Below are 210,959 nucleotides of genomic sequence, written 5' to 3'. Positions count from 1 at the left end.
TCCGTGAGCGTGCGTGTGTGCCGGTCCTGGGGCTTGAGCGCAGGGCCCGGCCACCGTTCCCAAGCTTCCGTGGCTCCGCGCGTGTGAGCCACGGCTCCGCTTGTGGCTTTCTGCTGGTGCGTGGGAGGGAAGCGTCTCCTGGACTCTCCTGCCCGGGCTGGCTTCAGTTCCTGATCCTCCGACCTCAGCCTCCTGAGCGGCTAGGATGAGCGGAACGAGCCCTTCTCGCCCGGCAGCCGGGCGTGCTTTCTACGCGGGCTCTCGGGCTGGGCCCGCCGACGGGCACCGCTGAGCAGTTCCCTGCCGTGTGGGCACCAGCGACGGGGGGGGGGGGGGGGCCGGGGAGCCCCGCCCTCCACCCACAGACGCCGCGTGCGTCCCCCATGGGGCAGCGGTGACCCCCCTCCCCCCGCAAGGTCGCCCACACGGAGAGTCCCTGCTCGCATGCACACTCAATAATACATGGCGCGGTATCAGATAGCCCTCCGGCCTCGCCCCCCAGCCTGCTCTGTGGGACCCGGCTGCTCACGAAGTCCGTGTTCCTCCGCGGACGCGGGCGCCGTGCAGGGTGCCTCCCAGCGCCCCTCCCGGGAGGCCCGCAGGTACCCGCGATCGGCACCTCGTCGGTCAGGCTCTCTGCCCTGGCTTCCCCCCCCCCCCCCGCCCCTCGGCGGTGCCCAGTGCGACCCAGGCTACGGTGTGTGTGTGTGTGTGTGTGTGTGTGTGTGTGTGTGTGTGCCCAGTGTACCAACAAGAGCACTGAGGCCTGGAGAGAAGAAGCCACTCCCAGGGCCAGCCGGCTCGGACGGAGGGCCAGAGCCTCGGTGCCCGGGCGGGAGGCCGGCTCCCGGTCCCCGGTGCCGCCGACCCGGGCCTCGTCCCCGCAGGTCATAATGCTAAGCTCAGTACCAGAGCTGCATGGCTACATCGACAAGTCCCAGCTGACCGAGGACCTCGGGGGAACCCTGGCCTACTGCCACTCCAGATGGCTGTGCCACCGCACGGTGGGTGCCCCGTGCCCCGCGCCCCACGCCGAGCCCGCGTTGACCCGCGTCAGCCCCGCGGGGACGGCTTCGGCAGGACGACCGAGCCTTTCCCAGTTTCCGCCCCAGGATGAGGCGATGGTCTCCGAGGACCTTAGTCATTGCAAAGAATAGCAGTAAGAGACAGCAATGACTCGGGGCGTGGCTCTGTCTGGTCCTCGGAGACAACGCTGTACCGTGAGGGCTGGCACTTCATTAACAAGGAGGGACACGGACGGACAGACGGGCGGGCGGGCGGGCGGGCAGAAGGACTCTGGTGCTGGGGGTATTTGTAAATCGGATGGTGCATTCCTGAGGAGGCATCTCTCTGCACGCGCGCGCGCGCCCGGCTCGCCGCTCCTTGCACACGCGTGCGCGGCCCGCTCCGCGGCTCCCCTCCCCGAGGACCGTCCTGACGGGTGTCGGCTTTCGGCGTGGCTGGCGGTGCTGCGCGCCGGGCCCTGACCGCGCTCCTCTCCTCCAAGGCCATAGAGAGCTTCGCCCTCATGGTGAAGCAGACGGCGCAGATGCTGCAGGCCTTCGGGACCGAGCTGGCCGAGACGGAGCTGCCCAACGACGTGCCGTCCACCCGCGCGGTGCTGCGCGCCCACACGGAGAAGAAGGGCAAGGCCAAGGTGAGCGCGGCTCCCTGGGCCCCGGCTCGAGCCCGGCTCCCGCCGGCCAGCTCCGGGAGGGGGGCAGACGGGCGCCGGGCCGCATCCGCCGGGGACGTGAGCAGCTCCGGACCCGGCTTCTCACCGCCGCGCGAGACTCGGGGACTGCGCCGGGCTGGGCGGCGCGGCTCCCCGTGGGTCCGGGTGGCGCCTCGGGAACTGTGGTGCGGGCAGCTGCCGTGCCCGCGCCGGGTCCTCTCACCGGCGACCGCGAAGCCAGACGCGGTCGGCTTTCCCGCTCACGGCCTCTCGTGCGCACTCTCTGAGTCCCTCGCGCCGCGGTCAGCTCCGCGGCTGGCTTGGGAGAGGGGGGGTTCTGAGCGGTCGGCACGGGCTGGCGTCTCGGGGACCGTGCCCCGCTCCGCCCGGTGGGCCCCCGCCCCCTGCGGGAGAGGCGGGAGCGGAGCCGGTTTCTGGTTTCCTCTTTACCTAATCCTGCGCCCCGGGCGACTGTAACCCTAGCCCTGCCGCCGCCCACCGCAGCGACGCGCCCGGCGGCTGCTCTCCTCCCCGCTCCCGGGTGACGGGCGGTTTCGCACCCACCACGCGCAGTGCCCGGCGGGGCCGGGGCCCGCGGGGGCTGCCCGGCCAGGCCGCGTCCTCTCCTCTCCGCAGGACGACCTGCGGCGGGCGCTGAAGGAGGGGCACGGCATCCTGGCGAGCCTCGGGGAGCCGCTGGCCGAGAGCGCGGCGCTCAGCCTGAACCAGGACCAGCTGGACAGCCAGGCCACCGTGCAGAGGTGAGGCCCGGCCCCGAGGGGCCCCGGGGGAGCGCAGACGTCCCTGCGCGCAGCCTCTGGGCGGAGGTGGAAGGGCTCCTCCAGGGCAGGAACGTGGTCCGGGGCTGTGGTGTCAGCCTGGTTGGAGGCACGGGTCTGGGGGTGGTGGCACAGGTGGGGGGGTGGTGGCACAGGTGGGGGGGTGGTGGCACAGGTGGGGGGGTGGTGGCACAGGTGGGGGGGTGGTGGCACAGGTGGGGGGGTGGTGGCACAGGTGGGGGGGGTGGTGGCACAGGTGGGGTGGTGGTGGCACAGGTGGGGGGTGGTGGCACAGGTGGGGTGGTGGTGGTACAGGTGGGGTGGTGTCTGGCTCCAGTGAGTGTCCGTCCTCACTACGGAGCGCAGGACAGAACACTGCTGGATTCGGGCCAGCGAGTGCCTGGGACTTGGGGGGGTGTCCACCACCCCGCTGCCCGCCCCATCCTGCCCTCCCCACAGGGGGACAGGCCCATGGCTCCGCCTCCCGGGCGGCTCGCTCAGCTCTCTAGTGGACTTTTCCCACCAGCCACGTGCAGGGCGGGCATGCTCTGCCGGGGATGGGGGCGGGGGGGGGGCTCTGCCAGAGACACGGGGCTGAGCCGGGGGCTCGGAGCAGGTGTTGGTTAAGCGGTTCCCACTGGACTGGGCACCTGCACCACGGGGAGGCGGTCCACCAACGTCTTCCTCATCTGCCACCTGGAGCCCGCGGGGCGAGCCTGCAGGGTGGGGAGGGCTGGGGGTGCCAGCCGGGGTGAGCAGAGGAGCAGGGGGGAGACGTGGAGGGCCAGCGCCGGCGCCCGGCCTCCCCACCGGCGGCAGCTGCCGCTCCGCCCTGACCCAGGCTGGGAGCGGGACTCGGGGTTTGCCCCGGTCGTGATCGAGAAGGACCAAGGGGCGCCACACCCACGGCACTGGTGCAGGAAGGGAGGCACGGGGCTGGGTTTTGTCAGGGGTGCCTGTCATTTGTACCCCAGGGACCATGGGCCCCACCTGCACACCCTCAGCGTGGAGTCCGTGAGGGCTGGTGGAGATGGGCCCTCCCCCGGGCGCTGGCAGGTGCAGTCGTGGGCCCTGCCCTGCCCCCCCCCCAGCGCTGGCGGGTGCAGTCGTGGGTCCTGCCCTCCCCCGGGCGCTGGCGGGTGTAGTCGTGGGCCCTGCCTGCCCCGGGCGCTGGCGGGTGCAGTCGTGGGCCCTGCCTGCCCCGGGCGCTGGCGGAGGGCGCTGTCCACTCACCGCTCTGTGACTCTCTTCCAGGCTCCTGGCCCAGCTGAATGAAACTGAGGCAGCCTTCGACGAGTTCTGGGCGAAGCATCAGCAGAAGCTGGAGCAGTGCCTGCAGCTGCGGCACTTCGAGCAGGGCTTCCGGGAGGTGAGCGCCGGGCGCGGGGGGCGAGGGGGGGCGGGGCCGTGTTAGTGCCGGGCCGGGCCGGGCCGGGCCAGGGGACCGAGGAAGGGCGCGGGAGCAGGTCACCCTTCCCTGGCACTTGGAGACGAGCACAGGCCCCCACCCATGCGTCAGGGCCGACCCGGGAGACCCCGGGCCTCCGGCGGTAACTAGCCACAGCCCAGACACCGAGGCCCGCCGGTGCCCCGGCAGCCACCCGCTCAGCCCCGGAGGGCGGCGGCGGCGGCGGCCCGTCACTCCCTCCCGCCGCGTGGAGATCGCCACGTGCGGGGCACACGCGTGTGAGCGGGGCCGGCTCTCGCCCGGGTAGCCGGGGTTCCCCCCTTCATCCGGCGGAGCGGCGCCGTGGCGCGGTGGATCCACGCTCACCGTCCCCCCCGCTGGACCACACGCGCGTCCTGCCGGGGTCTGAGCACCGGGGACGGGGCCACCGGGGACGTTCGGGCCCTGCGTCCCGGCGGACCGTCGCCGAGCAGAGGGACCGCGCGTGTAGATGTTCAGGAGCCGCCCGCCCAGCCGGGCAGGGGGACGCGCGTCTGTAAGCTCAGCCGCTGGGGAGATGGGTGGAGGTCGGGGCTTGAGTTCGAGGACGGCCTGGGAGACGTGAGATCCCGCCTCAGAAACAGAACGAAGGCGGGAGGGCAGATCCTGCCCGCCATACCCGCCGCGCGGGGGCGGCGATGGGAGGATCAGACCCAGGCCAGGCCGGGTGGAGAGCAGGACTCCGTCCCCGGCCCGGCCGTGTCCCCGGCTGCAGGACGGCTGGACCGATGGCGTGTGGTTATGCCTGGCCGACAGCAGCCTTGGGTCAGATGTGCAGGCTGCAAACGTCTCTCCCCAGTCTCAGATTCTCTCTCCACACTTTTTTAAAAACAGGTTTTCAGAGAGCCAGTTTTTGTTTGTTTATTTGTTTTGATGATTCTCGTGGATCAGTTTTCCATTTAACCATCACACTCAAGAGTCCTGGATCCTTAGTACGCCCCCCCTAACTTCCCCTCTCCATTTTTATAGTGTTCTATTGAAGTCACTGACCCAGTTGAGTTCATTCGTCAGCTATGCGGATTGCATCACAGCTTTCTCCCGGCGATTCCCTCCCGCCCTGGTCGGGCCCCCAGTGGGCATGTGTGTCCCCGGCTGCTGCGGTTTCTCCGTGTTACTCTGTCTATCCGTCTGTCTCTCAGACACGTGCACAACTTGCACGGCCGCCTGCTAAGTCTTCAAACTGGGGAGACAAAGTCTTCAAAAAAAATCTTTCTGCTGCTCTGATTCCTTTGTCCTTATAAATTTTAAAGTGATTAGTCTTAGCCACAGCTAAGCTTTGCTGGAGAGTTCCGTAGGGATTGGCTGAAGCACCCGTGCAGGTCTCCACGCACTTGCCAATCTGCGTGGTGTGGGCAGGCACCCATGCAGGTTTCTACACGCTTGCCAGTCCACGTGGCGTGGCCAGCACTCTACCATTGAGCCACGCCTCCCTCCGGCCCTGCTGCAGGGTTTTGGTAGGTGATTTTTAAATCAACCTCAGAAGTTTCTCTCTGGTCCTGGCTCTCCAGGAGATCTTACAATGCTAAGCAGCCTGCTCCGTGGAGCAAATGCCTTTTCTGCCTGCGTTGATCCGACTGTGGTTTTTCGACTTGGATTTGCTGATGTGGCAGGGGGTAGGATTGGCTCTCACAGTCCGAACCAGCCTTGTGTCTCCGAAATAACTCAGGCATGGCGCTCAGTTGTTTTTGTACACTGCTCAAGTCTACGGACAGTGGTTGGCTAGCAGTTTTCGCATCCGTGCTCAGGGAGGGGCGCTGGCCCGCCGTTCTCTTCTTTCTTGAAAGCTGTCTTCTTTTCCTGGCCTGGGAGGCGTCAGCCGTGCGGTGCAGGGCGGTGCTCCCTGCCCGCTGCTTTCGCGAGGTTGCACAGCGTTCTGCGTTGGTGGGATTCTCCAGGGAACCCGTCCGGCGCTGCCGTGATGACCTGTTGCACCCGGAGTGAGAGGTGGCCGTGCAGTGTCACGAGCCAGTCCCCTCTGGGCGGTGGGCGGCGCGTGTCCGGATGCTTTCCCCCTTCCTCTCCCCGGAGGGCTCCGCAGTGGTAGCCCCCGGTCTCACCGCAGAGCCCGGCGATGTGCTACCTCTCTTCTTCTCTTCCGTGGTCGTGTTGCTGGAGATCCATTGCTGTATTTTGTGGGTTTTCTTCATCACTATCTGTTTTCCACTTGATTACTTTCTGGTTTTATCTCCATTCCTCTGGATTTGTTTTGGTGTTTTCCTGGGTTCTTGAAGGGGAGTTTACATTATTTACTTGAGAAAATTTTCTTTTCTAATGTGTGTGTGAGAAAGAGAGAGAAACACATATGCACATATACATACATATATGTGTATATAAAATGCTATGAACTTTCCTCTTGGCACTCCTTTAGCTGCATCATTACAAATTTTGATATTTGTATTTTCACTTATTTCATTTTCCCTAAAACCTCCCCTTGGCCCCTCTTGATTGTATACGTTTGATTTCTAAGTGTTCACAGAGTTTTCCTGTTACCTTTCTATTCCTGACTTCAGCTTTGAGTCACTGTGACCAGAGACAAGCACGGTTCTCATGTTTCATTTCTGGATTAGGGGGTTCATCTCGTGCCCCGGAATGTGTTCTGACTGGGAGCGTGTGCTCACGCCCCGAGGTGGAGGGGGCTCTGCTGTGTGTGACACCATCTGTTATGTCCATCACGCCAGGCTGGGTTCTGGTACTGAGCTCTGAATCGATTGTGGCTGTACTTGGCCTAGAGTCACTGAGGCCCTAGGTCAAAGTGGAAGCGGTCTTGGCTCCCTGCCTCCCCCCCACACCTCGCCAGGTTTGGGGAACATGCTTCCATGCGCTGACGGGCGCACACGCAGGATCCCTGTCACAAGGGCTCCCTCCATGTCCCTGTGACTCCAGAGTTCCTGCATCTTCCCTGGTGTTCACCCAGCCTCTCCTGCTCGCCTGCTGGTGGCTGCGTTTCCACCCGTTGCCTTCTGCCTGTGGCGCTGTGGCTTGGACGAGGCCCCTGCCGGCCATCAGCTGGCCGTGCCCCCTCCTCCCCGCCAGGCTCTGTCCTTCAGTGGCTGAATTCAGTGGCTTACGGTCGGCGCACTTAGGGGTTCAGGAGGGATGTAGGGATTCCACGTGTCCATTTGTTTTGCATTTTGTTTGTGATATTTCTATTTTTCTTTTCCCTGCCTTCCTGCGGTCACTTAGACATTTTCTAGAATGTTGTTTGTGGCGTTTAGTCTCGTTGTGTGGCTCTTTGAGTAGTTGCCCTGTGTGTCTCGACATAGGTCCAGATGGATGGCATCAGTGGTTGTGTGCCTGTGATGTACGGTCCGTATCTAATTCCTCTACATCCACCTAGAGCCGATCTAACTCTTCTGCATACAGCTAGAGCCGATCTAACTCTTCTGCATACAGCTAGAGCCGATCTAACTCTTCTGCATACATCTAGAGCCGGGTGGGCACAATTTCACTTGGAGCACAACATCTGCACAGTGAACCTTGTCTTCCTGGGGGTTCTGGAACTGTGAGACAAGAGTGATTTTGCCATGGAAGCAAGCCCCCTGCCACCCCAACATGGAGAATGGGCTGGCCCCAGTGCACAGCCCACCGTGTCCCCCCGCCCTGTCCCCCTCCCCATCTCCACACCACATCCCCCTGCCCCGTCCCTCCGCCATGTCCCTCCACCGAGTGGCCCCACCGCGTCGCTCCAGCACGCGGCAGGATGGGCAGAGAAGACTGTCAGGTGCTGAGGCCGGGCTGGTGCCTGGGTTCTCCGCTCCCTGGGTTCTCCGCCTCCCTGCCGCTCGCCTGGGCGTCCTGCGCGGGGCTCGGGGTGCTGAGATGACCGTCCTCCACCGCAGGTCAAGGCGGCCCTGGACTCGGTGTCCCAGAAGATAGCCACCTTCACCGACGTGGGCAACAGCCTGGCACACGTGCACCACCTGCTGAAGGACCTGAGCAGCTTCGAGGCCAAGTCCAGCGTGAGAAGGGGTGGCGGGTGGAGGGGCCCCGCCACGCGGCGACCGGAGGGCCCCGCACCCCCACCGTCGGCCACCCCAGCGGGAGTCCCGGGCCTAGGGTGGCTGCAGGGATTAGGGGCCCCACCTTTGAGTCAGGAACCCTTAGGGTGGGGCCAGAACCCGCCGAGCCCACGGACGGTGCGTGGCTGTGCCTTGCGGGTGGCGGAGCTGACTCCCCGTGCGGGGCTGTGCCTTGCGGGTGGCGGAGCTGACTCCCCGTGCGGGGCTGTGCCTTGCGGGTGGCGGAGCTGACTCCCCGTGCGGGGCTGTGCCTTGCGGGTGGCGGAGCTGACTCCCCGTGCGGGGCTGTGCCTTGCGGGTGGCGGAGCTGACTCCCCGTGCGGGGCTGTGCCTTGCGGGTGGCGGAGCTGACTCCCCGTGCGGGGCTGTGCCTTGCGGGTGGCGGAGCTGACTCCCCGTGCGGGGCTGTGCCTTGCGGGTGGCGGAGCTGACTCCCCGTGCGGGGCTGTGCCTTGCGGGTGGCGGAGCTGACTCCCCGTGCGGGGCTGTGCCTTGCGGGTGGCGGAGCTGACTCCCCGTGCGGGGCTGTGTCTGGCAGGCGGCTGTGGACAGGGCGCGAGCGCTGTCGCTCGAGGGCCAGCAGCTCATTGAGAACAAGCACTACGCCGTGGACTCCATTCACCCCAAGTGCCAGGAGCTGCAGGGCCTCTGCGACCACTTCACGGCCGAGATCGGCAGGAGGAGGGAGCTGCTCGGCAAGGCCCTGGAGCTGCACAGCCTCCTCGAGACGGTAGGAGCCCGCCGCACCGCGGTGCTCCCACGACTCACACCGCGGTGCTCCCACTGTTCACACCACTGTGCTCCCAATGTTCACACCGCGGTGCTCCCACTGCTCACACCGCTGTGCTCCCACTCCTCACACCGCTGTGCTCCCACGGCTCACATTCCTGTCCTCCTCCCACTACTCACACTCCTGCCCTCCTCCTCACACTCCCGTCCTCCTCACACTCCTGTCCTCCTCACACTCCTGTCCTTCCTGCTCACACTCCTGTCCTCCTCACACTCCTGTCCTCCTCACACTCCTGTCCTTCCTGCTCACACTCCTGTCCTCCTCACACTCTTGTCCTCCTCACACTCCTGCCCTCCTCCTCACACTCCTGTCCTCCTCACACTCCTGCCCTCCTCACACTCCTGTCCTCCTCACACTCCTGTCCTCCTCCTCACACTCCTGTCCTCCTCACACTCCTGTCCTCCTCACACTCCCGTCCTCCTCCTCTCACTCCTGTCCTCCTCACACTCCTGTCCTCTTCCTCACACTCCTGTCCTCCTCACACTCCTGTCCTCCTCCTCACACTCCTGTCCTCCTCACACTCCTGTCCTTCCTGCTCACACTCCTGTCCTCCTCACACTCCTGTCCTCCTCACACTCCTGTCCTTCCTGCTCACACTCCTGTCCTCCTCACACTCCTGTCCTCTTCCTCACACTCCTGTCCTCCTCACACTCCTGTCCTCCTCCTCACACTCCTGTCCTCCTCACACTCCTGTCCTCTTCCTCACACTCCTGTCCTCCTCACACTCCTGTCCTCCTCCTCACACTCCTGTCCTCCTCACACTCCTGTCCTCCTCCTCACACTCCTGTCCTCCTTCTGCCCGCACTCCTGTCTGCCCACTGCACCGACCCGACAGGAGGAGCTGCCCCTGAGTCCCACACCACGTCCTGGCCCAGCGCCCTCCTCTCTGGTCTTGGGGCACCCCCTTCCTTTCTGAGCTCCTCACGGTCGGCGGGTCCACGCAGTACCAACCCTGACGGGGCTCCCTCCCGCCTCAGCCCGGGCGCTCGGCCTGGCCCGTCACGGCATGGCCGCTGCCCTCCCCCAGCAGCGCGGGTCTAGCCAGAGGCGCCCACCCCACCCCCCGCCGTGGCCACGTCCCGTGGCTGTCCCCACCGGTGGGTGGCTCCGCGGACGTGGGGGGCCGGGGTGGTGTGGCGGGCTGGGGGACACGGACAGGGGCAAACCCCGCCGGCGCTGCTCTGTTTCCAGTCCATGAAGTGGTGCGATGAGGGCATCTACCTGCTGGCCTCGCAGCCCGTGGACAAATGCCAGTCCCAGGACGGCGCCGAGGCCGCCCTCCGGGAGATCGAGAAGTTTCTAGAGACCGGAGCAGAGAAGAAGATCCAAGAGCTCAATAAAATTTACAAGGACTATGAGTCCATCCTCAACCCGGACCTCATGGTAACCCGGCCCGAGCTTCTCGTCTGCAGCCCCGGGTCCGGGGGGGGGGGGGGGGGAGCCGCGTGCGGGCGTGGGAGAGATTCCTTTGGGGTTCGCCACAGACGGGGCACGCCGGAGCTCGGGGTCCGGAGCTCTCCCGAGGGGCGGCGGGGAGGCCCGGCCCGCCGCGCGAGCTCTGCCTGCCTCGGGACGGGCGCGCGGCCGGCCCCCCCTCCATCCACGCGGTGTCGTTTCAGGAGCACGTGCAGAAGGTCCTCCAGAAGCAGGAGAGCATGCAGGACATGTTCCACCGCAGGCAGGCCAGCCTGAAGAAGCTGGCGGCCAAGCAGACGCGGCCCGTGCAGCCCGTGGCCCCGCGGCCCGAAGCCCACGCCAAGTCTCCCTGCCCCTCCCCAGGTGGGTGCCGCCGGGGAAGCCCCATGGGCGGCCCTCCCCTCCGCCCGCCCGCCCACTGCAGCCCAGGGCTCGGCTGGTCTTCCCGCCCTCCCCCCCCCCCACCTTTTTCTCAACAACCTCGCCAGGCCTCGCCCCCCGCCACGTTGCCCGTCACTGTCCGCACGGCGCACGGCCTCTGCGGAGGGCACAGCGCTGGGAATACGGCGGGCTGCTGGGGCAAGTTCCTCAGGCGATGCCCCCTCCCTCCCGCCCGGAACCCGTGGTCCCTGCCGTTGCCAAAACGGCATCCCTCGCTTGGCTCCGCCGCTCCAGCCTTCTGGCCTTTCCCAACTAGGACGCCAAGTCCTAGCCCTGTCCCTGTGTCCCGGCCCTGTGTCCCGGCCCTGTCATGGCCCTGTCCTGGCCCTGTCCCCTGGCCCTGTCCCCCGGCCCTGTCCCCTGTCCCTGTGTCCTGGCCCTGTGTCCCAGCCCTGGCCTGGCCCTGTCCTGGCCCTGTCCCCCGGCCCTGTCCCCCGGCCCTGTCCCCCAGCCCTGTCCTGGCCCTGTCCTGGCCCTGTCCCCCAGCCCTGTCCTGGCCCTGTCCTGGCCCTGTCCCCTGGCCCTGTCCCCTGGCCCTGTCCCCCGGCCCTGTCCCCCGGCCCTGTCCCCCGGCCCTGTCCCCCGGCCCTGTCCTGGCCCTGTCCTGGCCCTGTCCCCTGGCCCTGTCCTGGCCCTGTCCCCTGGCCCTGTCCCCTGGCCCTGTCCCACAGCCCTGTCCTGGCCTTGTCCTGGCCCTGTCCCCCGGCCCTGTCATGGCCCTGTCCTGGCCCTGTCCCCTGGCCCTATCCTGGCCCTGTCCTGGCCGTCCCGGCCCTGTCCCCTGGCCCTGTCCTGGCCCTGTCCCCCGGCCCTGTCCTGGCCCTGTCCCCTGGCCCTGTCCCCCGTCCCTGTCCCCCGGCCAGATCTTCTCCGCAGCCACAGCAGACACCACTCCGTCTCCTGTCTCCCTTGTCTCCCCTGCGTTTCCTTTCCTTCCCCGCTTGGCTCTGTCACAGGACAGAGGTCAGCGGACGTGGAGTGTCTCGTGTGGGCCACGGGCCTGAGCCCCTGGAGAGCCGGGCTCTGCCTTCGTGCACCGTGGGTGGAGAGGAGAGGAGACGGCTTCCTCACCACACGGAGCCCCGCGGGTCACCCGGGGGCCTTCCTCGCTCTCGCCCGTCTGCCTCTGTTCCCTCCACCTTCCTGCCTCGTTTCTGCCCCGTGCCCCTCAGGCCAAGGCCCCCCCCACCCCAGAGGCTGCGGGGAGGGGGTCCCCAGCCTTCTCTCCACCCCTCTGCCGCCTTACCCACCTCTTGACACCCCCCCTTCCGCCTTCTCCATTCCTGTCCTTTCCTCTCATCCAGGGGCCTTTTCCTTTTTTCCCGGTGGGTATGTTTCCCCCTCCAGGAAGAGCTAATGCCTCCCCCGCCCCCCCCCCCCTTTCCTCAACAGGCACCTGGCGAGGATCCGAGAACACGAGCTCCGAGGGCGGCGTGCGGAGGGGCCCCTACCGGAGGGCCAAGGTGAGGCCCGGGCCTCGAGGGGGACACAGCCGCAGCCCCCCCCCCCCCGCGGGGCCACGCCCTCCCTCGGGAGGGGGCGGCGCCGCCCCGCGTCCCACCTTGGTGCTGTTGCTCTCTCCTCAGAGTGAAATGAGCGAGAGCCAGCAAGGCCGGGCCGGCTCCGCGGGGGACGAGGAGGAGAGCCTGGCCGTGCTGCGCAGGTGCGTGGGGGGGGCCCCCGCCGCACGGGGGGGGGGGGGCGGGGGAGGGGGGGCGGGCGCGGAGCCGGGCGCGGAGCCTCGGCGGGCACAGCGTCCACACCGCGCCCGCGGCCTGACGCCCCGCGGCTCCCCTCGCCTGGGCCTGGCCCCGCCCGGCCCTCCCCCCACCTCCCGAGGGCCCCCGGAGGTCACGGGGCGCACGGGGCTCCCCGCAGCCCGCAGGGCCCGGCCAGGCGCGCCGGTCGGGTCTGCTGACGCTCTCGAGGCGCAGGGAGCCTCGTGCGCCCCGCGCGGCGGCCCCTGCCCCGCCCTCTCGCCCGGGACGCAGAAGGGCCTCCGGCCTCCGTCCACGCAAACACAGGACGCGCCAGCCGGAGAAACCCGGAGCGGCGGGGACGGGGGGGGGGGGGTGCGCTAGCCGGAGGGGACGTCCCGAGGAGGTCGGACACCGTGGCCGGTGTGTGTGTGTGAGTGTGTGATGGTCAGACGCCGTGGCACACACGTGTGAGTGTGTGTGATGGTCAGACGCCGTGGCACACACGTGTGAGTGTGTGTGATGTCAGACGCCGTGGCACACACGTGTGAGTGTGTGTGATGGTCAGACGCCATGGTACCGTGTGTGTGCATGTGAGTCGGTGTGTGTGATGATCGGACACCACAGCACACATGTGTTTGACGGTCAGATACCACGGCACACGTGTGTGTGACAGATACCACGGCATGTGTGTGTGATGGTCAGATACCACGGCACGTGTGTGTGTCACGGTCAGATACCACGGCACACGTGTGTGTGATGGTCAGATACCACGGCACACGTGTGTGTGTGTCACGGTCAGATACCACGGCACACGTGTGTGTGACATCAGATACCATGGCACATGTGTGTGTGTGTCACGGTCAGATACCACGGCACACGTGTGTGTGATGGTCAGATACCATGGTACATGTGTGTGACGTCAGATACCACGGCACACGTGTGTGTGACGGTCTGATACCACGGCACACGTGTGTGTGATGGTCAGATACCATGGTACGTGTGTGTGACATCAGATACCACGGCACACGTGTGTGTGACGGTCTGATACCACGGCACACGTGTGTGTGATGGTCAGATACCATGGTACGTGTGTGTGACGTCAGATACCACGGCACACGTGTGTGTGACGGTCTGATACCACGGCACACGTGTGTGTGATGGTCAGATACCATGGTACGTGTGTGTGACGTCAGATACCACGGCACACGTGTGTGTGACGGTCTGATACCACGGCACACGTGTGTGTGATGGTCAGATACCATGGTACGTGTGTGTGACGTCAGATACCACGGCACACGTGTGTGTGACGGTCAGATACCACGGCACACGTGTGTGTGTGTGACGGTCAGATACCACGGCACACGTGTGTGTGTGTGTGCACGCGTGTGTCCGCCCGCCCCTGGACGGCCTCTGGCCTTGGTGTTTTCTCCGAGCACCTCCTCCAGGGAACCCTGCCTGTGCCCCAGGGGACCCCGGGCTGGCCCCCTCCGGCCGTGGCCGTGCCAAGCTAGGGGGGAGGGGAGGTTTTGGACATGGGAGCCCGCGAGTGCCAGGCGGCCCCCTCCCGCCGCCCCTCTGCCGGAGCGGGGGAGGCGCGTTCCAGAGTCGGAACGGCCCGGCTTGGGGGGGGCAGAGGCCGACCCCCCGGCTCCCGCGGGACGCGGAGGGGGCAGAGGCAGACGAGGCGCGCAGAGCAGAAACGCGGGCTCCCCCGTGGCTGGGGGGGGCGGCCTCCGTGGCTGTCGGGGTGCGGCCCGGGGCCCTGGGCTGTTCCCCCCGCCACCTGTCCACGCAGGACTCGCACACAGCACAGGCGGGGGGTAGGATGACCGCGCCGGCCCCGGTCCCGGGAGGCCCTGCCGCCTCGGCGTGCGCAGGGCGAGGGACTGCCGGTGACCCGCGCGCGACCGGCCCCGGTGCGCGTGGGGCCAGGAGGCAGGAGAGGGGCGGGGTCACCGCTCACGGGCCGCAGAGCGGGCCCAGCCGCCGTCGGGAGGGGTGAGGGGCCGGGGGAAGGGCCGCCGGGGGAGGGTCCACCCTCGACTCCACCGGCCCTTCCGCCTCACCCCGAGGGGTCCTCGCGAGGCCGCGCCCCGTCTCCTTGAGGCCCGGCCGCCCCCGCTGACCCTCCAGCGCCCACCGCCGCCCCTCCCCGCTCCGTCCACAGGCACGTGATGAACGAGCTCCTGGACACGGAGCGGGCCTACGTGGAGGAGCTGCTCTGCGTCCTGGAGGTGAGCCTGGGCGCGGGGGGGGGAGGGGGCCAGGTGGGGTCCGCACAGGGAACAGGAAGGCGGCCCCACACAGACTCGCCTGACCCCCCCCCCCCCCGGCAGGCTCGATGGGGGGCGCGTGGAAGGTTCCAGCACCAGGCCGGGCGGTGGAGGCGCTGAGCCAGTCCCCATGGTGCACTGGGGCAGAGGGCTGCAGGCCGGCCTCGAACCGGGGTGTCTGGGAAGAGAGAGGCCCCGGCCACCGCAGGCAGGCCGCCTGCCGCTTCCAATCCCAGTCACCATCGGGAGCACGGCGGCTTGGGTAACTCGCCCGGGCTTGCGGCGTGGAGAACGGAACCCGGGCCCGCTGGGGCGGCCGAACGCGCCGCCCTGGGCTCGCCGCCCAACCCGGAGCCGGCCCAGCCGTCCGCACGCGCCCTCGGAGCCGCGGCTGGGGGGGCCCCCCGCCGGCTGACCCGTCCCCCCTCCCGCAGGGCTACGCCGCGGAGATGGACAACCCGCTGGTGGCCCACCTCCTCTCCCCCGGCCTGCACCACAAGAAGGAGGTGCTGTTCGGGAACATGGAGGAGATCTACCACTTCCACAACAGGTGACCCGCCGCCCACCCCCCGCCCCGCCCGCCCGCCCCCCTCACCGCCCCGCGGAGCCCAGGGCCGCCCCCCTCGCCCTCCTGGCTCCAGCGCCTGCCCCTCTGCGTAGGATCTTCCTGCGGGAGCTGGAGAGCTGCATGGACTGCCCGGAGCTGGTGGGGCGCTGCTTCCTGGAGCGGGTACGTACGGCACGTGCGCGCGGGTCGCGGGGGTGGGACCCCACGCTCCGTCCCCGGGACCCCGAGCCCCCCACGCCCTCCCCCCGGGTGCTCAGTCCCCGGGACCCCGAGCCCCCACGCTCCGTCCCCGGGACCCCGAGCCCCCCACGCACAGTCCCCGGGACCCCGACCCCGAGCCCCCCACACTCAGTCCCCGGGACCCCGACCCCGAGCCCCCCACGCTCCGTCCCCAGGACCCCGAGCCCCCCACGCTCAGTCCCCGGGACCCCGACCCCGAGCCCCCCACACTCAGTCCCCGGGACCCCGAGCCCCCCACACTCAGTCCCCAGGACCCCGAGACCCCTACACTCAGTCCCCGGGACCCCGAGCCCCCCACGCTCAGTCCCTGGAACCCCCAGCCCCCCACGCTCAGTCCCCGGGACCCCGAGCCCCCCACGCTCAGTCCCCAGGACGCCACGCCCTCCGCCTGGGTGCTCAGTCCCCGGAACCCCCAGCCCCCCACACTCAGTCCCCGTGACCCTGAGCCCCCCACGCTCAGTCCCCGGGACCCCGAGCCCCCCACACTCAGTCCCCAGGTGCTCAGTCCCCGTGACCCCAACCCCGAGCCCCCCACGCTCAGTCCCCGGGACCCCGAGCCCCCCACGCTCAGTCCCTGGGACCCCGAGCCCCCCACACTCAGTCCCTGGACCCCGAGTCCCCCACGCTCAGTCCCCGGGACCCCGAGCCCCCCACGCTCAGTCCCCGGGACCCCGAGCCCCCCACACTCAGTCCCTGGGACCCTGAGCCCCCCACACTCAGTCCCTGGGTGCTCAGTCCCCGTGACCCCGACCCCGAGCCCCCCACGCTCAGTTCCTGGGACCCCGAGCCCCCCACGCTCAGTCCCTGGACCCCGAGCCCCCCACGCTCAGTCCCCGGGACCCCGAGCCCCCCACGCTCAGTCCCTGGGACCCCGAGCCCCCCACGCTCAGTCCCTGGACCCCGAGTCCCCCACGCTCAGTCCCCGGGACCCCGAGCCCCCCACGCTCAGTCCCCGGGACCCCGAGCCCCCCACACTCAGTCCCTGGGACCCTGAGCCCCCCACACTCAGTCCCTGGGTGCTCAGTCCCCGTGACCCCGACCCCGAGCCCCCCACGCTCAGTTCCTGGGACCCCGAGCCCCCCACGCTCAGTCCCTGAGACCCCCAGCCCCCCATGCTCAGTCCCCAGGACCCCGAGCCCCCCACGCTCAGTCCCCAGGACCCCGAGCCCCCCACGCTCAGTCCCCGTGACCCTGAGCCCCCCACGCTCAGTCCCCAGGACCCCCAGCCCCCCACGCTCAGTCCCTGTGACCCCCAGCCCCCCACGCCCCCCCAGGTGCTCAGTCCCCGGGACCCCGAGCCCCCCCACGCTCAGTCCCCGGGTGCTCAGACCCCGTGACCCCGACCCCAAGCCCCCCACACTCAGTCCCCGTGACCCCCAGCCCCCCATGCCCTCCCCCCAGGTGCTCAGTCCCCGTGACCCTGAGCCCCCCACGCTCAGTCCCCATGACCCTGAGCCCCCCACGCTCAGTCCCCGGGACCCCCAGCCCCCCACGCTCAGTCCCCGGTACCCCCAGCCCCCCATGCCCTCCCCCCAGGTGCTCAGTCCCCGGGACCCCGAGCCCCCCACGCTCAGTCCCCGGGACCCCCAGCCCCCCACGCTCAGTCCCCCCAGGTGCTCAGTCCCCGGGACCCCGAGCCCCCCACGCTCAGTCCCCGGGACCCCCAGCCCCCCACGCTCAGTCCCCCCAGGTGCTCAGTCCCCGGGACCCTGAGCCCCCCACGCTCAGTCCCCGTGACCCCCAGCCCCCCACGTCCCCCCAGGTGCTCAGTCCCCGGGACCCCGAGTTCCACGGCAGTCCCCGTCACAAGCGCGGAGCTCAGGCCCGCGCAGGCGCCTGGAGACCGCGGCTTGGGCAGGGCACAGGGGAGTTTCGAAGAGGCACAGCTAGCTTTCAGAAAGAGGACCCCGTAACGCACAAGCTCGGGGACGCGGGCGTCTCCGGCTGCGAGTGCGAGGGGCGGGGACCTTCCCAGGCCGGGCGGCGTCGTGTGCCCGGGGCCTGGCCCTGACTCCGCCTCCTGCCTTGTCTGAGGGTGTGGGTGCGGGTGCGGGTGCCCTCCCCGCCACGTTTTCTCCCCTCAGGTCACAGACCTGGGCGGGGGGGGGGGGGGGGGGGGGCGGGGGGGAGGGGGCCGACCCTGCCTCGCCTCGCCCTCAGGCCCGAGGGCCGGGCTGCTCCTGAGCCGCCGCGGGGCAGTGTGGGAAGTCACTTCATGACGTACACAACCGTCCGGAACCGCCGGGTCGGCGCAGCCCCGCGGGCCTGGCTGAGCTTGGCCCTTGGAGACCTCGGGGTGCCGTCGTGGGTCGGGGTGACCTCCCCCGTGGCCCCCAGGGGCTGCTCGGCAGGGTCAGCCGCGCGGAGGCCCTGGTGGCGCGTTCCTGGGTGTGCCCAGCTCGCCGGGTGGGCCGCACCGCAAGGGCCCGCAGCCCCGCGTGGTGAAGGGGGCCCCTCCTGGGCCGGCGCTCGCGTCAGGTGTCCCCGCGAGGCCCCCGGGAGGGGAAGCCGGGGGAGGACCCAAGAGGGGGAGGACTCGGGAAGCCCGGGGAGGACTCGGGAAGTTGGGAGGACTCTGGAAGTCGGGGGAGGACTCGGGAAGCCCGGGGAGGACTTGGGAAGCTGGGGGAGGACTCTGGAAGTCGGGGGAGGACTCGGGAAGCCGGGGGAGGACTTGGGAAGCTGGGGGAGGACTCTGGAAGTCAGGGGGAGGACTCAGGAAGTCGGGAGGACTCGGGAAGTCGGGGGAGGACTCAGGAAGCCGGGGGAGGACTCTGGAAGTCAGGGAGAGGACTCAGGAAGTTGGGAGGACTCGGGAAGTCGAGGGAGGACTTGGGAAGCCGGGGGAGGACTCTGGAAGTCGAGAGGACTCGGGAAGTCGGGGGAGGACTCGGGAAGCCGGGGGAGGACTCTGGAAGTCGAGAGGACTCCGGAAGCCGGGGGAGGACTCTGGAAGTCAGGGGGAGGACTCGGGAAGTCAGGGGGAGGACTCGGGAAGTCGGGGGAGGACTCGGGAAGCCGGGGGAGGACTCTGGAAGTCAGGGGGAGGACTCAGGAAGTCGGGGGAGGACTCTGGAAGTCGAGAGGACTCGGGAAGCCGGGGGAGGACTCTGGAAGTCAGGGGGAGGACTCGGGAAGTCGGGGGAGGACTGGGGAAGCCGGGGGAGGACTCTGGAAGTCAGGGGGAGGACTCAGGAAGTCGGGGGAGGACTCTGGAAGTCGAGAGGACTCGGGAAGCCGGGGGAGGACTCTGGAAGTCAGGGGGAGGACTCGGGAAGTCGGGGGAGGACTGGGGAAGCCGGGGGAGGACTCTGGAAGTCAGGGGGAGGACTCAGGAAGTCGGGAGGACTTGGGAAGCCGGGGGAGGACTCGGGAAGTCGGGGGAGGACTGGGGAAGCCGGGGGAGGACTCTGGAAGTCAGGGGGAGGACTCAGGAAGTCGAGAGGACTCGGGAAGCTGGGGGAGGACTCTGGAAGTCAGGGGGAGGACTCGGGAAGTCGGGGGAGGACTCTGGAAGTCGAGAGGACTCGGGAAGCCGGGGAGGACTCTGGAAGTCGAGAGGACTCAGGAAGTGGGGGGAGGACTCAGGAAGCCGGGCAGGCCTGGAGGCCCCGTGTCAGGGAGGACAGGAGCACGGCGCGGACCCAGCCTGACGCTCCTGTAAGGCCGCGTCAGGGGCTCTGCGTGAGCTGTCCCTGCCTGGAGCCATCTGTGCCCCCAAACCACCGCTTTCCCAACGTCTCTGCTCCCACACAGCCTACGGCCCGCACCCCCTCTGTCCCCCAGCCGTGCCGCAAAGCATCCCCACCCCAGAACTGTGCCCCAAAGCCCGTGTTCGATGGCTGCCGGTACCCCAGACTCATGAACCCGAGAACCAAGACGGTTTAAAGATGGGCTTATTTGAAGAAAGATGGATGCTGTCCCGTAGCCATCTCAAGCCTAGTGCAGCGAGCCACAGACGACTCCATTTCACACAGGGCTCGGGCGTGCCGTCGCTGTGTACACGGCCTGAGGAGACCCTGGGTTGTGTGTCAACAGCGAGAGAAGGCCGATAAAGAGAGCATGCTGTTGAGGGATAGATGCTGTGACCGACTGGTTGGCTGGTGGAGATGGGTTGATAGGTGACAGCTAGGAGGTGACCGACGGCAGGTTGATAGTAATAGGTAGACAGATGCGTGCGGCCGAGGAACAGGAGGGGGCGGGACCCAGAGCCCCGGCAAGCCTGGGCCGCACGGGGCTGTGCTCCGAGGTGGTGGGGAGGGACCCGGGGCTCCCCGCCGGTGAACGGGAGGGTCTGGCTCTCGGCGTGCGCCGGCAGCACGCCGGGCCCCGGCCCTGCGATCGGGAGGGGCGTCTGGGGTACCCACGCGCTCTCTCCGCCACCCCTTCCTCCTGGCTGCAGATGGAGGACTTCCAGATCTACGAGAAGTACTGCCAGAACAAGCCGCGCTCCGAGAGCCTGTGGAGACAGTGCTCCGACTGCCCCTTCTTCCAGGTAGGGCGGGGCCCGGCTTCCCCGGCCCCCCCCCCCGGCCTCCCCGGCCCTCCCTCCCCCCCCCCACAGAAGCAGGGCCTTGCCTGAGCCCGGTGCTTGGCCGTTCCAGGAGTGCCAGAAGAAGCTGGACCACAAGCTGAGCCTGGACTCCTACCTGCTGAAGCCTGTGCAGAGAATAACCAAGTACCAGCTGCTGCTCAAGGTGGCCCCCACCCCAGCCCCCCCACCCCGGCGGGCCCCTCCCCCCGCGGGCAGGCATCTGCACCCCCCCCCCCCGGCTCCAGGACTTTCTCGGAGCCCCTCTGCCTGGCGCATCCGGACGCCTGTGGGCGCCCGAGTGCCGGGCTCGGTAGCGTGGGGGGGCCTGAGAGGCACGTGTCCCCCTCACGTGGGAACGCGTCTCCGAGCGCCGGAGGTGTCCGTGCGTGAACGCGTCCCCTCCTCTCCCCCCCCCCCCCCCGCCGCGCGCCCCCAGGAGATGCTCAAGTACAGCAAGAACTGCGAGGGCGCCGCGGACCTGCAGGAGGCGCTGAACTCCATCCTGGGCATCCTCAAGGCCGTCAACGACTCCATGCACCTCATCGCCATCACCGGCTATGACGTAAGGGGCCGGACGCGAGGATGCCCCGGTGGGGTCCGGTGCGCGGCCGGCGGGAGCCCCTCACTCCGTCCGAGCCCCCCGGGCCTGGGTGGAACGGAACACACACGCAGACCGCAGGGGCTGTGTAGCCACACGCCCCCACGCCCCCAGGCTGAGGAATCCAGGCATGAGTCTGTGGGGGCCTCTCCAGCCCCAGGATCGTCCACCTCTGTTCCTGATGGCCAGGCACCCCAGAGAGCGGGTGGCTCGGTCTCGGGTTCCTAGAAGGTGGCGTGGGAAAGCTGCCCCCGCCCCCCTGGGTGTGTGCTGAGTGTGTGGAGTGTTCCAGGGAAACCTCAGCGACCTGGGCAAGCTGCTCATGCAAGGCTCCTTCAGCGTGTGGACGGACCACAAGAAGGGGCACACCAAGGTGAAGGAGCTGGCCAGGTTCAAGCCCATGCAGCGGCACCTCTTCCTGCACGAGAAGGCGGTGCTCTTCTGCAAGAAGAGGGAGGAGAACGGGGAGGGCTACGAGAAGGCCCCTTCCTACAGCTACAAGCAGTCCTTGAACGTAAGTGTGCCCGCGGGGGAGTCTGTGGCCCGTCCCCCTCCCAGCAAACCCCGCCTGACGCCGGGGAAAACGGGACACCCAGCCCCCCCTCCGTGCACACGGGTGTGTGGGGGTCCTGCCGTCCCTCAGCCCCACTCCCCCAAATGCCCCGTCCCCTCCGGATGAGACGGGGTTGACGATCCTGCCGGCGTCTCTCGGGTTGTGCCCTTGCCAGATGACGGCCGTTGGCATCACCGAGAACGTGAAAGGGGACGCCAAGAAGTTTGAGATCTGGTACAACGCGCGAGAGGAGGTCTACATCATCCAGGTGGGCGCTGGCCCGTCCCGCGGGCCGGGCGGGGGAGCTCTCGGGCCTCGAGGAAGGGGTTGAGACTTCATTGAGAACCCTGTGAGTCATGGCTCAGAGGCAGGAGCTGGTCCAAGATGGACTCTGGGGACAAGTTCAGACCAGGGGGGTCCTAGGGATGCGGCCCTGGAATTGGAAGGTCCCTCCTGCCATTCTGCTCACCCAGATCCCCGGTGGGGAGCAGGAAGCTAGGAGGTGGACGCAAGACAGAACCATTTCCATGAAGCCCTCTTAAGGCCCCAGGAGCTCTGTGTGAACCTCTGAGCCACGCCTGGGCGGGGTCTCGGGAGGGACTGAGGGACTGAGCCACGCCTGAGTGGGGTCTGGGGGAGAGACTGAGCCACGCCTGGGCGGGGTCTCGGGAGGGACTGAGGGACTGAGCCACGCCTGAGTGGGGTCTGGGGGAGAGACTGAGCCACGCCTGGGCGGGGTCTCGGGAGGGACTGAGGGACTGAGCCACGCCTGGGTGGGGTCTTAGGAGAGACTGAGCCGCACCTGGGCGGGGTCTCAGGCAGGACTGAGCCATGCCTGGTGGGGTCCTGGGAGGGGCTGAGCCACACCTGGGCGGGGTCTCAGGCAGGACTGAGCCATGCCTGGCGGGGTCCTGGGAGGGGCTGGCTCATGCCTGCCGGGTCTCAGGAGGGACCCAGCCACGCCTGGGTGGGGTCTCAGGAGGGTCTGGGTCACACCTGGGCGGGGTCTCGGGAGGGGCTGAGCCACACCTGGGCGGGGGTCTTGGGAGGGACTGAGCCACGCCTGGGCGGGGTCTGGGGGAAGGACTGAGCCACGCCTGGGCGGGTTCTGGGGGGAGGGACTGAGCCACGCCTGGGCGGGGTCTTGGGAGGGACTGAGCCACGCCTGGGTGGGGTCTGGGGGAGGGGCTGAGCCACACCTGGGCAGGGTCTTAGGAGGGACTGAGCCACGGAGGAGGGCCTGAGCCACGCCTGGGCGGGGTCTCAGGAGGGGCTGAGCCACACCTGGGCGGGGTCTTAGGAGGGGCTGAGCCTCGCCTGGGCGGGGTCTCGGGAGGGGCTGGGTCACGCCTGGGCGGGGTCTCAGGAGGGGCTGGGTCACGCCTGGGCGGGGGTCTCAGGAGGGGCTGGGTCACGCCTGGGCGGGGTCTCGGGAGGGACTGAGCCACACCTGGGCGGGGTCTCGGGAGGGGCTGGGTCATGCCTGGGCGGGGTCTCGGGAGGGGCTGGGTCATGCCTGGGCGGGGTCTCGGGAGGGGCTGGGTCATGCCTGGGTGGAGTCTCGGGAGGGGCTGGGTCATGCCTGGGCGGGGTCTCAGGAGGGGCTGGGTCATGCCTGGGCGGGGTCTTAGGAGGGGCTGAGCCACACCTGGGCGGGGTCTCGGGAGGGACTGAGCCACGCCTGGGCGGGGTCTGGGGGAGGGGCTGAGCCTGGGTGGCGTCTTCTAGTTGCTCTCAGATCCTAACACAAGCACTCAGTGCCAGCCAGGGCACAGTGGCACACTGGTGTCACGGTCCCGCATGCTGTCCAGTGCTGCTCTCAGGTCGACGGCCCTTCTCCCAACCCCCCTCCCGAGCAGAAGCGAGGACAGGGCTCTGCCCAGGCCCGAGGGGCACCCGGGGGAGCTGCCAGCCCGGTTCCCGCGGCAGCCTCTGGCAGAGACACCGGCCTCTTCCTTCTCGAGAGGGAGTGTGGGTCCCTGGGCACGGCGGGTGCCTGGCGGAGCGGCCCGGCCGTCCACTTGAGAGCGTCAGGCTTGTCATCGTCCTACGGCCCCCCTCAGGCGGTCCCGGCACGCCCAGTCCATCCCGCACCGCCGGGCAGAGAGTCCTCCAGCGAGGAGTCACGCCCAGGCCCGGCCCTCCGCCCGTTCCTCCGGCCCGAAACAGCCAGGTTCACGGGGGCCTGAGCTGGAGCCCTGTACTCACACCCAGCTTTCTTTGGGGACCAGGCGCCGACCCCTGAGATTAAAGCAGCGTGGGTGAATGAGATCCGGAAAGTGCTGACCAGCCAGCTGCAGGCCTGCAGAGGTGAGGCCGCCCGGGGCCCCCGCGTTTCCCTCGCGCCGCGGCCTCCGCAGCGCGCTCAGCCCCGCGTGTCCCCACAGAAGCCAGCCAGCACCGGAGCCTGGAGCAGAGCCACAGCCTGCCGCTGCCCGCGCCCGCCAGCACCAGGTGAGCACCAGCTGCGCGCCCGGGGCTCCGCCACGCGGACCTGCCGGCCTGGCCGCGGAGGCTCGCGCCCTCCGGGGGCTGAGGCGGGAGGGACGCGAGTTCAAGTCCAGCCAGGCCAGGCAGGAAGCCCCTGCCTAAAACCCAGGACTTCTGCCTTGCGTCTCCTCCCCGTGGTCGCTGGGCCTGCTGTGTTGGGGACGGGTTTGAGTAAGTCACGCTGAATCATCCCCGGGCCAGGATGAAGGCAGAGGCCAGTTTTGTTTATTTATTCATTCATTTAATATGTTAAAAGTAAGGCGTTGCGCAAAGGGGTGACCGCTTCATAAGCCAGGTAAGGAGTGCAGCTCCTCCTGGGCAATTTCACGCTCTCCGCTCTCCCCCAGGTCCCTCCTGCCATCCACAAGTTGCATCGTTCATCCTCCACATAGTAGACACGGAATAAGCTAGGCACCGGCCAGCTCACAAGCCGGTAATCCTAGCGACTCGGGAGGCTGAGGTCTGAGGGTCGCAGTTCCAAACCAGCCCGGGCAGGAAAGTTCCATGAGACTCTTATCTGCAATTTAAAAAAAGCCGGAAGTGGTGCTGTGGTTAGTCTTGAGCACGAAGGGGCTCAGGGACAGAGGGACAGTGCCCAGGACCTGAGTTCAAGCCTCAAAACCAGTTAAAAAATATATAAATATATACATATGTATATATGCACTGAACAACATGACCGCATTTATTCACCCTCCCTCCCTTTCTGAGCCCCCCTTCATCTCCTTAAAAGAAAACAACCCCCAAAGCAAAAACAAACACCGTCACACTACCACCAACAACAACAAACAACAACACCCAGGTTTCCATTTCCTGGAGTTCATTTTAATAGTTTTTTTTTGTTTTGTTTTTATTTTTTGTGCTGGTCCTGGGACTTGAACTTGAATTCAGGGCCTGGGCATTGTTCCTGAGTTTTTTTTTCTTCAAGGCTAGTGCTCTACTACTTGAGCCACAACGCCACTTCCATCTTTTTTGTGGTTAATTGGAGGTGAGTCTCACAGACTTTCTTGCCCAGGCTAGCTTTGAACTGGGATAGTATTTTAAATATTCAGAGGAGTTATAGCTTTGGGTTCCTCCTCACAGAGCCTCTTCCTTCTGATGATTTGTGTGTGTGATGATTGTGTGTGTGTGTGTATCCTCCTGTCTGATGATTTGTGTGTGAATGCCTAGAGTCTTTTGTAGGCTATCATATCCAATTGTGTTTAGATCTAGCTTCCACGTATGTGAGAAAACATGTACCATTTGTCTCTCTGAGCTTGGCATACCTCAGTTACCATGATTTGGTCTAGGTCCACCCATCTTTTTCCAAGTGATAGAATCTTGTTTTTACTAATGGATGGGTAAAATCCCATTGTGTGTAGGTACCACATTTTATTGGTCTAATCATCTGTTATAGGGCATCTGGGCTGTTTTTATAACGTGTCTATTGTGAATAGTGCAGCAACAAACATGGGCGTGCAAGTGTCCGTGCCATTTCTTGATGCTCTGGGTAGGTCCCCAGGAGTGGTATGGCTGGGTCACAGGACAGTTCTATGCTTACTAGAACTGGGGGGGATTCCAAAGCGCCATTCAGATACGTTACATTCCCACCAACCATGCAATGAGTTCCTTTTTCTCCACATCCCTGCCAGCAGTGTTTGCTGTCGTTTGAGTTGGTGTTGGACAATCTAACTGGGGTGAGATGGAATCTCAGAGTTGTTTTGATTTGCATTTCCTTCATGGCCAGGGATGTTGAGCATTTCCTTATGTGTGTATTTGCCATTCTTACCTCTTCTGAGAAGTGTCTCTTGAGCTCCTTTGCCCACTTTTAATTGTTTTATTAGCTTTGGGAGAGGTTGTTTTTTGAGCTGTACGTATAATTTGGATATTAGGCACTTGTCAGGTGTATAGCTGGTGACGATTTTCTTTCAGTCTGTTGGCTGTCTTTCTAGTTTAGTAACTATGCCCTTGGCTGTGCAGAAACCTTCTAGTTTGATGTAACTCCACTTGTCAACGCTCTCTCCTATCTGCTGTGACCCTGAGAATCTTTTCCAAAAGTTCCTGCCTGTGACTTTGAGTTCCAGTGTTTCTCCTACTCCATCTTGCGGTGATTTCAAAGTTGCCGGTCTGACACTGAGGTCTTTGATCCTTTTGGGGTTGATATTGGCTCCTGGCGACAAGAAGGGATCCACGTTTAGTTCTCTACATGTGGATGTCCAGTTTTCCCAACACCAGTTATGGAAGAAGCAGCCTTTTTTTCCACCCTATGTGTTCATCTTCCTTGCATAGGGCAGTTATTTTAGAAGAGAAACCTGCCAAGGCCTCCTACTTGCTGGGTAGGGATGGGGCTTTCCTTCCATGGGACCGTGCTGCCCAGTCCACACAGGCAGGGCCACGGCCGCCTCAGGGTGGGTCCACACAGGCAGTGCCACGGCCGCCTCAGGGTGGGTCCACACAGGCAGGGCCACGGCCGCCTCAGGGTGGGTCCACACAGGCAGTGCCACGGCCGCCTCAGGGTGGGTCCACGTAGGCAGTACCACGGCCGCCTCGGGGTGGGTCCACACAGGCAGTACCACGGCCGCCTCGGGGTGGGTCCACACAGGCAGTGCCACGGCCGCCTCAGGGTGGGTCCACGTAGGCAGTGCCACGGCCGCCTCGGGGTGGGTCCACACAGGCAGTGCCACGGCCGCCTCGGGGTGGGTCCACACAGGCAGTGCCACGGCCGCCTCGGGGTGGGTCCACACAGGCAGTGCCACGGCCGCCTCAGGCTGGGTCCACGCAGGCAGTGCCACGGCCGTTCAGGCTGGATCCATGCAGGCAGTGCCACAGCCACCCCAGGCTGGGTCCATGCAGGCAGTGTGATGGGCAGTCTCGGGCAAGTCCATGCAGGCAGTGCCACGGCCGCCTCCGGCTGGGCCCACACAGGCAGTGCCACTGCCGCCTCAGGCTGGGTCCACGCAGGCAGTGCCACAGCCACCCCAGGCTGGGTCCACGCAGGCAGTGTGATGGGCAGCCTCAGGCTGGGTCCACGCAGGCAGTGCCACGGCCACCCCAGGCTGGGTCCACGCAAGCAGTGTGATGGGCAGCCTCAGGCTGGGTCCACGCAGGCAGTGCCACGGCCACCCCAGGCTGGGTCCATGCAGGCAGTGTGATGGGCAGCCTCAGGCTGGGTCCACACAGGCAGTGCCACAGCCACCCCAGGCTGGGTCCACGCAGGCAGTGTGATGGGCAGCCTCGGGCAAGTCCACGCAGGGCGGGCCACGGACCCCGGTGGGCTGGGAACTGGGCTGTCCAGTCCGGAGGACAGGAGGAACTAAGCCGGAGTGTCCTTCCTTTACTGGCGTCCGACGCCTTCAGTCCCAGCAGAGGAAGCACCCGGAGCACGCGGAGGCCGGAGGACAGGAAGACGGACGCGCTGAGCCTGGAGGGCTACGTGAGCTCGCCGCCGGCCAGGCCCCCCGAGAAGGGCAGAGGTGGGTGACCCACCAGGGAGGACCACGCCTGCCGGCAGCCAGGCAGACACGGGGGCGCGGGCCTCGCCAGGGGCAGCCCGCCGGCAGCGGCGAACACCCGGCCTCCTGGCCGCCCGCTCTCCACCCAGGCCTGGGCCCTGACCGGTTCCCAGCATCCTCTCCTCCCTCCTGAACGTGGGGTCTCTGCCCTCCAAGCCATTTGCCTCCTAGATGTGGCAGACTCTACCTTCTGTCCCCTCCCTCCTAAAGGACTTGGCCTCTGGCTCCACCTCAGAGAGCTCAGGGCTTCGCACACTGCATCCCCCTCCCTCCCCGACCACGCTGTCTCTTCTGTCCCCTCCCTCCCGTCCCCTCCCTCCTGGACCACGCTGTCTCCTCTGTCCCCCTCCCTCCTGGACCACGCTGTCTCTTCTGTTCCCTCCTGGACCACGCTGTCTCTTCTGTCCCCCTCCCTCCTGGACCACGCTGTCTCTTCTGTCCCCTCCTGGACCACGTTGTCTCCTCTGTCCCCTCCCAGACCACGCTGTCTCTTCTGTCCCCTCCTGGACCACGCTGTCTCTTCTGTCCCCTCCTGGACCACGCTGTCTCTTCTGTCCCCTCCTGGACCACGCTGTCTCTTCTGTCCCCTCCTGGACCACGCTGTCTCTTCTGTCCCCCTCCCTCCTGGACCACGCTGTCTCTTCTGTCCCCTCCCTCCTGGACCACGCTGTCTCCTCTGTCCCCTCCCTCCTGGACCACGCTGTCTCTTCTGTCCCCTCCCTCCTGGACCACGCTGTCTCTTCTGTCCCCTCCTGGACCACGCTGTCTCTTCTGTCCCCTCCCTCCTGGACCACGCTGTCTCTTCTGTCCCCTCCCTCCTGGACCACGCTGTCTCTTCTGTCCCCTCCTGGACCACGCTGTCTCTTCTGTCCCCTCCTGGACCACGCTGTCTCCTCTGTCCCTCCCTCCTGGACCACGCTGTCTCTTCTGTCCCCTCCCTCCTGGACCACGCTGTCTCTTCTGTCCCCTCCCTCCTGGACCACGCTGTCTCCTCTGTCCCCTCCCTCCTGGACCACGCTGTCTCCTCTGTCCCCTCCCTCCTGGACCACGCTGTCTCCTCTGTCCCCTCCTGGACCACGCTGTCTCTTCTGTCCCCTCCCTCCTGGACCACGCTGTCTCCTCTGTCCCCTCCTGGACCACGCTGTCTCCTCTGTCCCCTCCTGGACCACGCTGTCTCCTCTGTCCCCTCCCTCCTGGACCACGCTGTCTCTTCTGTCCCCTCCCTCCTGGACCACGCTGTCTCTTCTGTCCCCTCCCTCCTGGACCACGCTGTCTCTTCTGTCCCCTCCCTCCTGGACCACGCTGTCTCTTCTGTCCCCTCCTGGACCACGCTGTCTCTTCTGTCCCCTCCCTCCTAGACCACGCTGTCTCTTCTGTCCCCTCCTGGACCACGCTGTCTCCTCTGTCCCCTCCCTCCTGGACCACGCTGTCTCTTCTGTCCCCTCCCTCCTGGACCACGCTGTCTCTTCTGTCCCCTCCCTCCTGGACCACGCTGTCTCCTCTGTCCCCTCCCTCCTGGACCACGCTGTCTCCTCTGTCCCCTCCCTCCTGGACCACGCTGTCTCCTCTGTCCCCTCCCTCCTGGACCACGCTGTCTCCTCTGTCCCCTCCCTCCTGGACCACGCTGTCTCCTCTGTCCCCTCCCTCCTGGACCACGCTGTCTCTTCTGTCCCCTCCCTCCTGGACCACGCTGTCTCTTCTGTCCCCTCCTGGACCACGCTGTCTCTTCTGTCCCCTCCCTCCTAGACCACGCTGTCTCTTCTGTCCCCTCCCTCCTGGACCACGCTGTCTCTTCTGTCCCCTCCCTCCTGGACCACGCTGTCTCTTCTGTCCCCTCCCTCCTGGACCACGCTGTCTCCTCTGTCCCCTCCCTCCTGGACCACGCTGTCTCCTCTGTCCCCTCCCTCCTGGACCACGCTGTCTCCTCTGTCCCCTCCCAGACCACGCTGTCTCTTCTGTCCCCTCCCTCCTGGACCACGCTGTCTCTTCTGTCCCCTCCTGGACCACGTTGTCTCCTCTGTCCCCCTCCCTCCTGGACCACGCTGTCTCCTCTGTCCCCTCCTGGACCACGCTGTCTCTTCTGTCCCCTCCCTCCTGGACCACGCTGTCTCTTCTGTCCCCTCCCTCCTGGACCACGCTGTCTCTTCTGTCCCCTCCTGGACCACGCTGTCTCTTCTGTCCCCTCCCTCCTGGACCACGCTGTCTCTTCTGTCCCCTCCTGGACCACGCTGTCTCCTCTGTCCCCTCCCTCCTGGACCACGCTGTCTCCTCTGTCCCCTCCCTCCCAGACCACGCTGTCTCTTCTGTCCCCTCCCTCCTGGACCACGCTGTCTCTTCTGTCCCCTCCCTCCTGGACCACGCTGTCTCCTCTGTCCCCTCCCTCCCAGACCACGCTGTCTCTTCTGTCCCCTCCCTCCTGGACCACGCTGTCTCTTCTGTCCCCTCCCTCCTGGACCACGCTGTCTCCTCTGTCCCCTCCCTCCTGGACCACGCTGTCTCTTCTGTCCCCTCCTGGACCACGCTGTCTCCTCTGTCCCCTCCCTCCTGGACCACGCTGTCTCCTCTGTCCCCTCCCTCCCAGACCACGCTGTCTCCTCTGTCCCCTCCCTCCCAGACCACGCTGTCTCCTCTGTCCCCTCCCTCCTGGACCACGCTGTCTCTTCTGTCCCCTCCCAGACCACGCTGTCTCTTCTGTCTCCTCCCTCCTAGACGATGCTGTCTCTAACTCCACCTCTGAGAGCTCGGCGCTTTCCATAAAGCGCTTCACGCTGCAGGGCTTTGCTAACCTCAAAGGTCAGAAAGGTAAAGATGGGGTACCCGAACCCCCTCCACTCCCTTGGTGCCCTGTGCCGTGGCCCCGTGTGGGGACCAGCTCAGGAGTGCCCCTCCACACACACCACGCCATGCTTGCTGAACGAAGCGTCATCGCCACATCAGTCAGATGCCTGAAGTTATCTTTTCGGGGTGCCTCTTGGGAACATGAGGCCGGCCTTGCAGAGCCAGCCTGTGAGGAGTTCTCCCCTGCTTTTCTGGCAGGACGCCCCCTCCTCCCCGGCCCTCTCCTCCTTTCTGCTTCGCCCGTGGCTCCCGCAGGTGGCCTCCTCCCCGGCTGCGGTCTCTTCTGCGGAGCTTCCGCTGAGCTCTCGGAGCTGCCGTCGCCCCGGGGTGCTTTGTCCGGGCTGCGCAGGCCCCGCTCCCACGGCTCGAGGCCAGGTCCTTGGGGACGCACCGGGGCAGGCCCTGGTCAGAAGAGGGTTTTGTTTTGTACTTCTTTTTTATTTGTTATGTACTGAGCTTGAACTCAGGGCCTGCACACCGCCCCCCACTGAAGCCGCCCCTCCACGTCCGGGACTTGGCCGGCTAATTGGAGACAAACGTCTCACGGACGTTGTTGCCTGGGCTGACTTCGAACCGTGATCTTCAGGTCTCAGCTACACGAGTAGCGAGGATGACAGGCCTCAGCCCACGCTTGAAACCACAACTCCCAGTTCTGCGCTTATAGAACTAACATCCTTGAGGCAGCCCCTGAGATAATGAATGACCCGCGCCCAACGCCATGTCCACCAATGCCAGCCGCATCTGCTCTTGGCGGGCCTCCCCCTCCCCTGCTAGGGAGACCCTGGGCCATTCCACTCGCTCGCAAACATTTCACTCGCCTCCTCCACTTGCTCAACCGTTCCTCACGCTTGCTCTGTCCTGTTGTATTTTTGCCTCTTCCTCCTCCTGCAGCTTCTCCAACCAGTCCTGACAAAAAAGCTAAGAGACACGAAGTAAAGAGCGACCCGACTCCCTTTGGTTTGCGAGGTAGTGTGCTACTGGCCTTGAGCATCAGCCAGGCAGGCCGTGGGCCGTGCTAGCCCCAGGGCGGCGGTCGGGCCGGCCGGGAGCAGTTAGGGTGGCTCGCAGCCTGACGCCGGGGGTAGGCCCTCGGACACCGCGCTGACCGCGGAGTCCCCCGCCCGGAGGCCGCCAGGCCTGCCGCTGCCCCGCGGAGGCCCAGCACCGCGTGCCGTTCACCTGCCCGGGGCCCCAGCCCTCGAGGGTCTGCACAGAGGGCTCCCCTCCTCTTGCTCCCAATGACCCACCCGGCCTCCGCTGCACGGGCTAACGGCTCCGAGCTGCGCGCCGGGGCTCGGGCTTCTCTGTCCTGCCCCCTTGTGATCTGGAGGTCGCCCCACCCTGTCCCCGGGATTTGGTTCGTGGAGCTGGTCCCGAGCTTTCCTAACCTTGGCACAGCTGCATCCCCCCCCACCCCACCCCAGAGCCCAGCACCCAGAGCCGGGGCGAGGGCCCGGCTGCCCGGCCTCCTCTGCGCACTGTTCCGGGCGTCCGGGTGACAGCCCGGGAGAGGCGGCTGCCGGGCCAGGCTGCCCGGCCCCTGTGTGCCTGCCTAGCGCCCGGTGTCTGGGGGCGCCCAGGCCCGGCCCCCCACCTCCCTAGCCAGATCCCAGGTGGCTCTCCGTCACCCACCTGGGCCACCACGGCCGGGGGCCTTTGCTGCCCCTCGTGCACCAGCACCCCCTCTTTCCAGGGAAAATGCACGCTTGTGGCCACCTTGAGTGTACCCCGGTTCTAACCCGCTTCCCCGGCGGGCCCGGTGGTGGTTGGTGGTTCGCGTGCGTGGCAGCGTGTGCCCAGCACCAGCCGGCACCAGCACTGGCTGGTCGCCGTCTCCATCTCCCCCACCGTGCGGCACCTGTGGCGGGAGGGCGGGGGTGGCGGGGGTGCGGGCTTGGGTCTCCGCCGGCTGCGCCCTGGCTCGGCCCTCGGGTGCCCTGGCAGGCGCGATGGCCCCCTTCATAGCTAGCAGGGCTACGCGGGCCCCGGGCCGCGCGGTGGTTCGCGCCGGACGCCGCTCAGCGGCTGTGCCGGGTGGGGTGACGGAACGCGCTGCCCTTCTGCGGTGGCTGCAGGTGGGGGCCGGCCCGGGGACCCCCGCGGGGAGCCAGCCCCGGAGGCGCGTGCGCTCAGCCCGTTTCTTGCCGCCTGCGGGGGGGGCAAGCGTGTAGGGCGTTCAGAAAGTGGGGGCCGGGGCGGCGGCCCGGGTGGGGAGCCCCGTGAGCGCCCGTCCCGTGGAGCCCCCCGCAGGGGCCGCAGCCCTCACGGAACCCGCGTCCTGCAGGCTGGAGCAAAGCGTCCCACTCGCTGGAGGGCCCCGAGGAGGACGGCGGCTGGTCGAGCGCCGAGGAGCCCGCGAACTCCTCCGACGCCGAGGAAGACGGCGGCATGGGGCCCAAGACACTGGTGAGCCTGGCCTCCCCGTCCTCCCCGTCCCCCGCGTCCTCCCCGTCCCCCCCACGTCCTCCCCACCCCCCTGCGTCCTCCCCGTCCCCCCGCGTCCTCCCCGTCCCCCCGCGTCCTCCCCGTCCCCCCCGCGTCCTCCCCGTCCCCCCCACGTCCTCCCCGTCCCCCCCGCGTCCCTCCCCGTCCCCCCCGCGTCCTCCCCGTCCCCCCCGCGTCCTCCCCGTCCCCCCGCGTCCTCCCCGTCCCCCCGCGTCCTCCCCGTCCCCCCGCGTCCTCCCCGTCCCCCCCGCGTCCTCCCCGTCCCCCCGCGTCCTCCCCGTCCTCCCCGTCCCCCCGCGTCCTCCCCGTCCCCCCCGCGTCCTCCCCGTCCCCCCCGCGTCCTCCCCGTCCCCCCGCGTCCTCCCCGTCCTCCCCGTCCCCCCGCGTCCTCCCCGTCCCCCCCGCGTCCTCCCCGTCCCCCCCGCGTCCTCCCCGTCCCCCCGCGTCCTCCCCGTCCTCCCCGTCCCCCCGCGTCCTCCCCGTCCCCCCCGCGTCCTCCCCGTCCCCCCCGCGTCCTCCCCGTCCTCCCCACCCCATGTCCTCCCCGTCCCCCCGCGTCCTCCCCGTCCCCCCCCGCGTCCTCCCCGTCCCTCCCACGTCCTCCCCGTCCCCCCACGTCCTCCCCCGTCCCCCCACGTCCTCCCCGTCCCCCCCACGTCCTCCCCCACCCCCCGCGTCCTCCCCGTCCCCCCCGCGTCCTCCCCGCCCCCCGCGTCCTCCCCGCCCCCCGCGTCCTCCCCGTCCCCCGCGTCCTCCCCGTCCCCCCCGCGTCCTCCCCGTCCCCCCCGCGTCCTCCCCGCCCCCCGCGTCCTCCCCATCCCCCCCACGTCCTCCCCGTCCCCCCCACGTCCTCCCCACCCCCCGCGTCCTCCCCACCCCCCGCGTCCTCCCGTGGGGGCTGGGACACCTCTGCCTCACCAGGGACACACGCGTCTCTCGGTCTGCGTCACCGCCATTCCTGCAGGGGAGCCAGGGCTCCCCGCGCGGCGCTCACCCGGGCTGGCGTCCGGCCTCGGGGCCCTGCGGCCCTCAGACCTCCGCTAGAGCCTGGGCAGGGCGTGGCCCTCGGTGGGGGGGGGTCCCATGCCCTCACCCCCACATCGGCAGGCCACTGCAGCCTGGCTCGCCCAAAGCCGCGCCCCTCTGTCTCCGAGCAGCCGCGCCGCCCCAGCGCAGGCCCGGACGGCGCGTTTGTGGGTGGCCCGCACCCCGCCATCGTGCTGTCTTCAGGAGTGGATGGAAAGGAAACTTCCCACGCCCCAGGGTGGGGGGGGCGCCCTCCACACTCCCACGGGCCCGGCCCACGGCACGGGGTCAGGCAGCCGCTCCCTGGGACAGCACGGCCGGGCCTGCGAGGGACGCGAGGGACGCGGGGCGGAGGCGGCCGGGGCGGCGGGGGGCGGCTGGGGGGGGGCGGTGACCCGGCCGCCCAAGCGCCGCAGGGCCCGGCGCAGGCCCGGCTTCTGAGACACAGCTCCAGCGAGCGGCAAGGGCGGCCCTGGGCTCCTCCTCAGCCCCGCCTCCGCCCCGCCGCGCCCTGTGCGCCCCGCTCCCCGCAGGGCGGGGCCTCCTCAGCCCTAAGCCGCCCCCACCCCTCAGTCCACGTCTGCCCGCCCCTCAGGCGCCTGGGAGATACACAGTCGTGGTGGACAAGGAGAAGGGGGGCCTGGAGACCCTCACCATGAGGAGCGGGGACACGGTAGAGGTGGTGGAGGAAGGCGCCGACGGGCTCTGGTAAGAGTACCCCTGCCGGCGCCCACCCGGCTCCCCCCCACACCCGCCTGCCCCCCCTCCCCCCCTCCTACGCCCAGCCTCACGCCCCATCACCTCGCCTGGAATGACGGCAGGGTCACGAGCCCCCGCTCGCCCCCTCAGGTTTGTGCGGGACCTGACCAGCAGCAAGGAGGGCTGGGTGCCGGCCGGCAGCCTGTCGGCGCTCCTGGGCAAGTCCAGCTCGGCCCAGGGTCTGAGCAGCTCAGGTGAGCTTCCCGCCCCGGCCCGCCCTTGCAGGGCAGGGGTGAGGCGTGGGCCGGCCGAGGCCACAGAACTCCTCCCGGTTTCCCGCAGAGTCCAGCCCGGGGTCGGCTGTGCTGAGCAACTCGTCCAGCTGCAGCGAGGGCTGCCCCGCACCCTTCCCCCACCTCCAGGCCTAGGGAGCCTCGCGCCCCGCCGCCCGTGGTAGGCCCGCATGCGAAGGTGGAGGCCCCTGCTCGGGTTTGCCACGCTGGGGGAGGGCCCCCAACCGGGAGAGCCCAGCCCACCCTTGAGCCGACGGAACCTCGGGCCTCGACACCAGGACCACCGGGAGCAGAAGCCGGCTCCGGCTCCCACTCAGCTCCGGCTCCACCCCGGCCCCGCTCCGGCTCGGCTCTGACTCCGGCTCCGGCTCCGGCTCGGCTCTGGCTCCGGCTCCACCCCGGCCCCACTCCAGCTCGGCTCCGGCTCCGGCTCCGGCTCCGGGAGGCAGAGACCCATCCACCCTTCTGTGTGGACAGAGGGGCTGCCCTGCCCGGGCCGGGCCGCCTGCCCCGGGCCACCGCCGGCTGGTGCTCACGGAGGGAGGCAGCCACAGGCCGGAGGGAGGGGCGGGACCCTCGTCTTTTGTAGGTTTTTGATTTGTTGTTGAGCGGGAATTAATCCATGGCCATTTTTGGGGTACCGTGGCCTCAGCTCTCTACCAAGAATCACTGTGTTTACATGCAATGACAATTTGATACTGTATTTGATATAAAACTATTTTTTGTTACGGGGTCTACACGGGGGACGAGCCGCGGCGCGGGTGGCCCTGCCCGGGGCGGGGGCGTGGCGGGGGCGGGGCGGCCGGGCCCCTCAGACCGCGCCGCCGCCGGGGGCCTCACCCCCACCGGGGCGTCCCCTCCATCCACGTTTCTGGCTATGATTTAAATGGTATCTCCTTCTTTTCTACAACACGAGTTTGTTTTTAAGGATCTTCATGGAATCGGGGTATTTTTATTGTTTTAAAGAAAATGTAAAGATGCGGTGTGGGCAAGGCTTCTGGGGACCGCTGAGCACCGGCGGGGCCACGCCCCGCCACGGCCTGCCGCAGCCCGAGCACGTGCCGTGCCTGGTGGGACAGACGTTTACACGTGTGTACATATGTTCTTGCGTGTACATAGAGCTGGGTGTAAAGGATGTATTTATCCTCTCATGCTGCTAAACGCCTGTCACTTTACAGTCCCTCTCGCCTCTCTTCCTGCTGCACCGAGGCCACCGCAGCTCCCCGCCCCCCCCCAACCAGGGTCGTGGGTGAAATGCCCTCCCCTCCCTTGCCCTGGCCTGCAGAGCCGCCCTGGCCAGGCCTCCGGAGAATGAGAATAAAAGGAACACAAACAAAGACTCCATTGCGTTTCTGCTGGCGGCCATGTTGTTCACCTGCCCGCCCCGTGGTCTCCTCCGCAGTCACTCTGCAACCCGCATTGCCTCCACGAGGGCTTGGCATCCGCTCCGGTGGGATGTTCAGAGCCTTCGTGGTGTGGGACCTTGGGGTAGATGCCACCCCGTCCTGCCATCTCCTTCCCTCGAGGGCACAGGGGCTTGCACACAAGTGTGACTGCGAGCGGGAACGAGGCAGGAGATGGTGGAAGGGACGCACAGCTGTATTCTGCCAGTGGTAAACGACAACAAAAATGGGGTCGTGAGCCAGGCGCTGGTGGCTCATCCTTGTCACCCTAGTTACTCGGGAGGCTGAGATCTGAGGGTCACAGTTCAAAGCCAGCCTGGGCAGAAAAGTCTAGACTCGTCTCCAGTAAACTGCTCAGAAAGCAGGAATGGCGCTATGGCTCAAGTGGCAGAGCGCTAGCCTTGAGCACAAAGGGGCTCAGGGACAGCACCCAGGCCCTGAGTTCAAGCCGTAGGACCAGCAAAAAACAAAAAAGGGTGAAGGTACCCAGAGAAATGTAGAGAAACCATGAGAGAGCTGAATAACCACAGGAATGGAGAGTAAAGGGCATGGGAAGGGGAAAGCACTGAGCAGAAAACACGAAACAGTGAAGAAACGAGCTGGGACGTGTTTAAGTGTGCTGGAGACCTGAAATATACTAAACAGACCTACTTAGAAGAGCACCCCAAATACACAGCACAACACGGGTGTGGAATCAGGACTGCACCCCCAATATGCAGGCATCTGACACTGAGGCTTGAAACACAGAGTAAGCCCCAGCTCTCAGGACGATGGGTCCCGTCGCTCACAGAAATGGATCCTTATTCTTAAAAATAAAACACATACCTTTTTCAGCAACCCTATAACGTAGACTATTCACAGAACGATTTTAGGAGATTGTTTTCAAAGGTGTGTGGGGATTTTTTTAATAATGCTTCCAAGCTTGGTAGAAAGGCCATGTCGCTGCGGCCCCGAGGGGCCCTGGAGGTGAACTGGGATACGTGGCTACCGCGGACAGTGGACACGCACCTGGCTTTGCAGGGCCGAGGAAATGAGCTAACGTTTAAGGAAGCTCGAAAGTTAAGCCAGCGGAACTGGAAGAACGTTTTAGAGGGAATGACTACTTCTAAGAGAAGGAAATAAACCAAAGCAAATCAAGATCAAAACCAGTGACGCACCTCAGGCTCAGTGGCCGTGTGCAGGCTCAGTGGCCACGTGTGCAGGCTCAGTGGTTGTGTGCAGGCTCAGTGGCCACGTGTGCAGGCTCAGTGGCCGTGTGCAGGCTCAGTGGTTGTGTGCAGGCTCAGTGGCCACGTGTGCAGGCTCAGTGGTTGTGTGCAGGCTCAGTGGCCACGTGTGCAGGTGCAGTGGTTGTGTGCAGGCTCAGTGGCCACGTGTGCAGGCTCAGTGGCCACGTGTGCAGGCTCAGTGGCCGTGTGGAGGCTCAGTGGCCACGTGTGCAGGCTCAGTGGCCGTGTGGAGGCTCAGTGGCCACGTGTGCAGGCTCAGTGGCCACGCGTACAGGCTCAGTGGTTGTGTGCAGGCTCAGTGGCCACGTGTGCAGGCTCAGTGGCCGTGTGGAGGCTCAGTGGCCACGTGTGCAGGCTCAGTGGCCACGTGTGCAGGCCCAGTGGCCACGTGTGCAGGTGCAGTGGCCGTGTGCAGGCTCAGTGGCCACGTGTGCAGGCTCCGTGGCCGTGTGCAGGCTCAGTGGCCACGTGTGCAGGCTCAGTGGCCGTGTGCAGGCTCAGTGGCCACGTGTGCAGGTGCAGTGGTTGTGTGCAGGCTCAGTGGCCGTGTGCAGGCTCAGTGGCCACGTGTGCAGGCTCCGTGGCCGTGTGCAGGCTCAGTGGCCACGTGTGCAGGCTCAGTGGCCGTGTGCAGGCTCAGTGGCCACGTGTGCAGGTGCAGTGGTTGTGTGCAGGCTCAGTGGCCGTGTGCAGGCTCAGTGGTTGTGTGCAGGCTCAGTGGTTGTGTGCAGGCTCAGTGGCCACGTGTGCAGGCTCAGTGGCCACGTGTGCAGGCTCAGTGGCCACGTGTGCAGGCTCAGTGGCCGTGTGCAGGCTCAGTGGCCACGTGTGCAGGTGCAGTGGCCACGTGTGCAGGTGCAGTGGCCACGTGTGCAGGCTCAGTGGCCACGTGTGCAGGCTCAGTGGTTGTGTGCAGGCTCAGTGGTTGTGTGCAGGCTCAGTGGCCACGTGTGCAGGCTCAGTGGTTGTGTGCAGGCTCAGTGGCCGTGTGCAGGCTCAGTGGCCACGTGTGCAGGCTCCGTGGCCGTGTGCAGGCTCAGTGGCCACGTGTGCAGGCTCAGTGGCTGTGTGCAGGCTCAGTGGCCACGTGTGCAGGCTCAGTGGCTGTGTGCAGGCTCAGTGGTTGTGTGCAGGCTCAGTGGCTGTGTGCAGGCTCAGTGGCCACGTGTGCAGGCTCAGTGGCTGTGTGCAGGCTCAGTGGTTGTGTGCAGGCTCAGTGGCTGTGTGCAGGCTCAGTGGCCACGTGTGCAGGCTCAGTGGTTGTGTACAGGCTCAGTGGTTGTGTGCAGGCTCAGTGGCTGTGTGCAGGCTCAGTGGCCACGTGTGCAGGCTCAGTGGCCACGTGTGCAGGCTCAGTGGCCACGTGTGCAGGCTCAGTGGTTGTGTGCAGGCTCAGTGGCCACGTGTGCAGGCTCCGTGGCCACGTGTGCAGGCTCAGTGGCCACGTGTGCAGGCTCAGTGGCTGTGTGCAGGCTCAGCCCGTGTGCAGGCTCAGTGGCCACGTGTGCAGGCTCCGTGGCCACGTGTGCAGGCTCAGTGGCCACGTGTGCAGGCTCAGTGGCCACGTGTGCAGGCTCAGCCCGTGTGCAGGCTCAGTGGCCACGTGTGCAGGCTCAGCCCGTGTGCAGGCTCAGTGGCCACGTGTGCAGGCTCAGTGGCCATGTGTGCAGGCTCAGTGGCCACGTGTGCAGGCCCAGTGGCCGTGTGCAGGCTCAGTGGCCACGTGTGCAGGCTCAGTGGCCACGTGTGCAGGCTCAGTGGCCACGCGTGCAGGCGCAGTGGTTGTGTGCGGGTCATCAAGGTGTGGATGGGCTGCTCCTCCGACCCCAGAACATGCCATTCACCCAAAGCAGATTCGGGGGTGGGTGTCCGCAGGCAGGAGAGCAATAGCGGGTAGTGGGGTGCAGGGGAGCCCAGCCCCCGGCAGAGGGAGAGGAGGAGCTGTCCCTGCCTGGGTGGGGGAGGAGGCGAGCTGGTCCTCACAGGAAGGAGAGGTGAAGGGCCTGTTCCACCCCCGGGGCAAGGCAGCTGGGGCCTGGCTGTCTGGGAGCCGGGACCGGCACGGGAGCCGGAGCATCCATAGGAAGGAAGGAGGGAGTCCACGTCGGCGAGGCTCCGCGAGCCTGGGGGAGCCCTCACACCGGGACGCTCCCCGAGCCCCCCCCCCCCCGCTGTCCCGAGGGCACCTGCTACCCGAGGTCTCCCGGCGAGCTCTGCCGCCCGGGCCTCCTGAGGACCACTGACTCCGTGACGTGAACCCCAAGGCCACTGCCTTCCCTCGGGTGGGAGGGGTGTGGCGAGCCTTGGAGGGCCTCAAGTGGCTCGGTATCCCCAGAATCAGAGGAGCCCCCAGGCCGGGCCCGTGGCGCTGCCACCGTGGGGCCCCAGGTCCCCGGGCGGCCCGCGGCCTGGACGCCCAGGCAGTGAAGAGGAGCCCCCGGGCGCCCCGCCTGCCGCCCAGCCGGAGGGCCGGGCCGGGACTCCCGCCCTCGCCAGGCCCCAGCCCGCCCTGGTCCAGCGCAGCTATGCGGGGTGATGGTTCCCAGATTGCCCCCCCCCCCCCCCCGCCACTTCCCCCCACCCCACCCCCCATCCGGTTCTGCCGCCAGCCTGTGGAGGCCTGGGGCCCGGCCTCCGCCCCTTCCCTCCCCCTGCCCTTTGCCCTCCGGGAATGCCCCAGCCGGAAGCCGCCGCGGCCCCAGCATGGCTCTGCCGGCCCCCGGGCTGGCCCTGCTCTGCTGGCTGCTCCAGCTGCAGGCGTCCCTGGAGGCGTCAGGTAGGCACCGGGCCCTGCGCACGCACGGGGGGAGGAGGGCAGTGGGCGGCGGGGGGGGGGCGCCCCCACTGCCCCTGCCTCCAGCCTCGCCCTGGATGCTGCTGTCCGGCCAGCCGGGGCCGTCCCTCGGGTCCAGTGGGAAGCAGAGGGCCGGGCAAGGCAGCTCCCGCGGGTGATGCGAGCAGCCTGAGGGGCGCCCTGCCCCTCCCCCTCCTAGCAAGTCAGACACAGGGAGGGGGGGGGGGCTCGTCCATCCAGGCTGCCGCCGCAGTGGACACAGCCCTGTGCAATGCTAGCGGGGGCGGGGGTGTCACACCTTCTCTTTCCAACCACGCATTCCAGGAATGGGGACAAGGGGTGATCTCCAGACTGGAAAACAATGTGACACTCCCTGTGTGACACAGGAACTCCCCACCCCCCTCCCTGTGTGACACAGGAACTCCCCACCCCCCTCCCTGTGTGACACAGGAACTCCCCACCCCCCCTCCCTGTGTGACACAGGAACTCCCCACCCCCCCTCCCTGTGTGACACAGGAACTCCCCACCCCTCCCCTCCCTGTGTGACACAGGAACTCCCCACCCCTCCCCTCCCTGTGTGACACAGGAACTCCCCACCCCCCCTCCCTGTGTGACACAGGAACTCCCCACCCCCCTCCCTGTGTGACACAGGAACTCCCCACCCCCCTCCCTGTGTGACACAGGAACTCCCCACCCCTCCCTCCCTGTGTGACACAGGAACTCCCCACCCCTCCCTCCCTGTGTGACACAAGAACCACCCCACCCCCCTCCCTGTGTGAGACAAGAGGGTGGGGGTGGGGGGGCAGTGTGCATGGAGAGCTGCCCCCCCCCCCGTGTGGGTGTCAGGAGGGTGGGGGTGGGGGCATGGAGAGCTGCCCCTCCTGTGAGGGTGTCAGGAGGATTGGGGGGCCCCAGTGAGGAGGCAGGCAGGGCTGCCCCCCCCCCCACGCAGCCAACGCAGATAGGGCAGGAGGAAGGGTTTGCCCTTTCCATGAGATGCCCGTGAATCGCTGCCGCCTCTGCGTCCCCTCTGTTCCCTGGGTGCCACATTGTCTTCGTCTTCGTGGCTCGCCCAGCACGGCGGGCCAGGGCGCGTGGGTTTCAGGCTAGGGTGACCAACACCTCCCTCAGGGACCAGGCTTTAAACGTCGTGCTTCCTCGCGATATGCCCCTCAGTGACGGCCGCCGGGTCAGAAAGATTAACCTCGGGGACGCCCGGCCCCGCGCCTGCGCCAAGGGCGTGCTGGGCTCTGCGTCGCTAGCCACGCCGGGAAGGCGCACGCGCCCCGATGCAAACCGGGCCTCGGGCGCTGCCAGCGGGCAGGTCAGAGGGAGAACCTGCCTGAGGGAGGGGCAGGGACCCCGAGAGCCAGGTGTGGGGAAACAGCCCCGTGACGGCCCGAGACCCCGCCGTGAGGATGCTCTCCGCGGGGGGGGGGGGGGTCTCTGCGACGGCGAGCGCACGCCCGCGCCGTCCTCTCCCTGCAGCCGCCGGGGCTCACGTGGCCTTCTGTGCCCCAGTCTTCCTAGCCCAGGAGGAAGCGCACGGCGTCTTGCACAGACACAAGCGTGCCAACTACTTCCTGGAGGAGCTGAGGCCAGGCAGCCTGGAGCGGGAGTGCAGGGAGGAGCAGTGCTCCTTTGAGGAGGCCCGGGAGATCTTCAAGAGCCCGGAGAGGACGGTGAGCGAGACGCGAGAGCGGGCCGCGTCTCCCCCTGGGGGCACACGCGCGCACACGCGCACACACGCACACACACACACACACCCCCGCTCACGGGGAGTTGGCGGCTCGGTATCGAGGTCAGCTTGAGGTTTCAAGGCTCGCTTGACTCTCTCCAGGCAAACGCAGAATGTTCACGCCTTGCGACTGTGTGCTGGCTTTCAGAGCACTTCCGCGTGCCCTTCCTTGTTTGCCTACTTTTATTATCTTTAAGTAGTTGTACAAAGGAGTTGCCGTTCAACATAGCAGCGTATGAACACAGCGGCATTTCTGTTCTGTTCTCACCACGACCATGAGGTTGACCTTCCACTGGCCCCAAGTCTTTTTAGGAGTCGGTTTGCTCACTGTGGAGTGCTCTGTCACCTGCCACTCCCATGTGCCCACGTGTGTGTGCATCCACACAAGCCTGCACCCCGCGGCCGCTTTGCCCCGTGTCTCAGCGACAGGGGCAGAGTTAGGGCTGGCTGGAGGGAGGGCGGCCTTAGTTGTCCCTGAGAGAGGATTTTAAAAAATGCCCCCCCTCCAGATGAGCCCCCATAGGCGGAGGAAATCTGATCTCAAGCCGCGTGCCCCCCCCCACCTGGGATTCTGCGAATGTGGGAGCCGTCTCTGTGGGCCGTGTCTCATGTGGCTCTTCTTTTTCCCTTAGAAGCAGTTCTGGATTTCCTATAACGGTAAGCAGGAAAAGGGCCGTTTGGACCCTGCCGCCCCGGTCCGCTCTTCCGCACACTCACGGCCGCTCCCCCACAGATGGGGACCAGTGCGCCTCCAACCCGTGCCAGCACGGGGGCTCCTGCATGGACCAGCCCCAGTCCTACATCTGCTTCTGCCCGCCAAGCTTCGAGGGCCGGAACTGTGAGACAGGTGAGGCTGGCTCCCTCCCGCGTGCGCACGCCAGGCCGGAGCCCGGAGCCCCGCAGGCCCGCCCCGCGCGCTGCCCACGGGACCCCCGCCGCAGAGGACCCCCCGGGTCCGGAGCTGCGCTGCGACCATCGGACGTGGCGAGCACACCCGCTCCCTGCCTGCCAGGCGCGCGCAAACCCTGCCGCTTGACCGCGGAGCCAGGAGCGGGGCCTCCGGGAGGGGCCCCCAAGCTTGGCCGTCATTTGCTATTCGGAAGCTAAAGGAAAGCTTGACTGTCAGGAGCTGGCGGCTCACCCTGCTCCTCACGGGGCCGGGGGGGGGGGGCTGTCACTGGGGGGCTTCCTCGTAGCACGTCTCTCCCTTCCTGGTGGCTCCGCCGTGCCGTGCCGCTCCTCGGCAGGAGGGCCGGCCTTCGCCCGCCTCGCACGCGCTGAGGCCGCCCCCTTCCCGTCCCCAGACAAGAACACCCAGCTGATCTGTGCAAACCAGAACGGCGGCTGTCAGCAGTACTGCAGCGACCACGAGGGAGCGGGGCGCTCCTGCCGGTGCCACGAGGGGTACACACTGATGCCAGATGGGGTGTCCTGCACCCCCACAGGTAACTGGCCAGGGCCCGGGGACGCCTGAGTTCTGGAGGGCCGGCGGCCAGCGCGTAGCTCGGCTCGGAGGTGGGGGACAGGTCCTGACCGCTCCTGAGCACGCCAGGAGCGGCCAGGGGGCACCCAGCACAGCACCCCGGAGCAGCACCCAGCGTGGTCCTGGACGCCGCGTCGTGAGTCTCTCTCAGCTCTGACACCTGACGTGGGACCTCTGCAGGGCACGGGGCACACTCAGACGCCCCCACATCGGTTGCTCCTAAGGAAACGAGAACCCCAAAACTCCCAAAGCCAGGGCACCCCAAATGCCATCTCCCCAGAGCAGCTGGCTGTGCCAAGCTTGGCGTCGCAGCCCCGGGCTTAGCCAGCCCCTGTCACGTGTCCCTTCTGTCCAAAGGGCTCAGTGGTGCAGGTGGTGACGGCCGGGCAGGGTCACACCGCCGTTTGCTGATTGCACTGTGGACTCACCGTGAGGCATAGCACCGTCATGCACGCACCGCCACGCGTGGCCCCGCCACGCGCCTTTCCCGTGGAACACTGGTGGGATCCGCTCCCTGCAGCAGGCTTCTGCTCCTGCCCAGCGCCCTCGGCCCCTTCTAGGGCCTCCCTGCCCTCAGAACGGGGGTGCCCGCCTCTCCTCCGGGCTGCGGGGGCTGGCCCGAGGCATCTCAGCGTTCAAGCGCTCTGAACGATACTGGAGAGCACCCTCACCCCCAAACTCCCCTCTCGCTGGTTTGTTCACACAGTTGAGTATCCCTGCGGGAAAATGCCGGTTCTGGAAAAAAGAAATGCCAGCAGCCCCCAAGGTCGAATCGTGGGAGGCAGGGTGTGCCCGAAAGGGGAGTGCCCGTGGCAGGTAAGTCCCCCCCACCCGCCCCGTCCACTGCTCACTGAGCAGACCCCGTCCTGGCCTTGGGACCGGCCCAGAGGGCGGGCACCCAGACCCCATGGGGGTATGGTCGGCAGTGGGCGGGGCAGCTCTGCAGGGGGGTCCACGGAGCCAGGAGCCCACGTTCGCACCCCCCGCCCCTACCCCCAGGCCGTGCTGCTGGTGGGAGGGCAGCTGCTGTGCGGGGCCACCCTGCTGAGCCCCAGCTGGCTGGTGTCTGCGGCCCACTGCTTCGACAAGATCCAGAGCTGGAGGAACGTGTCTGTGGTGTTGGGTAGGTGGCCTCGCCGAGGGCGGCAGCCCTGGGGGCCCGCGTCCCCCGCTGTCCTGACCACGGAGGCCCATCTGGGGGGCTCACCCGGTGCGTCCTTTCGGCTCCCTCCCACGCGGAGGAAATCTGAGACGCCCCAGGGCTGCTGGCGTACCCCATCCACCCCTACCTGCCCCTGCCCGGCCCTGCTGCACCCCTGCCCCTCCCGCCGCACCCCTGCCCCTCCCGCTGCACCCCTGCCCCACCGTCCCCCTCAAGCTCCCACGGACCACAGGGCTGGGCCTCTGCGGGTGGACGGATGGCCAGAGTGGCTGCTGAGCAGGTCGGGAGGCTCGCCCCTCCTCCCCGCAGCCGCCGGGCACCCCCCCCCCCGCACCTGCCCTCGGCACCCTGCTTACACCGTTCCCCCCCCCCCGTGTGAGCAGGGTCCCCCCGTGTGTTGGGAGGCTCTGCCGGGGAGCCTGGGGGCGCTTCACGCCCTTCCGGGACCCAGACAGCCTGGACGGGGGACACGGCCGCCGCGGGGGAGGCCAGCCGCCACGCGGCCCGGGGGTGGTGCCGGCCGTGGGGGTCTCGGGGTGACCAGGCTGCCCCCCGCAGGCGAGCACGACCTCAGCGAGGTGGAAGGGACGGAGCAGGCGCGGCGGGTGGCGCAGCTCATCCTGCCCAGCAAGTACGTGGCCGGCAAGACGGACCACGACATCGCGCTGCTGCGGCTGCACCGGCCCGCGCTGCTCACCGACCACGTGGTGCCCCTGTGCCTGCCCGAGCCCGCGTTCGCCGAGGGCGCGCTGGCGGCCGTCCGCTTCTCGTGGGTGAGCGGCTGGGGCCAGCTGCTGGACCGCGGGGCCACGACGCTGGAGCTCATGGCCGTGGCCGTGCCGCGCATGCTGACGCAGGACTGCCGGGAGCGGTCGCGCCGCACGCCCGAGAGCCCCGAGCTCACCGAGAACATGTTCTGCGCCGGCTACCTGGACGGCAGCAAGGACTCCTGCAAGGGCGACAGCGGGGGCCCGCACGCCACGCGCTACCGCGGCACGTGGTACCTGACGGGCGTGGTCAGCTGGGGCGAGGGCTGCGCGGCCGTGGGCCACGTCGGGGTGTACACCAGGGTCTCCCGCTACGCCGCGTGGCTCACCGGGCTCATGCGCTCCAGGCCCCGGCTGGGCATCACGCGGGCCCCGCTGCCCTAGCGCCCGGGGTGGGCGCGGGCGCGGGCGCGGCTCCCCGGCGGGCCCCCCCCCCCCGGGCGGGGACGGGGGAGAGGCGGGGAGGGAGGACGGGCGTGGATTCGGAGGCGCGGCGAGCGCAGGGGAGCGCACCCGGGGGCGGGGGCCGTCGGGGGGCTCCCCGCGGCCCGTCCCGTCTGGGGGCGCTCTGCCGGCCCCGCTGGGCACCGTGGAGATGGGCACGCCCGTGTGCACGCGCGCGTACACGTCCTCCGAAGGCCGCTCTGCACTCGGCCGGCCCCCCCTCCTCCTGTGCGAGCACGCACACGTCCTCCGAAGGCCGCTCTGCACTCGGCCAGCCCCCCCTCCTGTGTGAGCACGGCGCCCTCACTTCAATAAAGCACAGGCTCGCGAGCGCGCGGTGGTGAGGCCGCTCCGGGCTCCCGCACGCGGCCGCGGTCCTCGGGCCGTCCCTCCACGCGTCTGACTCGGCTGGGCGTGCGGTGCGCGGCCCCCCCCCCCCCCGGGTCCCCGGCCGGGACGTGGGAGCCGCGCCGTCGGAGGCTCCACCGCTCTGGTCCTCACGGGGCCCTGCCGACCGCTCCATCACGGCGGAAATGAGCGCCCAGGTGGGGCTGACCCTCGGGAACAGGAGTTCCTGGGTGACGCTGGGGCCGCCGCTCCCCAGACCCCGGGGTGTGCCACCCCACGCCCCCCCAGCTCCCTGCCCGCGGGAGTCACTGCGGCTGCACCACAACACGCAGACCCCCCTGTCCTGCCCGGCGGCCGGGCTCCCGCGGGGAACCCCCCCCCCCCAGAGCCAGCCGAGGCTCGAGGGAGGAGAGAAGGGAAACAGACCCCGAGAGCCGGACCCACGGGTGCTGCCAGTATGTGGGTGAGTGCAGCCCCCCCCCGGGCCCCGCACAGCCGCGGGGCGCCCCGAGTCAGCGCTCCCACGCCACGAAGCGGTCTCCAGAGCCCCGCCTTGCGCCTGGCCACACTCGCTTTGGGAGAGCCAGGGGTTAGCCAGCGGTGGCCACGCGTGTGGAAAGCAGGGTTTCTTTGAGCACACCCTTTTTATGTTTGGGCTCCGTGGAGTGGTCAAGACAGGGACCACCTAGCCACAAAGGCGCTCTGGTCCCCAGCATGGGCGGGGGGGGGTCTCCCGGCTCTGGCCAGACCAATTCCCAGCCACCTTCCCGGCCACGTGCACAGACTTCGAACCCAGGCCCTCTCGATCCTCACTCGGCCTGTGCCCTGGTTTCCCATGTGGAGCAGGTGCCAGCTTCCATGTATTGCAAGGACTTGACCAGTGCCGGGGCACCGAGGACCCGCAGGGTGCAGTCAGTGCCGGTGCCCCTGGCTGTCCCCCTCCGGAGGGAACCTGATTAAAAGCCAAGGCTAACGAGACCCCAGGAGCTCTGCCGCCACGCGGGGGAGGGGACGGGGGGAGGACACTGCCCAGTGCCTCGTCGAGGGAAGCTTACAGGAGAAGGTGGCCAGGGGCAGAGCCCAAACCATGCAGGAGGGAAATGGAGGCAGCGGGAGCCCTGGGGGAGCACCGGCCTGCCCCTATTTCCCAGCTCCCGGTGGGTAATGGCCGACGCTCAGGGCTGGGCTGCCTCGGTTTCCCCAGCTCCCGGTGGGTAATGGCCGACGTGCAGGGCTGTAAGATGTCTTGAGCCCTGAAGACAACCATGGGTGCCGCCACTCTGGATAAGGCTGGGAAAGGGTGGGGACCGATATTCAAGAACGAGTATCACTGTCCTCCCTTGCTCCCTGGCCTCAAGTCCACCACAAGCACCTCACCTCTGCTCTCCCCAAATCACACCTCTTTGCACACCACCAGGGACCAGCGATGGTCCCGGGAAGGAAGGGAGCCCAGACACAACTACTGGGCAGCGGCACCCTCTTCCCTGAGTTCAAGGCTGCCCACCGGGGGCAGTGACCAGCAGCGAGACACCGGGCCCGGCCAGCTCCACACCTCCAGGCAGGAAGGTGCACTGAGCTCCTGGTGTGGCCCCAGAGGGCCACGAGGGCGCCCTGCCTCGGGGGCTGTGTGTGTGTGCAACACAGCTGCACTACCATCAACACAGAGGCACAGCAGGCTCCACCAACACTACCATCTGCACAGCTGCCCGGCACACACAGGCAGTGCTACAGTCAGCACAGCTGCACAGTGCACACAACGGGCAACACCATCAGTACACAGCCACAGGGCACGCACAACAGGAGACACCACCGTCAGTACAGCCAGACGGCACGCACAACAGGAAACACCACCATCAGTACACAGCCTCACGGCACGCACAACAGGAGACACCACCATCAGTACACCCACATGGCACGCACAACAGGAAACACCACCATCAGTACAGCCTCACGGCACCCACAACAGGAGACACCACCATCAGTACAGCCACACGGCACGCACAACAGGAGACACCACCATCTGTACACAGCCAGATGGCACGTGCCGCACAACAGGAGACACCACCGTCAGTACAGCTTCACAGCACGCACAACAGGAGACACCACCATCTGTACACAGCCTCACGGCACAACAGGAGACACCACCATCAGTACAGCCACAGGGCAGGCGCAACAGGAGACACCACTGTCAGTACAGCCTCACGGCACGCACAACAGGAGACACCACCATCAGTACAGCCTCACGGCACGCACAACAGGAGACACCACCATCAGTACAGCCACAGGGCACGCACAACAGGAGACACCACCATCAGTACACAGCCTCACGGCACGCACAACAGGAGACACCACCATCAGTACACAGCCTCACAGCACGCACAACAGGAGACACCACCATCAGTACAGCCACAGGGCACGCACAACAGGAGACACCACCATCAGTACACAGCCAGATGGCACGTGCCGCACAACAGGAGACACCACCATCAGTACACAGCCTCACGGCACGCACAACAGGAGACACCACCATCAGTACACAGCCTCACAGCACGCACAACAGGAGACACCACCATCAGTACAGCCACAGGGCACGCACAACAGGAGACACCACCGTCAGTACAGCCTCACGGCACGCACAACAGAGACACCACCATCAGTACAGCCTCACAGCACGTGCTGCACAACAGGCATCCCAGCGTCAGCTGGCCACAGTTTCTGGTGAGGGTGAAGTCGGCCATGACACCCGTCTGACCAAAAGCTGGGAGCCAGAGTCCACGGGCCCCCACGAGGACTGGAGACTCCGGAGCAGAAACCCTGAGTGGCGTGTGGCACTTAGTTTGGCCACGGAGCAGAGAATCCCCAGGGCCTGGCGCTGCAAGATTTCCAGACTGCAGCCGTCCCAAGCACACACGCTCCAAGAGCAAGACGCACTGCAGGGAGCCTGCGCGGGGACCGAGCCCTCCCCGAACACGCCCAACGCGTCCCTCCCCACCTCCCCGTCCTCCCTCCCCCTCCAGCCCTCTCTCCCCCCCTCCCGTCCCCCCTCCACAGCTCCAGCCCTCCCTCCCCCTCCAGCCCTCCCTCCCCACCTCCCGTCCTCCCTCCCCCTCCAGCCCTCCCCTCTCCCTCCAGCCCTCCCTCCCCACCTCCCGTCCTCCCTCCCCCTCCAGCCCTCCCTCCCCACCTCCCGTCCTCCCTCCCCCTCCAGCCCTCCCTCCCCACCTCCGTCCTCCCTCCCCCCTCCAGCCCTCCCTCCCCCCTCCCGTCCCCCCTCCACAGCTCCCGCCCTCCCTCCCCACCTCCCATCCCCACTCCACAGCTCCCATCACCCCTCCCCCTCCAGCCCTTCCTCCCCACCTCCCGTCCCCCCTCCACAGCTCCAGCCCTCCCTCCCCACCTCCCATCCCCCCTCCACAGCTCCAGCCCTCCCTCCCCCTCCAGCCCTCCCTCCCCACCTCCCGTCCTCCCTCCCCAGCTCCCGCCCTCCCTCCACATCTCCCGCCCTCCCCACCTCCAGTCCTCCCCCCTCCCGTCCTCCCTCCCCCAGCCCCCTGTCTTTCCTCCCCCAGCTTCCACTCCCATGGTCCTCAGGATTGAAAACTGGCCTCCTGCCCTGTGCAGAGCCAAACGGAAGCAAATCCCACCCACTCCCCAGACGCGGTCAGCATCACACCCGCACCCAGGCCCCAGACGCGGTCAGCAACACACCGCACCCACTCCCCAGACGCGGTCAGCATCCAATCAGCACCCACTCCCCAGACGCGGTCAGCATCCAATCAGCACCCACTCCCCAGACGCGGTCAGCAACACACCCGCACCCACTCCCCGGACGCGGTCAGCATCCAATCAGCACCCACTCCCCAGACGCGGTCAGCAACACACCCACACCCGCTCCCCAGACGCGGTCAGCCACACACCCGCACCCACTCCCCAGACGCGGTCAGCATCCAATCAGCACCCACTCCCCAGATGCGGTCAGCCACACACCCGCACCCGCTCCCCAGACGCGGTCAGCATCCAATCAGCACCCACTCCCCAGACGCGGTCAGCAACACACCCGCACCCGCTCCCCAGACGCGGTCAGCCACACACCCGCACCCGCTCCCCAGACGCGGTCAGCATCCAATCAGCACCCGCACCCGCTCCCCAGACGCGGTCAGCAACACACCCGCACCCGCTCCCCGGACGCGGTCAGCAACACACCCGCACCCGCTCCCCGGACGCGGTCAGCAACACACCCGCACCCGCTCCCCAGACGAGGTCAGCCACACACCCGCACCCGCTCCCCGGACGCGGTCAGCAACACACCCGCACCCAGGCCCCACACATCTCCCGGGGCCCGCAGTGAGCTCCGCGGTGGCGGGCTGTGCGCACTCCCCGCACCGGCCCTGCAGTGTCCTGGGTGGCCTCCATCCTCTCTTTCCTGTTGGCTTGTCCTGGACGTCCCCCAAGGAAGCATGAGCTTTGTCAGCCACTGACATCCTGCGGTTCATTGCCCCACGTAGTACAGCGGCCACCCAGGGGACAGGGGACACCAGCTAGCCAGGGCACAGCCACCACCCAGGGGACACGGCCACCATACCATAGCCAGGGTACAGCCACCACCCAGGGGACAGGGGACACCAGCGAGCCAGGGCACAGCCACCACCCAGGGACACGGCCCCCACACCGTAGCCGGGCACTGGCCCGACGGGCTGAAAGCCTGGGTGCAAGCCCCGCCACCCTCGTCTGCATCCCTGATTCTGTTCTTAGGCCGTGGTGCGGGTGGCGTCTCTGCTATGGTCGTGAGGGGGAGCAGAGGCAGCACGAAGGGAAACTGAGTAAAGAGCACAGCGGGCTCGTGCCTTCCCCGCCGGGCTGTGATCTCCCAGCCGCCTGCTCTGCCTGGAGTGAGCACGGCCCCCCGCCCCCTCCGGGGCAGCACAGGCTCCAATCAGGAAGCCGAGATAAGCGGAACAATGGCCACTCGGGGCCCAGGGCGATGACCCTTGCCCTCACCCTCCGGTCCCAGCGGGGCCGCGTCACCGGCCTCGGCCACACCATGGGGAGCCCGCGCCTGGTCCTGCTCTGCGCCGCCCTGGCCGGCCTGCCGGTGCTCTCCAGAGCCCGTGAGTGCCCTGCCCCGGGCGGAGGGCGAGGGGGGCCGTCGGGAAGCGGGGGTGGAGGGGGCGTGCTCGTCCAGCTGGCTTCCCCTCCGGGCCGCGGTCGGGGCCAGCGACGGGCCCCGTGCGGACAGCCGGACGGACAGAAGAGGGCACGGCGGCGAGAGGGAGAGGGGAGAGGGGGGGCGAGCAAAGGACGGCGGTGCGGGGAGACCGTGGGAGGGGAGAGGAAGTGGCGTGGCCGGCACAGACGGGCACTGCGGGCTTGGCAGAGACCCGCGGGCAGGGCCGGCGGACGGGCGGCGGGGCTGCCCCCCGGGGCAGGCCGGGGAGACACGGGGCGGGCAAGGCGGCGGGCGGAGGGCAGCACCGCCCCTCCGGCTCGCCGCACGATGGCCGCCGAGGCTAGCGCACAGAGACGGGCCGTGGGCACAGGACGAAGGCACGGCTGAGGGAGATGCCGGGGCCCGCGAGTCCCATCCCTTGCCCAGGGTGAGCGTCCCACAGAGCCGGCAGGGCCCGTGTTCACTGCCGCCATCGGGGCCGCGGCCACCGGCAGGGCTGGGTCTGTGACCGGCGGCGCACTGACTCCGGGGCAAGGCCACTCATCCAGCCTCCCTCGGAGTCCAGAGGCAGAGCCCAGCGGCCAGCCGGAGGCCCGGCCCTTCCCCCTTCATCCGGCACGTGTTTATTTAGTGAGTGCCGCTTCGTCCGGCACAGAGGCACAGCCGGCCCACAAGCGAAGCCCACGGGCACCATCGGAGCCCCCCCAGGAGGGGGGGAGGGACGGCTTTCCGTGGGCCCCCGGCGTCCATGCAGAATCACAGGCGTCCTTCGGCAAGGACAGCCTCGAAAAGGGGGGGTTTAAGCAAGAGTTTGAGTGTAACAGAACAAGGTAGGGAGAAATGCTGGGGGGGGGGCATGTCCTTCTCCCCACAAAGGAAGTGTGACTGCCCTCTGTGGGCTCCTCTCCATCCGTGGGCTCCATACTGTCTAAGCTGGGGGATGCACATGGCCAGGTCCTGTCAACGGCTCTGGGCAGCTGTGATGGGGCTGATCCCTGTCAAAGACACGGAGGTTGGCCTAGGTCTACAGGGTGTACAAGAAGCAAGGGGGAGGGTCTCTATCTGCCCGTTCGTGGGGGAGCTTGCTGCTTATCACCCCAGAGGAGACGGCAGGCGTAGAGGCGGGAGGTTCTTCCAAGTCTCCGTCCTTGTGGCTTACCATCTAAAAGGGAGGGGTAGGAAGGGAGCTTGCTGTGCTTTTGGTTTTGTTCAGTTGTTTCATTTTTGCCTCCTGGTTCTGACTCTTTCAATACTTAATAGGATCAATAAGTTTGATTAATTTCCCCACCCCCCGGGCTACAATGAAGCGAAGAGGCCCGTAGCGGACAGCCATGCCCAGACGTACACCCAGAGACCCTCTGCTCCTGGCAGAGAAGCGAGGGCAACAGGCACAACGTTAGTGTTGTTTTAACAAAACAGAATGGAATCAAATTTAAAAAAAGCAAAGTATTATTTCTGGCAACATTTTAATTCTGTATGTGCTCTGGGATTGATGCAAATCACACTTTTCTAAATCACAATCAAAACGTAACTCTTTTTTTTTTTTTTGTCAGTCATGAGGCTTGAACTCTGGGCCTGGGCGCTGTCCCTGAGCTCTTCAGCCCAAGGCTGGGGCTCTACCACTTGAGCCACAGCGCCACTTCCAGTTAACCACTTCTGGTGAGAGTCTCACGGACTTTCCTGCCCCGGCTGGCTTTGAACCTCGATCCTCAGACCTCAGCCTCCTCAGTAGCTAGGACGACAGGTGTGAGCCACTGGCGCCCAGCTAACCTTTTGAGGAGTCCAAGACATACTCAATCCCCAACTTTCTGGCCAACACACCACACGTGTTCCCAGAAAGTTTGGGGCAACCTTGGTCCTTCTGTCTGGCAAGAGGAGGATTTAGGCAAGATGCAAATATAAGTAAAGATAGTGCGGATGTTTATTAGAGGAGGCGATGATGTGGCTCAAGTGGCAGAGTGCCTTGAGCAGAGACTCGGGGACAGCGCACAGGCTCTGAGTTCAAGCCCTACAACCCACAAGAGAAAAAAAAAACGTTTACTAGAAAAGAAACCGACAGAGAAAGAGAGCGTGTGACACAGACAAACCCCGGGAGAGGGCGCAGCTCAGCTCACCTCCGCCATCCTCGCCATCCTCTTCCTCACAGACCTTGGCCGCGGGTTACACAGTGAGACTCGGAAGCTGTAAGGTTTACCAGAAAGGAAACCCGCCACAGGGTTCAGGCGAAGAGTTTATTGGGGGGACAGCTGCGGGCGCCCAAGATAGAGGCGTGCACGGAGACAGAGGAAAAGGAGGAAAAGAGGAGGGCCACTCTTGTTGAGCTGGGTCATCTAGGGAAGGGCAGGAGGCGGGACCTCAGCAGGTGAGGAAGTGACCTCAGAGCCTGGGGAGCCTAAACTATCTGAGGGAGGCGGGGCCAGGACGATTCAGGAAGTGACCTCAGCAGGTGAGGAAGTGACCTCAGAGCCTGGGGAGCCTAAACTATCTGAGGGAGGCGGGGCCAGGACGATTCAGGAAGTGACCTCAGCAGGTGAGGAAGTGACCTCAGAGCCTGGGGAGCCTCTCACCATCTGAGGGAGGCGGGGCCAGGACGATTCAGGAAGTGACCTCAGAGCCTGGGATCTTTCTCTGGCTCAGTCGGGTGAATACTGGGTTCAGGCAGGTGAAGGGGGACGGGAGGGATGGGTGTTCTCCCAGGCAGAGCTAACCCACGCCTCCCTGGAGAGTGGACCTCCTTCCGGCGTCTGTCCTGGTCTCCTGTCTGCTGTCCTCAGGTCCCGGCTCTTCTGTAGCCCTGCCCCCGTCTCGCCGCGGGGGGTTCTGGTTCATGAGCGCACGCTGCCCACGGTCAGCTCGGCGGCCCGTGTTCCCGCTAGACACCCGCGGGGCAGCGTCACCGCGCCCTGCTTGATGGGGGAGCGCTCGGGGCGGGCGGGCGAAGGCGTCGGGACCCAGAAGCCCCGTGGGGAGCGGTGGTCGGAAGGAGGGCGGGCAGGGGCTGCCGAGCTGTCCGGACCGTGGGTCGGCTGACCGGCGGACAGTTGGCCCTCCGGCCGGGATGGGCTTCGCTCCCGTAGCAGAACTCTGGGGTCCGCGCAGGCGCCTGAGGGGAGGGGAGGGGGTCCGCCCTCCGCGCCCGCCCCGTGGCTGAGGAAGCGTGAGGCCGGGGAGCCGGCGACTCGGTGGCACGCTGGCCGCAGCCCGCCCCGTCTTCCAGTGTTCCTCCACCGGGACCGCGCCCACCATGTCCTGGCGAGGACGCGCAGGGCCAACTCCCTCTTCGAGGAGATGAAGAGAGGCAACCTGGAGCGGGAGTGCCTGGAAGAGACGTGCTCCTACGAAGAGGCCCGCGAGGTCTTCGAGGACACCGACAGGACGGTGAGGCTGGGGGCCCGGGCTGGGGGGAGGGCTGAGGAGCTGGACCCAGAGGAGGGGCGAGCCCGCTCACGGGGGTGGGGGGGGAACGCTCCCAAGTAGGGCCAAGTTATTTATAGAAGCGACCCCTGACCTGGGCCAGCGCTCCACGCTGCGGTCCTCCACTCCAGTGGGCACCGGGGCTCTGGGTGGGAGGCCAGGGCGCAAGGACGGCTGATGATGGTGCCGGCAGGAGGGCCTGACAGGGCTCACCCCTGCGTGGGGCCGAGGGCAGGGGGGAAGCCGGCAGGAGGGCCTGGCGGGGCTCACCCCTGCGTGGGGCCGAGGGCAGGGGGTGGGGAAGCCGCAGGAGGGCCTGGCGGGGCTGGGCCTCACCCCTGCATGGGGCTGGGGGGGAGGAGCTGCAGGAGGGCCTGGCGGGGCTGGGCCTCACCCTGCGTGGGGCTAAGGGGGGGTGGAAGCCCACAGGAGGGCCTGGCGGGGCTGGGCCTCACCCCTGCGTGGGGCCAAGGGCAGGGGAGGAAGACCACAGGAGGGCCTGGCGGGCTGGGCCTCACCCTGCGTGGGGCTAAGGGTGGGGAAGCTGGCAGGAGGGCCTGGCGGGGCTGGGCCTCACCCCTGCGTGGGGCTAAGTGGGGGGGGGGGGGGGAAGCCCTCAGGAGGGCCTGGCGCCCAGCCTGTCCTCCGTCTCCAGAAGCAGCCCAGCCCCCAAAGCCCACCAGACTTTGAGACCGTCCTGGCTCTGCGGGCCTGGGGCCTGGGAAGCCCTGGGCACTCAGCTGGGGCAGAGGAGGCAAGAACGAGCTAGAAAGCAGACCGCCCCTCAGAGGGCGGGCCAACCAGGCTCCTCCACAGGGAACTAAACCAGATGGCAAGGGCGAGGTCGCCAGCCACCTGCCCAAGGCCACGGGGGAGGCTCGCCCACCCGGCTTTCGTGGGCATGCCCCTTTCCGGTTTCATCCACGAATGCAGGCACCTGCCGCCTGGAACCGCTTGGTCAGGAGCACCCCAAGGCCGAGGCCATGCGGCCCTCAGAGCTGTGTTAGTTGCTTTTGAGTAGCTGGACCAGGTATCTGGGGCGACAACTCAAGGGCTTTGCCACGCTCCCTGGGCCTGAGGTGCAGAGATGGGGGTGGGGCTGGGGGCTGGGGGCTGCGCCGAGGAGCACGATCAGCACATTGCAGACGGGAGGGAGGAGGGGTCAGGGCTGCGCGCCCCCCACGCCCCCCCCAAAGCAGACGGGAAGGGGTCCGGGACACGCACGCCCGGGGCAGAGAGGAAGTGGTCAGGGATGTGAAACCCTCAGGAAAACACGCCCGTGACCCACTTCCTCCCGCCCAGTCCTGGCTCCACTATCAGGGCCACCAGCTGGGGACCAAGCAGGCCACGCGTGAGCCCGTCTGTGCGAGGCATCCCTTCACCGGCAACCTGCTGCCGCCGGGGCGGGGGGCCCCGAGCACGGCCCCCGGTTCTCGGGCCCAGCTGCGAGTCGGGTGCTGTCCTGGGTGCAGGAGGACAAGCCCGCCTCGAGCAGGAAATGGTGGAGAAGGATTTACAGGACCTCGAGCGCACGCCCGAGGCCTTGGGCAGGCCCGTGGGGAAGAGCCACCCACTTCACGGGGGGGGGGGAGGGGGGGGGCTGCTGGGGTCGGGGCCCTGGGCAACAGTGTGGCTTCCTGAATGCCGCTGGCATGAAGAGGGACCTTGTGGCCCTTCTCAAATGGTCCGGCCCCCGAGCATTGGCCCTGCCCCGCCCCTTCATCCTGTGCCTTCTCGGGGTTGCAAGTCAGGGCCAATGGGAGGAATCACAAGTGGGAGAAGCGGTTCCTCTCCCCGCACCCCCCCCCCCCCGCAGGCCGCCCTTGGGGAGAAGCTGGGGAAGGAAGGGAGGGAGAGGCAGGGCCTGGCCCCGGCACCGCGGCTCCGACACTGGGGGTGGATCCGTCCCCCAGGGACGCCAGTCAACGCTCTCGTTCCAGAACCGGCGTCCGATTCCTCAAGCCTCGCCAGTGTCACGAACACCAGCACCCCACGGTGACGTTCTGGGACCGTCCTCCTGTTTCAGTTCATGTCCAGTTTTCCCTTGCAGATGGCCAGAGGCGTGGCTTAGCTGCCGGGGGCCAACGTTTGACATGGGTGTTCAGTGTCTAAAAACGGCGGCAGATCCAAGACACCTCTTATAAAAGGATAGTCTTGTGAACGATACACGTCTTCTTCCAAAAAAGGGTTTACAGTGCAGCCCAGGCAGCTTTGGTGACGTCACGGTGTCAGCGCCGTTGAGGCTCCAGTGAGATTCCGTGGTGTGCATGGCTAGCACTCTACCTCCTGAGCCACAGCGCCACGTCTGGCTTTTTCTGCTCGTGTGGTGCTGAGGAATCGAACCCAGGGCCTCGTGCTAGGCAAGCGCTCTACCGCCAAGCCACCTTCCCAGCCTTGTGGATTCTCTTCCAAGAATCGTTTCTCTAGAGTGAGATTCCTGAGGCCAGGCCCAGATCCAGGCAGGGTGCAGAAGGCAGAGCCACAGCGACTCCCACGGAGGCAGCCACGGACGCCAGACGTGCGTGGGCAGCGGGTACTGGAGGAGGCTGGAAGGGAAAGAACATCGGTGCACTGGGGACCGGCTGACCTGTGACCCCCACAGACACGCCGGCCGACCTGTGACCCCCCCCCAGACACGCCGGCTAACCTGTGACCCCCCACAGACGCGCCTGCTGACCTGTGACCCCCCACAGACACGCCGGCTGACCTGTGACCCCCCACAGACACGCTGGCCGACTTGTAACCCCTGCAGACACGCCGGCTGACCTGTGACCCCCACAGACGCGCCGGCTGACCTGTGACCCCCCCACAGACACGCCGGCTGACCTGTGACCCCCCACAGACACACCAACTGACCTGTGACCCCCCACAGACACTCTGGCTGACCTGTGACCCCCACAGACGCGCCGGCTGACCTGTGACCCCCCACAGACACGCCGGCCGACCTGTGACCCCCACAGACACACCGGCTGACCTGTGACCCCCCACAGACACGCCGGCTGACCTGTGACCCCCACAGACACGCCTGCTGACCTGTGACCCCCCCACAGACACGCCGGCCGACCTGTGACCCCCACAGACACACCGGCCGACCTGTGACCCCCCCACAGACACGCCGGCCGACCTGTGACCCCCCGCAGACACGCCGGCCGACCTGTGACCCCCACAGACACGCCGGCCGACCTGTGACCCCCCACAGACACGCCGGCCGACCTGTGACCCCCCCGCAGACACGCCGGCCGACCTGTGACCCCCCCACAGACACGCTGGCTGACCTGTAACTCCCACAGACATGCCGGCTGACTGTGACCCCCCCACAGACACGCCGGCTGACCTGTGACCCCCACAGACACACCTGCTGACCTGTGACCAAGCTACGAAAACTATTCAATGGACAAAGAATTACTTCTCGGGCCACCTGTGCCACTGGAACAAAACCCCTCGATGGGACATGGCCGCAGACGTGTCTATGAAGGGAAGGGACAGAAGTCCCGGCCCAGACGCCCACGAGCCCGGTGGTCCAGGGCGGGCGGGCCCTGTCTCTTCTTCTGATGGCTGCCGGTTGCCGCAGCCTCCCGAGGCAGAAGGAGGAAGGACAAGCGGCTTCATCTGGATCGGACAGCAGAGTCTTCGTCCCCTAATTACGTCCTGAAGGCCCCAGCTCCTAACACGGCGCGTCAGGGACTGCGGTTCAGCACACGGACCTCGGGCACAGAGGCCAGGCCAGCGCGGGGACAGTGATACAGTGGGGGGCGGCCCGCCGGAGCTCTGGCACCGCCAGAGGGGCCGGCCGCACGGCGCCCAGTCTCTTCCCTGGGTGCTTGCCGGAAACAGAAAACTTGCTTTCCGATAAAAGCCCACACCGGCCATAACAGCCCAGACTGGACGTCGAGAGTTGGTGACTCTGCAGTCACGTGAGCGTGGCGCGGCCACGTGGCGGCCCAGGAGGCCCAGGAAGCGGGGAGCAGGCTCCGGGCCGGGGGCCGGGGGGAGCTGCGGAATGGAGGAGGACTGCGCCCCGTGGGAGTCCACCCTTCACGTGAAACCCGTGACAAGCCAACGGCCAAGTGACGGAGGGGGGAGGGGAGGGGAGGGGCCTGTGCCGGGTCCTGATTGGGGGGGGGCAGATGGCAGGGGTGGGGAGGGGAGGGGAGGGGGCTGTGCCGGTCCTGATGTGGGGGGGGGATGGCGGGGGTGGGGAGGGGAGGGGCTGAGAGGGGCCTGTGCCGTGTCCTGATGTGGTGGGGGGGATGGCAGGAATGGGGAGGGGAGGGGCTGAGAGGGGGCTGTGCCGTGTCCAGGTGTTGGGGGGGGGTGGATGGCGGGGATGGGGAGGGGAGGGGCTGAGAGGGGCCTGTGCCCTGTCCTGATGTTAGGGGGGGGGTGGATGGCAGGGGTGGGGAGGGGAGGGGTTGAGAAGAGGCTGTGCTGTGTCCTGATGTGGTGGGGGGGATGGCAGGGATGGGGAGGGGAGGGGCTGAGAGGGGGCTGTGCTGTGTCCTGATGTGGTGGGGGGGATGGCAGGGGTGGGGAGGGGAGGGGCTGAGAGGGGGCTGTGCTGTGTCCTGATGTGGTGGGGGGGATGGCAAGGGTGGGGTGGGGAGGGGCTGAGAGGAGGCTGTGCTGTGTCCTGATGTGGTGGGGGGGATGGCAAGGGTGGGGTGGGGAGGGGCTGAGAGGAGGCTGTGCCGTGTCCAGGTGTTGGGGGGTGGATGGCAGGGGTGGGGAGGGGAGGGGCTGAGAGGGGGCTGTGCCGTGTCCAGGTGTTGGGGGGGGGTGGATGGCGGGGGTGGGGAGGGGAGGGGCCTGTGCCGCGTCCTGCCGTGGTGATGTTCTCACCGCATCAGTGCACCGTCTCAGTAGTGCGTTGAAGTCCGCGGGCGAGCACACCAAAGCCCGGCTCTGCTCTGCGACCACGCTCGAGCTGTGAACACATTAAAGGCAGAACACGCATCTCTGAGGCTACCATGGCAAAGGGCCAAAAGTTGGGTGCTTCACGGGACAGGCGTCCATTCTGCCAACAAACTTCAAACCAAGGCGTGGGCGGGGTGGGTTCCTTCTGAAGGGGGGGCCCCGTAAGCGGTGGCACTTGACGTGGGACGCAACACACGCCTCCCATCCTGCCTGCCTCCCCCCGGGGTCCCGGAGCCTGTGGGCTTGCCCCCCTTTGCGGCTCCAGGAGGGAAGGACACTCTCCTTGGCTTAGCGCATGCGCCCACCGGCGCTGGACCGTCATTGCGTCCGCAGAGGTCCCGTTCGTGTTTCTGGGTCCGCTCCCCGGTCCTGTCTCTAAAGTCGTATTCTGAGCTGGATTTGGAGGGCCCAGCTCCAGACGGTGAAAGAAAAAGGGTGACCCCTACTTTGGGTGTAATGTCGACGGTTGGCGGCCTGTTCTAAGCTCACTGCCACGAGCGTCCTCTCTGACCGACACGCGTGTCATCTGTCTTCTTAATTCTGAGACCCGGTGTAGGAACTGAAAACCACCCGCCGGCCGGCCGGCGTGTCACGCACGAGCTATTTCTGTTGGGTCTATGTCTGCGTGATGAACCCGAGAACGCGTCTTCAGCCCTCGGCAGAGGCGGTGCAGCTCACGGCGTGCACCGAGCCACGCCGGCACGCGCCGCGGGTCCACGCCCGTCCCCCGTGGCACCGCGCCCCCGGAGCCTGACAGCCCGCACGCCGCCCCAGAACCGCGGGCGGGGGAAGGTCTGCTTCCCGGGTTAACTCTTAACTGTTGTTTCTTTCAGAATGAATTCTGGAACAAATACAAAGGTGAGGCGTTTTCTGTTTTCTATCTTGAGCGCGGGGGGCTGTTGGGATATTTCAATTAGGGTGCATTTGACTCTCAAGCACTCCTTGAATTTCCTCCCTGCTCCCGGTCCGCCGCCCCCCCCCCCTCCTGCCCGGACACCAAACGTCCAGTGGAAGTCGGGGGGGGGGGCCGCCCAAGGCCCAGTGGACACGGCTACCCCACGCAGCCACCCACAGCCGGGAGAGTGACGGCCAGGCAGGACCCGCTCCGCGGAAGGGGACGCGAGCCCCGCTCCCTGCAGAGCCCGCACAGGCGGAGGCCGGCCGGCCCCGGGGTCTCCAGGACCTCGAGCGCCTGCAGGATCCGTTTCCCAACCCTCCTGCTGCAGACGGCGACCAGTGTGAGAGCAGCCCTTGCCAGAACCGGGGGCTCCTGCCGGGACGGCCTGGGGGAGTACACGTGCACCTGCGAGGAGGGCTACGAGGGCAAAAACTGCGAGTTCTGTGAGTCCTCCGCGGGGGGAGGGGGGCTCCAGGGCAGACACGGCCGGGTGGGGGTGGTGAGCAGCGGGGCGGCCTTGGGCCCTCTGCACCGTCACCGCCCTGTCCCCTCCCGCCCCAGAGGGTGTGGGCAGAGGGGGGGCTGCGGGGGGGCTCTCCTGTGGCTTGGATCCTCGCTGGCCCTTAGAGGCGGAGGGTGGGTGGACGTGGCCGGTGTCCCCGCCCCCCCCACGCCCCCCCCTCCCCCCCAGCGCCCGCCACAGCCCATCCCCTGCCTTGCAGTCACACGGAAGCTCTGCAGCCTGGACAACGGAGACTGCGAACAGTTCTGCCAGGAGTCCCAGAACGCGGTGGTGTGCTCCTGCGCCGCGGGCTACACCCTGGGGGACGACGGCAAGGCCTGCATCTCCACAGGTGGGGGCCGGGGCGGAGGGGGCGGGGGCACCCAGGCCTGCCTCTCGGCGGGCGCGGCGGGTTCCTGACCCCACCCCCCACCCCCGGATGGTGCCCAGGGGAGGGAGCGATGCAGCCTCAGGCCCACTGGGCACCCGGGGCCTGGGCACGTCTGCCCTGCAGCTGTGACAGACGTGCCATCCACACGGGCTGCTCCCCTGAGGGCCGGCACCGCCCTCCTCGCGCCCTCTGCCCCTCGGCCACGGTCGGTTTGCAGGGTGTAGTTCCGCCCTTCGGTGGCTGAGGCGGGAGGATCTCCTGTTCAAGGCCAGCCTGGGCTGTGTAGTATGGTCCTGTCTCACAAAGCCACCAAGACACATTTATTCCAAGAAATTAGTGATCAGGGGGGAAAAAAATGGCCCCATTCTCCCAACACCACAAAGAGACAATGGAGGTTTTATTCATGTCCACTCACAATGCAAGGTTCACCTTACACTCATATCTAACTGAATATCTAACTGAAGTCATTTCTTAACACGTGTGAAAAGCGGGGTCATGCCAGGAGCACTCAAAACGCAATTCAAAATAAAACGTTAATGTTTTGCAGCGAGGCTGGGCGGCAGAGGGCTCGCCGGGCTCTCCTGAGTCCCCTGGGCTCCAGCCCCAGCCCCGGGGAGAGGGAAGGAGGGAGGGAGGAAGGAAAGGGGGGAGGGAGAGCGGAAGGGGGCGGAAAGGAAAGAGGGAAGGAGCAACGGGGGAGAGAGGAAAACAGAGTCAGGTCAGCGCCTTTCCCTTGCAAAAAGCTCAGGCCGTGGACAGTTCCATTCGTGGTTTTGAGTAACAGGCATACCCCTATCAGCCGTACCTGCAAACTGCCAGCTGTGGGGCCCTGGTCTCCACGGCGGACTCCCCGGCCCCAAGGGGTCCACAGCGCAGTCAGACACCGACCGTGTGGGCGCAGACATCAGGGCAGCTGTCCTTCTCTCAGGCCCCGCGTGTCCCACCGGCTCCCTCCCTCCCGCGTCTCTCCCTGGTCTCTCGCAGACACCCCCCCACCCCCGGCACCCCGGCACAGTCGGGCCGGCTCGGCGTGGCGGGCACGACCGTGCAGACCCCGCGCGCACGCCGCGTCTGGCCCGGCTGAGGCCCGGCTGTCCTGGTTCTCGCAGAGCTCTACCCCTGTGGGAAGATTACCCTGCGGCGCGGCAAGCGGTCGGCCCCCTGGGCCACCAACAGCAGTGAGGACGTCCTGGAGGCCCTGGACTGGGCGGCGCTGGACGACCCGCCCCCCACGGAGAGCCCCGCCCACCTGCTCAACCTCAGCCAGACCAGCTCGGAGAAGGACAGGAGGAACCTGGGCCGGATCGTGGGTGGCCGGGACTGCGAGGTCGGCGAGTGCCCCTGGCAGGTAAGCGTCCTGACCGCGCCCCGCCCCCATGGTTCAGCCGAAGAGGTGGTAGAGAGGGGCCGAGCCCCTGCCAGGCGGAGCGTGGGTATCCCAGCCTGTAGCAGCGAAGGAAGACGCTGGGAGAGCTTGAGGTGCGAAGGAAGGAACAAAGTCGGGAGAGCCAGCATGCTGACTCTGCAAATAGACTCTTGTCCTGCGTGGCCTGGCTGGCTCTGTGGCCCCATGTCTCCCTGCGTGGCCTGGCTGGCTCTGTGGTCCCGTGTCTCCCTGCGTGGCCTGGCTGGCTCTGTGGCCCCGTGTCTCCCTGCGTGGCCTGGCTGGCTCTGTGGCCTGTGTCTCCCTGCGTGGCCTGGCTGGCTCTGTGGCCTGTGCTGTCCTGTGTGGTCTGGGTGGCTCTGTGGTCCCATGTCTCCCTGTGTGGCCTGGCTGGCTCTGTGGCCCCATGTCTCCCTGCGTGGCCTGGCTGGCTCTGTGGCCCCATGTCTCCCTGCGTGGCCTGGCTGGCTCTGTGGCCCTGTGCTGCCCTGCGTGGCCTGGCTGGCTCTGTGGCCCCGTGTCTCCCTGCGTGGCCTGGCTGGCTCTGTGGTCCCGTGTCTCCCTGCGTGGCCTGGCTGGCTCTGTGGCCCCGTGTCTCCCTGCGTGGCCTGGCTGGCTCTGTGGTCCCGTGTCTCCCTGCGTGGCCTGGCTGGCTGTGTGGTCCCGTGTCTCCCTGCGTGGCCTGGCTGGCTCTGTGGCCCCGTGTCTCCCTGCGTGGCCTGGCTGGCTCTGTGGTCCCATGTCTCCCTGAGTGGCCTGGCTGGCTCTGTGGCCTGTGCCGCCCTGCGTGGCCTGGCTGGCTCTGTGGCCTGTGTCTCCCTGCGTGGCCTGGCTGGCTCTGTGGCCTGTGTCTCCCTGCGTGGCCTGGCTGGCTCTGTGGCCCCATGTCTCCCTGCGTGGCCTGGCTGGCTCTGTGGCCTGTGCCGCCCTGTGTGGTCTGGGTGGCTCTGTGGTCCCGTGTCTCCCTGCGTGGCCTGGCTGTCTGTGTGGTCCCGTGTCTCCCTGCGTGGCCTGGCTGGCTCTGTGGCCCCGTGTCTCCCTGCGTGGCCTGGCTGGCTCTGTGGTCCCATGTCTCCCTGCGTGGCCTGGCTGGCTCTGTGGCCTGTGCCGCCCTGCGTGGCCTGGCTGGCTCTGTGGCCTGTGTCTCCCTGCGTGGCCTGGCTGGCTCTGTGGCCTGTGTCTCCCTGCGTGGCCTGGCTGGCTCTGTGGCCCCATGTCTCCCTGCGTGGCCTGGCTGGCTCTGTGGCCTGTGCCGCCCTGTGTGGTCTGGGTGGCTCTGTGGTCCCGTGTCTCCCTGCGTGGCCTGGCTGACTCTGTGGTCCCGTGTCTCCCTGCGTGGCCTGGCTGGCTCTGTGGCCCCGTGTCTCCCTGCGTGGCCTGGCTGGCTCTGTGGCCCCATGTCTCCCTGCGTGGCCTGGCTGGCTCTGTGGCCTGTGCCGCCCTGTGTGGTCTGGGTGGCTCTGTGGTCCCGTGTCTCCCTGCGTGGCCTGGCTGACTCTGTGGTCCCGTGTCTCCCTGCGTGGCCTGGCTGGCTCTGTGGCCCCGTGTCTCCCTGCGTGGCCTGGCTGGCTCTGTGGCCCCATGTCTCCCTGCGTGGCCTGGCTGGCTCTGTGGCCCCGTGTCTCCCTGCGTGGCCTGGCTGGCTCTGTGGCCTGTGCCGCCCTGCGTGGCCTGGCTGGCTGTGTGGCCCCGTGTCTCCCTGCGTGGCCTGGCTGGCTCTGTGGTCCCGTGTCTCCCTGCGTGGCCTGGCTGGCTCTGTGGCCTGTGCCGCCCTGCGTGGCCTGGCTGGCTCTGTGGTCCCGTGTCTCCCTGCGTGGCCTGGCTGGCTCTGTGGCCCCATGTCTCCCTGCGTGGCCTGGCTGGCTCTGTGGTCCCGTGTCTCCCTGCGTGGCCTGGCTGGCTCTGTGGCCCCATGTCTCCCTGCGTGGCCTGGCTGGCTCTGTGGTCCCGTGTCTCCCTGCGTGGCCTGGCTGGCTCTGTGGCCCCATGTCTCCCTGTGTGGCCTGGCTGGCTCTGTGGCCCCGTGTCTCCCTGCGTGGCCTGGCTGGCTCTGTGGCCTGTGCCGCCCTGCGTGGCCTGGCTGGCTCTGTGGTCCCGTGTCTCCCTGCGTGGCCTGGCTGGCTCTGTGGCTCCGGGCCACCGTGCACGGTGTGTAGACACAGTTGCTACGCGCAGGCTCTCCTCATCAATGAAGAGAATGAAGGGTTCTGCGGTGGCACCATCCTGAACGAGTTCCACGTGCTGACGGCCGCCCACTGCCTCCACCAAGCCAAGAGGTTCAAGGTGAGGGTAGGTGAGTGAGAGCCGCCCCTGCCCTGAGCCCCGGCTGACCTGTCCTGATGCAGCCTGGACCGCGGGACTGGGGGAGCTGGGGGAGCTGGGGGGCCTCACGAGGAGGCCTGCGGCTGGGCTAGGAAAGCGCACACCCTGGACGACCCCGCGCCCCAGATGACCCCGTGCCCCAGACGACCCTGTGCCCCAGACAACCCCGCACCCCAGACGACCCCGTGCCCCAGATGACCCCGTGCCCCAGACGACCCTGTGCCCCAGACGACCCCGCACCCCAGACGACGCCGTGCTCAGGGAGGACCCGCAGGCCAGTGTGCCCAGATGAAGCCCTGGCCTGGAGCCTGGGCCATGTCAGTCCTCATTCCGTGCTTTCCTGTACTTTTCACGGTTTCCAATGTGATCACGTGACTCTTCTTTCTGAGTCAGGTCGGACCGGCCTCAAACTCTTAATCCTCCCACGTCTGACTCCCAAGTGCCGCGTCACAGCTGCACTTCGCATAGGGAAGGAAAAGAAGATAAACTCCTTTGACAGTATGCCACGTAGCCGGGCGCTGTTGGCTCCCACCCACCGCCCTAGCTGCCTGACGGCGGAGAGCTGAGGGTCGTGGCTTAAAGCCAGACTGGGCGGGAAAATCCACGAGACCTTTCTCTAAATAACCACCAGAAAAGCCAGGAGGGGTGTCGTGGCTGACGGGGAAGAGTGCCGGCCTTGAGCAGAACGTGCTCAGGGACAGCGCCCAGGCTCCAGGGACAGCAGCGGCGCGCGTGTGCGAGCGCGCACACGCACACGCAGACAGACACCCCCCGGTCCCGGTCCCCGCGTGCTCACCCCCGCCCCCCTCTCTGGCCGCAGGGGACCGGAACACGGAGCGGGAGGAGGGCGACGAGGCCGTGCACGAGGTGGAGGTGATCATAAAGCACAACAAGTTTGTGAAGGAGACCTACGACTTCGACATCGCCGTCCTCAAGCTGAAGACGCCCATCGCGTTCCGCGTGAACGTGGCCCCCGCCTGCCTGCCCCAGAAGGACTGGGCGGAGGCCACGCTGATGACGCAGAAGTCGGGCATCGTGAGCGGGTTCGGGCGCACGCACGAGAAGGGCCGCCAGTCCGCCACGCTGAAGATGCTGGAGGTGCCCTACGTGGACCGCAACACCTGCAAGCTGTCCAGCAGCTTCGCCATCACGCAGAACATGTTCTGCGCGGGCTACGACGCCAAGCTGGAGGACGCGTGCCAGGGCGACAGCGGCGGGCCCCACGTCACCCGCTTCAAGGACACCTACTTCGTGACTGGCATCGTCAGCTGGGGGGAGGGCTGCGCCCGGAAAGGGAAGTACGGCGTCTACACCAAGGTCGCCGCCTTCCTCAAGTGGATCGACAGGTCCATGCGGGCCAGGGGGCCGCCCGCGCCCGAGACCCCGGGGTCCACACCGCCCCCCTCATTAAACGGCCGCCCTCCCGGCCCACCGCGCGCGTCCACGTCTGCGGGTGTTGAGCGTCGACACGGGAGCCGGGAGGCGCTGCAGCAACCGCCCGCCCCCGTGCCCCCATCTGCCCGCCCCCCGTGCCCCCATCTGCCCGCCCCCCGTGCCCCCATCTGCCCGCCCCCCGTGCCCCCATCTGCCCGCCCCCGTGCCCCCATCTGCCCGCCCCCCGTGCCCCCATCTGCCCGCCCCCCGTGCCCCCATCTGCCCGCCCCCCGTGCCCCCATCTGCCCGCCTCCCGTGCCCCCATCTGCCCGCCCCCCGTGCCCCCATCTGCCCGCCCCCCGTGCCCCCATCTGCCCGCCTCCCGTGCCCCCATCTGCCCCCCCCCCGGCCACCCTCCCCCGGTGGTGGAGGTAGACGCGGCGGCCCCAGAGGCCAGGGGAGGGAGGCCTGGGCTTCCCCTGCAACGGGCGACCCGCCTGTCACCGTCTTGTTCTTGTGTGGCCTGGGCTGCCGCTCCCAGCCAGCAGAGCTCAGCTACCCAGAGAGTCGGTGTCCCGAGCTCCAGGTGCACACAGGGCTCACACCTGCTGTGCCCAGGGCGCCCACGCACCTGACTGGGTCACCCTCCCCCGCCACCCCAGAGGGCCCAGCCCCGCTGACTGGGTCACCCTCCCCCACCACCCCAGGGCGCCCAGCCCCGCTGACTGGGTCACCCTCCCCCCGCCACCCCAGAGGGCCCAGCCCCGCTGACTGGGTCACCCTCCCCGGCCACCCCAGAGGGCCCAGCCCCACCTGGCCTTTGTCCACCCTCCCCCGCCATCCCAGGGCGCCCAGCCCCGCTGACTGGGTCACCCTCCCCCGCCACCCCAGAGGACCTAGACACACCTGACTGGGTCACCCTCCTCTGGTAGTGTGGGTGATGATCAGACAGCGTGTGTGTGCTGGTCAGGTAGTGTGTGTGTGTGCTGGTCGGGTAGTGTGTGTGTGTGTGTGTGTGTGTGTGTGTGTGTGCTGGTCGGGTAGCATGTGTGCGTGCTGGTCAGCCGGTGACAGGTGTTTCTGGTAGGGATGTTCCTTCGAGGTGACTCAGGACCGTCAGGTCCCTGCAGGGAAGGTGGGAGCGCCTAGCTGGCGTTGTGGACATGGGAGGCCTTGTCACGCCCCCATGCCCCAGCGTCACCCCGAGAGGGCGCGCATGGTGTGTGCATAGATCGTGTGTCTGTCCGTGCCGTGCGTGGCACAGCGACCCCTAGCACATGGATTAGGGACTCTGGGTGGAGGGGGCTCTTTGCCAGGCCTTGGTCTAGGCCTCAGTTCAGTCACTGGGCTGGGTATGTCCCAGAAGTTTCTGGAAGTCCTCTGGGGCTTGTGCCTCCAGAGCAGGGCGGGCACGGTGATGACTCTCCTCTCCCTGCCCCGCCACGAGTCCGCACTGCTTCTAGGTCCCACGCTGCAGAAACCAAGCTGATTTCCAGTACACAGAAGAGGCCATCCAGGTGGAGCCCGCCCTGTGCTTCCCAGAAGCCCCAGTACAGTTTGCATTTTGCGTAACTTTGATAAGCAAAGTTTAAAAGTTCTAGGACAGAACCTCCCCCGACGCCGGGGGCAGACAGAGCTTTTTGTCAACAGGAGGTTTTGTAAGGTTAGGGAACGTCCATGTGCACAGGCACGCTCGGTTTCCTGGAACCCGTGTGCGGGCTCCCCTCGCCTGCCCCGCCCAGGCCCGGCCGGCCTGCTGTCCACCACCTGCTCGCCCCGAGCCCAGACCGCCCTGCTCCCGGGCGGGAGGACTCAGCTTCCCCGGCAGCTCTCGGGTCCCATCCAGGCCCCGTGGTGAGCTCTGCCCTCGATTCCCATTCCCGGAGATGACCGCTCGCCTGGGCCCTAAGGGAACTCCGCGAGACTCTCTCGGCTAAACGGCTGCCGGGCCGGGGGCTTCCCCCTCCCCGCTGGGCACGCTCCCTGCACGACCTTCACCTGTGCGGCACGGGCACGCCACGGAACCGGAGGCACCGCAGAGAGCCCGCATCCTTGTTGGGCAAGGGCAAGAGTCTGCTTGAGGCCCATCCAGAAAAGAGCCCAACTCGGGACGTCCTGGAGGGGAGGTGGGAGCCGGGGCGGGATCAGGTGGGCATTGGGCACGGGGGGGGGGGGGGGTTCCTGAGTAACCTCCCATCTGAGCAGCATTCCCTTCATCAGCAACACATACCACAGCCCTGCAGTGCGCCCGGGGGCCACCCCACCAGCCGGGACTCCAGGGAGGCGCACCCCTGTCCAGAACAGCAATCCCTGCGAACGCGAGACCTCGAAGACAGAGGGCAGCAGAGGAAAGATGGCGAGGAAGAGGGCTCGCCATCTCCCCACGAGCGTGAGGAGCAGACTTGCACACCACGGTCGCCACCCACAGCCGGGGCACCGCTGCCAGGACCCCACAACCAACCTCAGTATCAGTCATGACGCTGCAGTTGATCCCACCGCACCACAACCATGACACCACAATTAGCCACGGTTCTACAACCTTGATTCCACAACCAGCCATATCACCATCGCCACCAACCATCCTGCCGTCGTGAGACCACAACCGCGATGACTCGATCACGACACCACAACCAAGATACCACGATTAACCATGCTAGCCAGGGCAGCCACACCCCCAAAGTGACTCGCCAGAGGACAATCACAACACCACAGCCACAGTCTCCTCTCCTTCCCCCTCAGTAACCCGCGTGTGAGCGGGAGGAAGGCCGAGTCTTGGCTCTGGACCCGTCAGGAACCTCTGGGGACAGAGAGGCCCCTAACGGGGGGCCGAGCGCTGGGCTGCTCAGAGCCGGCAGGGGAGGCGACCCCTCAGTGCTTGGCCCTGGAGTGCTGGGACGTCTCCACGCTCCAGAAGGACGGGCAGTTAGAAGCACGGTGACTCCGGTATGGAGACTGTGCAGAAGGAAACAAATGAACAGGAGCGCGTTGCTGGGAAGGGTGGCTTCCTTCCGTCCCGTCGCTGATGGGGCCGTCTTTGCAGGCCTAGGGAAGGTCCCCGGCCCCAGAGCCCCCGGAGTGTCACTGGTTGGCCGGTGTGACCATCATGATCACCTCTGGTTTCCCAGCCAAGGCAGCAGCGAGTGGCAAGACAGGCGGTGCTCAGCGCTCTTCACCTCTTGAGCACCGACCACTCTCGGGCTCAGAGGCACACTTTGCTCGCTGGCCATGGGTGCTCCGTGCTGCAGGAAGGCCTGGCCGTGGGCTCCTGGGTGCTCAGGATACCCCAGAACAGGACCCAGGAGAGCAGCAGGAGGGGCGTGGTCTCATCGGGAGGGGCGTGGTCTCATCTGGAGAGGCCTGTTCTCAGCAGGAGGGGCGTGGTCTCAGCAGGAGGGGCGTGGTCTCATCGGGAGGGGTGTGGTCTCATCTGGAGAGGCGTGTTCTCAGCAGGAGGGGCGTGGTCTCAGCGGGTGGGAGTGGTCTCATCTGGAGGGACATGTTCTCATCTAGAGGAATGTGGTCTCATCGGGTGGGCGTGGTCTCCGCGGGAGGGGCGTGGTCTCCTCAGGAGGGGCGTGGTCTCATCGGGAGGGGTGTGGTCTCATCTGGAGAGGCGTGTTCTCAGCAGGAGGGGCGTGGTCTCAGCGGGTGGGAGTGGTCTCATCTGGAGGGACATGTTCTCATCTAGAGGAATGTGGTCTCATCGGGTGGGCGTGGTCTCCGCGGGAGGGGCGTGGTCTCCTCAGGAGGGGCGTGGTCTCATCGGGAGGGGTATGGTCTCATCTGGAGAGGCGTGGTCTCAGCAAGAGGGGCGTGGTCTCATTGGGAGGGGTGTGGTGTCATCTGGAGAGGCGTGTTCTCAGCAGGAGGGGCGTGTTCTCAGCAGGAGGGGCGTGGTCTCAGCAGGAGGGGTGTGGTCTCATCTGGAGAGGCGTGGTCTCAGCAGGAGGGGCGTGGTCTCATCTAGAGGAATGTGGTCTCATCGTGTGGGCGTGGTCTCAGTGGGAGGGGCGTGGTCTCAGAGCGTGGGCGTGGTCTCCACATGAGGGGCGTGGTCTCCGCAGGAGGGGCGTGGTCTCATCTAGAGGAATGTGGTCTCGGCGGGAGGGGGCGTGGTCTCGGTGGGTGGGCGTGGTCTCAGCAGGAGGGGCGTGGCCACTCAAAGGCTGTTGGCCTCTCTTTTTACTTCCCACTTAAATGAGATCTTTCAGCTTAAATGGGCTTTTATTGTTTTGCCTTCTAGGCATCACACGCACGCACACGCACACACACGCACGCACACGCACGCACACGCACGCGCACGCACACGCACGCACACGCACGCAGCGCACGCGCACGCACACGCACGCACGCGCACACACATGCACACGCACACGCACACACGCACACACACACACGCGCGCGCTCCCTGCCCAGCCCGCAGGCGGTGGAAGGCGGCTGTGGGCTGCTCAGCGCAGCCCGGGTGTGCCGGCCCCTCCCCGGGGCCCTGGACTTTGCCGTTTGCAGACCTGGTCCCGCTGCCCGGCCAGGCCCCGCGTCAGCATGGCCGGCCGCGTCCCGCTGCTCGGGGGGCTCCTGCTCCTCCTCGTCCTCCCCGCTGGGCGGCCGTCAGGTAGGCTTGGCCCTCGGGTCTGCCCCTCGCCCGGCGTGGCAGAGCCCGTGGGTGTGCGGACGTGCGGGGCACGCTGGGGGCAGGGGAGCGGCTCTGTCGGGTGCGGTGTGTGAACCGTGCTGGTGGGCCACGCTGAGAGAGGCCGCGGGCCTCGGCGGGTGGGCTCGGGCCCGGGCCGGGCTGGTGCCCGGGAGGCCGAGGGGCACCAGGCTGGCACCGGGGTCCCAGCAGAGCAGGGAGAGGCGGGGAGCGGCTCCCGGGGGTCAGGCTCAGGCCCACACCGCGAGCACCACCCTCCCGCGGACGTGGGGACGGCCAGGTGCGGCCCAGGCGCCGGCCCCTGGCGTTTGTGCTGGTGAGACCGGCGGTGTAGACTCCAGACCCGCGCCAGCAGAGGGAGCGGGGACGCCAGCCCTCGCCCAGGCCGGAGGAAGGGTGTCGCCGCTGCTCCAGGACGGCGGGAGGGAGGGAGGCAGGGGGGTGCGGCTCCCGGACTGTTCACGTGATCTCCCGTCCTCTGAGCTACAGACCCCTGCTGTGTCATGGGTTCGGGTCAAACCTTCAAGCATTCAGAAACAATCTGCTCAAAGACAGCTGGGGACCGGGATGCCCCATCCTCCAGTGGGGAGCCCATGGTACCCCAGTGTCCAGCAGGGGGGGACCGTGACACCCCAGCCTCCAGCGGGGGACCTGTGACATCCCATCCTCCATCAGGGAGCCCGTGACCTTTCTTGGAAACAGGGTCATGGCAGATGCCATCACCAGGGCCAGGCTGCCCCTCTGAAGTCCCGAGGCCTGCCTCCGCAGGGGCAGGGGGGTGGTTGGGTTACAGAGACACAGGGGAGGCCGTGTGGAGGGAAAGGAGGCATCAGAACTCTGTGGCCTCAAACCAGGGATGCAGAGCCCTTGCAGCCGGGAGAGGCAAGGAACCAGCCACAGCCCCAGCCACCCCTGGGCTCCAGAACTGCACGTGGTCTCGTCACCACATCCTGGCAGCTCACGCCATCGCAAGCAGGAATGGAAGCAAGCATCACCCATGACAGAGTGAGGAGCAATGAGGCTGGCAGTCACCCACACAGACAACAGGTGCCCATGCCCAGCACCAAGCCCAGATGACGTCTGATCGATAGATGATTGATAGATAGATAAGTAGATAGATAGATAAGTGGATAGATGATAGAGGTAGATGATAGATAGATAAATAGGTGATAGATTGATAAGTAGGCAGATAAGTAGATAGATGATAGAGCTAGATAGATGATAGATTGATAGGTAGATAATAGATAAGTAGATAAATAGATGATAGGTGGATAAGTAGGCAGATAAGTAGATAGATGATAGAGATAGATATATAGATAGATAATAGATAAGTAGGTAGATAGATAAGTAGATAGATGATAGATATAGAGATTGATAGATGATAGATAAGTAGACAGATAAGTAGATAGATGACAGAGCTAGATGATTGATAGATGGATAAGTAGGTAGGTAAGTAGATAGATGACAGATCAATGATCAGATAGATAGATAGGAAGATAGGTGATAAATAGGTAGATAGATGACAGAGATCAACGATCAGATAGATAGATATTAGGTTAATGGGTAGATAGATGATTATAGATGCATAAGTAGGTTTAGGTAGATGATAGAGATCAATCATTAGATAGATAGATAATAGATAAATAGGTAGATGGATGGATGGATAGGTAGATGGATGGATGGATGGATGGATGGATAGATGGATAGATAGATGGATAGATGTATCCATTCATTGTGCCACAAGCACAGCTTCGCCCAGGTTGGGCTACTTTTAGCCAAAAAAGTTAATGGGTGGTGAAGAAGTGGGGGAAGATGCTTCTCTTTCACATAAAGAAGCCATGAAGCTACGTGTGCCAGAAATGGTACATCACCTGTCCCCACCCCCCCGGTTCTCCCGATTCCAGAATGGGGCTCGGAGCTCCAACCACCAGACCAGGTAGTCGTGTGGAGGGAGGGACAAAGAGCTGGAAGCTGCCCCCAGTGGGTTCAAGAGGCCCCTAGAAGCTCCCAGCTGTGACCCTGGCCAGCACCCGGGCCTTTGCCCCACTTCCGGCAGGTGCTCAGGCCTCTGCTCCTGCCTCCAGCCTCACAGAGGTCTGGAAAATGGCCTTTGCGTTGGCAGCCACAAGTCCATCGGGAACACTGTGTCGAAGGACTGCGGGGGACAGCTGAGCAGAGCTCCGCTCCACCCTGGCCTCTCTACCCACAGACACCAGCCCCCCCCCCCCCCAGGGCTCCCTCCCTCCGGCCCGCCGAGAGAGCCCTCTTTCTGCCATCTAGAATGTGCTCCATGTCTGCCCTGCAGGGCCCCATGCAGTCCTGAAGAGGCCCCTCTGCTGGGCCCCACTGACCAGTGGCCAGGGAGGGAAGGCCGGTGTCCAGGCCTGTGGCCGCTGGGGCCAGGGTCTCCTTGGTGCCCCTCCTCCTCCGCTCTGACCCGCGTGCTTCCAGTTCTCCCCTCCCTGACGTGGCCCTGACTCCTTCCTCCGGTGGGGAGGTGGCTCAGCCCCCGCCCCTGCCGCACTGACCTGAGGCCGGCTGCCCGCCCCTCCTTGCTCCCGCTGCGGGGACCCGCCGAGGCCCAGACTCCACTGGACTGGGACACGCCAGGGCGGGCGGGGCTTAAGCCGAGGCCGAGGCCCAGCCCCCAGCCCTTTGGGCTTTAGCTGTTTCTTAGCTCGGCTCTTTGCCGGGGCCTGGGCCCATCACGACCCTCCTCCCTACATCCCTAGAATGATGGGCCCCCACGACACACCACCCAGGGCCCCGATTCTCCACCGGTGCCCCGTCAGTCCGTGGCTCACAGGGCCGTGCGTGTGTTCCGCGGACGGGGTGGGGAGTGGGGCGTGGCTGGGCCCCGTCCGGGGCCACGCGGGGGTCAGGTGCCTCACGGGGAGGCTCCCGCACGCTGGCCCAGGCCCGGTCCAGGGGGGCAGCCAGCGGGCAGGGGGCCTGGCCACTAACAGCCTCTCACCTCCCGCAGTGTTTCTCTCGGCCCCGAGGGCCAGCGCCGCTCTCGGGAGATGGAGGCGCGCCGGCTCCTACCTCCTGGAAGAGCTCTTAGAGGGGAACCTGGAAAGGGAGTGCTACGAGGAAATCTGCGTCCACGAGGAGGCCAGAGAAGTGTTTGAGAACGACGCGCTCACAGTACGTACACCTGCACCGGCGTAGCCGCGCACACTGCCTGAGGGCCACCCCCTCCCCAGTCACGACTGCGCGCCTGCCCAGGCCTGGCCCCTGCTCATGACTGCGCGCACGACCACGCGCACCTACCCAGGCCTGGCCCCACACTCACGACCACGCGCACCTGCCCAGGCCTGACCCCACACTCACGACCACACTCACGACCGCGCGCGCCTGCCCAGGCCTGGCCCCACACTCATGACCACGCGCACCTGCCCAGGCCTGACCCCACACTCATGACCACGCGCACCTGCCCAGGCCTGACCCCACACGCACGACCACGCGCACCTGCCCAGGCCTGACCCCACACTCACCACCACACTCACGACCGCGCGCGCCTGCCCAGGCCTGGCCCCACACTCATGACCACGCACACCTGCCCAGGCCTGACCCCACACTCATGACCACGCTCACCTGCCCAGGCCTGGCCCCACGCTCACCACCACGCTCACCACCATGCTCACCTGCCCAGGCCTGGCCCCACGCTCACCACCACGCTCACCACCATGCTCACCTGCCCAGGCCTGGCCCCACGCTCATGACCACGCTCACCACCACGCGCACCTGCCCAGGCCTGGCCCCACACTCATGACCACGCTCACCACCACGCGCACCTGCCCAGGCCTGGCCCCACACTCATGACCACGCGCACCTGCCCAGGCCTGACCCCACACTCATGACCACACTCACGACCACGCCCACCTGCCCAGGCCTGGCCCCACGCTCATGACCACGTGCACCTGCCCAGGCCTGGCCCCACGCTCATGACCACGCGCACCTGCCCAGGCCTGACCCCACACTCATGAACACGCTCACCACCACGCGCACCTGCCCAGGCCTGACCCCGCACTCATGACCACGCGCACCTGCCCAGGCCTGACCCCACACTCATGACCACGCTCACCACCACGCGCACCTGCCCAGGCCTGGCCCCACACTCATGACCACACTCACCACCACGCGCACCTGCCCAGGCCTGGCCCCTGCTCACCACCATGCTCACGACCACGCGCACCTGCCCAGGCCTGACCCCACACTCATGACCACACTCACCACCACGCGCACCTGCCCAGGCCTGACCCCACACTCACGACCACGCTCACGACCACGCGCACCTGCCCAGGCCTGGCCCCACACTCATGACCACACTCACGACCACGCCCACCTGCCCAGGCCTGGCCCCACGCTCATGACCACGTGCACCTGCCCAGGCCTGGCCCCACGCTCATGACCACGCTCACCACCACGCGCACCTGCCCAGGCCTGGCCCCGCACTCATGACCACGCGCACCTGCCCAGGCCTGACCCCACACTCATGACCACGCTCACCACCACGCGCACCTGCCCAGGCCTGACCCCACACTCATGACCACACTCACGACCACGCGCACCTGCCCAGGCCTGACCCCACACTCATGACCACACTCACGACCACGCGCACCTGCCCAGGCCTGGCCCCGCACTCATGACCACGCGCACCTGCCCAGGCCTGGCCCCACACTCATGACCACACTCACGACCACGCGCACCTGCCCAGGCCTGACCCCACACTCATGACCACACTCACGACCACGCGCACCTGCCCAGGCCTGGCCCCGCACTCATGACCACGCGCACCTGCCCAGGCCTGACCCCACACTCATGACCACGCGCACCTGCCCAGGCCTGACCCCACACTCATGACCACACTCACCACCACGCGCACCTGCCCAGGCCTGACCCCACACTCATGACCACACTCACCACCACGCGCACCTGCCCAGGCCTGGCCCCACGCTCACGACCATGCTCACGACCACGCGCACCTGCCCAGGCCTGACCCCACACTCATGACCACACTCACCACCACGCGCACCTGCCCAGGCCTGACCCCACACTCATGACCACACTCACGACCACGCGCACCTGCCCAGGCCTGGCCCCGCACTCATGACCACGCGCACCTGCCCAGGCCTGACCCCACACTCATGACCACGCGCACCTGCCCAGGCCTGACCCCACACTCATGACCACGCGCACCTGCCCAGGCCTGACCCCACACTCATGACCACACTCACGACCACGCGCACCTGCCCAGGCCTGACCCCACACTCACGACCACGCGCACCTGCCCAGGCCTGGCCCCACACTCATGACCACACTCACGACCACGCGCACCTGCCCAGGCCTGACCCCACACTCATGACCACACTCACCACCACGCGCACCTGCCCAGGCCTGACCCCACACTCACCACCACGCGCACCTGCCCAGGCCTGACCCCACACTCACGACCACACTCACGACCACGCGCACCTGCCCAGGCCTGACCCCACACTCACGACCACGCTCACCACCACGCGCACCTGCCCAGGCCTGACCCCACACTCATGACCACGCGCACCTGCCCAGGCCTGACCCCACACTCATGACCACACTCACGACCACGCGCACCTGCCCAGGCCTGACCCCACACTCACGACCACGCGCACCTGCCCAGGCCTGGCCCCACACTCATGACCACACTCCGACCACGCGCACCTGCCCAGGCCTGACCCCACACTCATGACCACACTCACCACCACGCGCACCTGCCCAGGCCTGACCCCACACTCACCACCACGCGCACCTGCCCAGGCCTGACCCCACACTCACGACCACACTCACGACCACGCGCACCTGCCCAGGCCTGACCCCACACTCACGACCACGCTCACCACCACGCGCACCTGCCCAGGCCTGACCCCACACTCATGACCACGCGCACCTGCCCAGGCCTGACCCCACACTCACGACCACGCGCACCTGCCCAGGCCTGACCCCACACTCATGACCACACTCACCACCACGCGCACCTGCCCAGGCCTGGCCCCGCACTCATGACCACGCGCACCTGCCCAGGCCTGACCCCACACTCACGACCACGCTCACCACCACGCGCACCTGCCCAGGCCTGGCCCCACGCTCACCACCACGCTCACCACCACGCGCACCTGCCCAGGCCTGGCCCCACGCTCATGACCACGCTCACCACCACGCGCACCTGCCCAGGCCTGGCCCCACACTCACGACCACACTCATGACCACGCGCACCTGCCCAGGCCTGACCCCACACTCACGACCACGCTCACCACCACGCGCACCTGCCCAGGCCTGACCCCACACTCATGACCACGCGCACCTGCCCAGGCCTGACCTCACACTCACGACCACGCTCACCACCACGCGCACCTGCCCAGGCCTGGCCCCACGCTCATGACCACGCTCACCACCACGCGCACCTGCCCAGGCCTGGCCCCTGCTCACCACCACGCTCATGACCACGCGCACCTGCCCAGGCCTGGCCCCACACTCACCACCACGCTCACCTGCCCAGGCCTGGCCCCACGCTCACCACCACGCTCACCACCACGCGCACCTGCCCAGGCCTGGCCCCTGCTCACCACCACGCTCATGACCACGCGCACCTGCCCAGGCCTGGCCCCTGCTCACCACCACATGCACCTGCCCAGGCCTGGCCCCTGCTCATGACCACGCACACCTGCCCAGGCCTGGCCCCCCGCTCACCACCACGCGCACCTCATGCATGCACACATGCCCACACGTACACACAAATCTGTCTTCTGAATAAGCGGATATGGAATGACATGTACATTCTAAACAATATGGGTAAGAACTTGCTTTGCATGTGTATGTGTATGCGCTGCTCCTGGGGCTTGAACTCAGGACCTGGGCACCGTCCCTGAACTTTTGCTCAGGGCTGTCGCTCTACCATTTGAGCTACAGCTCCAATTCTGGCTTTTGTGTTTCTTTTTAATAGTTTACTGGAGATGAGAGTCTCACAGACTTTCCTGCCTGGGCTGGCTTTGAACTTTGATCTTCAGATCTCAGCCTCCTGAGTAGCTAGGATTACAGGTGTGGGATACTAGATAGCTTGTGTAAGTATTTCAGAAACCATAGCAAAATACTTGAGCAGGATTTCCTGGGCTGTTGTGAGGCACATGGTGGAGCACAGTCTCTGTGCGTGTGAGGCCCTGGGTTCTGCCCCCAGCGCTGAGAAAACAAATACCACCCAGTGTCCTAGTTATACATGTCCGTGTACTAATATTCAAAGTTGGTTCTAAATGAAGCATTGACCTTTCTGTAGTATATATTTAAAAATTAACTATGGTTCCCTAAGGGGTCAACTATGGAAGAACTCCTCTAGCATAGACCACCTATAATCGGACATTCTTAGGCCGAGTGGGAAGAGAGACGTGTCTGCGCCGTGTTTTGTCCCAAGCGTTCTCTTCTGCCTTCCTGGAGAAGGGAAGGCTGCGGTCCGGCGGCCTGGGTCCGGCTGCCGGGTGGGGGCCACGCATGGTCTGGGAGAGGACACGCTGCCCGTCCCCTTTCTCTCTCGGCGTTCAGCCTGGTTAAATCTCTCCACTTTACCCCCCCCCCCCGCGCACCCCGCCCCAGCTCGTGTCCCCAGCTTCCCCCTTCACTTGTAAAAGGAAGGGTGGCCTGTGTTCTGTAGTGCGCTCTGTGTCCCCGAGACGGGCCTGGGGAACAGGGCGATCGGGAAGCGAGGCGGTGCGGCCACGTTCCTGTGCCAACCCAGGGGGTCCCCGTGTCCCCACCCTCTCCTCCACGGTGGGGTCCCGGTGTCCCCACCCTCCTCCTCAGTGGGGCATTGCCAGGCACTGTGGGTGGGATGGGCACATGGAGTTAGTAAATGAAGGTTGAGTATAACTAGACGATTATACATCCTCAATTCTAGCAGCATTCCCTTTTGGGTGGAAACCCCATCGTTCCTTGATTTCCCAGCCCACGCACGCACTGGGGGCGCGGGTGTGCTTGTGACTCTTGTCATGTTTCTGGTTCACAGGACGAGTTCTGGCGGCAGTACCGGGGTGAGTGGCTCGGGCCCCTGGGGTGTGGTTCTCTCCTCTGCGTCCTGAGGCGGGTGAGGCTGGGACAGCCCCGCTGAGCCGCTCCGCCCGGCCGCTGGGGGCCTCCCGCTCCTGGGGCGCAGCACTGGGTCCCAGTCCTGGGACTGTGTCAGGCGCGGGAGGAACAGCCGGTCGGGGTCCCCAACACCGCAGCTCCTTCCGCCCCTGCTTGGACTCCCAGAGGCCCCGACTTGGAGACCCTTGATCGGGGCCAGAGGGACGGGGCCTGAGGCCGGCTCGGCAGGCCTCCCACGGTTGGGGTGCGGGGTGGTGACAGGCAGAGACGTCGGGACCTGGGGCCGGGGCAAGGAAGCCCAGGACCTTCCTCGAAATGAGGGGGGAAGACCTGAAGACACCCCCACCCAGGCCGTGAGGCGGTGGGGAGGGCGGGGGCGGGGCACGGGGCTGGAGGCGCCTCGCGGGGGCGGGACCCCACAGGCTCGGCGTTCTTGTCCCCCCAGGTGGCTCTCCGTGTGCCTCCGGGCCCTGCCTCAACAACGGGTCCTGCCAGGACCACATCCGCACCTACACCTGCACCTGCGCCCCGGGCTACGAGGGCCAGAACTGCGCCGTGGGTGAGACGCTGCCTCTCGGGCGCCAGGCGGGGCCGCCCCGGGCGCCTCCCCGGTCCCCGGGGTCTCCCCCCGGCCAGTGGCCTTGGCTGTGACTGGCCCTCCTGCCCCAGAGACCCCAGAAACTCTGCACGGCACGGGGCGCTCCTCTCCCGGTCCCCTGATCCGCCCACGCCCCGTTCACCAGCCCGGGGGCACAGGGCTGAGAGCCAGCTCGGACGGGGGCCCGGGACGTCCTCGCGGGGCCGGGGCCGGGGGGAAGCCAGCCCGCCCAGAGCCGGACACGCCACAGCGCGGAGACCACCCAGGACCAGGCGCTGCCTCCCAGGGACAAGCACGCGGGTCACGGCATCCTCTGGCCGTGCCTGAGTGCACAGAGCTTGTCTACGAAGCAGCTGTCAGGAGAGCCCAACCCGTGGGCAAGGGGCCGGGCCGCTCACCGGGAGGTAGCATGGCCGCTTCCATGGCGGCGTTCCTCGTTGACTCCTTTCCTTTTCAGCTGCAAATGAATGTCACGCCGAGAGGGCCGATGCGTGCCAGCACTTCTGCCACCCGGGGCAGGCATCCTACGTGTGCAGCTGTGCGCAGGGCCACCAGCTGGGCCCAGACCACAAGGCCTGCATCCCCAAGGGTGAGTCCTGACGCGGCGCTCCTCGTCCTCCTTCCCCCGCAGCAGGGCCCGCCAGCGTGACAATGCCCCGTGCCCCAACCCCCGCCCTGCCAAGGGGGGAGGGACTGGCTTCACCGCGCACACACGCAAGTGCCCTCACTATCATCAGCATTCGGAGGAGGTGTACGGTCCTACGCTGCGGGTAACATGTGTGCCCGTGGAGAAGCCGTGTGCCCGTGGAGAAGCTGTGTGCCCGTGGAGAAGCCGTGTGCCCGTGGAGAAGCTGTGTGCCCGTGGAGAAGCCGTGTGCCCGTGGAGAAGCTGTGTGTCTGTGGATAAGCTGTGTGTCTGTGGATAAGCTGTGTGCCCGTGGATAAGCCGTGTGTCTGTGGATAAGCCGTGTGCCCGTGGAGAAGCTGTGTGTCTGTGGATAAGCTGTGTGCCCGTGGATAAGCCGTGTGCCTGTGGATAAGCTGTGTATCTGTGGATAAGCTGTGTATCTGTGGATAAGCTGTGTGCCCGTGGATAAGCTGTGTGCCCGTGGAGAAGCTGTGTGTGCCTGTGGATAAGCTGTGTGTGTCTGTGGATAAGCTGTGTGTCTGTGGATAAGCTGTGTGTGTCTGTGGATAAGCTGTGTGTGTCTGTGGATAAGCTGTGTGCCCGTGGATAAGCCGTGTGCCCGTGGATAAGCCGTGTGCCCATGGAGAAGCTGTGTGCCCGTGGATAAGCCGTGTGTCTGTGGATAAGCTGTGTGTCTGTGGATAAGCTGTGTGTGTCTGTGGATAAGCTGTGTGCTTGTGGATAAGCTGTGTGCCCGTGGAGAAGCTGTGTGCCCGTGGATAAGCTGTGCGCCCATGGAGAAGCTGTGTGTGCCTGTGGAGAAGCTGTGTGCTTGTGGATAAGCCGTGTGCCCGTGGATAAGCCGTGTGCCCGTGGAGAAGCTGTGTGTGTCTGTGGAGAAGCTGTGTGCCCGTGGAGAAGCCGCGTGCACCTGTAGATCGGCGTGTGGCCTGGGGACACTGACTTTCTCTGTTGCCTCCACACATGAAGCCCCGTGTGCGTGTGGGGTCCTGAGTTCCGGACGCGCTGCCTGGGCCGACGGGAGCCCGCGGAGTCCTCCCCGCTTCCCCTGGCAGGTAACAGACGCCCAGCTTCCTCCTCGCCTGTCACTCCCGACTTCTCACCAAAGGTTTGGGCCAGGGGCTGAGTGCCGCCCCGCACGGACCGCCTGCCTGGGACGCAGACGCCAGGGCCGACCCCACGACTGCCGAGAGCGGTGACCCGGGGGAGCTCTTTGCCCAGCTGCACCGCGCGTCCAGCCTTCCCGGGGCTTGAACCCGCAGCCCTGCCATCTCCAGCCCACGGGCTTCCTACGCAGGGACTTGAGCCTCTGGGCGCTGACTTAGAGGCAGAGCTGTGGCCCCTCTGCCCAGCCCGGCCTGGGGCCGACGCCCCGGGAGACAGAGAGCCTGTCCCGCTTGGTCTCTCCGCTCTGGGTTTGTTTTTTTAAATAATCTTTTAGTAGCTGCACAAATGGGTTACCATGCCACAAGCCAGTTTCTATGCGCAGTGCATCTTGATGGAGGTCAGCCCTTCCCTCTCCCCTCCTCTCCCCGCCCCACCCACCCCTCAACCTGCCCGGTTCCGTTGAGCTCTGTTGTTTTACGTTTCTCACTCTGGGCTGATTCAGACATTAAGTGTTCTGTATCCGTCTTCTAGAACAGGGTTTGAAATCAGGGCCTGGTGCCTGCTTGGCCGGCCTGCTTGGCGGGTGCTCTCCCACCTGAGTCACGCCTCTCTCTGGTTAATCGGAGGCGGAGTCTGGTAGACTCTTCCACCTGGGCTGGCCTCAAACCACAGTCCTCCAGACCTCAGCCTCCCGCGTAGATAGGATTCCGGATGTGCACCCCACACGTACCGGCACGTCCTGGCTACTCCTGACTTGGAATCAGTTACTGTGGCCCTATCTTGATACGATTTAGTGAGATGTGACTTGGGTGACTGCCCATTTACACGTCTCTTCAAACTGAATCTTCAAAAATCTACAAACACGTCTCCCCGGGGGCAATCCCATCCCAGAGCTTGGTGGCTGCTTGGAAGGCCAGTGGGCGTGCGGCTCCAGGGGTCTCCATCAGTAAGGGTGGCAGCACACCTTGAGGGGAGCGTGTGTGTGTGTGTGTGTGTGTGTGTGTGTGTCACCTGAGTCTGACAAGGCAGTGTGCTGGGCACCGTCACTCCAGCGGTGGGGGAGGGCCGGAGGAGAGGATGGAGCCCGGCCCTGGGCCTGGCAGGGCTGAAATGCCAACTTAGGAACGGATCAGATGGAGCACTGGGAAGGGAAGGACAAAGCTGGACAGCCGGCCGCCGGCTTGGCGACCGCGTGTCTCTGCTGTTCCTCCGTAAGCTTCACAGAGCCCCTACTCAACGGCCCGCTGTCTGCCATTACCTGCCCGTGGGTGTGCCAGGCGGAGCCGGGCCCTCTCGGAGCAAGGCGGGCAGGCACGTGGGGGAGCTCCGAGCCGTGCCAGCACGTGGCCTTCGTGGCCCATGCCCCCTTGGCTTGCTTCCACGCAGCTGGCGCTCTATCACGTGAGCCATGCCTCCGGCTGGCTTTGTGCTGGTTCTTTGGAGATGGAGGCCAGTGGACTTTTCTGCCTGGGCTGGTCTTCAGCAGAGAGCTGGCGGGTCTCAGCCCGAGCAGCTGACTCCAGGCTTGAGCCGCCGTGTACCCCGTGGGTCCTATCTCGTGACGGTTTTGTGTGTTGCGTGGGGTGTAGTGAGTCACACACGGCCCCGCGTGGTTTGTTGGCATACGGTTTCCAGGCCTCGTCCGTAGGGTGGGAAGCTCGGTCTGGCGGAGGCCAACTGTTCCTGCCACAGAGGCAGGGCTGCCCTGCCGGATCTATGCCCACTGGCAGCACACACCTGGACGCCCAGCCCTGCCCTCTTCAGCCCTCCCGGTGACCCTGGCTGGCCTTCAGCAGTGTTTGTACAGGGGCACTGCCCCAGGCCACCTGTGCAGCCGTGACACAGGACAGCCATGGACACAGGGTGGGCACCCGGGCACCCGCCTGCCCTGAGCCACGCGGATGCCGGGTGGTGGCCAGAGCGCTGACTCGAGGCGGCTCCCGAGGCGCCGGGCCCGAGACACGGTCCTTCCTCCCTGCTCCATGGGTCATCTGCCAGTACTCCACCTGGCCCAGGGGACATCGCGCCAGAGAGCACACGGGCCAGCCCTGGAGGCCGTCGCGGTGGCACACACGGTGTAGACGCTGCCAGTCCTATGGCAGGTCACTCGTCACTGCCCTTCAGTTCCGCAAACGGTCGCTATTCGTTTATTTTCCAGTCCTGGGGCTTGACCGCAGGGCCCGGGCACCGTCCCTAAGCTTCTTTTGCTCCAGGATGGAGCTCTACACTTGAGCCACAGTGCCTGCCATTTCTACCTTTTTCTGTTAAGTTTAAGAGTTTCGTGGACTTTCCTATCCAGGCTGGCTTTGAACCATGAGCCTCAGATTTGAACATCCTGGGTAGCTTGGATCGCAGGTATGAGCCACTGGCACCTGGATGGGTTGCTATTAATTGTCTGTCTGGCTTTTGAAGGTCAAGCTAACAAACTCCAAAGGGCAAGACTTCTGTGGTGGTGTTCTCATACAGGAAGGTTTTGTGCTGACAACAGCTAAGTGTTCACTGCGACACAGAAATGTCAGTGTAAAAGTGGGTAAGTACTTTTTCATGAATTTTTTTTTTTTTTTTTTGGCCAGTCCTGGGGCTTGGACTCAGGGCCTGAGCACTGTCCCTGGCTTCTTTTTGCTCAAGGCTAGCACTCTGCCACTTGAGCCACAGTGCCCCCTATGGCCATTTTCTGTATATGTGGTGCTGGGGAATTGAACCCAGGGCCTCATGTATAGGAGGCAAGCACTCTTGCCACTAGGCCATATCCCCAGCCCTTTTTCATGAATTTTTATTAAATTCATTATCATTAAAAATTAGTGCAGGGGCTGGGAACGTGGCTTAGTGATAGAATGGTTGCCTAGCATGCATGAAGCCCTGGGTTCCATTCCTCAGTACCACATAAACAGAAAAAGCCGGAAGTAGCGCTGTAGCTCAAGTGGTAGAGTGCTAGCTTTGAGCAAAAGCAGCTCAGGGACAGCACCCAGGCCCTGAGTTCAAGCCCCAGGACTGGCAAAATAAACAAATAAAATATATGAAAAAATAATACATATATATGCACATGTATATATACACATATGTATGCATATATATATTTCATTAAGGTGTGTGTCAGTGGATTACAGGGTCATCATGCCTATAATCCTAGCTACTCAGGAAGCTGAAGATCGAGGTTCAAGGCCAGCCTAAGCAGGAAAGTCCACAAGACTCTTACCTCCAATTAGCCACCAAAAAGCTAGAAGTGGAGCTGTGGCTCAAGTGGCAGAGCGCCAGTCTTGAGTGACAAAGCTAAGGAATGGTGCCCAGGGCCAGAGTTCAAGCCCCAGAATTCATTGGCACACACAGAAAAGTATTTTACAGCTGGGTGCCAGTGGCCCACGCCTGTAATCCTACTGAGGAGGCTGAGATCTGAGGACGGCCGCGCAGTCAGCCTGGGCAGGGAAGTCCCGGAGACGCTTATCTCCAGTTAACCACCCGAAAACCAGAAGTGGCACCTTGGCCTGAAGAAGCAGTGTTAGCTTTGTGGAAAAAGCTCAGGGACAGCACCCAGGCCCTGAGTTCAAGCCCCATGAACCTCCCCCCCACTCTCCCAAAAATGCATTTTACTAAATGATCCTATTTAAGAATAAAAAAAATCAAACCAGAGATTCAACTCTGTCTGACACTGAGGTATGGTGCTGGGTAGGACAGATGTCTGGTGGAGAGTCAGATCTGGGACCAAAGTCCACCACAGGCGCTCAGCGTGTGACCGGGCTCCTCTCCGGCCCTGTCTGTACCTTCAAGATTTTTCTCCACGTCAGCAGTTGCAAAATTTCATAGCTTGCTAACATGTTCTCTAATGAATCTGAAGAATCTTTATTTTTTTACTTTATTTTACTTTTTTGCCAGTCCTGGGGCTTGGACTCAGGGCCTGAGCACTGTCCCTGGCTTCTTTCTGCTCAAGGCTAGCACTCTGCCACCTGAGCCCCAGCGCCCCTTCTGGCCTTTTCTGTGTATGTGGTGCTGTGGAATCAAACCCAGGGCTGCATGCATGGCAGGCGAGCACTCTACCACTAAGCCACATTCCCAGCCCTGAAGAATCTTTGAGTACACTATGTTTTTACTCTTTATCCGCAAACACTTTTTAAACCTGTGCTAATTATTCCCTATGAGGGAGACCATAGAGTCCATGTTTCTTTGGGTCTGGCTCACTTCACTTGGTATCATTTTTTCCAAGTCCTTCCATTTCCTTACGAATGGGGTGATGTCATTCTTTCTGATAGAGGCATAAAATTCCATTGTGTATATGGACCACATTTTCCTGATCCATTCGTCTACTGCAGGGCATCGGGGTTGGTTCCATATTTTAGCAATGACAAATTGTGCTGCGATGAACATTGTTGTGCTGGTGGCTTTAGTGTGTTCTTGTTTGTGGTCTTTTGGGTCATGGGGGAGCCCTACGTTTAGCCTTCTGAGGAACCTCCATACCACTTGCCAGAGTGGCTGAACAGCCAGTTTTGACCACTACTCCCTCCCCTTTGACCATTTGTCAAGACCCACTGTATTCCAAATCACACACTGACTGCTAGACAGAGCGAGGGGAGGCTAAGGAAGTACTGGGATGGTTCGTCTGGGGATCTGCCTTCAACTCCCAGGCGGACACGGGGGCCCTGAGCATTGCCTCATGATTTTAGGTGGTGACAGGAGCAAGGAGCCGCAGATGATCAGGATCAAGCATGCTCACGTGCACTTGTGGTACGAGGAGGAGCTGGGGCAGAATGACGTCTCCCTGTTGGAGTTGGAAAGGCCGGTGCAGTGCCCCGCCTGGGAGCACCCCGTCTGCATCCCCGAGAGAGACTTTGCTGAGCAGGTCCTCATCCCAAGGGCGAAGGGCCTTCTCAGCGGCTGGACCCTCCACGGCACCAACCTGGGCACCGTGCCCGCTGCTCTGCCAGTCACGCAGGTGGGTGCGGAGGAGTGTGGACGGGCCTTGAACGTGACAGTCACCACAAGGACCAGTTGCGAGGGGGGCGGGGCAGCGCCTGGCCAGTGGCTGGAGGGAAGCACCGTCACCAGAGAGCACCGGGGCACTTGGTTTCTCACCGGGATCCTGGGCTCGCCGGCACCGTCACCGCCAGCTGGGCAGGGACACTCATTTCTGGTCACCACCGTCCCGCGGTACTCACTGTGGATTAGACAGACGATGAAGGGTGGGAGACGTGGCCAGACAGAAGGGATCAAACACGAGGTGCCAGCTCAAACTTTAGATGCAACTACGGGGAGAGAAGGCCATGATAAGGCGGCTGTAAGACCCCACCTCTGACGTCACCTTGCAACTGTTTATCTAAACACTGCTCTTAGGGGGGAACTGAGATACCATTAAACAAATCAGTCAGTCATAAGCCAGCCCCGTTTCTGAAGCTTGTTTTCCAAGTGTAAGCCGTAAACGCACTGAAGTCAGCAGTGTCCGGAGTGGAAGCTATAGAAAGCTACCTTCTGACTCCACTTTGTGCCCCCGGAGTGGAGCAGCCGCTCTGTACCGGGAGGGGCTGTGACGGGCACAGGGAGGAAGCCATGCGGAAGGGTCTTCCTACCCTCCCAAGACCTTCCAGGGGCAGGGCCAGTACCCCATGTGCCGGGCAGGTGCAGACTTGTGAGCAAACAAGCACACCAGAGCTGCAAGCCAGGAAGTTCCCGTGGCGAGGACGCTGGTGAGGCCCCACCTCTTACAGGGCGAGCTCTGCAGGCTGGCGCTGTGCAGAACTCTGCTTTCCCCAACGGGAGGGACAGGCAGACACACCTCCCCACGGGAACCGCGCCCACTCCTAGCCCAGTGCTGCGGGCCGGCTCTCCCAGAGCCTCGACGGGCACCTCTCGCTGCAGTCCCGGCACTTGAGTGCCGTCGCTGGGTGAGGTCCGGATGCCCCAAGACGGCCTCCTGCAGGGAGGGAGACAGTGGTCACCTCCGACACAGCACGTGACAGCACCTGAGCCTCCGAGGGAGGGTCCCCAGGCCAGGCCTGACCCCAGGCTTCCTGCCTCCAGAACTGAAGAAACCCATCTGTTATTTCAGTCTTGGGATTCTGTTAGCTTGAGCAGACTAATAGAGGCAAACTAAGATGTGTAAAGTGTACATGAAACAGAATTCTGCTTTTCAAATGTACTGCATCAGGTCTGTGTCTGCAATCTCAACCACCTGAGAAGGAAGGAGAATCAAGGTTCAAGGCCAGCCCAGGCCAACCACTAAGGAGACCCCCACATCTCAGTCACCTCAGGGTGGTGGTGTGGTGGTCCATGCCTGCAATCCCAGCTACATGGGAGGCACAGGTCTGAATGTCAGGTCTGAGGATGGCTCAGGCAAACGCGAGACCCTCATCTGACAGAACAGCTAACGTAAACAGGCAGGGGCACAGCTGACGTGGTAGACCCTTCTGCCCAGTAAACACAAGGTCAAGTTCAAACCCCAGTAGCATGGGGAAACAAAAAAAGAGCCTAGAGTTAACCCAGCATTTTAATCACACGAAACAATCAAATTTAATGTATGAAAATAAACGTATCCTGGAAGATATAATAAACATGTCATTATTATATATTCAGAATACTTCTTTTAAAAAGGAAGAACTACAAACAGCTATAAAACCCCGTCCATCAAGAGCACCGAAGGCGAGGCTCTGTTCCAGGAGCTCACCCGCACGGCGGGTGGTGGTGGAGCGGGCGGTCTCCGCATGCCGCCAGGCCCTGGGTGCCCACGGAGGACGGCGCAGGCAGGGAGCTCCTGGGCGTGGTGGCGGAGCGGGCGGTCTCTGCATGCCGCCAGGCCCTGGGTGCCCACGGAGGACGGCGCAGGCCGGGAGCTCCTGGGCGTGGTGGCGGAGCGGGCGGTCTCTGCATGCCGCCAGGCCCTGGGTGCCCACGGAGGACGGCGCAGGCCGGGAGCTCCTGGGCGTGGTGGCGACCGCCGCTTCGGCAGCGTCGGGCTGCACAGACAGCAGCTCAGGCTCTGCAGCGCCTGGCCCGAGCTCAGCACACAGTGGACAGAGGAGGGAACGGGTTCTGCTTGCTGACCACCAGCTTCTGGTGCTGATGTGATATGTAGCCTTTGATGTGACCCTGGAGAGAAAGAGAAACCGGCCGGCTAACGCTTCCAAGTCCGACTCACGTCTGAGGTCGGTGACTTAGTGATTTATCCCTGGGCATGCAGCATTCCTCCTCCTAACGTATGCGCTGGGGGACAATGAAGAAAAACATACGTGGGGGAGAACACGGAAATACGTATTCCACACAGGATCCCGACCTGCCCTTTCCCACAACGTCTCTCTGATGTATTTTCTGGGGCACAATTGGTTCTGTCAGAAATACCTTCACAGGGCTGAGTGTAAGGACAGCCTGGACTACATAGAGAGACCCTGTCTGAACAGACCAGGGGAGGAGGACCTTCCCTAACCCTTTTATCACAAGTGCGGGTTCCGGTGGGCACGGCTAGGGAGCGGCTCTGGGCCCGTGGGGAAGGAAGGGGACGCACCATGTAGACCAGGGGAGGAGGATCTTCCCTAAAGCCAGAGCCCCTTCCTTACAAGCGTGGGTTCTGGCTGGTGCAGCCGGGGAGCAGCTCTGGGCCCGTGGGGAAGGAAGGGGACGCACCATGTAGACCAGGGGAGGAGGACCTTCCCTAAAGCCAGAGCCCCTTCCTTACAAGCGCAGGTTCCGGTGGGCACGGCCGGGGAGCGGCTCTGGGCCCGTGGGGAAGGAAGGGGACGCACCATGTAGACCAGGGGAGGAGGACCTTCCCTAAAGCCAGAGCCCCTTCCTTACAAGCGCAGGTTCCGGTGGGCACGGCCGGGGAGCGGCTCTGGGCCCGTGGGGGAAGGAAGGGGACGCACCATGTAGATCAGGTTGGCCAGGATGCACTGCACCTCGTCAATGTCCACGTCCTCCACGCGCATGAACCTCAGGGCGACCAGGAAGGCGTCCAGGGATAGCTGGTGTGTTCTGAGTAGCAAATACCTGGAGAAGGGAGAAGGCCGTGCTGTGCTAGACAGGGAGCACTACTCAAGGGCCAGGAAGGGGGCCGTGCAGGTGGGAACCAGTGCTCACCTGAGACAAAAGTGTTCACTAAGTCTATCAAAGATACACTCCAAAAATGAGAGCTACTGGGGCAGGGAGTGTGGCTTAGTGGGAGAGCGCTGGCCTCGCATGCACGAAGCCCTGGGTTCGATTCCCCAGCACCACATATACAGAAAACGGCCGGAAGTGGCGCTGTGGCTCAAGTGGCAGAGTGCTAGCCTTGAGCAAAGAGAAGCCAGGGACAGTGCTCAGGCCCTGAGTGCAAGCCCCAGGACTGGCAAAAAAAAAAAAAAAAAAGAGCGAGTGAACCATTAAAATACATTTTTACCTCGTTTTAAAAGGCCTCTAGGGCTGGGGATATAGCCTAGTGGCAAGAGTGCCTGCCTCGGATACACGAGGCCCTGGGTTCGATTCCCCAGCACCACATATACAGAAAACGGCCGGAAGTGGCGCTGTGGCTCAAGTGGCAGAGTGCTAGCCTTGAGCAAAGAGAAGCCAGGGACAGTGCTCAGGCCCTGAGTGCAAGCCCCAGGACTGGCAAAAAAAAAGGCCTCTAGTACAAAGAGAGCTTCCTAGACACGTACTGCACAGTGGGTTTGTTCTGAGGGGCCTCTGTTTCGTGTTAGGAGCTGCGAAACACGGACGTGTGTGTTCGGCTGGTCCTTGTGTATTGCTGGTAGACTATTCATGTCTGCACACAGGCCTGCCCTATCCGAGTTCAGTCTTATCGGAGGAGCCAGGGGTGAAGGTCATCTGAGGAAGGGGCTTGAGCACACGCAGGGTCAGCGAGCGCCGGGGCTTGAGCCGGTGCCAGGCGCCCAGCTCGCCCCAGCTCCCCGGCGGTGCGGTGCCGGCGGCCTGTGGGACCCCCAGCGGGAGGCGAGGGGCCAGGACGCCCAGGACGGAACCGGTGCCCTCAGCCGCAGCTGCGCGTGGCTGCACTCACACTTTCTTAAAGAGGCTCCTGTAGGTGATGATCTTGAGCTTCTCCAGGATGAGGAAGATGCCGCAGCGGATGAAGAAGGTCTCGTGCTTCGCCAGGGCCTCGTGGAGCAGCAGCAGGTTGCCCTCGCTGGGGGAGGGGCAGGCGCGTGAACGCGTGTGCCGCCCACCCGCACACACGGCACACGCGGGAAGGGCAAAACCCACCTCACCTCACAGCCTTGGTCACCTCGGCAAACTGCATGAGGTGGTACTTCCTCAGGAGCTCCGTCGTCGGCATGTGGCCCTGGGACACAAGGAAGTGCTTTCACTTCAACACAAAGGCCTCCAGGGACACCCTCACCCATGGGTCGCTTTGAAAAAGCAGCGCATTTTAAACGTTTTGCTCTAGGAGAAGTAACTGGGGCGCAGTACAGCTCGCTCAGGGCTGTGACCTTCATCCATGCGCTGTGACCTTCGTCTATGTCCCTTGGCAGCACTCGGGTGGGCGGGGCAGCCACCCAGGGGAGGCACATTGGAGAGGGAGGGAGAGGGGAGGGGCGGCGGGGGAGGGGCTCGCTGTTTTCCCTCGTCAGCTGTGCTGCACTGTGGGGGCTTTGGCCACAGGTGGGGGGACCCATTTCACTCGCTCGCTAGGTTTTTAGGGAGTTTTACTTTCACGGCAAGGCGGGCAAAGCTCCCGGGGGAAGGTGTGAGCTGCCGGGGCACTGGCTGAGTGCAGTCCCTGCTGGGCGGGGCTCGCATGCCGCTCCGACTAGACGGACGCGGCCCCTCTGGGTCCTCAGAGCACCTGAAGCCACCAAAGCTCGGCTCACCAGAAGCATCTTCACTGGAAGCAAATAGATCAGAATCATCCTCTTGTTCTTCTGACTGGAACGGTGGCAGTGCTCAAAGGCAAATGACAGGTACTCCTCGGCTGCAGAGAGCAGACCCCACACATCAAGCCGGCCCCACCGGACCTTCCCCGGCCTTCCCTCCTGGTCACATTCTGCTGTGATCCCACACAAACGTGCTAGCCGGGTGCCAGGGGCTCAGGCCTATAATCCTAATTACTCAGTGGGCTGACATCAGAGGATCGGGAAAGCCAGTCCAGACAGAAAAGTCTGTGGGACTCGACCTCCAATTAAACAGCAAAGTGCCAGACTGGACGCATAGCTCAACTGGTAGAGCACCATCCATGAACAAGCATGCTGAGCTGGACTGTAAAAAAGTAAGATAAATGTTGCTTCCCTTCTCAGCCCCAAAACAGGCAGCCTGATCTTACTTCTGTTAGCAGTGATGAGTCTGAAGTAAAACCCACAGCTGTCTGGGACAGTCCCTAGAGGGAACACTGCAGAAACTAATTTCTGCTGAGATTTCCATTTGCCTAAGTCCACCTGCCGTTCACCTGCCAGGCCATTATGGTTAGCATATTAGAGACAGTGCTCCAGACACATCTGAACTGCACACAGCTCTAACAGACTTACCACCCTCCTGTTCAGCATGCAGTCCGGTCACCATACACACAGCCCTAGTACAATAACGGAGAATCACCACCCTCCAGTTCAGCATGCTATCCAGTCACCACACACATGCTCATCACAATGACAGTGAACTTCTGTTTCGTTTCTTGTGCCACTCCTGGGACTTGGACTCAGGGCGTCTTGATCTCACTTGGCTTTGCTGCTCAGATGGTACTCTCCTGCTTGAGCCATACCTCCACTTGCAACTTTTTGCTAATTAATTGGAGATAAATCTCATGGACTTTCTTGCCTAGGCTGGCTCTGAACCTGAATCCTCAGATCTCAGCCCCTTAAGGCAGCTAGAATTAACAGGTGTGAGCTACCAGTGCCCAGTGACTGTGCACTCTAAGAACAATCTTATTTATGTGTGAAACATAAATTCTGATCTGCCAGCAACTTTAAAACGGGTCCCATTTCATGCAGAACAGTTTAGGTATGTTGCTCAGGAGTCTAAAGCACGCTTCTGGGACCTGCCAGGACGAGGCGCGAAGGTGGGGGAGCCCCGGTGACAGAGCTGGGCAGGGAACAGGAGGCTTCTATCCCCTGGGGCAGAAGCACACCAGGACAGTCCTCAGTGGACAGTGCTCTCGGGCCTACATACGAAGGAAACAGGATGGGCCACTGCAGTGACCCATCTTCTGCAGGCCCTGTGGCCAGAGGCAGCAGGGCCAGAGGCAGCCTCAGGGGCCTGGGGCTGGCCGGGCAAGGGAATCTCCACTGACAACTGCTACCCTGCTCCTCAACTGTTTGGCCAAGTTTGGCAAAGTGAGCCTGAAACCTCACCGAGGGAAGTGGCTGTCACAGAGCCCAGACTGCCTCTTGTGCCCTAGCAGGGGCCCTGTGGGCAGGCAGACAAGGACCAGCTGGGTGTCTGCACAGCCCACCACCCATGGGCATACTCTTCCAACCTGGCCTTCACTGGCAAATGCCCATGAACTGGACCCCAAGTCCCCTGGACATACAGGGAACTCTCCCCGCAGCGACGGCATGCTGAGAATCGGCTGTGAGCAAAGGGACTGCACGGACTTTTTGTCAAATGTCACCCTTGGCTTGCAATCAAAGACATCTAGAGGAGGGGCGTAGGGTTGTGTCTGGCATGGTGAAGTGCTTGCCTAACAAGCACAAGACCCTGTGTCACCAAAAAGAAGAGGCACGAGTCTCTGAATTGACACACGGGGAATGTGTCAAGTGTGCTCGTCACCGTATAAAAGTAGGGATCACAGGGATGGAAAACACACCTGGCAGACGCTTCATCCACTTAGATACAACTGAGCAGTGCAGGGTTCCCAGCCATGAGTGGCCTGAAGCAAAGACCCAAGGGTCAGGCTGGCTTTCTAGTGCCTGGGAACGACCTGGGCGGGGGGGGGGGGGGGGGGGGAAGGCGGTAGGGGGGGTCTCAGCTCAGCTGTCTCAGCAGGACACTGTGTTTCTTTTACAGTAATATGGAAGCTGAATGAGATGGTCTGGAAGGAACACTCAAAGTTTCAGAAACCATGACTCTCCAGCTTCCACATTAGTACATCATCTCTAGGGACAGTAGGTGATGTTCCAAACTTCCACTCAGGAAGCCCCCAGTGGACACTGTATCAGCACCGGAGAGACCCAGTCAGGATCATTTAAAAGCTCCTGCTCTTAGGTTTTCTGTTTTAGAGAAAGAAAAATAAAGCAATGAGGGAAGAACCAAGGAAAGTTCTCCTTTAAAAACCTGCCATTGCCCCACGAACAAAATAAAAACCTGCTGTCTGCTGGGGATATAGCCTAGTGGCAAGAGTGCCTGCCTCGGATACACGAGGCCCTAGGTTCGATTCCCCAGCACCACATATACAGAAAACGGCCAGAAGCGGCGCTGTGGCTCAAGTGGCAGAGTGCTAGCCTTGAGCGGGAAGAAGCCAGGGACAGTGCTCAGGCCCTGAGTCCAAGGCCCAGGACTGGCAAAAAAAAAAAAAAAAAAAACACCACCAACAACAAAAAAAACCTGCTGTCGTCTATGAACACATTGCACAGTTGAGTCTGCGAACCTGCCGTCGTCTGTGAGAACGTTTCACAGTGAGTCTGAGAACCTGCCGTCGTCTAGGAGAACGTTTCACAGTGAGTCTGAGAACCTGCCGTCGTCTGTGAGAACGTTTCACAGTGAGTCTGAGAACCTGCCGTCGTCTAGGAGAACGTTTCACAGTGAGTCTGAGAACCTGCCGTCGTCTGTGAGAACGTTTCACAGTGAGTCTGAGAACCTGCCGTCGTCTAGGAGAACGTTTCACAGTGAGTCTGAGAACCTGCCGTCGTCTGTGAGAACGTTTCACAGTGAGTCTGAGAACCTGCCGTCGTCTGTGAGAACGTTTCACAGTGAGTCTGAGAACCTGCCGTCGTCTGTGAGAATGTTTCACAGTGAGTCTGAGAACCTGCCGTCGTCTGTGAGAACGTTTCACAGTGAGTCTGAGAACCTGCCGTCGTCTAGGAGAATGCTTCATGGGAGAGTGGCAAGTGGAGCATCACCAGGCAACAATGAAGCTTTCTGCCATGAGGCCCTGGCCCTGACGGCAGGGGAGGGAAGGGAAGCCACGGCCCTGGCCCTGCTGACGGCAGGGGAGGGAAGGAAGCCACGGCTTGCCGTGCTCAACTTCAGACCAAATGAAGCAGCAAGTTTAGGAGTCTGCACTGTGCGACAGAAGAGGTAATAAAACAACCACCTCATGCCCCAGGGAGCTAGGCCCGTGAGCGGCTGGTGTGGCATCAGGGAACCCCCACTTGGCTTGGACCAGAGACATCCCAGGTGGCTGTTGTAGGGAACAGAGCTGACTCCATCTTGATTAGGGAAACAGTAGGAAATGTTGGGGGGAGATTAGGTTAACCTGACCCCCAAATTCTGCTTCTGTAAATGGCTTGTTTGTTGCTTGCTCTACCCTGTGTCAAGCTCCCACATCTGTGCAATGCTTTTTGTACCTTTATAAACCCCAATTTGAGGACTGCTCGGGGTCACAGTGTCAGCTCCCGAGTCTGCACTGTGTCCCTGGCGGGTCAGCCCGCTTTTCACTGGTGCAGTTTCAGCTCCCGAGTCTGTGCTGTGTCCTTAGCCAGTCAGTTCACTTTAAGATTCCCCAATAAATCCATCTTTTTGCTTGAGACTGCCTCTGAGTGGTGGACTCTTGGAGGGATGGGGACCCCCCCGTTGCCCTCAAACCCCATTACATGGCTATTTTACAAAGCACAAACCCTCGAGGGGCCAGTGGCTCATGCCTCCTAGCCTCAGGAGGCTGAGATGAAGAGGATCATTGTTTGAGACAAGTCTGGGTAGAACGGTCTACAAGAGTCCATCTCTAATTAGTCAGAGCAAAGCCAGGCAGGAGGCATGGCTCAAGTGGTAGAGCAGTAGTCACGAGCAAGCAACCTGAATGTGAGCTTGAGAACCAGAGTTCGAGTTGTCAAAGAAGAAAAAGCTAAGCATGAAAGCAAGCCACAAACAGGAACCATGGCGTGAAGCCTAAAGAAGCCCCCTTCGGAGAGGCTGAGGTGGAGCCGGGGCCGAGCCACATTGCAGCCCTCAGCTCCATCTCTCAGGCAGGTCAGCACAACCAGCACATGGGGTGGGCGGTAAGAAGAGGCAGGAGAGAAACAGCCTTGTCTCTACTCCCAGCGGCTTTACCACCTCAGACCTGCACTGCGGGGCGCCCACGTACATTAAGGGCCCCTGCATAGGTTCAGGTCCCTACATACATTATTCAGGGCCCTTGCATATACTACAAGCCCCCGCATACATTAAGATCCTCTGGCACAACCTTCCCTTATTTACTGAGCTTTACTGTGGAAATGACGCGTAACCTAGACTGTCCGCCTTACATCAGAGAACCGCAGCACTGTTCTGAGACTGTCTGCACCACTCGGACTGTTCAGAATGCAGAGCTGGTTCTTGTGTTTTAGATGAGCAACCTACCTTGCTTGAAGTCACTATCAAACATGGCCTTGCGTCCCACGTAGTATTTGTACGTGACTCTCTGTGCAGTGCTATAGTCATCTTTCAAGTTGGAGCTGTCAATGGCTCTGATCAGGGGTTTACACAAATGGAGCTTGTTGATCTGTAATAAAAGTCCGTTAAAATATTTAACAATAACAACAAAACAGGAAGGTAAAAGGACCTAATTTTGTGCTTCTAAGCATACGCCTCTTTGGTATGGGAATAGCAGAACCTTTTAAATCATCGAGGTTATTTACTAGTAAAAGCAAGCTGGTACAGGTGGGTCAGATCAGTAGTACTAGCTGCTCAGAAGGCTGAGATTTGAGGATCACGGTTCAAAGCCAGTCCAGGCAGAAAACTTTGTTGACTCTTATCCCCAATTAACCACAAAATACCAAAAGTGAATGTGTGGCTGAAATGGTACAGTGCCAGCCTTGAGTGAAAAAGCCCAACAAAATTGAGTAGCACTGAGTTCAAGCTCCAGTACCTGTCCAACACACGTGCGTGTGTATGTGCACACACATATACATGTAATAGTAATAATAATGATTTTAAAGAAGGCCATGTGGCAAAACCCACACACACTCAGGAAATCCTGAGCTTTCCAAGCAGTGCCACCTGCCCTTCAGGGCGCTGGAAACTAATAAAGAGCAGCATGCCCTTCGGCCCGGCGGGGACAGGAGGCACGAAGTCAGCCACGGACAGATGAAGGCTGCTGAGCTGCCCCTCAAGGAGGGCAGAAACAATGATGTGTGAATCCATTTGTCCATCTCCGTGCCCCATGATCAGAGCTGCTATTGCATAGGGATCAGTTCTTCCACACGTCTGGCCACCCGGTGTACAGGGCCTTGCTCCTGCGCACTTTCACACATTCACACAACATGTACAGCAGGTGCTCAGTGCATGCCAGCCATCGGGGCTACGAGTGTGGTCAGCACTGTTTCCTAGGGCATGCTGGGCAGTATGGTAACAAGCAACAGTCATGGTTCATCTGGGAAGACAGATCATTTATAGACTCACACAGAAGCGTACCTTAAAGTAGATTTTAAATAACTGATTCACCAGAAACAGCATCCCCCACTTCTTAGAGTCCTCTATGCCAGCACGACTAGGAGAAAACCATGTTTTTATAAGTTACAAAGTAAACATTTGAGATTTTACAAATCTCAAAAAACGATATCTTGAGATAAAGTCTCACGACTCAGGAAGAATGAACAAAGATATCTTACCTAATGGGCGACATTTTAAAAGGACCAAGCCAGGAAATCTAACTGCAAGTCAACACTTTGTTGCTCTCTCTGGCACAGCCTGGTTTCTCCCGTGGTGGGTAGAAGGCTCACTGTTTCGAGGCACACCCTGTAGGCCTCTCCACACATGAGGTCACCAGGGCAGACCCACCCTCCAGGGAGACACAGGGACAGTGGCAGCAGGCGCTGCCCCCAAGGCCACCGCGAGGCAGAGTAGAGCAGAACAGGCTGGGGCCAGCAGCTGGGATTTGTGTGGCTCTGCGGATGTGCATTTCACCTCAGGAAACAAAGGACCAACACAAGCATATGGAGAAGGCAGGCATCTGGGGGCATTACTCAAATGGTAGAGAGCGTGTCTAGCAAGTGCGAGGCCCTGAGATCAAACTCCAGTGCCACCTTAACCCCCCCCCCAAAAGAAATAAAAGGACAAAATATGCAAGCGTTCTGTCAGTACAAAAATGGTGTACACTGCCAGGTGCCGGTGGCTCACACCGGTAATCCTAGCTAGTTAGGAAGTTGAAATCCAGAGGGCTACCCAGAGGGAAACGTCCACGAGACTCCATCTCCAAAATAACCCACCAAAAGCTGGGCTGGAGGCACCACCCAAGTGGTAGAGAGCCAAGCAAGCAAGCAGCGCTGAGTTCAAACCCTGGTAGTGACAAAAAAAGAAAAAAACACCTATGTTCCTGTACTAAGCTGCCAATGATGAACCAGGAACAAAGCCTGTTCAGGAGACGTGAGACAAAGGCAAAGCCTGGGAGGAGAGTGTGCTCCTCGGGTCTGCGTGTCTTCTGGGTGTCCAGCAGGGAGTGGAGCTGCTGGGCTATGTGGAACCCCGGACCTAACGCGATGCGGAGCAGCGGTAGGACTTCAGGGTCCCCCGGCGGCCCTGTGTGGTGGCCCACCGAGGGAGGCCCCACTGGCAGTCCTTGGTGACTGACAGTGCTGAGCATCTCCTTTGCAAAGTGTCTCAAGTCTATGTCCGTGTTTACACCGACTTGTTTTCTTGTGGTTCAGCTCTATCAGTTCTTCACCTGTTCCAGACTAGACTCTTATCAGACAAGCTACTTTCAACTATTTTCCCACTTCCCCTAGTTTTGGGTCCTGTTTTTCACTGCTGTGCTTCTGGCACGGAAGCACAGCTCCTGAGAGCACACTGCCTGATCAAAGTGAGGCAAGTCGCTGCTGTGCAGAAGGAGGCTCACACCCAGTACCACGTGTGTGGTCAACATTCATTGAGCACTACCATGCCAGTGACGGGTGTGTGTGTGAGACTCAGGCCTCAGCACACTGCCGTCTGTGCCACTGTACCATTCACATCGTCATCGGAAACACTGAGGGCCACAGGGGATGCTGTGCAGAGCCGGGGGGCCCTCGGGGACCCTGGACCATACAGGGATGGCCGGGTCAGCACAGCAAGACCCCAATTCAAAACAACAAGAACCCCAAAGAAGAGAACTATATGCACAGTGGGTTCAAACTCCTAACCAAGATGAAGGATAGGAAAAAGATTAAAAACTAAATTACAAAAATCTAGCAGAAACTAACTTCAAGCTTAAGCAGCTCTGTGAACTGTGATCAGGCCCCACCCAGCAGAACAAGGAACTGAATGATGACAGAACAAAAGCCCGCTTGAGACCAGGGAGGGCAGAGCGCGATGACACCAGCCGGGAAAACCAAGAACCACATGGGGACACCACGAAGTGCTGACCAGGCAAAAGTGGCCCAGAGTTGTCAAAATGAAGACACGAACTGGAGGGATGGCTCAAGAGGTAGAGTGCCAGCTGTGAGTGAGAAAGCCACGTGACAGTGCAAGGCCCTGAGTTCAAACCCCAGAACTGGCACACACACAAAGACAAATGAAGGTGGTTTCACAATCCCAGACAGTGGCAAGAACCCACAGAGCCGAGGGAGCCAGAGGAGCCGACTGCTCGGGGTACACAGGGCAGGGTGCGCGTGAGATAAGTGTAAACCACTTTACAGACTCTTAACGGCTTTCTGTAAGCAACATTATCACCAACTGTGGGGTTGCAGCAAATGTCCACAGTGAGCCAATGGGAGGGGCCAGGCTGCCACAGTGCCACGCACAGTACAATCCTCACACACTCGCGTGCACGGTCACGCACCGTACAATCCTCACACACTCGCGTGCACGGCCAAGCACACTACAATCCTCACACACTGGCGTGCACGGTCACGCACAGCACAATCCTCACACACTCGCGTGCACGGTCACGCACCGTACAATCCTCACACACTCGCGTGCACGGTCACGCACCGTACAATCCTCACACACTCGCGTGCACGGCCACGCACAGCACAATCCTCACACACTCGCGTGCACGGTCACGCACCGTACAATCCTCACACACTCGCGTGCACGGCCACGCACCGTACAATCCTCACACACTCGCGTGCACGGCCACGCACAGCACAATCCTCACGCACTCATGTGCGCAGCCACGCACAGCACAATCCTCAGACCCTCACTCACGTGTCACTGGCACACACAGCACAATCCTCAGACCCTCACGTGTCACTGGCACGCACAGCACAATCCTCAGACCCTCACTCACGTGTCACTGGCACACACAGCACAATCCTCAGACCCTCACTCACGTGTCACTGGCACGCACAGCACAATCCTCAGACCCTCACTCACGTGTCACTGGCACACACAGCACAATCCTCAGACCCTCACGTGTCACTGGCACACACAGTACAATCCTCAGACCCTCACTCACGTGTCACTGGCACGCACAGCACAATCCTCAGACCCTCACGTGTCACTGGCACACACAGTACAATCCTCAGACCCTCACTCACGTGTCACTGGCACGCACAGCACAATCCTCAGACCCTCACGTGTCACTGGCACACACAGCACAATCCTCAGACCCTCACTCACGTGTCACTGGCACACACAGTACAATCCTCAGACCCTCACTCACGTGTCACTGGCACGCACAGCACAATCCTCAGACCCTCACTTATGTGTCACTGGCACGCACAGCACAATCCTCAGACCCTCACTCACGTGTCACTGGCACGCACAGCACAATCCTCAGACCCTCACTCACGTGTCACTGGCACACACAGCACAATCCTCAGACCCTCACTCACGTGTCACTGGCACGCACAGCACAATCCTCAGACCCTCACTCACGTGTCACTGGCACACACAGTACAATCCTCAGACCCTCACTCACGTGTCACTGGCACGCACAGCACAATCCTCAGACCCTCACTTATGTGTCACTGGCACGCACAGCACAATCCTCAGACCCTCACTCACGTGTCACTGGCACGCACAGCACAATCCTCAGACCCTCACGTGTCACTGGCACACACAGTACAATCCTCAGACCCTCACTCACGTGTCACTGGCACGCACAGCACAATCCTCAGACCCTCACGTGTCACTGGCACACACAGTACAATCCTCAGACCCTCACTCACGTGTCACTGGCACGCACAGCACAATCCTCAGACCCTCACGTGTCACTGGCACACACAGCACAATCCTCAGACCCTCACTCACGTGTCACTGGCACACACAGCACAATCCTCAGACCCTCACTCACGTGTCACTGGCACACACAGCACAATCCTCAGACCCTCACTTAACGTGTCACTGGCACGCACAGCACAATCCTCAGACCCTCACGTGTCACTGGCACACACAGCACAATCCTCAGACCCTCACTCACGTGTCACTGGCACGCACAGTACAATCCTCAGACCCTCACTCGCGTGTCACTGGCACGCACAGCACAATCCTCAGACCCTCACTCGCGTGTCACTGGCACGCACAGCACAATCCTCAGACCCTCACTCACGTGTCACTGGCACAGACGCGGAAGCAGCTCATTAACAACTCGGCAGCCTTTTCCAGCATGTCCCCAACTTTGCTCTTCCCCTTCTTTACCAACTGCTGATCAGCCTAAGAAAACAAAAAACACATCTATTTTTAAAGCAAAAACTGGTAATTAGAAAGACCAAGTCCTGGGGCTGGGGATATAGCCTAGTGGCAAGAGTGCCTGCCTCGGATACATGAGGCCCTAGGTTCGATTCCCCAGCACCACATATACAGAAAACGGCCAGAAGTGGCGCTGTGGCTCAAGTGGCAGAGTGCTAGCCTTGAGCGGGAAGAAGCCAGGGACAGTGCTCAGGCCCTGAGTCCAAGGCCCAGGACTGGCAAAAAAAAAAAAAAAAAAAAAAAAAAAAAAGAAAGACCAAGTCCTAAAGGTTTTAAGTTCATACGGTACTTCTATAATTTTCTTCTTTTTCTGGCAGTCCTGGGTTTGAACTCAGGGCCCCGTCTTGCTAGGCAGGGGCTGTCCCGATAAGTCACACCCTAGTCTTTTTTGTTGCACTGGTTCTCTACTAGGGCCCACACCTAGACCACAACCCTACTTAACAGTTCCCGGGGTGGTGGAGGGAACAGGTGCACACCCACACCGCATCAACCTGCCTGGCACGCAGCCTTCTGTGGCTTGTTCCCTGAGCACCTTCCCCCTGCAGGTGGCAGCCACGGCCATGCATGCAAGCCCCTCAGCTCTAGAAGGGGTAAAACACGTGCTCCTGTCGATGCTGCACACAGCTTCTCTTGATGTATTTGGTGTCCTGACGCTCACTGGAGAAATGAGTCGGGGTGGGGAGACCCGGGACCTTTTCTGGAACACTGGACAGCAGCACCGCGTGCCCAGCACCAGACGGCCTGGCCAGCCGGCTTGGTGCTAAGTCCTTGCAGGTGTTCCCATTTCAGCGTCTTCTCTGTGAGGAGGCAGGTGAGGAAGGGTTGAGACGGCGAGGCCTCACCACAACGGGCACCAGACGAGGCTGCTGCTCTGCTTGTAGCAACTCACACGCAGCCACGCAGGCAGGTCTCACACCGTCCCCGCAGCGGCAAATGAAACACGCCTGTCCCTTCCAGGCAGACAAAGGATGGAGAGAGCTACCAACCACAAAACAAAGCCAGGATCTGGGCCTGTAACTGGAGTTATGCAGTCCAACGCTGGCTCAGGCAAACGTGTGAGACTCTATCTGGAAAGCAGACTGAAAGTACTGGGGTGCACCTCAAGCAGAGGTGTGCTAGCCTGGCATGCCCTGAACATAATACCCAGTACCAAACAAAACAGAACACAACAGAACAAGAAAAGCCCACACCTAAATTTTGGGGTGACCTATTATCAAAGTACATTATATGCATGTATAAAAACATCACGATGAAACCAATTAAAGATGTGTTAAAAACAAACAAACAACAACAACCCTTACAGGTGCTGGGAATGTGGCTTAGCGGTAGTGTTTGCCTAGCATGCATGAAGCCCTGGGTTCGATTCCTCAGCACCAAATAAACAGAAAAAGCCAGAAGTGGTGGTGTAGCTCAAGTGGTAGAGTGCTAGTAGCCTTGAGCAAAAAGAAGGTAGGGACAGTGACCAGACCCCAAGTTCAAGCCCCAGAACTGGCAAAAAAAACAAAACAAAACACAAAAAAACAAAAAAAACACACCAACCCAAAAAACAAACAAAAAACCCTTACAATTTTGGAAAACTTGTAGTGACTACTAAGTCAGCAGCTTCCCATTACTACAGGTCTTTTCTGATGAGGCTGCCAGACATATTAACAAACACAGGGTCTGGGACTTTTGACTGCTTATTTACTCATGAAGGGTCAGTCAGCACTTGGAATTTCTCTGTAATCCAGCAAGCCAAAACTTTCCAAATAACCAGGTTGGGTCGGCGTACTTGTACCCCGAGGGGATGTCATGGGGGGGCCCTGGAGGGTGACCAAGCCTTGGGGTCAGGGAGCTGAGCTTATGAACCCTGGACCTGCCCGCGTAGGAAGGCACACAAGGTGCCATCTAGGACCCAGACAGGGACCCTCACCACACACACACACGGCTGGCACATTGCATCCTGGCGTCCTCGTCTCCAGAACTCCAGAATTACTGTGTGCTTTCTCCAGCCCACCCCACCCAGGGCGCACTGTCAGAGCAGCCCCAAGGGGCCACCAGAGAGCAAGCAGGGCCCACAGTCACACAGGGGTAAAGATCCAGGGCAAGGGCGGGGCAAACCCGTGGGATTTTGTGCAGTGGTAGGAAGCTTCAGAAGCTACCCTGTAACAAACCTTCACAGAACTCCCCAAGCCTGGCAGGGGTGCTCACATCTGGAACCCAGACTACGCAGGAAGCTGAGATCTGAGGATCACAGTTCAAAGCCAGCCTGGGAAGAAAGGTCTGTGAGCCTTGTTTCTCCAATTAACCATCAAAAAGTCCAAGGTGGAGCTCTGGCTCAAGAGGCAGAGCGCCAGTCCTGAGCATGAAGGCTAAGAGTGAGTACCCAGGCCCAAAATTCGAGCTCCAGGACCAGCAAAAATAAAAAACCACAACCAACCCTCCACACCTGTAACTCCAGCATGCAGGAGGCTGAGAAGGGCTGCAAAAATGGAAGGTCGGGCTGGGGATATAGCCTAGCGGCAAGAGTGTCTGCCTCGGATACACGAGGCCCTAGGTTCGATTCCCCAGCACCACATATACAGAAAACGGCCAGAAGCGGCGCTGTGGCTCAAGTGGCAGAGTGCTAGCCTTGAGCGGGAAGAAGCCAGGGACAGTGCTCAGGCCCTGAGTCCAAGGCCCAGGACTGGCAAAAAAAAAAAAAAAAAAAAAAAAAAAAGGAAGGTCATCCTGGGCTACACAGGCAGGCCCTGGGACAAAAAGCCAAACAAGAACACACAAGACCATAGATGACTCCCTTTCTGAAGGTGGCAGTTGCTTGAAAGGCCACTGGAACATGACGCCGTTTCCACCGGCCCCCACCGTCAAACACCTCAACAAAGGAGAGAGGCAGCAGGCTCTGCCCCAGCTCAGGTTTACCAAGAGTGGGAGATGCAAAAGAAACACCTGTCTTAGGGCATTCTGTCTTGAGTGTAATTAAGTTTTGCTTAAAAGGTTAGTCATAGTAATAGGTCAAGGGTTTTTTTTTTTGTTTTTTTTTTTACTGTTTTTTTGTTTTGTTTTGTTTTTGCCAGCCCTGGGGCCTGAACTCAGGACCTGAGCACTGTCCCTGGCTTCTTTTTTTTTTTTTTTTTTGGCCAGTCCTAGGCTGTGAACTCAGGGCCTGAGCACTGTCCCTGGCTGCTTTTTGCTCAAGGCTAGCACTCTGCCACTTGAGCCACAGCGCCACTTCTGGCCATTTTCTGTATATGTGGTGCTGAGGAATCGAACCCAGGGCTTCATGTATACGAGTCAAGCACTCTTGCCACTAGGCCATATTCCCAGCCCTGTCCCTGGCTTCTTTTATCCCAAGGCTAGCATGCTACCACTTGAGCCACAGCGCCACTTCTGGCTTTTCCTATATGTGTGGTGCTGAGGAATCGAACCCAGGGCTTCATATATATGAGGCAAGTACTCTACCACCAAGCCACATTCCCAGCCCGTTACTGTTGTTTTTAAAGGAGTATTTGTTCAACCTCTTTGCCACTGTCCAGAACCCCAAGTCCCGTGCTGCCTCCGTTGGAGGGATCTGCAGACTGGCCTGTGGAGCACAGCACTGGAGGACAGACACCATGGTGTAAAGTACTCTCCTCAGCTGTCCACCCCTCCTAACCATTTTTTATCATTCTACTCCTTACCATACATGGTTGGCCAGGTACAGAACATCATGTTCTGCACAGCCAGGGCAGAAGTCTAAACAAACGTTCCGTAAATCCACCTGCAGCCACCCAGAATAAACCACCAGCCAAGTCCCCTCCCAGGCTTCATTCCCCGTATCGGACATGACCCACCTCCTACTCATTCCTCAAAGCTTTTGGAAAGACATGAGATTAAGCGGCAGTATCAACAAGCTTTAGTTTAAGAACAGCAGCGGTGGGAAGTTGCACTTACATTGTTGGCAAACACTCGAAGGTCAAGTGCTACTGCGTACATGACAGGGAGGGCCCTGAGGGAAAAAGCAAATGCACCTGAATAACCACAGGCGCTTCAGATTTCATCCAGAGGAGGGAAGGATCTTGGTGCCCAGGGCTGGTCTCCAAGATGGGGTCCACACCTCCCCATCCTGACAGCGCCTCTCTACTTCCTGACCTCCTGTGGGGGCAGGTTGCAGTCCCAGGCTTCCTGGACAGACCAGAGACCACACACCCACTTCCTGGCTCCTGCCCCTGTCCCAACCCAGGTACAGCCCTGATCTTAACAGGGGGCTTCTCCATCTCCCCACCACCAGCAAACAGCTCCCTTTAAAAAACTCGTGTTTCAGTAACATTCCTGGCAGGAACCTGTATGCAAAAAACAAGGTTGAAGAACAGCTTGTACACAGCCGACAGGCTGAACCAGGCTTCCTTTTTTGTGTAAGCTAAGTCTGTACTCAGAAAAGGAAAGGGGGTGGGATGTTGGCGTAAACAAAACTTAAGTACCCACAGTTTGCTAATGAATCAGAAATCTTAAAGATACAATTTAGTTTCTTTATAAAACTAAACTTAACCCTATAATGGATGATCACTCTTTTATAAGTCAGGACACAGTAGACCCTTGCAAAAAATACCAGGAAGCTGAAACGTGTTCCTGGGGAGATGAGGGGGTAGGTCAAGGGGCGAGGAGGGCACAGATGGGGAGAGGAAGGGAGGCCAAACACAGTCGTGATAGTGAATGTACAATGTGATAACGGAGCTGGGTAATTTGAGGGGATGGTTGGGGCTAGGAGAGATGGGGAGGAATGATGAAAGGGGGGGACAATGATCAAGATTTATGTACTTATATATCAATGTGTTGAATTCAAGAGCCTTTGTAGAGCTATATAAACAAAAAAATAAAAATTGCCACTTACTAATGTCTAGCTGGTTTTGTTTATACTTACCAGTTTTCTTCTTTGTGGGCCTGAAATGCCCTCAGGAATGATGTGCGATGTCAAGGAAGGTTTAACATGCAGAATTCAAACCATGTTACACATAATAAAAAACAAAGAACAAGAGCTGGATGCCTGTAATCCCAGCTACGCAGGAGGTGGGGATCTGAGGACTACGGTTCAAAGACAGCCCAAGAAGAAAAGTCCAATTAACTAGCAAAAAAGCAGGAAGTGGAGCTATGGCTCAAGAGGTAGAGCACTAGCCTTGAGCACAAAAGGTCAGGGACAGTGCCCAGGCCTTGCGTTCAAGCCCCAGGACAAGCACAATACATACATACATACATACATACATGCATGCATACGTGGAAAGAAGGAAGAAAGGAGGGAGGAAGGAAAGAGGAAAAGGAAGCCTAAACATTAAAGGGTACAGCACATCTCTTAAACACTGTGAGTGCTGGGCTTAAGGGTATGGCTCAGTGGTAAAGTGCTTGCTCTAACAGTGCAAAAAGAATAAGTGCACATTGTTTGCTCTTAAGAAAAGGCTTGTGCTCACATTAATCTAACTATCATTAGATCTAAGTATACTAAACATATCTTTCCCCAGAGTAAAAAAAGGAATTTTTACTTTAAGTTTGCATCTGGTTCTTTGTGTGTGCCGAGGGCCTGCCATTATCACTGGCTTTGCTTGCTCATGGCTAGTGCTCTACCACTTGAGCCACACCTCTACTTCAGCCTTTTTTTTTGCCGGTGTCACAGACTTTTTCTGCCCAGCTGGCTTTGAACAGCAGTTCTCAGATTTTAACCCACTGAACAGCAAGGATTACAGCACAAGACAGCAGTGCACAGCTGTGTTTAGTCTCTTTAACCCCAGATGGTCATGAGTACTTTTAACTACTTCAGAATCTGTAGTACAAAGTGAATTTTAACAACTCTGTAATTCTTAAACTCTGAGGTGACTTGGCAGTAGTCCATTGTCTCCCGGGTATATTCAAACAAGGCAGTTGTTTTGTTTTCAAATGTAGAGCTATATACAGCTTCTTGGCATGCTCATCAAGGAGGACCTTAACGGTTACCTACTAAGACTACTAAGACTCTGCTGGCTTGATGAAAGTCTTCATGACCACACTCGTACACTCGTGAAAATGTGTCTGTGTGTACTCTTAACTATCTAGCCCTGAATTTCAAACTTCTCATACTGCAGCAAGTGACTTAGCAGTTCTTCTAGGTTCAATGTGTTAAAGGCAACAAAATACTATTTTTTTTTTTTGGCCAGTCCTGGGCCTTGGACTCAGGGCCTGAGCACTGTCCCTGGCTTCTTTTTGCTCAAGGCTAGCACTCTGCCACTTGAGCCACAGCGCCGCTTCTGGCCGTTTTCTGTATATGTGGTGCTGGGGAATCGAACCTAGGGCCTCGTGTATCCGAGGCAGGCACTCTTGCCACTAGGCTATATCCCCAGCCCAACAAAATACTATTTTTAACAGAATTAAATAAGATCCCTTCTCTCCCCATTCCCACGCTAGTGCTAGGGACCGAATCTCAGCACCCAATGGTATTTGCTGAGTGAGTGCTCTAACACTGGGCTAAGCCCTCATCCCCAGACCCATCCTCTTGATCAGTGCTCTCTCTCACTCCATAACTGGATAAGTCTTAAGATACATGTTAAACCTTAAGTATCAAAGTCAATTAGCTAGAATGAATGTCACTTCCAAAATATTTCAGTTCCTTCCTAATTGCAAGTTTGAACAACTAGGTCAAGGTTTCAAGACCTTGAACCCCAATAACCCACTGTACCCACCAAACAAACACTGCGCGGCTACACATACAAGAAAAGATATTGGACTATGACCGTCTGGCACTTGTACGCCTCTATGAAGTCATGGTTCCCCACTGCGTAGGTGCATCTGAAAGAGAAGCATTTATACCATGAAAACCTAGGTGCTAGTCATGTAGGCCAGAGCTCAGCTCTGCCTCACCCCTCACCCTCATTCTCTACTAGTCTGAGAGGGACAGCTAGAGCTCCTTCTTAGCAGCTGATGAAAGCTCAGAGGAGAAAACATCTGATTGTTTGAACCAGAATATACAGACGTAAAGTAGAATGCCATACTGGAGCTCTACCACTTGAGCCGTGCCTCCTTAGCTTATTTTTCAGGCAGGGTCTTGCTCTTTGCCTAGTGGCCAGCTTTGGAACACAGTCCTCAGAACCTGTGCCTCCTACGCAGCTGGAGCGACAGGTGTGAACCACCATCCCCGGCTGTGAAGTCCAGGGGGTCTGTTCCAGCAGGCCTGGGTGGAGAGACAGAAGACAGAGCATGGTCCTCCCACCCCGCCAGTGGGGCCACCGGGATGTGCTAACCGAATCCTGCTGGGCACCATTTCATCATTACGCCTGGAACCCTACCGTAGGTTACAGAGATAGGAAATCAGAGTGCCTCACACTGCAAGGAAAAGCAGCACTTCCCACTTTCCCAAAGACCCTCCTGAGTTTTTACGGCTTTCCTGCTCCAAAACCTCACATTCAGACTGCTCTGAAACACAAGACAAAGCAAGCAGGAAAGCAATCCAATCCACATGGCTTCAAGACATAAAGTTCTGCCTTAGCTGAGAGATAAAAGCCACAGATACCACATGAAAATAAGTATTTCTGCTGGGCTCTAGTGGCTGGCACTTGTAATCCTACCTTCTCAGGAGGCTGAGATCTGGAGGACTGTAGTTCAAAACCAGCCCAGGCAGAAAAGTCTATGAGATTCCATCCCCCCAAATAAGCAGCAAAACGCTAAGCTGGAGGCATAGTTTTTACGTGGTAGAGCACCAGCTAATAAGCTCTGAGTTCGAACCATAATACTGACTCCCCCAACTTTTTAAAATGTTTTGTTCAACTTCAGTTTCTTTTCCAGCAAGGCAAAGAGGCTAACATTGGACATATTTCCTGAAAAAAAGAAAGTATGACCATTACCAAGTGATTCTTTACAGTTTGACATAAAACAGCCACACACTGTTCCACAGGCTTTACCCGTGAGGTAAAAAATGCACACTTCTGCTTTCCCACGTCAGTTACTGCTCCAAGCAAAAGATAATGTACTACAAGACTTCTACAAGGTCAGCCCGTTCTAGACCTGTCTTTCTTCCTTGCCAATGTTACCTTAAATGAGCTGCAAACATTTCATCATAAGGGGGTTCCAAAACTTGCTGACACTTCTCTTCTGGAGAGGCCATCTGATTTATAAAGAGAGAAATGGCAAAAAAGAAAAAAAGTAGATAAAATTACCAGGCACAGAAAGCACTACATTAGAGAGAGATAGGGACAAACTTGTTCAAAACTTCCTAGTTAACTTTAATGCTTTGTTTTTAGCATTTCTAAATATTCATTATCCTACAGTACTTGCCGTATTTCCACAGAATAAGAAATCTGTGAGCACAATTCACTTTTGCCTGACACAGGCCAGTAAATATCCTAGGCACTTTCAGTATTTAATAGCCACTCAGTCAAGAACCAGTTACCAAGCCACTGTTCAGGTATTATTGAGTAGGTATATATTCAGGAGACGTGCCGGGCCACGGAAGGAGCACGTGTCCTGGGCTGATGGCTGACGTGGATTTCCAACTTTCCCTTCCTCACAATTCAAAACTGCTATTATTTGAGCATGGTGTGTATCAGGGCTCATTTTTCATGTCACCTTAGCTTTCCTGTCACCAAAGTGAAAGTCTTTTGCATATGACTGGAGAGCGTGTCTGGAAGAGGCTGGTACTGGAGGGGAGATGGTCCTGCCCCAAGGGGCTGTGAAGACAGAAGGAAGGGGAAGAGGGAGAACTGACCCCAGGCTCCCAACTGCTGCCAAGATGGGACACCTTTTCATCTTTCTGGTCCTTAGCCTCGGGATCTTGACTACAACCGTGGCTTTCCTGCCAGGGTCCCTTGTATGTGTCTATCTCTGTGAGTGCACTAAAGCAGAAAGGAGTCAACGAGTCCTCTACTAAGTGTGCATGCACGTTTAGACATACAAACATGGGGAATCACCCTAATGAAATGACCGACTCAGATGGGGGCAACAATAACGGAGCCGCACTGAAAGGTTGATGGGGCGCTTCACAGGCAGGCAGGACAACATAACAGAAGGCACACAGCACTCAGTGGGGTGCTCTGGCCATGGTGGCCTGACTCCTGTGACATCTCTGGCACTTGGTGCAACAGCTCTCAGAACCATCTGCTGCTCGCTCCAAACCTCAGTTATATAGGAACACGAGGCACAGGACTCAGTCAATGAAACAATTACATAGCTCCTAAGGTAGCTTGGGAGTTCTCACTGGAGGGGCAATGATGGCTTTCTATTCAAATGCTAACTTCTCTGTAGAACTGGCTGCCTCACAATTCTCCCTAGAGGCTTGATGCACAACTCCCATCTACCTGCAGCCTCGGGTTTGCAACATGAGGATGCTTGAAAGACACCAACTCTGCACAAGACGCTCCATCTCTGGTATCAATTGCTTCATACACCTGAAATGTGAAAGAAAAAACCTAAGTAGACTGTAAATGTAAGTAAGTAAAACGTAAGTAAACCTAAATGACCTGACCAACACAGTACATATCACTAAAATCTATCGTCTCCTTCTTAGAAAGGAAGGCTCAAAATCTAACACGTCAACATTCTTTAGTCAGCAAACAATCATATCATCTTGCCTCTTGCAGAGGCAAGAACACAAGCTAACAGCTTAGTACCTAGTTATTATGAAGGTGGGTTACTGTAACTTCACTTGGTCACAACTAGCAAAATATTTAAGCATTGCTTATATAACTAAAAAAAAAAGGTAGTTAAACAAATTAAAAGGGCTTCCACTCTAAGTATAAGAAGTAAAGGACTAGCTGAGTAAATGGTGTCACACTGATACTAAAACATTTACCAGATGTTAAAAACAATGAAATCATCCATCTATATGTAACAGTCTCAGGCAATTCTACAATATGCATCCTACTGAGTGGTAAAAAAGGTTATGTGTGGGGAAACTGTAACTTGGCTTAGGAGAAAAAAAAGGACAAACTATGCATAGCACCGAGGCAAGGGTTACACACCATGCAACCTGACTGCCTGGGGTTAGGGTAGGGTTAAGGGGCTGGCAAGAGTGACTTTATATACCTCTGTTTGGCACTAGAGGCCTGGGTCCCTAAAAACATCTGTAACTAGAAAACCAAATATAATGTGTGCATGTGCTAGAGATTGACTCAGGGCATGGTACCCTCAGCTTTCTTGCTTAGGGGTGGCTCTCTACCACTTAAGCCATGCCTGTAGTTCAGCATTTTGCTGGTAATTTGGAGATGGAGTATCTCAAACGGTTCTGTCTAGATTGGCTTCAAACTTATCCTTTGATCTTAGTCTCCTGAGTAGCTAGGATTATAGGTGTCAACCATCAGTGGAAGCCAAATGTACTTAAATTCGATCTACAAAAAATTCTAATAACACAAGTGAAATAAACCAAGCATAAAGCTGCATGTATAATTTTATAACAGACATGTAAAGTTATACACACTCCTCCCTCCCTCCCTCCCTTCCTCTTTGAAGACAGGGATGATGCAGCACTAAGGTCTAGCAATCTTCTCAAACAGCTAGGGCTACAAACACATACCACCTGGACCAGGTGGCCATGTAACTTTGACCAGGGACATCGTGTAACCAGGATATTCAAACAGACTAAAACACTTAGGGACAGGTCCTCCGTACTGTACCTTGTCCATGAAAAGCAATGAGAGCCCGGTACATGCCCACCAGAATACAGACGTTTCTTGGCATTCAATAGGGTTAAGTCTTAAACCCAGTGTGCGAGTCGCCCCCCGGGGAATGCCTTACCTAGGGCAGGGATGGGGAGGTGTGGCCAGGTGGATAAGGATTAGGTAACTGCCTCTGGGCATGCCGGTTACCCAGGTAACTGGGTGGAGACTTAACCCGGTGGGAGGCATCTGCGCGGAGCCCGCCAGGGGCCTTGAGCTCGGGAAGGAGCCTAAGGCTCAGGCAGAGAAAAGCTTCTAAGGTCATCCGACCAGGGATGCGGAGCCCCAGGATCAACGGGATGACCCACCGTCAGAGCTCAGCGCAGCCCCCTCCAACAGACCCTTGTGTGTGGTCCCCAGGAAACCTAGTTTCAGTCTGTTTAGCTCCACTAAAAACCACACCCTCCTCTGAAAACCATACCGTCCTTGGGCCATATGGGCGGGTCCATGGAACCAAGACCCCGGGCAGACAGAACCCCCACCCCTGCTCAGGGAGCCTCGGGTCCCGGCCTGCCGGGTCGGGTCTGGTTCCTTTGCCAGGTCGGGTGTCGAATCTTGACCCTCTGGACCCTCCCCGCCGATGGCTCCAGTGCCGCTGCGATTACAGGTGGGGGCCACCACGCCGGCCTGGTGGGGAGACTCGAAAGCCAGCCTCGGGGCTCAATCCCCAGCGCCCGCGGCTCCCGCCCGCTGGGGACGCCAGGCTCGCGGCGCCGACCAGACGGGGGTCAGGGCTCGGGGCCGCGCCGGGCGGCCCTCCCCGCCTCAGGGCCCCGCTCCGGCCCCCAGGACCGCGGCCCGGAGCTCGGCGCCTGGCACGCCCCGCGGCCGCCCGGCGCCGGGGGCCAACGCGCTCGCTCGGGCGGCCGCCCGCCGCGCTCACCTGCTGCAGGTACTGGTTGATGGTGATGTGCGCCATGGCGAGCGCGTCACTTCCGGCGCGGGTCCGGCCCCGCCGCGCGCCCCGGCGCCGCGTCCCGCGCGCGTTGGTTCCGGAGGGGACGACGGGAGCCGGGCCGCCGAGGCGCGCGCGCGCACGCGCGAGCGGGGACGAGGGTCGGCTTCGGCGCGAGCGGCCTGCCCCGCGCCCCGCGCCGCCGCGCCGCGCCCGTCCGGACCCCGCCTGCTTCAGGGCCGCCGCGACCGCTCCGAGGCTCCCCGCGGGAGGGGAGCGCCGAGCGCCCGAGCGCCCCGGGACGCGGAGCCGGCCGACGTCCGGCCCCGCCGCGCGTCCTCGCGCCCCGCGCGCCCCCGTGCTCTTCGGGGGCCGGGCGGGGGATCGCCGTGCGCGCGCGCCGGGTCGGGCCGCGCGCACGCACGGAGGGCGGCGCCGTGCGCGCGGCGGCCGTTGGGTCTCGGGCGCGCGGGGGGCGGCGCGCACGGACGGGGCGCCCGGGCGGAGGAGGAGCTTGGCGCGCACGGACGGGCGCCGGGCGGGAGGAGGCGGAGGAGGAGGAGGAGGAGGAGGAGCAGCCGCAGCCGGAGCCGGGCGCGCACGGACGGGAGCCGGGCGGGAGGAGGAGGAGGAGGAGGAGGAGGAGGAGGAGGAGGAGGAGGAGCCGGGCGGCGCGGGGCGGGGCGGCGTCCGGCCCAGCCATGGCGGACGAGGGCCCGCGGAAGGGCAGCGTCTCGGCACTCGTGGGCCGCACCAACGGCCTCACCAAGCCCGCGGCCCTGGCCAGCGGCCCCGCCAAGCCGGGGGGCGCGGGCGGCTCCAGGAAGCTGGTCATCAAGAACTTCCGAGGTGGGTGCGCGCCGCCGCGGGCGGGCGGGCGGGCGGGCGGGGGCCGGCGGCGCGCGCGCGGGGACGGGGCCTCCGGGGCCGCCCGGGCCGCCCGGGCCGCGGGGAGTGGGCGCCGCGGGGCCCGCGGGGGTCGGCGCCCCGCCGGCCCCGGCCCCGCTCCCCGCCCCGCGCTGGGCCCCGGCCCCGCGCCCCGCGCCCCGCGGCGCCTTCCGGGCCTGCCCTGCCCCGGGCCGCCGCTGACCCCCTCTCCCCACAGACAGGCCGCGGCTGCCGGACAACTACACTCAGGACACGTGGCGGAAGCTGCACGAGGCGGTCCGGGCCATCCAGGGCAGCACGTCCATCAAGTACAACCTGGAGGAGCTCTACCAGGTGGGCCGCGGCCGGCGGGGGTGGGGGGTGTGGCGGGCGGCGGCCTCCGGCCTAGGCCGCGGCGCCCCGGGGCGCGCCCGGCTCCCCGCACCGCTGCGGGGGCCCCGGCGGAAACTTTTCCCGCGGCCGGCCTGGCCTCTGGCCCGCAGGTGGGTCCCCCGCGTAGGGGTCTGCCTGCCTCTCACGGAGGAAGAGGAGGTCAGGAGGACATTTTGCTGTCGGAGTCGTTTCACTGAAAGCATACTTTTTCGTGGCCATGTTTTTGCTCACGAAGGAGTCCGTTACTTACGTTTTAGGCAACGGTCACACAATGGTTTTTAGCGAAGGCTTTTTTTTTTTTTTTCCTGACGAGAGCATCCCTTCACCCGAAAGTCTGAAATACTCCAGCATTCAAAACTTTCTGGACGTAAACATGATGCCACAAATGGAAAATTCCACCCCTGAATTACGTGACTGGCCTCAGACAAAACAGATGCGCTGAGATTACCTGCAAGCTACGTGTATGAGGTGTATAGGAAACATACTGAAATCTCTTGCTTAGACTTGGATCCCATCCCCAGAATATATACCTCAGTACGTATGTGCACTATTCCAAGGCGGAAAAAAAACCTGAAACCGAGTGCACTTTGGTCCTACACGTTCCATTTGAGGCATCTGAACCTTTATTGTCAGTTTGGTATGAGTACATCTATGTTTTGTCTTAAGTGTATGAGTTGTTTTTAACGTCCACATCATTAGAGGTGTTATTTACCTGTAGTGTGTGCTCCAGTAGCTTTTAACAGTTGAGTGCAGGTTTGTGCCCCGCACCACACTCTGGAGTATTTCCATCACCCACATAGTGCTGTAGGTCCTTTGCTGCCAGTGTCCTTTCCCAAGCCCCACCCTCAACCACCACGGATTGGCTTTGAGGAGATATTTTGACCTTTTATAATCTCTAAGTAGAATTGGGCATTTTATTATTTTCTGTATCTGGCTTTTGAGATACATAACACACTGTGATAGTCGTTTGTTTCTTTTTATTACTGAGTGTCATGTGACATCACCATTGCATATTTTTGTTCATTAGTTAACAGGCATTTGTGCGTCTAGCATAAGGTTATGAATATGGGTGCTAAGAGCGTTGGTACATCTTTGAGTGGGTGTATATCGTCAGTCTTCTCAGGAAAATATCTATAAGTTACTTGGTATGTACGGAAATCATATGCGTAACTTGATAGCAGTATCCTGTTTTTTAAAGTGGCCATACCATTTTGCATCTCTACCAGCATGGTGTGAGAGTTCCAATTGTTCTCTGTCCTTGCCAACATTTGGTGGTGTCAGTCTTTTTTATTTTATTTTTTTGCTTGAACTCAGGGCCTGAGCACTGTCCCTGGTTTCTTTTTGTTCAAGGCAAGCACTCTTGCCACTAGGCCCTATTCCCAGCCCCACTGTCAGTCTTTTTAATTTTAGCCATTCTAGTAGGTGTCTAGTGGGTTTTCAGTGTCATTTTTGTTGTTGTTGTTGTTGGCCAGTCCTGGGGCTTGGACTCAGGGACTGAGCACTGTCCTGGCTTCTTTTTGCTCAAGACTAGCACTCTGCCACTTGAGCCACAGCGCCACTTCTGGCCATTTTCTGTATATGTGGTGCTGGGGAATTGAACCCAGGGCCTCATGTATAGGAGGCAAGCACTCTTGCCACTAGGCCATATCCTCAGCCCCTCAGTGTCGTTTTAATATGCGTTTTCCTACTGATAGCAGTTTTCCATTTATTTGTTACTTTATCCATCTTTCATGAAGTATACATTCAAGTATTTTGTTTTTCCCAGTTTTTAATTGTAGTTTTACTTTTTCTGAATTGCTTATGAGACAGGGTTACTCCATAGCTAGTGCAGACTAGCCTTTAACTCATATAAAGTTCAGGCTAGCCTCAAGCCCTCTCGCCACCACCTCCCAAGTGCTAAGATTACCACAACTGCTATACTACCACAATTACTATATTATTACCACTGCCTTTTGTTCATTTTTATCAAATCCTTCGTTTTCTCACTACTGAGTAGTGAGGTAAGGATATATTCTGGATACAAGTCCTCTACTAGCCTTACAAATAATTCTTCCAGTGTGTGGCTTGTCCTTTAATTCTCTAACCATGTCCCTGAAGAGCTATAGTTTCAAATTCTGAAGTCTAGTTTATCAACTTGTTTTATGAGTTGTACTAAAAGGACACCTAAGAGGTCTTTAAAATCCAGACTCTAAGATCACAAAGATTTTGTGCTGTATTCCTTGTACACGTTTTAAAGCTGTAAGTTTTACATGTAGTTCCGTAAGCCATGTAAAAGGGATTTTTTTATACATGTTGTGAGGTGTGAAGTGCAGTGTTTGCCCTGTAAATGTCCAGTGTTCACACTGTTTGTTAAAAGCCCATCCTCCTCAGTCCCTTTGATTCTTTGTCAAGGATCAGCTGTCCATGTAAAAGTGGGTGTGTCAGCTCCATCCTTCTCTAAAGCTCTTTGGCACTCTTGCTCCATCATATATTTCTGAGTTTTCAAAGTTGTTTACCCATATCTACCAGGAAGACAGCCAAGGGTTTGATGAGATGATGTGGAATCTCTAGCAGGTAGGGGGAAGTTGGGTCTTGGCATACTTGAATCTGCTCATTGATCCTAGGGTTACCTCTCAGTGTTTTTTTCAGGTTTCAATCTTGTGTATCTTTTGTGAATCTTTTTCCTAATCATTTCACGTGCTTTGATGGTATTATAAATAGTATTTTAAATTATAATTTCTGGCTCTGTTATGTAGGAACACCATTTAATGTATTGACGTTGACCTGCTTTCTTACGGATCTCAAATATTTCTGAAGCCACTTGGCTTCCTTGTAGGAAAGCATAAAACACACAGTAAGTTTCCTGAGCCCTCCAAGAGTAAACTGTCCGGTAGCTTCCTGTCTTCAAGTTTCTGACCCCGTGCACAACTCCCTCTCACCTTCAGGTCTGTAGCTCTCTGGCGCATCTCACTGTTAGCCACCACCTGCTGGAGTTTCTCTCGCACATTGTCTTCCTCTACTGCTCAATCTGAGGCTTGTGGTTCTTCCTCTGTACTGCTCAATCTGAGTCTTTTGGTTCTTCATTCTGTTTAAACTTTAAACACGTGAAATTCTTTTGTTACAATTCTTGTTGTCTTGGTTTGCTAATTCTGTATTAGTTTTGACTGACTTTTTGTTTTTTGGATTTTTTTCTCCCCATACAGATAATATTTTCCTATTTCTTTGGGTTCTGGTACTTTTTGATTGCATGATGGACATTTTGAATCTTAACCAGCAGGCTAGATACTTTTATATTCCTAAGTTTTTGTTGTTTTTTTTACTTTCGTTGTGAACACATTTAAATTGGCGATTGTATGGTCTTTTGCTTTTAGATCTTTATGTTAGGTCAAGGCAGAGCAGTATTGTGTCTAAGACTGGTTATCCCCAATACCTTGTATGAGCCACGACACTGTTAGGTCCAACCTTCTGGGTGGCCCATTCTCTGGTGTTGGTAATTTCTTACCACATGCTTGCCCCATGTGTTGGTCATGCGCTCCTGAATGCTTGGTCCCTGGAGATATTGTGTTTATCCCCAGGGTTCTCGGGCCACATTTCTTCCCTCCGCTTGCCGTACTGGTTTACTGCACAAAGCCTGGAAATGCTGAGCATGGCTGCGTGAACCACATGTGCAGCCAGAGCAGCTGCGGTCTGCCCATCCCCTTCCTCCAGAGACCACTGTGTCTTACACAGTGTCTGGTCTCTGAAAACTTGCTTTTGCTTGCTTGCTTGGTTGGTTTTTTTCAGCAGAAGCATTCATTCTGTCCTTTTACTATGTCTTCACCGGAAGTAAGAATCACTCCCATACCTAAATAGTCAGGTTTTTAGTTTAATGAAACCTATCTTGGCTGGGAATATGGCCTAGTGGTAGAGTGCTTGTCTCACATACATGAAGCCCTGGGTTCAATTCCCCAGCATCACATATATAGAAAAAGCCAGAAGTGGCGCTGTGGCTCAAGTGGCAGAGTGCTAGCCTTGGGAAAAAAAGGAGCCAGGCACAGTGCTCAGGCCCTGAGTCCCAAGCCCCAGGACTGGCCAAAAAAAAAAAAAAGCCCTATCTCATGGTAAGGCTTACTATTGTTTTGGGGGCCTGGAGATTTCATCATCTGGTACTGGCCCCTGATGGGCAGTGCATCCCACCTGCTGCTCCATAACCAAGTCCCAGAATTTGCCTAAGAACGGTCTCTATTCCTTGCTGGAGACCTTATGAAAATACTGGTTCTTACGAAAGCTGTAAAGGTTTTGAGGGCTCTCATTCCCTGTCCAGGCCTTGGAGGCTGCTGCTTGAGGTTCCTTCTCTTAGAGGTCTCCTGAGCCTTGTTTGCTCCTTATTTCTGCGTGGTCATGGGAGGTGGGGAGGAAGTCTGCACGCTGGCCACCCTCTATAGCTTTCTGCCATGCAGGAAGGTGGTGTGAGGAAGACCAGAGGTTAGTGTAATAACCACTCACATGAGAAAGCACACCTCTGTGTCTCATCCTCTTGTCACCCTAACAGCCAACAGGTAGCTGACGACTCCACTTCTAGAGCCTATTGGAGAAAGGTGCATTGCGTTGTTTCAGACTGAAAATCCCCCCTGGAAGGCTTGGGTTCTGAGGAGAGCCTGGCTGTTGTCTAGGGTGCAGATTGCACTGTCCCCTCAGAGGTCACCTCAGTGAAGGAGTGGGCAGTAGAGTCAAGCATTCATTTTGTTGATGGAATTGTTAAAGCTCATTTGAAGTCTGGTGGTTTAAAGCCAGCCGGGCAGGAAAAGTCTACAAGACTCTTACCTTCCGTTAACCAGCAAAAAGCTGGAAGTGAAACTGTGGCTCAAGTGGTAAAGCACTAGCGTTGAGCAGAAAAGGCTCAAGGACAGTGTCCAGGCTCTGAGTTCAAGCCCTAGGACCAAAAAGAAAAGACCAAAAAACATTGTGTGAAAAGTCTCAGAAAGGGGCTGGGGATATGGCCTAGTGGCAAGAGTGTCTGCCTCATATACATGGGGCCCTGGGTTCGATTCCCCAGCACCACATATACAGAAAATGGCCAGAAGTGGCGCTGTGGCTCAAGTTGCAGAGTGCTAGCCTTGAGCAAAAAGAAGCCAGGGACAGTGCTCAGGCCCTGAGTCCAAGCCCCAGGACTGGCCAAAAAAAAAGAAAAGTCTCAGAAAAATGGTGATGAGTGATAGATGAATTGAGAAAGCAACATATTAATAGAAACGTGTTCATTGAATTCAATACTTAACAAAACTGATACTATACCATGGCAGATAGACCATACCTGTTAGAACCAGGGTTCTAGTCCAGCACCTCTGGGCTTGGTGTGGGCATATTCACTACCTCTCTCCCTCTTCCCAGGAGACATTACAGTTTTCAGTCTCCCCTATTTGAATCCTGCTTTCTTTCTATGTTGTCATTTATTTATATAAAAGCCTGGAGGGAGGGGAGGGGTCGTGCTGTGTTTGCATCTCTTCCCCCATGGGGCAGACTGGTCCTGGCATAAATGGTGTGACAGGTCTGCCCAGAACAGGGTTGTGTCTGTGGAGGCGAGGCCATCAATCCTACTTGGCTGTGCTGTGCCTTGCCATCCCTGCCTACCCCAGTGTCTTTTTGGGGGAATCACCTGGGCCCTCATGTAGTAGGGGCTGTAGTTTTTGGTGTTTCTAATCTCTGGATATGACAGTGATTGTTCAGGTCTTGAGGAAATGTTTTTAATAGCACTGCGCCTATTGAGGTGACATTGCACCTCACCACACATATTTTGAGGACTTGGTCGTGGCTGCACCATCGTGGTGTGATCTGGGAAAGCGTGCCCCTGCAAGTTCCTGTGAGCAGTGTTCTGTAGCATGTGGAGAACCAGAGCTGCTGCGTCCCGCCTGCCTCTGGGCGTTGGTTAGATCCCACTTCGCTAGAATGATGGTGACAGCACACAACCTGAAGTGCATGTTCTTTCAGCAGGTCCTGTCTTTAGAGGTACTGAGGAATCTCAGCTTAGGGCAAAATCTCAAAAATGTCTGCAGAAAGAGGACTGCAGGCAGGGCTGTGCATGAACAGCACAAGGTGCTCCAGAGCCTGTGTGGCTTGGCGTGGAAGGAGGAGCGGCATGGAGACGGCTGCCTGCTGAGGGGTCTCCTGACTTAGCACCTTTGATGTGGATGACAGCAGTGTGTCTCAGGTGGGCTGCAGTCGTATAGGAACACTGGCTTTGCTCTGGAATTGAATCTCTCAGAAAGTGGTCCTCCCAATTGCTGTATCATGAGGGATATGCAGCACGAAGCTTACCTTGACTTTGGTTAAAGAAAATGCGTTCCTTCATGCTTGATGTAAAAACCATACTTTTAAAGAACTGGGTTTATAGGATTCACTACTGACTAACTGCTGGAGCAAAGTTTTTGCTGTGAGGTGTTAAGGAGAACAAGAGTTGTCACATTTTAGACTGAAGTCTGAGAGATGGTTCAGTAATTTGGGAAAGGAAGCTATAATCCTAACAACTCAGGGAGCTGAGATCTGAAAAATTGAGGTCCAGTGCCCACATGGACTTATAAAAAAGCAGAGTGAAAGACCCTTAGGACGAGAACCCAAGAAAAAGAGTTTGAGAAAGGAATTGAAGACTCGTAGGAAGAGACAAGGAGTCCCTTACTTCTTGCTAAGACAAAATGTAATGGGGTTTTTTGTTATACTGATTTTTAAAAAAGCTGTTAGAAAATACATTATGATGTCGAACATCATTTTACATTTTGTTTATGTCTTTGTAAATACCAATGTGTTCTCCTTGGTAGTAATCATGGGGCTTATGTAACTTAGGTGAGTACCATATAGCACTTGTCATGTTAAACTGTTAGAATTAATATACAGCTTTAACTTATGTTTTTTCCTAGAATATCATGTAAGTTCTCTAAAGTGTTGCCATTCTATCTGTTAGCATACTTTTTATTTATTTTTTATTTTTTTTGGCCAGTCCTGGGCCTTGGACTCAGGGCCTGAGCACTGTCCCTGGCTTCTTCCCGCTGAAGGCTAGCACTCTGCCACTTGAGCCACAGCGCCGCTTCTGGCCGTTTTCTGTTAGCATACTTTTTAAATGGTTCAAAACTAGTCAGAAGAAAACTTATGGTAGTTTACATTAAGTTGAGGTCTTTGCCATATACATAAGATTTAAACAAAGTTTTATGAGAATGTGCAAGCATTGTTTCTTTTTTTTTTTTTTTTTTTTTTTTGCCATCCCTGGAGCTTGCCTCAGGACCTGAGCACTGTCCCTGGCTTCTTTTTGCTCAAGGCTAGCACTCTGCCACTTGAGCCACAGCGCCACTTCTGGCCATTTTCTATATATGTGGTGCTGGGAAATCGAACCCGGGCTTCATGTATACAGGGCAAGCACTCTTGCCACTAGGCCATATTCCCAGCCCAAGCATTGTTTCTTTCATATGGACAAATACTTGTCAGGGGAAACAAATTGCCCCAAAAAGTTCATTGAGACAGAATTTCAGTGAATTAAGAAGGAATCCCTCTTGGCCCGTGCATCTCCCTCTTATCCCAGGCAGAATCCCTTACCATCAGAGCAAAGAGGACTGTCCCTTCTTCCCCACCCCCACCGACAGCCGAGGGGTCCCTGCTTCCCATTGTAATCACCAGGATAAACCTACACTCCCCATGCCTTGTGGAGTTTCTAGAAACATCTGTAGGGTCCAAACCTGTTGAGATGTCTTATGACGGTTGAACTTTCTGGGCTCCATCAGGCCTGAGATTCTTTTTTTTTTTTTTGGCCAGTCCTGGGCCTTGAACTCAGGGCCTGAGCACTGTCCCTGGCTTCTTTTTGCTCAAGGCTAGCACTCTGCCACTTGAGCCACAGCGCCACTTCTGGCCGTTTTCTGTATATGTGGTGCTGGGGAATCGAACCCAGGGCCTCATGTATACAAGGCAAGCACTCTTGCCATTAGGCCATATCCCCAGCCACAGGCCTGAGATCCTTAACTGACTCATTCCTGCCATCCTGCCAGACTTACTGTACCCAGCGGTCAGTACCGGTGCTCACTTGTACCTAGAGGACTGGGCTTGTTTGCAGATGACCCATGTACTGGAGGGGGAGGAGGCTAAACATTATACAGATACAGTGCCAGTCACCCATGGCTCAGGCTTGTAATTCTAGCTGCTGAGGAGGTTAAAATCTGAGGATTGTACTTCGAAGCCAGCCCAGACAGGAAAGTCTGTGACTTCTCTCCATTTATGCTCCAAAACCGTAGAAGTGGAGTTGTGGGTGAAGTGATCGAGCACTAGCCTTGAGCAAAAAAAAAAAAAAAGTTCAGGAAGAGCGTCTAGGCCCTAAGTTCAAGCCTCTGGACCAGCACCAAACGAAAAAGATAATGGGCACGGCATTCTTCAAGGAACCCATTTGTTGTTTGTGTGTTTATAATTCATATCTTCCTTTCATTTTAGGCTGTTGAAAATCTTTGTTCTCACAAGGTCTCCCCAACACTCTACAAGCAGCTACGCCAGGTCTGCGAGGACCACGTCCAAGCACAAATACTTCCGTTCAGAGAATATCCTTTGTGTGGCTCATGCAGTTTCTGTTCACTACCTAAGTTTCTTAAACATGAACTGTAGAAGGTAAAGAACTAATCCGTGTCCTTACTGTTAAAACAACAGCTTTTAAGTTATTTATAGAACAAAGGGATTCGGTTTGTTTCATAATGTGATAGCATTGATTTTTATGTAAAATCCTTAGATTTAAGTTACTTGCTGATATAAATAGGAGGTAAACATTCCTTTAATTGTGTATGGTTGAACTGTTTGGGATAAGTTTGGGTTGTGTCCTTTATGTTAGTAACAACAGCAACAACCCTGTGTTAGGTTTCTAAACTGTAACCAATTCCTACAAATGTGAAAGCTTTGAGCCCCTCCTCCCCCACCCCTCATCTCCATCCAGGCCTGGTATGTCAGGAGTCAGGCACAGTTGAGCTGCTTCTCTGCTCAGTCTCATGGGCCATGGTCCTTTCCTGAGGGTGGATCCTTTTCCTGACTCACAGGTGTGTGGCAGATTGTTCTTCCTGTGGAGTGCCAAAGGAACAAGGTCTCTGCTTTCTTTCTGGCCCTGGTGGGATCACTTAGCCCGAAAGGCTTCCCATATCATTGCCACAGGGCTTCTTGCCCCACTTTGAAGCTGCTAGGAGCAGGAGCATCTGCCTGTCCAGTTCTGCTATGACCAAGTCTCTAGTAGTGGTGCTTCATCCGGATGCTCCTCACAGGTGAGGAGAGAGACTTACTTGAGGTACACACTCAAGACTGGCAGAGGACACCTTGGGATTTTCTGCTACCCTGTCTGTGGCTAATGTCCATAAGGAAATCCCTGAACACCTTACATCTTGTCTGGCCAGCTCCTGACATACTTTTTTTTTTTTTTTGGCCAGTCCTGGGCCTTGGACTCAGGGCCTGAGCACTGTCCCTGGCTTCTTCCCGCTCAAGGCTAGCACTCTGCCACCTGAGCCACAGCGCCCCTCCTGGCCGTTTTCCATATATGTGGTGCTGGGGAATAGAACCGAGAGCTTCATGTGTAGGAGGCAAGCGCTCGTGCCACTAGGCCATATTCCCAGCCCTCCTGACATACTTTAATCCCACCCCAGTCTGGTGCCTATCCTCTACATTGCCACAGCTTCCTTGTCCTACCCAGTAGACATCAGAAAAGCTACCGTGACTGCTTTTCCATGGGGTTCTTTCTAGTCTTCATTTGCAAAATGAGGTGTCCAGAACCTGTCCCTTTCTAGTTTTCTTATGACTGAGGATGCTTTTCTTGCCATCATCCTAATCTGGGGAAACTCAGCCTTCCAGGTTAGGGTGGCATGACTCCAGGGTGGCTGTAGCATGTGGATGTCCTGAGGGTCCAAGTGAGATGCCTCCATGGAGGGCTCTCATCCTGCTGCTGGACTTGTATTAGTACACTTCTCTGGTATTTTCTGGCAAAGCTGTACCGTAAAGACTGCAAGGGTATGTGAGATTACTGGCCATAAGCCCTTTTGGACCCTGCAGGTTTTCACTTGTCACAGGAGACACGTATGAGGTGTCCATGTATCACGGGAGATGTCTTCCTATTACAGGAGACACTAGTGAGATGTGGACCTATGACAGTGAGATGTGCACATCTCACAGGAGACACGTATGAGGTGGCCACATATCAAGAGACATGAATGACATGTGCATGTATCACAGGAGACAGGAAAGAGATGTGCACCTATCATGGGACACAAAAATGAGGAGTGTACATATTGTGGGAGACATATATGAAGTCTGCATGTATCACAGGAGACATCAATGAGATATGGATGTATCACAAAGTGACACGTATGAGATGTTGGGCCTTTGTCCCATTTGGTAGCCCTGTTGTATTTAGAAGCTGCAGGCACCTGGTGCGCGTGTTTGAGGTCACCCACAGCATTCCAGGTCGCTGGCCTCCATCAGAGTCAATAGTGTTAATTTGCTCTAGTCCTAGTTGGCTTGTCAACTATTTTAATGACCCACTTGAATTCTCCTGCCAAGCCATCCCACCCTTCATGTTGTCTGAAATCTTGACCCAACTCGCTCAGCAAGACCTCGTTTTCCTGTCTAAGATCTTGGCCCAGGCAATCGAAAGATGACTGCCATGCCTGATGACTACTTGTTCAAGCAGAGCCCCTGATGCTGTGACAGAAGAGTAGTACTTCAAATATCCGTAGTGGCAAGACTTCAGTTCAGAAATATTCAGCCGTGAGCCGCAGGGCAGGAATGAGACCAGTCTCTCCCAGAGCGAGAAACACTTGAGTTGTACCTTGGAGAATGTATAGTATGGCTTGCCAGCTCTTTGTCAGGGCAGGATACGTGCCTTCGAGAACCTTAAGCAATTGGTTTTGCCCAGAATTTGGAGATTGGTGGAATCCAAGTTGAAGATGGCATTTGGCTCTGTGTCATTAAGGAGTTGGGCTTGACTGACCATCTGAGATGATTATAGATTTCCTAAGCAAGAATCCAGCAACATGAAACTGTTTTGAGAAAGGCACTGTGGCAGAATGAGATAGATTATAACAGCACAAGCTAGTCGGTGTGGCCAGCCCTTGGCAGGAACAGCTCCATGGCAAGCCCAGTCATGTTCTTTGCCTAGCACAAAGCATGCTACCCACTGTCAAGAATGTGCCAGTGTCGGAGCCTAATGAACATCATGTGTTTTTGCCACCATTTTCTTAAAATATTTTGCCAGGCACTGGTGGCTCATACCTGTAATCCTGGCTGCTCAGGAGGTTGAGATCTGAGGATCATAGTTCAAAGCCAATCCAGGCAGGAAAGTCTACGAGACTCTCATCTCCAGTTAACCACTAGAAAACTGGAAGTGGAACTGTGGCTCAGTAGAGTGCAAGCCTGGAGCAAAAGCGCTTAGGGACAGTGCGCAGGCTCTTTCATTCAAGCCCCACAACCAACAACAACACCAAAAAAGTTGCTGGATGACCAGTTTTGTTGCCACTTGTCATGAGCATTATTTCATTATTGCCCTGGAAGGCCTGCCTTACCTCTAGGCCATGTGAGTCCTTTGAGAGGACTGGATGGCTCATCTACAAGGTGAACTGAGTCACTGCTGGGGTTCTGCTTTAGGATACTTGACAGTGCTTCCCACTGCCTGGGAGAATCGGTGTCTAGAATGGCTGCTGTTGCCAGTCTTCTGTAGCTATAAACTCCAGGACAGTGGAATGTAGTAAAGGCACTGGGATACTAGTTCACTGTTCAGTACTTTTTCTCTGGGGGTTTTACAGCGTTCAACTATGGGAAGTGTTGTTCATTTAATAGGCACTCCACACTTTATGTCTAAGCAGGTGCTATACCAATCACAGCTCTGATGTGGGGATTTGTTACACCTGAGCTGCAAGGAAGTATTCGATTGACTGGTGTTGGTTAATCCTGTCAAACTTGAAGACTGGCCCAGACTTGGAAACTGCTAGGTCTTCACCCTGAGGCCCGTGGCTCTCCACACAGCTGAGGCAGGACAAGGTGGACTCTAGGAACCTGCCAGATGTCAGCATGGGCCCGTGGCTTTCCACACAGCTCAGGCAGCTGTATGAACCTGTGGGAATCTGCCAGGTCTCCCACTCTGACTTGTTAAATGCTTACAGTCGTATTACTGGGCCATTTACATGTGTTGCTTATACCTTGCTAAATGTTCTTGTGATGGCTTCTGGTTTGCCCTTCTAAGACTGTTTGTGTATGTTAAACAGGGACCTCTCACTCTGCACTCACCACTGGGTACTAGGTCCTCACTATAACTATCTGAATTTCTTTGTGGGCTTCCAGAGGACTGGAGAAAGGATTCAGAGGAAATAAATTGGGCTGTTTTGGCCAGGACCACCCACAGCCATGACACTCACTGCTCTAAAGAGATGCACCTTTGGCTCCTGCAGTCTCCCTGAGCTTTCTCTCCTCCCAAAAGCCTAGCCAGCATGCCTGGCCTCCATTGGGCCCCATTGGTTGATAAAAGACCTGTCTGGTTTGATCCAGTTCCTTCCTTGGACTGACGCTCTCTGTGTCTCCTCACATGAGCTCCTAGACACAACCTATGTCAGTGCTGGCAAGTGGCAGACGAGGACTGTAGCCTAGCACATCCAGCTCTTTGTTACCCAGACAACTGTAGTGAGCCTGGGATGGTGAAATCAGAGTGCCTATGAAAGGTCCTTGCTCTAGGGAATCTGTATTCTGTTTCGTTTGTTCTAAAACTACATTTTCAGCCTTTAAGAACAGATAAGATGTATAATTTGGCCATGTAGGAAACAGGAAGAGGTGAGTAGCAGCTCTGATGAAGAGAGAGAGAGAAAGCGTGCTCAGGCATCACCAAAGTAATACAGGCTATGAGATACATGAATGAGAACTGCTGGTCACAGGCCATTGGGCTGCTGGGTGGTGCATAAGGCACAGACATTACTTTCCACAGTCTGGAGGCTGGAAGTCCAAGTCACAGCACTGGCAGATTCTGCATCTGGTTTTAGAGTAGGTTGTCTCATTGTGTCTTTACTTGGTAAAGGGACAGGGCAGCTCTCTGGGGCCTCTCACACCTCCTCGTACCATTTCTTTAGAAATCAGACTTCGTTCGGATGCATGGCCTTTCTAAAGATTGCTAGAACTTGGTGTTTGGTGGAGGAAGGAGCTGACTCTGCCATGCAAATTGGTACAGGCTTACATTTTATTAAAGTTTCCTTAGCAGGTCTGCACAGATTCACTAGACAGTGTTTTGTTTCTAAAGAAGATAAACACGTGCTGGCAAGATCACTGCAGACAAATGGTAGGTCTGGGGCTTTCCATCAGCGCTGATTGTGTGTGGGGCATGTGCCCCTGCACTCCAGCTGGGGCTGCTGCAGCACCTGCTCTCTTCTTGCTCACTTGCACTTTGCCTTATGGATCCTCTGGTCTGGCCAGAGGGAATGTATTTGGAGTATGTGAGGTCCCACCTGCTTGCTGCCCTCCTGCCTCCCTCTTAGCCTCAGGAAGGCATATGCAGGTCCTGACCTGAGAAGTAGAGATTCTCCTTGGTTCTGTAGAAGCACAGAATAGGATGAGTACAGTTGATGGGCAGATTAGCATAAGAGGTTAGCTCTTGTGACAGGCTCAAAACCAGGGTGTTGGCCCGTTTCAGCTCCAGATGAGCAGTTGGTTTCAATATGTAGGGACAACCTCTGGCAGAGCTCGCAAACATCATTCTGAGAGCCAGTTCTTCCTTGGACCCACGTGACAGAATCTTAGACTGTGTAGAAGTGTTGATTGGATTTCATTTGTGTAAGCATTTAGTATGCCCTAGCTCTTTGTGAGCCAAGTGAGAGAAACAAGAGTATGCATAGCTTTACACGTAAACCAAACTCTTGTTTTCTAAAGGAGGCTAGCAGGAGGCATTGAATATCTCTCTTCTGGGCCAGACACCTGGGGTGGGTCTAAGAAATGGAAACATGCCACTGGGGAAATGTCACCACACTGCAGTGAGTGCCACACGGAGATCGACTCACTGCATTCTCTTCACTTTGCTGGCATCAGAGTCAACTGGATACAGGTGCTCAAGAAACTTGAGAAAAGTTCTAGAAAGGTAGTACCACTCCCAGGTCAAAAAGACTCAACATCAGTCAGAAAATAAAATTCCAAAGGGATCCTTTAGACTTGAGTGCTTTAAACTCTACAGAGCTGTTTTAAAGAAATGAAAATGGTAGGGAAGAACAGTTAAAACAAAAATGAGTGTCTTGGTGCATGGTTTCTCTCCATAAAGTTAAACTCAAGACGGCGAGCAGAGGGTAGTCCAAAAGTAATCTTGAATAGTTTGTTAATTGAGTGAATAAATAATTTTTCTTTCTGATCCTCAGATCATGATCAGAAGTATTTTCCTGTTTCTGGACCGCACTTATGTCCTGCAGAACTCCATGCTCCCTTCTCTCTGGTGAGCACCTGGCTCCGTAAAACCCCAAAGCCCTTCTCTCTGGTGAATGGCCCCTAACCCAGCAGAGTGGTGCCAGCACTGGACAGAGCTCCTTATCAGAGAGACAAGGCTCGTGGGTGGTTGCTCTTGCTGCTGAATTCTTTCCCCAAATTGTCAGGCTGTGACCAAGCAACTTGGTGCACGCATACCAGGTTTCAGATCGCTCTGAGAAAGGACAACTTACAGGAGGACTCGAGTCCCAGGAGAAATTCCAGTTGATGGCAGGGGAGGAGAAAGGGTGTGGAGTTTGTCTCCCTAGTCTGGAGCCCGTACAGTTATGATATCTCGGGTGCCTGTGTGACATGGATATCTTAGTATTTCTTTGGGCACTGGTTGGCCTGATTTCTCAGAAAAACAGCCTGGTTTAGGATGGCTACATGAGGCATCCTGGACTAGCTCAAAATAAGAAAATTTTAAGAGCACTTTTCAATATCTATGTGTCAAGAATTAGCTAATAGTATTTGTTTGAGATGGTGCCATAACAGCTGGGTTTTCAAAGAGGCAAAGCTAAAGCCCACTTCTCCGTTCACTGTCTGCACAGGGACATGGGCCTGGAGCTGTTCCGGAACCATATCATCAGTGACAGAATGGTGCAGAGTAAGACCATTGATGGCATCCTGCTGCTGATCGAGCGAGAAAGGAGCGGTGAGGCTGTTGACCGGAGCCTGTTACGGAGCCTGCTGAGCATGCTCTCAGATCTCCAGGTGCGGCAGCCCCTGGGGCCAGAGTCCAGGCCCATGGGAAGGATGAGCTAACAAATTAGTTAGCTATACATATAGGTGGGACTTCAGTTAACCTTTGAGGAGGGAGCTATCAGGAGTCACAAAAAAGAAAGGCTGATGATAAACAGGGCTATCTAAACATGCTAACTTTGTCATGTAAGATACACCAAAAACAAAGGTAAAATCAGGTGATAAGCTGAAGAGAACTACTAGCTACACATAGAAGTCAAGGCTGGGTGGTAGGCACAAGAACTGGGGAGTATGGTTTGCAGGCTGACCACTTAGAAAATGGGGTCCCATAGCACTTAAAAAAGCAACTTTCTGACTTTGGTTCCGCTCATTTTTCAGGTATATAAAGATTCGTTTGAACTGAAATTTTTGGAAGAGACTAATTGTTTATATGCTGCAGAAGGCCAAAGATTAATGCAAGAGAGAGAGGTGAGACAACAGAGTGGTCTCTAGGGGCTTCCCTGTGCAGATTCCCACGCTTATTTGTACTTTGTAGAGAGAGGCTATTCGCTATAGTAAGAAATTAATTTGTTTCCCTTCACTAGAACTATTTTCCCTCCGCCTAAAAATTAAATGCTAATTGAGTAGCATCTGAAATAGTAAAGAGCTCAGCTTTAACCAAACCCCTAAGATAATGGGTAAAATCTGTTTGCATTTTCATCCATGTGAGAAAGTCTGTGTCGTATTGATAGCCAATGGCCATCTGATAGCTGCTCCTCCACAGGAAAACACAGAATTGGTAGGACGGTCAAGGGACAGTAGGACAGACCCTGACCATGGGTCTGGGTCTTAGTGTTAGAGAGGCTTCACATGTGACAGCGGTGACCTGACAGTTGCTGTGCTGGCGGGGGGCCGAGGATTCCATTCACTCCTGGACCTACAAGGTGCACTTTGAAACCTCTGCAGCCAGCTTTGTGTCTGGGTCTGGGCTTGGCTGTGGCCTCTTGTCCTGCCACCGTGGCTCACACCTGTGGTGGGCCTCCAAGGCAAGGTGCCTGTGGCTTCCCCCACACTTTGTGCTGAGCAGGGAACAAGAGAGGGATGCGCCTCAGCCTCCGGGTCTGCCTTTCTCTCATACTCTCCATCTGCCAGTCCCTAATGGTCTCCCTGGCTTTTCATCTGGATGTATGCTCTGCTTCTTCAAAATTATTATTGTTATTTCACCAGGAAAGCAATTTCAAAGAATCTGTTAGTTGGCAGAGCAGGGATTTGAATTCCTTGCCTTCTACTTTCCAGGCAGGCACTCTACCACTTGAGCCATGTCCATAGCCCAGAAATAATCTTGTTACTGATGTCTTAAATCTTTTCTTGTAAGGTTCCAGAATACCTTAACCATGTGAGTAAGCGTCTGGAAGAGGAAGGAGACCGTGTGATCACTTACCTGGACCACAGCACACAGTAAGTGCTGCTCACCGAGTGCATTTTGCCTGTGTTTACCGGCTTGATGTTGAAGAACATGGTGTCTCTACTCACTCACCTAATACTATCTTAACAGTGTTTTCTCTGTTAAAGGTGTACTGCTTACCATTTGTCCTAACTCTGCATTTACAAATCACAGTCCTCCCCTAAGTGTTCCATCATGAGTTTTCCAGAAGCAGTAACTGTAGCAAACAGTACATACTGGCAATGCTGAAAATGAGGCATTTGGTGCTGGGGCTTGAACTCAGGACCTGTCCCTTTGCTTTTTCAACTCAAGGCTGACACTCTACCCTTGAGCCACGCCTCCCTTTCTGGGTTTCTGGTGGTTAATTAGAAATAATACGTGAGGTTGATGAGTAGTTTAGGGAAATAAAACAGGAGAGATCATGTATTTGTGCCGGGTACACAGTGTCATGCTTCCATTTCGTGGGGGAGGGAAGAAGGAACAGCACCCCTCAGAAGGCAGTGCAGAAGTGCCCAAGTGGTCCTCAGAGAGGATCCAGTTCCATGTGTGTGCCATTGTCATGGACAAGTCTGTCTTCTCTCTGAACTCACGGTCCATGTGTGGAGTTAAGTGTGGAATGACAGTCCTGTCTGTCTCCATGGGCTGCTGTGATACGTAAATCAGTTGACATGTTAAAAAAATTTTCTGTAAGCTTTGAAATAAAAGTTTAGGACAATTCCCTGAACTTGTAGCTCTTGGGAGGGGGAGGGGGGTATGGGGGAGGGGAGATAAGCAGATGCCCCATATCTTCTGAAAAGAACCAGAAAATAAAAAGAATTAAATTGTGGAAAATAAGCAAGAAAGCCAGAAGATGGTTTTTCTTCTTTCCAGTCCTGGCTTGAACTCAGAGCCTGGGCACTGTTCCTGAGCCTCTCTGTGCTCAAGGCTAGCGCCCTACCACTTGAATCACAGCACTACTTCTGGCTCTTTATTTATGTGGCATTGAGGAATTGAACCCAGGGCTTAACGCATACTAGGCAAGCACTCTACCACTAAGCCACATTCCCAGGCCAGAAGATGGTTTCTGTACTTAGTGAATGGCAGATTTTCAAATGATTTTCAAATGACAGGCTCATGCCTCTCAGACCACAGTGGCAAGCATGCAGGACAGCAGAAGGCAGGGGAGAGGCAAGGACAGATGAGGGGAAAAGAGGATGGTGGGTTGGGTCTATGGAGTCTTTAACTGTGGAAGATGATGACACAAGCAATGTCAAGAAGGCAGAGTGAAGCGGGAAGGTGAGAGTGAGGCCAGCATCTGAGCTCTAAGAAGATAGTCACCATGGCAAACACCCAAACTCCTGAGCACTCAAGAATGGCCAGATCAACAAGCTAGCAGCAGGATGAGCTCAGGGGCCAGACCAAATTCCCCCATGCATTCCCTAGAACTCAGACTTCCCTCAGAAAGTGACAGCAAGTACCACGTGCTGGAGGGCATAGCCAGAGAAGTTCAAATCCAGGGTGGAGAGCAAACACTCCTGCCAGCCAGCTCAGTTCCTCCCTTCTCGGCACCCCCACCTGTCAAACCCAGGCCTGCCTGTGGACCTCACCACTGATGGGTTTAGAGTGGTTGACAGAAGGTGCTGTTGCCTGTTCGTGTGAGGATAAGCCTGTTCTTCAGCCTTGTGCTCTGCCTGGCCGCAAGCTAATTGTTTTAGACTTAACTTGCTCACCTCTGGCAGCTAACCAGACTCACTTTAGTGACACTTCTTCTTTTCTGCCTTTATAGGAAACCACTGATTGCTTGTGTGGAGAGACAGCTACTAGGTGAACATTTAACAGCAATTCTCCAGAAAGGTACATTTCCCCAATCTCATGTGAATTAAACTGAATGCTGATCCATAACTCAGGAGACTCAGGAAACATTGCACTTAGCAATGTAAGGATATTTGTTATTTCCATAAAACAAGGTGCTAAAAAAATTTCTAACACACTAGGCATTGATGGAAAAATGGTGAAGTTACGGGTGATGGCCCATGCCTGAAATCCCTTCAGTAAGGAGGCTAAGGCAGGAGGACCACAAGATAGCAGACCCTCTCGAAATGGTAGGATGTTTCCTTGCAGCCCAGAGTTAGTCCTAGGAGAGGTAGGTGCCCAGGGACACATGCTAACCACAGGCAAGCAGCAATTCTCAGCATAGACGTATTTCCTCACTGTCCTCTTTGCTTGTGCACCTGATCTACTGGGTGGGCCACGGATTTCACACTTCTGGACGTGCATTGGCACAAGTGTTGGGTTCTCCCTGCCTCCTCCATGTAGAGAGCAGACAAATTGTGTACATCGTCTAGGTAGACACTGGCTTTCTTGGGGAGTGTTTTTAAGATTGTGTGTGTGTGTGTATGCTTATGCGTGTGTAGCATGTATATGCATGTGCGCACACACTGCTCCTGGAGCTTAAACTCAGGGTCTGGGCAATGTCCCTGAGCTTCTTTTGCTCAAGGCTAGCACTCTATTTGAGCCACAGTTCTACTTCCAATTTTTTTGGTAGTTTAGTAGAGATTTGAGTCTCACAGACTTTTCCTGCCTGGGCTGGCTTTGAACCCTGATCCTCAGATCTCAGCCTCCTGAGTAGCTAGGATTGCAGGTGTGCACCACCAGCACTCGGCTTATTGTCGCTCTTAGTAATTTAACTGTGCCGTGTTGTTATCTGAAAGCCATTTATACACGCTTGGAATGAGCAGCCTCTCAAACCATTGGATCCTAAAAGCTTAATTCTGGAAGTCCCAGGAACATGCCCACATATATTCTGCCAAATGGCTGTGTTTTCCCCAGGCAGGTACTTGAAAGCCAATAGGAAGGAGAAGCCAGTACTGCTAAACACCTGCACTCCCACACTCCTTCCTCACATAGATGTCTTTCAGAGTTAGAGTGATCCTGTGAAGTCATTGTCCTCATTTACAAACAAACAGGAAACAGACTCAGCAGCTTGATGTGGTCCCTGGCCACATGACTTTGCAAGTTGAGAGCCACAGCTCCCTTCTTGGTACGTTTTCTACTTACACCACGTAAAACCCTTTATAGCCAGTGTATTTCTATATGAATGAGTACTTCATATCCAGGCCATATAAAAAATACATCCATTGTGCTCATAACCTGATTTCTGGGATTGAAACCCCCTTTTTTGGTCAGTTGTGGGTCTTGAACTCTGGACCTGGGCACTGGGCCCTGAGCTCTTTGGCTCAAGGCTAGCACTCTACCACTTGAGCTACAGTGCCACTTCCGGTTTTCTGGTGGTTAATTGGAGATGAAAGTTTCATGGACTTTCTTAACCTGGCTGGCTTTGAACCTCAATCCTAAGATGTCAGTCTCCTGAATAGCTAGGATTACAAGCTTGACCCACTGGAGCCCGGCAACATTTTTTTAAATACATCTAGAGGCTTGGGACATGGCCTGTGTAGCTAGCATGTGTAAGGCCCTGAGTTCCAACCCCACCGAAGCTAAGCACCAGGGGATCATGCCTGTATTCCTAGCTACTCAGGAGGCTGAGCTCGGAGGCTCACCATTCAAAGATAGCCTGGGCAGACAAATCGGAGACACTTGTGTCCAGTTAAGCAGCAAAAAACCAGAAGTAGGGACTGGGGATATGGCCTAGTGGCAAGAGTGCTTGCCTCCTACACATGAAGCTCTCAGCTCGATTCCCCAGCACCACATATATGGAAAACGGCCAGAAGGGGCGCTGTGGCTCAGGTGGTAGAGTGCTAGCCATGAGCGGGAAGAAGCCAGGGACAGTGCCCAGGCCCTGAGTCCAAGGCCCAGGACTGGCAAAAAACAAACAAACAACAAAAAAAACAGAAGTAGAGGTGTGGCCCAAGTGGGAGCGTACCAGCCATGAGTGGAAAAATGCTGAAAAGGAGTTTCAGGCTCTGAGTTGAAAAGCCCCAGTACTGACAGGAAAAAAAAAAGTTTCACCGATAGATCAGAAGTAATGTTGGGTAATAAGAAGCACTCGGAGCTTTAGTTTGGGGTGGTAGGCACCCCAGCACACATCTGCAGTGTGTGCCCTGCACCCCTGCTGCCGGATGGGCTGGCGGCTCCGACAGCCTGTGGAGCTCTAGCCTTAGCTCTGCCTGGCTGCCTCCCCGGCGGCCAGAAAGTGGTGTTGAGGAAATCTGGCAGTTTTCCACTGTGATGTAGTATTAGGAAATCATTGTACAATTTAAGACAAGCTGTTGGGTGCCCATACCTAAGATCTTAGCTACTTGGGGATGAGACCTGAGGGTTGCAGTTCAAAGCCAGCCAGGACAGGAAAGTCCATGACTCTCCTATCTCTAACTACTAAAAAGCCAAAAGCAGACTGTGGATCATGAGATAGAGCACTAACTTTGAGCAAAAACATATAAATATGAACTATGCAACTTGTGGGCAGGGATGGGAGGAAAGCAAAGTAAGGGGTGACATTGCTCAAAAAGAATTGTACTCATTGCTTGACTTTTGGAGTGATAACCCTCTGTACTACACTCTCATAATAATAAAATTAAATATATATATATATATATGTATTTAAAAAAAATTTTTGGCCACACCTTGGGCTTGAACTAAGGTCCTGGCCACTGTCCCTGAGCTTCTTTTGCTCAAGGCTAGCACTCTTACCACTTGAGCCACAGTGCCACTTCCGGCTTTTTCTGTTTATGTGGTACTGAGGAATCAAACCCAGGGCTTCATGTATGCTAAGCAAGCACTCTACCATTAAGCCACATTCCCTGCCCCTAAACTTACATTAAAAAAAAAAATAGGTCTTCAAGTGCTATTAAGTACTTTAAAATAGATGGTTAATAATAAATATTTCTCCCATTTATTTTGTGAATAAAATCAGTTAAAAAAATTTGATTCCCCAAAAAGAAAAATAAAACTTGAAAAGAAATTTAAGTTTCAGAAATAAATGATTAGGTCATATTGCTTATGTTTGAACAAACACTTGCTTTTTTAAAGCACTGTGGTTTGAAGTCAGGGCCTTACACTTGCTAAAGATAGTTATTCTGTCACTTGAGCCACACTCCTGTCCTTTTTTTTTTTTTTTTTTTCTTTTGCCCTCTTAATTTTCACAGCCTCAGACCACAATCTTCCCTCCTATTATGTATGGCCTCAGTCCGATCCCACATTTACCTAGAGCAGCTTGACCTGCAAAGGAATAGAGGTTTATGAACTCCTTGAATGTCCAGCTAACTGTGTTGTTCACTTCTATATTGTGGACACTTGCTTTCTGCTGTAACCTCTCACACTGTGCACACTTGCAGGGCTGGACCACCTACTGGATGAGAACAGAGTGCCAGACCTCACGCAGATGTACCAGCTGTTCAGCCGGGTGAAGGGTGGTCAGCACGCGCTGCTGCAGCACTGGAGCGAGTACATCAAGGTGGGGCCTGGTGGTCCCCAGGACAGTGCCTGCTGGGATGCACATGAGGTCCCTGAGCAGAGGGGCCATCTGTTCCCATCACAGAGATGTGGAGGGTAGTACTTTGCCTTTTCCCTCCAGGTCACCTGCGCAAATGTTTCCTTAGCATCTGTTTTCTAAGATGCCACCAACCTTGGACACTGTCCAGGACACGTGCATCTTCACCATAAATACTAGCACAGCAGTTGGTGCATCTGCTCACCAGACAGGCCTTTGCTTAGTACTGCTACATGCTTTGTTGTAGCTTGCTGGTCTGCCTGTTGCTTTATTTCAAAAGCAATCCAAAAATTAAGATTCATGCCTCCATGTTTCCAGCATCTTTCTGCATCCCTTGCATGCCAGTGCGGTGCCATGCACCACTTTTCTGGGTGTCGTGTTGAGCAGAAGTGAGGCTTAGTTGCTGCTGAGGACTGCTTTGGATGCCAGACCCAGCCTTCCTGTGGGGAGCCTAGGCAGGGTCTGCCACCGCAGAGAAGGTGTCACTGGCATCTAGCAGGCCAGGCCAGGGCTGCCCACAGGTTTGTGAGAAGCTCCCTGAAGAAATGGAGTTGGGCTCATAGACCTATAGGAACCAGTCCTGACTTGGTGTTTTATTTGCTTCTTCAGACTTTTGGGACAACGATTGTTATCAATCCTGAAAAAGATAAAGACATGGTGCAAGATTTGCTGGACTTCAAGGACAAAGTGGACCATGTGGTAGAGGTGTGCTTCCAGAGGAATGAGCGCTTCATCAACCTTATGAAGGAATCCTTTGAGACGTTCATCAACAAGAGACCCAACAAGCCTGCAGAGCTAATCGGTAGTAGCACAACACAGTCCTGACCTTTTAGGAGTAGAAAATAAGACAAGAATCTAGTATATTCTTTTCCCCAAGTGGCCAAACTCCTTATGGGGACAGTAGGTCAGGATTCATATAAAGCCTTACCAGGATAGTTCTCAACAGTGCACATGGACCTGCACCTCTGCGCACCCATCGGGGTAAACACAGTAGGGATTTAGTAAAGACATAAAACCTGACCTCACATGTAAAGCTTGGGATGTATAGGACTATTCTAGTGTATACTTCCTCAACTTGAGCCTTAAGTCTCTTGTCCGCACTATAAGTAAGTGATGTTTGCATATGTAAATGCCCCTACATTGTGAGGGCAGCATTATCAGTCTTGGATGATATTTGAGATGAAATATCCTTTAATCACCATTTTTATGTCCTCCACCCAGAATTAAATAGAATAAAATTAGGTAAGATCTCAAAGGAGCAGTTTGGCTTTTTTGTTTGTGTCCATACTGGGTTTTGAACTCAAAGCATTGCACTCTGGCTTGACTTTTTCACTTAAGGCTTTCACTTTTTCAGCCACTTAAGCCACAGCTGGCAAACTGTAAATGGGTCTTGTGGACTTCTCTCTCCAGACTGAATTCAAACTGGGTTCCTCTGATTTTAGCCTCCAGATTAGCTAGGATTGCAGGTGTGAGCAACCAGCACCCAAGGGTGGGGTGTTGTTTGTTTTTATGCCAGTCCTAGAGCTTGAACTCTGGGCCTGGGCAATGTCCTTGAGCTGTGTTGCTCAAGATGACTAGCTCTATCACTTAAATCATACTTCTCCTTCTAGATTTTTTTAGTGCTTAATTGGAGATAAGAGATTCATGGACTCTTAATCCTGCCTGGGCTGACTTCAAACTACGAACTTGAGATCTCAGCCTCCTAAAGAGCTACAGTTATAGGCATGAGCCACCAGTGTGCAGCCACTTTTCTAATAGAGTAACAATAAGAAAGATGAATGTGGGTTTGAAGAGGTGGCTCAGTTGATAAGAGTACTAGCCAATGAGGGAAAGTGTTGGGTACCCAGTTTGGGTCCTGGTCTTGGAACAAATTGGGCTTTTGTGCCCTGGAATCCCCTCTGGCTTCCCACAGGGGATGTATGTTTAGCTTTGGGGAACCTGGGTTTTGGAAATCTTGAGGGCTGAAGTAGGGGCTTATGTCGCTGCCTAAACTGCCCAAGGCTGGCTTGTGTAGCAACAAAAGCAAGAAGCTCTAAAGGGCGCTTATTTATCCTTTGGTTTTAACTACTAAAGCCCTGTGAAAAGTTTTCTGAATATAACCTTTGCACTTATTCACACATCTTGTAAAGGGGCCATTCTTGCTCTTGCAGTATGTATTCTGAAACCCAACTGTGAAAATAACTTTCTGTTTGTCTGGGTGTTAGAAAAGACACGTAAGGGGGGCTGGGAATATGGCCTAGTGGTAAGATTGCTTGCCTTATATACATGAGGCCCTGGGTTCAATTCCTCAGCACCACATATATAGAAAATGGCCAGAAGTGGCACTGTGGCTCAAGTGGTGGAGTGCTAGCCTTGAGCAAAAAGAAGCCAGGGACAGTGCCCAGGCCCCTGAGTTCAAATCCCAGGTTCAAATCCCAGGATCAGCTCAAAATAAAAAGACACTTAACTATATAAGGAGCTTGACCTCTTGAGAGGGGGAAAAAAAATGTGTTTGAGTCTTTTTCCTTTTCTGAACTTCAAAAGGCTGAACAAGTGGTTACAATTTACTTGTCCATGTGTCTGGTGCGCCTCTTCCACTGTCCTGTCCCGAGTCCCAGACTGGGCTCACATTTCCCACTTGTTGACTGCACATGATATGCATTGAGTATTCTTGCTTTTTTGTCCTCTGTTCCCCTTTTCATTCATCTGTGCACCCTCCCAAAGCATACTTACCTAGTGTGACAAGTACTGGTTCTCTGTGAGTTAGGAGAACATCTGTCACAGGAAACCCCCCTACGTGACTTTGATCATTGGTTGCTCATCCGTCGCTAGTTGAACTCAGAGGCTTCTTCCCCCCCAGTGCTGGGCATAGAAACCTGCCTTATGTACACTAAGCAAGTGTGGTGCCAGCTGCCTCCCACTAGCCCTTTTCTAACTTTAACTTTTACTCTCTCAGCTAAGCATGTGGATTCAAAGCTACGAGCAGGCAATAAGGAAGCGACAGACGAGGAGCTGGAGAGGATCCTGGATAAGATCATGATCCTGTTCCGGTTCATCCACGGTGAGGAGTGGGTGGTGTCGGGCCCGCCCTCAAGAGAGAGGCTCCGGGGGTCCATGCAAAACCTTGGCGAACATTCACATCAGCTGTCTACAGCCTTGCTTTATTCCACGTGGCTGTCCAGGTAAAGATGTCTTTGAAGCATTTTATAAAAAGGATTTGGCAAAGAGGCTGCTTGTTGGAAAGAGTGCTTCTGTTGATGCTGAGAAGTCCATGCTGTCGAAACTCAAGCATGGTGAGTGCGTGGGTGAGCCCCTGCTCCTGGGGAGGAGTGGGTGGGCCCCCTGCCCCTGCTCCAGGGGAGGAACGGGTGGGGCCCCTGCCCCTGCTCCTTTCTGCCTCTTCTCATACAGAGTGCGGGGCAGCGTTCACCAGCAAGCTAGAGGGCATGTTCAAGGACATGGAGCTTTCCAAGGACATCATGGTTCACTTCAAGCAGGTGAGTTGAGTGTTATGTTTTGTTTTTTTTAATTGGTTGTGGGGCTTGAACTCTGGGCTGTGAGTTGGTTTTTGTTTGTTTGTTGTTGTTGTTTTAACTAAAACACAGGCTTAAGTAGGCCTAATGGTCTGTCCTTGGTGGCACAGCCAGCATTAGAAAAGTCACTTCCATTGAGGTGAAAGCACAGTGTATTCTAGAAACTGAAATAGAGGCTGACAGGTGGGAACTGTCATTTTAACATTACACCATTTTCTTTTCTGGACTCTATTTCTGATGATATTCTAGAATAATCATTTTGCGTCGTGTTTTTGGTCTGTTTTTAGCACATGCAGAACCAGAGCTCCCCGGGTCCTATAGACCTGACTGTGAATATCCTTACTATGGGCTACTGGCCCACATACACACCCATGGAGGTGCATCTCCCTCCGGAGGTGAGTGTCCATCCCCCTGTGGCCGTTAGCACCTCCAAAGGGAAAGAGAAGTGTTCAGTCATCTCTTCAAAGCCTAGTGTCCTCTGTGGTTTCAGGGAGGTGGTATTTGTATCTGAGAGCGACTGCCTCGGTTGTGGTGTGCACCTGACTCACCATCCTTCCCTTCTGTCAGTAATGCTCAAGTCCTGGGAATAGTGTCAAGAGGGGTGTGAGGAATCCTGCATTTAGGGAGGCCGAACTCCAGCACGCTCACATCATCAGTGATGATGGCAAGCAAGGGAGAAGGATCCGCTCCCAGGTGGGACAGAAAGAGTTTCCTCTCGTGGATTAAGGACGAGGGATTCTGTCCTCAGCAGAGGACTGGGTGAAAGTTGTCAGAGCAGGCAGTTCTTGGGGATATACCAGTCCAGGTTAGGGAAGCCAAAGCCTGGACCCCTCGTGGTGTCTCCTGAGACATTGGTCTCTAGTCCCTCCTAAAACAGTTTTCCCTTGCAAGACAGGCTCATTTCTTGACTTACTTCTGTGAGAACAGCACTGCTCAGTAGCCTTCCTTTGTTTTTTTCCTACCTCTGTCCTAAATGCTCTCTTCACTCCATGCCTGCCCTCTCAATCACCACTTGCCCCTCGGCTCTGCACAGCACCTCCTTGCACGTTACTCTTCTCCTTGCCCCGCTTTACCCTCAGAGGCTGAACTAGCCCTTTACACATAAACTTTGTTTACTCCTCACATATCTGCCAGCTCCGTCTATTCTGACAGCCATGGGTATTTTGTGCTTCAGATGGACAGCTCTTCAGGAAGACTCTGAGCTCCTTGTTCTAGCAGCTGTTCTTTCTCCTCCAATTAATATTCTATTTACCTTGGCCAGAAACCCACCTCTGTGCCCCCAGTGGGTCTCTGTGGCACTGCTAGAGTTGTCGCTTCTCAGCCTAAAACAGTCCAGACTTAAAGTGCAAGAGCTGGGCATCAGTGCTCACACCTGAAATCCTAGCTACTGAGGAGGCTGAGAATGAAGATTGAGGTTTGAGGTCAGCCTGGGCAGACCAAATCCAAGAGACTCTTCTCTCCAGTTAGCCAGCAAAGAGCTTAGAGATAGAGGAATGGATCAACTGGTAGAGCTCCAGCCTTGAATGAAAAAGCCAATGGACAATGTGCAGGCCCTGTACCGTTCAAGCTCCAGTAACAGCACCAAAAAAAAAGTGCAAGATAATTCAAGGAATAACGTTTGACCATCAGCCACTGGGTGGTATTTCTCTCCCAAGAATGTTTTTCCTGGCTCATGTGGATGTAGGTTGTATAGTGCCCTGGACCATAACATTTCAGTGGATGTCTCAGAAACACCTAAAGTACCTGTCTGGTCAGACTAAGCATATGTTCCTTCTCTAGAGTGTGGTGCCCAGGCTTGTCCATGATGCTGCAGAAGCAGGGGAGGGGAGGGGGTGGTAACAGCAGTCAGGGCAGCTGCTGTTGACACCACCTGACCCAGGGTGGTCTGTGCTGGGCTGATGGGCCTTGATTGTACATGCCATTGGCTGGGGCCAGCAGATGGGGTCTGTAGGACACAACCTGTTTTGACATTAAGCACCGACTTGGGAACTCTAATGGGAAGTTCCAAGGTCTGAGGATGGTGTTTTCACTGCTAGTAGAATTCAGAAAAGTAACGACAAAGATTAAGGACTGTGTTTTAATTCAGCTCTGAAAATGAGTGTGTAACTGTTGCATGAGTGTGCTCATCTTGGTCCCTGTATCTCCCACTCTTGGCAGATGGTCAGACTTCAAGAGGTATTCAAGACCTTCTACCTAGGCAAGCACAGCGGCCGGAAGCTTCAGTGGCAGACAACATTAGGGCATGCTGTGCTGAAAGCAGAGTTTAAAGAGGTCAGTTCTTGGCTTCATTTTATCTTTTGTGACTTGATGGGATGGTAGCAAAGAAGAGAAAGATTGCATTACTATTTACAACTTACTTATCCAGGTCAATAAAATGAGTAACAGTTAAAGTGCTATTTATTTTACTTCACAAAATTGAGTAATCAATAATTATTTCCCCACGTGGGAAAGAAAACACTGATTGTGAAGAGGCAACTCATAAAAGCATAATCTAAGAAAACAGCATTGTGAAAATGCATTCCATTTCTGTGTTCTCCAACCAAAGGATTACAAACTAAACTGCAGTGGGGTGCTGCCCTCCCTCCCCCGAGTACTGGGGATTGAACTTAGCTAGGACACCACTGCTCCTTAGCTTTTACACTCGCTCTGGCCTGGTCTACCACTTGAACCACAGCTTTACTTTGGACTTTTGGTAATTAATTGGAGGTAAGATTCCCACAGGCTTTCCTGCCCAGGCTGGCTTCAAACTGCAATCCTCAAATCTTCAGTAGCTAGGATTACATACAGGTGTGTGCTACCAGCACCCAGATGTGGTGCCACTTGTGACCACAGTATCAATGAGGCTGGAAGCAAACACAAAGACCACTTACAGCTTTTTGGTGATTAATTGGAGATAAGTCGTAGGGAATTTCCTGCCCAGTGTGGCTTCAAACCTCAGTCCTCAGTTCTCAGCCTCCTATGTAGCTAGTATTATTACAGCTGTAGCCACCAGTGTCTGGCTTTATTGGAAAACTCTTAATCACACCCAGAAAGTTTAAGAAGAGCTGCAGCTCATTGACTTGCCAAACATGTCTGAACACAGCCTCACAGTAACAGCTCTTTTTCTTAAAGGGGAAGAAAGAGTTCCAGGTGTCCCTCTTCCAGACATTGGTGCTGCTCATGTTCAACGAAGGGGATGGATTCAGCTTTGAAGAAATAAAAATGGCCACTGGGATAGGTAGGACAACCTACTGTGAACATTAAAAATAACCTTAAATTTAAGAGAAGATACAGGTTGGGTGTACTGTAGTACAGTGGTAAAGCACTTGACTCCCTTATGTGAGGCCCTGGCTTGCATACCCAGTACCACAACAAAAGGAAAAAATAATATTAAAGAGAAGCAAGTCAGTCTCTGCCAATTGCACTTGAATTGATTCCTTGTCATTATTAATCAGCTCTTGCTCAGTTTACCCCAACCATCGCCTGTGTTTGCTTCCCAGAGGACAGTGAATTGAGAAGAACGCTGCAGTCTCTGGCCTGTGGTAAAGCCCGCGTTCTGATTAAAAGTCCCAAAGGAAAGGAGGTAGAAGATGGGGACAGATTCATTTTTAATGGAGAATTCAAGCACAAGTTATTCAGAATAAAGATCAATCAAATTCAGATGAAGGAAACCGTATGTACAAGCTTTCCCTTTTTCCTTATGGGGTGGGAGTTCACTAAGGAGAATCCTTAGTGTTTATAGTTATTTCTGGACTGTTCTAGAGGCTAGTACAATTTCTAAATACTGTGGACATTCATGTTCATAAGGGCACTGCTTCATACTCAGTAGGCATTGATACTCAGTAGGTTGATGAGCTAGGTGGTATTTCCCACATCAGATCCCGCTATACAGGCAGCAGGTCTGTGCTTTGCAAAGTCAGCACCAGACTGCATCAGCACTCGGTGAACCCTAGTCAGGCAGGGCCCTCTGGCTGGGTTTGGGTGTTGTGGACCCACTGCAATGTGTGAGCCTCTGACAGGCCATAGCTGTAGCAGCAGACAGGCCTGGAGCACCAGAAGGCCCCTCCGTACACAGCAGTCCTCACACACACACCCCAAAAGAAGCGCCAATGTCACTTCAGCTGTCTGTGTCTCTGAATCTCTGGCCAAATCTGTTCTGTGTGTTGGAGGGCCTTGGTAAAGGGAGGGCGGGGTTCAGGTGACAGTTCAGAGGATGGCTCTTACTCCCAGCCTAGACGTGCTTGTCATTCACCCTGAGGCACTCAGTGTGTGAACAGAAAAAAGAAACTCTATAAGTGTTCATTCTCATCAGTACTTTTTTTTAAACTGGTACTAGGGTTTAAGCCCAGAGCCAAGCACTGGTTCAGCTTGTGGCAATCTGCCATTTGAGCCACACCTCCAGCCCAGATTTTTGGAATTTGAAGTTAAGTGGACTGTTCTATCCTGGTCGTCCTAAACCACCATTGTATCTTAGCCTCCTGGATAGTTAAGATTACAGGCAGGGGAGCGGGTGCCCATTCTAATCCTTTTATGTGAAAGGGTGGAGATGTGGCTTGGTGGCAGGAAACTTTGCCTAGCTTGGTTTGTAGCTCGAGATGGGATCCTCAGCACCACAAATATTTGGTGCCAGTCCTAGGGCTTGAACTCAGGAACGGAGTTCCCTGTCCCAAAGTTTGTGTTCAAGGCTAATACTCTGCCACTTGCACACTACTGGCTTTTTGGTGGTTCATTGGAGATAAAAATTTAGCAGACTTCACTGCTAGAACTGGCTTTGAACTGATTCTCAGATCTCAGCCTCCTGAGTAGCTAAGATTTTTTTTTTGTACTAGTACTGGGTTTTGAACTCAGGGCTTAGGCACTGTTTCTCAGGGTGGTGGTGGTGGTGGTGTTAACGTTAACACTAGCAGTCTACCGCTGGATTCAGAGTTCCACTTCTGGTTTTTTGTTCATTAACTAGAGATAGAGGTAAGAGTCGAAGATTTCTCAAGTCTCAGGCTCTTGAGTAACTAGGATTACAAGTGTGAGCCACCCGTGCCCCATTAAGTTAAATTATTACTGGCGCAGCACCCTTTCACAGAGTTTCTCCCAGAGTGTTGCCTGGGAAGCACTGGGAAGCACTGGCAGCCAAGAAAAAGGCAGCTGTCGCATTTGCACAGCCCCCTGCCCAGGGCAGTGGCTTCAGTGGCGTGTTAGAATGGACATGAATGGGTGGGAAGCTCAGGAAGCCTGGACTGCGGAGGGCACGAAGGCCTTTCTAAAGAAATGACTTAGCATTATTCACGCACTGAAAAAAAATGTAACTTGGCAGACAGAAGGGGAGACGGCCCTGTGTGGCCTAAGAGCATGGAACCCAGCTAGATGGCACAGACTACTCAGACTTGCACATAACCAACAGAAAGTGTTAGAAGTAGAGGTGGGTGCAGTGCTTGAGCGCCGACAAAGGGGCCCTTTCTCCTATGTATTTTATGACTGTGTTTTATCAGTAGGTATACATTAATGCTATTTTATATGTCCACCGACCCTGCGTTTTTGCTCAAGGCGGATGAATGCTCTTTATATTGGTGTGTTTTTCTTATTTCTAGCCACTTTACAAATGTTTCAACAACTTGCATGCTTTTTTTCAATAGAATTTTCTGGACTTTTCTTCCTTGATTACAAATAATGTTTTTTGTTTCATTTCAGCATACCTCTTCAATTGTCAGTTATATGGCTAGTGTCTCCTAAATAGTGCCTTTAAGAATTAATGAACCCTTCTCTTCCTGTTCTACCTCAAGTACAGGGAGTATAATGAAGGCTCAATCATCCCCTTCCTGAAAATTACTTTGGTCACAGATGCAAAGTAACACATCAGGCCCACCTCCTTTGCAGCTACAGCTCAGGCGCCATTTTTGCTCAGGTTGCCCCTGGCACTTCTCACTTGTTCTAGTACCTGCTCTTCATGGTGTTCAGTTCTTCCACTTGTGAAAATAATTATATGCTAAGGGACTTGTAACTTTTATAAGGAAAACAGAACTTCTGAATTACTTTGCACTTTTGCTAGTCTGAGAAGCTGAACTTGCCTAACATAAATAAAAAAGCAGGAGTCAGCAGGATATTGATGGCTCATACCTGTAATCCTGCTACTCAGGAGTCTGAGACCTTAGGATTGAGGTTTGAAGCCAGTCTGGTCAGTAAAGTTTGTGAGATTCTTAGCTCTAATTAATTTCCAAAGAGTCAGAAATAGAGCTGTGGCTGAAATGGTAGAGCACTAGCCTTGAGCACCAAAGTTCAGGGACAACTCCCAGGCCCCGAGTCCAAACCCCAAGACTGGCAAAAAAAAAAACAAACCCAGCCATCATTTGTATCCTGGCTTAGTTTGCATCAAGCAGTAGTTTCTCCTCAAACTCAACTACTTGAAGCAACAATGGAAGTAGCTTTAAACTTCCTCTTTATCTTTTTCTGTACAGGTTGAGGAACAAGTTAGCACTACAGAGAGAGTGTTTCAGGACAGACAATACCAGATCGATGCTGCAATTGTCAGAATAATGAAAATGAGAAAGACTCTAGGACATAACCTTCTCGTCTCTGAGCTGTATAATCAGCTGAAATTCCCCGTAAAGGTAAGCACACCCACAGCAAGGCCGATGGTCACAGAACATGCCAGACTTGCTGCCAGTCACAGAGGCTCCTGGGATACTGCACCAGCTTGTATTTGCAGAAAGTCTGGACACTGTCCTCCATAGCTGTAGCAGTTAAGGCCACTTGGCAGGATCTGGGAGGAACAAAGCATTTCAACTGCAGCCCCAATAGCTTCCGTTTGACTATGCTTAGTGAGTGATAGCCTTGGTGTACTTGGTTGTTTCTTTGGTATGTGAAAGTCAGCTTCACGTCTGTCTCTTCGTTCTGCACTCTAGAACTGAGCTTTGCAGTTCTGCTGGATACAGAATGCAGGAAGAGCTAGGGAAACACAGAAATGTCCTAAATGCTTACCCTTTAGGCCAGAAGGTACCCAATTCTCAAAGCTTTGGCCTTTGCTCAACTCACCCATGTGCTCTGGGGAGGTGGAGTCTCTTGCTTCTCTGAAGCCTACTGTGACCCCTCTCTGCACTAGGAACTAAGTAGTCAACATTTCTAGAATGGGTAGGAGCCAATGCCTGATGCACAGTGAGGAGTACATATAGCTCATGTGTTGTTCTTTCCCACCTAAAGCCAACAGCTTGTTTTTCTTTTTGTTGACAGAGACTCAATGGTTAAACCGGAAGTAGTAAAGTGTGTGGCTGGCCAGAACCCTAGCCCCTACTTACAGAATTAATAGAGTTTTCAGCCATATTTTGTAAAATCTACGGCCCATCCCTGTATAGAGAGACTTATTATTTGGCAAGTAGTGACTCCCTTAAAGAGGAAGGCCTTCCTCATCCATGCTAACACAGACCTTCCTGATACAGCAGAGCTGGGGATGGGTGCTCTGGTCAGGAACACTCAGAATCTGGGGTGACACCATGTACCCTGTATGAGACTTGCAAGCGCTTCACAAAGGATGAAAATGTCCAACCAGGACACAAGATTTCCCTTCCAAACAAGTGACAGCCTGTCACCTAGTAGGTGCTCCAGGTGTGCATAGCTGCAGGGAGGAGCACTTTTACATCCAGCCTTCCTAACCCTGCCTTGAATTAAGAAGTTTGGTTCATTTTGTAATTGCCAATAACATGTACAGATTTGTCTTCATTTTTTTAATTTCTGTAATTACAAACCTTATAAATCATGTATTATGTTTCCTTCTGTTTCTGACTAGGTTATAATTCGAAATGTTGTTTGCTTTTCTAGCCTGGAGATTTGAAAAAGAGAATCGAATCACTAATAGACAGAGACTATATGGAGCGAGATAAAGACAGTCCAAATCAGTACCACTATGTGGCATGATGTGCCAGCGTATTGCTGTCTCCCATGAAACATTTTAAACACTAGAGTGTGTGAAAAAGCAATGAAGTCCACGTGCCGTTTCCAGGACCCTCAAGACTGAACTGGCTTTGGACCCTTGGACACCAGGAGAGATGGTTGTTGGTTCATTCTTCCCAAGGCTCAAGGCTGTCCAGATGATACATATCTCTTTTCCTCTCCACTTCCTCCTCTAGTTCTTTTAGGCATTTAAATTGTTTCTCTTGCTCTGTGCAAAGCAACTCGGAGGCTGGACAGGAAGATGTTAGGAGTTCCTCCTTCACAGGTCTTGTCTTAGGGCAGAAAGCACAGGTGTGGTTTGTACAGTTGTAGGATTGTGTGCACAGTGGAAAGACCCTACATGTTGCGTGTTCCCAGTACCAATGCTGGCAGCCATAAGCACTTGCAGTGAAAAGTGGAGGCCTGGGTTGGTAGACACTGGACAGTGAGTATCCGAGCTGCCACTCCTTCACCTTCCTGGAGCCCTGACCTCTGTGTTCCATGTCCTTCCAGACAGTTTTCCAATTCTGATGCCTGGTTTCTTAGAAATTGGGTTTCAGAGTGACATCCTTCCTTGCCAAGAGGACACGGAGTCTGAGGTTTGTGTTCAATGCCCATCGCCACCACCAGTTCAGGTCAGCCAAGTTTCCCGTGCAGTTCTGTTTACGGCCTTGGGATTAGTGTGTTGCTGTTTTCATTCTAAGATTGAGTCTAGCAGTCCCTGGTTTTAGCATTGGGGTGGCTGCTCTTTGATTTTTTTTTAGGTTGCAGTATTTGTGTGATTACCATAATAAAGTTTGGTTTGGTTTTACAGTCATGCCCAGGGAGCGTCCTTGTTCTCTGCCCACTGTAGAGAGCTTCACCAGAGACCCAAGCCTTGACATTGTGATGCAGAGGTCATTTGTTGGGAGACTAGGATTTTGTTGGCGCCTGGCCACTTGTGCACATACACAATATTGAGCAGTGACAGGAAGGTTCAATAGTGATGTTAGTATGGTAACTGACAAAATACTTTTGTGATAACACTTAAAAAGTACTTTATATTTTACAAAAAAGAGCATGTTTCGTTTTGATTAAAAGCTACCAAAGGACTTTTGATCATGGTGTGTTTAAAGCAATATTTTCTGGAATATACCACATTTATATAATTTGATTTTATGCTAAATTATTAAAGAATTTTCCCCTTTTGAAACATGCGTGTTTAAAAGAAGACATCTTTTGGGTTCTATATTAAAATCCTTATTCTTTAAGTATCATCTTTTCTATATTTGTAAATTTTCATTTGAGTTCTATGATACCTAGGCCTATGAAAGACCAGATAAGATTTCTATTTCTCTTCCTTACATTTTAAGTTCATTGTGTCTAGGTTGTTAATATTGTAATTTAACGTACTTTGAATAAAACTAGTTTAATTGGCCTTAAAAGTACATTAATAAAACATTTTGGTATGCAAGCTACACATTCCTTCTGTCCCTCCTTGCAGCCCAGCTGAAGAAGGCAGCAGCCGGGAAGGCTGCCCGCGTCATCCTCACGGGAAGAGCAGGGTGCCGCGCTTCTGTCTCTTCATTTCTGTCCATTCTCCTTACCAGTGCCATTCTGAACTTGTTTTAGTTAATGTGACAGAATCAATGGCTCAGAAGAAATAACTGAGAAAGAAAAGCGAAGTGTTGGGAAAGTGAAGGCGACGTGGCGCGAGCCATCTAAAGAGCCATTTCCCACGAGGGCCAGAAATGTCAGTGGCTTCAGGGCTTCCGCCAGGCACCCCAAGAGTGCGGGGGGGGGGGGGGGCTGGGGCCCGGGCCTGGCCCGGGAGGGGCGGTGCTGCGCGGGCCTCGGCGCCCCGGTGGGCGAGTCCGGGGCGGCGAACCCTGCCGGCACCGCCGTCCGCCCCGGGGAGGGAGGGCGCAGCCTCCCGCCGCTGCCCACCGGGGACTCTCACTTTCCCCCTCCGCGGCGGTTCCTCTTCCTGCTCCCCAGACCGCAGCCCGCTCGGGGCGACCGCGGCGCCGGCGCGGAAGCCGTCGGGTCACGTGGCCCGCGGTCACGTGGCCGGCGCGCCCACGTGCCCCGCCGGCCTCACGTGGTGAGCACCGGCTGAGGCGGAGCCGCTGGGCCCCCGACGCGCTCTCGCGAGACCCGCGCGTCAGGTGACGGGCGCGGCGCCGCTCACGTGACGCGAGCTGCCGGCCGCAGGGTCTCCTCGGCGCCGGTGCCGCAGCGGGCCGGCCTCTCCCCTCGGTGGACGCCGCCCTTCCGCCATCGCCGACCCGCGCCCCCCGTCCCGGCCCCGCGCCACCGCCGTCGCCGCCCGCTGGGGTCCCGGCCGCCGCTCGTCATGGCGGTCCCCGACCGCGCTCGGCGGCCGCCGCCGCTGCTGCTGCTGCTGCTGCTGGGTGAGGGTCGGGTGTCGGCGGGGCGGGGCGGGGCGGGGGGCGGCGGGGGCCCTGGCCGTCCCAACCCCCGGCCGCCGCGCGCGCCCCGACGGCGGGCCGCGGTCCTCGCAGGCCCCGCCGGGCCTCCCGAGGCGCCGAGGCCGCGTCCGCGTCGCGTTCGCCCCCAGGGGTTGGAGGCCCTGCGCGGCGGGAAGGCGGCGGGAAGCGGCGCGCGCGGGGCCTTCCGCCCCCCGAGCGTCCCGAGCCGGGAGCCCCGTCCCCGTCAGCCGCCGACGGCCGCTGGACGCTCCCGGCGCCCCTCCGCGAGGCTCCCACCCCGGTAACGCGGGAGGGCTCCGCGTAACCCGACCCCGAGGCGACGCCGGGGGAAGCCGGGCGTCACGTGAGTCCGGCCCGGCACTCGGGCCCCGTCCCCACCCCAAAACCTGCTGCCTAGACCTTACGGGTTTTGCTTTCCTAGCTCAGTTTTGCTCGTTGTGTAAAATGCCTGCAGTCGTGGACGAAGAGCTGACTCCGGGGATCGCAGACCTGGCGCCCGGCTCCCGTGGGGAACCCTCCTAGGGCCGGTGTAACAGGAAAGGAGTCGCCGAAACAAGTTTTGCCGTGTCGGAATGGCCGCATTGTCCCTAGAAGAGCTTTGAAAGGCCAGGGACGTGGCTGCTGGTACAGCCACTGCCAGCATGCTCTGAGGACCTGAGTCCCCCTGAAGCAAAAACCCTCACCTTAGAAGGCCTCGTGGGTTTTTTTTCAAACTCACTTTTAAAATGGAGAGAAAAATCCGTAACTTCTGGTAGTCATAACTTGAAAGAGTACTCCAATACACTTTATATTTAATAATCCAACTCTTACAAAAGGGTATTTTAGCATCTTGTGTTTAGGTCTGTCTTAAAAATGTCAAGTTCTTTTTGTTAAAATAATCCTTAGTTGTATGAAGGATTTTCAAGTCAAATTAGTTTGTAGGTACAGTGCCTCTTTTTTTTTTTTTTTTTTTTTTGCCAGTCCTGGGCCTTGGACTCAGGGCCTGAGCACTGTCCCTGGCTTCTTCCCGCTCAAGGCTAGCAACTCTGCCTCTTGAGCCACAGCGCCGCTTCTGGCCATTTTTTCTGTATATGTGGTGCTGGGGAATCGAACCTAGGGCCTCGTGTATCCGAGGCAGGCACTCTTGCCTCTAGGCTATATCCCCAGCCCCTGGTACAGTGCCTCTTGATCCGATGTCATCCCTCCCATTGTTCTCACCTACCACCCCCACTAAAATGATTTCCAGGTTACTGCTTCTACATTAGTAATTAGAAATTAGCTGAGCACCGTGGCCAATGTCTGTAATTCCTAGCTACTCAAAGATGGGGTAGAAGAATCCCAGAGACACCATCTCCAAAGTAACCAGCAAAAAGCACAGCCAGAGGTATGGCTCAAGGAGCAGAGCACTACAGCAAAAAATGAGGTCATGAGTTCAAATCCTCTTATGAGCTGAAAAAAAAGGAAATTGTTTAAAGCTGCCATTATGTCTGCCTCATTGAAAGCACAAATACATGAACTGAAATTAGGATATGATAATGGGACCCTAACATTGAGGTCAATCGATGGCTTCCTTCCTCTTTTTAGATAAACACTTGTCACTTGACTCCAACAACGTCGCCTAAGCTATGGACTTTTTGTGTTATTCAGGTGGAAAACTAAATTCTTCACTACTTTTCAAGTCAAACTTTTTGCGGTCCTATAATTTTGAATTTGTATTAGGCTAGATCCACCCCTGAGAGTGTTACCTCCCAGGACTTTTAACCGCACGTGCTCTGGCTGAGGCACAGGTCACCTGTACTGCGTTTTTATGTGACTATCACCGCGCCACAATTTAGAGTCCCGCCCATGCCTGACACATCACACCTCTTCAGAACTACATGAGCTAATGTCCAATTTTACAATTCTTAACCAGACCCAACCAACTGTTGAGATATATATGTATATATCCATGCATTTAGTTACTGTATAACTATGTATACACATGTACCTATATACAGTTCTAAAGTTTTGTAGATGTATACATATATGTGTGTATAGTTCTTAACCAAGATACACTATATACATATGGATGTATATACACATATATTTATGTATGTGCCTTGCCGCTACATATGGTGGTTCAGTGTGGGTGAAAGTGAGTATGTATTGCTGTTAAAAGAAAAGCTGACTTTAAAAGAAGCCAGAATAGGCTAGGGTATGATTTCTTATGAAAATTAATTTTTAAAAGGAATGTATTGACTCTTTGATGACAGCTTTTAAATCAGTTGTTCAAAGGGTTTCAGTTCAGGGCTGGGACTATGGCCTAGAGGTAAAGTGTTCACCTCATATACATGAAGCCCTGGGTTCGATTCCTCAGCACCACATATATAGAAAAAGCCAGAAGGGGCGCTGTGGCTCAAGTGGCAGAGTGCTAGCCTTGAGCAAAAAGAAGCCAGGACAGTGCTCAGGCACTGAGACCAAGGCCCAGGACTGGCAAAAAATAATTGGGGGCGGGGGGTTCAGTTCATCTTGTCAGTTTATGAGTACAAAGCGTCTTGATCAAGGTTATCCCTTCCGTTCTCAATTTCCCACTGCAAGTGTCTTGTAGTGTGAAGCATATTTTCTCCCCAGTGATGAGCAGCACTGGAGTCAGGCATGGGGTCTGTGTGGCAACCAGCCCCAAGCACATTTAAACTGCTTGCTCTCTGTGTGGCCCTGAGGAGAATGCTTATTTAGCATCTCTGCCTATCTCTTTCCCTCTACAGGAGGATTACACCTATTAGGGTTGCCATGTGCTTTGAACAATACCCGTCAGAAAGTAAATGTATTTCAAGTGCTTGTTATGCCATCTGACTCAGGCTTCAGTCCAAGAGTGTTGGCCAGCTAGGTCAATAAAACCAGAGAGACCCTTCAAAAAAAGTGCTTTTTAATAGCATACCTTTTGATAGCTGGTGTCAGACTGAGTATTAAGCAGTGAAAAGTACACAGACACTGCTCCTGTAGGAGCTGAGAGCTTTAGCAGTGGTGCTAACTTGAAACCAATGTGGGTGTTTTTGACAGGCCTGAGCTGTCTGCATCCTTCTTTCCTCAGGTACATAAACTGACCATTGGGGTTGCTGCCGCCTAGTTAGTGGTAGAAGCTAGCTAGTGATAGACTGGAGTCTAATTCGGCCACATGTCCTTGTTTCAGAGAAGAGGATTCCTGCAAATAGGAATATTTTGAAAGAACTTACCAATGTTGCTTCTTTCTGTCACCTTGAAGAACTGAGTACATTGGCTTTTGAGTGAAGGACAGTTAGAACTAGCAGTCCACAGGCAGGTTGGACTCTTGGTAGCTGTCATATTACCATAGAATCTTAACAGAGTTGAAGGATTTTTTTCTGGTCCCAGGGCTTGAACTCAGGGCCTGGGTGCTGTACCTGAGCCTCTTTGCTCAAGCTAGCACTCTACCACTTGAGCCACAGTGCCATTTCTGGCTGGGTTTTTTTTTAGTTGTTTATTGGAGGTTAAGAGTTTCACTGGCACTTTTCTGCCCAGTCTGGCTTGGAACTATGATCCTCAGATCTAGGCCTCCTGTGTATCTAGGATCACAGGTGTGAGCCACTAGCACTCAGCTTTGACTTATATTTTTGTTTCTGCCAAAACAAAATTGCCACTGTTAATGAAGTTGTTGTTTTTAAGGTATCTGACTATTCTTATAAATATTCTAATGCTTTGGGTGATTTTTTCTTTTTGTCCAAAATTGTCTTCTAGTGGAGTAGTTTTTGTTTTAATAATTTATAAAAGGACAATTAGTAAGAGCTGACCTGGGTGTGCTGTACTAGCATCCTGCTATGCTGAAGCCTATGACCCCTGGAATGGAATCTTACTGCTAAGGACAGCTCAGGCCAGGAAAAGTGTGTTGGACAGGGAAGCTTCCGTCTTTCCTTTAGCTTCAGTGCATGTTCCTCCATACTTGTTTGCTGCTTCTGCCCTCCTCTGCCCCTGCTGTGACTCTTCCATAGCTCTGCTACACACCTGCTATCCCTCACAAACAGACGTGAGGATGTTTTATTTTTTAAAACCTTCACAGTGTTGAAAATAAGCTCTGGAATCATCTCTTTTTCAGAGGGTAATTCATTTGTTGGAAATGCTTTTAGTGTAATGTTGCCTGAGTATTGCAGGATATGGATTTTAAAGCAAAACAATAAATTACGTGGGCTTCCAGAAGTAGGTCACAGTTTGCTTCATTCTCCCATGGTAACTTTCTTCATGAGTTTAGATGTTTGCTTTCCCTGTAGCAGGCTCCTAAGGGAAGGGAAGGTTGTGAGAATTCTAATTCTATTCTTGACTCTAGGCTCAGAAAACAGCAGGTCTAAACTTTTAATTCTACCATGGGGTAGAAATAGTCGAAGTCTATTTCCTTTCCTAGGGAGTAGAATTTTAAATGACTGTCCTTTCTTTGAGGATGCTGTCTCCCAATATGTTTGAGTCACGTTTACACTTAGGGCAACATATGAGGCTGTGTGTGTGTGTGTGTGTAAATGCTTATTGTGTGGTAAAGTGACCGGTTGTACGGCAAGACTGTGAATGCTCTTTAGAGGGGTGGACATTTGATGCATCAGGCCCCAGACATGGAAGGGAATGCATAGGCTCGCAGTGCCAGGACAAGTGAAGGGCTGATGTCTTTCTTCTAGATTGTTCACACAGTAGAAGCCAAGAGGTATGTTTGGCTTTAGAGCTAGCCAAAATACTTGTGCCAGGGCTGGGGATATAGCCTAGTGGCAAGAGTGCCTGCCTCGGATACATGAGGCCCTAGGTTCGATTCCCCAGCACCACATATACAGAAAACGGCCAGAAGTGGCGCTGTGGCTCAAGTGGCAGAGTGCTAGCCTTGAGCAGGAAGAAGCCAGGGACAGTGCCCAGGCCCTGAGTCCAAGGCCCAGGACTGGCCAAAAAAAAAAAAAATACTTGTGCCAGTCAGTAAATGAACTGTGTAATAAAATTATGATTCAGGTGATCATATTACATTTGGTGCTAGGCATCTTGATCAGGGCAGTGAAATTTGTTAAAGCAACCAGGGAGGAAATAGTCATCAATGACCACTGTAGCCAGAAAGACCTGTAGAGCTGCCGTGCACCATCCTTGGACATTTGGACAGCACAGACCCTTCCAGAGGGGTAGGGGGTGGGGCTGTGATCTCTTGGCCTTGTGTGAATTAAATGGAACCATTGTGTTTGAGGTCCTTTGAGTCCATGGCTTCTCTTGTCATACCACTTGTCCATGAGAAGTAAAAGGCAAACATAAGTGCAAGTTTAGGACCACAGTGAAGGGTATTACTGTATGTTAGGACTGAGTTGTGGTTCCTAGGCCCCACCGCATCTTACAGGTAGGTCCTCTGAGGAGCATGGAACTACCTATGTCTAGGATTGGCCCAGAAATCGAGGTGTGAAAATAAGAAACAATTTCTGAAGTTTGAAAGTACTAAGTAGCTGTTGGCCATGCTGGCAAACCGATGTGAAGGCTTGGAAATCCCAGTTTCAGAACATACCCACAGAGATGGAACACCCATGTGGGAGCCATGTATCCACCAGTCGAGTTCTTCAGGGGTTCGTAAAGTGGAGTCCTCTCACTAAATCCATTACTGTTAAGGGTTATGAAACCCAGAAACACCCAGTTGAACTTCTGTACAACTGTCTTTCTCTCTTTACTGGAATCAGCAGGCCTTGCACATGGTGCCTCTGCAGTATTCGTGGTGAAAGACAGCAATGGGACAGCTTGCATAATGGCCAACTTCTCTGCTCACTTCTGGACAAGCTATGAGACTGAGCTTGGTTCTCAGGTAAGAGTCACCTGCCACATATGAGACACTTTTTAAAGTTTGTGCTCACATGGGCACATTTCCTTTTAGGAATACCACAGTTGCATTCACGGAATGCAGATCATTTGTATCTGGCTGTCACTGTTGTCACATTTTCCAGTTTTCTTTATGGTTCTTCCCGCACAGGGCAGTACTTCATTGTGCTCATGATCATCATTTGCTGTATATGCCCCCTGATTGTCGATTGTTGCTTTTTCTCTGACTTCCTGGGCACAAATGTTGCCAGACCCATCTCAGTGAGTACTAGGCACCATGTCTAGGGCTTGTCCTCCCAGGCACTCAGGAGGCTAACACAGGAAGGTTCTATTCCAAGCCAACCCAGGCAAAAAAAGTTTGCAAGACTTCAACTCAGCGGAAGAGGCTGGTATGTTGGCATGTGCCTGTCGCCCAGCTACACAGGAAATGTAAAGTAAGAGTGTAAATCATGTCCATCCGGCATGGGGCTGGTCAAAAGGTGAAACAAGAAGACATAGAGCCCCTGCCTGGCAGGTCCCCAACCCTGAGTTTGAGCTCCAGTGGTGCCAAAAGAAAAAGATTCCTTTTCAAGCCCAGTGATCAATTCTGTAGATTTTTTTTCTCTGTTTCATTTGCTTTAAATTGTTACATTCCAAGAAATGTGTAGACACGATGGCTTGTATAGTTAGTTCTCTAAGCACTGTACTGCTTTATATGATCTTTACAAGCCTTCATGCCAGCAGCACTCAACTCTTAATAAGGGTTGTGGAGGGCCAGAACATGGGAAGTGTGCTATTCTCAAGAGTACTGTGAACTGTGCTCCCGCTGAGTCCCTATTAATTTATTTGTGCTGGTCTCCATGTCCATATTGAAGTCTGCCAAGACAGTTTTGCCAGATTCCAGGGGCTCATACCTATGATCCTGGATAACTAAGAGGCTGAGATCTGAGGATCAAGGTTCAAAGCCAGCCTCTAGCAGTCAAATCCAAGAGACTTGTCTTCATTTCACCTGCAAAAAGCCAGTAGAGGTGTGGCTCAAGTTGTAGAGTACTGTAGGACCCTGACTTCCATCTCCAGTACTGTCCCAAAACAAAAATAGGACATAATTATAAGTACTTTTCCAAGCACTTTGTAACTTGTACTCTCGTGTTTTTTTGTATTTGATTTTGGGGAGTGGGTTTAAAAACAGTTGTTACATGTTAATCATGTGACGGAAGGAATCATCTGTTTACAGTTGTGTGCTTCGTTATTTCATAACACACTCACCTTCTGTGATTCCATGTTGTTTTTAGGGTGACAGTGTCATCCCTCACTTTATTTCTTTAACAGCCTTGATCATATAGTAGACATTAGTGATGTACAGTTCTTTCTTTTGCTTTATAATAGTAAATTCACACAGTTTAGTACTAAACATCATTTTGTTTGTTTGTTTAAAGAGGTAATTTTTGTTGTTGTTTCTGTTGAGACACTTTTTGCTATGTAGCCCAGGCTGGCCTTGAACTCTTAATGCTCCAGGCATATGTTACCATACCAGGCTAGAATCATTCTTTGAACAAACAGTTCTATAGAAAAATTCTTTTTTTTTCTTCAAATAAAACAAATATAAACTGAGTACCAGTGGCTCACACCTGTAATCCTAGCTACTTAGGCTGAGATATGAAAACCATGGTTTGAAGCCAGCCCAGGGAGGTAAGTCTATGAGATGCTTATCTTCAATTAACCACCAAAAAGCCAGAAGTAGAGCTGTGACTTAAGTGATAGAACACTAGCCTTGAGCAAAAAGGCTCAGGGACTGGGCCCAGGCTCTGAATTCAAGCCTTAGGACTAGCACCAAAAAAGGGGGCGGGGGGGGTGGATGGGAGGGTTTAATGGGTGGGTTGGTGGAGATGGTCTTGATGCCCAGAGGATATAGATTAAATTTCAAGACATTTTAGAAACCTGAGCTGGTAGTTCATGCCTATAATCCTAGCTATTTTGGAGTCTGAGATATGAGCAGACGGGGCAGAAAAGTTCATGAGACTCTTGTCTTCAGTTATTGCACAAAGCCAGAAATGGGGCTGTGGCTCAAGTGCCAGCCTTAAGCGAAAAGGCCAAGTAAAATCGTGAGGCCCCGAATTCAAGCCCCTCCAGTACCAGCACACAGAGCGAGAGAGAGAATGAGAATTTAAGTTCAAGGTCACTTGTTTTGGTTCTGTTATAAATTGTAATTATTTTAATAGAAGCAGAATTCTAAATTACAAATAATTAACTTTCTCTTTGGACTTAATTTATTTTTCAGCCTGTTTCTGACATTTAATACTCTTTGTGGGTTTTGTTGTTTATGTTAAAAAGAGTTCCTTATAGACTCTATTCTACCATTTATTATATATTTCAAAGGAACTAAGAGTTTGGAGGTTTCCAGCCCATAGAAAAGATGATGCTAAATCATCCTAATTGCATTGTCTTAAATTGTGACTTACATAGCTAGTTTTTTGTTGTATTTTTTGCTAGGCCTGGGGCTTGAACTTTGTGGTTGGATGCTGTCCCTGCGCTCCTTTTGTTCAAGTCCAGTGCTCTACCACTTGAGCCACAGTGCCACTTCCAGCTTTTTCTGTGATTCATTGCAGATAAGAGTCTCATAGACTTTCCTGCCCAGGCTGGTTTTGAACCAAATCCTAAGATCTCAGCTTCTTGAGTAGTTAGGATTACAGGCGTGAGCCAACAGTATCAGGCTTTTTTTTTTTTAATGAATACACTAACATTAATATTTGAGATGGGATTGAGTTACCCTCAGTTATGTCTAACTTAAAGAAGGTCTCTTTCTTTGATATTTCCTTCTTCATTGTTCTTTTTATTTCTTGTTTTTTGCATGAACTCAGAGCCTTATGCTTCCTTGAGCTAGCAGCACTCTACCACATAAGCCACTCCTCCAGCCCTGCTTTTGCTGGTTATTTTGGAGATGGAGTCCACCTGAGTTTTCTGGCTAGGCAGGCATAGAACCATCTCCTTCTGCATCCCAGTCTTCTGAGAAACTAAAGTTACAGCCATGAGCCACTGGCACCTAGCTTTCCTTTGGTATTTGTGTCCCTTTAAGAATCTGCAATCTCAAGTGCTTCTGTTGCAATTGTGTTTGTTCCAGAATGCATCTGTCTACCTGCCACCCTCTGCGGAAGTACTGAATAGCAGCTCTTGCGGAGGGAATTCTTCTGACCCCAGTCTCACAATTGCTTTTGGAAGAGGATATTCACTGACGCTCAATTTCACAAGAAACGCAACACGTTACCAAGTCCAGGTCATGCGCTTCACTTATAACATGTCAGACACAGAAACTTTCCCCAATGCCAGCGCCAAGGGTAAGAGCCAGAGTTGACCACTGTGAGGAAACATTTAGGCATACAAATTGTTCACAAGCATTTCTCTTGTTTTAATTGTTTGTGTTTGTATGCAGGAAGTAAGTCTGAGGAGTCCATCACTGACATCAGGGCAGATATAGACAAAAAGTACCGGTGTGTCAGCGGCACGATGGTTCACATGAATGATGTGGTCATCTTACTCTGGGATGCCACTATCCAAGCCTACCTGTCCAACAGCAGCTTCAGCCAGGGAGGTAGGTACCAGCCGACCTGTAGCCGGCTTCTGCCATGTGAGTAGAAAGGATAGCACCATCCCAGCCTCCCTGTCCAACAGCAGCTTTAGCCAGGGAGGTAGGTACCAGCCGACCTGTAGCCGGCTTCTGCCATGTGAGTAGAAAGGATAGCACCATCCCAGCCTCCCTGTCTACCTGCAGCTTCAGCCAGGGAGGTAGGTGCCAGATGACCTATAGCCGGCTTCTGCCATGTGAGTAGAAATGATAACACCATCCCAGCCTCCCTGTCCAACAGCAGCTTCAGCCAGGGAGGTAGGTGCCAGATGACCTATAGCCGGCTTCTGCCATGTGAGTAGAAAGGATAGTACCATCCCAGCCTCCCTGTCCAACAGCAGCTTTAGCCAGGGAGGTAGGTGCCAGATGACCTATAGCCGGCTTCTGGTCGTGTGTGTAGAAAGCATGTTTGCAAAACTGTCCATTAGACCTTTCCCTTTATGGAAGATGACCCCTGAACACAGGGTGGATACTCCTCCTCTACTCTTGGTTCTAGGGTACAATCCAGGGCCACATGCATGCCATGCAAGCCCTCTTACACGGAACTACCTCCCCCGGCCCGGCCAGGGTAGACCTGCCTTAATTGGAAGGGAAGAGGCTGGGGTAAAATAAGCTCACACAAGGACAGGGTGCATGCTGGGTTGAAGTAAGCTCACACATAATAAAACCAGGGTGTATTCTGGGGTGCAATAAGCTCACACAAGGACAGGGTGTGTACTCTTTCATGGAATCTGGAATCACTACCCCTGGAAATAGGAGACAGGATGTGCATGACCTGTAGTTGAGGTAGGGAGTGGAACGAGAGTAGAAAACCCCAGTTTGGGGACTGGGAATATGGCCTAGTGGCAAGAGTGCTTGTCCTGTATACATGAAGCCCTGGGTTCGATTCCCCAGCACCACATATATAGAAAATGGCCAGAAGTGGCGCTGTGGCTCAAGTAGCAGAGTGCTAGCCTTGAGCAAAAAGAAGCCAGGGACAGTGCTCAGGCCCTGAGTTCAAGCCCCAGGACTGGCAAAATAAAACACACACACACAAAAACAAAAACTGCAGTTGGGGGCTGGGGATATAGCCTAGTGGCAAGAGTGCCTGCCTCGGATACACGAGGCCCTAGGTTCGATTCCCCAGCACCACATATACAGAAAACGGCCAGAAGCGGCGCTGTGGCTCAAGTGGCAGAGTGCTAGCCTTGAGCGGGAAGAAGCCAGGGACAGTGCTCAGGCCCTGAGTCCAAGGCCCAGGACTGGCAAAAAAAAAAAAAAAAAAAAAAACTGCAGTTGGGCAGGAAAGTGAATAATGAAGCTCAGACAATGGCTTTTAAGTATTCTTGTCATAAAACATGAGGGGGTAGAAGTGATAATACAGGACATATGTTCATTAGGTCACATTAGACATTCTACAACATGTACACATTTTACATCCACAATTAATACACACTTTTCCCCCCAGTATTGAAGAGCCCAGGGCTTCACACATGCTGGGCAAGTCCTGTGTCTCACTGAGCCACATCCCAGACCCAAAGTTGCTATTCATTAGGGAGGATAGGAGTGGACAAAAGTCGAAGCATTTGAATCCTTGCCTGTGTTGAACCTTGTGACAGTGCTAATATTTAGTCTGCCTCTGCCTCTGGTAGCTTCTGCTCAGTCCAGCTGAGCCAGGCCAGGGCGAGTGCAGAAGAGTCAGCATTACCTTGTAAGGATGTGGTGACCCCTGGGCCTACACCCTCTGACCAGCCCCTCCTCACTACCTGGTATTGCTTGGTGGGTTGTTTTTTTTAATTATTTGTAAAGCAGTCACAATCTGTCTTTGAGGGCTGTTGGCATAAAAAGGAAGGAAATATGTGCAAGGTGCTTAGGTCCTTGTCTGATAATAGAATAACAAATGCTATTTTCTCACTTGTGTTCTCGTTCTTTCCCCCACCCCCAAGCCCCACTAGTCAGATGGGAAATTGCTCGTGGTTGCAAACGATCCACACCGCCCAGGCCTGCTGCTGTGGCATCTGCTGGAAGGCTTGGGTGGGCTGGGGAGGAGCTGCAGGTGCTTCTGGCAGCGCTGAGTCAATGCAGCTGCTGTCCTGCTCTAGGCGCTGCCACCTGAGGTAAAAGGAAGACCCTTTCTTGGCACGTCACCATGATTACAAAATCCAGTAAAGCTTTACTGGAACATAGCCATTCACATTTATTTTTCTGCAATTCCACAGCTTGCAGTCTGGGGTGATCACTGTTTATTACTTGGATCCAGTCTCAAAAGTGTTACCAAACAAAGCCAGAGCTGAAAAACATCCCTCACACTTCCCCCTCCTCCCCCTAAAAAGGGCAGACAGGATTGGAAAGAAACGGACTCCCAGGGAGGTCCTGCAGGAAGCTAACTTACATCAGGTTTTTCCAGACCTCCATACATCCAATCAACAGAGGCCTCTGGGGCTGTGGCAGTAACCCCTTTCCCCGCCCAGAGTGGACCCCAGCCGCTCATTGCTCTGGGAAGCCTGCCTGGGCCTGCTTTGGGGGGAGACTGGTGTTTGGAGATGGCAGCAGTCCAGAGGTGCGATGCTATCCTCTCAGGCACCTGGGCTTGGCAGAGACCAGTACTGGGCGCTGAGAGTTCACAGTTACAAGTTCACAGGTCACTGAGCTTGGTTCAGCAGCCTGCTTTTGGACCATCAACCCATTCTGCAAGAATTTGCCATCTGTCTGGGCTGTTGACTTTGCCCTGCATCTAAATGAAGCACCACATCCCTCCTTGCGTGGCCCCATCAGCCTGTGCTTGGGCCGTGGGGTGGCTGGGTTCCGTTTCCCCAGAAGAGGGACCTAGAGACAGCTGCGTGGAAATGAGGCAGGGTTAGGCTCACTGATTTTTAAGGGTAAAAATCTTCAAGGAGGACTTTACGCTTCAGATCAGTCAGTTTTGGGCTCACGGCAAACTGTCTCCTACATTGTCAAAATGTCACTGTTTGCTTCTGAGAGCCTACTTGCATGATTGCAAGTGGGACGTGTGTAAGATGAGGGTTCTGACCACTGCCCTCCCTGAAGCCTGCCAGTGGTGTCGCCCCAGCCTGTGCTTCCAGACTCTGGTCATTTGGATCTGTTTGCTCCACGCTGCTGCACAAGATCAGTGGAGGTCTTTGAGGCCCACAAGCTTCTGACAAACAAGTGCCCTCCTCCGCCATGGTCTCTTGCACATGTAGCTGCCTCTGGGTCTCCAGGTCCAGAGGCTCCTGGGACAGCACTCCCTGCAACCTGCTTGGGGGCATTGGATGTCATCATGACTACCTTTCTGGTTCTTTGTATTTAAGGAAGTCTGGGGTTTGCACTTGGAGCTGTGTCTATGTGTTTGGCTTGAACTTGGCCTTGCACTCTTGATTAGCATTTGTTCTCTCAAGGCTGTTCCTCAGTCATTTGATCTACACCTCCACTTTCAGCATTTTTGCTATTTAACTGGAGATGGGAGATTGTCAGATTAGCCTGCCTGGACTGGCTTCAAACTCAGTCCTCAGATCTCAAGTCTCCTGAGTAGGGCTATAGGTGTGAGCTACCAGTGCCCTGCTGGTAGTTTACATACTAAGGGAGAAGGCACTGTATCTGTCCACATAGGTCTGTGGATTCCTGATGTCCGTACAGGTGCAAGGCCAGCCTAGGCGCTGCCCAGGCGAGTGGCCAGTGTGGTCAGCTCATGTCGAGTTGGAGCACCTCCAGCTGGCTGTGGCCTGCAGTGCCTGTGTGGCCACATGATCTAAATAAGTCATTCCAGAGCCCCACACGGCCGCTCTAGGCCGTCCTCCGACTCTGCCTAGCGTGGGCTGAGGAGGGGGTTGAGACCGTGGGTGAATGGGCCTTTCCCTGAGTGTGGGTTCCCACGGGACGTGGAGTGGCCATCTTTGCAGCCGGAAGAGCTGGAGTCAGGAAGGAACAGCAGGTTACCCAGCAGGCTCCCTGGGGCCACCGGCCAGGACAGCCTAGCAGAAATGGGGAAACTGTATAGATTGTCTTCAGACTTTGAATTACCACAGAAACAAGGTGGCAAAGAAAGAACCTAACTTGGGGTGATAGTGACTTGTAAGCATCGTGCCCTCCACACCTGAGCACTTGCACTTCCGCATTTCTTCAAATAGTGATACAAAAAGCTTTCCATTTATGTCTATTTGTGTATAATGCCTCTTCATCCGTTCTCCCCGCTGTTATCTGTCCCATTCCACCTTTCTCGGGATTTTTTTTTTTTCCCCAGTCCTAGGCCTTGGACTCAGGGCCTGAGCACTGTCCTCACTTTTCTTTTTTTTTTTGCACAAGGCTAGCACTCTGCCACTTGAGCCACAGCGCCACTTCTGGCCATTTTCTATATATGTGGTGCGGGGAAATCAAACCCAGGGCTTCATGTATATGAGTCAAGCACTCTTGCCACTAGGCCATATTCCCAGCCCTTTCTCAGGTTTTCTAGTTCTTTTTTCTTTTTTTTTTTTTTTTTTTGCCAGTCCTGGGCCTTGGACTCAGGGCCTGAGCACTGTCCCTGGCTTCTTTTTGCTCAAGGCTAGCATTCTGCCACTTGAGCCACAGCGCCACTTCTGGCCGTTTTCTGTATATGTGGTGCTGGGGAATCAAACCCAGGGCTTCATGTATACGAGGCGAGCACTCTTGCCACTAGGCCATATTCCCAGCCCCAGGTTTTCTAGTTCTGTTTTTTTGTGTTTTTGTGGGGTTTTTTTTTTTTGGGGGGGGGGGACAGTCCTGGGCCTTGGACTCAGGGCCTGAGCACTGTCCCTGGCTTCTTTTTGCTCAAGGCTAGCACTCTACCACTTGAGCCACAGCGCCACTTCTGGCCATTTTCCATATTTGTGGTGCTGGGCAATCGAACCGAGAGCTTCATGTGTAGGAGGCAAGCACTCTTGCCACTAGGCCATATTCCCAGCCCTCTAGTTCTGTTTTTGCACATGTATGTCAGGTGCTCTTGGTGCATTTGCCCATCGCCCCACCTTTCATTCATCTGCCCCCGTTCAGTTCCCCATACTGCCTCCCCATACTCATTGTATTGAACTCTTGACCAATACGGTCCTTGAGCCAGTTTGGTCACATACACATGCATTTTTTTGAGGTATGGTTATATTTTAAGTCTAGTTTCCACAGGTAAGAGAAAACATGTCCTTTGCAGCTTTTTCAAGTCCACCTGCTTGCCACAGCCCTCAGCCTCCTCGGAGCTAGGATTGCAGGCGCTTGGCTTCTTGGAAGTTTTGTGGTTTCTGTTGTAGAGGTTCCTCACTTCCTTGGTTAGGTGGTTTATCCCCACCGTGTTTTGCTTGTTCCATTCCCCCGCAGGCTCGGGCCCACCTCTGGCCCTAGGATGTAATCGTGCGGTGTCCTTGCCTTGCCCTGGCTGGCTGGGGTCCTTTTCCTGTCTGTGAGGTTTCTTGTGCAGTGCTGGGCAGGTGACAGGTCTGAATGACTGAATTGCCACGTTTGATGGATGAATGTGGCAGGGCAGGCACCAGGATTGTCTCGCAGTCCTCACCTGCCTGCGTGCTGGGCAGGGCTCCCCTGGCCTTGGGAGGGGGTGTCGTGCAGAGAAAGCACAGCTGCCCCCTCTGCGCCGAGGAGGGGTGCTCCTGTCCCTGCTGCTCAGAGCCGTCCAGCCAAGTGGCCCGGTCCACCCAGTGCCCCTAAGGAGGTGGGAGTGCTACCAGGGGTGGCGAGAGTGGTATGGGGGCAGGCTGCGGTGATGCAGAAAGATGGCGGGCGTGCTCACGTCCAACTGCGCAGGCAGCTGTTGGCTGGTAGCAAGCGGGACCCTGACCCTCCCTCCACACACTTCCCTTCCCCACAGAGACACGCTGCAGGCAGGACATACCGTCACCGACCACCGCACCACCCGCGCCGACCACCGCACCTCCAAGTCCCACGCCAACAGCTGAGCCCACCAGCCCCTCGGTGTCCAGGTACAATGTGAGTGGCGCCAACGGGACCTGCCTGCTGGCCAGTATGGGGCTGCAGCTGAACTTCACCTACACACGGAAAGACAACATGGTAGGAGCACCACTGTTGACCCTGGTGTGGGACTTCATGGGGGGGGGGGCAGGGCCCTCTGCCCAGGAGCCACTGTGCTGGACTGGCACCTGACAGAAAGGTGTGCAGACCCTCAGCAGTAGTCCTCAGCCAAATGGCATTCCTACCCGTGCTCTCCTGATAGTAACACTGTGGTAGGATGGGAGAAAATGGGGTGAGTGGGGGGAGCTTGAAAGCATGTGGCTGTGGGCCCCTGGGGTCCCAGTGACTTGGAGGCTGTGATACGGACTGCCACGCCCCGAGCAGAGTGGGTGGTCACAGTGTGATCATTCCAGGCTGCTCCCTGCGTTGGAGAGGTTGAGGGTGAACAGCCCGCAGGCTGGAGGCTGACCCCGTTGCTTTTCTTTGTAGACTGTGATCAGAGTGCTCAACCTCAATCCAAACCACACCAAAGCTGTGGGGAGCTGTGGTCCCTACCACGTGGCCCTGACCTTGCTGAGCGAGGAGGATTTCTTCCTGACCTTGAAGTTTGGCATGGTGAGGCTCTGTGCTCTATCCACATTTGCTGGCAGCTTCTTCCTGCCACCTTCCGGACAGAGATTCTTGTTCCTTAATGAGCTTGTAGCTGCCATAGGGCGTCCAGACGCTAGAGTGACTGGCGGAGACGGCCCTCACACTGCCTCCAGAGGGGCGCTGCTTGGGCTCTGCTGCCCGCCCTGCAGGAGAGAACTAGCTTTCTGAGTCCTTGCAGCAGGCATTGCGGGGGGGGGGGGGGGGGGCCGTGGCGGGCGACATTGCGGAGAAGTAGTGGGCGAGTGTGGCTAGCCCAGCCTGGTGGCACATGAGTCTCTGGTATGCCTCTCCATTTCCCGGGGCCTCATGCCGCGGTCCACTGCGCAGTGCCTGCGTTGTGACCCCCTCCCCTGTCTCCGAGGATGAGCCATCTATGCAGTCAGTAGCAGGGAGAGTATACACACCAGCGGTACATGTTTTTCAACTTTGATGCCAACTTGTGATGCCAACGAACATGGCCTAGCAAGAGCTCTGTCAGCAGGCTGTGCCCCCAGCCCTATTGAATACGCGACTCCACTGTGCAGGTAGATGGCCCCGACTGTCCATCTCTTGTAGAACTTCCCTGTCCATTCAGAAAAGGTTTCGCTGTCCTCAGGGCATGCTGTGTGTGTAATGGCCGGCCTTTTGTCAGTTGACAACCAACCTCAATTGTGTATGAGTGGCTAGCGATTGTCCCCTGCTTTTTCAGAATACAAGTGCTAGCCGGTTTTTCCTGGAAGGAGTCCAGTTGAACATGACTCTTCCCGATGCCAAAGGTGAGCCCCTCCCCTCCCCCAGTCCTTGTGGCCCTGCCCTTGCTGGCCCACAGTAGTCACTCTTGCCCTTGCCCTACAGACCCCTCGTTCCAAGCTGCCAACAGCTCGCTGCGAGCCTTGCAGGCCTCTGTGGGGAACTCGTACAGGTGTAACACCGAGGAGCGGCTGTATGTCACGCAGGCTTTCTCCCTCAACATCTTCAGCGTGTGGGTGCAGGCGTTCAAAGTGGACGGGGACACATTCGGGTCTGGTGAGTCACATCAGGGCACTGTGTCCACAGCAGCAAAGCAGCAGTGAGCCGCGCCACCCTGTGGGAGCTGGCTGGCCTCCGCGTGGGGCGTTCGGGCAAGGACGCTCGCTCCCACCCTGTTGCCCTGAGAGATTCTGGAGAGGGCCCCCGGGCTCAGAAGGGGCTGGGGTGGGCCGCGGGGCGTCCTGGGAAGCAGTGCTTGCCGAGTGTGGCGTCCAGGCTGGCTGGGGTGGACTGTGCACCAGTCCTGTGGAAAGTGCCCCCCCCGAGCGCGAGCGCGTGGCTGGCTTGGGGACACGAGGCACAGCGCCGTCTGTCTTGCAGTGGAAGAGTGTTTGCTGGACGGGAACAACATGCTGATCCCCATCGCTGTGGGCGGCGCCCTGGCGGGGCTGGTCCTCATCGTCCTCATCGCCTACCTCATCGGCAGGAAGAGGAGTCACGCCGGCTACCAGACCATCTAGCCGGCCGGTGGGCCTCGTGCGCACCCGCAGGGCCTGTGCTCTGGTCCCCACGTTTAGATGGATGGGGAGGGGACGACACTTTCTGGCAAACTGTTTCCAAATCTGCTTTATCAAATGTGAAGTTCATCCTGCAACCTTTACTATGCACAAAGGAGTAACTATTGAAATGATGGTGTTAATTTTGCTAACTGGGTTAAATATTTTGCTAACTGGTTAAATGTTAATATTACCAAAGTAGAACTCTAAAGGAGGACAAGAGTGCTTTCCTGAATTGGCACAGGCTCAACTCTCATTCGACGTTTTAAGATTTGGTGTTTGGTTTCTTCATTCTTTGCTCAGATTTAAGCCTTACCAAGGGAATCTGTGGTCGGAACGCTGGGGACTGATGGAGGGTGGCCGGTCGCTCACCCTCGCATTTAAGAACTGCAGACAGCAGACCACTCGGCACGGACATCTGGATGCCCAGATTGCACTGTTAGATGCGGGGGAGGGGGGCCCAGCCCGCCACCTTGGGGGTGACCATCAGGTGCTCCCCGTGTCCTGCCAGCTGCGGGCTGGCACTTTTTTAGTATAAAGAGGGGCGTTTTTAAATTTACTTTTTTTTGTAAAGTGGTTTTCAGTCTTCTGTTGGCATTCAGGACGACCCTGTTTCTGCACTGTGTACAATAATACTCCGCTGGCGTAGCCGTGGTGACTGGGCTTGTGCACTGAGGATCGGCTCACACCTAACGCATTGCCTGTAACAGTGCTAATAAAAAGTCTCCTTTTTCCGTCTGGACCTTGTGTTTGTCGTCCACCTTGTGCACCCGTGTGTGGGCTGTGGCCCCAGAGGTCGCTGTGCATGGAGGGTGGCCTGCCCCATGCTACAGTCTGAGCCTAACACCAACGCTCATGACTGTACAAATGCTGTCTGTGCAAGCACACTTCCCGTGTCAACCTGATCTCCCTAGTCAGCTCTACATAACGTGTTTGTGTCAGGAGCGCCGTGGTACCCGGGACCGGCAGAATTGGAGGCTGGGGACAGGAAGTCCAGCCAGGCTCTCAGACCTCCCCTCCCAGCAAACAGTCCCACATGCCTGGCCAGCACTGCGAAGCCGGCTCCCAGCTGCCCGGGCCTGGTGCCAGGTCTGCACACCAGGGCTTTGAAAGAAGCAGGTGTCCGGCATTGGAGCAAGCTGTGTGCCTCCAGGGGCCGCAGCTTCTGGGGACATGGGCACGGGGCCTGTGAGGCCATCTGGTGCAGGATGGGACAGAGACGTCCTCTACTCCTCTGCATCCCCGTTTGTCCTGCAAGCGAGCCTGGGTGCACCCAGAGCCTCGGCCTGGGGTGGAGGCAGGGCTGCAGGATGAAGCCATCCCCTGGGAGACAGGCCCACACCCAGGCAGGCACTGTGCCTGAGGAGTGTGGGAAGACACCCAGCGGGCCAGCCACAGGGGAGAGGGGGGCAGTGGCCACGTCATGCTGTCTGATGCTACAGGCAGAGACATTGTCCGGAGTGCAGCTTGGCCCTGAAGGCCCCAGATGGTCTCTGAGAGCAGCAGTAACATGGCAGCCACCTAGCCCAGCCAACCTGGTCCTGTCCCCAGGGGGAGCCGGCTGAGACGTGCTGGCCGCCAGGCTCGCTGTGATGGAGCCACCTCGTCCCTTGGGCTGTGCACGCTTCTGCTAAAATCTGCTTTCCCTGAGGAGCCCCCCCTGGCCACGGAGAGCCGGAGGAGACAGCAAGCCGCCCGGTAAGCAGAAGGCCCATTGTGAGAGCGCTCCTGGGAGGACTTCCCAGCTCGACCTGTGCCCTGCTGCTCTGCTCAGCCTGGCCGTGGCCCCGCGGCAGCGGGCTGGGGACGGCACTGCTTTTCACGCCAGAGCCTTGAACTCCGAGGGGTTCCTACCTGGCCATGGCTGTGCTCAAGACCCCGTTCACTCTTACATCCCCCTCTCCTTCCCAACACAGGCTTCACGTGAAGCACGGCCTCCCTCGGGGGACTGATAACCCAGGGCACACGTGATTAAATACAAACGCAGGCCACACATCTCATGTATTGCTAAAGTCTCAAAAAATATATTCAAATAAATTTTTAGTATAGCTAATAATTCAAAAGCTACTGGATGGCATAATTTTAAGTGACTCTTAAAAAATGTCCCCACTAAAGCGTGGAGGGCTCAGGGGTGCCGAGAGCAGTAGGAACCGGTCCGTGCCGCCTGGCCTGACGCGTCGTCGTCCGGGTGTAGGGGGAGGTGGGGTGAGCCTCAGCCCTGCGCCAGCAGCGCTGCCCGGCAGCTCTCCCGGAGCCTGGAGATGGTCGTCATGGACAAGCTCCCCGGTTCTGAAAATATTTTCTGGAAGAGACAGGTAGATTAAAAAACAGGACGGCAAAGGCAGTAGGACACCACCTTCCCTGCCTGGTGACAGCAGCGTGGCAGACCAAAGGCGCCCACCCCGAGGCCCGCGCCCCGCCCCCCCAACCCAGCAGCTGCCCAAGCTCCCGCCCGCAGGAGGGCGCAGCCCATGCAGCCTCCGGCCAGTCACCGCCACTGGGGCCTTGGAGAGGGCGGAGGCACAGTGGAGTTTAGTTTTCAAGTCTCCACGCCTGGCTTGGTGAAGCCTCTGGCTGCCACCTGCAGGGGCAGGCGAGCTCCAGGAGACCCCAGCCTGGCCCGCCTGGCAGAAGACAGACCTGCCACCTGCCCTGTCTCGAGTCACGAGGCCACGGCAGCTGCCAGGGCCCACACTTGTCCTCACAAGAGCCTTGGCCCCGGCAGGACTGGGTTTTGAACTCAGGGCCGGGCACTCTACCCCTCCTCAGGGTGATCACAGCCAGCCCCCTGCCCCTCGCTGGAGACATAGCTGGTGGGCCTGGCAGTGCAGAGGATGAGGACACTGAGTGCTGTGGCCCGTGGTGGTGCCGAGGCTCCTTGCCTGCACACCGCACCCACAGTGGGGAGCCAGTCGGGGCCTTCCAGGCAGTGAGCTTGCTCCTGGCCGCTGGAATGCCACCCCTTCCCAGGCCTGACACCAATACCAGCTGCCCTCCCGGACCCCTGAGCAGGGCACCGTGGGGCAGTCGGCCAGGGACCTGTCGTGACTTCAGGATAAAAGTGAAAATGCGAAGCCAGCCTCAGGCTGTGGCCCGTCAGGTCTTGCTGTCAATCATTCCTGAGCAGGAACGAGCTCTGCTCTGGCTTCTCACCCTCCCCTCCAGCCTCACGGTCAGCAGGTACCAAGTCCACCACACGGCCTGCGTGGGGCTGGAGGCCAGCAGGTCCTCCCTGCACCGAGGCAGGAAGATGTCACCACCTCCAGTGGCAGGCAGGTCAGGAGGCCCAAGACCAGGCTCCAGAGGAGCCAAGAGGCCTCACCGCGGGCCTCACAACCCCCGGCAGGAAACCACGGGGCAGGTGGGGCGGCACCTGCCCTGCGGGTGGGCAGCGGCCACTGGTCCAAGCCGTGCTAAGAGAAGCATGGCGCTGCCTTGCTTTGGCTCCCAGGTTTAGGATGCATGAGGAGGAAGGAGACATGGTGACCCCTGGACTCCAGTCACTGGCCATGGCTTCAAGAGGCCCAGGGGCCCTGGGAAAGAGGGCGTCCCGGCAGAGGCCCAGGGGCAGGGCAGGGCAGGGCAGGGTCCCAGGCCTCACCTGCATAAACGTGTGGCACTCCATCACGAAGTCCCCTTTGGTGATCTGCTTGAACTTGTCACAGATGTCTGGAACGCTGTCTGCTTCCAGGATCAGCGCCTGGTGATGCTTAATCAAGGTGAGGGCCACTCGGAAGATGATTTTGGAGCCTTCATTGAACAAGCAGTCCCAGATTCGAAGCACGGTCTGTCGAGACACGGACGTGCGGGTCACCCGGGAGGCCTCCCGCCCGGTCGCAGGGCTGAGCGTGGCGCCCGCTCACCTCCACAGGCAGGACGTCCACGAACAGGCAGATGAACCAGCGAGACACCAGCAGCGTCCACAGCACGCCGTGGCCGTCCATCAGGGCCGCCACGGCCGGCAGCTTCATCCTCACCAGCTCGGCGAGGACCTCCTGGTCAGTCTTCAGGCCCAGCATGGCAGGGCTGTAGTAATCTGCCCGGTGGAGGGGAGAAGAGGAACCCGAGGCAATTCGCACCTCACTCCACCCGCTCCTCCCGGCACGGGGCCACCCCAGGAGAGGGAGAACGAAGCCACAGAGGGAGGGGCCGGGAAGGAGGCCGAGCCGAAGGTGGAGGTCAGGGGCCACCTGCTCCCGCCTCACTGGAGGTGGATGAAAACCTACAGGTGCAAGGCCGCCACTGGACATGCCACCCATCCATTCTCAGCAGTGCCGAGCCCAGAGCCAAATGGGTCGTCACGCGTCCACACATAAACACCCTCCGGGCGGGACTGACGGGGCACTGACCCAGACTGCGTCATGGATGGCACCTGCCGGTGCCTGAGGGCCCCCTCCCTGTGTGGCTCCAGACTGCAGGAGGGAGGGGAGGCGGGCATGGTGGAGGGGTGCCGCCGGGCCGCGCGCTCAGAAGCGGCTCTGCTGGTGAGCTCTGCGAGATGAGCGTTTACCACGACAAAAATAACACAAAGCACACTGCTTCTCTTGTTAAAAGACTGGGGCTGGGCTGAACTGGTAGAGTACCTGTCCCTGAGTTAAAAACCTCGCACTGCTAGGGAGAAAACACAACCACCACAAAAAAATGACGTCAAAGTAGACGTCTGCGTTTCCTACTACACGTTTGGCTTGTAGACGGGGTGCATTGCTACACAGTTTAATGCTTCAGAGAACTGGGGGAGTTATCCAGGTAATTGCCCACCCAATGAGAACATGTGATAGGCACACTGCACCCCAGCCACGCGCCCGGTCCACACGTGGAGTACATGTGCACACTGCACCCCAGCCACGCGCCCGGTCCACACGTGGAGTACATGTGCACACTGCACCCCAGCCACGCGCCCGGTCCACACGTGGAGTACATACGCACACTGCACCCCAGCCACGCGCCCGGTCCACACGTGGAGTACATGTGCACACTGCACCCCAGCCACGCGCCCGGTCCACACGTGGAGTACATGTGCACACTGCACCCCAGCCACGCGCCCGGTCCACACGTGGAGTACATACGCACACTGCACATGATCCACGCGCCCGGTCCACACGTGGAGTACATACGCACACTGCACCCCGGCCACGCGCCCGGTCCACACGTGGAGTACATGTGCACACTGCACCCCAGCCACGCGCCCGGTCCACACGTGGAGTACATGTGCACACTGCACATGATCCACGTGCCTAGTCCACACGTAGAGTACATGTGCACACTGCACCCCAGCCACGCGCCCGGTCCACACGTGGAGTACATACGCACACTGCACCCCAGCCACGTGCCCGGTCCACACGTGGAGTACATGTGCACACTGCACCCCAGCCACGCGCCCGGTCCACACGTGGAGTACATACGCACACTGCACATGATCCACGCGCCCGGTCCACATGTGGAGTACATGTGCACACTGCACCCCAGCCACGCGCCCGGTCCACACGTGGAGTACATGTGCACACTGCACCCCAGCCACGCGCCCGGTCCACACGTGGAGTACATACGCACACTGCACATGATCCACGCGCCCGGTCCACACGTGGAGTACATACGCACACTGCACCCCGGCCACGCGCCCGGTCCACACGTGGAGTACATGTGCACACTGCACCCCAGCCACGCGCCCGGTCCACACGTGGAGTACATGTGCACACTGCACATGATCCACGTGCCTAGTCCACACGTAGAGTACATGTGCACACTGCACCCCAGCCACGCGCCCGGTCCACACGTGGAGTACATACGCACACTGCACCCCAGCCACGTGCCCGGTCCACACGTGGAGTACATGTGCACACTGCACCCCAGCCACGCGCCCGGTCCACACGTGGAGTACATACGCACACTGCACATGATCCACGCGCCCGGTCCACATGTGGAGTACATGTGCACACTGCACCCCAGCCACGCGCCCGGTCCACACGTGGAGTACATGTGCACACTGCACCCCAGCCACGCGCCCGGTCCACACGTGGAGTACATACGCACACTGCACCCCGGCCACGCGCCCGGTCCACACGTGGAGTACATACGCACACTGCACATGATCCACGCGCCTGGTCCACACGTGGAGTACATGTGCACACTGCACCCCAGCCACGCGCCCGGTCCACACGTGGAGTACATGCGCACACTGCACACCAGCCACGCGCCCGGTCCACACGTGGAGTACATGTGCACACTGCACCCCAGCCACGCGCCCGGTCCACACGTGGAGTACATGTGCACACTGCACATGATCCACGTGCCTAGTCCACACGTAGAGTACATGTGCACACTGCACCCCAGCCACGCGCCCGGTCCACACGTGGAGTACATGTGCACACTGCACCCCAGCCACGCGCCCGGTCCACACGTGGAGTACATGTGCACACTGCACCCCAGCCACGCGCCCGGTCCACACGTGGAGTACATGCGCACACTGCACCCCAGCCACGCGCCCGGTCCACACGCGGAGTACATGCGCACACTGCACACCAGCCACGCGCCCGGTCCACACGTGGAGTACATGTGCACACTGCACCCCAGCCACGCGCCCGGTCCACACGTGGAGTACATGTGCACACTGCACATGATCCACGCGCCCGGTCCACACGTAGAGTACATGTGCACACTGCACCCCAGCCACGCGCCCGGTCCACACGCGGAGTACATGTGCACACTGCACCCCAGCCACGCGCCCGGTCCACACGCGGAGTACATGTGCACACTGCACCCCAGCCACGCGCCCGGTCCACACGTGGAGTACATGTGCACACTGCACCCCAGCCACGCGCCCGGTCCACACGTGGAGTACATACGCACACTGCACATGATCCACGTGCCTAGTCCACACGTGGAGTACATGTGCACACTGCACACCAGCCACGCGCCCGGTCCACACGTGGAGTACATGTGCACACTGCACCCCAGCCACGCGCCCGGTCCACACGTGGAGTACATGTGCACACTGCACCCCAGCCACGCGCCCGGTCCACACAGTGAAGCTGGTGATATTGACAGTCTCCGTTGGAAAAGAATCAATGAAAATACTGACACAAGGAGAGCAAGACCTGTCTTAAATTATATATCCTATTCTGCACCTGCCTCCCCACCTTCAGCAGTGAGTCTTCCCTCTTCCTCTAGCCCAAATCCCTTTGTTTTCGGTTTTGAGGCAAGGTTTCCCTGAGACAAGGCTGGTCCTCCGCTCTGACCCTTTTGCGTCAGCCTCCAGATGGCTGGGTCACGGCCGGGGCCTCCACTGGGACCTTTCTTCCTAACTGAGCACACTCCAGTGCAGCGGGGAGAGGGGAGGTTTGGGGGTTGTCAAGGCTCTGTGGTGGGAACAGGGCTGAGCGGAAGCTGAGGGGATTTGCAGTGCCACTCACTGTGACCTTGGCCCTATTACAGAGAAGCTTAGAACAGCTTCCAAAAATACTCACTAAACGCACCCTGACCTCCTCCAGGCTGAGTCAGACTCCCAGGAGAGGATTAACTTACAGCCACCTTGCCTCTCCACCCTCCTCCTGGACACACTCCTCGCATGTGAAAACCCAGGCAAGGAGCACCAAGAAGCTCGAGCAGGCTGGTCTGGGCTCCTGGAAAAGCCTGGTGTGCCCTCCCTCTCTCAGCCTCCGTAGCCTGTCGACTCAGCTCCGAGGCCATCCACCCTGTCAGCTCCTCACCATGCTCAGACACAGGCCCACCTGTCCCAGGACAGGTAGAGAAGTGAGCTCCAGCCCCCCAGGCCCTACATTCTGGAGTCGCAGTCAGGGCTGCCGTCCGGAGTGGCTGCTGTGTTTCCCATGTATGAATGACATGACAGGCACACACACACCATTTCATCGCCTAAATCAGCATCATGGGGACAACTCACTCAGCATGCTGGGGCCTGCTGAAGGAGGAAAGAGGTACAGGAAAAGGAATGGAGAGTGGGAGGGGAGGAGGGGAGGGAGGGAGAGTCGCAATGCTCTCTCTGCTATCTGGAAACAGATGAGAGCAACACTGCTGGGCACAGGGGTGGCTACAGGCCTGGAACCCCCCCCTCCCCCAAAGTCAGGCCTGCTCTCCCTGCAACCCCTGCTGTGCCCTGGGCATGGCCTGAGACCCGCAAGCAGACCCCAGTCCTCACCCAGCTCGGAGCTCTCCTATGGGCAGCTCCTGTCCTCAGGAGCAGTCCCGAGGTCTCAGCCACCCACGTGGGGCCTTCTTCACCCAAACCCTGACCCCTTCCCTGGAAACTGCACACAGGGAGAACAATGGACCCATGAGGACACTTCCTGTGCCTTCAGTGGACCCCTGACCCCAGAATCCAGCCGGCAGCTCAGAGATGTCACACTGTTCTGGCTACAGGAGGACAAAGGGAGATGTGACATGCCCCACCCCCATGTCCCTCCTCAGCCCCCGGCCACTGGAGCCAAAGGTCTCAGAGAACCAGCAGGTGCAGGCAGAGCCTAAGAAACAGGGGCCCACACACACAGAGCTTCCTCCTGCCAGCAAGAGCAGCGCTCAGCTCCAACCCTGGAAGGGGATGACATGACACCAGGCTTGAAGCAGCGCCCCCTCTGAGACAGATGCAACACGAGAAGAGGCCACGTCCACAGAGCGTCCAGCACCGAGTGTGGCTCTAAGGGCCAAGCTCCTGGGACTCAGCTCATGGGATCTGATTTGAAAGGGGCTCCTGACCCGGGGATGGGTCAAGGCCAGCAGGACGGCTAAACCAGCCACACCCAGGACCCAGAAGCTCCCTCCCTGGCCTGACCAGCAGAGTCCAGCCCATACTTGGCAGAGACCAACAGGACACAGAGCCCACTCTACGCTCCTACACGTAGGTGTGGAGCTACAGTCTACTGAAGGGGCCTGGCCAGTGGCTCACACCTGTAATCCTAGCCACTCAGGAGGTGGCAATCTGAGGGTTGAGCTTCAAAGCCAGCCCACGCAGGAAAGTCTTTTGTGAAACTCTTATCTCCCACTAAGCACCAGAAGAGTCTGGAAGCAGAGCTGTGGCTCAAGTGGTAGAGCACTAGGCCTTGAGCAGAAGAGCTCAGGGATAGCATCCAGGTTGAGTTCAAGCCCAGGAACTGACAAAAACAAAACCAACAGAACAGGCCTTCGTGGCCTCTACATGGCAGGCCTGCTGACTTGTGCGAGGCTACTTCTGTGACTAGCAATTCGTTTCCCTAATTGCAAGGAAAGAAAACCAAGTGCAACCGGTTTTTCAAGTCGGGCAATTCATCCAGGGCTCACATGGTGCTCCTGGGAAGTGCCAAGTCCAAGCAAGAAGCAAGTGAAGTTGGTGGCGAGGGACGAGCAGGCAGGGACTCTGTGGGCAGATGCAGGGAGGAGGAGGGAGGGCAGGGACTGTGTGGGCAGGTGCAGGGAGGGGGAGGGAGGGCAGGGACTGTGTGGGCAGGTGCAGGGAGGAGGAGGGAGGGCAGGGACTGTGTGGGCAGGTGCAGGGAGGAGGGAGGGCAGGGACTGTGTGGGCAGGTGCAGGGAGGAGGAGGGAGGGCAGGGACTGTGTGGGCAGGTGCAGGGAGGAGGAGGGAGGGCAGGGACTGTGTGGGCAGGTGCAGGGAGGAGGAGGGAGGGCAGGGCCATACAGGAATCTGTCCCCAGAGATGCACCCATCCACACCCCTCCACTTGAAAGCACAAAGTCTCCATTGGCACAGTGACCCCATGACCATGGAAGGCACCACAGAAGAGCAGGATGAGACTTGGAGACCCTCCAAGCCTGCTGAGCCATCACCTGCCCTCCTGTGAACTGGGGCAAGATCATCGTGGGAGCCAAGCAAAGTCCTGTCACAGGCGTGGAGACCCACGGGAACAGGCTGGCCACGTGTGGAGGCCACGGATGGAGAAGGGGATGAGGCTTCAGGGGGGAGGCCTGGGCTGCCCTGCGGTGAACCCAGCCCAGGCCTAGTTGGTGGGTTCCACGGCTCCCCCTTCCCTGGTGAGGCCCCTCCTGCATGGAACGGGGCTGATGCCTCCGTCACTTCTCAGGACGGTGGCCGCGTGGAATGTGTCGAGCTCCGCTGACAGCCCCCTGTTGTGGGAACTCGTGTCCTCACCCCTGGAGAACGTAGTCCTCACATGTCCCGCTCCAATCCTGGGGCGTGTTCTCACCGGACCCTGCTCCCCTGCATTCCTTTGTCAGACTTTTAGGAACTTTTTCTTTTATTTTTTGGTGGTGCTGGGGCTTGGACTCAGAACTGGAGGCCTGTGCTTGCTAGGCAGGCGCTCCACCACTAGAGCTGGGGCCCCAGCCCCTTGGATATTTTGAAAGTAGAGCTCCTCTCTCTCTGTGCCCCAGCTGGTCTGGACTTCAGTCTTCCTACGTGCACTTCCCGCAGTCACGTGGGTTCTGTCTTCAGCATAGCAAGCTCTACTCTGGGTCCCGTGGGCTCTGTCTTCAGCGTGGCAAGCTCTACTCTGGGTCCCGTGGGTTCTGTCTTCAGCGTGGCAAGCTCTACTCTGGGTCCCGTGGGTTCTGTCTTCAGCGTGGCAAGCTCTACTCTGGGTCCCGTGGGTTCTGTCTTCAGCGTGGCAAGCTCTACTCTGGGTCCCGTGGGTTCTGTCTTCAGCGTGGCAAGCTCTACTCTGGGTCCCGTGGGTTCTGTCTTCAGCGTGGCAAGCTCTACTCTGGGTCCCGTGGGCTCTGTCTTCAGCATGGCAAGCTCTACTCTGGGTCCCGTGGGTTCTGTCTTCAGCGTGGCAAGCTCTACTCTGGGTCCCGTGGGCTCTGTCTTCAGCATGGCAAGCTCTACTCTGGGTCTGGTGGGTTCTGTCTTCAGCGTGGCAAGCTCTACTCTGGGTCCCGTGGGTTCTGTCTTCAGCGTGGCAAGCTCTACTCTGGGTCTGGTGGGTTCTGTCTTCAGCGTGGCAAGCTCTACTCTGGGTCTGGTGGGTTCTGTCTTCAGCGTGGCAAGCTCTACTCTGGGTCTGGTGGGTTCTGTCTTCAGCGTGGCAAGCTCTACCTCTGGGTCCCGTGGGCTCTGTCTTCAGCATACCAAGCTCTACCTCTGGGTCTGGTGGGCTCTGTCTTCAGCGTGGCAAGCTCTACCTCTGGGTCTCATGGGCTCTGTCTTCAGCGTGGCAAGCTCTACCTCTGGGTCCCGTGGGCTCTGTCTTCAGCGTGGCAAGCTCTACCTCTGGGTCCCGTGGGCTCTGTCTTCAGCATACCAAGCTCTACCTCTGGGTCTGGTGGGCTCTGTCTTCAGCGTGGCAAGCTCTACCTCTGGGTCTCATGGGCTCTGTCTTCAGCGTGGCAAGCTCTACCTCTGGGTCCCGTGGATTCTATCTTCAGTGTGGCAATGGTTGAAAAGAGTGTGTGCCATTCAGCTGTCTGAGGATTAACTGAGATGTGTCTGCAGTTTGACTGCAGCCAGGAACATACTGTAGGCCTGAGAGGTGGCAGCTAAAGCCATATAACCCTGAGTTTGTTTGTGGGTTTTTGTCTTTTACTAGTGCTGGGGGGCTTGAACTCAGGAGTCTGGCCACTGTCCTGGGCTTCTTTTGCTCAAGGTTCACACTATCAATTGAGCCACAGCACCACATCCGGCTTTTTCTAAGTAGTTTTTTGGAGATAGGAGTCTCACAGACTTTCCTGCTCAGGCTTGGTTTGGACTGTGGTCCTCAGATATCAGCCTCCTGAGTAGCTAAGCTGGGATGACAGGCGTGAGGCACTGGCTGTAGCTTCTCTCTGAGTTTTAAACACCCATTCCCCAGCACCAAGCCCCAGTCCCATTCCCCAGCACCACAGTCTGGCTGGGAAGGGCAGAAGCCACTGCCACCCAAGGGCTCTCCCACAGAAGGTCTCTGGCCAAAGGGACCCGGGCTGCACTCACAGCCTGCACTGGGCTTTACTACAACTAGTGGGTCCTGTTACTAACAAAGAGAAAAGTAGAAGGATCTGAAAAGAGTGAATTTTACTCTAAAAAGTGGTCATCTGTGATGAAGCAGTGCTGAGTGGCATCTTAGCCCTGTTCACAAATGTGAGGAAAGCCGGCCGGGATTGGGATTCCAGGGCAGCAGGCTCCACCCATAGGGACAGGCATCCATGGGCCCAGCACAGCCGGGGTGACTGAAGCCCCCCACTGAGGCTCACTGTTGAACTGCTCTACCTCCACTCACTGGGAACCTGAGATTCTTACCCTCAGCTACCAAAGGAGTGACCCATGTCCTCACTACTCAATGGGGCAGTCAACCATTGTGTGCGCGCGCGTGCCCTGACACGTGTGGGCCTGGGAGGACGGGGACCCAGGACCGTGCTGACACGTGTGGGCCTTACATCCTTGCACAGCTCTTCTGCTCAAGGCAGGAGCGCGTCCACTTGAGCCACACTAGAGCTTCCAGCTTTTTCTTGGTTTGCTGGGGCTAAGAGTCTCACAGGCTTTCCTGCCCGGGATGGCTTGAACCATGACTCTCATAGCTGTGCCCCTGAGTACTCAGGATCACAGCGTGAGCCAGGATGCCCTGCCCCAGCTGACCGGCTGGATAACAGTGGAAGCGGCAGTGCAGGGCTCAGTAGGATCGTCAACATACCGGGGAGTATTCTTCCAACGAGGGCATCCAAGAGCCAGAAAGACTCCTCCTCATTCTTCGTTATAAGAATCAGATATCCTGCTATGAAATTCATTCCCTGAAACAGGAAAAATTGAAACAAGATTTAGTCTTCCACCACGACCCTGCGACTGTCAAGCTGCTAACTGCTAGATTTCCGGTTCTTCTCTTCTTCCCTGAAACTTGCAGGACTCTGGAGCAACCTCCTGCTAGAAGTAAAGGCTTGCCGTCTAAGTTTTTGTGTTTAGACAGCTTACATAAAGTGAAGAATAAATGAACAGTTAAGAGAACCCTCCGAGGGCTGGGAGTATGGCCTAGTGGCAAGAGTGCTTGCCTCATATTCATGAAGCCCTGGGTTCGATTCCCCAGCACCACATATATAGAAAATGGCCAGAAGTGGTGCTGTGGCTCAAGTGGTAGAGTGCTAGCCTTGAGCAAAGAGTAGCCAGGGACAGTGCTCAGGCCCTGAGTTCAAGGCCAAGGACTGACAAAAAAAAAAAAAGAGAGAGAGAGAGAGAGAGAGAGAGAACCCTCTGGAATTAGAGGCACCACTCAGCAGGAAAATACCTGCCTGGCAAATGAGAAGTCCTGAATTCAAACCCTAGCACCAGGCACCCGTACACACACACACCTTTGAATGCTACCTGTAATTCTAAACCAGAGACCAGAATCTTCTCCACCAGTTGTGACCCACAACAGGTCACCACCGTGGCAAGTCCTTCACACAGCAGGGCCAGTGTTGAGACTCAGTGAACTGAAGCTGCAGGGGAGATCACGGCATTGTGATGGGGACATGGCAAAGAGAGTGAGGGCTGTGGAGCTGGAGGGAACCCTAGTGTGGGCCAGGAAGCCGACTGGGCCTGGGGACCGTGCTGACGTGTGGGCCTGGGGAGGATGGTGACCTGGGACCGTGCGGACATGGAAGCTCATGTGGACACTGACCCCATGATCAAAAGCAGAGCCTAAAGCCAGGCGTGGGGTGCCCAACCCTAGTCAAAGACTGGGGGAGGAGGATCACAAGAATGAGGCCAGTCCAAGCTACATAGACATCTGGTCTCAAAAAGAAAAGACTGGGAGCCTGACTCAAGTAATGGAGTGCTGCCTAGCAAGCACTGAGACCAAAGAAAAAGGTCAGGGGCTGGGAATGTGGCCTAATGGTAAAGTGCTCGCCTGGTATACATGAAGCCCCGGGCTCCATTCCTCAGCACCACATATATAGAAAAAGCCGGAAGTGGCGCTGTGGCTCAAGGGGTAGAGTGCTAGCCTTGAGTAAAAGCAGCTCAGGGACAGGGCTCAGGCCCTGAGTTCAAGTCACAGGACTGGATAAAAAGGTCAAAGCTCTCTCTGTATCTACGTCCATGTGGCTGATGGTTGAGGCAGCTGCAGGAAGGCCACAGGCTGTGCCTCTGATCTTGGAGGTGACCCTGCTTTGCTATGTGAGCCCTGGAGTTGTGTCCTCACCTGGAGGAGTGCACAGCGGGGCAAAGGGGGGGGGGGAGTACTTCCAGGGCGTCCCAGACTGCTGATCACAGTAGTTATGCAGAGAAGACTAAAGCAAACACCAAACTTGGAGCTGACAGGCTTTGTCCACTTGCCTACCTCCATGGGTCCTTAAGTCCCTGCCTTCCCAGGCTGCTCTGCCAGCCGTGTCAGACTGAGTCCCCCAGAGGATGGGGGACACCCACACCTCACTCACAACAGCTTGCTCTCAGGATCCACTCTTTGCTAGGGATTCAGCACATCAGGAACCTGAACAGTATAGGTGGGAAGGTCAGAAAAGGCACCAGGCAGCCCACACTGTGGTGATCCACACACTATGGTGATCCACCCACTGCAGTGATCCACACACCGTGGTGGTCTACACACCGCGGTGATCCACGCGGTGATTCACACACTGCAGTAGTCCACACACCATGGTGATCCACACGCTACGGTGATCTACAAACCGCGGTGATCCATACACCATGGTGGTCCACACGCCGTGGTGGTCCACACGCCGTGGTGATCCACACACTGTGGTGATCCACACACTGTAATGACCTATATACTTCCTGGTCCACACACTTTGATGACTCACACACTGCAGTGATCTACACACTAAGGTGATCTACACACTGCAGTAATCCACACATCGTGGTGGTCTACACACCATGGTGATCCACACACCGTGGTGATTCACACACTGCAGTAGTCCACACACTGTGGAGATCTACACACTACGGTGATCCACAAACCACGGTGATCCATACACCACGGTGGTCCACACACCGCGGTGATTCACATGCCACTGTGATCCACACGCCACGGTGATTCACATGCCACAGGGATCCACATGCCACAGGGATCCACACGCTACGGTGATCCACACACTACAGTGACCTATACACTTTCTGGTCCACACACTGTGATGACTCACACACTGTGGTGATCTACACACTGTGGTGATCCACACGCTGCAGAGATCCACACACTGTGGTGATCCACACACTGCGGTGATCCACACACTGTGATGACCCGGTCCACACACTGTGATGACTCACACACTGCAATGATCCACACACTGCAGTGACCTACACCTTGTCCTGCTCAATTGCCCAGCATGGGGCCCAGTGGCCTGACTAGGTGTTTCTGGAGCTCTCACTTGTTACCTGGATAAACTTCCTGGTTGCTGGTGCCATTCAAGTCCTCTCATCATTAAGTAGCCTTGGCCACAGGCACCTGAGGTGTGTGAGGCCCACAGCCCAGCACAAGGACAGTCACTGTCCACTCCTAACACAGTACCAACCTCTGTTCACAACTCGAGGACAGTCAGCACCTGAGGCTGCCACTATGCACTGGGCTATGTCTGCATGCTATGCTAGAGGTCTGGCCTCACCGGACAGCACCCCACACCGCCTGGACTCACCGAACAGCACCACACAGTCTGGCCTCACCTAACAGCACCCCATACTGCCTGGACTTTCACCTGACTGCACCCCACACTGTCTGGCCTCACCGGACAGCACCCCACACCGCCTGGACTCACCGGACAGCACCCCACACCGCCTGGACTCACCAAACAGCACCCCACACTGTCTGGCCTCACCTGACAGCACCCCATACTGCCTGGACTTTCACCTGACTGCACCCCACACTGTCTGGCCTCACCTGACAGCACCTCAAACTGCCTAGACTCACCTGACAGCATCCCACACTGCCTGGACTTTCACCTGACTGTACCCCACACCACCTGGACTCACCTGACAGCACCCTACACCGCCTGGACTCACCTAAATGTACCCCACACTGTCTGGCTTCACCTGACTGCGCCCTCACCACCTGGAATCTCACCTGACAGCACCCCATGCCGCCTAGACTCACCTAACTATACCCCACAGCGCCTGGACTCACCTAACTGCACCCCACACTGCCTGGACTCACCTGGCAGTACCCTACGCTTTGATTGTGAAGCCCGTAGGCCAGCAGCACGTTGTGCAGGGCGCTCTGTAGACAGGGCTCGGCCGTCTTCCGGAACCTTACGTTGTCTGGGAATGTCCTGTTCAGGTCTGCAGGGAAATTCAGCAAAGGTTGCCATTCAGCCGCTGGGCACTCCTGAGGGTGGGGACACTGGTTCTGTCCGGGTCCCAGAAGAGCTTCCACACCCTGGCTGCCAGCATCGTCCTGGCCCACCCTCCCTGTGCGTGAGCACAGCTGAGTGCAGCCCAGGCAACGGCATGCGGCCAGGAAGGCAGAAGCAGAGGCAGGCCCCAGGATCAGAGACAGCAGAGCAGCCTTCTCAGAGCCGCAGGCCTCGCAGTCTACTTACACCCTGGCTGCATCAGCACCGCCCTCAGACAGGGCTCCTAACCTGAGGGCCGAGGATGGCAGGCAGAAACTGCACATGAACTATGGGCAGCTTCCTAAATACACTGAGCCTCCTCCCTTCAGAAATAAGATGACAAAGCTGAACACCAGAAACTAAACAAACTGACCTTATCAGAGCCTCCCTGCTCTGCCTCTTCCTGCTTGTGTAGGGTTCAGGCTCCCACCACACCCTCCCCTCCCAAGATCCAAACACACTTCTGGAATTTGAGAGACTCAATGCGGAATTGTCCATGGGATGACGGCATCCTTACTCTTCCAAGCCATACAGACTTGGACTCCCCCTGGCCATGAGAGGCACCCTCTCCTGTCTTTCTACAGGACAGGAAAAAACCAGGAGGACTGTGGCTGGCAGTGACACTTTGTCTGCATGAAGGTGGCTCTGCATGAGAAGTCCCACCACGTGGTCTCTATAAAATAGCTGATAGCCAGTGCCAGCAGCTCACACCTATAATCCTTACTATTCCAGGAGGCTGAGATCTGAGGATCACAACTCAAAACCAGTCTGACAAAAAAGTGAGATTCTTTTTTTGTTTTGTTTTTTGTTTTTTTGCCAGTCCTGGGCCTTGGACTCAGGGCCTGAGCACTGTCCCTGGCTTCCTTTTTGCTCAAGGCTAGCACTCGGCCACTTGAGCCACAGCGCCACTTCTGGCCATTTTCTGTATATGTGGTGCTGGGGAATCGAACCCAGGGCTTCATGTATACGAGGCGAGCTCTCTTGCCACTAGGCCATATTCCCAGCCCAAAAGTGGGATTCTTATCTCCAATTAACCACCAAAAATCTAGAAGTGTAGCTGTGGTTCAACTGGTAGAGCCACAAAATTCAGCCAAAAAGCTGAGGGACAGCACCCAGGCTGAGTTCAGTCCCCAGGATGGACGGACGCACGGACACACACACTTTATCTGGATGCTCAAAAAACTAAACAGAGCTAGCGTATGACCCACCTTCCTGTGCCTGGGCACACACACCCAGAGGGACCACAGCGGGGACTGTGACGAGATGGCTCAGTGCTCACTGGTACATGGGCAAGTAAAGGGGTCCACACAGGACAGCACGCAGCCTCGCAAAGGGGGGAAAGACCGCTGCGTGGGGATGGACCACGTCAGCTCTGATTGTCCCCCCAAAGACAATTCCAAATTAAAATCCATGGGCGTGGCCACACCCCAGGCCTGCACCCCAGCCATGGGGGCCCCAGCTGCCCACCTGTCCTGATGGCCTCCTCCAAGCTGGGATTCCTCTCTCCCCGGAGCAGCTGGCGGTAGTGGCCAGGGTGCTGGTCCATCCGTGCCTGGGCTCCACTGACGGCCATCCAGACGCGGGCCCGGTGCTCCAGCGGGATCCCCTTCCGGACGTAGCGCTTCACTGAAACGCGAGGACGGCGTGAGCGCGGACGCCGGAGGGCCGGGGCTCCTCACGCCAGCCCCCGGCCCGGGCGCCGGCCGCCCCCGGCCGGGAGGTGGAGGGCCGAAGCCTTGCAAGTCCTCACCAACACTGACGCAGGCTCCAAGGATGCTCCAAAAGCACCTGTCAGGTACAGCCACGCGGCCGCGCGGCCACGGGGGGGCGGGGCTGGAGGGCGCCTTTGTATCCTCCCTGACCAGTGGCCCTGGGGCTCCGCGCCGCCACGGGAGGCCCGAGGCCCTGCGCGCCGCTCCACGCCTGCGCGCTCCACGCCTGAACGGGAGGCCCGAGGCCCTGCGTGCTCCGCACCTGCGCGCTCCACGCTAGAACGTGAGGCCCGAGGCCCTGCGCACTCCACTCCGGAACGTGAGGCCCAAGGCCCGGTGCGCTCCACACCTGCGCGCTCCAAGCAGCCACATGAGGCCCGAGGCCCTGCGCGCTCCACGCCGCAACGTGAGGCCCGAGGCCCTGCGCACTCCGCACCTGCGCACTCCACGCCAGAACGTGAGGCCCTACGCACCACTCTGTGCCTGCGCGCTCCACGCCAGAACGTGAGGCCCGAGGCCCTGCGCGCTCCACGCCAGAACGTGAGGCCCGAGGCCCGGTGCGCTCCACACCTGCGCGCTCCACGCCGCAACGTGAGGCCCGAGGCCCTGCGCGCTCCACGCCGCAACGTGAGGCCCGAGGCCCTGCGCGCTCCACGCCGCAACGTGAGGCCCGAGGCCCTGCGCGCTCCACGCCAGAACGGGAGGCCCGAGGCCCTGCGCGCTCCACGCCGCAACGTGAGGCCCGAGGCCCTACGCACCACTCTGCGCCTGCGCGCTCCACGCCGCAACGTGAGGCCCGAGGCCCTGCGCGCTCCACGGCGGAACCTAAGGCTGAGGCCCCGCGCCCTCGCGCCCCACGGCGGAACGCGAGGCCTGAGGCTGGGAGGCCTGAGCCCCCAGGCCTGCTCGGGAAGACTCAGCCCCAGGCGCACCGTGTGGACAGCAGAGCCAGCCGGGGCGCGGTAAGGGGGCGGAGCGGCCTGTGGTATGTGCGAGGCTCGGGGTGCCATCCCCAGCACCCCGAACGAGGCAGCGACCTCCAGAGGGCGAGAGGGGCCCCGTGCCGGGGACGCGGGGACGGGCCCTCCAGTGCCCGGGAGCTGCCCGCACCGCAGCCCGGGCCCGCGGCCCCCGGGCCGGTGACCTCGGAGGACCCTGCACACCGGGCCCAGGCACTGGTCCTCCCGAGGTGTGGGCGGGCCTAGGCAGGACCAGCTGCCCTGTGCACACAGATGGGGCGGGGGGCGGGGTGGGGGGCAGAGCCCAGGGGACCAGGGCCGGGTAACGCAGGCCCTAGTTTTGCTGTGGCTCTGTGTTCAGGACTAATTTTTTTTATTTTTTTGGCCAGTCCTGGGGCTTGGACTCAGGGCCTGAGCACCGTCCCTGGCTTCCTCTTGTTCAAGGCCAGCACTCGGCCACCTGAGCCACAGCGCCACCTCTGGCCTTTTCTGTATATGTGGTGCTGGGGAATCGAACCCAGGGCCTCATGTATACGGGGCAAGCGCTCTTCCCAGCCCTCAGGGCTAATCTTGTAGAGGAGTTTTCATTGAAAACAAATAGGTGGGAAATGAGTCGTTTTAAAGTAAGTATCAGAAGCCAAAAGCCAAGAGCTGGCTCAACTAATAACCAAGTCATCTACACAGAAGAAAAAGGGTTGGAAGATCAGCCTTCTTGTTCATTATACTAAGCCCAGGACTGCTCCCCAGGGGCTGCAAAGCAGGCCACACATCAATGTTCAAAGTGCTGTTTTCCTTTGAGATTACATTATAAAGCCTAATATCTTACCGTAAACCACAATTTAGAGAGTTATAATTTGGACATTAAAGGGGGTGGAGGTGCCCATAGAGGTGAGGGTACAGGAAGCCTTGGGGAAAGGAGTTCTGCTCTCATGAAGACGCTGAGACCATCCTGTCTCTTACCTTGTTGCTGTTTGGATATAAAGTGTTCTGGTCAGCCATGTGCTCAGCTCCCACAGCGCAAGACAACAGGAAAACCTACCACTGCCCAGAACCTTCACACTGTGAATCAAACTAAAGCCCTTGTCCTCGTGAGGTGAGCAGCTACATCACCCGGAGTCCACCACAGCAACAGAACAGACTTGCATCACCCGGAGTCCACCACAGCCACAAGACAGATAGATCTGCATCACCCAGAGTCCACCACAGCCACAGACCAGACAGACCTGCATCCCCCGGAGTCCACCATAGCTACAGGAAAGACAGACAGACCTGCATCACCCGGAGTCCACCACAGCCACAGCACAGACAGAACTGCATCAACCGGAGTTCACCAAAGCCACAGAACAGACCTGTATCACCCGGAGTCCACCACAGCCACAGCACAGACAGACCTGCATCACCCGGAGTCCACCACAGCCACAGGACAGACAGACCTGCACCCCCCGGAGTACACCACAGCCACAGGACGGACAGACCTGCATCACCCGGAGTCCACCACAGCCACAGGACGGACAGACCTGCATCACCCGGAGTCTACCACAGCCACAGAACAGACCTGCATCACCCGGAGTCCACCACAGCCACAGGACAGACAGACCTGCACCCCCCGGAGTCCACCACAGCCACAGCACAGACAGACCTGCATCACCCTGCGTCCATCCCAGCCACAGGACAGACAGACCTGCATCACCCGGAGTCTACCACAGCCACAGAACAGACCTGCATCACCCGGAGTCCACCACAGCCACAGAACAGACCTGCATCACCCGGAGTCCACCACAGCCACAGCACAGACAGGCCTGCATCACCCGGAGTCCACCACAGCCACAGCACAGACAGACCTGCATCACCCTGCGTCCATCCCAGCCACAGGACAGACAGACCTGCATCACCCGGAGTCTACCACAGCCACAGGACAGACAGACCTGCATCACCCGGAGTCCACCACAGCCACAGGACACACAGACCTGCATCACCTAGAGTCCACCACAGCCACAGCACAGACAGACCTGCATCACCCAGAGTCCACAACAGCCACAGGACAGACAGACCTGCATCCCCCGGAGTCCACCACAGCCACAGAACGGACAGACCTGCATCCCCCGGAGTCCACCACAGCCACAGAACGGACAGGCCTGCATCACCCTGCGTCCATCCCAGCCACAGGACAGACCTGCATCACCCTGCGTCCATCCCAGCCACAGGACAGACCTGCATCACCCGGTGTTCACCACAGCCACAGGACACACAGACCTGCATCACCCAGAGTCCACCACAGCCACAGGACAGACAGACCTGCATCACCCGGAGTCCACCACAGCCACAGACCAGACAGACCTGCATCACCCTGCGTCCATCCCAGCCACAGGACAGACAGACCTGCATCACCCGGAGTCCACCACAGCCACAGAACGGACAGACCTGCATCACCCGGAGTCCACCACAGCCACAGGACAGACAGACCTGCATCACCCAGAGTCCACCACAGCCACAGGACAGATAGACCTGCATCACCCGGAGTCCACCACAGCCACAGAACGGACAGGCCTGCATCACCCTGCGTCCATCCCAGCCACAGGACAGACCTGCATCACCCTGCGTCCATCCCAGCCACAGGACAGACCTGCATCACCCGGTGTTCACCACAGCCACAGGACACACAGACCTGCATCACCCAGAGTCCACCACAGCCACAGAACAGACAGACCTGCATCACCCGGAGTCCACCACAGCCACAGGACAGACAGACCTGCACCCCCCGGAGTCCACCACAGCCACAAGACAGATAGATCTGCATCACCCAGAGTCCACCACAGCCACAGGACAGACAGACCTGCATCACCCGGAGTCCACCACAGCCATAGGACAGACCTGCATCACCCGGAGTCCACCACAGCCACAGGACAGACAGACATGCATCACCCTGCGTCCATGCCAGCCACCATGGTCTCCTGCCCTCTAGGCCAAGCAGAGTGATTGTGCCTCTGAGTGAGTGTGTGCACACCTGTGTTTGTGTGTGTATCTATGTGCATGTCTGCTCCTGGGGGACCACTAAGCAAGGTCCCTATGGGTCCCCAAAGGAGCCTGGAGGGGGGGGAGAAACAACTTTTTTTTTTTGTATGATTGAAATGTTTACTGTGTGCAAAGTTAGGTTTTTCAGTAGCTACATAGCACTTTTTAAAGTTAAAAGACCAGTCAACTTTTATGAATAAAATGGAGAAAGTCGCTGTCGGTGCTCCCTGGACCCTGCTAGCCGTGGAGGGCACGGGAGTGCCAGGTGCACTTGTAGGACACACAGAGGATATCTACTGCGGGCTCTGTAAGGCAAAGACCCTCCTCAGACTCCCCCAGCATCTCACCAAGCCGGAGGCCTGCCAGTGCCGGGTGGAGCCCGGGGGGTCAGCAAGGCTGGACCTCCTTCCTGGAGCTTCCACGTCGGAGACCAGCCTCCTGCACCCGGTCCTTACCCCAAGTACTTGCTGCACCCCGGGTGCCACTCCGACTCCTGAACGTCTTCAAGAGCCAGAGTTTGCTCTTGGCTGGCCGTGTATGGCGGCCTGGGCACCTCCAGCCGTTGGTGCGGCACAGAGCCCTCTGCTTCCTCTCTGCCCTCCCCACACCTCTAATACACGGTCCCCCAGCTCTCTGTACCCCTAGTGCAGCCACCCCTAGAGCTCCTGCCGTGGGAGGCGGCTCCCTGGCACGCTCCGCCCGAGCCCTCCGCGCCCTGCCAGGGGCAGCATTGCGGCACCAGGGGGACAGCTCATTCACTATTCAGTAAACATGATGTCCCTGTCCAGCCCAGCCAGGGTTCCAGGACTCAGCAGTCAGGGGGCAGGAAGGGGTCTCTGCATCTTTCTAGAAGGCAAAAGGAATGACTTAACTTTAACTAGTTGTGCTGCTTAGGGAAGCACCATGCGGGCACCTGGTGAGGGTCTGGGGAGGGGGAGGGTTTGCCACAAGCATGGACTCAAGGCCGGGGCCCCTAGTTGTGCATGATGCCAGCATGGAACGGGTAACCCCGAGCCTCCGAGAGAGTGAGTCCCACGGGGAGGTGACAGCCCAGGGGCTCCGGAAGAGCCCTACAGGGAGACGACAGGCGTGCAGGCTCCGCTCGCAGCTCCAACTTCCCCGACAGGACACCTTCTGCTCAGAAGGCACCAGGGACTTTGCCCCGCCGGAGGAAGAAGGCTGGGACGGGCCGTGGGCGGGGCAGGGATTAGCGGAGCTGGGATGGGCCGTGCTGGGAAGGGCTGGGATGGGCGGCTGGATCTGGTCATGGGGCTCCGGGACTCGTGGCCGGCCACCCCGCCCAGGCGGGGCCCCAGGCGCCAAGGCCACAGGGTCTCCGGCCCCCCCCCCCCCCAGGGTCCCGCAGGGGCCTGGCTCACCGGTCCCGCTCCTCCGGAAGGCCCCGCTCCCCCGCAGGAGCCGGGCCCACTTAATGGCCCTGTGGGTGAGGACCCCCAGGTAGGAAGAGAAGAACTCCTCGTAGGCAGCGTAGTCGAAGTCTTCCGGCCTCTCGAAGCCGTAGGCGTCCACCCTGCGGCGGGAAAACCGGCTTCCAGGCTAGAGGCCCCTCCACGGGTCCGCGCGCGCCCCATGCTCCCTCCCCGCGCGCCCCCTGCTCCCTCCCCCCGCGCCCCCGGCCCCTCCACGGGTCCCCGCGCGCCCCCTGCTCCCTCCCCGCGCGCCCCCGGCCCCTCCACGGGTCCCCGCGCGCCCCCTGCTCCCTCCCCGCGCGCCCCCGGCCCCTCCGCGCGTCCCCGCGCGCAGCCCTGCTCCCTCCACGCGCGCCCGCGTCCCCGTGCGCCCCCTGCTCCCTCCCCGCGCGCCCTGGGCCCCTCCACAAGCGCAGCCCTGCTCCCTCCCCGCGCGCCCCCGGCCCCTCCACGGGTCCCCGCGCGCCCCCTGCTCCCTCCCCCGCGCGCCCCCGGCCCCTCCGCGCGTCCCCGCGCGCAGCCCTGCTCCCTCCACGCGCGCCCGCGTCCCCGTGCGCCCCCTGCTCCCTCCCCGCGCGCCCCGGGCCCCTCCACAAGCGCAGCCCTGCTCCCTCCCCGCGCGCCCCCGGCCCCTCCACGGGTCCCCGCGCGCCCCCTGCTCCCTCCCCGCGCGCCCACGGCCCCTCCACGCGTCCCCGTGCGCCCCTTGCTCCCTCCCCGCGCGCCCACGGCCCCTCCACGGGTCCCCGCGCGCCCCCTGCTCCCTCCCCGCGCACCCCCGGCCCCTCCGCGCGTCCCCGCTAGCAGCCCTGCTCCCTCCCCGCGCGCCCCCGGCCCCTCCACGCGCGCAGCCCTGCTCCCTCCACGCGCGCCCCCGGCCCCTCCACGCGCGCAGCCCTGCTCCCTCCACGCGTCCCCGCGCGCCCCCTGCTCCCTCCACGCGCGCCCCCTGCTCCCTCCACGCGCGCCCCCGGCCCCTCCACGCGCGCCCCCTGCTCCCTCCCCGCGTCCCCGCGCGCCCCCACGCGCTCCTCCGGCGCCCACAGCCTCTTCCCTCCCTCTGGCTTCTCTCCGTCCCCTCCCCCGACACTCGCGGCGCGCGCCCCGCGCTCCGCACCCACCTGGGCACCCGTGCCCGCGCCGCCCGCGCGCGCTCCTCGGACTCCATGCGGGGATGGGCGGCGGCCCCGACCCGCACACCGGAGCCCCGGGCAGCGCGGGACCCGGGGACGCCGGGAGTCCGGGGCTCGCGAGTCCTTCCGGCGGGGCGGGGCCTGGCAGGTGGATCTGTGGGCGGGGCCGGCGCGGAGGGGCGGGAGATTGGCGGGTGGGCGTGGCCTGCCGGGGGAGGGCGGGGCGCGGGCTTGGGTGGGCGGGGCGCGGGCTTGGGTGGGCGGGGCGCGGGCTTGGGAGGGCGGGGCGCGGGCTTGGGAGGGCGGGGCGCGGGCTTGGGAGGACGGGGCGCGGGCTGGGGTGGGCGGGGCCGCGGGCCGGAGCGAGTGCGGCGCCCGGGGCGGCGGCCGGGAGCCCGGGCGGGGAGGGAGGCGGGGAGGGAGGCGGCCTGTCCGGCCCGGCGCGCGCTCCCCGCGGCCCCGCCCGGGGGGGACGTCGGCTTCTCCGGGCTTCCTCAGCTCCCCGCCGGCCCCGCGAGTCTGAGGCGCCCCGTTCCCGGCTCTCCAAACGCGGGGGACCCGAGACGTGGAGGGGGCGGGGGCGGGGGGGCGGCGTCCAGCCTCCTCCGGGACGGGCCGAGGCTCCCGCAGCTGCGGCCGGCGGGGCTTCCGTGCTCCGCCTCCCCCGCGAGGGGCTCGTGCCTCCCGGGGTCCCAGCCGGCCGGCGCCCCGGGCCCGGGCCCGGGATGGGGCGCCCTGGGAGCACGCGGGCGCCGTGCGCGCGCGGCGGGCGGGGCTGCCGGGAGCCGGAGGGGCGGCGGCCGGACCCGGAGCCGGCGGGGCCCCCCCTCCCCAGGGGCGCCCGGAGAGGGCTGCGCCCTGGCGTCCCGCAGCCGCGGGGCCCCGGCCCCTGAGCCGCCCCCCCCGACGGCCGGGCTGTGGGGGAGCTCACCCGCCTCGGGCCTCCAGCCCTCCCCTCCCCTCCCGCCCCTGCCAAACCCGGGGGTAAAGAGAGAGAGGTGCCCGGCAGCCGGGCCACAGCACACGGGCGGGCTGAGCTTCCCGGCCAGGCCGCCCCCCCCCAGCTCAAATCCCCGGGCAGGCCCCCAACAGTCAGGACTGGCGAGGAGGGGACGAGGGTGAGAGGCCCGAGGTGGCCGGAGCCGACCGTCGCGGTCCGTGGTCGGTCTCAGCCACCCCGGGGGGCTGGCAGACGTGGAGGGCCCGCGGCCGCCCCCGCGCCTCGGGGGGAGCCTGTCCCCAGGGCTTCCGGTCCGGATTCAACCCGAAGCCCTGGGCGCTCGCCCTGCACCGGCCGTGACAGAACGCAGAGGACCGTGTCCTTCCTACAGCAGGAGCCAAGGGGCCGCGGGCTGTGCGGGGGCCTGAACCGCGCCTGCCCGCGGGCACCCCGGCCCCTGACCTGGGGCCCGGAGGGCCACGTGGCCGCCCCGCGAAGGCACCCGACCTGGGGCCCCGGGGGGAGGGCGCAGGCACCCGACCTGGAGCCCCGGGGGGAGGGCCAAGGCACCCGACCTGGAGCCCCGGGGGGAGGGCCAAGGCACCCGACCTGGAGCCCCGGGGGGAGGGCGCAGGCACCCGACCTGAAGCCCCGGGGGGAGGGCCAAGGCACCCGACCTGGAGCCCGGGGGGTGGGGGGGGAGGGCGCAGGCACCCGACCTGAAGCCCCGGGGGGAGGGCGCAGGCACCCGACCTGAAGCCCCGGGGGGAGGGCCAAGGCACCCGACCTGGAGCCCCGGGGGGAGGGCCAAGGCACCCGACCTGGAGCCCCGGGGGGAGGGCGCAGGCACCCGACCTGGAGCCCCGGGGGGAGGGCGAAGGCACCCGACCTGGAGCCCCGGGGGGGAGGGCCAAGGCACCCGACCTGGAGCCCCGGGGGGAGGGCGAAGGCACCCGACCCAGTTTCCAGCCAGGGACAAGAAGGGAGCGGCCACCCCTGTGGATTAAGAGGTGCTTGAGGGGCCCAACCTGCAGCCTGGGTGGCCAGTGGCGGGAGACCTGACGGGTGGACGGCTGACAGGCTGAGGAGCAACCACCGTGGGGTGGGAAGGCACGGAGCCTGGTTAATAGGTGTGCACGTCGTTCCTCGGCTAGTGGACGTGGACACTGGAGGGACTAGAAAAGAGGGGCAGATAAAGCACCCCGTCCCACCGTCCACCGGACATAGCTGCGATTGGCCATGTCCTTCTGGAGAGTCACACCCACCTTTGCCCCACAGTGTGCACTGGTGTCCCCGCTAATCCAAGGAGGGGGGTGTCAACACACTCATGGCGTTCTCCTGACCTTTGCCCCCAGCCTGAGCAGGGCCCCTGGGGGGAGCAGGTTCCGTGACAGTCGATCAGCCAGTCCTCCATCTCTAGCCCACACTCTCTGTCCTCCTGGGCCCACACTGGCCCAGGGCCCTCTGTCCCTCTTGCTGTCCTCCCTCCCCCTCGCTGTCCTCCCTCCCCCTGGCTGTCCTCCCTCCCCCTGGCTGTCCTCCCTCCCTCGTGCTGTCCTCCCTCCCTCTTTCCCTCCTCCTGTGAGCTTGTAAGGCCAGATGGTCCGAGCCTCACATGTGTGAAGGTCTTTACACTTTGTCCTCATAATCTGTTACCCAGCCATCACCTCCAATCCTGTTTTTATGTGCATAGCAGACTTTTTTAAAAGGAAAGAATATGAAGTTTGGAAATTCTTTAAAAATACTCTAGGAAGGAGAAAACCATGAAGAAGGAAGAAAAGGGGAAGGAAAATGATTTTAAAAGAATCTCTACAGGGGCTGGGACTGTGGCCTAGTGGCAAGACTGCTTGCCTTGTATACTTGAAGCCCTGGGTTTGATTCCCCAGCTCCACATAGATAGAAAAGGCCAGAGGTGGCGCTGTGGCTCCAGTGGCAGAGTGCTAGCCTTGAGCAGAAAGAAGCCAGGGACAGTGCTCAGGCCCTGAGTTCAAGCCTCAGGACTGGAAAAAAAAAATCTCTACAGAGGCTTATGGGCCTGGGGTTCTGCCACTTGTGTTGATGGTGGGTCCTGGAGCTGACAGCCACTTCCACCTAAGGAGGCCGGGACAGAGGACCTGGTGTGCACATGGGGCCCCTCTCTCCTGCTCTGAGGACCTGGTGTGCACACGGGGCCCCTCCCTCCTGCTGTCAGGACCTGGTGTGCACACAGGGCCCCTCCCTCCTGCTGTCAGGACCTGGTGTGCACACGGGGCCCCTCCCTCCCTCCTGCTCTGAGGACCTGGTGTGCACACGGGGCCCCTCCCTAATCTCATGAGGACACCGGACTTCTGCTGGGCAGCCAGTGGGATCTCAGCAGGGACATTAGTAAGGGACAGAGGGTCAGGACCCTCCAGGACCCTGCATATATCTCCAGATCTCAACTGAGTTCTGGGGCTCGGATTCCTGAGAGGCCACCCTCCAGGTGAGGCCCAAGCAGGACCTGTGGCAGGAAGGAATGGACACAGGCACAGCCGCCCCCCAGGGGACCCCTCGTCCAGGCACCTCGGGGTGCTGGCTCAGCCGAACAGGCTAGGGTGACAGGAGTAACCCCCCTCCTCTGCAGGAGGTGAAGGTGTGGCCGGTCAGCGTTACCCTGTAACACCCGTGGCTTCATTCCTGTCGGAGCTGCAAGCAGGGCCCTCCAAACTCCTTTCAAAGACTCCATTTTGTGTTTAGCTGAATAGCCTTGGCAGCAAATACGTCAGAGAAAACACAGGGAAGAGCCAGTGAGAGCCACTCGAACCCTGTGCAGGGAGGTCCCTGAGGAATGCGAGCACCATAACATGGAGCAGTGCTCCAAAGTAACACAGAGTAGGTGCTCAACGTACCACGGAACAGTGCTCCAAAGCAACATGTAGTAGGTGCTCCAACGTACCACGGAACAGTGCCCCAGTGTCCCATGGAGCAGTGCTACCATGTACCACAGAGTAAGTGCTTCAATGTACCACGGAGCAAGCGCTGCAGTATACCACAGAGAAAACGCTCCAACGTACCACGGAGCAGTGCCCCAGCAAAAACCAGAGCAGTGCCCCAATGAGCCAAGCAGAGGCTGGTTCTGTAGTGAGACAAGGGCAGGAAAAACGCAGAAACAGAATGGGCAGGGGATTTGTCCGTGTAAGTGCTTCCCTCGCAGCAGTGCTGGGAGACAGGACAGCGGCTCACCTTTCTTGCATGGCTGAAAGCAGAAAGAGCTGCAGACGCCATCAGTCCGTCTGTCTGTTGGGATGCTTTGGCTCTTAGCTCTAGGCCAAGTTTCTCAAGGTCAGGTAAAAGTTCAGTTGTATGGAGTGCGTGACCAGCTTTGGCGTCCAGCCTGGCCCATGACAGTGCGCAGGCTCTTCCGAATCTCTTCCTTGCTCCTCCATTTCCCTTTGCCTTCCGCTTCTCCGGTCCTTTTTGCTCAGAACCCCTTGGGTTGCAGTTAACCTGAGGAGGTCCGACGGTGGTAATGCCCTGGATGTGCCCATCCGCAGAGGGAAGACAACAAGTCTTGGGTGCGGAGGACCCCCTGGGTGGGGACTTACTGCCCGCTGGGTCACTGAACCTCTTGTCTCTCATCAAAGAGACCCCCTAAGATGGAGAATTGGGATGGAAAGTCCCTCTGCGTCCTCCAGGACTGGCCTTACACAAAACTGAGTCCCTCCACCCCCTTCAGTGGCCTCTGCTGATTTTCACTGAACACGAGCAAACATGAATCTTCCGGCCCTGTGTTTGTGACTGGAGTTGGGAAGGAGGCCACAGCTTCCAGGACCCCTCAGCAGGGCCCTCTGCCGCTCCCCCTGGGAGCCGGGTTGGAGAGACCAGGGGTCAGGCTCCGGCTCGGCTGAATCCCTGGGGAGAAACAGGTCTGGTGGCCTGAGCGGTCTTCAGAGGACTCACAGCAGACTGGGGTTATGTGAGAAGGACAAGCAAAGCAGGGACCGGGGGTTTCCATGGAGACATCTGGGCCCTTTCCCTGCAGCCTCCTCTGGTTGGTCATTATCCTGGGCCATTATTAATTACCTAGGCCTTTATCTGAGGATCAGCCACTGGAGCTTAGCTGGTGCCTGGGGGCCTCAGTGGCTTAGATCCTAGGGCTGCTGTTGTGCAGGTGGCCTTAAGAGGGCGGTCAGGCAGGCCTGTCCTTTCTGGGCTCCCGGGCGACTGCAGGAGAGAAGCACTCAGGGCAGGCATCGGGGCAGCAGATGCGGCCAGGCCGCTGGGTCGAGGGTGTTGACTGGAGAAGGCCTGGTGGGGTTCCGGAACAGGATGCTGTGGAATCTAGCAGCTGATAGCCTCTTACATATGGTGCACACTAACACAAGATAAAGGCAGAGGCGCCCAGCTTTGATTCTGCTTTCTGTTGCCCACCTGGCCTCCTCAGGCACAGCGGAGAGTCATTTCTTTAGCAGAAGCCGTCTCTAAGGTCCTGTTGCAAATCCAGCCAGTGGCAGAGCTGTGAAAATGGAGGGATAGACACCCGGAGCATGGCACTGACCTGGGCCCAGATCCAGAGGCTCATCGTGCGGTGTCTGAGAAACCAGCTTTCACGTAGAAGAAAGAGGAGGGGCTTCCGCCACACGTCAACCTCAAGCTCCAGAGGCGCCCAGGGCTCCAGACCTGGGACGGGAATGATGGAGAAAGGATACAGGGAACAGAGCAGCAACATCCATGTCTCTCCAGGGAACAGGCAGAGAACTTTTGAGAACACAGGTGGTCTTCCCTCCTTTGTCTGGTGTTTCGGCTTAGGGTGGATGTAAAGGTGGGGGAGTCTAGGTCACATTCGTGCTGTTAGACGCTCCGGCACATTTCTCACTGACTCACAGGCAGAGCTCATCAGGACCCGACCCGCAGGTCTTCACGCAGGGCCAAGTGGGACCTGACCCGCGGGTCCTCACACAGAGCTAAGCAGGAGGCCACCCGGGCCAGGCAAAGGAAGACAAGGACAATATGAGGATGGACTGTGACAGCATGATGCTATGATTCCATTCATAGCTGTGATTCTGTCCATGTGACACCTCCCAGATGACCTCACACTCTGATCAGCTCACTCCACCCTGATCTCCTCACACCACCCAGATCAGCTCATCCACCCTGATCAACTCATATCACACTGATTGCCTCAGACTACCTTGATCAGCTCACACTACTCTGGTCAGCTCACACTACCCTGATCAGTTCACACCATCCTGATCAGCTCATACCACCCTGGTCAGCTCACACCACCCTGGTCAGCTCACAGCACCCTGGTCAGCTCACACCACCCTGGTCAGCTCACACCATCCTGGTCAGCTCACACCCCCCTGGTCAGCTCACACCATCCTGGTCAGCTCACACCACCCTGGTCAGCTCACACCCCCCTGGTCAGCTCACACCACCCTGGTCAGCTCACAGCCCCCTGGTCAGCTCACACCACCCTGGTCAGCTCACACCCCCCTGGTCAGCTCACACCCCCCTGGTCAGCTCACACCACCCTGGTCAGCTCACAGCCCCCTGGTCAGCTCACACCATCCTGGTCAGCTCACACCACCCTGGTCAGCTCACACCATCCTGGTCAGCTCACACCATCCTGGTCAGCTCACAGCACCCTGATCTGCTCACACCACACCCTGATCTGCTCACAGCACCCTGATCAGCTCACACCATCCTGGTCAGCTCACAGCACCCTGGTCAGCTCACAGCACCCTGGTCAGCTCACAGCCCCCTGGTCAGCTCACACCATCCTGGTCAGCTCACACCACACCCTGATCTGCTCACAGCACCCTGGTCAGCTCACACCACCCTGGTCAGCTCACACCATCCTGGTCAGCTCACAGCACCCTGGTCAGCTCACACCATCCTGGTCAGCTCACAGCACCCTGGTCAGCTCACAGCACCCTGGTCAGCTCACACCATCCTGGTCAGCTCACAGCACCCTGGTCAGCTCACAGCACCCTGGTCAGCTCACACCATCCTGGTCAGCTCACAGCACCCTGATCTGCTCACAGCACCCTGATCAGCTCACAGCACCCTGGTCAGCTCACAGCACCCTGGTCAGCTCACAGCACCCTGGTCAGCTCACACCACCCTGGTCAGCTCACAGCACCCTGGTCAGCTCACAGCACCCTGGTCAGCTCACAGCACCCTGGTCAGCTCACACCACCCTGGTCAGCTCACAGCACCCTGGTCAGCTCACAGCACCCTGGTCAGCTCACAGCACCCTGGTCAGCTCACACCATCCTGGTCAGCTCACAGCACCCTGGTCAGCTCACACCACACCCTGATCTGCTCACAGCACCCTGGTCAGCTCACAGCACCCTGGTCAGCTCACAGCACCCTGGTCAGCTCACGCTGCCTTGATCCTCTCCTGCTGCCCGGTTCATCTCAGCCTCGCCCAGCCTGGCCACGCGAGGTAGGTGCGTCCCTGCAGCGGGGCAGAGGCCTTGTGCTGGAAGGTGGCAGGGGCTCCGCGTGCGGTCGGAGCAGTGGCCCAGCCGTGGGGGTGGCCTCGTCACACAGGTCCCAGAGGCCACGCTGAAGGCACGAGCCACAAGGGGGACCGGCGGCCCCCGTGACGGCCTGGCAGGCCGGCTGAGGACAAGCCACGGTCCCCGCGGCCACAGCCCGGTGCAGGACGGCGGCGTGGCTTTGACGACGCCCACGTTCCGCCACCGCACACGGTTCCGCCTGATTCTGATGTAACTGCGAGGCACCATCTCGAGAGGGAGCCTGTGATCCGAGACTGCGCTGCTCTGGGAGCTGGGGAGGGGGACAGCCAGGGGGGCCTGGAGTGACGACGCAGCAGCTCAGTGTGGGGCGCAGTGGTCAGAGCGGGGGCCCCATCTCCGCTGAGCCCCGGGGTGGCAGAGCTGGTTGAGACAGGAGTTCCTCGACTCCTTGCCCAGGCCGGCCCAAACATCAGTCTTCCCAGTCTCCACTTACTGAGTCGCGTGGGTTATGGGTACGAACCCCTACCCTGGCTAGCTTTCTGCCTGGTCTGGCCTATTTGAGTGCACACGCTCAACTCTCCAAGCCGAGTCTGAGCAAGCGGTTCACAGTGAGCCAGAGGCGTGGGTTTTGACCAGCGGCTGCCGGGCTCTGAGGTTATTTTTAGACGCTGTTGACACTTGTCAACAGCCCCCTCCACCCTGCCCTGCTCTAAGGGCTCAGCGACCTTCAGCCGTGAGCTAGAATAGGCACCAGCGTTCACATTCTGGTTCAGGGCACCTGTGTCTGGAGAAGGACCGCAGCCTCTACCATCCACACACTGAGCACGCGCATGTGCACACACACACGCCGCTCTAGAAAACACGCGGATGTGTGCACACGTCACACGCCCTAAGGGAACTTTGGAAGGGCCATGTGATCTGCTTGCCGCACACTGCGGGCCTCCAGGGCCTGGTCGCCAGGCTGCGTCCCCTCCGGAGCGGCACGGCAGCCAGAGACGCCTGCCGACACAGGGAAGGGGCCGTGGACTCGGCACTGTGCCCCGGGGAGCCCTGCCTGCCCGCCCGCCCGCGCCGTGTGAGTCTGTGAACTGACCCCGGCTCGTCCTCCCTGACGTTCCTCAAGGGATCTGCGGTCGCTGGGCAGGCCCTGCCTAGGCTGTGCGATTCTAGCTGAGCCCTGAACTCCAGCCAAGGTGCAGGCTCTGGAGCCTGACACTGCCCCCTGGTGGCCTCCGCCGGAGGTGGCCAGAGGCAGCAGGCAGGCAGACCCCAAGGTGACCCCTGGGTACCTCGTACCTCCCTACAGGCCCCCAGGGCCTGCCCAGCTCGGCGCGGTGACTGATCATCGGGCCACTGCCCTGGCTTATGGGCAGGAACGGCCCGGGACGTTACACCTGCAGCCAGCAGCGGCCCTGCCGTCTAATGTCTGAGTGCTCACATGCGCATCCCGAAGGCTTCCCGAATGTTCCAACCGCATGTGAACTAGCCCGGTCAGACGCAGGTGCAAAGACAAGCACTGCGTGCTCTATGCTCACTGCTCACATCTCTCTCTGCGCTTAGCGTTCGTTTCCCCCTTTGCATGCATTTGCACCTGTAGAGCTACTGTTTCACTCTGGAATTTGAACGTAAGATGCAAAGAGACTCCATTGCTCAAAACGTCTCCATTTCACACAAGTTCTCGGGTCTGTCTGTGGCACTGGGGTTGATCTCAGGGCCTCGATCCCACCAGAGCCTTCGAGATCGGCTCCCAGTGCCGCAAAACCCGTTGAAGCACCGCTTGAGCACCACTTCAAATGACCAAGTAGTGTTTTGGTGAGTGGCACATCAGAAGTTAGTCAAGCTCTTATTTGTGGACACTTAAGCCGTCTATGTCCTTACGTCGAACAGTACAATGCCACATTAAGTAGATTTTAAAAAAAGATTTCATGAACAAAATAGAAATTCTCTGGATCCATGCCCTTTAAAGATTCATGTTCTTTTTTGCCAAGTTTCTCTATGAGAAAGAAGGCTTGGGGAGGGGGGAAGGTGTGGGAAAGTGAGGGAGGAGGTAACAAGGTTGATAAGAAGTGTACTCACCGCCTTACACGGGAAACGGTGACCCCTCTGTACATCACCTTGACAAAAAACAAGTAAAGAAAGGAAACAAGGCTTGATTTCTGGTCTCCCGGGAATGTCGGCCTACCAATCATAAAGCTCTGATTGCAAACCCCAGTACCACCAGGAAACAAGGACCGACGTGTAATAAGAAGTACGCTTTATTTCCTTTATGGGGGGAATGTTTCAGCTGCATGATATTAGTACAAATTTAAAACAGCACAACAAAATTCACTGTTACTTTTTCTGAATAATCCATTTCAGAGTTGTTCACACACAAGGACGGAAAGGCCGGCCTAGCAGGTGCGGGGCCCTGGGTTCGCAGCACTGCAAGAGAACATGAACCCCGAAGGGAATGCAGCCGAGGGAAGCTCGATGCAGGCTTGGGGGGCGGGGGGGGGGGGCTCTGTACCCTGTGTGCTTCCTCCAGGGTGTGCGGGCTGAGGAGTCAGCTGAAAAGACGCAGCGCCTGAGGGAGGAGGCGGGGTCTGCACAGGGCTCCTCCCGCGTGTGCGTGCTTGCACACACACACATGTGCACACACGCGAGCACACACGCGTGCACACACGCACACGCCCGCCCGCCCAGCAGCCCTGAGCTAGGAGGGCCCCTGTGCCCCAGCCTCACGGGGGATGGCTATCAGCTAGACAACCTGGCAAAGCCCGAGCTAGAAATCGTCTCTCTCTGAACAGAGACTCCAGTCAGAACACGGAGTAGTCACGGTGAGCAGGACCTGCCCCAGGGCAAAGGCTTCCAGGGGCAGGCCCCGCTCGTGACGCGGGTGTCCGGGAGGAGGCCTCTCCACAGGCGGGAGCCGGCCCCGCAGAGCGGCAGAGCGGGGCACCGTCGTGCGCGGTGGCCGCCGGCCGCCCTCCTCAGGAGACCGGGGGCGTGGTGGGCACACGTGGCCCAGAGGGGCCCGCGAGGGGCTGTGCTGCCGGCTCCGGTCACCGCGGGGCGGGCAGGGCCCTGGGGCTTCCCGCGCACCCCTGCTGGCTTCCTTCCTGGTGGCTCCTCGGAGGTCAGAGTCGCACAGACTTCTCGACCCAGGCTTTGAACCGCAGTCCTCGGGCCTCCTGAGGAGCCACAGCGTCCGGCTTGAGCCTCTGCCGCCGGAATCCATTTCTAGCTTCAGGATCTTTTTTGTTAATCACCCTGGCCTGTTTTCCAGGCTGTTCTATGCGCGCGTCTACCGTGAGGAAGGATGCACGTGCGGTCTCCCCACACACGCGGTGGGGGGGGGGGGAGGCCGTGGCCCCAGCGCCACCCAGCGGCTCCGGAGCTCCGCCGACCTTGGCCCAGCAGGGACGATGCAGACCCAGCACCGAGGGCCACGGGCCCCACGCAGCCAGCCAGGGACCCCTCACCACGAGGGCGCACAGCACCCGGGAGCCGCGGGGGCCGGCGCGGGGCGTGCCGCAGGCTCTGAGGATGGCTTGGTTGCAGGCAGGACACACAGGGAACCCACACTGGCTGTTAGGGGGCCAGACGCGGGCAGCGGGCCTCATTTGGGGGGTGCAAAGGTGTCTGTGGCGCGGAGGATGGTAGGTCTGAAGGACAGGTCAAAGGCTCTCTGGTTGCTGAAGCTCTGGGCTCTGTACTTAGCATGGGGCAGAGACTTCCGGTGAGGCTCTCCACCCAGCGAGTCCTTCTCCGCCTCTGGGGTGCCAGGGAGCCCCTCGGTGGCTGGGGCCTGGGCGGGCTGGCCCCTGGCCTCAGACACAGGCCGGGCGGAGGCCCTGAGGTGCCCTGGGCATGGGCTTCCTCCGGGTGGGCACTGGGCACCGGGGGCTGTCCTGCTCTCTAACTCTGGGGGCTAGCGTTGGGGGCTCCCGGTGGGTACCAGAGGGGGGTGCGCCTCCCACTCTGTATTCAGGCTGTGTCTGTGTCTGGGGGCCCGTCCTGCTGGCCGGCTCTTGTCCCTGTGTCTGGGGGCCCGTCCTGCTGGCCGGCTCTTGTCCCTGTGTCTGGGGGCCCGTCCTGCTGGCCGGCTCTTGTCCCTGTGTCTGGAGGGCCGTCCTGCTGGCCGGCTCTTGTCCCTGTGTCCGGGGGCCCGTCCTGCTGGCCGGCTCTCGTCCCTGTGTCTGGAGGGCCGTCCTGCTGGCCGGCTCTTGTCCCTGTGTCTGGAGTGCCGTCCTGCTGGCCGGTTCCTGTCCCGGGGCCTGCTCTTGCACGGCCAGGCTGCCAGGACTCTGGAGCTTCCCTGCAGTGGCTGGACACGTGCTGGCCTGGGGGCTGTCACCTGGAGCCGGGCTGCTCGCCTGCTGTCCGCGTGGCCCGGGTGGTTGCTCCTGGCCCTCGGCTCTGTGTGGGCAGGGGCTCTCCACGGGTCGTGTCTTGTCATCCCCCACCAGGTCCTGAGCCGTCTGTGCCTGGGGCTCCGTCGTGCACGGCCCAACACAGCGGCACAGGGGTGTTGTCCCCCCCTTTTCAGACCCCTCTGGCTGTCCAGCCTGGCATGACCGCGCGTGTCCAGCCTCCTCCAGCTCGAGCTGGCCGTCCTGTGGCATCCCGGGGTCCAGCGGGGCCTGCGTCCTCTCCCGGGCTCCAGGGCCCAAGCTCTTTGCCTTGGGGTCAGCACCGGTCTGAGGTGGCGGAGGCCCCTCCCCCGGGGCGGGCCCTGGGGCGCCGAGGCCCGGGTGCCGTCCGGGCTCCAGGCCCCTTCCGCTCTGGGCCTGTGGACCCACAGAGGGCCGCCCACCCCGGCCGGAGCTCGGGGACCCCTCCGGGCTCTCCTGGGGCCCCCGTGTTCTCACTCAGAGCGTTCCTGCCACCTGCTGGTTCAGCTGGAGCGCACAGCGGGGTGTCAGCCGGCACCGAGCCGGCGCGCGCGGTGTCCCCGGGCTGAGCGGCCGGGGCTGCCCGTGCCAGCAGCCGATGTCCGCCAGCGCCCCCCGCGGCTCGCCCCTCCGCGGCTCCCCTCTTGTGCATCACAGATCCCCTGGGTGACACGCGTGGATAGGTACAGGGGTTTGGGGGAACACCCCCTCCAGCAGGACGGTTCCCCCCAGCCACAGGGAGATGTCTCTGCGCCACGCCGTCCTGCTCATCCGACGCGGCCAGCTCCTCCGCCACCTTGTGGTCCAGGTCCCGGGCACCGCCGGGCCGTGGCGCCGAGGGCCCGGCGGCGCTTCCCGTGGCCCCCGCGGCCCCCGGGGCGCCGGCGCCGGGTGCCTCGTGTGACGCGGACCGTCCCGTCCTCGTCCGGATCGCAGGTGACGTTCTTCCGGTCGGTCCTCGGGGGCCCAGTGCACCCCGCCAGGGGCCTCTGGTCCGCTTCCCGCGCGCACGGAACGCTCCGGCTTGTCGGAGTCGAGTCCCGGGGCCGCGGGCCGCCCCGCGCGGGGGCTGGCAGGGGGGAGGACGGCGGCAGCCCTGGCCGGACGGCTCCCTGCCTCGAGTGGCTTCCCCGCGGGGCGCCGCGGTCGGGGGGGGCTGCCCCGCCGGGGTCCCCTCCGGGGCCCGACGCCTCGGGGGCAGGGGCGGCCTCGGGTGGGGGCGCCGGCCGGGCCCGGGGGCCCCTCCCGCCCTCGGCTCCGGGCGGCACTGCCGCCCACGCCCCTGCGACCGCGCTCTTCCCTCCCGAGGCGCGCGCGTGCTCGGGGGCGCGCGTGTGCTCGGGGGCGGGCGCGTGCTCGGGGGCGCGCGCGTGCTCGGGGGCGGGGCGCGTGCTCGGGGGCGGGCGCGTGCTCGGGGGCGCGCGCGTGCTCGGGGGCGCGCGCCCTCGGCGGCGGCGGGAGGGCAGGGGCCGGCCCCGAGCGGACGGCGGGGAGAGGCGAGGTCGCGGGTGCGGGCTCGATGGCGGGCTGTGCCCGGCGCGCCGCCCGGACGGCTCCGGGGCCCGGCGGGGGGCGTCCCCACGGCGGCCTCCTGTTCCGGGAGGTGCCACTGCATGGCCAAGAGGAGCTCGCGCTCCGCGCCCCTGGGCGCCCCTTCCGCCTCGTCTTCAGAACCGCACGCGGTCACGGTGACCTCGGGGGGCTCCCCGGCGGGCCGGCCGGGGGCCTGCCACGCCCCGGGGCCGGTCCCCACGCGCCGGCCCCCGGGAGGACGACGTGGGCGCCGGGCCGGGCCGGGCTCGGCCCCGGGAGGACCCGCAGGGAGAGCCGGGCGGGGGGCCGCCCTCTGCCCCCGGAGCCCCGGGGCCCGTCCCGCCGCCCGAGCCGGGGGCCGCGCCGGCGTCGCTCTGGGGCCGCGGCCCGGAGTCGGAGGGGCGGGTGCGGGCGCAGCGCGCCCGGCAGCTCGGGGAGCCGCGGACGACGGTGGCCGCGCGGAGGGCCGGCGGCGGCGCGGCCGTGCAGGCCAGGCGGCGGAGCGGGGGCGTCCCGGCGCGGCCGGGGGCCAGGGCGGCCGTGCGGAGCTCGCGCACCGGGGGCCCGCGCGCCGGCGCCCTCCGCCCGGCCCTCCGCTCGGGCCGCGCGCCCGCCTCCGCGTGGAAGCAGCTGCTCTGCTCAAACTTGTCCCTCAGCGCGGACAGGAGGGAGCCCCCGCCCGCCGGGCGGGGCGGCCGGGCCCCCGCGCCCCCCTCCCGCTCCGCCGCGGCCCGCAGCCTCCGGACCAGGCTTCTCACGGCGCCCTTCCCGCCGCCGGGCGGGGCTCTCCTCCCGCCGGGGCGGCCGGCCCCCTCCTTGGTCTTCTCCAGGAGTCTGCCGATGGTGGCACCCACGAGGCTCCGGCCGGGGCCCCGCCTGTCCCTGGCGGTCAGCCGGCCCACGTCCCGCGTCCTCTGGAGGGGGGGCTCCCGGCCGGCGCCCGTGAACTTGGCCCGCAGGAGCTGGAAGCGCGTGGGCCGGCGGGCGGCCTCCCGGGGCGGGGCTGCCGGGTCCGCCCCGGGCGCCCCGTCCTCGGCCCTCGGGGGCCCCTCCGCGCGGTCCGAGACGTACCGGAGGAGGCCGCCCAGGAGCGCCCGCGCCCCCGCGTCGCGCGCCCGGCTCGTCTTCCTCCTCAGCGCTGGGGCGTCGAGGGGCCTCTGGCGGCTGCGGGTCCCGCGGCTCCCGGCGCTGTGGGGAGAGGGAGAAGGCTGGTGACCGAGTTTACCGTGGCGACCCCACAGTCCGGGGCCCCGAGAACCCCCCGGGAAGAGCGCCGGACGGGGCCGCCCTGTCCCCGCCGTCCGCACGGTGCCCCGGGTGCCCCCGCGTTCCCGGCCACGGCTCCCCGCTCAGCCACGCGCGGGCTCCGGAAGCTCCGGGAGGTCTCCATTCACGAGGTGGGCGAACGCACCCTGGAGAACCACGTATAAGGTATTTTTTAAAAATAAAAATGACACGTTTTGTTTGTATGCATAGGCGAAGTGTCAAGCATAAACATTTATGATCTTGGAGCCGGGAAGGCGGCTTCGCGGTAGAGCGCTCGCCTCGCAGGCACGAAGCCCTGGGTTCGATTCCTCCGCCCCACATGCACAGAAAAGGCCAGAAGTGGCGCTGCGGCTCAAGGTGGTAGAGCGCTGGTCTTCAGTGAAAGGGCTCAGGGACAGCGCCCTGACTCCGAGTTCAAGCCCCACAGCTGACACAAGAAGATAGGGGCTGGGGGCGTGGTTCAACAGCAGAGCATCTGCCCAGCAAGCCCGAGACCTCGAAGGCAAACCTCAGCAGAAGGGACCAACGCCGGGAGCAGCCGGGCTCCGGGTGAGGGCTCGTCTGCACTGCGGAGAGCTGCCGCACAGAGCTCGGCTCAATGGAAAGCAGAAGCCGCCAGGCCACCGACACACCGGCCCCGCGGTGACCAGCCTGGAGGAAGTGTGAAGACGCGAGACGCCCTCCTGCAAAGCCGTCACAGACCCGGCCCGGGCGTGGGGTGGGGCAAGGTGACGACCGCCGGGCCCCTGCCGGACCCCACCGGACCCCAGTCGCAGGTGGTTTGGGCTGCCCCGGAGCAGGCTCCCCCGTCCCTTCCTGCCCCTCGGCGGGCCCACGCAGAGCGCGTGACTCCTCAACCGCCGGGGGACCCGGGGAGGTGGGAGGCCTTCACCCCCTGTGCAGCCCCCCCCCCCCGCCCATCTCAAGGGAGGGAGGGCTCTCCAAGCCCCAGCGCCCTGCAAGATGGGTGGGCCGGTGAGCGTCACCGACAAGAGCCACGGCCTCGTGGGGCTGTAACCGCTCTGTACATCGCCGGCATGATAACAGGTAAACCTGAAAAAGAACGGGGGCCTGAGCACACCGCAGCCACGGCGGCCGTCGGTCAGCCCGGCACCGGGAAAGGACGGCGGCAGGAAGACGCGCGAGCGCGCGCGGGCAGCGGTTCTGCGTCAGACGCGGCGTTGCCCTGCGACATCGGGACGCTGTCTGTCCTCACCGGGGCACCCAGCTCTGAGCGGCCCCCAGGCTGTCCGGGCCCCCAGCCGCCCGTGCTCCCCCCCCCCCCCCCGCCCCGGGGCTGCGTGGGCAGGCAGCACCCGGCTCTCGCCGTCCCACCGCCTGACCCCCTCCGGCACCGGCCGCCCGGGACCGCAGCCCGAGGCGCGGGCTCCGGGGGGAGCGGCGCACCCTGGGTGATCTGAGGGCCCCTGACCTCCCTGGGGGCCGGCCCTCGGCTGCCCTCCGGGGTCGGGCTTGGGACGGGGTCTCTCCTCCTCAGCCGCCCACCTCCGTGGCCCCGGGAATCCGCATCCCCCGGGAAGCTTCATGGTCACACTGCCTGTGAGGCTGCTGGGCTATTTCAATCACCCCGATGACTTCTCGGGTTGAGTCATTACGGTGACTGAAATAACCGCGCTGACGGCGCGTCGTGAGGACATTCTGACCAGCTGAGTAAAGGCGGGGCCTTCCTTCATCCACGACTGTTCCCAGCCCCACAGTCTGGGGGGGGGGGGAACTGAGCCGGCACTGAGCTCGCACGACCTCCTTCCTCAGCAGGGAGACACTGGGGAAGGGAAGTGAGCGGGAAGGTCCGCGTGGATGGCTCGCCCCGGTCCTCCCGCTCAGGCGGTGATCTCCCTGCCCTGCCTCGCCTCACGCCACGGGCCCCGCGGCTCCCGGGCTGCCCTGCGTGGGGCCGGTGCCCGCTTCCCCGTGGATGCGTAGGGAGGAGGACTGTAGGTGGACTTGCCCTGTGTCCTTCCTGCGTGAGGAAGTCACAGTGGCCCAAGCCCAGCTTGGCCAGTGTCATCGCACCACAAGGTGTGACCCGTTATCAAGACACCCTGTCACCAAGACATGCCAGCGGCCCGCCCAGCACCGTTACCAAGGACGAGCAGGCGGGAAGCGCTCAGGGGTCAGACCAGTGCGTCCTCTACCCGCCCAGGAGCTCTGGAACGTCGAGAACGCGTGCGCCCGCGATCACTCGAGAGACGTGTTTGCTCACAATGTCTCAGCCGCTTTCCTAAGATTTATAGAGCGGGATTAAAGGATTAGAACAGGGCCTCGCGTTCTTTTCTGGTGAGCCCGGCCCGGCCACATGGCCAAAGCCATGACTCTGCAGCAGCAGGAGGGGGTGTGTGCAAGGCCGCCGCGGGGGGTATGTGACCGGAACAAGAAAAGGAACCCTTCACAGCACTCAAGGAGTCACGTGGTTAACCATCGCACCCGCCCAAACAAGGCTCCTTCTCCTCCCAGGGCTCTGTTCCCTGCCTTCCGGGGTTCCACCTCTGGAAATCCCCCCCCCCCCCCCCCCCCGCTCCTGGTCCACGGCAGCTGCCTGGCCATCTCCAGCGCCTGGAACCCTTGCCCGCCCTTCCGTGGGGCCTGGGGGGCAATCGCTCCACCTCACTGGAGTCTGCGGCCCGCCCCGGCCCGGGGCCGTGCGGGGGCCTCAGTGTGACTTCCGTCTGTCCCCCAGCACTAGAAGGCAGGCCGCACACCTGCCTCCTCCGCACTCCGTGCCCACGCCGTGCCGTGCGAGGAAGCAGGCCTCGGCAGATTGTGTGTGGACGCCTGGCCGACCCCACATTCCTGCAGGCCAGCGGCAGACGCACAGGCCCCCCCTTCCCACCCCCTGCCCACTCCCCTGTAGCTGTCTCCCTCCTTGCCTTGGACAGCCCCCCGCCCTTCTTGGGGAGACCCCTAGTCAATCTCCACACCCTACTCCCGATGCCTTTCTTCGTGGAGCCTTTCCCCACAGCCCATTTCAAAGAACCCCATACCACAGCTCTGTGGAGTTCTCCATGGTGGGGGACCCTCCAAGTCCCCAAATCAGTGGGAGGGGGGCTCCGCTGCCTGTGACTCTCCCGTTTGCCTCGTGCCCCTCTGACCTCAGCACTCGGCCCATCCTGAAGCCGGGCCTGGGAGCCGTCTCTGAACACGTGCACCTTGGTACACACAGGCCTGCGAGCCTTCCCTGCACCTAGCAGCGGGCAGACTCGACGGCCTGTCCTCCCGTGCCTCAGGCACAGACGAGCTGCAGAGCTAGCCCAGGAGGGGACCGAAGCCACCGCTGCAAGGCCAGAGTCAACACGGGCTCCACCGTCAGGCTTCCTGATTTAGGCATCGTGACTAGCTGGCAGCAAAGGTCATCGAGACAAGGGATGCGCAGGCCGCCCAGCCTGGCTGGCCGCCACCATTGACGTTCACAGACAGCAGCAGACGGGGAGTCCTGCCAGCCCCCCGCCCTCTCCTGGGCCCTCACCACGGACCCTGCGGCGGGCCTGCTGGCCCGGCCCGGCGCTCGGAGGCCTTGCCCGGGCTGCCCAAGCCCCTTCTCAGGGGGAAGCCCCTCTGCCTGCTGACTCCTGGGAGATCCGCCGAGCTCAGGAGGACTCCGCAGAGCTGCCATCGGGCAGCCTCCCCCGGTGTCACGTTGGCAGGCCGGGTGCCCAGCCGGGACACTGATCGTGGGGTGCGCACGTGGGGTGTGGATCAGGAAGCCGTCGCACCGCCTTGGACACAGGGCAGGCACCACGGTCTGGCCGTCCTCCGAGGATCAGCCGCCGTCCGCCTCGCGCCAGTCCTGCCACCTGCCTGAGCGCCACGTGCACATCCGGCGCGGGGGCGGGGCGGCTGCGGGCGGGGGGGGGGGCGTGCGCACGCGCCACACGTGAGCTACACAACCGGGGGTCCCGGCCCCGCGCGCGCCACACGTGAGCTACACAACCCAGCCACGCTCTAGAACCAGGGAGACCACAGTGATCTTTAAGGTGACGTTCCAGATGTTTTACACACAGATTTTATATTAGACTTAGAAATAAGGGGGGGGGGGAACCACTGGAAACTTAAGAGATAAAAGGTTTTCCGAAAAACCTAGAAGACCAAGGGCCAAACAGGAATCCGAAACAGTGGCTGTGAGCGGCCCAAGTCACAGTTTCAGTGTGAGTGATTGTGTGCGTGCGTGTGCGTGTGCGTGCGCGTGTGCGTGCGTGTGCCGGGGCACATGCTCTTGCTCAGCTCTTTTGTCTACTGCTGGCACTCTACCACTTGAGCCACGTCTCCACTTCTGGCGTTTTGCTAGTTACATGGAGAAAAGCCTCTTGAGGATTTGTCTGCCCTGGCTTCGATGGCGTTGAACCGTGATCCCAACCCCCTGAGTAGCTAGGACCGTAGGAGTGGGACCCGTTTTAATATTGACCATGAGCCCTAACTTGTCAACTCGTCCTGACAGGGACTCAGTCCGATAAAGCCATATAACACATTTCACTACTATTACTGTTATTTTGTAGCTAGGTAGTTAACAGTGGAAACTACTACGCAACCAGATAGTCTGAGTGTCTGTATTTTTCTGGAAACGCATCTAGCTAAAGACTAACCAGAGGTCACCTGGGCTGCGATACTCAAAAGTCTTGAAGGTCTTGCACTGTGACCCAAGTGGGTGGCTACAGCTGTGTGTGACGGGCTATGAAGGGCAGAGGGGAGAGGGGTGCCTGGCCACCAGGCTGCCACTGACCGAGGGGTGTGCGGTCAGGGGCGGTGGCTGGCAGAAAGAGTCTGGCCACCGAGCTATGGTGAAGAGGTGTGTGTTCGACTGGGCTGATGGAGGCTGGAGACTTGGACTTTCTCCAGTGCACTGAGCTATAAATAAGTGGTCAGGGGTTTCTCGGGAGGTTCTTCGGGTGCCTATACCCAGTCACTGCTCCTCCTTACCCCTCAGTACCTGTGACAGGTACCGAGCCCAGAGAGGATTTGGGAGAGCAGGCTCCTGAGCTTCTGTAATGAATTTACAGTATAAACAGATTAAAAAGGGGAATGGTGAGAACTGGATAACACACAATCTAATAAATAAATGGCATTAAGTTGTAATAGGTTGCCACTGTGTTGGATAACAGC

General features: G+C 59.0%; 9 protein-coding genes across 13 annotated transcripts; 6 read left to right on the top strand and 3 right to left on the bottom strand.

The window, feature by feature from the left end:
* Positions 1-858: 858 nt before the first annotated feature.
* Mcf2l (MCF.2 cell line derived transforming sequence like) lies at positions 859-34,596 on the top strand. Of its 3 annotated transcripts, XM_048341066.1 has the most exons (27): positions 859-1,004; positions 1,508-1,657; positions 2,312-2,436; positions 3,709-3,823; positions 7,741-7,860; positions 8,459-8,650; positions 9,902-10,093; positions 10,330-10,489; positions 11,960-12,030; positions 12,154-12,230; positions 14,435-14,501; positions 14,975-15,090; positions 15,201-15,270; positions 19,751-19,843; positions 19,953-20,045; positions 20,319-20,444; positions 20,773-20,994; positions 21,209-21,301; positions 23,265-23,343; positions 23,421-23,487; positions 26,857-26,972; positions 29,721-29,813; positions 30,741-30,815; positions 32,134-32,255; positions 33,916-34,028; positions 34,170-34,273; positions 34,362-34,596. In XM_048341066.1, exons 1-27 carry the CDS (start codon positions 894-896, stop codon positions 34,445-34,447), a joined length of 3,048 nt encoding a protein of 1,015 aa, XP_048197023.1. In that variant the 5' UTR covers positions 859-893; the 3' UTR covers positions 34,448-34,596. The 3 variants fall into 3 exon arrangements, with proteins under 3 accessions (XP_048197023.1, XP_048197025.1, XP_048197026.1); XM_048341068.1 differs by lacking the exon at positions 29,721-29,813; XM_048341069.1 differs by lacking the exons at positions 29,721-29,813; positions 30,741-30,815.
* A 4,981-nt stretch (positions 34,597-39,577) lies between these two features.
* On the top strand, positions 39,578-45,274 carry F7 (coagulation factor VII). The gene is made up of 8 exons (XM_048341071.1): positions 39,578-39,720; positions 41,260-41,420; positions 42,109-42,133; positions 42,210-42,323; positions 42,781-42,921; positions 43,666-43,775; positions 43,959-44,082; positions 44,680-45,274. Exons 1-8 carry the CDS (start codon positions 39,648-39,650, stop codon positions 45,270-45,272), a joined length of 1,341 nt encoding a protein of 446 aa, XP_048197028.1. The 5' UTR covers positions 39,578-39,647; the 3' UTR covers positions 45,273-45,274.
* A 5,416-nt stretch (positions 45,275-50,690) lies between these two features.
* On the top strand, positions 50,691-68,524 carry F10 (coagulation factor X). The gene is given in 11 exon segments (XM_048344109.1): positions 50,691-50,788; positions 54,065-54,225; positions 60,009-60,033; positions 60,402-60,439; positions 60,441-60,516; positions 60,796-60,927; positions 62,076-62,314; positions 64,526-64,643; positions 65,493-66,477; positions 67,957-68,194; positions 68,282-68,524. Coding segments are annotated over 11 exon segments (2,322 nt in total). The 5' UTR covers positions 50,691-50,721.
* Positions 68,525-70,588: 2,064 nt separating this feature from the next.
* Proz (protein Z, vitamin K dependent plasma glycoprotein) lies at positions 70,589-86,447 on the top strand. Its single transcript, XM_048344108.1, has 8 exons — positions 70,589-70,658; positions 73,681-73,844; positions 78,730-78,754; positions 79,255-79,368; positions 79,865-79,996; positions 81,112-81,164; positions 83,576-83,693; positions 85,819-86,447. The coding sequence occupies exons 1-8, from the start codon at positions 70,589-70,591 to the stop codon at positions 86,445-86,447; spliced, it is 1,305 nt and encodes a 434-aa protein (XP_048200065.1).
* A 1,587-nt stretch (positions 86,448-88,034) lies between these two features.
* Pcid2 (PCI domain containing 2) lies at positions 88,035-112,459 on the bottom strand. Its single transcript, XM_048341072.1, has 14 exons — positions 112,310-112,459; positions 110,071-110,160; positions 108,808-108,881; positions 107,504-107,569; positions 105,681-105,722; positions 104,714-104,768; positions 100,665-100,768; positions 96,611-96,686; positions 95,558-95,699; positions 90,946-91,046; positions 90,343-90,416; positions 90,135-90,260; positions 89,005-89,128; positions 88,035-88,234 (listed from the first exon to the last, which is right to left on the bottom strand). The coding sequence occupies exons 1-14, from the start codon at positions 112,343-112,345 to the stop codon at positions 88,145-88,147; spliced, it is 1,200 nt and encodes a 399-aa protein (XP_048197029.1). The 5' UTR covers positions 112,346-112,459; the 3' UTR covers positions 88,035-88,144.
* A 520-nt stretch (positions 112,460-112,979) lies between these two features.
* Cul4a (cullin 4A) lies at positions 112,980-147,785 on the top strand. Its single transcript, XM_048341070.1, has 20 exons — positions 112,980-113,170; positions 113,427-113,542; positions 122,000-122,103; positions 126,782-126,851; positions 127,915-127,988; positions 128,569-128,731; positions 129,098-129,187; positions 130,074-130,156; positions 131,908-131,975; positions 135,413-135,531; positions 136,177-136,369; positions 138,503-138,607; positions 138,729-138,839; positions 138,958-139,043; positions 139,367-139,474; positions 141,237-141,350; positions 142,191-142,296; positions 142,559-142,731; positions 145,505-145,657; positions 146,862-147,785. The coding sequence occupies exons 1-20, from the start codon at positions 113,023-113,025 to the stop codon at positions 146,955-146,957; spliced, it is 2,280 nt and encodes a 759-aa protein (XP_048197027.1). The 5' UTR covers positions 112,980-113,022; the 3' UTR covers positions 146,958-147,785.
* A 1,359-nt stretch (positions 147,786-149,144) lies between these two features.
* On the top strand, positions 149,145-167,596 carry Lamp1 (lysosomal associated membrane protein 1). 2 transcript variants are annotated; one of them, XM_048341065.1, is made up of 9 exons: positions 149,145-149,365; positions 155,065-155,183; positions 158,295-158,508; positions 158,604-158,762; positions 164,602-164,801; positions 165,192-165,317; positions 166,042-166,108; positions 166,188-166,358; positions 166,683-167,596. In XM_048341065.1, exons 1-9 carry the CDS (start codon positions 149,308-149,310, stop codon positions 166,820-166,822), a joined length of 1,254 nt encoding a protein of 417 aa, XP_048197022.1. In that variant the 5' UTR covers positions 149,145-149,307; the 3' UTR covers positions 166,823-167,596. The 2 variants fall into 2 exon arrangements, with proteins under 2 accessions (XP_048197022.1, XP_048197021.1); XM_048341064.1 differs by having other exon boundaries at positions 155,062-155,183.
* A 1,255-nt stretch (positions 167,597-168,851) lies between these two features.
* On the bottom strand, positions 168,852-191,402 carry Grtp1 (growth hormone regulated TBC protein 1). 2 transcript variants are annotated; one of them, XM_048341062.1, is made up of 8 exons: positions 191,275-191,402; positions 190,103-190,254; positions 184,508-184,666; positions 182,863-182,987; positions 179,425-179,521; positions 170,722-170,894; positions 170,460-170,645; positions 168,981-169,160 (listed from the first exon to the last, which is right to left on the bottom strand). In XM_048341062.1, the coding sequence occupies exons 1-8, from the start codon at positions 191,319-191,321 to the stop codon at positions 169,071-169,073; spliced, it is 1,029 nt and encodes a 342-aa protein (XP_048197019.1). In that variant the 5' UTR covers positions 191,322-191,402; the 3' UTR covers positions 168,981-169,070. The 2 variants fall into 2 exon arrangements, with proteins under 2 accessions (XP_048197020.1, XP_048197019.1); XM_048341063.1 differs by lacking the exons at positions 170,460-170,645; positions 170,722-170,894 and having other exon boundaries at positions 168,852-169,160.
* Positions 191,403-202,270: 10,868 nt separating this feature from the next.
* On the bottom strand, positions 202,271-203,697 carry LOC125349737 (basic salivary proline-rich protein 1-like). The gene is made up of 3 exons (XM_048344107.1): positions 203,584-203,697; positions 202,632-203,501; positions 202,271-202,582 (listed from the first exon to the last, which is right to left on the bottom strand). The coding sequence occupies exons 1-3, from the start codon at positions 203,695-203,697 to the stop codon at positions 202,271-202,273; spliced, it is 1,296 nt and encodes a 431-aa protein (XP_048200064.1).
* Positions 203,698-210,959: the final 7,262 nt, after the last annotated feature.

This window comes from Perognathus longimembris, chromosome 3 (genome assembly GCF_023159225.1).
Source record: "Perognathus longimembris pacificus isolate PPM17 chromosome 3, ASM2315922v1, whole genome shotgun sequence".
In the NCBI taxonomy this organism is placed as follows: Eukaryota; Metazoa; Chordata; class Mammalia; order Rodentia; family Heteromyidae; genus Perognathus; species Perognathus longimembris.
Note: the sequence above shows the minus strand (reverse complement) of the source record. Positions and strands in the feature narration are given on the sequence as shown.

Coding starts and splice junctions, on each gene's coding strand:
- Proz (XM_048344108.1), top strand. CDS start 70,589: ATGGCCGGCCGCGTCCCGCTGCTCGGGGGGCTCCTGCTCCTCCTCGTC. Junction 70,659..73,680: donor CCCCGCTGGGCGGCCGTCAG/GTAGGCTTGGCC, acceptor CACCTCCCGCAG/TGTTTCTCTCGGCCCCGAGG. Junction 79,369..79,864: donor GGGCCAGAACTGCGCCGTGG/GTGAGACGCTGC, acceptor TTTCCTTTTCAG/CTGCAAATGAATGTCACGCC.
- Mcf2l (XM_048341066.1), top strand. CDS start 894: ATGCTAAGCTCAGTACCAGAGCTGCATGGCTACATCGACAAGTCCCAG. Junction 2,437..3,708: donor AGCCAGGCCACCGTGCAGAG/GTGAGGCCCGGC, acceptor ACTCTCTTCCAG/GCTCCTGGCCCAGCTGAATG. Junction 12,231..14,434: donor AGCCTGGCCGTGCTGCGCAG/GTGCGTGGGGGG, acceptor CTCCGTCCACAG/GCACGTGATGAACGAGCTCC.
- LOC125349737 (XM_048344107.1), bottom strand. CDS start 203,697: ATGCACAAGAGGGGAGCCGCGGAGGGGCGAGCCGCGGGGGGCGCTGGC. Junction 203,502..203,583: donor ACACCGCGCGCGCCGGCTCG/GTGCCGGCTGAC, acceptor CGGGGGCCCCAG/GAGAGCCCGGAGGGGTCCCC. Junction 202,583..202,631: donor AGACACAGCCTGAATACAGA/GTGGGAGGCGCA, acceptor CCCCAACGCTAG/CCCCCAGAGTTAGAGAGCAG.
- Cul4a (XM_048341070.1), top strand. CDS start 113,023: ATGGCGGACGAGGGCCCGCGGAAGGGCAGCGTCTCGGCACTCGTGGGC. Junction 113,543..121,999: donor ACCTGGAGGAGCTCTACCAG/GTGGGCCGCGGC, acceptor CTTTCATTTTAG/GCTGTTGAAAATCTTTGTTC. Junction 131,976..135,412: donor AACAGCAATTCTCCAGAAAG/GTACATTTCCCC, acceptor GCACACTTGCAG/GGCTGGACCACCTACTGGAT.
- F7 (XM_048341071.1), top strand. CDS start 39,648: ATGGCTCTGCCGGCCCCCGGGCTGGCCCTGCTCTGCTGGCTGCTCCAG. Junction 42,134..42,209: donor GTTCTGGATTTCCTATAACG/GTAAGCAGGAAA, acceptor GCTCCCCCACAG/ATGGGGACCAGTGCGCCTCC. Junction 42,922..43,665: donor GGTGTCCTGCACCCCCACAG/GTAACTGGCCAG, acceptor TTGTTCACACAG/TTGAGTATCCCTGCGGGAAA.
- Pcid2 (XM_048341072.1), bottom strand. CDS start 112,345: ATGGCGCACATCACCATCAACCAGTACCTGCAGCAG. Junction 104,769..105,680: donor GCCCACAAAGAAGAAAACTG/GTAAGTATAAAC, acceptor TTTTTCCCTCAG/GGCCCTCCCTGTCATGTACG. Junction 91,047..95,557: donor TGATAGTGACTTCAAGCAAG/GTAGGTTGCTCA, acceptor TGCTCTCTGCAG/CCGAGGAGTACCTGTCATTT.
- Lamp1 (XM_048341064.1), top strand. CDS start 149,308: ATGGCGGTCCCCGACCGCGCTCGGCGGCCGCCGCCGCTGCTGCTGCTG. Junction 164,802..165,191: donor ACACACGGAAAGACAACATG/GTAGGAGCACCA, acceptor TTTTCTTTGTAG/ACTGTGATCAGAGTGCTCAA. Junction 166,359..166,682: donor CGGGGACACATTCGGGTCTG/GTGAGTCACATC, acceptor TCTGTCTTGCAG/TGGAAGAGTGTTTGCTGGAC.
- Grtp1 (XM_048341062.1), bottom strand. CDS start 191,321: ATGGAGTCCGAGGAGCGCGCGCGGGCGGCGCGGGCACGGGTGCCCAG. Junction 190,255..191,274: donor GCGCGGGCACGGGTGCCCAG/GTGGGTGCGGAG, acceptor TTCCCGCCGCAG/GGTGGACGCCTACGGCTTCG. Junction 170,895..179,424: donor CGTTGGAAGAATACTCCCCG/GTATGTTGACGA, acceptor TCCACCGGGCAG/ATTACTACAGCCCTGCCATG.